Genomic DNA, 283,925 nt, shown 5'->3' with positions numbered 1-283,925 from the left:
AATCCAAGCTGCTTCCTGAGATCCCTTCGTTACCCAGCCAGACAGGGAGTCTGTTTTTAACGGGTTGTGTTGCAGTGAAACTCCTGCTCTAGAGGGGCTGGGAGTTGTTTCTTTGACTGTAGCTCGAGCAGCTGTAGCTACCATGACTGCAGTGGGACTATGTCCAGGTTTACACTCAGAGAGGAAGATACAGGGACCATGGTGGGGTGGACACACCAGGCAGGGAGCCCGACCTGCAGGAGCTGCTCCATCCCCTGGGAAATGTGAGCCCTCCAGCAGAGGAGCTCCCAGAGCTGGGGCACGTTGTACCTGCTCTCATCAACAAACACAGGCCTTCGGGAGGGAATGGTGACACGGAGTGTCTGCAGGAATGGAATCATGGAATGGTTTGGTTGGGAGGGACCTTAAAGCTCATCCCTTCCACCTCCTGCCATGGGCCAGGAACACCTTCCACTATCCCAGGTCGCTCCAAGCCCTGTCCAACCTGGCCTTGGACACACCCAGGGGTGGGGGAGTCCACAACCTCTCTGGACAGTAGATTGAAAACCATCTCTGATCTTCGCTGACCTGTTCAGTGATTCCCTGATTGTTTTTCCAGGATCACAGACCTGAATCCAGAGCAATGGATGCATTTTTTTGCATGGCAGGGCTCAAGGATGCAGAGGGATAGTTTTTCTCTCTGTTACCATGAGGGCTGAGGGAGGCAGGGTGGAGGAATTTGTGCATTCTTGTGTCTTTTTGCTTGTTGCCTGAAGGAATGTCATTAACTCCTAAGTCTGCCGAGGGCTTGCAATTGCAATGAACCAAGTTAATGTGTGAAATCCTTGCCAGTCAGGACCTGTGGATGTGCTTTTTACCCAGTGGAGCATCTAAGGTAACCATTCCTTGGTAAAAGGGATGAGTAAGAGCTCCCTGACAGCCAGGATTAAGTGTGTGCCTGCACATGCTGTGCTTCATCAACTGCTTGAGGTAAATTAAGTCCATGGTTACTTGTTTATTAGTTGGGTTTTTGCATATCCCCTGCCAGCCAGGAAGAGAAGAATGTTCTTGGCCTGTGACTGGGTTTAGAGGCTTGTCCTGCTCTGTTCTGGATCTTTAAAGACCCTATGACCTCAGGAGTTTGGCAGTGTCTCTGGTGAGCTGTCTCGTGTGAAGTGTGGCACAAGATAATAGTGTTTCCTCAAAGAATTGCATCACCTCTCCAAGGTCTCTGTGCTATGCAGGGTTTTCAAAATTCCTCCTGAATTATTTGGAAAGACAAAGGAGACTTTTTGGCTTCCTTGCGTTGTTTTTAAAGAGCTCAATAGACAGATAATGCACAACTTCTTAGGTAAATGCCACCTCTGAGAGCCACGAGACTTCTTGGAGTTAGTCCAAAACCAAGGAGTTTAAGGAGATTTTGGATCAACATCAGCCTCTGAACAAGGTGTCTTTGTGTCCTTCTGCCAGCTGCAGAGCACGTAACTCATGTGGGGGCTTGGTTTGTGTGTGGGCTTGATTCTGTGTTTCCTCTAGTTTGTGAACCAAATAAACCCACAGGTATTCTGAGAAGGTGAGAAGGTGCAGTGACAGAAATGGAAAAACGGAGTCTAAAAAGTGCACAAAAGACAAACTCTAAAGAGGTTTGAGTTGCTTCAACTTTGGGCTCTGGTGCACCTTGTCCCAGGGAGCAGGAGGAAAGCACCTGCTGGAGGAAGGGCTTTGAGCAGAGTGTGGCTCTGCTGGCTGGGACCACGGAGCGTGTGGAGAGTCTCTCTCAACACTTGCGTTCGGTTGAGATGTACAAAATGCCAGCACAGTTGACCACAGAATGTATCATTCTCTTGTTAAAGAGAATGGTTTACTTAGGCTTAACTTCCATTTATTGGGCTCTTCTCCAGAAGAGAATTTGGCACCCTCACCATGAGCCTTTTCCTAAACTGCAAGTTTATAGCATCAATCATTCAGCTGTAAAATGTTGGCTCACTGATCATCTTGTTTCTTTTGGGAGTATGAAGAGACAACTGTTTTAAATTTGGCATTTCTTATCTTACATTTGGCTTTAGAAATACTTGTCCTACCAAGGCCCTTGGCCTCCCTCAGGAGAGGCTTTACAGGTGACAAGTGTCTTTTGCTGCACACAGCTGAACGACACAGCTCAGACTGTGCAGGTGGACACTAAGGTAATGCTGGTTTTGCAAACTTTCTGTTGGCTGCAAAAAGGTTCATTTTATTGGTTTTGTCCATTTTATGCCAAGTGAAGAGTGTAAGAAGTCTGAAGTTGTTTCAGAAGATGCATTTTGTGTATAAGGGGAGTACTTTTTCCTCAGTGCAGACCTGGGCATTCCCAGCCCCTGACACCTGGGCTCAAGTAGAGACAGAAATGAACCCCCAGAGCCTGAGTTGTCTGGCCACAGGTGGGAACTTGCTGTGCAGGGAGGAACAATGTGTGGTCAGCAGAAGCCTGAGCCTTCCTTTTGGGACCCTGTCAAAGCTCGCTCTGGCAGAGCTGAGGAATAAATGGATTGTGGACTATTCCAGTTGCCCCAGTTCGGTGCCTTGGGACCTGAAAGCAGAAAATATCCTCCTTTGGTGGAAACAGAGGGTTTGGGTTTATGATTGTTGCAGTGCTAAGAAGTTTTCCTAAAATGGGTATTCAACATGCTGCTGCTCCCAAACTTCAGGTTGTTCCTTGTGTGTGTTCACAGATGAGGTTTCATGGAAAAATATCCATAACTTGTGTTTCAGAGGGCATAAAGATGGGACTGTTGGCAGGGGAGCAGAGTGAGAATGATGAAGGGAAAGAGGTGCAGCACAGCTGAAGCTGCACTTGTGTGAAGAATTAAAAAGCACTGCTTACCTGCAAAAACTGCCCAGGTAACAAGACCAGCAGAACAAGAGTTGCAAAGGCAAAGACTTCACAGGATGTGCTGTTCACTTCCTGACTGGCACATCATTGAACTGAGGGTCAGTTCTGGGTTTTAAGCTTTATTCTGGCAAATGCTCTTTTCAAGAGTGCACGACTGCAGAGCCATGGGCAGTGTCAGGGCTTTGGTGTGATGGCCTGCCTGCATCCTCTGAGGCTGGATCCCTTCCCAGCTGCCTGGCTGCAATAGGCATTTTAAGGGATGATCAACTTCTGTTCAGAGAGGAGGAAACAACCCAACTTTTGAAGGCTGATGGAGCTCCCAGGGCAGTGTCCTGCCAGTGTTTTCCCTGAACAGAAGGCGCTTGTCTCACCTGATGGCTGGAGAAGGTTGGGAAGGGGCTGCTTGAGGAAGGGTCCCAGCTTCACATGTCTGGTACCAGATGGTTCAGGAGACATGTGGAACTGCACTGAGGTGTGTTTTTTGAGAGGTAAGAATATGGTCTAAACAAGATACATTTCACTGAGGTAAGGACTAATTGGTTTGTGGTTAACCAAGCCTTGGCTTTACATGTCTTCTGGAGGCTGATGTGACCATTGCTTTAAAGTCAAGTGTTTCTTTTATGCCTCACCATATAAAGACAATAAATACTGATTTTCCTGGCCAGTTCTAGGAAATTACTTGTGCTATTTGACATTGTTGGGACTGGAGTGTCTGTTGTATTCAAGGTCTCAGAGTTATTCCATAGATCCCAGGGCAATTTGCTCCTGGGGCTGGGATTTGTGTGTGTCTCTCTGTTCTATCAGTTTGCAGTTTGGATGGAATGGGAGTTAAGTTCCTTGCTGGAGAGCAAGTCCTGATGTACCTTACCCTTCATCTGTTATGACACCAATTTTCCCACTGTCTGTGGTTTAATTAGTTGATCAAGATCTTTGCTATTTTAGTCCTCTTTGATGCACATTTGTGTGTAGAACAAGTCATGATTTCAGGTCCTGGTGTGATGGAAGACAGCCAGGAAGAAATTTAGCACTGATAGCAGTTGCTTATGGTCACTGAGCTCTGCCATCTGTCCCACAGCCCTGCACAAAACAGGTGACTGGAAGGGGACCTTTGAAGAGGGGCTTTTGGCAACGAGGCCTTTTGGCAACGAGAACTGGGCAGTTCACAGTTCTTCCAGGTGGACCAGATGCTCTTGTCCCTGTGCAAAGGTCCTCACTGCACATTGTGTTTGGACAGCCTGGGGTCACACAGAGGAAGAACAGGTATCCTGGAGCAAGAGGGCAAAGCCAGGGCTTTACTGAATGGCTGTAAAGGAACACGAGGTGTGGGGGAACGGGGGAGGAATGTGTGTGACCCCACAGCGGGTCTGAGTGCTGGCTGTGCCTCCAGCACTGAGGTCCTGCTCTGGGCAGCCAGGCTGGGGGCTGGGCTGGAGGAGCAGGGTCTGGAGGAACCCATTCCTGGCTCTGCATTTGCTCCCTCAGATCTGAGGTAGGACAGGGCAGGGAAGGTCCCTTTTCTTCCTGTGAAGTGAAAAACCATCACCTCAAATGTTCATCTTTTCTTCCTCAGGCTGCAGATCAATGAGGTTTCTGTTAAGGCTGGAATGGTTATTTCCCCTATAAATATTTCTAATTGTAGTCAATGAATTAAGTAAGTGATGACACTTTTATTTTCCAACTCTAGGAAGGAATTTTTTTTCCAATATTAATATTCCAGTGTTCATGGAAGTGTTTATGCTAGAAGGGGCATTTAGTGCTGAAAGATTCTGATTAACCTAATTTTTCCTAGTTCTTACAACATAAAGAAGAATAATCCAATCCCATTATAGCCCATAGTTTATCCTCTTGAGGAGCAAAATTAGTTTGTTTTGTCTTTAGCTGAGGTGTGAAAGAATTAACCGGAACAGTTGAGACGTGGACTAAGGTGTTTTACTTTTCATAGTGTCTGGCACAGTGGAAACACAAGAGAAGTTTAATAATCTGTTCCTCCAACTGTGTGTTACTCTCAGAATAACAGAGCTGAAAGCTCTGTGTAATGGTTTGGAAGTGAGTGGGTGGAATTAATCTAAAACATTTCAGAGAGAAGGTCTTCACTCACACAGGTTTTCTTTGGTTAATGCTGTGTTAAGGTCCAGCCTAACTGCCATGTGTTATTGCCAGGGGCAGCCTCAAACCCTTGTATGGAATGGGAATTATTCTTGCTTTTCAAAGTTAAGTAGGAAATGTCATTTACAGTTCAGTCTCTCCTTACAGGAAGAATATGGGTAGTGAGTGGTAAACAAAATAAAGGCAAGTGCTTGGCTGGGCAAGGTGTGAGAGGACCCAGGGCTGGGAAAGCTACAATAGCAGCAATTGAACTAATCTGTCCTGTAATCATTGTCTCCCTAGGTCAGGAAGTGTCCTGCACCACTGGAATGAGATCTATCACTTCGTGGAGCACTTGGCCCGCAAGTTCATCAGGTGAGAAGTGCTGCAGGACCGGGGTGGGCAGTGGGCACCAGTGGCTCCCAGTTCAGCTGAGCTGCTTTCCACTGGGGGTGGAGGGAGGGTTCTTAGTGCTTTCCTCAAGTCATCCCAATGGCTGCTTTTCCCCAGATTTCTGTCACGTGGGAAATAGGAGGAGATAAGCTGATTGTTGCCTCTATTCCTGCCTGCCTGGATCAGTCTTACCCCTGTGGGGAAGGAGTCCTCCTGTTTGAGATGCTCCTGAGGCACACAGGTTTGGGTCTGCAGGGAGGGGCCTGTGGCTGTAGCTTTCAGGCTCTGAATGACTTGAGACTGCATGGAGAATCCCTCAGGACATGGAATGTGTTATGATAAACACAATTAGCCTTCCCTCGTCTCCGTGATGATTCCAGGATGCATTTAAGCCTTTCTTGCTGCAGCCATCCCAAGGTTGTGATGCGAGCGCTCTTTACAGGGATGGTTTGTCTTGACTGGGAAGGCCCAGGGAAAAGCACCTTCTGCTGCCTCCTCCTGTCTTTGCCCCTGTTAGTTATAACTGAGAGAGCAGAGTGTCCTGTGTGGTTGGGGTTACACACACAGGAACCTCTGCACCAGCAAATTAATGTACCTCTTTTCTCTCCTCCAGCCCTCAGCTGAGGATGTCCTTCATTGTTTTTTCAACTAGAGGGACAATTCTAATGAGGTTAACAGAAGACAGGTAAGAAGAGGTATAAAGGTGCACAGCACCTTTTGTGTCCCTTCACCTTCCTTGCTCAACGATTCCCAGTCCACTGTGAACAGAGTTGTGACACCTTTGTGATTCTCAATTTAATTGTTTGAACCACCTGCCCATTTTCATATCTTAGAATACATTAAGGGCTCTCAAGGCAGAGGTTAGCTTCTTAAATTTTAAATGTCTTTTCTGTCACCTATTGGGGTTTTAGCTCAGACTGGTTTCATTGAGGGAGCTGCATTCCACAGAGACTCAGGCTTTGTTGGAGAACAAGAGGCTTGTTGCCTGTGAAACATCCTTTGGGAGTTTCTTCTGCAAACAAATAGGTGAAACTCCCTTCCCATAAAAACAGACTTGAAAGTCAGAGGTGACTCCCACACTCTTGAGGTGGAGGGGAATGTGATTTCCTCAGACGTCTGAAGGGATATTACAGACAAACGGTGTTTGGGATGGATTGCAAGGGGCTGTATTTTTTGGCAATGGCAGTTTGATTGCCATGTTTCTGAAGCGTGTTCCTGTCACTCCTTTGTAGATTCCCGAGTTAATCCCAGTAAAATCTGTGGGATGGAGTTTTTTATTTTACTCTGACTTCAAGGAGAGTTGGACGAGGTCCTTAAATCGCTCTCGCTTCCTCTGTTAACTTCATTGCCACGTGGAGCAGAAATATATGTAACACATGTGTAGGGTGTATAAGTCAGCATGTGTTTTACATATTGGATGTCTGAAATCACATACCAGAGCAGCTCCCATGGAGGAACAGGGAGGAAACTGGCTGCCTTCCTACAGAGCAGTCCACATACACCCCAGCCTTGCAAATGCCATTAACCCCAGCCAGCCTAAGCAGCCCTTCCTTGCCACTTACTGCAACAATAAGGATAAAGAGAATAAACCCTATTTAACTGGGTGCCAGCAGTAAACCTGTTCCCTGCCCCTTGCTGTGTCCCACCCCCTGAACACACCCCGCTGCAGAGGTACCTCATCTGCTAAGGCTCTGAACTAAGAGACTGAAGTGTTCCCCATGTGGAAATGTATTCCATATTTATCCAGCTGCCCTGGAAATGTTGACTGGGAACAGGATATTGATATGGTATTAGTCTAAAAGCCAGCTGACTGCAGAGCTGCTGCTTTTTATTGGGGGACAGACAAACAAAGTGTTGGTCCTTTAGTTCCCGCTGGCCTTTCTAAATGGGGAAGGTGGAGTGGTGGGAAAACCTCCTCTGCCTTGTCTGTGCCTCTGTGTGGTGTATCAGCCTCTGAATGTGAAGATTGAGGGTGCTGAGCATCCCTTTTTGGAAAAACTCTGTGCATCTGATGGGCCTGGATTGGCGTATTCTAAACACCTGTGCTGTGGATTTGAAAATGTCAGTTCACCTTTGAAAAATGGTGATCACAAGAAATGCTCCATTTTATATTCAGCTTTGGCTTGGTGTGTGCATGAGTAGCACTGAGAGGAGGAAATCTCTGCCACTAGTCCACCTATGGCAGTGTCTAACTAGTGTCTAACTGGTTTGGGAATCACAGGTACAGAATGAGTTCTCGAAAGTTTGACAATTCAGCCTGTTGCAAAAGCAGACAGTCTTTTTTTCTCCCTGGGGGAGTCACTGCTGTGCTGACTGAACAGTGTTAATGCCCTGCTGCAATCAGCCTCACCACAGAGCTCCAGTGTGTGTGACCACACAGTCTGGGGTTTCAGAAGTAGTTAAAAAATGCAGGGACCAAACTGACTTCTGGCATGTCCATGTGGTCCTGCCTGCAGTGACTTCATCCCTTTCCCATGAAGATTGTGGAGTTTGCTGAGATACACCCCACACACTGCAGGGTGTTATCTTGTATTAAAGACTTCTGGCCTGTGCTGGGCTCCCAGAGTTTGGTGTCTGCCACTCAGGGGAACAGCAGATGACTGCCTGCCCTGGGTACCCTGCAGCTGATCTCACCGTGCCTGGGATTCCTGAAAAGAATTCAAACAGATCCCCTGAGTCATAATGAGCCATTGGGAAAGGCTTCAATCTTCGAGTCAGTTTGAACAGGAACTGAAGGTGTAATGGCCAAATAAACCAGGCTGTTTGATTATGTTTGTTTAGTCAAGTCAGCAAACACAGTGAGGAAAGTGAGCCAGGTGAGTCGGCTGCTGAGTTTGACCAGGGAGCATTTATTTAGGAAGAAATGTATGAAATGTTTGGATATTGAGGAGATGCTGCTTCTGTGAGGCTTTCCCCAGGCTGTGGGAACACTGGGAGCACAACTGCTCTGTTTCCCACATCCTTGGAGAGGTATCTACCCAGACTCGGCCTATGTAAACATTGGGTTAACTCCTTTTTCCCCCCTCTGTATTTGGCTCTGCCATGCATGTCCTCTCCTGGATATCAGCTCCCCAGGAGCTGGATCTTGGATCTGACAGTGTCTGCATTCCTTTCAGGGAGCAGATTCGCCAGGGCCTGGAGGAGCTGCAGAAGGTGCTGCCGGGTGGAGACACGTACATGCACGAGGGATTTGAAAGGGTAACTAAGTGCAGGCTGTGGTGCCTCAAACTGTGTCTGCTGCCCCTTGGGAAATGTAACCAGAGGAATCTGGCCAATAACTCCCTGGTGGGTGAGTGGGACAAGCCACAGGTACAGTGAGGTGTAAGTGGGCAGTGCTGGAGCTGGGAGATGCAAACTCCACGAGTTACCTTTATTTCTGCCTTCAGCTTTCAGAGGGGAGCTGCCTTTTCAGTTTAGGACAAGGCAGAAGGCTTTGGCATTGCAATCCCATGTGTTCCTGAAGGGTGGGAAGCTGTCAATCCTGCCTAGAGTAGCCCTGTTAGAGTCGGGTGGGGGCTGAGGCCGTGGCTCCAACCTGTCCTCACTGGTGTCCAAATAATGCTGTGCAGACGTTATTGCCTGCTCTGACCTTCTTCTGGATGGGTTTTTTAATATATTTTACAAGCTCAGGAGTCTCTCTAAACCTGAACTCCTGCACTCCCTCCCACTTCTGTCCTACACATGTATTTGGGAGGACTTTGAACCATCTGACTGTTGAAAATGCTGAACTGTCATTGTTCACATTGAAATGTGAGCACACAGCAGAAATTCAGGTGACCTGACAGAGACTTGGATTTGTTTGCAATTGGAGTCATTGATCTGGAGGTGCTGGGGAATATTATTATTGGGCCTGGGATGTTTCTCAGGGAGGAAGGTGAATGGGATTTTCAGAGAGCAGAACAATGGGAGACAATGTTAGTGTTGGCCTTAGGGTTGGTTTGACTGAGCTGTGCTTTAAGACCTTGAAGTAACCCAGTCAGACCCACAGGCAAGAGCCTTGTTCTGGGAAGGGTTCAGATGTCTGAGAGCAGAGGTCATGTGTGAACTGCAAGTCCTCACTTCCATCTTCCCTTTCTTTCTGGTGCATGAGTAGATGCCCACAAAGTATTATTATTGATTTATTACTAATAATCTTCTGATTTAATTTCAGGCAAGTGAACAGATTTACTATGAAAATGTTCACGGTGAGAGACTTTTCTTAATCCATTGAATGTTTTTTTTCTCTTTTTGACATAATTTTAACAGATTTGAAATGCAGCTTCACTGTGGGAAGGGTGGTGTAAGGCTGCTGCTCTTACAGGAATGCAGTGCTGGTCAGTGTAGTGTTCCTGAAAGGGACAAAGAACTGGTGGAGCTCTAAGGAGCCAGAGCTGGAATGGAAGTGTTTCAGGCCAAAAGTGAGAAGCCAGCCTGGCTGAACTGCCCACTCTTACCAAAACTGTCTTTGTTCCTTTTGTTTGAGGACTCAGACAGCCATTTCTTCTTCCTTCTCAAACATAAGAATGTGGAGAAGCTGTTAAATAAAAGATTTTTTAATAAGCAATTATTAAAACCATCAGTAATTGCAGACGGTTGCAAAAATGTTTGTCCTTCCCTGTAATTAATGTAAAATCTTTCTGCACTGCAAAGCCTGAAGTATGAATATAAATATTGCTTCAGAAACCAAAAGACAGACAACCAGATGTTTGAGTACAAAGCCAGGCCTAATGGTCTCACAGGGCTACTCACGAGTAAGAGGAAGTCGTGGTTAAGTCCACACAGCTTTGGGACTCACCTGTAAAATATGCCTGCAGGAAAATGGAATAGCTGGAACAGCTCAGTTTGGGATTGATGATGCTGTTGCATGCTGGTGTATGTATCACATGTAAGCTGTTCCCACCACGTGCACGAAGCACTGGACAGCTGGGTCCAGCCTGAATGTTGGGCTGTGTGTTTTAACAGCTCTGTGCTTGTCCTTGCTCCACTCCAAGGAGGGTTTATCCCACCTGCAGGAGGTCCAAGGGCTCCTGCCATAGTCAGTGGAGGGAGAAAGGCATCTCTGGAGGTCGTTTGCGCTCCCGAATCTCTACCAGAAACGTTCAGTTTTTTCCATGTCCTACAGAAGAAGCCCGAGCACTTGAGTTTGGGATCTGCAAGGGGAATAACCCCACATGTTGCTCATTGCTTGACTTCCTTGTTGCACCATTACCCCATTGTTGAAAATTGGGGATTTCTAAATAGCACTAAGAAATTTTAGGTATCAGATCTCTGTTCTGCAGCACTTGAAGAAGTTGCCTGTTTGGAAGGGATGATTACAAGGTTTAATGGTATTGCTGAAATGTTGAAGATTTTAGGCCATTTCCTACTATCTCTGTTTAGATCCCAATTGAGCTTTTTATTACAAGCTGAAAAAAAACCCTGTGGATTTCTTGAATTGATAAAATTAATAAAATTATTTTTTACAATATATATATATTAATATAATTAATAAAATCAGGAACTAACTAGGAACAAATCGCATTGGGGTTTTTTTGATGGCTGCAGCCTAATCTACTGGTCTGAAACACTGAAATATTGAGGGGCTGTCAATTGAAACCATTGGCACATCAAAAGGGTGGGATATAAAACTGGGATTGAAGGCAGGTGCCTGAGTGAAAAACCGTGGAGAAATTTATGTCTCCTGAAAACTGGTTGGTTGGAGGCAGGGAGGCCATGAGCTTGACAGTTGCTGTTTCTGGCCCTTTGGGTGTGTTGAGAGGCCTCTATCAGGATGTTTTCTAGGGTGGTTTAGCAAACACAATGAAACCAAGGGCCTGAAGGAGTTTGTGTGTTCAGGTTACAGAACCGCCAGTGTCATCATTGCTCTGACGGACGGAGAGCTCCACGAGGACCTGTTTTTCTACTCTGAGAGGGAGGTGAGTGTCTCACAAATTTTCAGTCAGGGAGACAGGGAGACGTCTGGGCCTGCTACTTTGAAGGCAAAAGATAAGGAAAAGCTTTTTCCCTTGTGAAAAAACTCCACTTCAGTGCTCTTTAGACATGAATCTTAAGGATAACCATTAACAGCAGCAACACTTCTGACTCATCACAGCTGAGGCTGTTCATGGGAAAGGAAAGGGCTTTGAACTTCCAGTTAAAAATAAACACTGGAGGAAGGAATAGTTCACAGCTGAGAAGTTTCAGTATTGACTGGATTGCTCTGGGAAATACCTGGATCTTCTCACTTTCACTTTTCTTCTCTCACAAAAAGTAAAGGCTGCAGAAGGAGGATGGTTGTTGCTCCTATAAACTTTTGTGACATCAGAAAACCTCTCAGATGATCAAATCCAAAATTTCCACAAATATTTCCACGGTTCAAACACATATTCTCAGCATCCTCATTAAATTAGTGAACTATGCAAGATGTTAGCTAAACAGTAGGGTGAGCATTGAAAGCTTTGCTGCCCTTTGGACAGTCCTCTCTGAAGAGATGAACCAATTTGCACTTGTCAGTCAAGCAAATTAGGATGACCTAAACTTGGAAGATGGTATTTTTGCATGAATTTGTTATGGACAGATTTTTTCCTCTCAGTCTGTCCAAAGTGCAGCTTTAAATCCAACAACAACAAAAGGAAAGGTTTTGTAGAGTAAAACCAATACTGCTGCAGCACAAACAAATGTCCTGGATCTGCAGTTCCCCTCCTTGCTCTTCATCTCCTTTTCCTCCCTTCTGAAATAAAATACCCACAAGAAAAGCAAGTTTGTTTTTAGAGGTGAATGAACAAGTTGAAAGGTCAGAAGTGTTCCATTTGTTTTGGTTTGGGGAGGAGCAGTTAAGAGCTGGTAGGAGGAGATCCTGAACTCAGCTCCTACTCTGGGAGCTGCTGCAGTTGTTTGGGCTGAAGCTCCCCAGTGTGAAACTGGAATGAGGCTTTTCTGCTGAAGCACTTTGCTGTGGAACAACTTGAATAGCTGCAGTCTTCTGATACAGTCTGACTTGCTACCATCTGTTCTGGGAAGGGGTTTTGGTCAGGTCAGGTGTTCTCGTTCTAATGACTTAAATTGTACTTATGCATCCGGAGCATTTGCCTTTTGAATAGTAAATGCAACTTCATCTTCAATGAAATAGCCTGGAAAAATCAAACCTGTGCATGTCCCCCTTTAGTTTAGGATGCTGTGTAAGCAGTGGGAGTGATACAGTTTTGTAGCAGATGGAATGAAATGTCTCTCGCCTACACGTATCATAAGTCCAGGCACATGTCTGAAACAGAAAACACCAAAGCATTTTAGGTTACTCTTGTACTGGGATGTGCCCTAAATGATGCAAAGAAAATTGATTCAGTCGGTCTGACATCTTTTGGGAAGCTGAAGTCACTCAAGAGGTGAACTAACTAGGTTTAAAAAAACCCACCAAATACCTTGGGATTTGCTTTACTAAACAGTAGCTACTCTAGAAACAGATAAAACCCGAATTTACGGAGTCAGGGAGGAAAGCTTTTAAAACTCTCCTTTGACAAGCCCTCCCTGCTCATTAGGCAGAGGAAGACTAAATTTATGATTAAGACCTTTCAGAAACCTGCATCCCATCCCGTTTGCATCCGTGTCATCCTGCCTTTCCTCGTTCCAGGCGAATCGGTCGCGTGACCTGGGAGCGACAGTGTATTGTGTGGGTGTGAAGGACTTCAACGAGACCCAGGTAAAGAAGGCTCCTGTGTTGTCTGAGGTGCTTGGCAGAGGTGCAGGTTGAACACGGGCACACACTCCTGAATCCCCTTCTCAAGGTTCCCAAGTGGTTTTCCTCTCCTTCTGTCGACTGTTCGACGATCCAAAGTGCCCACCTGAAGTGGTGGGTCTGGTGTTGGGTTTAAGTCCTTGTCTAAGTCTCCAGCTGTGGAGAGCTGCCCCTCTGCCTGCCCAGATACTCTTGGTAATGGTGCGGAAAAGCAGAGGAAAAGACACCTGAAGAAGAGCACATTGTCTGGCCTGAGGAGCAGGCTGTGGGACATCTTTTCCCCACACAAATATTGCCATAGAACTCCTCAGTTTCAATCCAGGTTTTTCTTTAGGGGAAAACTGTGCTGTCAAAAGCAAACACCTTCATTAGTGACAGTAATAGTTCACACTGTTTTCCCCTTTGATAGTCTGACTTCTAAATTTGTCATATGAATGTTGGTATGCCCATGAATTATGTTTCACACACTAACAACTGACATTTTTCTGACATGAGTGAAACACTTGCACAGCCCCAAAGTGGAGGCTGAAAGACTTTTTCCAGGTTTTCATCTTTCAAAAAAGGAGTCAAACCAAACTTGATTTAGAACAGTCTCCTTCAAACCAAACCCAGAGACTGGTGCAACCCAGAGTAAGTCATAGAAAAAGCAAAGAGGGAATAAAGATGCCAAAGAGACCGGATCTAAAGCAACAGGCCCCAGACAGCTGCTATTTGAAGGCATCTAAATGCTGAAGAAATTAATTGGAATTAGATGACTGTGTCTGAAGTCCCAGAATGGACCAGGAGGAGGACCATGGGGAGTGAGTTGAAGAAACTGTAAACATCCTCGTTTACAGAGGCTTCTGCAGCTCAGCCAACAAGGAATGAGCTGCTTTGCTGCCCTTCTTGGAGCAGGCAGGGGAAAATTGCCTGGAGTATTTCTCTGGATGCAAACCAGGAGGTTGGCAGCTGGGGAAGTGGGAGTTGTGAGTGACAGGAGCTGGAAAGGTGGAGCCCGTGGGGTTTAGGGAGGAATGTGTGGCTGCTCTGCTGCCTCCAGCTTGCAGTGCTACAGGAAAATCCAGAGAGGCCTTCTGGGCTGGGTTACCTTTGCCAGGGGAGAGAATTACTGGAACAAAGGTTGGCCTTGCAGCAGTAAAACTTGAGTCTGCTCCAGCAGATGCATGGAGAGCTCATTACAGCTGAGTTGGGCTGAGATTTTGGGCTTAACCCTTAGTCTGCCACTGGCAGCTGGACCTGCATGAAGCTCTTTGCAGGTGTTGTCCTGGTTCCCCTTACCTTGCCACCACCTCATGAAGGTCCCTCTTCCTTGTCATGGAGGTTTCTGGATGCTCCCCTGATACCTTTTAACCTCCACTTGGAAAATATCTCCTGAGAAGTCCCTGCTTTCTTCTTTTTGGCTCTTTAATGTTTGAGTGTAGGACCAATAGTCAAACCTCTGCCCTGACAGGGAAGGTGAGTCAGGGCTGTATCTCCAGCTGGGGTATAATTTCATAAAATCACAGCATCTTGAAGGTTGCAAAAGTCCTCCAAGATCAAGTCCAACCTTTGACAGAACACATTTTTATTAGCCTTCTCTACAAGTGAAAATACTGAATCATTTTGGTTACTTCCCTGGTTTAAATGTGTCCAAGTGTTTTGCTGCCTGTGTTGATGCTGTGGCCTCTTTTGGCTGGGGAGTTACTGAGTGGGGTGGTTTACAATCATGTAGGAGACAGCTTTTGCACTAAAGGCTCTGGGCACCACTGAAAGCCATGTGAAGTCTTGCTTTCAAAGTTAAAAGCCCTTTTCTGATCCTTTCTAAAATCAATCAGGCTAAAGAGATTAACTTTTCACTGCTTAATAAACCATAATACACTGGCAATCCACACAGAGTACTTGAGCATTTGAGGTTTTTATCTGCAAGTGGATGAGTCTGGAGAAGTCTTAATTTGCTGCCTGCTGGCTAATTTATGTCATTCTTTGCATTTCTGTTTTATTTCCTTTCCCTGCTCTGTCAGCTGGCTCGGATTGCCGACAGCAAAGATCATGTCTTCCCAGTGAACGATGGGTTTGAAGCCCTTCAGGGGATCATAGACTCTGTAAGTACTTTTAATCATGTGTTTGCAGTTTGGTTTTCCTGTGTTCACAAGGACCTGCTTGAAAAATCACTTAATCATTTGGTACAAAGAACTGACCTTTGTTTGTACTAAAATCGCTACTTCGAGGTCAAGTTTATCAACTTTGAGCCCAAAGACGACCTTTGTCTGTCTCCCTCCTTGGTGGGAAGGAACTGAGTGAAGGAAGAGGCACATGGTGACAGTCTGTGACGTGGCTGCCCCAGCAGGGACAGCAGGGCTGTGTTGGAGCTCATCCTGTGCCAGGTGCACAGGGGTCAGGATCCAGGTGATGTGCTGCACTGCTCCCTGCTGGAATGGGGGAAGGGATCCTGCTCTGTAGGCCGAAATCCCTAAGCCTCTGCTTTCTGCATTCAGCCTCCTGGCAGATGGGCTGGTCTTCTCCTCCCCAGATTGAGGTTTCCCTATTCCCAATTCCTGGCATTCCCTGCGGGAACTGGGTGGAGCATTGAAGAGCTGGCCCATTTTGAGTGGCTGGGCTAATTAGGGTGCTTGCCATGGCTACAAAGGATGGGAAATCTGTTTAAGGACATGTGTGTTCTTCATTTTGGAAGAGCTGATAAAACCCAGCTAAAGGTCCGATGTGGAGCTGGGGAGGGGGGTTCACGGGGGTGAGGGTGTCTCACATTTCTCTGTTTACAGTGGTTACACACTATTTTGACAGTGTCATACCAACCAAAACCATTCCCTCAGCACAGGCTCAGTTCTCCCTGGTGCTCTCACGTGGAGATGGAATACAATCCCTTGCTTATTGGTTTTCCTGGCACTGTCTGAGCAGTGCCCCAGCTCTCTCGGACAGTCAGGTGTTGCTTGTCACTTCGGAAAGCAACAAAACAAGAACTGCTTTGCTCCCCAGCCCTGCATTCCCTTTGCAGTTCTTCTTAATGAATTCCAGCAGCAGTTCTGACTCCCTTCCCAGTTATATGGAACAGCCTTCAGGAACCCAGTCGAGAACTGCCTCAGCTGAGCTGACTGGTGCAAGATTTCCCAGCCCCGGGAAGGAGGGTCACAGGGAAGTGCAATTGTACAGTAATGAATCCATGACCTGATCACTTGGATTTGAGTGGAGCCTCTGCAGTAGGCTGGGGAGAAGGGAAGTGGGTTTGTGTGTGAAAGGAATGACAGGGAGGATGTTAATCACACTGTAGAATAACATAAACAATCTGTAGATTCCTGTTCTAGCTGGAAAATAAGGTCCTTCACTCCTTCTTTTCTTGTCCTTGCCAAAAGCATCCCTGTGTTGGAGCAAACAAAGCATTTGTGGTCACGGGAAAGATGTTAACAGTGAAAGGGCCCTGGGATTTGGAAGCTTCTTTCAGTTCCTGTGTAAGAGTTGGCACAGCAAGGATGCTCAGCCACTGTGGAGGGGATTGATTAAGCTACAACCTGCTGGTTATCACAGAGGGACAAAGATCAAATGATGAGCCTGTGGGGATTAGTGCTTGAATTAACTCTAGAGGGTTGGTTTTACACTGCAGGGCTTTGGTGTGACTGCCAGGACTATTCCCTCCTCCCCTGTCCTCAGGAGCAGGGCTTTCCCAACCCTCTGCATGTGCAGAGGTGCTGGAGACCAGCTCAGATGGTCAGAGCCTGGTGCTAATACCTGTTGCTAATAACTCCAGGGCTGTGGGCTCAACCCCTGCACGGGCCATTCACTTAGAGCTGGACTTGATGATCCTTGTGGGCTCCCTTCCCACTCAAAATATTCTGTGATTCTGGGAATTTGAAGTCCCCCTGGGATGAGGCAGAGGGTGGGAGCTGGGAGTGGTGGAGCTCAAGACTGGCCTCAGCTGGGCCTCTCAATCTGCTGAACAAAGATGTTCAGGGTGGTGGGGCTGCAGATGTTTCCATGCACCTGCCCTTCCTTTTTTGTGGGAGCCAGGGAGTTTGGAGGGAGCAGCTGCAGGGAGATGTGCTCAGTGTGGTCCTGTCTCCTCCAGGCACCACCAAGTTATGGCTCCCCTCTGGAGACTGTGCTTAACTGAGGTGAAAATCCAGTCCCACACTGAAGCTGTGCTTAAAAACATGATCCTTAAAGTGGGAGCTAATGGTGTTCAGTGCACTGTGGAGTTTGGTCCTTTCTCTCCTGTGAGTTCCAATCTGACTTTTTTATTAAGCAAACCAATTGCTTTGTCTTCCTCATTGTGAAAAAGCCACTGCTTAAACTTCAGCTTCCCCCTGTGTAATGGGGATTTTGAGTTTGTCAGGAGAGAACAAGCTGATGGAGAAGCAGACTGACTGATTGCTGCAGGCTGGGGGTCTCGGGGAAGGAGCTGAAGTAATTTACTAAATTTTTCTTTGCTGTGAAAAATCTGTGCAAATCATAACCTGTCAATTTAAAGCAAATGGAGCAAATCTTTGAAGGAAAACCTGAAACAGCTTCAGTGACTGCTCAGTGTGTGTCTGGTAGGAGTGCTGGAGGCAATGAGCATGAAGCAACATGAAAGTCAGGATGGGATCCTGTCATGGCTTTGCTTTGAGCCTGTAACAGAAGCTGACTGAGGAGCAGTCAGAAAAACTCCTTGATCCTTGGCATGTGTTAAACCATGGCAGCAGCCTGGAACTTACCTCAGAGATGGAATCCTGGGTCCCTTAGCAAGGAGCCCGAGTGAGCTGCAGTTCTCATGGACCAGTTGTGATGGATTAGAAAGGAAGAAGTATGAACCACTTTGTGGGACTGTCCCCTGTCTGTATAAATTGTACAAATGATTCATCCTTTTAAGCTTAATTCCCTGTGTGCTCCCTTAGGACCCTCTTGCAGAGGATATACCACCTACCCTTGATATTTTTCAGGACTTGGAATTGCTGTGGCAGTTCAGAACTGATGTGGCAGGTCAATGTGCTCCTTCACCCCAGGAAATCAGAGCTGGGAATACACTGTCCCTGAATCCTGGTGTTTCCTGGGACAAACTGCAGTGCTGGATATATGCAGGGGGGGAACTTTGGTGACAACTCTGTGAGCATCTAATAGGCAAAGAGTGAGAGGTGTGGTGATGGTTTTGTGTGCCCACCCTGAGCTGGCTGCTCAAACTTCACTGGCAGAGGGATAAACTGTAGATTCCCTGGTGCAGGGAGAGGGCTGAGACCCCCTGAATGGGGGAGAGAGACGAGAAAAAGTTAATTCCTTTGCAAGATACTCTGAATCTGTCTTCTGTCACAGCCAGACTTTCTGCACAGGCCAAAGAGCAAGTTAACAACTGGAGCCTCTTGGCTTACCCATCCCAGTGAGAGGATGTGAACCCCCAGTCTCCACTGCACAGTGCTTCTCATTAGTTTTAATGGTATATAGTCATGCTTTCTACTTCTTTCTTCCCCCAGATGCATCTTTTAAAAGGACTTAAATGTATTTATTTTACTTAGCTCATGTAGATATTATTGGACAGGAAACACTTCATAAATAAATGGCTGTTTTATAATTGGCAACAGACCTCGGTATTCAGTAATTGAACAGAGCCTGCTAATGAGTACCTGGCCTCAGACTGCAGGTCATTCCCACTGATGATAATTAGGCAGTAACCTTCTATTACACTTCAGCATCCTGTTTGCTAATGAGAATTCCCAAATTTGGTGAAAAAACTGTATAAGAAACTTCTGTGGTGAAATAATCTGTCTGTGTGTTTGTGGAGCAGAACACCAAGGCAAAGCTTCCAGCAGCTGCAGAATCTCATTCCCTGTCTTCCCTCTGTTTCCAGGGGTCCAGGTGACCTGCTGGGCCTCTCCTGGCCCTTGATGCCTCCCCTGGCAGAAAGGTCAGTTAGTCACAGGTAGTGCTAAAATCAGTTCTGCCCTGTCAGAGCTCCCTGGGGCACACAAAGCCAGGCTCCCACAGGGATGTGCTGCGTTCTTCCTCTGGCATGTCAGCAAATATGGACAGGAGCCTGTCCCAGAGCCTGGAGCATCACTGGAGCCCCATGGAGCAAAGGAGCAGCCTGATCTGGGAGTCTGAGCTGGGTCTCTGAGCTGTGCTGCAGGAGACAACGGGATGCGTCCTCACCAGGAGTGAGCACTGCTCCAAACACTTCCCTGGGTGGGTGCCAGGGCAGAGCTGCCTGAGCCCTGCAGGGACTCCCCACGTCCCCCAGAGCTGTGGTGGTTGTTCCTGTGAAAGTGGGGATGTGGAGTCAGTTCTCCCAGTCTGCTCTCGGGGTGGTTTATGGACCTGGGAGATTCCATCACCACTCTTCCATGAGATTTGCTTCCCTGGGGCCCCAGACCACATGGGGGATGAGCTGCACCTCCAGCCCCCAGGGCTATGCACCCCTCAGGAAATAAGAGACCTGATGAAATCTTCTACAGTGAAGGCACTGAAGTCTTTTTTGAATGTATTTTTTAACGAGGAAGAGACATAAAGGAATTCTTTTGCAATAGTTATTGCTGCCTGATTTTCACTTTAAGTTAGGGTGGGTGCTTGGAGCATTGGAAACTTAATCTAAATCAAAATAAATATTGCAGTTGGCACTGTAAAAAGCCATTAAGGCCAGTTTTTTATGGTTGTGTAAAAGGATTGGACTGAACTGGGAGATCTGCATCAACTAATTGAGACACCTGCTATTCCACCCCCATCCAAGCTGGGCAACAGCAGGAATGTTTACAAAATGTTTGCTGAGTAGAAGTCCTGAATCTCAAACTTAATCCTGTGAGGTTTGATTTTATTAAAAAAAGTATTGATTGTATTTTACATTCTTCACGTTTCTCCTTATTCTGTCTTTCAGATTCTTCTACTGCTTCTCAGCTCTGTTCTCAAGTGTTGACTTTCTCTGTTTTTCCACTTGACAGTTCCTGTATAACCTTGTTCCTGCAAAGCTTCCCTCTCCTCACCTGCCACCAGCTCAGACAGTCCTGCCTCCTTCAGTCCCTTGGTGCTCTCAGTCTCTACCAGCCATGCTTCTGAGTAATTCAATCTTCTCCTTAAAACTTCTAAAAAATAAATGCTGGCTCTCTGGGTACCTTTTGCAATTTGAGGCAGTGAGCCGTGATTGTGGAGAAAAAAAGTGTTATCTTTTTCTTACAGAATTTATTGTATTGGTTGCTGTTCTTTCCTTACAGATGTTTCAGTTTAAAGTTGGGAAAATAGTTTTCATGTTGGATTTGAGTCATGATGCTTGGCTGACATTTCCTTGCCTCTTGGAACTGACCTGAATTTTGATCAGTGTTGCCTCAGTCAGGGGCTGCTCAGCTGAACCCCCGTTCAGCAGTTCTTGGTCCTGCTCTCTTGGGGGTCACGGGCACTGGCACGGCTTTGCTGGGCACTGAAGAGTTGGACTTGGTTTTCAGAACAGGGCAAAGACCTCAAATAACAGCTGGGGCAGTTTCAGCACCATGTGGGAATAACCAGTGTCCAGCTCAGCCGGCTCCTCCTGCCCTCGAGCGCTTGGCCAAGCCTGGCCCAAAGTGTAAACCACTGTCTACACGTACAGTGGTTAGAGGCAGAGACAGCCCTGCCAAAGACATGCTGCTTCATTTGAGTTTGGGTGAAGTAAACAACAACTGGCTGTGCATTTGATTTGAAGTCACAAGCAGCTTTGAGGACACCCCCAGGTGTGCTCTCATAAATCAGGTTAAAAGCGAAAGAAGTTGTAACCCCTGTGGCTGAGACCTGAGAAGCGGCTCTGTGGGATGTTTTAATGCAGAGCTAAACAGCTTAGCCTACACTTGTGCTGTTTTGTTGGGAGTCTTGGGCTCCAGAATAACTTTGGAGAGGGAGGTGTGACTCAAAGGGAGGGTGATGACGGTGCCTCCATAACCCCTCGGAGGGACCCGTGGCGGGTGCAGAATAACTGGTACTGGGGACTAGGGCAAGATTGCACTGGGATGGTGGAGAGCTTGGCATCCATCACCTTCTAACAGCTCAAGAGGAGCAATGTCACCTGGTTGGCTGGTTTAGGTGAAAAGCTGAGATTGTGCCATGAATGCAAAGTGCACCCTTGAGTTAAGTGTTAATGTGAGAATGAGAGCACTCACGCTTTCAGAGCTGGGTTTCTGTAGCAACCAGCCTGAGGTACTTCATGACATTTTGTCTGTCTTTTAGATTTTGAAGAAATCCTGCATAGAAATCCTGGCAGCAGAACCTTCCAGTATTTGTGCAGGGGGTAAGTACAACTGAGGCCACGGTCATTCATGTTGCCTAAAATACAGTTTTCAGTCCATCTCTAATTGCTGGAAAGTGCACAAGTCACCGATTACCTGGGGCTAAATCTTTTACCTTTTTTGTTGTTGTTGTTGCTTTTCTTTTTTACCTTAGAATAGTTTGCACAGCTCCCACTTCTAACAAATTATGTCAAGTGGGATTTTCTTACAGAAAAGACCTGAACTCCATACTTTCCCCTAAATGTTCTTCTGTCAAAGCAGTCTGTCTTACTCAGACTGTGCCAGACTTGAAGTAGTTATGCTGCATAATTACAAACCAAATCAGGCAATAAGCCTTTGATTGGGTTCAGAGTTTTGCAAAATTCATCATCTTGGAGGATTGCTTCAGAAACTATGAAGAACATCAGATGGGCACAGTTGGATCTGAAGGCTTCCAATAGTCTTGGAACATTTCTCAGGCATTTAAGGGCGATACAGTGACTGAGGACTAGAGTGTAACCATCAGTCTGCTGCTCGTGTGTTTGTCCTTGCTCTGACCTGACTGTGGCTCTAAAGCTCTGCAAGTGCCTCTTCATTCAGCAGGACCCAGCCTTTCCAAAGCAAGCTAGAGAATCATTTTGGCCTCTGCTATCTGCTTCTGTGAATTCTTCACATTTTATGACGTGCATCCCAGCTGTTTGTTGAGTGTCTAGCACTCCCTGAGTAGAGAGGTTGGGAGCCCAGCTGAGGTTTGTGGAGAAGGACAAGTCCCTGACAAGTTCTGCATCTTTCTTTACCATATATTGACAGTCCCAGTAAGTAACACAGTTGTTACTTATTTGTCTTCACTTCCAAAGCAGCTGCTTTAATGATCCTGCATCTCCTGTTCCTGGAGGAACTGCCTGCACACCTGAACATCCAGAAGTAGCCACATTTTCCCAGCAGATGCACACCAGGCTAAATGCCCAATAAGTACCTGGCATCAGGTTTATGTTCCATATGTACCACGTAGGTTTGATTTTTGAAGCCAGGATGGCATAATTGTCATGAATTATGGTACTTAAACATCATTTTGGCTGTTCAATTAAATAGTTTCTATGTTAAAATAGGCTCCAAGGCAGGGCCCTGTCTACCTTGGCATGGTGGATGATTGCTGTGACAGAATCTGGAGCGTGCAGTGATGTTCCATAAATGTTTGGGAAGGGAAATGAAATTGCAGGAACATTCACATCCACTTTACACTCTTGGAGATTGTTTTAAAGATATATTTACATACTTATTCAAGTGATAAACATTGCTGCTTATATAATGTCATGAGCCAGAAGATGACTTATAATCATCATTTATAACCATCTTTAATGCTTTGTCAGTTGATTCATCACTCCCATTCCTTGTGCCTTAGGGAAGGCAGGGTGGGCACAGCTGTACCCAGCAGAGTCAGCTGAGAGGAAATGCAGAGAGGTTTCATATAAACTCTTCACATCAGAAATTGGCCAGTACTTCACAAGAGGAGCAATGTTATCCTTGAAAAATACCTGTAGTTATTTAGATCCTCAGTTCAAAGGCCCAGTTTCCAAGTTTGGGCAAATAGTCCATTGCTCTCAGACTGCAGGGAGTTTAATCTCTCAGGGCTCTGAGAGTAATGAAAGTGCCATTGACTATGAAAATTATGTGCATTAGTGTCTTTAAAATAAATGTTTGCAGGTGTAGCTGTGATACCTCGTGTTTTTGTGTTTCTGTGCACATCCTTGGAGAGTGGTGGCAGTTTTTTCCTCTTTTTTTTTCCTTTTGCGAGGAGGAAACATGTGGGCTCTGTGTTACCTGAGGCCACTCTTGTGCTGCTGACCAGTCCCAGAAACTGCAGGAATTAATTTCATCATTCTGGAACGGCAGTTTCTGGATGATTTGGCTTTGCAGGGTGAACTGTACAGTTCATTTCAGCCTCAAACAGAGCCAGGGTCTCCATGGCCCAGCTGACATCACTGATACAGGTCTTTGACTGTACTTGAACTCTCATTCCCCAGCAGTTGAGACTTCTGTGATTTCTCTTAAGGACTCACCAGCCCCCACACTCCAGAACAGAGCTCTTGTCCCCCCTCCCTATTCTTCCCAAATGCTCTCAGACAACACACAATGGGCCTGTGAGCAGCTTCCCTGGCTGGATGTGCTGGGATGATTTGCAACTTGGCTGTAAAGAGCGGGACCTGGAAGAGAGCCCAGATTCCAGAGCAAAGCTGCTTTTTCTGACAAGTACAGTGCACGGGTCCTTGGGGGAGATGAAAGGAGATGGGGACTGTAAAATGCAAAGGGGAGAAATCTGAACCTGCAAAACCTCGGTTCCTTGGTGCTCCTGGGGACTCTAAACCAGGGTGGTGTCCCTGGAGCACTGAGGTCACTCCTGCCTTGTCTTGAGGTTACTCCTGCCTTGTCTTGAGGTTACTCCTGCCTTGTCTTGGGCAGTGAAACATTTTGTGTTCAAATCACATTCCCCAGCCAAACTTCAGTGGGGATTAGCTGAGTGCCTCTCCCAGATAGTCAGAGGAATTGTGGGGGCTGTTTCCTCGCCCTGGGGAGCAGCAGAGCTGAGTCCCTGGATCTACTGCCAGGACTGCTCTGGGACTGTGGCCCCGAGTCAAAAGCTGAGAGTCTGAAGTGGTGCTTTCCTTGCAAGGCATTCTTCATGTTAGAGGCTGCAGGAAGTCCATAAACCTTTCCCAGTCCTAGGCTGAAGTAATTGCTATATCAAGGGATGGTAGAGAGTGGTCTCAAGGGCTGGTGAGGATGTGATCTCATTGCTCAGCCCTGCCTGCTCCGAAAGACACCGCTCAGCTCAGGGCTCAGGAGTTTGTGACTGTCCTTGGTGCTCCCTGCTGGCACCCACAGCCTCTGGAGACCCTGTGGAGTTGGTCTGGGAAAACAGCAAAGAGGAAGACTTGGGGAAATACCCACAGACTCTGAGATCAGACTTTGTCCAGAGACTGAAACCTTGATCTGTTGATAAAATCCCCTGTCATCGTATGGAAATGAGTCCAGTCAAGGCCTCATGGTGGTTGTACAGCAGTAGGGCAGGACATGGCAAAACTCAGGGCAACTGACATGATTTTGGGAAAGTAACACTTAAACTTCTCCAAATTATTGGGCACTAGAAGATTTTTTTCCTTTCCATGGAAAGATACTTCTGCCTTTCTTCACCCAAAACTTTCTGCCATTTAAACTTTCTCCCTAGCACAGGCCACCTGGGGAGGGCAAAGCTCAGTGTCCCCAAAGCTTCCTGTTTTCACTGCAAGTCTGTTAAAATGCCTCTGTAGTGAATTGTTTCCTGTTTCTAAAAATTCAACCTGAAATTGGGTAGGGAGAGAGTCGAAGTTCAATTTTTAACCATTTTCAAACTTAAAAGTTGTTCAACTGCGAGCTCAAGAGATAGCAAGTGAAAACTTTGGAGATGTGCCTTGTCTAAATGACCTTTCCTTGCCTTGCTCTGTATGAAGTCCAATGCCTGTTCTCCTGCAGAGTCCTTCCAGGTGGTGGTGAGAGGGAATGGATTCCGACACGCCCGCAACGTCGACCGAGTGCTCTGCAGCTTCAGGATCAACGACACCGTCACTCTCAGTGAGCTGCTCTCTTTTCTTTTATTCTCCTACTCTGCACTGGCAGGACATTTGGGATCTTGATTGTGAAAGCAGTAATTGTGGGACTCAGAGCTTTTAATTTGCAGAATGCAGAAGGGATTATTTTTTTAAGAGGAAAATCGCTGGTGGCAATTCGTGTGCTGTGACTGACAGCAAGGATGTGAAGCTTGAGGGGGATGAAAATATAGAAGGCAAGAATCTTGTCTGTAAAGAGCATCAATACGTGTCTTGCTGGGCTGTGTGCAGGGAGATCAGGGGTGTTTCTCTCCTTACCTGTGTTTTGTGGCACTCAGAGGGCCTGGTCCTGCAGCTCAGCTGCACACGGTTGTTGGGACTGTGTTGGAGCAGTGGCTCAGGCATTGCTGGGCTGCTATGGAAGCTCAGAAAAATGTTCCCTCTACAGTTGCCCGAGCAGAAGAACTGAAGCAAGAGAAGCAAATTAGCTCCCGAGTGTCTCTTTGTGAAGTGCAGTGGGAGCACTGAGCTGGCAGAACTAAGGACCCCTCTGCTCTCACCTGGTGTGTCTGGAGCCACGTGGGAAAGCAGAGAGCTCAGAGCTGGCAGCACCAGTGACAGCAGAACTCAGCTTCCCTAGCATGGAATGTGTGCAGAAGCTGATTGTTCTGGAGGCAGTCCTGACCCTTTCCAGCATAATGTGTTAATTAGTTTCTCACATCTGGAAGTCTAATGGCTCAGTGCTGCACTTGCTCATGCATCAGTGTGCTTTGCTACTTGGAGCAGAAGTTGGCCAAGGCTGCTTACCCTGTTTGGGATGCCAGGGAGCATTCAGGGCAGGTGGAGGACAGTGAGTGCTTGTAGCTGGTCCTGAAAGGCTTTTGTGCTGTTGCATTTACTCCTCTTAGTAGGCAGGTTCTGGACTTGCCCACCCTTGTGCCACCAAGCAGAAAGTTTGGCTGGCTGTGGGTCACATTTGCTTGAGTCAGATATGGTGAGTGTTGAGCATGGGAAGAGCAGAAGCTGGAGGGCTCTGGAGCCAGGCATTCATCCTTTAAACATCCTAAAGCCTTCACTGGGAATGTCATCCATCAGCTTTCCACTGTTCAGTGCCCTGTCTGTTGACTCACAGACACATCCAGTGCTGCCAATGGGAGGAACTGTGAGTGAGGGTTCCCTCACCCCCCAGCACTGTGACCTGGGGGGAGGGGGGAGGAGGGAGACTCCTTCCTCACTCCCTCTGTGCTGACTGCTTGTCTGGACGAGTTTTTTGTGGTATCTGTCATCATCATTTCACAGGAGCTGTCAGGAAAGATCAGCTTATCTTAATGCAGCCCCTGAGTTTTTTTATTTGAAGCTGCCTTCCTGTGTCCACAAAATGACTGTGGAAAATGAGGATAAAGGCCAGATATGTTTCCTGCCCTGTGCCCTGATGCATTCCTGGTGTCCTGAATTGCTGCAGAGGTGAAAAGTGAGCTCACTGTCCTTGGCACTGCACCAAGACCTCTCCGTGTGTCCTGCACAGCCCCGGATTGTTTGGAGCAGTGACGTGGCCACAAACCCAAGTTCTGAGTTCCACCCACCCCCTGACTGAGGGAACTCAGTAGTTGCTCATCAGTGCTCCCAAACCCAGGTCTCTCCAGGTGGGACTGGCACAGCTCTGTTGGGTTTAAGTTGCTCTGTGAGGGAAGTCCCAAAACGTGCAGTCCCAACCTGCTGTTCCTTGGGGCATCCGACTGCAAACAGCCCACCATGAGAGTCAACTGAGTGAGGACTGTATGGAAAGCTCATGGAGCTTGGATAGCTCAGCTGTCTTTGTTTGCTTGAAGCCTCTCAGCCTCTGATGGTATCAGGGAGGGAGGTATTTTTACAGATAACAGTAAGCCAACAGTTCCTGAAACCTTAAATTATCCCAGATGAGATGTAGTGAGCACAGCTAGGATGTACTGAGGTTAAAGGCATGAGCTAATGGGGTTTTATTGGGATTGTTGGCAGAGAAAAGTGGCAGGTGAAGAGAGCAGCGACTCATAATGTTCATAGCTATGGGATAAAAAAAAGAACATCTGTAGAAGCCATGAGGAATATTTGGCTGAGCAGAACTGTAATCAGATGCATGTTCAGCAGCAGGGTGTTCCTGCCAGCAGCAGGACCTGGGAGAATTGGTTTCAGCCTGCACAGAGTTAAAAGTGATTATCCAGTGCAGTGACTTATGACTGCTCTGTGGTGCTAAAATGTCTGTGTCTGCCCAGATTGTGCAAGATCCAGCCAAGACAGTTCTGGGCAGGGAGGTGAGCTCTGTCCTGGGCAATTTAAAACTGAACAGGGAGATGAAAGGTTGGTGAAGAACCAGCAGGCACCACAGCAGAGGTGCTGCATTCTAGTGGATGCTCTGGATGCTTGGCCAAGCCCCAGCCTTTGCACAACCTGGCCTGATTTTTCTTTTTTCAGACACTGGGAGCAGGACTGTACCAGGTATCAACAGAGAGTGAGGTGTGTGGGGAACTGTATCTCCGAACTGCCCAACAAATGTCTTCTAAAAGTTATCTTCTGTTTTTAAAGCCTTTCAGATTGCTCCATTTTCCCCATCTTTCTTTTTTGTGATATCTTCTTTACTTTCTTGCAGCCTGATCACTCTTAGCACAGGAATGTTTTGCTTTGCTGTTCAACTTTCTAATCCCTGATTTCCCCACTTGATCATGTCACTTTAAACCTCCTCTGAACCTTTCTTTTTATTTTCTAATAGTAGCTTTTCTCTTTCCACTGTGGTACCAGAGAATGTCCATCACTGTGTACAAACTCCACCAGGTGTTTTGGGGAATGTGACCTTTATGAGGGACACAACATATGCCTTTAATGTTTCCTGGGTGAGAACATGCACCAAGGGGAGCTTGGCATCCTGGTTTGAGGGGTGGCCCAAGTCATTGTTTGGCAAAGAATACAAAACCAGAAGGAATGGTCACACTTCCCTCAAATGTTCTCCCAGCCTCCAACAAACTGCAGTGTCAGAACCTTTAACCAGGATTCCTGTGCCTTTGCCTCCAGCAGAATTCCCTGCAGCTGCCCAGGCTGAGTGTGGAGGAACAAGCCCAGGGCATCAGGACACTTGGGCTGAGAGAGGAGGAGAATCCCTGTGCAGTGTGAGGGCTTTGCCAGGCTCACCCAGTGACCCTGTGTGCTGCTGGGGGACCAGGGGGGGTCTCTTACTGTGGCACCAGCTGCTCATGGGGCAGCTCTGGGCTTGGAGCTGCTGCAGGAAGGCCAGGACTCCCCTGGGAGGGACCTGCTGTGGGGCAGCACGTGCTGCTCCTGAGCTGCCAGTTGTGAGCAGGAGCAGATGAAGGCTGGGTGCTGTGCCAGGGTCTGTTTGCAGCCTCGAGGCTGTGACTGCTCATCCAACAGTTGTTTGCTCAGCACGTGAACCCATCAGAGGAAAAGTGAGTCCTTCCAAATCCCTTCTCTCCATCTCGAGACTGTTCTGGATGTGATATCACTGTTCTGTGCTTATCTGTCTGTTCCCCATCCCCTAACTCTGCTCTCAATGGCTTTGGCATTCAGAGCTCATGTGTCCCTACACAAAGCAGAGCAATTACAGCCTGATCTCAATGTGGTTTTCATTACAGCATTAACAAAACATTTCTTATTTATGGGCCTCTCTTGTAGGCAGTTTCTCCAGCTCAGAGAGTGTTCCAGTGTCTTTCTGCATTCCCAGCTCCCCGCAAAATGGGTTTGAAATACAAACTTTACTTGCAGACTTGTCACAAAGAGTGGCATGAGAGGAGGACTCAGCCAAGAGGAAAAGAGATTGTAAGTGGGGCAGAGAATTAGGGAGGTATTTTGGCTCATCTGAGGGGACAAAGGGACAATGGAAGTGCTCAGGGTGACTCGAGGCTGTCAGCTCACATGGGATGGGGTACAGAGAACAGCCTTCCTAGCACAGGAGTTCCCCAGGGAGTCTGTGGGAGAGCAGCCAGTGTCCCACCCCACCTGGGCTGGACTGGTCTCACAGACAAGTCTCCTCTCCTGCAGAAACAGGAAACTGGGGCAAAGCATCTTCTGAGATGTGCTTTAGTTGAATGCAAATCCTAAATACAGGGACAGCAGAAGGAAATTGTTAGTCTGTGATATAGGGGAAGTTTGGCAAACAGCTTTTGCAGCCTCTTCTGGATTAAAATATTGCTGATACTGCGAGTCCAGCAATCAGTGCTTGTGAGACTGCAGTGGCAGTTTGGAAATGCTGGGCTCTCCTAAACCCCTCTGGAGGGATCCTTGCAGACAGATTTCAGGGCACCGGTTGGGTCTTGGGTGAACCACTAACTAAGGAGAAGGCTGTTAATTTTGGCCTGGTTTTATGGCTAAAAGAAAATGCTACTCTCTGTTTGGTCACCTTCTTTGGGTTCTTGTACCTCTCTTTCATTGAGGTTTCTCTTCTGTATTAGAGCATCATGCCTATATTGAGGCTTTTATCATTATGGTTGGGAAGTATTCCAAGTCCTGGCTTGCCAAAAGGTTACACCCTGCTAATGGCATAAGAAACTATTCACTGTTGCTGGGAATAATAGATTTTACAGGCTACAGATAGTTGTTAAAGGTGTAGGAGTGCTGGGTAGGGAGTTACAGGGATCTGTGCAGTATCAGGCATCTTGTTGAAAGGCATTCACAGCAAATGGATGTGGTTTATGAGAGGTTTGACCCTTCATTTGTGCACACTACTGTGAATGGCTCAGGCCTCAGGACTGGCTGGTTTGACTTGTCTGTGGGTTTGTTGTGTCCTGTTTTATACAGTGAGAACTTTATTTTGCCTGGAGGAGGGATTAGAGGGCCACAGGTAGGGAGCAGGTTGTGCCATTACTGAGGGCAGCCTTTCTCAGAAGTGCAGCATTGCAGTGTTTCCTGAAGATGTCCAAGCTCTGCCTGCAGTGTCTGAGAGGTGAGCAGGGTCTGGGCATCCCTTCCATAAAACTGTCAGAGGAGGCAGAGTGATTCCTGCACTATTCCCTGAGCAGCCCCAAGCCAAGAACCGAAATGACGTCCTGGGCAGGAAACTCAGCGACACCGAGTCGAGCGCTCCGCCCTCCCTTCCGCAGCCCTGCCACCAGCACTGTCAGCGCAGAGCAGGCCAAACCACAAAATCCACATTCTGGCACGAGCTCTGGAGTTTGGGAGCACTCAGCCCCATCTCTCACTGCTCTGGGATGCAGCGAGTTTGTTCCGTAGCAGACACGAACCGCGTCCTTCTCCCAAACGCATCCTGCAGATCCGACGCGAGGGCAGATGAGAAGTGTTGTTTTGTTTGGTTTCCCTACGTGAGTTTTCCAGGAAGGAGTCAGATGGCCAGAGTTATGCAAACCAAATGGATCTTCTTTTGTTTAGAGCAAAGGAAAATAGTCCCTCATTTTTGCGGTGGAACACAAACATTCTCCAAACAAACTAATCTCTCCCTGTAGCCAGCCTGGCCAGCCTTGAGCTCCCTCGTGGGACTGTGGGGCTGATAAACTTTCTAGAGAGGCATGGACTGATGCAAGTTGGGGGTGGGAAGGGAGAGAAAGAGAAACAAAAACCTAATGAGAGCTAAGTAAAAGGCCTTGCAAGATGAAGCAGCTTTTGTTCTAGTGAATGCTGGCACAGGGACGTCTTTGGCCTTGGCTGCCAGAGTTAGCAAAGGAGAAAACAAGACATTGGTCTTCATTTTCTTGGCATGTGTGTGCTGAGACAATGTCATAAATTTATGGGAGTTAATGATATCTTCATAAATCAGGGTGAGAACAGCACTGTGGGGCCAGATGAACCACCACTGCACATCTGCCTGGAGTGGGAAATGCTGCTGCCTTGGCTTGGTAACTCCACTGCAAACCCAGGGCCTGCATGTGCTGCAAGGTCCCCACGAGCCCAGAGCTGGGCTGGAGGAGATGGGAAGTGTGTGTGGGGGGGTGGGATTACTGCCCTGCACCCTTTAAATGCCTGTGTTCTGCCTGCCATGCCCTGTGATAGGAAACATCTCCTGGAGTGTGGGGCTGGCAAAAGAATACCCTGTGCTAAAATCAGCTGCTCCTGATGTTCAGCATACTGGAAATATTCCTGCATGTTCTTGCACTGAGGCTGTGGGAAGACAGCACTAATCTGGCACTTTCCAGGCCAAGAGCTGGAGCAGGGATCTAGAGGGATCCCAGGAACTCCGAGCCATGGGGCAGAACCAAAGCCAGGCTGTGGAAACCATGTGTCTGCCCAAAATGTTTCATGTTCAGCTGTTGGCCTGGGTCAAAGAGTCCCTGACAAAACAACTGCTGTGGGTAACCCAGAAATTCAAGTGTGTATGTGTAGGCATGGGATTTGCTGGAAGCTGGAGTACGTCAGGGAAGGTTACAACTTTTCATTACCATTTTTTTTTTCTTTTTTTAATGGAGTGTAAAAAATAAACAGTTCCTAACCTGCCTGAGGAAATATCCTTTTATATTGCTGCCAAAGCCAAGAAATACACCAGTATGAAATAGGGATTCTAATGTGTGACAAGAGTTACCAGAGCAATACTTCTGCCTTCTAAAACTCTGTATTTGGTGGGAACCTCTTCTAGGAGTGTCTGGGAAGGAATGCTTGGCTTGGTGAGTCCTGCTTCTGCATGAGGGGGCAGACTGTTGCAGTCAGTACCTCTTTGTGCCTCATTCACTGCAGTAAAATGGACTGCATGACCCTGATTGTGAGGGAACCCCCTGAGCTGACACTGGGGTCAGGGCCAGGGTCAGTAGTGCTCTGCTGCTGGTGCCCTGGTCAGCATTAGACACCATCCATGTGGACAAACTCACCTTGGCAGCCAAGGGAAGGAGGAACAAGGCTCACAGCTGATGCAGAAAGTGCTTTGGAGAAGTTTGCCATGTTCTCTTTGGCTTGTGTCTCCTCATGGCTTTTCCTCTTTCCACTGGCACCTGAAATGGAGTCGTAACTTACACAAGTTTCCTCAAAAGCAAAAGACCAGTTGGCCAGAACAGTTCAGCTCTTCATTCCATGGCTAAATGTCTTGGTTAAACTTTCATCCTTGCTCCTCTCCTTTCCTGGTGCTGCCAGTGGGGCACTGGGCACTGACCTTGCTCCCCTGTGTGTTCTGAGCACCCTGGGAATTAATTCAGTGCAAGATGCAGTTGTGAAGAGACTTTAGATGGTCTGAGAGCCAGGGTTTGTGTTTGTGATCTCAAATAGCTCAGCAAGGGGGTGGTGAATTGTGCTCCTGTTCCATGGTGGCCCTGTAGAATGAACATCCCATCCATCCTCAGGGTACAGAGATAAGACTGAAGGTGAGGTTTGAAACCTGCAAGTTTGAGAGGCCAAGGGAAAGGAATCTGTCAGGAGCAGAGGGGATTTCAAACAGAATAAAATGTTTAACTGGAAAATGTTAGGAAGCTGGTAGTATTTGGCAACAGCTCATTTCAGGTCTATAAGCATTCCTGTGAAAGCCCTCAAGGTGGTCATGGGTACAGCTGGTAGAAAGATTTCTGATGCAGGAGATGCTTCTGGAAATGCTGATCCAGCAAATCAATCCTTCCTGTGGAATGTTTTGGTTTCCAGTCCAAAAAACAACGACCACCCAGCCTGTCTGCCTGGTTTTCTGTCAATCTGCCCCATCTCTAGTCAGCTGGCAAATGGGCTGGGAAGTTCCTTGGGATCCTCATCTGTCTGATTACCTTGGGATCACCATCTGTCTGACTTAAGTCTACAGAAGAAGAATATTAGTTAATGTTCCTGTTTCCCAGGCAATTGCCTGTTGATAATTTTTCTCACTCCACTTTTAAACCCACAGTATAATTTGGGCTGACAGTTTAATTTAGTTCAGATGCATCTGCCTAAAAGTGCAAATTTTCCCATAATACACGATTTTCTTTACTTTGATATTTGCAATTATATGCAACCTGCTGCAACTCCCCACGGGCTCCTGTACAGAGTGGCTGTGATCCTGGCCCCTGACCTTCCAAAAAGCTCTGTACCTTCAGCTGTGTTCAGCTGAAGGTACTTATCTGTACCTTCAGCTCGGATAAGTGACACAGCTCTTCAACCCCCACAGTGCTTGAACCTCATTTATATACCAAGAGTGAGGAAAACCATTATTTAACCTGTTCTTTAAGGGCCGGATTGCTGATCAGGTAATAAATCCCAGTATTTCTCTTTTCCAGATGAGAAGCCCTTTGTGGTGGAAGACACCTACCTGCTGTGCCCAGCACCTGTGCTGCGCGAAGTTGGCATGTATGTTTTTGCCACTCAGATATTTACTTTGCCTGTGGGAAGATGAGTGTGGGTCACTTTATGTTCTGCTGCTCTTGTACAGATCTAATGCTGACGTTATCTCGTGCTCATTGTGTTAATTGGCATTAATTATGCACTGGAGCACAGGGGCAAGTGCACCACCAGTGGGAATTAACCTGCACGAAAGGCTCTTCTGAGCATCAGCAGCCTGGGTTGCACTGGATGGTGTCAAGCAGAGGGTTGGGGATAGCTGGCCTGACTTGGTTCTTGTGGTTCCTTTCCAGGGAAGCAGCTCTTCAAGTCAGTATGAACGATGGGCTGAGCTTCATCTCCAGCTCCGTCATCATCTCCAGCACACACTGTGTAAGTCTGGACCCATGTGCCTGAGATGATTCCGGGGGGGTGGAACTCAACTGCACGTGTTTGTTCCAGCAGGAGTAGGGCTGCCCAGTTGGGTCAGCCTGGTTGGGAAGGACCTGTTTTCCCCTTTCAGGTGAGTTTTTGGTGCTTGGTAATATGACATTTTGTGTATCCTCTGAGCCACAATATGGCGAAGCTCTTGAGCCTTCGGTAAATGCCTCAGACTCCTCCTCTGCTGTGGGACTGGCAGAGCCCTGGAGGGGTCTGTGCCTGCTTGTCCACTGCCCAGGGAACAAGCAGCAGCTCTGCTGCTGTGTTTCCTCTGCAGCAATGGTGCTGCTCATTGTGGAAGAAGTGTGGCAGTTGGGATCAGACCCTTTGTCTGGAAACCACCAGTGTGGTGGCCAGAAATGTGGTGGATTCTCCCCTGAAGTAGCTGACTTGTGGCTGCATCCTTCCTTGCCAGTGGGGAATTGCTGCACTCAGGCTCTGCTGGAATGAGGATGATGAAACCATTTCTAACTCACAGTGTTGCTGGAGATGCTGCTTCTGCTGAGTCATGGCTGTTGGGAACAGGGCATGGAATGTCTCATGCTGGAGGAGGTAGAGGAGGAATTCACTTGGAGCTCAGAGCAATCCTTTCTGCTTCAGCTTTATCTGTCTGTGGGAAGGCCTGTCATGGCACAGGCCATGGGTGAGGCAGTGCTTTACTTCTGTGAACTGACTTAAACCAGTTTTTGGGAAGCCAGAGTAGTCTTGCCAGAAAGACTTAGAAGTCTGTGCCCAGCCTGCTTTTGTCCCTGCCCAGTAAAGGCCTGCTGTGTTCCTGAGCAGAACAAGGGCAAGGCCAAGTTGTGTAACATGGGGGCACCAGAAGTGTTCCGTGTCCACAAAGGCTGAGCCGACAGCTGAGAAAAGTCTTTTGTGTCACTTGAACTTGATCCTTGTTCAACAAGGACAAGATTGTACAGATAGACAGTTTTCAGAGCTTACAGGAGGGGTTATATTCCAAAAGTGACAAAAGATTTCCTTATGCCTTAAAAGAAGGCAGTTTGAGTAGTTAATTTTTAGTTCTAGTTCACTGCTCACTGGCAAAAACGTATCTGCACATTGTCAGCAAATTCAAGGAATGTTTTCCTGTATTTTACTCATATGAGGCAAGACCTGGGAAAGAATTCTCAGAGAAAAAGTATTCCTTCCTCATATACTTTCTTCCAGAGATGGAATTATCATGTGTAGATGACAGGTGATGAAATATCTCTTTCTCTTCTATTGTTTAATAGCTGTAAGGAAACCTTTGGAAGTGCCTGTGCTCCCTGGCACTGCCCTGCCTCTAGACTGTGAAACTGCATTTGCAGTGCAGCTGAGCAGCCAAAATTCAAACCCAGATCCTGCATCCAAACCTGAATTCAGTGGCTGCTTCGAAACTTATATCACAGCCTTCACTAATCAAGGAAGTTTCTCCTGGGTAAACACATGTTTTGTCTTTGTAGTAGTGTTTTATGTTTCAAATTCTTTTGAAATATGATGCTGTTCGCTGAGACTGCAATGCTCTCTTTAATTAGGGTTACAAGAGCTCCAGACCTGAAAATGCCTCTCGACAAAATGTCACCAAATGACTTGTTTAATTGATTTCAGACCTGGAAGTTGGGTCTGTTTGAAGATCTGCAGCTGAAGTGGGAGAGTTGGAGAGGTGGGGAATGAAGGGATGGTAACACACAGGGTTACCAGGTTTTCTTCCCTGTGTGCAAACCAGGAATCAGTGCTTTGGGTTTCCCTTTGTGCTGTATTTCAGAAATGATCGGGTTTGGAAAGAGGTCTGGAGTGTCCTCTCCAAAAAGCTTCCCAGATGGCAGTGATGGAACGTGGCAGTGCCACACTCGCTGTGCTGCAAATGCCTCAACCCCCAAAGTCATCATTGCTACCCAGGATTGCTGCTTAATGGCAGAAGGAACAAAGCAAGGGTCTCAATGGCCTGGAAAGCTTTGCCACTTATTTTCTTAGGCAGCTCCACAACAAAACCTTCCTGTGCAACATGTAAATAATCTGCAAACATCCCATTTTCCCTATAGCAATAGCTGGCATGTTCTAGCAGCTCCCCCTTTCCAAGGACTCTCTGGGGAAGAAAATTCAACTAAGAGCACAGCTGAAGCAAACAGCTGCATTCCTGGCAAGGAAAGACCAAAAATGAACAGTCAGAAGAGTCAGCTGGACTTTGACTCCTAAGTTGTGGATGTAGGTACTTGAAGATCAGGACAGAGAGAGCCTAGACACTGAACTGTCTAATAAGCATTTTTATCACCCTAGCTGGCAAAAATTTTAGTGTAAGTTTTCATGGTAGGGAAATTTGGACAGTTTCTCATGGGTTAGTAGGGCAAAGCTATTTTATACCAGCATAGCTCCTGCCCTTCAGTTAATATCTAAAAACTCCTTGGAATGAGCAGCAAAATAAATGTCAGTTTTACTGAGCAGTAAAAACTCTAGGAGAAAAAACACTTTTCATCTTCGACAGGTCACCTTTTGGAAAGAAACAGGGGATCAGAAGGCCTTTGCCTTTTCAAGAAGCTCATCACAGTGTAACCTGACTGCTGGGATTGACAGGAGGGAAGAGCACCACCCACTCCTGTGCTCCCTGTGCTTCCTGACACCGAGTGCACCTGCAGAGAATGGGATACTGGCATGAGAGAATGGGATACTGGGATGTTCTGCCTTGCACAGTGCCATCATTTTTGTGAGGGTGCCAGTTAAAAGTGCTTTGTGCAGGCTGTGCTCCCTCAGGTTCAGTCTGAGTGCGTGGCAGAAGTGTCTGTGTGGCCCCGTGTGTGTCTGTGCACAACACCTCTGCAGGGTAAACTCACCCCACAGGACCAAACTGAGGAGATTAATTGCAATTTTTCCCCTTGAGGTGTGAAATCTGCTACAGCATTTCAAGGGGGGGAAATGTGGGAAGGTCAGGAAGGCAGAGGCATGGAATGACTGACTGAATCTGCTTCTTGATCTGAGAGACACTGAACTTCTCTTGCTCTCCAGCATTGAGTTACACTGGTCACACCTGTCAGCATCACATTGGAGCTCTCTGGGCACTGGTTGGGGTTTGGGTTTTTTGTTTTGTCTAAAGGAGCCAAATGTACAGATTAAAACAGCCTCAGAGGGACTGCCTGTGCTTCCATACCCAGCATTCCCCTGCCTGGGCTGCAGGGGTCTGTGGTTCCTGAAAAGTGTCAGGCTGCAAGGTTTGCAGGCCAAAAAACAGTGCAAGGGGTGTCAGAAGTTGAACTGTGTTGGTTCTGTTGTATTCTGCCTTTTGTTAACTGCTTGTGCTTTCCAATATCAGAGAACAGACATGACTGTATGTGCTTTATACCTCCTTCTCTGTGGGACTCAAGGAATTGCTGGTTTAGATTCCCAATATAAAACTGCTAGAAGTGCTTAAATTTTGCTTTTTTAAAGTGAGTCTCCAGGCTTTCCTGTGACCTCACTACAGTTCCTACTGTTAAAAAGTAATTGGCTTCTCATTTAACTAAAAAAAAAAAAAAGGTATGGGAGAGACCTGTAAAGATGCTTTTTTGGAGAGATCTTTCAGCATTTAATTTTAAAGTACATTTTGGGAAGATTTACAGCCACATCAAAGTGGTCTCAGCTGCCTCAGGTGGAGCACAACCTCCACTTAAAAAAATAATCAAAATTCTTCTCAGTTGGCCCAGTTCTTTTCAAGCCTGAGGGATGGAACAGGCCATGGGAGGCCTTGGGGATTTTATTTTATTTCCTCAGGCTTTCTCAATATGAGGTTTTAGAGACAAGAGTTGATTACACGTGGGAGGCTCTTCTAAGTCCCTTATGATGAGTCTCAGTCTGGAATTTACCCAGTCAACAACTGAAACCCCAAATGCTGCCTCAGAGCAAAGGGTGACTCCCCGACCTCGTGCAGGGGTGGCCTTTAGTCAAAGGTGGAGTTGTCCTCTTCTGGAGATGGTAAAAGGCACTGACAGGAACTGCATGGGACTGCTCAATTCCCAGAGTGCAGTCAAAGAAGAGGAAAAAAGAGGAAAAAAGATAGGCCTGTGTTAGTAGAGGGGACTTTTTTGTCCTGGTTAGTGTGGCTCCACCTCCCACTCCTGTGTGAGTTCCTCAGGAGCAGTGCTTTTGTTGTGTGGTTTTTACCATCTTGGCTTTGCTGCTGTTTTTGGTGGCTCTGAAGTCTAACAGAAAACCTGGCTGGGCAATGGCAGGTGCCCTCAGGAAGGTGAAGTACCAGAGGATGTACCTGTTCTGTCTGTCAGGAGAGGAAAACAGAGACACCAGGGTATTGCCCCCACTGCTTTGAGGTGATAAAGCAAACCTGCCCCAGTTAATCTTGTCCCCACGGGGGTTCAGGGCTGCAGCCCCTCACAGATGCCCAAGTGGTGCAGGGCAGAGGAGGCACCATGTCCTTTGAGGGGGTGGAACCCCAGGGGCTGTGTCCCCTCAGGGCTGGGCGGGCAGGACCCTGTGCCGGGAGCAGCTCTGGGACACAAAGGGCTTCTGCTGGTTGGAACGATGCACTGATTTCCATTTATCTGTCAGGAACGGGCCAGACACAGGAGCTGTTGTGGTTGGGCAAAGCATTTGCCTCACTAAGTCCTGGAATGCAGATGCAGCCTCTGGCCGAGGCCAGGCGGGTGCTGCGTGTGAAGGTTGGGCCCTCTGAGCGGGGCCAAGACCATTTGTCATTCGGAGATTTTGCTCCCTGCACCCCCCAGACCAAGGGTCACTGCCTGGCTCCCCCTGGAGCTGCTAACAGGGCCTGTGTTTGTACCAGAGGCAAAAGGGGGAACACTGTGTAAATCAGAGGCTGCAGACAGAAGTTTAATCCTGCTCCCCGCTAACTTACGTATTCCCCACTTAAACTAAGATGCAGCTGTCATGAGTGTAATTTAGGGTGTTATTTGGCCTGGTCTGTGTGACCACTGGCAGCTACTCCAACAGAGCAGGGGAATGGCTGGAATGAGAGCTCTTAAGGCTTGGAGACAGCGAGCTGTTTGTGTGCTGAGCTGGGGATGAGATGCCAACATCTCCGGGCTGACAGAGCTCAGCTGGCTGCAAGGGCTTGATGAATTTGTCTCTTGGCTTTGCTTGTCTGGGACAGTGTCATGGTCTCGCCCCAGCTGGTAACTCAGCCCCAGGCAGCCTCTCACTCGCTCCCTCTCAGTGGGATGGGGAGAGAATCAGAAGAGTAAAAGCAAGGAAATATGTGGGTTGAATAATTTTAATAAATTTAATAGGGCAAGCAAAAGCCACACACACAAGCAAAGCAAAGCAAGGAATTCATTCCCCGCTTCCCAAGGGCAGGCAGGTGTTCAGCCACCTCCAGGAGAGCGGGGCTCCATCACAGGCAATGGTAACTTGGGAAGACAATGCCATCACTCCAAGGGTCCCCCCTTCCTTCTTCCACCAGCCTTACATGCCGAGCACAATTCCATAGGGTCTGGAATATCAGTGGGGCTCAGCTGTCCTGGCTGTGTCCCCTCCCAGCTCCAGTGCACTTCCTGGTTGGATGCTGTGAGCAGCAGGAAAAGCCTTGACTGTGCTCAGCAATAGTGAGACCTCCCTTGTGATCAACCCTGTGTTCAGCACAAATCCCAAATGCAGCCCCACACCAGCTCTGTGGAGGAATTAACTCTACCCCGGCCAAAGCAGCAGGGAGTTGCTGATTTATTCCTCTGGAAGTGGTTTTGCAATATCTGCACCTTTTAAGGTAATGTTTTTCTTTCATTTGGACGCTCCCTGGGGGGAAGGAATCCCTCCTTCCCCAGGGAGGGCAGTGAGGCTGCACTGTTCCCTAAAGCAGAGAGAGCACAGCCCTGCAGGGACACCCAGGTGAGCTCTGTGCTGGTAGGAGGTGCCCAGGGACAGCCCAGAGCCTGCACAGACCTGACCCATGTTGGGGCAAGGCACTGCTGCTGAGGGAATGTCCTAAAGGCTGTGGCATTCCAGCGGCCCAGAGGGAAGCTGGGGTTGTTCCCCTGTGCTCCTTTGGGCAAGGCAGCCTCTCCTCTGAGGAATCCAGTGTGGATTTAAATGCTCTCTCCAGCCCTTGGATTCAGCTGGGACTGCTTGGACTGAGCTTTGAGGAGGACACTGCCCTTGGAAACATTCTTCAGGAGACTCATGGATGTATCCTGGGCATCTGTTTAGCAACTGGCTCCTTCCATTCTGAGTCTCAAGGAGCTATTTTGTTGTAAATAATGTTCAGTTAACGGAACTCACCACTATCCATCACTCTTGCTGGACTCAAATTAGACAGATGTTCCTTCTGGAGGGAAGCATCCCCTTCCTCCTGATGATATTCCTTCTTACTTGGCCTTTGTCCTGCAGTCACACTGACAGATCTGACTTGCTCCAGATAATTAATGATGAGAGTTTACAAAGTAGTTTCATTCTATGGTTGATGTCAGTGGACCTTTGATAGTCAAAGGTACTAAGAACTGTAGTTTACTCTGCTAAACATAAAAACCCATCTAGTAACAGCAATAATTTAAGGCACAGGACCACAAATGCCATGGGAACTGAGCATCCTCAGCTTCCACTAGTGCTAGGACTAAATATACAAATTAGTCCTTCTTCCTCAGCTATTTATCTCCCCACCCCCCAGATTTCAGGTGTGAGGTGTTGGTGTGAACACTGTGCATCCATCAGTGTCTGGGCAGTGTTTGCTGCAGGGCTTTCCCACTGCTGGAAGAATCAGCAAGTAGTGGCTGGTGAGATTGGGAAGGGATTTATTCCTGTTCCTGGATTAGGAGTTTGAAGAACTGGAAGAGAGAGAAAGTGTGAGCTGCTGTGTTATGACTTTGCAGGTGTGCCCAGGGCAGGGTGCACACCAAGGTTGTCAGGAAAGGGAACATTCAAGAGAGGAAATAATTGCCAAGGCCACATTTAGGGGCAGGAATTCAGTCCTGCTCTGCTGCCTGGAGGGCTGTGGCCAAGTTCTGTAGTGCAGAAGGAGCATCTCGGAGAGAAGCCAGGGTGGGAATTGAAATAAGTCTTTGTTCATTTTCTGAAGTGCTCCCAGAAGAGGAAAAACCACTAATGACCTCTTGCACTAGTGACTGACTTGGTAGGTAAAGCTGCAGGGCTGCAGGGACAGCGTAACCCAGCTCTTCCTGGACAGCTTGGCTGGGAGAGCAGGGAATGTCACGGGGGATGTTCCTGCACCCCCTGGATCACCTGGGGAGAAACACATCATGCTGCTTTGCAAGAAGACCAGGCAAAGGAGTCCCCCACGTGTGGGCTGGGAGAGCATTTCTGTGGCAGGACATTGGACTTGCCTTGGCCTAGCAAGGACTGAAACTCAGTTTTCTTTGCCACATGTGCTCAGTCCGTGGGGGATGTCTCCCCAGGTCACATCCTGTTCCTTCAGGACGAGGGCTGGGGGAATTCTGCCCATAAAAGAGCATCTTTCAGCTGAAAAGGGCCATGCTGGGTCAGGGCAGTTGGGGAGGTGACTCCTTTGGGAGGCACAGACAGTGCCTGAACCAGGCTTGCCCTTGTGAGCTGGGCTGCTGTCTAGGGAGGGGGATACCAGGGGGATACCAGCCCCCCTCATCTGAGGGGCTACAGCTCCAAACCCACGCTGGGAGGGGAGGCTCTCCAGGGGGTGAAGCCCAATGCCAGGCAGCCCTTCCACAGTCCTGGAGAGGAGCTCAGATTTTGGAAGCAAGAGGGGAGGAGGCCCTGGACAGTCCTTGGCTGTGGGAAAGGGGATTCTTGAAACAATACATGTGGAAGTGAATGGATGCAGTGGCTTAATGCACCTGACAGCAACCTGGGGCAAGAGGAAGTGCTGCACAGGCAGATCAGAGAGCTGATTATCTTATAACGAAGCAATTATCTTATAATGAAGCTGTTATCTTAAAATGAACCAATTGTCTTGGTGGCAACCCTTAATAAATGGCTTGGATTATTGGATGAGGTGTCAGGTGGGGAGCAGACCTGACCATTCTGGATAGAAAGAGCCCCTCTGGTCTCTCAATTGCAGTTCCAAAGGTGCAGAAGTCATCAAAGTCATCTAAAAAGGAGAACTTGGTCTTCTCACCTTGAGGGGTTTTGCAGTTGACAGAAGGAGGTGGGAACTGGCACAGCCTCACTACAGCTGAGGATCCTGGATTTCTTCCTGTGGCAGTTTGAAAGACTGAAGCAATTTGCACCTTTGAGATAAACAATAGTGGGTGGATTTGACCTTTAAATAAGGAGAAAGTTAGAAAATCAAGCAAGATTTGTAGCAAAAAAGTAACAACCCTTCACCAAAGGCTTGGTTTTGTGTTTGTTTTTTTCTTTTAATTCAAAAGAAATGTAATTCAGTGGTAACGTGGAACTTTTTCAATTGTGACTTTGTTCTGGACTGCACAATTAGGACAGTGAGCAGTGCTCCTGGGGCTGCAGCAGTCAGAGGGCCTTCACTGGGGGATCAGTGGAGGCTTTAGGAAGCTGCAGAGCCCATTTAATGAGCACTTTCCTTGACCTGTGTGTCATTAGCTGAGGCACTGCCTGGTGGGAGACAGGTACTAAATCAGATTGCTCAAACTATCGTGGTATTACTCTGCTCTCCATTGCTGGCAAAATCCTGGCAAGAATACTCTTGAACAGACTAGTACCCACTATAGCAGAAGGAATTCTACCTGAAAGTCAGTGTGGTTTCAGAGCCAACAGGAGCACCACAGACATGGTATTTGTCCTCAGACAACTGCAAGAGAAGTGTAGGGAACAGAACAAAGGTCTCTATGTAACCTTTGTTGACCTCACCAAGGCTTTTGATACTGTGAGCAGAAAAGGTCTGTGGCAGATTTTGGAACGTTTAGGTTGTCCCCCCAAGTTCCTTAAAATGATCATCTCACTCCATGAGGATCAGCACGGCCAAGTCAGATATGGCAACACACTTTCTGAGCCCTTTTTAATTAAGAATGGTGTGAAACAAGGTTGCGTTCTCGCTCCTACCCTATTCACCGTCTTCTTTAGCATGATGCTCCAAAGGGCCACAGCAGACCTCGATGATCAGGACGGTATCTACATTCAATACCGTAGTGATGGAAGTCTGTTCAATCTAAGGCGACTGAAGGCCCACACCAAGACCTTAAACCATCTTGTCCGGGAGCTGCTTTATGCTGATGACGCCGCCCTTGTTGCCCACACAGAAGCAGCTCTGCAGCGTTTAACATCCTGCTTTGCAGATGCTGCTGAGCTCTTTGGGCTGGAAGTCAGCTTAAAGAAGACAGAGGTCCTCCATCAACCTGCACCTCAGGAAGTCCCCCATCATCCCCACATCGCCATTGGCCAATCAGAGCTCAAATCAGTCCAACAGTTTAATTACCTTGGTAGCCTCATCTCCTCAGATGGTAAGATCGACGGAGAGATAGACAACAGGTTAGCTAAGGCATATAATGCTTTTGGAAAACTCCACAAAAGAGTATGGCGTAATAAACACTTAAAGAAAAGCACCAAGATCAGTGTTTACAAAGCCATAGTGTTGTCTACTCTCCTATACGGCTCCGAATCATGGGTCATCTACCGCCACCACCTGCGACTCCTGGAACGCTTCCATCAGCGCTGCCTCCGTACAATCCTGAACATCCACTGGTCAGATGATGTGACCAATACATCTGTACTAGAGCAAGCAGCTGTCACTAGTATTGAGGCCATGTTACTGAGAACGCAGCTGCGATGGGCAGGGCACGTCTCAAGGATGAAGGACCAACCACCGCCTCCCTAAGATCCTGCTCTATGGTGAACTTGCCACTGGCTGCCACATGAGAGGAGCCCCGAAGAAAAGATTCAAGGACTCCCTGAAACAACATCTCAGCCTTGGCCATATTGATCACCATAACTGGTTTACTCTGGCCTCAAATCGGGAGGCCTGGAGACACACCATCTATAACGCAGCTGTCTCCTTCGAGAACACACGCAGGATCACTCTCGAGGAAAAAAGGCAACGCAGAAAGAACCGTGTCTTGCAAAATACACCATCTAAGGAGTCTTTCTGCTGCGCCTTTTGCAATCGGATATGTCTGTCACGTATTGGCCTCATAAGCCACCAGCGTGCCTGCAGCAAATGTGGATAGTGCCTTCCCAAATCTTCGTTCGCGAAGCCTAGCCATGAATGCCTGGTGGGAGCTCCAGGGTATAAGATTTCGGGTTTGTTTCTAGAAGACATTGCTCTTAAAGGCTTTCTGCTGCAGGTATGATGGGCAGGGAGTGTTTATCCTACCACAGGTCACCCGAAGAGTTCAATGTGCAGAGATTATTTGACTCTGATATTGCTGCATGGGCTGGTTTGGAATGCCCTGAGTGTGGCTGGCACATCACAAACACCATGTTCCCCTGGGCTGGAAGGGAGGGATTCACAGAGAAGAGCAGTACATTGCAGGTGAGGGCAGGATCACAGAATGGGAGTTTTGGAAAGGTTTAATTTGGAAATATGAAACACTTTGGGTTCCTGTGACAGTGGTGAAGTTAACTAGGAACTGTGAGCCAGGATCTCTGCACATGTGTGCACTTCTAATAGTGAAACCCCTTCTGCCAGGGAAGTTGAAACAGAGCACTCTCAACCTGACTGGTTTATTTTATTGAAATGTTTTGCTGTTGAAAACGTGATTTCAATTTAAGCTGAGTTTCAGAAGGAAACTTATCCCAAAGGCATTGTTGTGTGTGTTCGGGTCATGCTGGCATGTTCTGAGCCTTGTCAGACTCATGGAGAGCTGCCTGTGATGGCCTGTGAGGAGCCTCTGCTCAGCTCAGGGGTACAGGAGTGCCATTAGCCCAAGGAAGTTGCTCCTGAGATTATTTGTTTGAAAGTGCTGCGTAAAGGCCACAAATCTCACAGCCATGCAGGAGGCAAGACATTCCAGAGCTGTAACCTGCTGTCCCCTTTCCTGCCTGGCTGAGGAATAAACCCAGCTCAAGCCATAAATGTTCTGACAAAGACTAATTCCACAGAATTTTGTCTGCTTGAATTCCAGTTGCAATTTCCCTCCAGGAATAGATTTAACCTGCTGCTTGTTAATGACTGTCTTCAAGCACAAACCAAAGTAACTGCTCAGGTTTCACCTCCAAGGTTCTGTTGTTTAGTTATGAGTGCTGGGGACAGGAGGTGGCTGGGTCAGAGCAGGAGCTCCTCGGTACCTCCTCAGTGACACAGGAACACCTCCAGCCCAACCTGCCCTGCCAGGGAGGGCTCAGCTCTGCTGCTATGGCAGGGCAAGGTGGGTGTGCAGATGGGGCCCAAAACCAGCACTTGGGTGGCCTCTGCCTTTGTGGCAGCCAATACCAGGCCCATGGTGTGACTTGGAGAGGGACTTTTCACAAGGCCAGGTAGTGACAGGATGAGGGGGAATGGCCTTAAGTTGAAGAAAGGAAAGTTTAGAATAGATATTGGTAACAAGTTCTTCAATACAAGGATGGTGACACCCTGGTGACACTCTGGTTGCCCAGAGAAGCTGTGGCTGCCCCAGCCCTGGAAGTGTCCAAGGCCGGGTTGGATGGGGCTTGGAGCAACCTGGGCTAGTGGAAGGTGTCCCTGCCCATGGCAGGGGATTGAAACTGGATAGGCTTTAAGGTCCCTTCCAACCCAAACCATTCTGTGATGTCCCAGCCACAGAGCCAAGGCTCCCACACTCACCTCCAGGACAAAGCCAGAGGCCTCTCAGGTGCTGTGACCTGTGACGTGTGTGATGAAGAGGATGCCCACCTGTAGTCAGAGCACTGAAGGCCTTCAGTGAAGAGGCCCTGCTGCCTTTGATCTCTGCTGCTCCTGTGGCCAGGCTGTGAAAATTGTGACACCTCAAGTTTGACGATTGACTGAGGAGGACATGACTAGGGGAGACCTGAGCAGATGTTCAGTGATGTGAAGTCTTACCACTGTTTTTGTTCAGAGGAGGTCTCTTGGAGGTGACACTCAGGACTCAGGGGCTTTGTATCAGAAATAGGAACAAACCTTGGAGCATTTTACCAAACAGGTGGGCTGTCAGAGGGAGAGAGAGAACAAAAGAGGAGGGCAAAGGCCTTTGGACCTCAACACCTCTGAGTGGTGAGGTGTCTGTCATCTGGAGAGAACTGAACCCCACTGCTGCAGGAGAGTAGATAAAACTGAAGAGGAAAACCTCATCAGCCTGCAGGGTTATGCCATGTTTGGGTTTTCCATAACCTATCCCATCTGACTCTGTTGTATCTAATGCAGGATCCCAGATGGCACAAGCCTGGGCTGGACAAGCCTGAATTCTGCCATCAGTTCTGCCACATCTGCCTCTCAGAAGTCTTGGGAACTTCTGTTTAGCTGGAAATTTCCAAGTGTTCTTTCTGAAGGAAATGTTCAGTGCGTTCCATAAGGATAAACACAGCAATCAAGGATTGCCCTGACCAGAGACTTTCCTGTGTAACAGAGGGTGTAATGATCACTCCTCCTTCCCGCCATGTATTTGCCTGCTCTGGTTGGAGTGTGAACTCTTCAGGACAAAGGTTGTCCCCTGCTCTGGGTTTGTCCAGCCTGTGCTGAAGAGAGGCTGTGCTCATGCTTGCACTGGGCTGTAAAGCAAATCACATGGGATGCTGGAAAAGTGTTTGGTAAGCGAGCTCTCCTTCCTTTCAGCTCTGGAAGGAGAGGAGGGAGACATCATTACAAGAGGGGCATCTCATGTCAAGCACAGTAAACATGGGGAAAAGGAGCTGAGAGCACCTTTGTTGGGTGACCTCAAACAGGTGTTTCTTGCTCCCATCCCCTGCTGAGCTTGGCTCCTGCTCAAGTAGCTCCACACAGATGCCAATCCGATGCAGAGCAATGAATTCAGTGACTTTTCATTTCCTTTCAGAAATTAGGCCACATTGTTTCTGTTATATTAAAAAAATTCCTGTGTGTGATAAAGTAAATGATAGACATTGGTTTCTGTTGCTGTGATGGGACAAGTCCCCAGGAGACTCCAGCAGAAAATTTCCTTCACAAAAGCTTCCTGAGTCTCTCTGATGTAGAGAGACAGAGTCAGCCTTCTCCTCACCCTGTGTTGACTAAAGGATATTAAAACTGTTCCTCTTTTCTCTCCAGGGAGAAAACCTCTGTTTGATTTTGAATGGTCACTCAAAACTGTACTCAAGATTGTCATAAAGCTCTTTAAAAGCACTTCATCCTTTTCTTACTGACCCCTCTGATGGCTTTCACGTGTTATTGCTCTTCCTACTTGGAAAATGGGATACAGGAGCCATTCATATCTTCCCTGTCTGTGGAATGACATCAGCCTTGTTTCTGCTCTTTGTACAGCAGCTGAGAGTCAGTGCTAGGGGCAGGGTCAGTGCTAAGTGTTATTGAAGCTGTTTCTGCTGCAGGGTCACTGCAGTGAGATGTGTTTGTGTGTCTGTCACAGCCCTGCTGGGCCCAGTCCTTGGTACCAGTGCTGATGGTCCTGTCCTTACCCTGACACAGCAGTGACAGCTCCCAGCCTGCCTGGAGGAGACATCCCAGGGCTGTGGCACAGCCTGAGCTCCTCTGCTGGTCCCACAAGCTCCTCTGCACAGCACAGGGCAGGGACAGGCTGCCTGCAGCTCTGAGAGCAGCTGCCTGACAGGGGACAGCGCTTTTCTGTGCTGGAGCAGTGAGTGCACAACCAGATCAAACAGCTTCTGGCCTTCCAGTGAAGTCTGTAACAGTTAGGACTGAATCCTTATCCTGAGCCCAGCCTTCAAGGCCCACTAAAGCCGGTGCTTGATGCACCCCAGAGGGTGGTTGGCACTGAACAGGCTCCCCAGGGTTTGGTCACGGCCCCAGGGCTGCCAGAGCTCCAGGAGCATTTGGATAACACCCTCAGGGACAGGGAGGGATTGTGCAGGGCCAGAGATTGGACTCAATGACCCTGATGGGTCCCTTCCAACTCAGCATATTCCATGATTTACATATTTCACTGAGGTCCATTGCTGTTGGGCTCAGTGTGAAGTCAGCACATTCAAACACACCCTTAGAGCTAAATCCAGTTACTGCCATGGTGAGGAGCAGGCACTGCCCTCCTCCCTGTCCCTGTAAATCCCAGGACATTCATTTGTCAGCCAGGACATGAGCACTTTTACTGGATACACCCAGTACTTCATCCATCACTGCTGAACTCAGCACTCAGAGCTTTTGAGGCTCTGTGTGCTTTGGGGATGTTATTCCACAGTACCTCTCTGGAATAGCCAATGTATGCAGTAAGGTGGGAAACTAGGAAATAAAATCTTAAACAAAAATAAGAAGATTAGAAAAAACAAGAAACAAACCCAAATGCAACAAAAAATACCCATCTGGTGTGTAGCAGCATCTTTTGGAAAACCCTCAAAAATAAGCCTTAATTCCATGGAAATTTTATGCTTGTTTATGAACTGGTATGTGTCTGTTTCTGTGTCAGAAGAATTTAGGAAGTCTAAGATGAATACCATAGATTCCATCTTGGCTTTGTCTCACCTCATGATTGCATCTGAACTTCCTGGGGCAAAATTTCAGGAGGTTGGTCTTGGGCAGTGTCTCAGCAGGGAACAGCAAAGGAAGGCTGGGGGGTGAGTCATTTCCTCTGTGGCAGGACCATGGTGGAGTGGCCATCCCTCTGCCCTGGCTGTTAAAGGAATGTGCTCCCACCCAGCTTATCCTGAGCTTTGTGTTGGGATCTTCCCAGGGATCGAGGGTGTGCCTGGAGGGAATTGTTCCCTTGTAGGGGGAACATATCCCAGTGTTTGTGGGGAGAGTTCAGGAAATAGCCCATGACAGTTGCTGGATCAGATTTTGCCATCCCTCCCCTCCTCTGTCTCTAGAAGAACCTGCAGTTCAAGAGCTGGGCCAGGGTTCTGTCTTGTGGCCAAGGGATTTCCCCCATCCCAGCCTGGCTTCTCATAGTCCCTAAAATTCCACAGTAACTGCTGAGTGAAGGACCAGGTTGGAGGGGCCTTGGAGCAACCTCGTCCAGTGGAAGGTGTTCCTGCCCATGGCAGGGATGGAACCAGGTGGTCTTTAGGGTCCCTTCCAGCCCCAACCATTCTGTGATTCCACGATTCCCTCTCTCTCTACATATATGTATGTACACCCCCCCAAATAAATGAGGAAATGCCTCTAACATGTCCTGCTCCAGATTTCTTCATGTCTCTTGTACAATATCTTCCAGAGCTTGTTTCCCATTACACTTCCAGTGCCAGCAGTACTTGCAGCACTTTGTTGGCCTTGTTGGACCCTGGCAGGGCAGAGGAGGCTCCAAGGCACAGCTGCCTTGCTTTCTCCACCAGCTCATTTGCTTCACAGTCTACACAGCAGAGTTTTAGTATGTCAGATGTGGAGAACCTTGAAAGGGCATGTAAAGAGCCCACTCCTTTTTATATGACTGCTCCTTGATAAAATAACAGAGTGTTTCAAAAGAGCAGCTCCAGGCATTGTCCAGGACTTCAACAGTTGTGGGGAAACGAAGTACCAAAGTTTTCCACTTCATTTGGAACGAGCTCTGAGGGTCCCTTTGCTGTCGGGCTTTTGTCACCATTCAGGTGTGCTGGGGTTTGAACTTATTGATCTCACTGAGGGTACCAGCACCAGCTTTATCTCTGTGTGAGAAGTCAAGGTGAATCCCCATGGGACAATAGCACTGATCACAGATAACTGTGTATTTAGGGACTATCTGGACTTTGTCTCCACAGATCTTTTTTTTTTTAATGGAAAATTCTCTAGTTTACTGTAAAAATTCTCTTTTTAAAATGAAAGTTGTTTTCTTGGTCTGAATTGCCTGTATTCACTGAGTGTTACACACAGCTCATTGCATTATTCCATGGGTCAGTGTTTCCATGAGCCTTTGTATTGTTCTTCCAAATTTTCATTTAAAAAAAGCAAAACAAAACAAAAAAAATATTAAAAAGAAAGGAATGAAAGCAGACATTTGAAATGCTTCAGCCCTTTCACCAGCTATATAAGACTGGGAGAGAGATTTCAAAATGTCAGAGGAACTTTTGCAAACTCTTTTAGCAGGCAGAATTTCCTTCTTGTTCATCACTCAGCTTGGCTGAGTGGCAGTTTCTAGCTAAGCATAGCTGTAGCCATATTAAACCATAGATATTGCACAGAGTGATAGCTAAATTCTGGTAGAAACTGGCAAAATAAAGATAAACCAAACCCAAAGCAGTTCGAGAGTGCACTGTGGATTATTCTGGCAGGGTTTGTGGTGTGCATGTGCTCTGTCCTGGTGTGACTCACTGGGGTTCCCTCCCGGCCTCGCTGCAGCAGGAACAGCTCAGAGCTGGGGCAGAAACACGTGTTGGGGTATCCTAAGTTGGTCTTCACAGATTGTCTTGGGGGGAAGAAAAGTAAAAATAAATTCTATTTTTAAAAACAAACAAAAAGAAAATCCCCAGAAAACAGTTACAAGGCCACTTTGTTTTGTATATTTGCAAATTGATTTCAGAATATCTTAATGACAAAATGTTTGTTTCAATATGGGTCTAAAGGGGCAGACAATGATTAGACATACAAAGCTTTATTTCTCCTACAATTTCATGGCAGCAAAGAGTCAAGATCACATTTTGTAAAGCACTGACTATCAGCAAGTGTCATTTTGCCGACGATGGATGTGCCTTTATGCTCTTTGTCTGGAGGAACAGCCCCAAATGTACAGCTCTGTCTTGTCAATGAGCTTTTATTTTGTGGTGGGGTCCAAGTTCCATTTCCAGACATGCCTTGGGTGCATTCTTCTCCTGTGTGGACTACCTCTTCCAAGTGTCAAAGATCAGGTCGTCTTGATCCAAGTTCTCCAGAAATTCTTTCTGCACCAGCAGAGAGCTTGGAAAATGCTCTCAACCCAGTTGCTTTTCCATTACTCTCCCCCTCTGGTATGATGGGAGGTCATCTGGCCCCTGAGTTACAGTGAGCTCAGCAGGCACCCAGATCTCCCCCGATAGGTCAGTCTGCCCTGACCGTGTCCTCAGTCTGGCACTGGGATCCTGACCCTGGGCTGGGGGTTTGGAGCGCCTGCTCTGCCATCAGGAACATCTCCAAGAGCCTGAAGTCAGGCCTGCCTGCTGGCCTGGGAACAGGATGATGGTGCTAGGGAGGAAGGGTGTGGGGAGGCTGACACACCTCAGGACAGGAGCAGCTGCTGGGGGTTGAGTCTAAGCAGCAAGAAATGAAGCACGTTGGGTTTTGCCTGCTAAGTGGGCTGGCCTGTGCAGCAGTTTGCAGTGCTGATGGACACCAGAGAACTGCACATGGATCTTAACTGGGGGGAGCATCCCAGCTGGAGAGGAGAGGATCCTCTGGAGTTAATGGCTTCTGAGGAGGAAACTCCCTGTGATTGTTGGGGTGGTGTGTGTGTGTGTTCAAATATCCCTGGAAAGCTCGTGGCAGAACTTCTGTGGCTCAGCCCTGCTGAGAGGAGCAGGGTGACCCAAGTCAGGGACCTTGGAGACCTGGCTGCAAGTTTTGTGTTTGGAGTCAACTTTAATGCCAACATCACTTTAGAGTTTGTACTGCAAGAGGGGAAAAGAGTTGCAAAGAAGGAGAATGTTTAAAACGCAGTGAAACATTGCCCAGAGAGGTTGGATGGATGAATGTCCCATCCCTGGAAATGTTCAAGGCCAGGTTGGACAGGGCTTGGAGCAACCTGGGCTAGTGGAAGGTATCCCTGCCCATGGCAGGGGGTGGAATGAGATGAACTTTAAGGTCCCTCCCAACACGAAGCACTCCATGATTCCATTATTGTGTTGTGAGCTCCTTTTTAAATCTTTTTTCAGTCTTCACAATGCTCTGATGAATGTTACATTAGTTTTAATCTGAACTAAATGTTTTATGTAACTGGGAGGTCCAGAAAAACAAGGCAAAATCCATGAAGTGAAGGAGAGCTCTGGGCCTCGTTGCAGTGAGGTGGGGGGAGGGACAGGTGCCACATTTGATGTGTGAGGAGAGAGGAAAACTGCATTTTGTCTGATAAATAAATGGAGTATGGCATTGATAATTATTGTCATTAAAATTACAATAAATGGAGAATGGGATGTCCCTGGAAGCAGGGTGCACAGGGGGGTACCTTGGAGAGGCAGTTCTGTGTTAGTGCTGCTCACACACTCTGGTGTTTCTCTTCCAGTCTGATGGGACCATCCTGGCCATTGCCTTGTTGATCCTCTTCCTCCTGCTGGCCTTGGCTCTGCTCTGGTGGTTCTGGCCTCTCTGCTGCACTGTGGTAAGTGACAGAAATCATCAGCAGAAAACAGCAATTCAGTGTTGCCTGAATGTAAGAAATGAGGGGGAAGGGGACAAAGTTTTCCACAGGATGGGGCAGCATTTCTTCCACCACTGGCACTGCTTTGGGCTTCTGTTCCATCTGCCCAGCCTCTGGATCACACCCATGGAACAGCAATGATGCCAACATCCAGGCCTTGTCAGGAGCCTCTCAGTCGTATTTATTGGTCACAAAATGGAAAGGGTTTGCAGAAGTGTATTCCTTGCCATGCCTGTTGGGGAGGAAGGGCTCTTCTGCATTGTCTAACCCCGGTGTTGGTACCTCCATGCTGGAGGGCTCCTGTGGAAGGGCATGGCCAACCCAGGCTGCAGTCCTTGTTCTGCCTCAGGTGCAAGGAAAAGGCATTTCTAATGTGGAAATTTTTGCAAGATTAACTTTGTTTCCTGACCCACTATGGCTGGAAAGCACTTTGAAACACTCAAGTGACAGTTCCAGTGGAAGCACAACTGTGCTTCACTGAGAGTTATCTCCAGGCTCTTTCACAGAAGTTAAAAAGCACAATCACAGGGTTAATACCTTAAAAAGACAGAGGAAAATCAAGATAGAACAGGGGAGAAGGAAGAGGTCAAGGGAGGTAAAAAGGAAATCACAGGACTCAAGACGTGCCCTGGTGTTTGTCTGCAAGGACCTGTCCTAGCACTGTCCATCCCTGCTGATCATTCCCTGGCACTCTGAGGATCAGGGCAAGGATCCTGATTATTGAGGAACACACAATACAGGGAAGCTCTGCTGCTGCTCTGGGTCTTGTTTGTGCTGCAAATATAGAACAAGAATTAGGGATGTAGAAATGTCAGCAGAATTGGACTCCCGTTTTGGTGAGTGGCTGCGTGGAACGATTCAGATGCTGCTTTTCAGGCTGCCCAAACTGGCTCAAGTTGCTGGGTCACCATCATTATTCTTGATTTCAAATGACATGCCCAGAGTTGTAAATTTGTACCATGTTGCACCAAACGTCCAATCCAGTTCTGAGAGCTTTGGACCCCCACACTGCTGGAGCAGGCAAAGTGAAGGATGAGTCTTTGTGTTGAGATGAATTTACCCAGAACAAGGATGGAAATCTAGCAGGAAAAATCTTCGTTGTCTATTTCTGTTCCTGGCTGGAAATGCTGGGGATAAAACGCTTCTTTTCACAGTAGTTTGGCACCTCTGTCCTGAGAAGAAAACCAGAATGGAAAAAATATTTATTTGGACTTCCAGGACAATAAAAAAAGATTGGTTCTAAATTTGGCCAAAGCATTAACAGCGTGGTAGGTTGCTCAGAGTTATTTGTCTAAACTAGATGGCACATTCCCAGAGGAACTGGGCCAATTCCTTTGTTGGCACATCTGCATGGAAGTCAGTGGAGATGTGCCCTGTACAGATGTTTGCACTGGAGCAGAACTGGGGGGATAGAGAGGAAAGGCTCTCGGTGACACTGCTGGGTTAAGGATCTGTTACAGGAGAAAGGTGAAGCAGATGAGAAAAAGACATAAATAAAAGCAGCAGTGCAGGGGACATGGAGCTGTGCACTGGGAGGGCAGTGTGGGTCTGCTGGGTGGAACGGTGTGAGGACAGTGGTTGTGAAGTGTGAAAAATACAGTCCAGATAAGCAAGGTGGGCCAGCAGAGAGAGGCAGTCTCTGTCCACATGAAACTTTATAAACTTAATGTTTTCCAGATTTAAATCCTGTACTTAAAAAATTTGTTGTAGATAAAAGCTTTTCCTCACTCTCCTCCTTTACCTCCCACATTCCCTCTTAGCAGGGTCTGCGAGTGGGGACTATCTCACTGATGGTTTCTAAGTGTAAGTCAAACACATCCCTGTAGCTGTTGGAAAGATTTTCCTCCAAGAGCCTGGATGAAATCTCTTCCACCTCTCCAGGGGGTAGCCCGGTGTGTTTGGCAGTAGATCAGCAGCTGAGATACCTCACTGTGTATTGCTCACCCAAAAACTCTGTGAAATTAAAGATAAGGCCATGTGGAGGAGAGCCCAACCTGTCTGGGGTGTGCAGAGAGGGAGCCCAGCAGAGCTCTGGCCTGGTTTGGAAGTGGCACAGGAAGGAATGCAGTTGTCAGGAGTGAATTAAGGGCAGAGGAACTGGCTTGCACAAGAGACCAGAGGCATCAGCACGAACCTCGAATAACCAAACCGCAGAGCCGGAGCCATCACCGTGGATCCCAGCCCGGGGACGTTTGGAGATAACTGGGGATGTGTCCAGGGGAAGAAGGAAAAAAACAACAAACTCTTCTCTTACCAAGTATAAATTTGTTTCTGAGTGACAAGCACATTTCTAAACCCTGAAATTCCTCTTGGCATGCTTTTTAATTAAATAGGAGTCATTATTATCCGTCAGTTCTTCAGGAAAGACACCAAGCCAGCTTTATCCCTGGAGTAAATGGACTGAAGTCAATAGACTCACTCTGGAGGTTTATCTGGAACCCAGTATCTCCTTGGCACTCACCCATAAAGGAATGCTGTTTCCAAATGTATCCAAGTTTATTGGTCTCAGAAGGATTCTGGGATGAAGTCTGGAATTTACCACTCGGTTTACAGTAGAGGCAATTGTTGCCTGGCAGCTCAGAACAATAATAACTCTTTGCTGTGCCTGATACCAGCACAGGCAAAATTACCCTGGATACCTGTGGGGGATATTACAAAAGCATGGGAGGCAGGCATGAACCTTTCCAAAGGTTCTGGGAGGTTTGTTCAACTACAGAAAACAAAGAACTAATTCTGCTGCCCTGATATCCCCACCACTGGACTCCTTACAGGAATGGTAGCCAGTACACAGACATCTGGAATGGGGTGACCCCACTCCTCCTGAGCTGAGCAGCTCTGGGGAACAGCAGACGCCTGATCTTGGCCTCCCTGAGTTAGGGGTTGTCTTCCCATTCCTCCTCCTTCCTGAGCACAGCACAACCTGGAGGAGTCCAACACCCCCAGCAGTAACTGTGTGTGCAAGGGGCTGTTCAGGTGCCCGAGGGTGGAATTGTTCTGGGTAGGAGGCCATCATAAGCCTCAGGTTTAATGTTGCTGTAAAGCAAGTAGATTTTAATGTAGAAGCCAAAGAAATAATGAGCCTCCAAAACTATCTCAGGGAGGATTTGCAGGCACATTGTCAGATTGGCTTGGAAATGGAGCTGGTTGAAGTGTTTGGATGTACAGTGAAGGTATAATTGATACAATACTGGAAGGCTGCTCTGTGCTGGGATGGTTTCCCTGTGCTGGGATGGGCTCTCTGTGCTGGGATGGTTTCCCTGTGCTGGGATGGGCTCTCTGTGCTGGGATGGTTTCCCTGTGCTGGGATGGGCTCTCTGTGCTGGGATGGTTTCCCTGTGCTGGGATGGTTTCCCTGTGCTGGGATGGTTTCCCTGTGCTGGGATGGGCTCCCTGTGCTGATGTGCAGCACCACACTGAGCACCTCTCCCACATGGACGTGGATCCCAGCAGGATGAGGGAGCTGTTTGGGCCATGCTTTGCACCTTTGCAAAGGTTAGCCCTGGACCAGGTGGAGGGATGGTCACAGCCAGCCTGGCCCAGCCTTGGGCTGGAGCTCAGTGAGGGCACTCCAGGGGTGGGAGTGGAATTATCTCCCAGGGGCAGCTGAGACTGAGACTTTTCCCCACATGCATCTTCCCACATGGCTGTGCATCACATCTCCTCACAGGTTTATGAAGTAAACACGAGTCTCTGCCTCCCTTCTGCAGCCATCCAGGGTGGCCTGAGTGGGAGGACATGAGGCTGGGCTGTGTTAGTTGCCTCTGCAGAAAATCTGCCCCATCTCCCTCCTTTTCCCACTGCAGCCATCTTAAATGCAGGGGTGTGGCTGGCAGATAAATGAGGTGTTGGTATTTAAGCATCTAACACCAGTTTTAACTTTAAAGCTGTTTTCTGGAAGGAAGCATGGAAGAACCCAGCAATCTGTTTGGCTCTCAGTCTGTACTGCAGCTGACCAGAAGTTTTGGAAACAAAGAGCTGGATGGAGAAAATACAGAAAATATAGATTAAAACCACATGAAAATCATGGCTAAACTGGAGGAAGAGGAGGGGAGGAAATGCATAGGCTCTACAGCAACCCTAAAGAGCCGTTAAATGACATGGTCCTTGTTGGCTGGATGGAGATTCCCTGCGAGGGTCCATGTGCTCCGTTCCCACCCGCTCCCATGTGCACACAGGGCACAGCTCTGCTGCAGGATGATGATGTGGGAGAAGGGAGCACAGGATCATGAATCATCTGCAACATTACTGAGACAAACCAAGCAAAAGAGAAAGCAGAAGTGTGAAGGCAGAGATTGTTTGTGAGCCCTGCAGGCCCTGCCTCTGGGCCGGCTCTGGGCTGTCCAGGTGAGCACCCACCTGAGCAGGGAGTGTCCCACATTTATACACCCGGAATCACTGGATTTACTGGAGATAACTGTTGTGTGGAACATTCAGGCTCTGGATCCACACACACTGCCAGGAATGAGTGTCTCCATTTACTGCCCAAACCCTTGGAGGCAGCGCTGCTGTTGCAGGTTTAAAGCAGTGTAAAAAACACCCTGACTCTGCAGTGCTGGGCACAAAGGGCAGCAGGAGGATGAGGATGGTCTTATGGATCACACAGAGTACCCAGGGCAGTTCAGTGCTGCTTTCAGGCTCCTGTCAGTCAGATCAGAGTGGTTGGCATATGGATATAACACTCAATAAGTGGTTGTGTTTAAACAGTCTGGCACTGATCCCCGAAAGAACCCAGCAAAGACCCAGGCTGATGCCACCAGCTCTACAGCAGCCCAGGTGGAGATGTGGGCTGGTGGAACAGTGTGGGGGCCAGGAACTGAACTGAGGTGCCTTGATGTGTCCTTACCAAAAAGCTCAATCCATATTCTCCAAAGTGCCCCTCAGTTGTGGAGTGTCCAAACTGAAAGATGTTCACGGAGTTGCCGTTTTGGAAAGCGCTCTCTGAGGCTGGGGAGGCATCTGCCTTCAGATGCTGTGCCCAGACTTCAGATTCCCAGACAATTCCCTTGCTGATGTGTTTCCTTGAGGCTGGATCCAGAGGCCAGTGATGTTAATCCTGCCCGGGTTCAGCAGCCCCTGTTCCAGACCACAGCAGGTCCTTCAGCAGGGCAGACACTGCTGAGCTCTGCCTTGGGCCTGCATGGTCAATAATTCACTCCATAAAAACCACTTCTGCCTTTGTTTGCTTTCCCTGACCACCTCTCACCTCTTCCAGAGAAAGCTGGCTCAGCCCAGCTGAGGAGGAATAGCTCCTTAGGATGTGGTCTTACTAAACCAGAATATTCCCCAGGATCAGTGAGGGAGAGCAAGGGCTCCTGGGCAAGGCTGGAAGAGACCATGGGGGGATTCTTCAGCCCAGAAAAGGAATTTCATTTATATGGGTCAGACACTTGGAGCACACCCCAGTGGTTCTGGCCTGGTTTATCTGTGAGTGGAATAGCCCAGGAAAAGGAACAACCTTTGCAGACATTGCATTTTTAACGTGCGTTCCCTGGACAACTCCATGCCCGCCCCATGCAGCTGCAAACTGTACCAGGGTTAATTAAATGGAGGCTTTTCCCCTCCACGATGTCTTGTCTTTCATCAGTGGATGATTTTGGTGTTTCGTGTCCTGTACTGAACTTGGTTTGTGCACTTCACCTCCAAATCTTAAGCATGTTCTTACAGTTTTAATGAGTTAAAATTGGGATTTCTGTATCTGGTCCCAGGCTGACAAGAGAGGTGAACTTAAAAGGATGAGTTAACTTTCCATTGGACTTCTCTCACCTCTTGTATGTCTAGAAAGAAGGTTGCATTATATTGCAGATAAAGAAACTAGGACAGGCTCCTGCTTGTATTAGCTTGGAAGTGAAGACCAAATCTCCAAGGATTAGAATACTCAGAAGACACAGCAGATATGGCAGAAATAAAAAGGAAATGTTCCTCTACCCAACTCATATCTCAACTATGAAACTGTCACAGGACTGAGAGGTCAAAACTATAAATATGAAAGGAGAAAAAATAAAGATGAGTCAGATGGGTCAGAGTTAATGCTATTAAAAATCCCTGTTTATTAGGACAGCAAAAATACACATTCTGTGGTTTGCAGAAGAGTGAAGGTAAATAAGGACAAAATGATCTGCTCAGTTAAACTGTATACTCCCTTCCCAAATTTTAGTCCTAATTAGAGGCAAAGTCCTTTATTTCTTATTTTGTACTGTTTGCTTCATTTTAAATGATGATCTGTTCCATCCTAAAGCTTCACTGACAAGAAACATATTGCCCCTATTTATCATCTGAAACTCCAGGGACAGTAACTGCGTGTGTGATTGCTGGACAATGTGAGCTGGTGGAGATTTCTGGGCTCCCAGGATGGAAAACATCCTAGACACATTCCTGGAATATGCAAACTTTGGATTCAACATGTGCTCTCTTATGCCTGAATGGCTACAGAAATTTCAGGGCAACAGAAAATTCGTCCTCTCCAATGCTTTTAACCTTCCAGGAGGTGGCTGATAGCATTCCTCTGCTTTGACACTGGGTTATCCATCAGAAACAGCTACTTCTCCATGGATCTGAGGCATGGGGTGGCTCAGCTAACAGAGACCTGTGTCAGTCACATGAGTGTTGGGATCTGTGAGGAAAGGCAAAGAATTACTTCACTGTCCTGCATTCTCACAGCTTGGGGTGTAGAAGTGCTGCAACTGCTCTTGAAGTTCCTTCCTCTGCCACGAAAAGCCAAAGGCCAACCCCTCCAGCCCACAGGCCTTTACCACGTGGGAAGGAAAGACTACATTGCAAGGTTTTTCCAGTGTGGGGATGATGGGGAACCCCTCAGGTGCTCCTCACCTGGTGAGGAAACACGGGGCTGGACAATCACTTTCTTCTTCCAAAGCCAGGGGCAGGAGATGCAGTTGCACAGCAATCACAGAGATGGCTTGGGGTTATCAAAACAGCTGAAGAACACATGAACAAACACTCCAGCCTTGCCAAGCCAAACTCCCCAGAGCTGTGCTTGGCCAGGCCCTCTCCCAGCTGAACGCCTTCAGCAGGGCCCTGGGTGTCAGCTGGAGGCCAGAGGGGCAGCCAGAGCAGAGCGAGGTGGCCTTGCAGGCTGTGTCCTCACGAGGGCCCTGCCATGGCCTTTCCTCTCTTGTCCTTGGGCTCTTGTTTCTGTTTGTGCCACAGGAGCAGGGGGTTGGGGCTCCTCTGGGACCTCGTTATTCCCCCCTGGATCTTGCTTTGCCCACTTTTGTGGGATGGCACCAACATCCCCTTTGCTTCATTGTCTTCAGTGCCCCAGGATGAGGGTCTCAGTGTCCCAGGATAAGGGTCTCAGTGTCCTGGGATAAGGGTCTCAGTGCCCCAGGATAAGGGTCTCAGTGTCCCGGGATAAGGGTCTCAGTGTCCTGGGATAAGGGTCTCAGTGTCCCAGGATAAGGGTCTCAGTGTCCCGGGATAAGGGTCTCAGTGCCCCAGGATGAGGATCCCAGTATCTCAGGATAAGGGTCTCAGTATCCCAGGATAAGGGTCTCATGCACATTCAGCTGTAACTAAGAATCCAAAAGAGAGAAGGAGAAGATTTGTGCTGTTTGGAGAACAAAACTCTCTCCTGACCTGGGCAGGGAGACAGAAATGGTATTTTTTTGTAAGGCTTGACCTTCGAGAGGTTGTACAGGCTCAAAGGCCCAGAACACTGAACCCTCCCCATCTCCAGACGTGTCCAAATGAACCAATCCATGTTGCCAATTAACGGGGTGTTCAGTTACTCTTAGAAGTGCAAAGCACTGAAAAATTGAAGGAATTTCTTTTTTTTTCCCTCTTGGCCTGTGATAGAAAACACTTGATCTGTTTACAGAAGTCAGTTTGCGTGTACGTGTCCGCATATGTTATGAGAAGGAATGCAAACGTATGGAAAACAGCCATCCCTCATTTCCAAGCCTGTAATCTCCAGAGTTTCCAGTGATACTGGCTGAGAAGTTGTGTTTGGATGCTTAGCTGGACCAAATGTGTTGGATGGATTATCCTGATGTTTCGTGCCAATGCAAATGAGAGAAACTCCACTGGAACCCACAATGTTCCACCAGAGCAGGGAATGCTCCAGGAGGGAATGAGGCCACTTCCAGCAGGTACATTTTGGATTAGATATCTGAAGTTTGTCAGCATCCAGTGGGTTTGGATTCAGGGCTTTGGTTCAAAAGGAGGTCTCTTGACAAGTGAGTGCTGTGTGTGTTGGTGCATTGCACTCTCTGGGTCAGTGTTTAGTGTATCAAGAGACATGTAAGAAATTATGTTGTCTCCGTCTTACTCCAAGGAGCAGCACTCTGAGGAAAACATGCTGATACCCAAGATTTCCTTTCCACAGAGTAGTGCTGTGATGAAGACAAGTTTCCATCCAGTTTTCACAGAATTACAGGCTCAGTTAGGTTGGAAAAGACTTCTGAGATCAAGTCCAACCCTTGAGCAAACACTACCTTGTCCCCCAGCCCAGAGCACTGAGTGCCACGTCCAGTATTCCTTTGAACATCTCCAGGGATGGGGACTCCAACACCTCCCTGGGCAGCCCCTTCCAATGCCTGAACATCCTTTTTCTGAAGAAATTCTTCCTGATGTCCAACCTAAACCTCCCCTGGTGCAGCTTAAGACTGTGTCCTCTCATCCTGTCATTGGTTGCCTGGGAGAAGAGGCCAACCCCCACCAGGCTATAACCTCCTTCAGGGTGGTTGTAGAGTGTGAGAAGGTCCCCCCTGAGCCTCCTTTACTCCAGGCTGAGCCCCCCCAGCTCCCTCAGCTGCTGCTGGTGCTCCAGATCCTTCCCCAGCTCTGTTCCCTTCCCTGAATCACGCTCCAGCCCCTCAATGTCCTTCCTGAGTTGTGGGACTCACTGAGGGGCACACTGCAGCCACTTTCCATCCACTTTTCATCATTTTCATCACTTTCATCGTTTCTGTCCTGCCCGAGAATAGGAATTTCAGGCTGGGCAGAGAGATGGATGCTGTACAGACTCCCCAGCTCTGCTGGTCAGTCCCAGCTCTCGGAGCCATCCCCTCTCCACCTCCCTACCAGGGCCTGTGGGGGCACAGCCATGTCTGACCCCAGTCCTGCTGTGCTCCCACCACACTCCTCACGTGTCATTCCAGGCTTCCACATGTGCTCTGTGCTTCTGTGCACACAAAGCTGATTCCTAAAGCACGAAGACTCTTTAGCAAGAGTTTCCCCAGGGTGTTGTAGGCCACCAAAAATAAAAGCTCTGTGGCCCAGGAGGAGGCAGAGGCAGAGCTCTACACCCACCACTGCTCTGGGCTGGGACACAAACTGCTCCAGCCCCATCTCTCCTGCCAGAGGCACATGCTCTTCATTAAGGGCCACATTGCATGACTCGGGCTTTGCAGAGGAAAATAAAACCAGTGAGCTCATCAGAGCAGGAAAAACACGAGTGAGAGGCATTGCTGTAAATATTTATATCTTCAGGACCTTTAATGTGATTGTCATTTTTCCTGTCTGCATTTAAACGGCCCGGCTGTTGTTGTTGGGGGCTGTATCTCTTTCTGAGGGGTGATTTTGGAGCCCACACGTGTCCACCCTGTGCCTGGGCAGCCTCTGCCCCAACAGCCCGTCCTGGAGCTGGGGACACTCTGGCACCTCTGGAGCACAGCCCCTGACATATCTGCCTCATGGGCTGGTGTGTGCAGGAGGAGCTGCCCCGTCCACATGGACTAAAATGCAGGAACAGATCCCCCCGGGGCACTGCCGTGCCTGGCGGGGCTGGGCGGGCAGGGGCTGTTCTCTGGGGTCCCGTGGGAGGGAGAGGGGCCTGACGTGCCTGTGTGTGACTGTTCCCGCTGGAAGGGCCTCTGTTGCTCTTGGATGGAGGGCTCTGGGAACAGCCAACTGCCTGCAGAGCCCTGGATGCAAAGTTTCTGCATGAAATAATAACCTCACGCCCACATCAACTGAAATGGTTTCTATGGAGAATATCCTGGACCAGTCCACAACCTCATCCTGCTTCTCTATTAGAAACCCTTGTAGAGCCTCAAATATATATATATATTTATATTTTTTAAAGCTTACGACAGTGATTTTATTAACCTGATAATGTGAAAAGCATGAATGTGAAGAGCATGAGGTGGCACAGCCTTCTGGAACGAAGAAGAAAGAATGGCCTGGGAGACAGGCTGGGGGTTTTCACTGCTTTGCAGTGTCTCCAGGGCGTTTTACTTCATCTTGGTTTCACTTTCCAGCCTCTGTTCAGACTGTAAATTATTTGAGGCAGGATTTGTACACGTATGCAGAGTCCAGTAGAAGGAGATGCTGATTTTAGTGTGGTTGTTCAAGTGAAACATCAACTGTTGTATGTTGCTTAGAGCCACCACTGACTGTGGCAACTATTGGGATTAGGAGGCTGGAGGATCAAGGATGTAAGGCTCTGAATTTGCTGTTACCTCACTGAAGGAGCGAGGTGAGTCTGGAGCTGTAACCAGGAACGTCTCCATGGCAGGGCTTGGGGACACCTCCTGCCTCCCCTCCTACTCTCAGTGACAGTGACTCCAGGAGCACCCCCAGCCACCCTGTGATCACACACACACTTCACAGATGTTCCCAGCAGCATATCCTGTGGTTTCCTCCTTTGCATTTCTTGGTGACATTTGAATTGTGCTAAAGAACAAAGTATAAATTCACTATTCTGTTTCTTTTTGATCTTTGTAGATCATCAAAGAGCCTCCCCCACCTCCAGCAGAAGACAGTGAGGTGAGTAACTCTGCCACCTGATCTGCTCAGTGTTTGAGACAAGGTTTGTTCAGGGTCCCCACAAAAGGTAGATCTGTGTGTGCAGGACCTCCCCTGTGTCACCATTACTTAATCCGCAGACCGTGCCCAGAAACATGCCCAGTTTTCCATCTGCTCTTTCTCTGTCCTCCTGCTTCCAGCACGCAACGAGTCTCTGCTTTGCTCCCGCTGTTCTCCACATGGGATCTCACTGCAGTCCCTGGGCTCTGTGCAGGGAGCACTGGTGGCCATGGGAGTTTTTCCATTGACTTCACTGGGTTTGGATCAGTTCCTCTTAGCTATGCAAGTAAAACTGGCCTTAGATCTGTGCTCAGAGTGATTAGGTTGGTTGGTTTGCCTCGTTCTCTGCATCTGGAGACAAATCCATTGCCTGCTTCAGCTTGTGAGTGGAAAAGCTTCCGAAATGGTGCTCTCTGCTCTCCATGCAGTCTGGCCCAGGGAGTGTGGTCTGAGCCAAGGCACACAGACACCCTGAAAGCTCAGTCCTCCACAGGCCTGTGGGGCTGGAATCCTTCTCCCTGCACTGGGCACAGAGGAATCATTCAGGGCAGCACTGGAACCTCCACCTTGGTGACACTTGTCCCCTTCAAAACAGGCCTGAAGTAAAATTTTGAATCAGACCATTTGTGAAGCCAAGGGGGATTTGCATTTGGCCCCAGTGCTCCCCATGCCTCCCTCTGTAGGCATCTGGCCTGTTCTCCTGAGCAGACATTTGTTTGGGCTGTATGAAAATCCACCAGCTTTGTCAGCTTCTGTCCTCTGAATGAACAGGGAAATATTAACCTGAAATTGCACATGGTTTTGTTCTGCATCACACATGCCTCCAAGCCAAGGGATTCAATTGCTGAAATTAATTAAAATACATCATTCTGGAATGCTGGCTCCCTGGCCAAAGAGTGGAAGGGGAAGTTACATCCCTGTGCTCAGAGGGAAGTCGTGCATCACCTCAAGGAAGCCTTTTGTCAAAGCAGCAAGTGCTGCAAATGAGAGCAGTTGCTGCAGAATAAACTCATTGCAGCAGAGAGCTTTAAATTCAACTTGTCCAGGCTTTGGTTGTGCCCAGAGAGAGCACTGCCCAGTACCTGAAACATGGCATTAACTAGGACCTGTATTTTACCTGCTGCCTCTTTAATGCAAGACGGGATCTGTACATTCTTTTGGCTGTTCTGCTCTCTGTTTGGGCACTTTGGGATGGCAGGTTTTGGTTACAACAACCTTGGAATATTTGGGTTGGAAGGGACCCTAAAGATAATCTCATTCCAACCTGCCATGGGCAGGGACACCTTCCACTAGCCCAGGTTGCTCCAAGCCTGTCCAACTTCCAGGGCTGGGCCATCCATCCATCCAATGTGCCAACGTTGTAGGGGCTGCTCTGATGGTGGAATTTCAGCTGTACTTCCCACCAGAGCACATCCCCCAACTCGGTGCTCAGTTATCCTCAAGCCCATCGAACACATTTAGCAGTCAAAGGATTCTTCCAAAGGAAGATGTAGTTCATCCCATTTTAGAAGCTCTTTAGCATCAGAGCAGTGCTCAGAAATCAGTAAGACTTGAAGCTGGGACTTGTACTGTGTGTTTTTGCCAGACAGAAGAGCTTCCCACTAGTGGAAAAATAGCAGGAGCTCTGAAAAGATGCATTATGTTGGTCCTCTTGGAGGCACTGGTCCACAGAATGGGACTGGCAGTCGTGTGATGCTTTCACAGAAGGTTGGAGGCTCCAGATTTTCTACTTTGCTCAAAACAAATGGAAGACGGAGTTGGTTTTCTATAATCCAGTTTTCCTCAGATGATGCAGATGTCCTCTCCCCCTGCAGAGAACCAGCAACTGCTCCTCTCCAGCATGACAGAGGGCTAATCCCTCCAGCAGCAGGGTTACAGGTCCATTGCTTTTCTTCTCCCAAAAGTCTTGGCCAAACAAAAAGACAAGAGGAATTCTTGCATCAGCACATTTGTTAGCTGAGGCCCACAGGAGGCAAGGAGAATGCATTATCCTGTGACAATGAGGGGAAAGTCCTGCTGCTGTTAGACCAGCCAAGGTTTTACTGAACTCCCTTTTAAAGGCCTTTGGAGACATATTGGAGACACGCTTGCTATTGGTGAAGGAAATCATTATTGGCTACAAACTTCCAATTAATTCATTCAGAAATTGCAAATGTCATCAGCTCACCCCTGAGCTGCTCAGACAGCACAGGATGCTGAGGAGGTGGGGCCCAGAGCAGGACAGATGGTTTCACTTACAGCCAGGAAGGATTGAGTTAATGCCAAGCGGAAGAGGGGAATGGCTGAGGAGCCAGAGAGCACCTTTCTGGCCTGGGATTAGTCACTGAAGGTAGATCAAAACCACATTCTTCTACTTCCAGTGAATAGGAAGGGTTTTTCTAGCCCTGCTGGAGGAAGTCACAGCCGCTTTTATTCATCTGTCCCATCACCTTTAGGTTGAGCTTATTGGAACAACTCTTGCTCAGCTCAGCCCAGAAGTTTACCACAGGGCTGAAGCTGTTTCTATTACAGCAACACATCTGCATCAAAAAATCCCAACTTGCAGATCTGTGCAGCTTCCAACAGTTCCCTATTCACTACCTGGCCCACAGAAGGATAGACTGACTGCAGGCAGTGCATAAACTGGAGCCCTCCCAAGCATCCCCAGGAGACACCCACTGTCCTCACTGCTGCCCTGCCCTGTGAACAGAGGCTAAACCACATTGCTGGGCCTGTCCTGGCAGCACTGGTTCCCACAGCAGGGATCAGGGACACAAAGCTCCCAGGCAAAGCCAGGCAGGGTGTCCAGGTGACCAGAACTTCCCTTTCCTCACCTCTCAGACCCGTTTTTTCTGTGTGCTCTGTCACCCAAGCTCCACAGTGCCCCAGAGTAGTGTGGCACCAGAGCCAAGCCACCAACCAGCCTGTAATTGGATAATTCTTATGTCTGTTGTCCTCTTACCCACATACAGCAGAGCAAACACACACAAGAAAGTCCTGGAGAGACAGGGCCGTTGTCACTGTGCTGGGAGGCAGCTTGGGAAGGAGGGATTTAACTCACTGTTGTTCAGCCAAGGGATGAAATCCCCTGTTCAGCTCAATCCACTTTGATTGCTGTGAACTAATTTCTCCCACAACATTCATGAGGCCAGAGAATGACTAAAAGAGATTCATCTGCCTGGGGAGCTGCTTGAACCCTCACTTATTATCATGGAATCATGGAATGGTTTGGTTGGAAGGGACCTTAAAGACCGTCTCACTCCACCCCTCTGCCCATGGGCAGGAGCACCTTCCACTGGACCAGATTGCTCAATTATTGCTGTTCATTATTCTTTTCTAAACTGTTTTCCTCTCTTTTCCTGGAAAGCCTTGCTGGGGGGGGTAGCAAAGCAAGCTCCAGAGAAAGGATCTGCTAGGAATTTTTTGTAGGCATCAAGGCAGGAAATTTATTCTGCTGTTCCTGAAACAAAGCCAGGCCCCAGTGGTGTGCCAGTGCTTTTCCTTCCCTCTACTCCCCTTTTACAGTGAGTTATGGAAATATGGGTGGAGGAGAAAAAGAACCTTTCAAGAGACAGGCATTTAAAAGAAAAAAATGGGGGTGCTATTGGCAGCAGCTGAGATACAGGTATTGCACCATGATGGTGTGGAGTTTTATGGCCAAATTTCAGGTTAAATATCCAGGCCGGCCCAGCGCAGTGCCCAGGCTGTGGAATTTGGGATAAATCACATCACAGTGCAATGGGAGCACTGGTGGTAATTCCCTTCACCTTATCAGACCTTATTTCATCCTCCTGTAGCTCAGGGTCTGAGCTCTGGAGTGGGAGCAGCTCAACATCCTTCTTTCCTCAAAACAGGGCTTCCTCTGGTCTGTGCACACACTGTGCATGTGGAGAACATCACTTCAGGCAGGACCCCTGAGGATCTGTGCACAGACAAACGGGCAGTTTCTGTGCTCAGCAAGGCCAGCAAAGGTGCTTTGCTCAACATTTGTGTCCCGAGGATGAGCTGATAACAAGTTGAAGTTGGGGCTGTTCAGGCTGGAGAAGAGAAAGCTCTGGGGAGACCTCAGAGGCTCTTCCAGGGCCTAAAAGGGCTCCAAGAGCTGGGGAGGGACTTTGGACAAGGGTTGGAGTGCCAGGACAAGGGGGAGTGGCTTCCCACTGACAGAAGGCAGGGTTACATGGGATACTGGGAGGAAATTTTTCCCCATGAGGGTGGGGAGGCCCTGGCACAGGTTGCCCAGAGAAGCTGTGGCTGTTCCATCCCTGGAAGTGTCCAAGGCCAGGTTGGAGCAACCTGGGCTAGTGGAAGGTGTCCCTGCCCATGGCAGGGTGTGGGACTGGATGGGCTTTAAGGTCCCTCCCAACCCAAACTATTCTGGGATTGTGTGTGTGAGTGTTTTGGTGCCTCATGGGGGTCTTTCTTCAGCTGCTCCTTGGCAGAGCACCGGGAGAATGTTTCCTCTGAGATGATCTGGGACCCGTGAGCACTCTCTGACAGAGGTTTGGGTCAATGACAGGCAAAGAGACAAGAGAACCCAAAGTGATGAGTTTATGCAGCTGCAATTCAGATGCCTGGCAGGGGATAATGTATCAAGTAAAACCTTCCAGAGCAGGAGGAAAAGTTCCCTGAGAACAGAGCAAGGTGTCCTCAAAGTGTAACAAAGCCTCTGCAGTTGAGAAGTGGCCATGGGATTTGGAAATGAGTCCAGCACTGGTAGAAGGAGGCAGAAAGGAGCCTTGAGGACAATGGATTCACCTCCTTGTTCTCTCAGCTGTAAAATTCAATGATAGCATCTCTTATTCAGAGGAATGATTGTCCTCTCAGACCTTGGTGCAGGCAGAGCTCTCTATAAATGCTGAATTCTGACAAAATTCAGGCGCTGCAGAGACAACTGGGAAAATAATTATAAGGGTGGAGGGAAGGGTAAGTTGTCCAAGCGGGGTTTTTTTTATATCTAGCCAAATTTAGTTTGAATTCTTACCCTGAGTGGTTCAGATGTCCCTTATGGAGCCTGAATTATCCTTGTGTTACCCACAGATGAGGTTCCCTCAGGTCAGGGTCAGAGTATCCAGAGCCTGGCCTGGCCTCTGAGATAAACAGAGATCTTTGTTTTCTGCAGTCCAGCAGTGATGAATCTGGATCTCTGACTGTGAAATGCAGCTCTGTCCTGTTCCTTCTGATTTTGTAAGAGAAACTCTAGCTCCATCTAAAGCAGATTTTGGGGGTGGAAAGTTGCCGAGTTCTGTACAGTCAGTTTCCAGCATCCTTAAATGCACTTGGATTTTCCAGGGCTGTTTTTTGTGCTGCAGCTGGGTCAGAGCTGGAGCTGCTGCTGCAGTTCTGCCTCAGGTGCAAACCCTGTGTAACCACAGGTAGGAAACGGCAGGTGAACCAGAGCCGGGAAGGGAGAATTCAGCCCTGGTCAGCCCTTGGGAACAGGGCACTGGGCTGGGGTGCTGGGCAGGGGGATCGTCTCCCTCCTGCTCCCCATTTCTCTGCTCTTCCCTCCCCTGACCCCCCGTTTCCAGTTGCTTTCCTTCAGCTCCTCACACACTGACCAAGTGTGCAGGACAGCACTGCTGGGGTGCGTTGTTTGTTGGTTTTTTTTGCTTGTATTGCAAAACCTCCCATGCCCTTGCAAACACGTAAACAGACTCATTCTGCAGAAAACTTGTGACTCCTTTGTTTTTCGAGTGGCCGCTGATGTCTCTCTGTGCCTCACTCTGTTCTGGCTCCTCTCTCACACTGAAGGGACTTGCAGGGCTTTTAAGGGCTTGTGGGGAAGATTTCCTAAACTCTGGTATTTCCTGTTGTGAGAAGTCCAGTCTGTGCTAAACTGAAGAGAGAGAAAGAGAATTGCTGAAGGAAAATATTTAGATGGCTTTGCTTCAATTATTTTTTTTTTTTTAAAAAAGTCCTCCTGGAAAACTTCATGCAGAGATATTAAGTTCTTGGGTTGCAGCAAAGAGCCTCAGCAGCTCTGCCCAGAGTGAGAGAAAGAGATCAGCTACACAGAGTGAAGACCTTCACTCTTCCTTTAGATCAGGACAAATTTTGCAGCCCAATTTATGTGTACTTTGATAAACAGAAATGCTTCTGCTTACCATCTAAAGCACAGTTTGTCTTGGATTTTTTTCCCCCCAGTTTTTCAGTTTTCCTGCTGGGGAGTTTCAATTTCAAAGTATTTTTGGCTTTTCCCGTCTTGGAAAGCTCCTAAGTTTTGGAGTTTTGCCAAATCCCTGTGAAAAATTTAAAAAAGGAGAAGAAAAAAGAGAGAGGGACCATTTTTCTTTTCTCTCCACATTTTTCACAGGAAATACTTCACGTTTTTGATGAACTCTGCTTTTCTTCTTTGCCAGTTCACAGCCTGAGCTGTAGAAATTAAAGGGAAAGGCACTATCAGAGCTCCACTTACACTCTGCCCTATATATAGTGCAACAGAGAATACAAAGTATTAAGTACACTCACTAAAGCTTCAGCAGACTCTTTTTAAATAAACTTAAGGAGGTTTTCTGGAGCTGTTAATTTGCCCATATCCGAATGTCATCACAAGACCAGGGTGCTGAGCAGGTGGGGGAGGTGCCTGCAGTGTGTAAGGGCAGAACACAGAATTTCAGCCTCATGTTGTCACACAGGGCCTGACTTTCTTTTGGCATAAGCCACAGGACTCCCTGAGGCCACATGGACTTCTATGGGCAGCCTCCCCAGCTGAGGCACAAGTTCACTATAGGAGCTAATTCCATTCTTGTGACTTTTCCATCCCATTACTCTTGGCCACCTCATCCCAATAAACCTCATCTCCACGCTGGGCATTCCTGCTGGGGTTGTTCTCAAAGGTACCCCTAGTCTGCCATCACTCAGGAGCAAATGGCCTTGCTGTCTTGGTCTTTCTCCCCACTCTGTCAGCTCTGAACTACAAAATGATGATTTCTCTGGGCCCTGGAGGGTTCCTGCAGCACAGGGAGCCCCGAGCAGCAGCAGGTGGGCCTCCCCTCTCACAGGCAGAAATGATGGCAGAAGTGAGTCCCTGCACATCACCCAGCCCTGCAGCCACAACACCCCAGCTCCTGAGCTCTGCTGACTGTTAATTTGGTGGCTTTTTCAATGATTTTACAACTTGGAAACAATTTAGTTCCGTGAATTTAAACATGATGAAAGACAGTCTCCTGAAAAAAACAACACAAAAAGACAAAAATCTCGTTCTTGCTGGAGCTGGCCTGTACCTTTCAAGTGGTGGTGGTGTTTATATCATGAAACATTTTCTCTTCATGAGTGTACATCCTCTGGAAAATTAAGAGGGAGAGACCAGAACCTTGCCTGCCCTGGCTCCAGCAGGCTCAACACAGCCTGGGACTGTTTATTCCTTTCCATCCATGGTCATTCTTCCTCACAATGCCATCCCTTCCCTCTGTTTTGTAGGAAGAAGATGATGATGGCCTTCCAAAGAAGAAATGGCCAACAGTAGATGCCTCTTACTATGGTGGACGAGGAGTTGGAGGCATCAAACGGATGGAGGTAATTAAATCCCAGGGCATGAACCAGAACTGAGCTGTGATTCCCCCTGCAATTTACCCAGGAAGAAACTCAGGGGATAAGCACAAACTTCTTTAAGCTTTTTTGGTACCTCTGAGCCCAAGTTGGGTTTTGTATAGGAATATTTGAGAGCCAACCGTAGATTCCTGAAGTATGGGATCATCTTTTTCCTGCACTAAAGCAAGATCCTCCTCCATCCCTGGGACACAGGGGCAGTGTTTCCATACACAGTACAGGGAGATGGGTTTAGTTTCTCTGAAAATCTTCCCCACTCTCACATTCCTGATCAATCACAGTGAAGGAGGAGTTCACAGTTTGCAGTGTAGTCCAGAAACAAGCTGCAGAGCCCGTGCATTGCTGTTCCCCTGGCTCTGGACCCTGGGAAGTGCAGAGCAGGACCTGGCCGTCCCAGCAGGGAGGTGACTGTGCAGCAGGTCCTGCTCTAAGCTGTGCTGGCCCCCGTTCCAGGTGCGCTGGGGAGAAAAGGGCTCCACGGAGGAAGGGGCCAAGCTGGAGAAGGCCAAGAACGCGCGGGTGAAGATGCCGGAGCAGGAGTACGAGTTCCCCGAGCCCCGCAGCCTGGCCAGCAGCATGCGCAGACCCTCCTCCCCACGCAGGTGGTACTCGCCCATCAAGGTACGTCCAGCCCGGGGCTGTGCTGTGGGGGCTTTCAGGAGATCCCTGCTGAGGGGGTCACACCCAGGGCCAGGATCACAAACCTGAGGCCTCCAGGTGCTGCTGGAGGAGCTGTGCCCGAGAGAGTCACCTGATGTGCTGTGGAAAGGAGCCACGTGGGGCAGTGGGGATTTCCCACATGGATGAGCAGGTTTTGGGGTTGGTTTGCTTTCTTAGGCCAGAACAGGACCCTGATCTCCTCCGGTGTTGTAGCAGCTTCTGGGAAGTGCTTTCAGACTCGACTGCACTCCCGAGGGTCCACACTGCACATTCCCTGAGATGTAGGGAATCAATAGCATCTTCTTCAGAGATGATTAAGGAACTGTCCTCTAATGAGGACAGACTGCAGGAGCTGGGCCTAGTTAGTCTGGAGAAGAGAAGACTGAGAGGGGATCTATCAGTGCATATAAATATCTCAAAAAGGTGTCAAGAGGATGGTGTCAGACTTTTCAGTGGTGCCCAGTGACAGGACAAGGAGCAATGGCCATAAACTAAACAACAGGAAGTTCCATCCCAACACGAGGAAGAACTGCTTTCCTCAGAGGTGGCAGAGCCCTGGAACAGCTGCCCAGGGAGGAGTTTGGAGTCTCCTCTCTGGAGACATTCCAAACCCACCTGGATGTGTTCCTGTGTCACCTGCTCCAGGTGACCCTGCCTGGGCAGGGAAGGTGGACTGGATGATCTCCAGAGGTCTCTTCCAACCCCAACAATTCCATGATTCTGTAATCCTTTCCTTAGAAAGAGGGGGGAAAATAGGAAGCAAATTGCTGAATGTCCCCAGGGAGGGCTGTCCTCAGCAGACCAAGGGCTGCAGCCCAGCAGATGGGTGTGTGCCAGCAGACAGGGCTCACAGGGCAGCACACTCGCCTCAGGACAAGGACTGGGATGAATTAGAGCCTTGGAGGGGGAAGGTCAAATTCCCCCCAAATGCCAGGTCACATCAGTGCAAACCTGCCCAGCAGGGACCCCAGGAATGGGGGGACTCTCCTTCCCTGCCATCTGTCCCCAGGACAGGCAGCTGTTCCCCAGCTTGTCCTCCCTGACACAAATGGTTGGCAGTGAACAGAACAGAGCAACTGAGAACTGAGCTGGAGCAGAGCTTTTCCCTGCACATGGGGATGCTGCTTGTGGGGAACAAACCACAAGAACAGGTATTAACTGCACCATCCAGGAGTGCTGTGGGGGCACTGCAACGTCAAAGAGCTGATGTCTTGCATCCAGGACTAATTCAGCTGTCCTCAGGAAAGGAGAGCAGCTTAACAACTGTGTGACTGCTCTAATGAAAAGGGGAAAATAATCTCAGGTTTATCTCTTTTGGGAAATGCTGATGCCCTTCTCGTCTCTTCAGTCTGGGGTTTTTGAAGCAGCACTGTAGTTATCAGGCTCAGAAAAGACTGAAAACACCCAATTCATATCCAAGTGCAAACCTTGCACCACAAGAACTTGGGTTTGAAGAGCTGAGATGCTGGTTTAGGGTCTTAGAAACCCTCTATGGGCCATTTACCTGCAAAGGGGGTGTGTGTAACACACATAAGGAACATTGCAGTGCATAGAGCTCACCTTAAACTTGATTAGAAAACTTAAGGCAGTGAGATGTTCCACCCTGCAGTACACCCAGGGTTCCAGGCTTTGGATCCTGTTCCTGTTCAGCTCCAGGCAGTGCCCACAGGAATCTGGGCAAGTCACATGTTTTGGCTTTCCTCGACCATTGATCTTGCAGCTGGTTCAGATCCAGTGGTGGGAATGGCCAGGATGCACAGGGGAGTCATCTGAGAGCAGAGCCTTGCAGTGGTGGTGTAATGACTTCACCGTGCATGAAGGTTGTTCATCCCACACTGGGACAGGTTGGAGTCAATCCTGTGAGCTCGGGAGGGGAGTGGAGTACACCCAGTCCCACAGAGCTGCTCCTTTGTTCCTCAGTGCACTGCTTTGTCCTTTTGCATCAGTGCATTTGTAAAACACACGAGCTCCATCTGGGAGATTGCCCCATGTGCTCCTGGAAGTGACCTCACTCAGCAGACAGACACAGTGGGGCTGCTTTTTGCCACTGAGCTGACAAGCACTGATTTAACTCCAAGAGCCCTGAATTCTGCTCAGGAATATGTGGGCACAACTTCCTGAGATAACCCACTGAGAGCTGGGGCCTTTCCCACACGAGCTGCTGCTGAGTTTCTCCCCTTTCCCAATTCAAGCTGTTGAATTACAGGAGACCTTCAGTGATTTTTCAGGGTTTATTCTGCATGGTGGGAAATCAGTTCTGAAAAGAGGAGTCAGATTTGTTGCAGATTTGTGTCCCAACTGGAAGCTCTCCAAAGTTCAAGAGAGTCTTGGAGGAAAGATTCAATGTATGTAGGGCTCAGGTTCAGTTCTGACTCTGGAACAGCTTTTGCTTCATAACAACAAGGATTCAGTTATAAGGGGGCCTACAAATATTAAGAGTATCTAATGGGTGATATATATTCTTAATTCCTTTAGAAATATCTCTCTTATCTACCATTCCAAGTGCATACAGGAAAAGGACAGTTCCAATCCAAGGCCTGATATCCAAACACTCCCAAAACTTTGGGGTGTTCCACATCTGGATAGTATGTAGTATTAGTATTTAGCCTGGACAAGAATTTACCTAATAATTAATTGGCACCACTCCCCTGATTGATCCACACCCAAAAGGCCAGTGTATGGAGACAGGATAACTGCATCCAGCACTTTCTCCATGTACAATCATGAGCACTCATCAAAACCAGGAAGAACCAGGAATTCCTATGGAGCAGGATGCTGCTGTCCTACAGGGAATTGGCAAAACTGGCCAAATTGCTCAGCACTGTTGGCAGAAGCTCTTGTCCTGGGAGCACCTGGAGATGAATTTGGCATTACTCAGGGAAGCTCTCACGGAGCCATGTCAGGGGAGGTGAAGAGAGAGAACCTGGGAGCTCCCCAGGGCTGGACCTCCCCAGGGCAGCACTGCTGGGGTGGATCCATCCTTCTCTGCTTCGTCCAGTCTGGGTTTAAAGTAACACAGAGGCTTCCATCACTTCTGGGGGAGAATATTCATAGACTCCCAGAACTCACCCACAGGAAATGGCTCCTGATACTCAGCCTGAATGTTCCTTCATCCCCTGATCCAAGTGCACTTGGCTCCTCTGGTTAAAGGAGATGTTGAACTTCCACCCCCTCCACCCTGCTAGTGGAAAAACCTCTTTGGGAGAGAGATAAATATGCATGTAACAAGCTGCTTAAAAAATCCTTGGTAAAGGAGAAGGGCGATGAATTAAACCTCAGGAACAGCAAAACAAGGTCTCTTGAATCTGACACAGAGCCAGGAAATTCACATTTTAGGGCCAGTCATCTTACTGGCCACAGGCCTCCTCTTCTCCATGCTGCACAAGTACCAGCCTGTACTTGGAGTGTTCAGCCCTTTGGAGTTTATGTGATGGAGTTCTTCTTCCCTCTCTTTTTTAATCTTCCCAGAGTCATGTCTATAAACAGGTAGACAGCTGAGAGTGGATTAGATTCCCTTTTGAAATGCTCCAGAGATTTATTTGCTACCAAATGTGGCTACTGATACTTAAGGGGTTGTGGTTATTGTTATTGCTATCCTGATTTGCTGCTGTGACTCCTTAGCATGGTGCCAGCTGGATTATCCCGCTTTTAAAATGTCATTTCAGCTGTTTGAAAAGTCAGTGCAGATAATCCAAGGAGAATGACAAATCTAAAAACTTCTTAAGCAACTCACCAAATCCCCAGTTCATCTGACAGGGAGGGACAGCACAAAACGTGGATGGACGTGAATCAGAGAATCAGGGAATTGGTGAGGCTGGAAAAGACCTCTAAGGTCCTCGAGTCCAACCACAATGCAGCACCACCACCATGTTCACCTCTAACTCATGTCCTCAAGTTTTTTGAGCACTTCCAGGGATGGTAACTCCCCCACTGCCCGGGGCAGCCTGTGCCAAGGCTAAACAACTCCTTCTGTGAGGAAATCTTTCCCAATGTCCAATCTAAAACTTCTCCTGGCACAACTTGAGGCCATTTCCTCCCATCCTATCACTTGTTACCTGGAACAAGAGACTGACCCCCACCTCACTACAACCTAAGTTTGAAGCAACAAGTGTTGCTCTCAAAAAGAAACCCCAGTGAAACCTCCATGGGGCCACTCCCCGTGTCCCTGGAACGTTCTCCAGCCTTTGTCCCTCCTGTCCCTGTTCACAAAGCTTTCTGGAAGAGGCCCAAGTGCAGCTTGGATTTACAGACAGGTTACAAAACTGCCTCTGACTGACACCACAAGGTCTCAGAGCACTGTGAGATCAGGTACCAGGGCCAAAATGGTGCTGAATTGGCCATGAATTCAGAAGAAAATGGGTTCATGTTAAAGCAAAGCCTGAAACTGTGCCCTCCTTCATTTGTCATCTGCTCTCACTGGTTCTTTTTTCTGGGCTTCAGATCTAAAAGGACTCAAGGCTTTATTTGCCTCCAGACCTTTCTTTTTTCTCCAAGTGACCTTGTGCTTCAGCTGCAGAGGAGTTCCCAGACACAGGCCCAGCCCATCCACTGGAGAGCACAGAAGGGTTTATATTTCCACATGGATGCATTGCCATTTCATTTCTTCAACCAACATCATCCTTTCCATATGCACACTCCCTCCCTTCCACCCAGATGTCTCAGGCAGACCCTGAGGCTCCAATCAGACTCCCAAAGATGGAGCTCTTGGCTTTTCCCAAGAAATCCTGGTACATTCTTGGAAATTAGGACTGCAGAGTAAAAAGGACTTTTTTTGTTCCATGGAAAGTTGTCATTTTGCCTCTGGTTTCCTAAAGGAAAACTGGAAGAAAAAGGTACTTAATTCTGAAGTTGTCAGAGTGGACAGGAGATCAAGAGCTTCCACCAGCTCTGCTGTAGGAGGAAAGATGGATTGGGATAGAAGGGATGGCTTCTCTCAGGTCTGAGGGGTTCTGCTGTCCAAATGCAGAAGAATCTGACAGAGAAGTTTCTTGCTTCTTCCTTTGAGAATAACAGACTTTCCTGGCTCTCACCTTGGGAAGTCTTTTCCCAGTATCCTATGGAAACAAGTTCTATGCATTCTGTGTGTCTGTCTGTCTCCACCCATGTCTCCAGCTCCCAAATAAGCTTTGAACCATTGGCTCCATGCACTGGTTGAGGAACAGAGGTCTCAGAGAGGATTATGGTTCCTAGAAAAGGGAAGGGAAAGATTCTCCCCATGAAGGGGAGAGCACACATGGAGTGCACTGAGTGTTTGGATACCAGGGAACCAAAGTCACTGAGGACTTTCCAAACACCCAGCTCTTGCCTTCCCAGGCCCTGCAGTTCACTGCCCAAACCCAGGCTCTCCAGAAAACAAGCTGCCTTGCTCTTAATGATGCCACTGACTCTTTCCCCGCCACCTCTGACATGTCCAGCTCACATTTCCATTTGTTAATCCTGTCCCGCAATAGTTACACGAGGCAGTTCTGCTCTCACAAAAGTGTTGTGGGCTTTGTTTCAAGGAAACAGGAGTGATCAGACAGGAGATTCTGGGTCCAGTCAGGGGTTGGTCTTCAGGTTTGATCTGCTCATCCACAGGAGATAGTTTTGTACCAAAGGACAACTTTGTCCATTCTCAGAATATCCTGTCTCTGGCTCTGCAGGTACAGTAAGTGCACTGAATGTTACTGGTGGGGAGTTTGATCGTGGTTTAATATCACAGCACATGGAGCATTTGGAACAATACTTGTGGAAACATTAATAAATACTGTTTGTTCTTAACCCTCTCCAGAAATTTTTACAAATCTTTGGGTGTTGTGCACCTAACAGACAGAGGGCCAAATGGCAAAGTTAATGGCAGTAGAGTTTGATCAAATAATCTTGAACTTGTAACATGTCTGTAGCCTTCCACGGAGCCAGCCAAGGTGCTGCACTCCTGTAAACCCTCCTGCAGGTCTTCTAGGAGCTGAGTCCACTGTGCCAGTGACACCCTGGCCTGTTGCAGTGGGGATATAGCAGGAGTCCCTCAGCAGCAGACGTGCGTTTCAGAGCAGATGATTTGGGGGACATTTCTCCTGTGGCCTTGCTGAGCTCGTTTGCAGAGTAACCACAGGCTTGGCGTGTGCTGTGGCTCTGAGCTCCTGTCAGGGCTGAACACTCGGCCTGCAGGGCAGGAGGCAGCTCAGGAGGGGCAGGGACCACACAAATCAACCAGACTGACTGTCAGCGAGACCTTTCAACACGCTGGGGGTTCAGCGCAGCCCGTCTGGGCCCTGCATGTGCACACGTGTGGGGAGGGGCTGCAGGGTGTGAGACCACCCGGGAGGGAGCAGCTCCTCAGAACTGGGGTGCTGGGGCAGCCTCTGAGCTCCTGGGGCTGGAGGGCCTTGACAGACGGGTGTTGCTGACTGGAAAAGCTGCAGATCTGAGCTGGCACACGGGGTGGGCGGGGGGAGCCTGGTGGGAGCTGGAGACGTGACTGCCTTGCTGGCTGGCAGGAGGGACTGAGCGGCCACCACACAACACCAGGCTGGGCTCAGCTGCCCTGGCACTGGGGAGGGATGGGCTCTCACTCAGCTCTCCCCAGCAGCTTGTTTTGAGACATAAATCAAAATAATTTTTAACATGTCATGGTGGTCACCCAGACCTAGAGACAAGCTCTCAGCCAGGGGAGGAGGCACAGTTGGAAAGGCATCGTATGAATTCCCCTGGTCGCTCTCTGCATTGCTTTGGCATTTTGCTGGTGATGGTGTCAGGAGCTGAGTAGGTGTTAGTCTCTCTCTCAGTCCAGGTGGTATCTGAGTCACTTTGGAAAGGTTGGGTACATGGATACTGTTGTCTGGCAGACATCTGAAAGCTCCTCTGCACTTGCAGCAAGTGTCTGTGAGAGAAAACATTGCTCTTCAGCATCTTCTATGGGCACTGGAAACGACTGAGTAAACCCTGTGTGGGTCCCAGCTGTGTTGTCCCTGCCCTGCACTTTGCACAGAGCATAACAAACACCCTGTTTCTCTTGGTTCCAGGGGAAGCTGGACGCTCTCTGGGTCTTGCTGCGGAAAGGATACGACCGTGTGTCTGTGATGCGCCCTCAGCCAGGAGACAAGGTACTGTGCTCAGAACATCTCCTCACAGCAGGGAGAAGGGACATTCCTCTGAGGCTCCTGACTGCCTTGGCACATGGGACTGAGGGCAGGCACTGAGCCCAGCTCAGAAACAACCAGTCAGGTCTGTCAGCATTGTGTGTGGCTGCAGCTCGTGTGGTTTGGCCGATGCGGTGCCAGGATGAGCTGTCCCGGGGCAGGGGCAGGAATACCCACCCAAGAGCCCAGCACAGTCCTGCCCCTGGGGCACAGAGCTGCTCTCAGTCAGCCACAGAAGGAATTCTAATGAATAGGAAGGGATATTCTGACATGTGTTGATAGGACTCAAGGAAACAGCGTGAAGCTGTCAGGGCAGGGTCGGGTTGGATCTCAGGACAAGGTTCTTCCCCCAGAGGCTGGTTGGGCACTGCCCAGGCTCCCCAGGGCAGTGGGCACAGCCCCAAGGCTGCCAGAGCTCCAGGAGGATTTGGACAATGCTCTCAGTGACAGGGTGGGATTGTTGGGGTGTCTGTGCAGGGCCAGGAGTTGGATCAATGATCCTTGTGGGTCCCTTCCAACTCAGGATATTCTATGGTCTGTGATTTTCCTTCATTAAATTCATCTCATGGTGGAAAATGTCAGTTATATGAATGTCTTATGCAGTCGGTTCCACACCTCTGACACAAATCAACAACAGAGCTTGGAGTAGCTTCAGGAATAGATTTGTCTCAAAGTGTATCTGCAACATTGTGAAGACTTCAGGAAATTCAACTGTACAGGAAACAGTTTTTTGGTGGAGAATCACAGGTCTGTAACATTTGGCTCCCTGTGAGGAGTTTTGTTGAATACAGGCCCAGTGACCCATTGTGAATTAGAAGATTTAATATTTTATTCCTTCCAGTGGAAGATTTGCTGAAATGCCTTCACTGATCCTGATTTCTGGGAGAAAAGCTGGTAACATACAGATTGCTGGTGCCTGGCAACTGTCCCTCAGAAATCAGGGTCTGAAGAAAGCCTGTCCTGTGAATAATTTTTTTGACTTAACAAGCTAAAATTATTTGTATGGCAGGTGCCACTTTCATTTCTACTGGGGAGAATCCACTGGAACAGTTCCCAGCAATTCCTCTTGATGCAGCTACCAGGAGGCTCCGTCTCTTTTCGGTAACATGTCCCTTGGACATGTCCCTGTGTCCTGTCACAACAAGCACCAGCAGGATCAGCCCATACAGGTGTTACGTGATCCACCCTCAGAGTAAATTAAGCCCTTTATGAGTGAGTTGTGCTCTAAGGGATCTCTGACCTGGTACAATGTGATTTAGTGTGAAAGAGGAACTGGCTGAAAATGCACCCAGGCTTGGAGCTGCTGAAATACCTGTTTCTCTCCAGCTCACTCCTGTGTTTGGGCAGTTCCCTGTGTAGATGTGAAGCACTTCCAGACTCTCCTGTAAGGGTAGACTGCTCTTAGAACATTTGTTTTCCTTCCATGAGCCTGAGTGTTTGGCTGCTTTGAACAGCCACGTGTTACAGACCACTTGCAGATTGAAGGGAGCACTTTGTGTTTGTCCCTCTGCAGCAGTGACATAACTCCAGGTGATGTCACCCCCCCCCAGCACTGGCAAAACCAGGATGAGACCTCACTGTGAGACTCTGCAGTGACTTTCATTAGTTTACACAGCTGAAATGGCAGAATTAGGTTGGGTTTTCCACTTTCTTATTCAGCAAAAATGTGGGGGTTTTGTTTCCCTATTTCAGATTCAGACTAAGGAGAAGCATCCAGCTTTCAAGCACTGGGTTCAGCTGTGCCATTTCTGACTCATCTCCCATCTTTCTATAGACATTCCCATCATTTGAATGATGATTTAGTCTGTCCTGCCTCACTTTCTTCTTTGTAGCTGTAGAAAGTGAATTTACTGGGCATCGGGAAGGTTGGCTTTGTAATATTTAGAGGCTTCTGTGCCAGGGACCAGGAATGGATGAGGCAATACTGCTGTAAACTGAACTGCCAGAAACTCAACTGTGCTTTGGGAGCCAAATTAGTCAAAAAGAAAAGCAAAAGGCTGCAAAAATAGTTGCAAAATCTGCACCTCACGGAATAAGGACACTCTCAGCCCTGCTGGATCCCTGCCAAACCCCTTCTGTTCTCCTCTGTGCTACTGTTCTTCTAAGAGAAATTTAAATGTGTGTCCAATCTTAGGATACAAAGGCTGCAGGATTCAGGCTGTTTCAAGGCTCATGGCTTCTCCCAGGTCAGCAAACATCAAATATTATCTCATAAAACACATCAGTGCTCTGGTGTGACTGGAAATCCAGGGGGAAGGTCAGTGCTGAATTGATGGGAATGGCAGCATGGAAACATCTGCCAGTGCTGACTGCAGCTGCCAGTGCCCTCAGAGCAGAGTCCTGAGGCAGGGAGAGCAGCCTGCCTTCCTAGCAAGATAAAAATACCAAGGAAAGGAGCAATTCCGCAGCAAATCCTTTTTGAAATGAAACCTGTGTCTGTAGGGCAGTGCTGCAAAAGAAAAGGAGCAAATGTTGCACTGCAATGATGGGAAATTTCTCTCCATGCAAACAGCTGTGTGGCCAGAATTCCCTGCCTGGGAAGTCAGGGCTGGGCTGGATGGGCTTGGATCCAATCCCTGCCATCACTTGGGAGACTTTCACCAGAATCCCAGTGAGAGGGTCTCTGGACTGCATATAAACACAACCCTTCCTCTGCAGTGGGTGTCTGATAATATAAGTTTAGTATCATCTCCACCATTCCCTTCATCCAACCCAGGACATAGTTCTTGGAATCTCTCTGGCTTGGAACAGCCCTCACAGCCACAGCTTTGCTCTCCAAAGTCAGGACCCCTTTTGTGATGGTTCTGTGACCTAGGCACTGGGTTCCTTGGCAGGAACATTTATTTATAGGCCTGGCCAGGTCCCAGGGATGCAGCCAGTGGTGGGTGTGTGATGGTGACAGGTACTGGGGAGGTGTGTTCTGACATAGGCTCGGAGAGCTGGCATGTTACCTCCCCAGCCTGACCTGCACTGGGGCCAACAGGATGGATCCAACAGGTTCAGTTGCTCCTGGTGCAGGAGGTGTTGAGGGACAGCATGTGGAGGACAGTCACACCCAGGCAGCCCTGCACATGCACACACAGACTCCTGGATGCTCTCCCATCCCTCTGCTCCTGGTGCAGGGTTTGCCAGGGGTAGAGCTGTCAAAGTCATTTTGGCAGTGGTGAGCCCAGATATAAATTCCTGTGTCCTGTCCATGTGATTCTATACAGCTCTGTTGGATCAGGGGCACAACAAGGACAGACTTGGTCCTCACCAGGCTGCCAAACCTTCAGCAGTGTCTGTGGGCTCTCAGAAGTGCCCATTGGCAGGTTTGGGTTTGATCCTGTTCTGCTGGGAAGCACAGCTAAAGGAATGCTCTCCCCAGCCTGGCAGCAAAGGGGCCATGGAAGTTGCTTCTGACCAGTCCAAGTCAGTGGTGTGTTTGAAAGTGGAGGCACAGATGGTTTGAACTCCAGCCCAGGTGCCCAGTGCAGACCCAGCCCTGCTGCTCTCAGAGGACAGAACCCTTGGAGGTCTAGGACAGGGCAATTCCAGTTTTCCAGCTTTTTCTGCCTGCTCTCCTCTCTCAGGGTGCTGCAGGGCCCAGGTCACCCATCACTGCCATCCCAGCTCCTCTCAGCAATGCTGGGCTCTGGTTTGTCTCCCAGGGCAGTTCCAAACCAGCCCCATTTCAGTCCGACCGTGCGGCCGCTCCAGGGAATTCCCAACACAGACTGAACGAACTCCTCAGACTCAGCTGAAACCAGCAGCCCACACTGCCAGCTCTGGACATGCTGCCAGCCATGGACATGCCCTGGGAATGAGAGAGCCAGGGATTAGCAAGGCATCCCCCAGGAACCAGCAGCCTCAAATGGAGCCACCGATCAAACACCCACAGCATGGAGCATTCTCAGGCTGGATGAACATCCAAACCCTTGCAGGCAAACTTTATGGCTAGTGAAGAGGAGCTGGAAATTTGCAGACAGGAGCCTTTGACCATATGATATTCCTAAAAGCTACAAGGAGGAGTTGTTTTGATAGCAGTTTGTACCTCCTTCCTTCTCTTCTCTTTTCTGAACAAAGGGAAGCAGATTTCAGACTTAGTGTTGTCGAATGGGCTCCTTAATTCACCCACTGATCAAGATAAAAAAGTGAAGCCAGATGAAAAATAACTGAAAGGCATCTCTGTTTGCTTTGGAGCCTGGAAAGGAGCTGGACTGAATCCCAGGGTTACATCATTTTCATATATAAGCAATCCCTCGCTATAATCGGTGACTGCATCCCCTGCCAGCACACGAGCTGAGCTGCTCAGAAGATTCCTTGCATAGAATGAAACACGGATTCCACTTCAAACCCCACACTGAATAATTGTTGCTGTTTATCTGCTGCAGCCCACACAGCTTCCAGGGATCTGTGATTTGTCAGGAAAGATGTCCCCTGCCCTGAGATTCACATCAGTCTGTAACCAGACAGTGCTGCAGGGTGTTACGACCCGCCCCAGGAAAAGGGGGGGAGGGGGTAACTCAGGTTTTTATCAATAATTCCCTTGGGGTGGATTAAAGTGAAACGACACTAAATAATCGGTGTCTGAAAACATATACTGGCAAGGTTTATTTTAACAATTCTGTATCAACAGGCATGCTAGCAGTTTGGGTGCTGTCATACAACAATGTGATACAGAGATAACCTTTGGGGGGCGAAGAAAATGCATAGGGGAGAGAAAAAAAAAACCCAGGATGACAGTAAGGGAAAGTAAGAGAAAGAAGAGCTGAGGGTGGACAGATCTATATATAGTCACCGCCCACGTGGTCCAACGATGCTTCCATGTCTGAAGTGGTGGCCTTGATCCGCTGGGGGTGAAGGAAGGAAGCCCCCACACTCCAAGAAGTTGTGAGTTATATCCATGGTCAGTGTCACGGGCTGTGCCTCGAGCCTCCAAACATCTCCCGGGTCTGTGCTGTTTTTTTTTTGTGTCTTGCCTGGTTCCCGCCTTTCCAAATTAGCAGAGGGAGGGAGGGGCCTGATTGCTCAGCAGAGGTATCAACAGTCAAAGGCCTGCGAGCTGGGCTTCTTGCCTTTTCAGGATTTCACACCTTCAGCACTGGAGGGAGGGAAGGGCCCAATTGCTCATCAGAGGTATCATGCAAGTCAAAAGCCTGTAAAAGTCATTAACCATTTCAGTCTCTGACACAGGGGCAGGCACTGAACATTTGCAGTTTATATCCATTGCAGGGGATAATGTGGGGACTGGAGGTTCCAGTCCTCCTCCTCCCTGTGACCTCAGACAGTCCCTTGTCTTTGCCCCTTGGCTGCTCAGGCCCTGGACCTGTGACTGAAGGTGGAGACCCTGTGGGGCCGTTTCCTCCTTTGACAGGCACAGCGATGGGATCAGTGAGCAGGGAGGGCTGGGGCAGGGCTGGATGGTGCTGGAGACAGAGCTGAGACCTCTCCAAGAGCTACCAGAAGGGAAGGCATCCCTGTCCAGAGCATGACACCAGTCTGAGCCACAGCTCCTGGGAATCTCCAGCAGCTGGAGAGCCCATGGTCACACTGCAGCCCCTGCGGGGGCAGACGGGGAGCAAACCTTGGTCTGCTCTGCAGAGGCTTTTAACAAGGCACCTCTTATCCCGGAGCAAAGGAAAAGAGAGGGATGCTCAGGACCCATTTTGAAGTGCACCCAGAAAGGCTGAGATGCATAAAAAGGTGGTGAAATTCTGAGTTTTTGGAGACAGACCTGGGGACAGATGGTCTGAGGTTACCAACAGACACAGATGGTTCCAATAAGGCAAGGAAGGGAGAGTCACATGGGATTCCTGTGGGCTTCTCACATTTTCGAGAGACTAGGTTTGCATTCTTGTCAGCATTAATGAGGTTATTTTTATATTGGAAACATCATCAGATGGGGTGATGTAAAAATATATACATTTTTTAGGGAACTTTATCATTTTTACAGTGGAGCACAGGAATGTTTATTTGTGCAAATTGCTCACAGGACCCAGACAATTCTTGTCTCTTTGAAGTGTCAGTTGCATTTCCTTGTTAAACATTGTTCTGTCAGGAATTTATGGGGTTATTAAAATGTGTTTCAAGCTCAGACTTGGCCAGGAACTCTTCAATCAGAGGGCAAATTATATTTTAATTTATTACGTTAATTGCATTTTCATTTTGTGTTTGTATAGATAAATATAGATACAGAAAGGCATAAATATGGAGAAAAAGTATAACAAGCCCATGTGTCATTATGTGTAAAGATGTATCCTACCTAAATTAATGAAGGTGCAGGGAGAGGGGTTTTTTCCAGAACTAGGATGGTTGTAATCACGTAAAACTGATACTGTGATGAATCTCAGTGACAGGGCTCTGGTACAGATTGGGGTGAGTAGTGATGAGAGGGCGAGGCCACAAAATACATGAAAATGTGCCCATTAAAGTAATCACAGTTGTTCTTTTACTGGGAAAGGAAGAATGTGTGTGTGCATGTGCTGACATACAAATTGGTCTTCATATAAACAGAACAGTCAGAGTATGAAATAAGACACATTTACAGCCAAATTGTGTGAACCTTCGCTGCAGAAAAGCACCGTGGAGATGGATAGCTCTGGTAATTGCATCCTGCTATTGTAATTCCAGATCTGAGATGTCCAAAAGAGCTGGAGGTTTGTGTGGTCTGAGCTTTGGGTGCTAAACTGGGAGTCAAGGCCTGGAGCCGCTCCAGTCTCTGCCACGGACACACAGGGTGACCTTGGCCCAGCCACTGAATCACCTTCCATTCCTCAGAGGCTTTTCCTGTCCTCTGGATGCAGCTGATCCCATGGATTTTCTTTCCCCAGGCGTTTGGGAAAGCGAGGGCTGGGTCTCAGCAGTACATGTGAGGGATTAGCAGCAGCCAGGGGTGTGCAGGGTTTGCACCTTGTGGTTCACGTGATGGTAACGGGGCAGAGGTTCAGGGTCTGCAGGTCCAGGTCTGTACATTTTAGACCTGAATCACTTGGCCAAGTCTGTCCTCATGGCACCTTTGTCACCAGTGCCAGGAGCTGACCTGTTCCAGCAGATTGGTGGGACAGCCCTTTGAGTATCCCCAGCTCAGTGGGTGACCATTATTGTGTCTGAAGTATGCAGAGGACAAAAAAAAACCAGCCTGAATCATCGCCATGTGACAGTAAAATTTCCTTCTTCTCTGTCCCTTCTTATTTCTTTTAATAACCTTCAATCTGCTGCATAATTGGGTGTTTCACAGAGGAGATCAGCACTGGCTGCTGCACCATCTGAGGAATGGGGATGATTCTTTATTTCTGGCAAATTCAAGCTCCCAGAAAACCAAGTGTCCTTTCCCTGCCTTTCCCTGTGTGGTGCAGAATGCTGGGTACTTCACAGACCGAGCTGGGAAATAACTCGTCGTCTCTCACATCCCACACAGTGCTGACATGGAAGGGAATTAAATCTAGGCTGGAAAGCCTGGGACAGTGCTGCCACATCCCCTGGGACCTCACTTGATCATCACAGTGGTGTGATCACGTGCTCCAGGCATCAGCTTAAACCAAACCCACCGTGCCAGGGGCTGTCCAGGTGTAAAATCACGCCAGAACCTCGGCCTCGTCCAAGGAAAGGGGCAGGAGCAAGTCCAGGGAATTACAGAGAGAAACACTGGGACAATGTGCTGGTACTTATTCTTGTGAACACTAAACAGGGGATCTGCAAGACCAGCTGGAATATTCTGTTAATGTAGTTCAAATCCTCTTTAACCACAAGGAACAGCTTTTCTTGCTAGTTCATTCTCCCTCAGCACAGTTTCCATGCGGCTTCCAAAGAAGAAATTCCTCCCTGTGAGAGTGGGGAGGGGCTGGGATGGAATTCCCAGAGAAACTGTGGCTGCCCCATCCCTGCAAGGGTCCAAGGACAGGTTGGAGAAACCTGTTATCTAGTGGAAAGTGTCCCCGCCCATGGCACGGGGTGGCACTGGATGGGCTTTAAAGTCCCTTCCAAGCCAACCCATTGCATGGCTCCCTGGATCAGCGGTGTAGAGTTCCAGCCCAAAATGAATTATGTGTGTTTATGTGAGTCAGAGCCTCGAGCAGGCACTGCCTCTGCAGATTGGGCTGTGGGAGGGGGAGTACCAAAGCCTTGCAGGGTCAGAGCAGTGCTCTTCTGGACCAGGGGGACAGGGGATGAGACCTTCAGGGATGTCTAACTGGGCAAAACTTGCAGGATATATTTTTGTTTGCCAGAGGTCTTGGTACAAGAAGTCTTGGTGCAAGCACATAGATGGTGGTGGGGGTTTGTCCATCTAACTCAGTGCCACCTCCCCTCTTGATACACAGGCAGGTGCTTGTGTTTCCAGGCTGGTTCCTCTTCCCCTCCCACCCTCCTCAGCCCCAGGCACTTTGCTCCTCTGAGAATCTGTATAAAACAGGACTTGTCCAGATTTTAGTGCAGCACTGAAACCCTCACAAGGAGTTTTACAAGCTGAGCTTTACAGCAAAGGATGATTTGAACTGAGGCAAAAATGAGCCTGTGTAATGTTGACTTGAGGTTTCCAGAGCAGTGAGGGCTGGGCAGGCTCTGCTCAGGGGATGTTCCTGTGGGGGGCTCATGGAAAGGGCAGCCTTTGGTGTAATGAGCTGAGAAAGAAGAGGGGTTCCTCCTTTGTTTTAAAGAGCAAAACAAGCCAGTGGAACACCCTCGTTCAGACTTTCCTCTGTGTGGAGTGAGTAGTTCTGCAGCTGTGGGTAAATGAAATAACTGTTGGAGTAAAACCCTTCCTGGAGGTAATTCTGTGCTGTGGGGGTGGAATTGCACGACCCAGGAGACCAGATGCAGAAAAGTGTCCAGGTATGTGAATTCTCACAGGAAACACTGCAGTAGGTGTTTAGGTTCTCTCAGAATTCAGAGAGTTGCAGAGAGAATCACCTTGTGACAGATGTCCAGGAAACCCATCTCTCCCGTGCCTGTTTCTTGCTGAGTGAATGTTGATGCTGCATTGGTGTTGTGTTCCCCTCCTGCAGCTTCCAGCAGCGGGCTGGACTTGCTCTCCTTATCCTTATGGGAAAGCCAGGTCATTGTTTCCTGTGGGATTGCAATGAATTCCTGAAAATAATAAGCAGCCCCAGCTGAAAAACTTGGACTGTGTCTGGGTCCATCTGCTCTGAGAGGTTGTGAGGGGAACCCTGGGTTTTACATCAGCAACCAGGGGCCCTCAGGGACTTGCCAGGCACACAAACCCACCCACAAACCAAGGCACCAGCAGCAGATGCTTGACCTGTAATCCAAGGCATGACTTAAACTAGAGTTTAGTTCAATCCTTGGCTTTCTCCAGTCAGCCCCCCATTCTGGGTGTGAAAATAAGAAGTACCTGCAGGATCCTGGGCAAATATCCTGCACCAAGTGTGAAAAGAGCAGTGTCAGACTGTTGGGATGAAAGCTGTGCAGACAAAGGCAGGTGGGTCCAGGATGGGACAGTGGCTCCCACTGACAGTGTCAGTGTGTCACAGGCTGAAGCACCATGTTGGTGGTGTGGGAGCTGCATCTCCCTGGTCAGCCATCCCTGGTGTTCCACATCTGTAAATCCTGGGACCTGCAGAGCCTCCTGATCCCCCTTGGGTCATACACAGACACATTCCAAACTTGTACTTGGCATTCTGGAAGAGCCATGAAGAGACACAGCAGTGCAGGGTAGGGTAGGGCAGCAGCCCCCTGTGTGGCAGCACAGCTCCAGCTGTCCCTGTGCTGCTCCCTGGAGCTCTGCTGTGCTCCCAGGGCTCCAGCTCTCCTTCCCTGCCAGCTCTGCTGTCCCGGTGTCCCTCGGAACCTGCAGGTCCCTGCTGTGGGTGCCTGAGGCCAGGGATGTGCAGAGCCCAGGCTGTCCCACAGGGCAGTGAGGAGTGGCAGTGAGGAACCCCCCCCTCCCGTGTGTCCCCACCAGCAGAAGGCACCTACCCCTGGGACATCAGGGCCACATCCCACCAGGGACTCCCAGGCCATGGGGAGCTCAGAGCCCACAGATTTCAGTGTCACACCAAGGATTGGTCACCATGAGGGACCTGCAGCAAACTCAGCCCTTTGCAGGCTCAGCAGCAGCTGTGAAGCCTGTTAAGTCCTGCTGGCACACAGGAATTCTGTTTTAACTCATGGCTGGATTGTTAGAGCTGTGTGAAGAAGACCAGAAGGAATGTAGCAGGTAGCCTGGGCCTGGAGCACACAATCCAACGAAAACATCCCCAAAGCTGTAACTGTTTGTTCATAATTGGATACTGAGGAGCAAACTCTTGCCACACAAACCTCCAGTGAGTTCACTGAAAGGCATGAAATGTGTTTTATTAGAGAGTAGCCCCAGTGAGGGGTGATGTGGGGATGGCCAGGTATTACTGATTAACAAGGAACATCACAGAGCACAGGAGCAAAATCTGTCACCCTGGAAACTCCCCTGGGTCCTCCCTTATTTTGAATTAGGAGCCTATTTTAGAGGTGAGGAAATTCAGAAATAAAGTAATTGTCTGATTTCAGAGTCGTGAATAGAAAACTCCTCCTGAAGCAAGGAACAGAAACCAGGAGATAGAGTTTCAAATCCCCTGCTTTAGACACCAGACATGGTCCCTTTTCAGACTGAGAACAAATCCAGCCGTGCAGACCCCCAGGTCACCCCACACCCCTGTGCTTTGCCTTGTTACTGCTTGCCTGATGATTCTTCCCCCTGCAGACTCAAGGCCACACAGGCACTGCCCAGGAGCTGCCGTTTAACCCATCCTGACATCCCAGCTCACGGGGTTCTGTGGAGCCTGAGAACAAAACCGTAACCTTTCCACACACGCTATTGTGGTGTGGTTTTCCATTAACAGCCATGGAAAAGTTAACCTAAACATTAGCTCTTTTTCCTGGAACTAAAAGCTCCAAAACCAAAAGCCTGGAGATCTGCTCATCAGGCTTTTCTGGGCTGGGAGAGCAAAGCCAAGCTGGGCCTTGAGCTGGACAACCTCTTCCTGAGACAGGGAGAACCCAACTCCTAAAGGGAGCATCCCAGTCATACCTTGATCCAGGGCAACACTTACCCCAGACAGAATCACAAAGTTGTGCCTTTAGGACTGATGTCAGAATCCAAGGCAAATCCAGCAAACAGGGATTGCAGGGATGGGAATTATTTCTCACTAAGCACTGGTAGGACAAGCTTCAGTGAACAGTAATTCCCATTTCATTAGCCCTGCACAGGGTCATTGTCCTGAGCCAGGTAATGTGAAAACAGCCATCAAGTTGTGTTCATCTCACATTCACACCATGGAAGATCCTTGCCTGAGTCATGCCCTGTCTTCCTTGCCCAAAGATAAATTGGAGCCAGAAGGATCCTCCTCAGATCACTGATTTCTGGAGGCTGCAAGGCTCTCTCTGCCTCTCCAGAGGGATGTTTACCACTGCTCTTGATGAGTTGTTCCAGTTATTGCTGCCAAAAGAATGTGTTTCCTTTTTCACTTGAGTTTTTCTCTCTTTTCCTCATACTCAGTAGGTTTTGTTATTCAACCCCCACAAGAAAGGTCAGAGGTGTGTCTTTGATGTGTCACCCAGCCTTTCTCCAAGACCAGCTCCCCCTTTCCAGAAAGACAACGGGAAGAATGACCAGATCTTCCTGGAAATGACACCCATCCCACAGCACAGATGAGCCAAAAGCAGCTCCTGCAGAAGCAATCAGGGCTGTGGCTGATGTGCACATGCCCCCTCATCTCTGGGAGCCACACTCCTCAGCTCTGGCACGGGCCAGACATGGAGACTGTTGAGCTCATTCCCACGCTCCAATTTGGTTGTATCATCTTGTTTCACTTTTTTTGGAGGAGTTTGCTCTGATTGTTTCCTTCCCACAAGGTTCCCCAGCTGGTGCAGTCCTGCACAGTGTGGTCAGAGGTCTCAAGCCCCAGCTGGCAGAGCAGGGGGTGTTTTCAGGGTTGTGGCAGGTCTGGAGAGCCGGGCACAGATGGGAAGGGATGAGTAAATCAGGAGTAGGGTTTCAACGGGAGATTGGATTGGCAGAACCACTGAGGGCCCCCACGTGCACAGTGGATGTGCACAGGTATGTGCATAGGGAGCTTTAGTCACCAGCCAGTGTGACTGAACTGGTGCTCTAAGTAAGCTCTTCATTATTTCCAGTTCTTTACTGTGTTTACTTTCCTGTATTCAACGAGTGCAGCTTTCGGGTTGCTTGAACAGAACAGAGTTGTATAAACACAAATATAAACCATTGCTTTAGCATCTGGATAGACCAAACCATAGCAAGGCATCAAGGAAAGTGGGTTTTCTGCTGCTTTTTTCCTGCTGAATGCAGGCAGGATGCTTGTCTGCAGCGTGGGAATGCCTCTGGTACCACTGGAGTTCAGTGGCCATGTGTAAGGTTACTTGTCACTACTCTTTGTAAGTTTATCTTTCCCATTTAGGGTAAATCCCCAAACCTCCTCACTGGCTTCAGCAGAAAACACCATTTTGTACCTCTCTGTTCCTGGGAGTTAGAAAGTCAAATCTAGCATGGCTACACCCAACAGAAAACTCTGCTTTTCTGGTACTGGGACCCAAGAGAAAACTCCGGATCCTGCTCCAGATGTTCCCACACTGCAGTGCTTTTCACAGACTCTTTTGGGATAAACCAGAACACCCACCATTCTCAGTGCTGCCTCTGCAATGAGAGACCAGGTTATTAGAACCCCTCTGGGGTGATGACCTTATCAGTGGAAGTCTTCCTCTTAGTTTGGGAGAAAATAGCTCAAGTCTCCAATTTATTATTTATGGAGTGACCAAGGTGGCAGGAATACCTTCGGAAGGCAGGTTTTGTGAGCAAGGCTGAGCTCTAGGCTCTGGCTTTAGTAATGAGATGCAGATGGGCCTGGTTTAGTTGCAGTGATGGTTTATTGTACATTTTATCATGAAATGAGACAGTTTGAATGGCTGGTTGGTGACTCAGAGACCCAAAGGTGGCCGGGGAATGAGCCCCTTGCTGCGGGAGGCAGCGATTCCTGGCAGAGCCAGGCACACTCCACACAGGCTGAGCTCACCAAGGGGCTGCCTAACAAAGCCCAGGAGCGAGTTAACAATTTCCTAAAACTGTCTCCAGACCTCCTTGTGTGATTTAAGAGGCAGCAGGCTGCCAGCTCAGCTTTATTTCCAGCTCACAGAATCTTACCATGTCATAGAAGCTGCCTGGGAATCTGGGGTTACCTTGACAGGGGTTTGGAGCAGCAAAACCACCTGGAGACCCCTGAGCTGCCCCACCAGTGCTGATCCCAGTGACAGAATGCTGGGGGGAAGCAGATATGGATTATCCTCAGGGTTATTCTCACCCTCCTCTTTCCCCAGTGTCACCTTTGTCCAGGCACAAAGGGATGCATTTGGGGTGGGAGGTTTGCAAAGTACCCTGTGCAAGGACCACTTTCCCAAGAGAGGATTCACTCCATGTTGGCTCTGGGCAGTTCCTTCTGGAGCCAAAAGAGAGGAGCATAAGCTGCCTGTGCTGGTTGGCTCTGCAGACAGACAGACAGACAGACAGACAGACAGTCCCTGCCTCCCCTCCCCATGGGCTCAGAGCTGCTCTCAGACCCTCTGGGACTCCCCACTCTGTTCCTCCTCCTCTCCCCACTCCTCACCTCACACATCTGGGGGAGTTTCATGCCTGGACTGAGTTCAAACCATCCCTGGGATCCTTGGGAGGGGGATTTGCCTCCGAAAACTGAGTGTTGGTTTCTCCCATCATGGGTGTGCTTTGCCCTTGTAGTAGCTGCAGTCTGGCAAATCATGTCTTTGCAGGCACTAGTGTAACTCTCACATTTATTTAATATATTTAATGGTTGCCTGTTACTTGTTTGGCCATATCTCCTCAAGTTTTTGTGAATGCTTGAGTCAGTATCAGATATCAAATCACAGGCTGATTATTAAATTTCCTTTTCCTCTCTCTCTCTCTTTTCCTTCTTCTTTCTCTTCTCTTTATTTCTATATTTCTTTTTAATTCTCTCTCCTCCTTTTCATAACAGCAGGGTAACCCAGGATATTGTTTATGGAAAGTCTGAATTACTATTGACCCATACAAAATAACATTAAGGATCGTATCTTTTCCAGGGCCTCTCTTTAAACCAGGCAAAAGAAGCCAGTCCCAGTGTTTTATGATCTTAAAATGTTGATATTTTTCCAGGTATTAATTCCAGCTTGATAGGAAACCAAAAAAAACAGAAACATTTTTCATCTTTGCTTCAGAAATATGTGCTCCATCTTTGTCTGTTAAAGAGAGAGCTCCTGAGTCCCGTGGAGGGCATGTCCCTACTCTGGGACCCACTTCCCTTTCCTAAATTCCCTCTTTGCTGTGCCATGTGTGAGCCTGTTCCTGAACAGCTGGAACCACGGAGAGCAGGGCTGGAATGGGACAAAGGAAAAAGCCTCGTCCTGGTTTGAGTCCTGCTGGGACGGGGGCCAGAGGGCTGGCTGGTCAGGGAGCAAAGGAATCCTGCAGCATGCCAGGAGAAGGGGCCATCCTTCCCGAGGGTGGATTCAGCACACTGAACCCCAGGCAGTGTCTGTGCAGGTCCCAGTGTGGTGCTGTCAGTGACAGTCCAGCTCCCTGACAGCTTGCAGACTTGGTCAAAAGCAGAAAGAGAGGCAGGAGGGGGTGGGAAGTGGCTTGGACGAGGCCATGGAGTTCCCAGGAAATGCCACAGCTTGGCTGAGGCACCTGCTGCTCTGAGCACCTCTGCCCCCAGATCCTGCCGGGCACAAAGGCTCCAGCTGCTCTCCTGAACAGCCACCACCACCCTGAGCTGCAGCTCCTGCAGGCTCCTGTCCCCAGAGCCCCACTGCCCACCCAGCCCTGCCAGCCCTGGCAGTGCTCCTCAGCCAGATGGGAAGGACAAAGGGAAAGGCTGGGATCAAGTGTGCAACCCTGGGGCACTCCCAGGACAGGGACCGTGGGCAGAGGAGACACCAGAGGCAGGGAAGACACAGGAGACAGAGGAGACACAGCCCCCATGGTCCAGTGTCCACTCACAGCCAGTGTCCACACACAGCCCCCATGGCAGAGTGTCCATGGTCACACAGCTCAGTGTCCATGGTCACACAGCTCAGTGTCCATGGTCACACACAGCTCAGTGTCCATGGTCACACAGCTCAGTGTCCATGGTCACACACAGCTCAGTGTCCATGGTCACACAGCTCAGTGTCCATGGTCACACACAGCTCAGTGTCCATGGTCACACAGCAGAGTGTCCATGGTCACACAGCAGAGTGTCCATGGTCACACAGCTCAGTGTCCATGGTCACACACAGCTCAGTGTCCATGGTCACACAGCTCAGTGTCCATGGTCACACACAGCTCAGTGTCCATGGTCACACAGCTCAGTGTCCATGGTCACACACAGCTCAGTGTCCATGGTCACACAGCTCAGTGTCCATGGTCACACACAGCTCAGTGTCCATGGTCACACACAGCTCAGTGTCCATGGTCACACACAGCAGTGTCCATGGTCACACAGCAGAGTGTCCATGGTCACACACAGCTCAGTGTCCATGGTCACACACAGCTCAGTGTCCATGGTCACACAGCAGAGTGTCCATGGTCACACACAGCTCAGTGTCCATGGTCACACAGCTCAGTGTCCATGGTCACACAGCAGAGTGTCCATGGTCACACACAGCTCAGTGTCCATGGTCACACAGCAGAGTGTCCATGGTCACACAGCAGAGTGTCCATGGTCACACACAGCTCAGTGTCCATGGTCACACAGCAGAGTGTCCATGGTCACACACAGCTCAGTGTCCATGGTCACACAGCTCAGTGTCCATGGTCACACAGCAGAGTGTCCATGGTCACACACAGCTCAGTGTCCATGGTCACACAGCAGAGTGTCCATGGTCACACAGCAGAGTGTCCATGGTCACACACAGCTCAGTGTCCATGGTCACACACAGCAGTGTCCATGGTCACACAGCAGAGTGTCCATGGTCACACACAGCTCAGTGTCCATGGTCACACAGCAGAGTGTCCATGGTCACACAGCAGAGTGTCCATGGTCACACACAGCTCAGTGTCCATGGTCACACAGCTCAGTGTCCATGGTCACACAGCAGAGTGTCCATGGTCACACAGCAGAGTGTCCATGGTCACACACAGCTCAGTGTCCATGGTCACACAGCAGAGTGTCCATGGTCACACAGCAGAGTGTCCATGGTCACACAGCTCAGTGTCCATGGTCACACACAGCAGTGTCCATGGTCACACAGCAGAGTGTCCATGGTCACACACAGCTCAGTGTCCATGGTCACACAGCAGAGTGTCCATGGTCACACAGCAGAGTGTCCATGGTCACACACAGCTCAGTGTCCATGGTCACACAGCAGAGTGTCCATGGTCACACAGCAGAGTGTCCATGGTCACACACAGCTCAGTGTCCATGGTCACACAGCTCGGTGTCCATGGTCACACAGCAGAGTGTCCATGGTCACACAGCTCAGTGTCCGTGGTCACACAGATCAGTGTCCATGGTCACACAGCTCAGTGTCCATGGTCACACAGCAGTGTCCATGGTCACACACAGTCCCCACAGCTCGGTGTCTGTGGACACAGACAGTCCCCATTTCCCAGTGTCCATGGCACTGCTCCTACCTCCAGCCCTAATTCAGCTGTTGGAAGTGCAAGAGTGAGGCCACTCAGAGCAGAATTGATTGTTCCTGAGCCTCCCAGAGCTGTTCTCTAGAAAAACAACAGAAAATGTGAGAGTGAACTGCCCTTGCTGATTTTGCTGATTCCACTAAATTTCAGATCTAATAATGTCTCCATATTGCTTCAATTGTCTCTTCTGAGGCACAGCTGTGACTCTCCCCCCTGAGGGGTTGTGGCTGCACAAAGGGAAATAAAACTCAGCCAAGGTGTTGGACACAGCAGCCTTTCAATATCCAGCCTGTTCCCTACGTTCATACATCCTGGATCTCCGGCTTCTGTCTCCCTGCTAGAAAGACTCAGAATTGGCTCCTCATTCTCAAAGCTCTGGTGTAACCTGGTTAAGGAGTCTTTTCTCCTGGGATTTAAAGTGACTTTCTGTTGAAGGATGCAAAGTAGCATTCAGTGGAAATGGGTTCATTTCCTGCCTCCTGGATATTCCGACACCATCTTCCACATCTGCCCCATCTAAATTTGGACACCTAAATGAGGTGATGCACCTTGGTGGGGAGCCAAGAGGGGCTGATAACTGGTGGTCACTGAGACCCTCATAAAATCCCAGCTTTGGGAAGGTCCCTGTGAGCCTGTGATCCCTGTGGTCCCTGTCCCACTGACAGTAGAGACATCCTCTTACCTGTGGTACCTCAGACACTCCCACTGGTTTTGCATCCAGACCTCAAGGCTGAACAAGGCATTTGGGCCCCTTTATTTAGAGGGTCTTTTAGTGCCACATCCAATTCTATTATCTGTGGGATGAACAGAACTGTGCTGGCAATGAGGAGCCCTGGAAGACCTTGGGTGGGTGGGTGAGCGGTCAACCAACCTGCTCTTCATCCAGACCCTTCTCCAGGTCCAACAGTGCTGACTGGAGCAGGTCAGCGATGCTGAGGGTTTATTTTCCTCCTGCAGTTCATACACAGAGCCCAGCTGTGAGTCAGGCCCCCCTTTGGGTAAGTGCAGGTGGGAAAACATGTCTGGACACGTGTTTCAGAGAGAGCTGAGTCCTTTAGAGCTTGAGGGTTAAACTGTTTGTCTCACACTCTGCTGGCACAACCTCTGCCCTTTTGTTATCATATTGCTAGGTACAACGGGGTTAGCATCCAGCTCTTTGCTTGAAGGAGCTCTCTACCTCCTGGACCTGCTTTGCATTTGTACCCAGGGCACCAGTAAAACATTTGCTGCCCCTCGTACAAGGGCACAGTAATTTGTTTCCTGGACATCCCCTTGTCATTCAGTCTAACAGTTCTCCTCCCCGAGGAGCTGCTGGCTTCCCCATTTCCTCTGAGGCAGTGGAGCTGCCAAAGTCCATCTCAGTCTATCTGAACTGAAAAGTTCTCTCTGGCATTGTCCCCCATCTGGGTGAAAGGAATGTTGAGATGAAACACAAGAGCTCCCTCGGTCTGGCAGTTCTCCAAGGGAGGGGGGAGCCTGCCCTGTGTCCCTGCCCTCCACACGTGCTGGGTGCCCTGCAGGTCCCACTGCATGGCAGGAGGACAGACAGGTCACTGTCAGTGCAGGACAGCACAGTGAGCTGGGAGCAAAGGACATGGGAGGGGATAGGGAATGGCATGTGGGAGCTGAGGGAAAAAGCACATCCACCCTGTGTTAGGGAGAGAAGGTTTGAACTCTGGCGTGAGACCAGCTTAAAGCACAGGGCAGGGGGCAGAGGGAGGTGATGCTCCGTGCTGAGATTTTAAGTAAATAGCCTGGGACAGGCCTGCTGAGTGAGAGAAAGTCTGAACCTGAGCTGACTGGGTCAGGTCTGGCTCTCATGTCTGTGCCCCTGTGCTGTCTCTGCCCTGCATCGGAGCAGCCTGTGCTCAGACTCCAGCCCAGCTGCTTGCCCAGAGCAGCATGTGACAGGCCGTGTCTGAGGGTTAGCAAGGACACAGGAGAATTAATCACAGTGGACAAAAGAGCTCTGTCGTTGCAAAGCAACCCTATTCCTGGAGAAGGAGTCGTCTCTGATCGTGGATATCTGCAGTAGCTCATGAGCAGGGGCTCTCTGGGTCATAGCTGACTGGAAGGACTGATGCAAACACAGTGCAGGGACAGTTGGTGTGACTTGGGAGCCTCTTTTGTCTGATAATGGCACTGCTGAGCTGTCCCAGCCCGTTCTCACCAATAACAAATCAAATCTTTGCCAGTGTCCAGGATGCACAGGATGTGCTCCTTTACCCTTCCGAACTGTGCCTTAAGCATGAAATGGCTTGTAGTCCTCAAGCCCTGCCCCAGCCCCAAATCCAAAGGTTTCTGAGCCTCTCTGCATCCTCCTCAATGCTCTCAGGGCGGTGCTCAGTCCCATTTGGACCAGCAGCTCCATAACCTCACTCCCAGAGCATCCAGACAGAGCATCTCTCCATACAAAAACAACTGCAACTTTTTGTTCTCTGGCCACGATTTCTGACTTCTGCTGCTTTTTGTTCGGGTTTATTTTATTCTCATCATAAATAAAGAAAACAAACTAGTGCAAAAAATGGTCTGAAATTACTAAAGTTGCATGGCAGGAGATGTGGCACTGGAACAAGGAAAACATTCTCATGGGGTTTTTTTATGTCGGGGTCAGACTTTGCCTCACTCAGCAGGCCTGCCCACGGTATTTACTTAAAATCTCAGCAAAGTGCATTAACACAACGTTAAAGCAGAGATAGGAGCCCAGGGAGAGCAAATGGGCCCGGGGGTGCTCTGGGCTGTGCTCATTGCAGGCTGTGCTCTGCCCTGGTTTGGGCAGCCCTGGAGATGAAGGATGTGTGGAGCGTTCCTGCTCCCTCTGGCACTTCATTTGGTGTTGGCATTTGTTCTATGCAAGGGCTGGAGAACAAGCCCCACTGCACAGCCAGCATTGGTGGCTCAGTGTGGGGGCCGTGGTCTCCCTGTCCCTCCCCGGTGTCGTGCTGTCAGGACAAACCTGACAAGCCTGAGCCTCGATCCTCAGGGAGGGGCATCACCGGGGGTGTGTTCTGACCGTCCCAGGGGCTCTGCTCTGCCCCAGCCCCGTTCCTCAGGGAGAGCCTGGTTGGACCAGAGGCTGTTCCTGCAGCCAGAAATGCAGGGCTCAGAGGAGCAGCCCGGGGTGGGGGGGTCACCTTGATGCACTTCAAGGCACTGGGAAATCTCTGCCTCCCTTAAAGGACCTCTGCTTGCCCCAGGCAGGCTGAGCTCGGCTGAGGCTGCTCCTCCAGCCCCAGTGCTGGGCAGGGAACTCCCTTCCCTCTGAGGGCTCAGGCAGATGTTCCTCCACATCCCCAGAGCACAGATCCCGCTGGCAGAGCTCCTGGAGAGGAGCTGTCTGTGCATCTCTGTGTCACCCTGTCTGTGCATCTCTGTGTCACCCTGTCTGTGCATCCTTGTGTCACCCTGTCTGTGTATCTCTGGGTCACTCTGTCTGTGCATCCCTGTCTGTGCATCCCTGTGTCACCCTGTCTGTGCATCCCTGTGTCACCCTGTCTGTGCATCCTTGTGTCACCCTGTCTGTGCATCCCTGTCTGTGCATCCCTGTCTGTGCATCCCTGTCTGTGCATCCTTGTGTCACCCTGTCTGTGCATCCCTGTCTGTGCATCCCTGGGTCACCCTGTCTGTGCATCCCTGGGTCAGTCCTTCCACGCCAGCTCCCCTCTCCCCTCTCACATCCTCCCAGCACCACTTCTCCCAGCATCTCCCTTGTTCACTTCGGGCCCTTCCTGCAGAGCATTTGTCCACAGGCTGGGAGGAGATTCAGAGCTGGAGAAAGGATTTAAATGACTGATGTTTTTACCCCAACAAATCTACTCCAGCCTGCAGGGGCTCAATGCTCCCTTTGGCATTTTTTCACCAGGAAAAACATTTACTTTGGGAGAGGAAAGAGGAAAACAGAAAATAAGCCCATGTTCACAAGTCTAAAAAATAAAGAATGGACGCAGAAATCCTCTGGTGCCTTTTAGGATGATTTCATATCTAAAGGAATGAATCCATAATACAATAGTGCTGATTCTGACATTCGAGTATTTACAGTGGGATCTTTTGCAGGTGGAATTTTGGAGGAAAAAAAAGAAAAAAATAACAGCTCAGGGGGCAAAGGTTTTGTTTAAAAATGTACAACAAACTGTAGCTTAGCACCAAAGAGTGAGAAAAGCAGTTTATTGGCTTCTCACAAGCACTTGAGTATCAAGACATCCCGATGAGGAATGGATGCATTTCAGAAAAAATTCTGAGCAAGAAACTGTCTTTGTTAAACAAACCTTCCCTTTTGCCTGGTTGATAAATGGTAGAAAGGGACACAAAAACTGGGAAGGAGAGAGAGGCTCCAAAGGGGCAAAGCCCAGATTTTGTACTGTTGGAAGTTCAAGGCTGAGGTGTGGGAAGAGGCATCTGTGGCTGCAGGGACAGACCATGGGCTGTGCACGGACTCCAGTGCCAGCTCTGGAATGGGGGACAAGGACAAGGGGGAATGGCATTCAACTGATGGAGGGCAGGTTTATATTGGATATTAAGGCAAACTTCTTTACTCAGAGGGTGGGGAGGCCCTGGCACAGGTTGCCCAGAGAAGCTGTGGCTGCCCCATCTCTGGAAATGTCCAAGGCCAGGTTGGACAGGGCTTGGAGCAACCTGGGCTAGTGGAAGGTGTCCCTACCCATGGCAGGGGGTGGCACTGGATGGGCTTTAAGGTCCTTCCAACCCAAACCATTCCCTGATTCTGTGGAAAAGACTCCTGCAGTGTCAGCAGGACCTGGAGTGCCCCGTGCTGTGCTGGGAAGATCCTGGAGCTGGAGAACAGGGTGAGGTTTCCTCCTGCTCCGCAGGCAGAGCTGTGTCGGGGTGTCCCCTCTCGTTGCTCTCACAGGAGTTGCTCTCCCAGCCCCGTGGAGGGAGTGGGGGCCGGGGTTGTGCCCGGCGCACTGGCACTGGGGTGGATTTGGGCACAGTTGGTGGCTCAGCTGGGATGTTGCCTCAGTGGTAACTCTGCTTTTCCCCGTTCTCTCGTTCCAGGGCCGCTGCATCAACTTCACCAGAGTGAAGAACACCGAGGCCCCCCCCAAGTACCCCCTCAACAACTCGTACCCCCCGTCAGCTCCCCCCCCGGCCCCCATCTACACCCCCCCGCCCCCAGCCCCCATCTACACCCCCCCTCCGCCCAGTTCCCCCACCCCCCACCCCCCCTCCCCATCCTCCACCCTCCCCCCGCTGCCCCCCCCGCCCCAGGCCCCCCCCCCCAACCGGGCACCCCCTCCCTCCCGGCCCCCCCCTCGCCCCACAGTCTAGGGGGGGGTCGGCCTTGCTCCCGTCTCTTCCACGAGTGTCCCAGAGGCTCTTCCAGCAGTACTGTATCACATCCCTCCTGGGGGGAAGGGGGCAGAGGAACCGGAGCCTTCCTGGAACGGGTGACAGCAGAACCAGTGACTCCGTAGTCGTCTTTCTCCTTTAGTTTTCTCCTATTTTTTGACTCCCTTGTGCATTGGTGCCACCAAACTATCGCAGCAAGAAAAGCCAAGAGGCTGCAGGAGCAGGACAAACAACTCCTGAGTTCCATTCCAGCAAGGCTCTCCCCACTCCTGGTCCCCCTGTGCCCCATCATGGTGATTCCAGGACACACTGGAAAAAAGGAATGGATAACTAGAATGAGCTCTTTACAAAGGAAATTCTCCCCGGGGAAGGACTGCAAAAGACTCTTCCAAGTGCAGACATCCCAGCCAGCAACCTGGAGACAGCTGCACAAACGTCCTGGGACAAGGTTGGATGTGTAGCAGGACACTGATCCCCTCCTCCTCCTGTGCCAGCTGCCAAGGGAACGGTGACAACAGCAGCTCTGCCAGCACAGGAACCCTCTAAATGTGGGGAGAATCACTCACAGGCAGCTGTTCCCACAGACCAGGAGCTGGAGATGGGAAGGTGTTGGCATCTCAGAGGGTCTGGAAAGGAGAAGGGGTAGGTCTCTGGGGTGTGGATCCGAGGATGTTGGTATGTGGAAGTGCAGGTGGATGAAAATGGAGTGTAACAAGGAAAATTAATTACATGGGAAGATAAAGCAGTCAGGGCGTCACGAGGCTGTGACCCCATCCCTGAGGACACCAACAACTGGGGACAGGGCAGCCTGCAGTGCTGCCAGTGGGACAGAGGAGGTGGCAAACGTTGAGGAATCTGGGAAAGGTAAGGTTGGCAGGAGAACCTTTGTGTTCAGTTTAGACAATTATGTGCATCCAGTCAATCACTCCACAGTTCTGAAGTGTAATTTAATGTTTCCACTTTAAAGGAGAACATTCTGAATACAAACCAGAGGTTTGGTGCATCAAGGTCTCCAAATCCAGTCTGCTTGGGCTCCTTGTTCCTGACAGTTTGAAATGGTCACCACTGATGCCTTCCTGTTTCTGTAAATCCTGTTCTTTTACCCCAGAAATGTTTTCACGTGGATTTTTGTGTTTTCCTTTCCTTTTCTAAATAAGTAGCAGATGCCTCCCAAACTGGGAGTGAAGAAGAGCCAGTGTGCTTACTCACTCCTGTCAGCTCTCCACAGCATCACTCCCATTAGCAGTTGTTGACTAAGGCAAAACTCAACCCACGGGACTCTCCAGATGGGAATCTGGAGTCTGCCAAGGAATGCACTGGCTGCATTTCTCCTGCTTTCTCCTCACCTCCACAGGACCCCCACCACATCCCTCTGCATCACTCATGCACACCTGTATCCTACAGCAAACCTGAGCACCTGCCTTTGCATCCCAGAGCCAGAGACGGTTGGGACCACTCAGCATTCCAGCCAAACCTCTGGCTCCCTGGGTTCCTGTCGGGATCAGTTCTCACAAAGCTCTGTCTCAAAGTCATAAGAGATGAACCATCTTTGTAGCTGCAGTTCTGTGGATAGCGAAGGGTTGTCACCTCGTTTTTTACCAGATAAAGAAATGCTTTGCCAAGTACTTCCTTCAGTGCTGTTGGATATATTAATTCTAGCTTTTTCTAGCAAAACAAGAGAAAAAAAGGAAAAAGAAAAAAAAATTACTCAAGGAGGAAAGGGAGGAGAGGAAAGAGACTCAGTGGAGAATTGCCCTGGGCCCCTTTGGGTGGGGACAGGAGGGAGCCCTCAGCACGAGGCTCTGGGTCACTGTCACACACCAGCTTCACCCTCCCCAGGGTCAGGGTCAGGTCTTAGGTGAGATGAACACCCGTCACGATGGACCCCAGGATCCAGCCCCCAGCCAGGGCTGCCTGTCCTTCCCAAAGGCTCCTCAGCTCCCCCCACACTGCTCTGGCTGCAGGCAGCACGGAGCAGTGCCCAGCTGGGAGCAAAACCACCAGTTCTGCTGCTCACCCCTTCAGGTTTATCAGCTCCAGGCCGTGGTTGGTTCCACAGGACGACTTCATGGTTGGCAGGTGGGAGGGAGAAGCTTTAACACCCTGACACAAGTTTGGTTGGATTCCCTCGTGGGATGGACGGGATCTGGTTAGAAAAAGAGCTGTTTGGTTTGGTTTCATGATGGAAGGTGTAAAAACTGGGAATGGTGTAATACAGGATCAATAGATATGGCCCTAACAGATCCTCAGTATTCCAAAAAGGGTGGAAAGGAAGTTGATTTTCAATATGGCATTGGGAATTTTATTTTTTAAGTGTCAATTAACCAATAAATTAGTTAATTGGTTAATTAACCAGTAAACCTACTGCTGGAGGAAAAATAAAAGCAGTGTATTCTCCATGACTTCTTGCAGATGTATATAGAAATATTCATTCTCCCAAAAGTAAGGGAAAAAAACCCTATGGATTTAAAGAAGCAAAATAAAGCCTAGATCAAGCCTAGGCTAGAAAAACCCTGATTTTCAAATACCCCCTATGCAATCATCCAGTTCGTGAATGAAAAACAAGCTCCAAATTTTTTGTTGTACATATTGTTGCTGCATGCTTACCATATGTTAGATGGAAGCATTTCCTATCCCTTGTGGATAAAAGAACATTTTTCAAGTTGTAGTAAATTATTCTAAAGCCAATGACATTTCATGGCATGTTATTGTATCAAGCTGTGCTTGTTGTATTTTTTCTTTACGATGCTTTGTCTTATAAATGTACAAATATTTCCTGTAGTGACGAACACCTGTTTTACATGGCATTAATTGAGGCACTGCAGCTCCAGGCCACACACCCCCTTGCTCCATTGGCAAAGGGGTCGATCTGGGGTGGGATCCGGCCGGAGCACAATGGGGAGACAAAGCCAAGCACTCCCAATCTGCAGTGGGTTGGCTTTGGAGACACTTCCTAATGTTCTCAGAAAAACTGAGAGCATGTTTGGTGGTGAATTTTGTACTTGATTTGTATTTAGGAAAGAATTCCTCCCTGTGAGGGTGGTGAGGGGCTGGGATGGAATTCCCAGAGAAGCTGTGGCTGCCCCATCTCTGGAAGTGTCCAAGGCCAGGTTGGAGCAACCTGGGCTAGTGGAAGGTGTCCCTGCCCATGGCAGGGATGGCACTGGATGGGCTTTACAGTCCCTTCCAACCCAAACCATTCTGTGATTCTGTGATTTAGGATCAACCTACATCTGGGTGCAGAAATGGCTCCCAAAAGTACCACACGTGCCTTTAAAATCTGTGCTCCCTTTGCGCCAGGTCCTAAAGATTGACTTAGGAACTTAATGTAAGGCCATCAAGGGTGAAAACTTGGTCCTGAAATAAACTCAACTCGCACTGCCAATTAATGCTGTGTAAATGAGGGTGGATGCTGGAGCACCGTGCCCTGCCATGTGGTGCCCTACGTACTCTGTGTCTATAAACCTGTCCTGGAACACGTTGTGTTGCCGTCAGTCCACACCAGCCAACTCCCAAGGAAGCATTCATTCCAGAGCAAAAGGACCTGAGTGATGCTGCAGCTGCTCTGCCATCTCAGAGACCCCAGCAGGTCTCACTGGTTACCAGTTGCTCCAGTCTGGGCTGGTCTGAACAGCAGTAAAAGGTGTCTGATGGCACCAAACCAATAATCAGTCGTTTGGTTTGCTCTGAACAGGTCACTTCAATTCCTCCCTGTGTTTCTCATTCATTCAAAACTCAATGCCTCGCAGCCTCAAAGGACTGAGCAGCTGTATTTGACAAAGAGGCAGATTATGTTTTATTTTAATTGCCAGAATGTCACAGATTGTTGCTGGCTGCACTTTGAAGTGCTCACCCACACGAACTTCGCGGTCGCTCAAATTCCCTCCCTAGTCCTTGGTGTGTGCAGGCATCTTCTGCACTGTGTATTTTGGGGAAGGGAGGTGTCTGGCTTCTGAGGGCTCTGGCAAGACTTGGGGTAACCAGTCAGGGATGTTGACCTGTGTGTGGTGCTGATGCAGGGAAGAAGCAGAATTGACCCTGTTGTGCTGTTGAATTCCATGTTGTCAGCTCAGCCAGTGATGTTTTACTCCCTCTGTTTGTTGCATGTGTCGTGTTAAATTCAGTCATTACTCTTGTTGCCCTTGATGTTACTATTAAAGAACTACACCAGTCTGGGCTGGGCTCTGTGCAGTTCCTTGCCGAGGGAAAGCAAACGAAGCAGGAGAATCCTGGGCAACAGGTTTTCTCAAAAACTGGCTTTTTGTTATCCTGGGGAGCTCAAGCTTGGTGATTTTCTTCCCAGAGCATTTCTGCCTGACATAAAGCCTGTTTTCACTGGGATGTGACACAGCCCAAACTGTCACCTCCTCCCCTGGTCCCCAGAGCCTCCCAAACTCCCATTTCACATGAGCCCTTCCCAGAGGCACTTTGAACAGAGCACAGCCATCAGAAATAACCAGTCTTAACTATTACTAACTCATCTGGGTTTTGCTATGGTTGGAATAGTTTATTCCATAAAGATTAACAGAGCATGAAGAAGTTCAGCCTCAGCACCTGCCCTCTTTCAGCCAAGCACACACACCCAGGCTTTTACCTTCCTCTGGAAAGGAGAGCTGGCACTTCCCTCAGCACGTCCAACCTGGCAAATCTGGGCTCAGCCTGCATTTTTCTTACTGTGTTTTATTTAAGCCAAACTTGTAAATGCAGAGAGGGAAGTCACAGTGCTCAGCAGGTCCTGTTCTCACCTGGACAAAAGGTGCTTTTTAAACCAAGACTCAAACAAAATCAGTTGCTTTGCTTAGAAGGGACAGGTGAAAAAAAACCACAGGGGAAGTTAAACCTGAGCTCAGGAGAGACAATGCAAACAAACCCACCTCAATGGCAGCCCTGGGTCTGTCAGGGCATGGAATTCCACAGAATTGTCCAAATGGAATCCCATCACTACATGGAGGAAAAACAAACAGGAAAGCAGTGGGACCAGGGAGGTTGGTTTGCCTTCCCATCAGCTGCCTCAGGAAAGCCTGGGCCTGTCCCAGGGACCCCTCTGTGCTGATCCAGCCCAGGCTGCAGCACCAGGCAAAGAATGGGGTAAAGTTCCCCAGACAGGACATTATTTGGGAGTGAAGGTGTCCCAGAGCAAAGGGGGACACGGCTGAGCTGGAGCCCTGAACACGAGGCCTCACCTGGCTTGGGTGATCCACACCAGTCTGGGCTCACTCTCACCAGTTTGGGCTCACTCTCACCAGTTTGGGCTCACTCTCACCAGTCTGGGCTCACTCTCACCTGCCCCACAAGGATTCCCAGCTGGAGCAGGGCCAGGCTCCCAGTCCGGGCTCCTGGGGGGTTGGGGGGCTCTGTGTCTGTGTGAGGAGTTTTTGGGGGCTCTGTGTGAGGGGGTTTGGGGCTCTGTGTGTGGGTGAGGGGGTTTGGGGGGGCTCTGTGTCTGTGTCAGTGGTTTTGGGGGCTCTATGTCTGTGTCAGTGGTTTTGGGGGGCTCTGTCTGTGTGAGGGAGATTTTGGGGGCTCTGTGTCTGTGTGAGTGGTTTTGGGGGCTCCGTGTCTGTGTCAGAGGTTTTGGGGGCTCTGTGTCTGTGTGAGGGGCCCGGGGGTGGTGGCACAGTGCCTCGGGCACCAGCTCTTCTGTGGAGCGAGGAAGAGGAGGAGGCCGGGCTGGGCCTGGGGCAGCTGGAAGGAACAGAAACGGTGAGTCCTGGCTGGGCTTTTCCAGGGATTTCTCTGGTTTCTGTGCAGAGGCTGTGAGGGAAGGGGCTGCTCTCTCCTGGGCTCTGCCCCCTGGACAGAGGCTGTGCTGCAGAGCTGGGACTGGGAATGCTGCCCTGGCACAGGAGGCACGGGGGGTGCAGGGACAGACCCTGGCAGGGTGGGTTTGGGGGCTGCTCCCAGTGCTCTGCTCGGGGTGTTCCCCCCAGGGCTCACCTGCCCTGAGAAAGCTGAGGAGTTCCTCACTTCGAAGGGAAAGAAATTGCTTTTTTTTTCCTTTAAACCTGGCGGAGAAAACCCCTGTGAGCCACAGAAAAGGGTTTGTGTGGGGCTGATGAAAACACTGAGGACACTCAGACCCAGAGCATCCTCTCTCTGTCGTGGTTGCTGGAGAGTGCAATGCACTTTTTTGAAGAAACAGCTATACAATAACTTGTGAAAATAACACAAGCTACAAAATAAATAATGTTGGACACAGACGGTGTGTCCTGTGTGACACAGACAGTGAAAGTCTCTAGCACATTTCCAGAGCAAATTTGAGATTATTTAGATATTTTTAGTACTGAAATACTTGGAAGGGTCCTTCCTGCTATCGAGGGAAGGGAAAACACCTTGGAAAGGCCCAGAGTACCAGGGAAGGTGTTTTCTTGTGCCACCAGGTCAGTGCAGATACCCCCAGCGTGGGGTGTCCCTGGTGGGGAAGCTCTGTCCCCTCCACCCCGGGCACTTCCCAGCTCATGGTGGGTGTGCAGCCCAGACTGGGATTGTTCTAATTCCCCACAGACATTGAACTGTGGGGCCTTTTCCAGAGCTGGAGGAATTAACAGGGATGGAGAAACGATAGTGTGCAAAAATACCACAGGGAGTGGAAAACTGAGCTGAGCAATGAGGTAACTTTGACTCGCAGGAAAGCCGGGATTTCAATATCCCACGTTCCATTCCCACTTCAAATCCCTCCTGGCACCTCCTCGGGGTGTGTGTCTTCAGCTGCTCTCACGAGGTGTTCTGTGCTTCTCTCTTCTTCCCTGTTTGTAACCTGGGGACGGTTGGGAATGGGGTGTGGGGATCCTTCCTCCAGGTATTCCTTACTCCATGGAAAGTCTCTGGGAAAGTAGAAGCCAGGCAGGAATAGGGAATGTCTGCATTCCTTCAGTCTGTTCTTGGCCATGGCTGACATGAGAAATGAGAGCACCTTTGGCCTCAGGAAGGTTTGTCTGCCTGTCAGAATTCCCACATAACCTCCCATCACGCCACTGCTGTGACTCGTGTGGGCAAACCTAGAGCTGTTTTAGAGACAAGCTGGGGAAAAAAATCCTCTGGGAAAGTGAGATTATTTTTTTTCCTGATCTTGGCTCTGCAGTGCCTGAGTTCAGACAAAATGAAAATTTCTGTACACTGCCCAACTGGACTGAAGTGGCTGAGGAGAAGGTTGGGATTGATTCCCAGGTTTTATTTAAGGTATTTATATATAAATAGATATAATTTTATTTAAGGTATCAGGGCACTTGTAAGCTTGTGATAGAAATAAATATATTTTTATATATAGAAATATTATTTTATTTAAGGTATCAGGACGCTTGTGAACTTGTAATTTAAATAAATAAATAAATAAATAAATACTATTTTATTTAAGGTGTCGGGGTGCTTGTGAGCCCTTGACTACCTTCAGTGAAAGGATGCAAGGACAAAATGCCCTCACCATGGGGGCTGTGCCTCCCCCTCCCTGCTCCAATGGCACAGTCCCCGTAACCATGGCAATGGCAGATGTGGAAAAAAACTACTGGGAATGAATGGGAGGTATTTTTAACTGTGTCTAATGCAAGGGAGCCAACGTGGGCAGCATTCCATGGACTACCAGAACAGATCCCACAGGGCAGAACTTGGGAATTTCTGTTTTGATGGGAATTTGACAGTCGTTAACTTTTTTGGGGTGAGATGTGTGTGTGTGATGATGCGACAGCGATCACAGACTCCTGTTCCACAGCCTGTCATGGAAACTGGAGAGATTTCCAGTTGCTAAAAATGTACTGAAATAACTGCAGTAGCATCAGATGGGTTTTTGTTTGTTTTTTTAAACAGTCCAGCTCAGAAGGTCAAATTCTGAAGTCATTGTCACTTGTCTGCCTCTGCCTGTTCCTGTCTGGGCGGGGAAGGGGATGGTCCAGGCTGCTCCCCCAGCCTGAGACAATCTGGTGAAAATAATTTCCTTGCAAAATAAAATAAGGTTTGGGGGTTTTTTGTTAGAGAAGGATGTGGAGGCAAATAACCTGTGAAGGGTGAAAGAGGCAGTTGTTGGCAGAGCTGTGATTTGCATCCCAGGCACTCCTGTGACAGCAGCCTGTCCTCCAGGCATGACAGCAAACCATTGTTTTCTCCTTTGCAGTTGTAGGAGAATCTTATAAATTGCTTTTTTTAGGAGACTGAGTAATTTGCATTGACCCAAATAACTCAGAGAAAAGCAGTGTTGGTTCCTGACTGTGAAAGTGGGGGAACTGAGGGTACACGTGGCACCATCCGCCTTCAGAGGCAAAAAAAACCAGGCAAAGTCCTCAGCAGTTTTGTCCCCAGTCCCTCTGGCTTTACACAGGGCACAGTCAGTCTCTGGAGGCAACAAAACCAGGGCAAGTCCTTGGTGACTCCATCCCTGGTTCCTGGTTTTCCAGAGCAGTGGGGTTCCCTGGCTGAGCTCAGCAGCAGGATGAAATGAGGCTCCTGGGCTGCTCCTTCTGGGAGTGCAAACCAGTCTGGAGGTGCCTCCACAGCAGGAGAACCTGTTTATATCTAGTGACTGACCCATTTCCCAGCCAGCAGTAATCCCACGTGGATTGGAGCATCCCTGGGTTTGGGAAAAGCTGGGTTTGGAGGATATAAGGAGCAGAGCTGTTGGTGGCACTTATTCCTTCAGAAGTAAAACTGGAGCTCAGGTACTAGAACACCAGATTTTATGACAGTTTTGTCTTCTTAACAGTTAAAACCTGGCCATGTGCTCCCTCAGCAGGTGTTCCCAGGTGGAACACACCTTCCTTTGGGATTTATAGGTAATGACTGGAACCAGGTGTTGCACATGTACTTCTGAAAAGGGTCTGTGCTTCTGTCCCCAGCTCTGGCACTGGCTTTGACCCTGATCCTGACTCGTGCCATCCCCTGGAGCTCCATCTTGTTTCCTTTGCTGTTCTCTTTGGGCTTGCATGACTGCACAGTCTGGGGGCTTTTTGACAAAGAAACCCAGGATTAGTTCTTTTTAACAGATTTCTGATTCTTTGAGCATCCAAACGTTCCCTAGAGCAGCAGGGGAAAGTTTAGGTAATGCTGCAAGTATGGAGGTGACTCTGTCTGCTCCTCTGAGGCCACACTGGCAAAGGTTTCAGTGCCCATTGGACATGGAAGCCTTCAGACAGTGACTGAGGAAGCCTTGTGCTGGCTGCTGATCCCCCCTGGATCCCACAGGATCCAGCCCCCCTGTTCCCATACGAGGCCAGGCAGACAAAGGGCTCTTCTGTCTGACCTGGGAAAGAATCAAAGGCCAATGTTAGAGGGGAGCAAGGGCTTGGCTTTTCCTCCCAAAGCCAAAAGCTTTACAGGCATTCCTGGGAAGCATCTGAGGAAGCAGCACCAGTAACTGTATCCTGTGATCCGAGAGTCCTCTACAATCCACGACAAGTCTGGGCCACGCTGTGAAGTCCTGCATGCCTGTGTCATGGATCTAATGCCATGGATCTCACCTGGTCTCGTTCTCCATGTCCCTGCTGCTGCTCCCTGTTCCAGTGGGGGCAGGAGACCCCCCAGCACCCCCAGAGCTGTGCCTGGTGCTGTCTGTGCTCCAGCAGCACTGAGGGACATATGGGAGCTTGGTGGGGTAAGACCTGGATGGCCCTGGAAGTGTCCGGGGCCAGTTAGGAGCAAGCTGGGCTAGTGGAAGGTGTCACTGGATGAGCTGTAAGGTTTCTCCCAACCCAACCCATTCCATGACTCCAGGGGTTGCAGGTCCCTCTCGTCTGTGATGGTGCAGCCCCATCACACACCCGTTCCTGCAGCCTGGGGTGGGTTAAATACCCCTCAGTGCCAGGTGGCTCTGAACCCGAGGGGTCCTGGTCCCCGTCTGTGCCGTTGTCTAGCACAGATTTTCCTGTTTGCTCAGTTTGTCCATCCCTGTGCCACCTCCGGGGCGGGCAGAGTTCCCCAGCTCTGGCTGTGGTTTGTGCCAGGCTGGCAGAGTGTGTGCCCTGTAGGGAGCACAGGGAGGGCAGGAGCTGTGTCTGGAGCTGGGCTGGCAGGCTGGGCTGTCCTGGCCCTCCTGGCTGCAGGATGTGTGCTGGGAGAAGGGCTGCAGCACTTGGCCTTCACTTGACACCCCTTCCAAAGGATTTCTGACTGCAAAACTTGGCTACCTCAGGCAGCAGCTGAGGCCAAGTGTGGGACCACCCAGGCCATCGGCCTCCTCCACTGTGGCACATTTTAACGTTCCCACAACACAGAATTAAATCAATAAGAAACAGACCCGAATGCAAAAAAAAGAAGGTACAAACTGCTGGAAACCAGCCAGAGAATCCATTGATTCAGTGGGATGAACACAGATCTTGACTGGGATGGCAGGGAGGGATCCCGTCAGCTCATGGGACCTTTGATTTTAGCAGGTAAAGGTCATGGAACATAATAAATAAATCATAATAAACCCAAAGGTGGATTTAGAGAAGGAACCGGAGCATTGCAATTCCAACACCTCTGATTTCCCACAGCTCTGAAACCAGTTTGAACAGAGGAGATCATAGGAATCACTTCGTGGGATTGTCAAGGAGGAAGCAAACCTGCCCTCGGGCTCCGAAGGTAGGGGGGAGCCGGGCCTCTGCTCGGGGAGGGGCTGCAGAACCACTGGAGCCGTGCAGGGCAGAGCTGCCTGCACACACAGAATCCCTGCACACACAGAATCCCTGCACACACAGAGAGATCCCTGCACACACAGAGACCCCTGCACACACACACAGAGATCCCTGCACACACACAGAGACCCCTGCACACACACACAGAGATCCCTGCACACACACACAGAGATCCCTGCACACACACACAGAGATCCCTGCACACACACACAGAGATCCCTGCACACACACACAGAGATCCCTGCACACACACAGAGACCCCTGCACACACACACAGAGATCCCTGCACACACACACAGAGATCCCTGCACACACACAGCTCCCTGCACACACACAGAGAGATCCCTGCACACACACACAGAGATCCCTGCACACACACAGAGACCCCTGCACACACACACAGAGATCCCTGCACACACACAGAGACCCCTGCACACACACACAGAGATCCCTGCACACACACAGCTCCCTGCACACACACACAGAGATCCCTGCACACACACAGCTCCCTGCACACACACACAGAGACCCCTGCACACACACACAGAGACCCCTGCACACACACGCACAGCTCCCTGCACACACACAGAGATCCCTGCACACACACACAGACCCCTGCACACACACACAGAGATCCCTGCACACACACAGCTCCCTGCACACACACAGAGAGATCCCTGCACACACACACAGAGACCCCTGCACACACACACAGAGATCCCTGCACACACACAGAGATCCCTGCACACACACAGAGAGATCCCTGCACACACACACAGAGACCCCTGCACACACACAGAGATCCCTGCACACACACAGAGATCCCTGTACACACACACACAGCTCCCTGCACACACACAGCTCCCTGCACACACACACAGAGATCCCTGCACACACACACAGAGATCCCTGCACACACACAGAGAGACCCCTGCACACACACACAGAGATCCCTGCACACACACACAGAGCTCCCTGCACACACACAGAGAGATCCCTGCACACACACACACAGCTCCCTGCACACACACAGCTCCCTGCACACACACACACACAGCTCCCTGCACACACACAGCTCCCTGCACACACACAGCTCCCTGCACACACAGAGATCCCCGCACAGAAGCTGCTCCTTGGACGCCTTTGCTGCAGCTTCCACAGACCTCGGAGAGAGGGATGTCATGGGAGGGGGAGCCTGTGGAATGGGGAATGGAGACCCCAGCTCTGATGGGAACCTGCCCCTGTGCTGACAGGAGCTGTGCCCCAGGGCAGCAAACAGTCCTCACACTCCATCCATGTGCCACTCCTGCTCAATCCTTTCCCCTCCTCTTTCCATCTATTTCCTCTCCAAAAATTCCTGACTACTTTTTTCCTCTGTCTCTGCCGTTGTTGCAATATGATTTCATCTCCGTGGGGAGACAGCGAGGCAGGATCCTCTACACTGGGGATGTCTGTGTATCTGTCTGTGTGTCTGTCTCTGTCTGCAGCCAGCTTGGGATAAATCACTGCACTGGAGCCTCAGGATGTTGGTTTGGGTTTGGGTTTTTCCCCCCCTCCCTCTCTCTGTAGCAGAAACGCCGTAGAAGGGATGAGCTGTGCCCGAAGCCATTCCCACACTCGCCCTCAGGAGGGTTTGCAGCTGGGGTGGGATGTTCTGTGTGCTGAGTCCAAAGAGCTGCAGTTTGTACTGCAGAAATACTGATGGATCTCAGAAAGGCTTCCCTCGCTCCAGAGAAGACGGAGGAGGCTGTTGGAGGAAGTTCAGAGGATTTTTAGCCCATGGAAAAAGGGGGATGTTGTCTCAATTAGCAATTTCTGGCGGAGCTGCACCAGTTTGCAGCAGCAGTGGAGCTGCTGGTGATGCTGTGCAGGAGCAGCAGGGGCTGGATCAGCCTTTGGACACACTGACAGTGCTTCAGTTTTGTGGGGAAGCATCAAGGCTTTTCCCAGCTTTGCTTTGTCAGTCAAATTTCAGCTGGTGCAGTCTGGAAACAGTGCTGTTCTTTATTAATTTTTGTAGTGCATTTCCATCAGAGGAGCTGATTCATGCTGGGCTCAGCCCGTGGTGCCAGGAGTGGGTATGAACCCGAGGGCTGGGCTTGGAAAACATCCCAGGATCATCAACTTCCATGGTTCTCTGACTCTGCACGTGGAGTGTGGTTCTGCTGCTTTATTCAGGCCTGTGTGTGAGGTCTGAAAACAGTGCAAGCAGGAGAGGACAAATCCACTGTCACACAGACACTGTGTTACCCTGAAATGGGGTTCTGACAAACAGCAGCCCCACTCCTGCTCAGGTGGCAGGAACAGTGAGGGTGTTCCAGGCTGATGTGGAGCAGTGTCCAAGCGGGATGGACTGTCCTGGGTTACAATCACAGCAAAATGGAATGGGTTGGGTTGGGAGGGACCTTAAAGCCCATCCCATTCCACCCCCTGCCATGGGCAGGGACACCTTCCACTAGCCCAGGTTGCTCCAAGCCCTGTCCAGCCTGGCCTTGGACACTTCCAGGGGCAGCCACAGTTTCTCTGGGCAACCTGTGCCAGGGCCTCCCCACCCTCCGAGGGAAGGATTTCCTCCAAATATCTAATCTAAGCCCACCCTGCCTCATCCCCCCTGCACAGCCTGGTCCAGTGGACTGGAAGGTTCCCCTCCCTGCAGAGTTCCCCCTCAGCCCAGAGCATCCTCCTGTGAGCTGGAGCAGGGCTCAGGCAGAACCTCATCCCCTGCCTCCAGCAGATTTCCCTCTGCAGTGCTGCTGGAATTAATATTTCCCTGCTTGCAGCAGGCTGCCCTCTGAGAAAGAACCAGCTCTGTCTGCACAGCTTTTAAACTCCTCATGTGCCCTTGATCTGGGGCACCACTGCCCAGCCCAGCCCAGCTCCTGGGGCAGCTTAAGAGTGGCAAGAGGTATTTTGGTGTGTTCAGTTGCTGTACTTTAGATTTCCCCCACACACACATTCCAGGACATATTGATTGAACTGGGATAAGGAAGATTTATAACTCAAACAGCCCGTGTTCCAGGAATTTTCCATACCCTCCAGAGCTGGATTTTGCACAGCCAAGTGTGCTGGGGGATGCTCAGGCTGTGTGCCCCTTGCTTTGCTGTCCAAGGCAAAGTGTCCCTGCCCAGGGCAGGGGACCTGGAACGAGATGATCTTTAAGGTCCCTTCCAACCCAAACAATTCCATGAATCCATGAAAACAGGGACCCTGGAAAACCTGCCCTCCAAGGTTGCTCTGGGGGTGGTGGCAGGGGCTGTGTGGGTCTGTGGGCAGCCCTGGGCTGTGCCCCCACCCCTCTCTGGTGGCGCTGCCGTGGGTCTGTTGAAGCTGCAGTGCTCGGAAGCTGAGAGTGAACATCTTGGGTTGTGTTTAAAAACAGAAAGGCTCCGTCTTTCACCCCAAAGAGCCACAAGCAGAGCTGTCTAAGCCAGGCTCAGCTATTGCCTTGTTCACACCAACGCTTCTGTCGCTTCCCCCCAAGGTCTGTGTGCTCAGAGCACTCTGCAAAAATCACTCCTGAAGGTCACCCATGTGCCAGGAACTGTCCCAGCTCAATGCTCTGGGGGAATCCTGGTTGTGCCTGGGGTGGGATGGTCTGGGACCAGGGGCCAGGTGGGATCTGGGGTTATTCTGCCTGGCTTGGGGCCTGATCCTTGCAGGAATCCACATCCCCTGGGTTTGAGGCACTGGGAGCTTTGTGCCCCTGCCAGTCAAACCCTGCCCTGTCCTGGCTGTGTCCTGGGTCCATGAGTGACGATGGGCACCAGGAGCAGGGAATGTTCCCCACGGGCCAAGTGGCATTTTCTGATGTCCAGCCCTGCAGTGTGAACACCAAACCACTGCTCCTCTGTGTCCTGTACTGGGTTTGCAGTTTTCTAATCCACTCCTATGAAAGGTGACGGTTTTTCTCCACTCCCAGGATCTTGCCATGGACATTTCAGCAGGTTTTGGGGTTGGATGGGGCTTTTTTTGACCAGATGGATCTGGTGTGTTGAACACAGAACGAGGTGCAGGACTGTCCAGCCAGGCTCTTGTGACACAATTACCACAAGGACAAAAGGTCCATCCCTCATGTGCTCTCTGTGTGAGACACAACCCCCCACACTCACAGGCAGCACAGAAATTTGGGTCAAAGCCACCAAAACTGCCACTGAACAGGGAGAAGGGGGAGCAGGGGGAGTCATGAACTTGGCTTTGTTTCTTGGGCTGCAGAAGCCAAGAAGGGAAGAAACCATCCAAGAGCAGACAAACTGGCATCTTTAAAGCAGAACACTCTGCTTCTGGAACTTACTTGAAAAATCAAGACAATCTTTGGAGAATTTTATTGTTTCAAACCTACAAACAAGACAAGAACTGCAGTGCAAGACACAACCAGCGAGCAGAGTGAGCTCTGCCACTTCTCTAGAGGTGGTTCTGGGCTTTTTTCAGTGCTGAACACTCACAGTTGGGGTGCTGAGCTGGACTGGGCACAGCAGGTGGGACCTGACTGGCACAGCAGGTGGAACCATCAGTGGGACCTGGGCTGAGCCCAGGGCCAGGGACAGCCCAGGGTCAGTGTCACCCAGGGCTGGTGGTATCCCAAGGATGTCAGTCCAGGGCCAGGGACAGCCCGGGGTCAGTGTCAGTCACCCCAAGGATGGTGTCACCCCAAGGATGGTGTCATCCCAAAGGTGGTGTCATCCCAGGGATGGTGTCACCCCAGGGCCAGTGACAGCCTGGGGTCAGTGTCACCCAGGGCTGGTGTCAGTCACCCCAGGGCTGGTGTCAGTCACCCAGGGATGGAGCAGCCCAGGGGTGGTTTCACCCACACCCCAAGGATGGTGTCAGCCCAGGGCAGCCCAAGGGATTGGTGTCACCTCACAGCCGGTGCCAGCCCAGGGTCAGTGACACCCCAGGCTGGTTCCAGCCCAGGCTGGTGCCACCCCAGACCCTGGGCTGGCTGCCCACAGCTCACCCCACTGCGGCTCCTCGAGGTGGCCGAGCTGGCTCTGGGCTCCCGGCGAGGACAGGCTCAGTCTCTGGAGGCAGTGATCCGATCCACCTGCAAAAAGGACAGGCAACCGTAAAAACAACAGCCCTGGGAGCAGGGGGTCACCTTCTGGTTCCAGCTCTGGCCAGGCGTGTCCATCCAGCACCCACAAACCAGCCCCGGGGTCATCCTGGGGGTGGAAACCCCTGGAGATAACCCAGGGTATTGGGGTGTCACTGCTGGGTGAGACAAAGGAGGGCTTTGTGTGTGCAGGGTAAGGATCCAGCCGTGGTGGGATTACTCACTGCAAGGGAAGTACTATGGGAAAAACTCAGCACAATGGGGGGGGTCAATCCCTGCTCCCAAGGGATGTGTGATGGGGCAGAGCTCCACTGCTCTGTCTGGCCCGTCTGTAAACCACTGTGGAGGTCAATGCCACCTCCTCTGCACCTCTGGGACTGTGGGGGAGTCTGCAAACAGCCCTCGGGGGAGTTGGGTGTTGGTGAGTCAGAGACTGTATTTTGGGGATGCTGCTTTACAGAACACGCTGGGTAGGCTGGGCTCAGGCCCAGGCCAGCACTGAAATGTCTTGGCTGTTGTTTCTCTGTGAGACCACCCTGCACTGCACCTCTGGGAAAGCTGTGGCTCCTGAGGGACCAAGAGGCTGAGCATGAACCCCAAACCCACTCGGGGTAAGGCAGACACAGGGTCTGTGCCACATCAGGTCCTGCTTTGAAACTGCCTGTGAGTCACTCAGGACCCCCTGCTTTGGGCTGTGTTTCCCATTCCCATTCTGGGAAGCAGCATCCACAGGCTCTGGGGCCTCAGGAGCAGCTGTAGTTCTTGCTCTATTTTTCCCAGCCATGGAATACTGGCAGGTATTTCCCTTTGGAACGGGACTGTCCACAGTGCTTTCCACAGCCACTGAAACAAGTAGAAAGTGTCACAGAGAGCAGCATTCCCAGGCTGGGAGTCCTTGTCCCAGCTGAACATTTCCCTGCTTGTTCCTGCTGATGAGAGAAGTGTTTCTGGGTTGCTGCTCCATGGTGTTAAAGCCCAGGTCTTGTTGAAGTTCTTTTTTCCTACACTAAAGCAACCACCCACATCTACTCCAGAGCAGCTTTTCTGGGAGCTGTGGCCAGTGTAACTCCAGCTGGTCACATCCAGCTGATGTATTAAAGGCAAGACAGCTACAAAGGAATTACTTATTTTATTTGCTTTTGCGTATAGGCCTTGGCCATGACACCACTGGGACACGTGGTGACCCAAATGGGAAGGGTGAGTGTGAGACACAGAGCAGGCCCTGGAGAGATGAGGCAGATTTTAAGCTGCAAAGGGTTTAGGAGCAGGTTTGAGCACTGGCTTTGTCAGACCTCCACAGCAGGAACTGTGCCTTCAGTGGCACCTTGCACTGCACAGAGGGGCAGCTGAGCAGTGGCCATCCTGGGAGGGGAAAGGACAGATGTCCTTCCCTAACCCTAACCCTGACCCTAACCCTAACCCTAACCCTGACCCTGACCCTAACCCTGACCCTGACCCTAACCCTGACCCTAACCCTAACCCTAACCCAAACCCTAACCCAAACCCTAACCCTAGCCCTAGCCCTAGCCCTTCTCTGGGGGAGATGGTTGCCCCCCATGTGTGCCTCCTGCCCCTCTCAGAGGTGACTGTGCTGTGCCTTCACCCAGGGGAGCCCCAGCCTGCAGCTGCTTCCCAGCCCAGTCCTGCCCCTCAGCTGGGCCAGCAAAGCCCGGGATGAAGCCTGGGACCATGGCAAGCCTTGCTCCTGAAGGGGAAGGAGGGGCAGAGGACTTCAGCCCCTGCTGATCCCTGTTCCCTCTCTGTGTCCTCACAGCCCTGCAGCACAAATCCCTCCCTGAGCCCAGAGCTCTGCAGGCAGGAGCCATTCTGGGGGCACTCAGGGGGGCTCAGGACCCCCTCACACCCCCCGGGGTCCTGCAGGGACACCCTGGAGGCACTTCCTTCATCCAACACTTTAGGCCCTGTGTGAGCCTGTCCTGAGAGCCTGAGGGAGGTGCCGTGGCTGTTCAGCCCCACTGTGGGGAGGAGGAGGAGGAGGAGGAGCAGAAGCAGGACTGCCTTTCTCTGTCACACGGGGTGTAACACATCCAGGGTCACAGAGGCTGTGACTCCTCACAGTTTGGTTCAGCAGGAGTTTTTCCTGTGCGTGTCATTCCCAGGTTGGTGCAATCCTGAAATCCCCCCAAATTCCAGCGGGCAGGGGCTGGAGCCTCAGGTTTGTTGTGTCCCCAGGGAGGTCCCTCTGGGAACTGAACGTCCCATCTGGCATGGGGCACGTGTGCCTTGAGTGTCCTCAGGGTGCCCCAGCTGGGGCTGGCTGGATCCAAGAGAATTCCAGTGGTCAGCAGTTCCAAGGTTGGGCTCGGGAAAGCCTCTCTTCCTGGGGACAGGAGCTGCTGCAAGAAGTGCCAGCAGGAACGGGAATCCCTGCCACAGTTCACAGTGGGATGGTCCAGCCCTGGACCACAGGGGCCCCTCTGTCTGTCCTGGTCGTGCTCCTGCACTGCTCTCGTGCTGGAGAGGAGGTTTTGTAGCTCCAGCTGGGTTTTCCCAGTGTCCATGTGCTGATAGCCTTGGAGGGTGGCTTTGGATATAAAACCAGCTTCAGGCATATCCCTGAGGTTTGCCAATGAGAGGAGTCACCCCGTGCAGGCTGGAGTGTCCTGCCCAGAGCCGGTGGCCAGAAGCACCCTGGGAGCTGCAGGAAGGCTGGTTGGGCTCTGCTGGATCCTTCCTCACAGTGACTCCCTGGCCAGAGCCTGCCATCCCCTGCAGTGTCCCGTGCCCTGCTCTGCTGGGCACCCAGAGCTGTCCTGCTCCAGCTGGGAGGTTCCTGCCACCCCCTGCCCTGGCCCTCTGGCTGGTGCAGGTCAGTGCTGGGCATAGAGGGGATGGAGGAGCAGGGAGGGCCCAGCTGCATCCCTGCAGGTTTGCTGACTGCTCCTCTGAGCAGGAGCTGCAGCAGCACTTTGGTACAGCCAAGGTTTGCCTGTGCAGGTAATTTTGTCCTTCACAAGGTGCCTGGGTGCCCTCCCACCACTCTGAACGTCCTGCCACACTGGCACCCATCTTGCACTGGTCCCTGTGTGTGTCCCAGTGCAGGGGAGCCCTGGGGAGCCTGCCTGGGCTGAGCTCTGGGCCGGGGTGCTGCTGGGAGTGCCCCAGTGTGTCTGGGCTTGCTGCCCCTGCAGGATCCTGGGTTACAGCTCTGCTGCTGCTCCCGCCAGACACAGCCCAGCAGTCTGTTTGTTTGAGCCTGTTTCCATAGGAATTCATAAGGACCATGGGAACATACTTCATTTGGCCTAAAGAATGAGACTGTGGAGAGGGAAGGAGTCCTGTCCTGCCTGATTTGTGGGTCTGATTTTTCTCTGAGGCCCGGTCACCTCCTCAGCACTGAGCTGGCCATCCTGGTGAGCCAGCTTTTCTTCTCCAGTGCCTGCACTGTGTTCCAATCAGCTGATAAATGCATGGAAATAGGTCAGAAACAGCCTCTTTTCAAGCATACAGGGTGGGTTTTGGGTCAGGCTTGCAGAAACACAGCTTTTATGTCTGAGCTGGAGCTGAAGAAGTGTCCAAGTGCCATGTCAGGCTGTGCCTCCGACGGGAGCTGATGGTCTGGGATGTCTCCGTGGCCTCTCTGTCCACATCTGACTGGGCCACTGCAGCAGCACCAAAGGGTTTTGGATCCTTCTGGGAGAGGACAGAGCTGGTCTGCTGTTGGATAAGTGCAGAGCACTGTGGGCTCCTCTGCCAGGTGGTCGGGGTACCCTCGGGGCTCTGGGGGCAGAGGTTGCTCAGGGAGCTGCAGCAGAGCTGGAGATGAAGCTGGGCTGCTGCAGCCTGTTCCTCCTTCCTCCTGGGCCTTGCAAGCTGCAGGAGCTGGGGAGGTGGTGAGGCACCAACAGATGCAGCAGCAGGGAGTGGGCAGTGCAGCACAGGAGTGGGCAGTGGGAAGGCAGCTGCTCACCAGTGGCAGGGCCAGGATGCCCCACCGAGGGGAATCTCCATCCCTGTGCAGCATTTTTCCACGTCTCCCAGGAAGTCCCATCAGCTGTCACTAAAGCTGAGGCCCTTAACCCCCCCCCACTGATGGTCTGAGTGCCTGGGAGTCCTGCTCCAGCACTGGGGATCCTGGGGGCTGCTGCAGAGCTTGGGAGCCACAAGCCCTACAGGTCAGGCCGTGGGTCACAGGAGCTGTCCTGGGGCTTTGTGTTCCCTGTGCAAAGTGGGGGTGGCTCCTTCACTTGGTGTGTCCTCACACCCTGGGATGAGTGTGCCTGGCTGCTCTCCTGGGGAGGGATCAGCACAGAGCTTTTACCTTTGAGGTGTGCAAGGAACTGCTCTCAAAGCAGCTGCCCTGGGCAGCAGAGCAGGAGGTTTAAGGACGGCTCCAAACCAGTGTGAAACAGCACCCTGGGAAGTGGGAATCAGTTCTACAAGCAAAACACCCCTTCCTTGTTCTGTGTCCAGCCAACGTGCTGCACAGCAGCCTTCTTTCCAAACCTTTCCATGTCCAAAGGGGTCTTTTCCCTATGGACTGTGCTTCCCCCCGAGCAGCTTACAGTGACCTGAGAACTGGTTGTTTGGGGGGGCAGGTGCCATTTCTCTGCCCTATGTGGGCATTTGCTGTGTGTGCTCCAGGTGTGCTCTGCAGTGGTGAAAAGCAAGAACATGAGGTGTGGAAAAACCACCATTCCCAGGGTCTTGGCCAAGCACAGCCCTCCCAAAAGCCCAGGTGAGCACCACTTTATACCAGTGAAGGTAAACAGAGGCAAATTAAAGAAACTTCCTTGAGTGTGTAGAGGCAGCAGCGGGTTGAGGCTCAGCTCTGCCTGTGCTGAGGGTCCACACACTGTGGGGATGTGAGGGGAACGTGTCAGGGAGCTCTAGAGGGGCCCAGGAGAGCTTTGGAGCAGACAATCTAATATAATTTATTTAAACCAAATGCTTATGCTTTTCTTTGAGTCCCTCTTGGCTTCTGGGAGCTTATTTATCTGCAAGTGTCAGCTCATATGAGGCAAACTGCGCATGATGGGAGAGTTTCTGTGCATGGGGCCTGTGGGTCCTTGGCCCTGTGTCTGACTGTTCTTTGCCACATCAGGATGTAAGGAAATGGTTTTCTGGCAGCCAGAGCTCAGACTGAGTGGAGAAGGACCCAGCCCGTGGCCCTTTGCAGCTGCCTCTCCAGGGCCATGTGTATCAGCTCAAATGAGACGTGCTGTGTCAATGGCTGGCCCAGGTGGGCAAAGAGCACTGGAGCTCCTCAGGGTCCAGCCCTTGGGGTGAAGGACAGAAACGGGGGTGCCCTGTCCCCTCCTACCAGCCTGTGACAGAAGCTGACACGTCCCAGCCCTCAGTGGTGCAGAGCCAGGAGCAGTTGGTGTTCAGGGACAGGCTGAGGCTGGTGCAGCCCTGGAGCCACCTCAGGCACCCACCAACTGCCCAGGACGAGTCCCTGCTCTGTTCCCTGCTCCTTTGGTGTCCTGGGCAGCTGTGACCCCAGCCATGGCAAGGACAGCCCCCGTGTGGGGCTGTTGGACCTGTTTGTTGCTGGTTATCCCTGCAGAGCCAAGCAGGCAGAGTCTTGTTCCCAGCTTTTCCTGTGCTCCCAAGGACACACGACCCTTGTTCCAAGGGAGGGAGCTCCAGAGAGGAGCCTCTGGACCTTCCAGTGCTGGCACTTGGAAAGGCATTGGAGAGAGAAGTCTGAGCTGCTCACTTTGTCTGACAAAATAAACAGATGTGTTTGATGCTGCTCCCCTGGAGAGGTGAAGATCCCTGAGGAAATGAATCCACAAGCAGCTCCAACTGCAGCAGGGGTGGGATTTCAGACATCCTTTTGTCACTGGGGGTCACCCAGGCATGTTTTAGCCACGACTGAGCCCCCAGCTGTTGTCTGAGCAGAACATGCACTTAATTGTACCAGCTCAGCAGCTCTGGGGCTGCTTTGTGCAGCTGCCTGGCCCTGCCTGACCCAGACAGGGCTCTGTCCTGGAAAAGAAACCAGGAATTTCAGAAGTTGTGGAATTTGTGTAATATCCACTGAGCACAAGTCAGGTATGGGCTGTGCGGCTGTGACTGGTCTGACTTAGTGACAGAAACCAGGTAATTAAATACGAATTAAGGTACAGAAGGTAACAGAAACACTTCTGCCCAAGGGGGATTTCATGGGCATTCTTGGAGAGTGGAAAAAAATCACAGCTGAGAAAGGGAGATGAAATTCAGGCTGTACCTCTCTCTGAAAACAGCCTGGCTGGCAGGAGGGGAGAGCTAAGCCCCAAGGTTTTCTGCTTTGAACACCCTGCCCTGAACTTCCACAGGGGTTACACCTGTTCTCACAGCATTTAACTAAAGACCAGTAATTTCATTTGTTTAATGTAGGGCACTTGATTTATTCAAAGGGTGAGATACAAAAAAAGTAAGCAAAAAGACAAAACCCAAATTATAAAACGCTACAGACAAAAGTAAGACATCTTCTGCATCAAGCACACGACAGGAAACACGGTACAGTCTGGTCCCCACAACCCAAAGCCAGCTGGAAATGTACAGCAGAGGCAGAGAGATCTACAAGGGAGGAAACGTGGGCTTTGCCACTCCAATGGCTATTTACAGAAACTATATTGAAGGCAAAGAGTTTCTTTTCCTTTTATGCAACCCAAACACTTCTTTGTTTCTCTTCTTCCTGTTCCTGACGAAGAGGAGGGACTCCATGCTTTGAGGCAGTTTGGACATTCAGGTAGGATCTAAATTAGCCACAGCTAAACACTGATGTGCTACTCAAGCCCTGAACTTCAGTCCCTGCCTCCATCCAGCTGGGGCCACCAGGCACCTCCTCATGGCATCAGGGACTGCCAGGGACCAGCCAGAGAGGGGAAAAGCCCAGTTCTGCACTTGGGTTGGTTTTACTTCCACCTTTAGATGTTTCACACTGCAGCTCAACCAAACTGTGTGTCTGGGCTCGGCTTAAGGCTCTGAACTGAGGATTACATGTCAGGTCTGTGAGCTCTGTCCCACTGGGCTGGGAAAGGGTCTGTGTGAAGCTTTTGGCTCCCTCAGTGCAGGGGTTGAGCCTGACCCAGTAAGGGTCCAGGCAGGATTTTGGACAGAGGGTGAATCCACCTCCAAGAGGAGATGGATCTGCCTGTCAGTGCTGCCCCTCACAAGGACAGGGCACCCAGACACTGCTTGTACAACAGTGCTGACTCCTGTGACAAACCTGGGAAAGGGCTGTTCCTTCCCTTCTGCAGCAGAGCCAGGAGGGAAAACCTTGCTGACATATATTCCATATATTCCACATGCAGCCTAATTTCCATGTGTGTGGAATCTTCCTGTCAGCATGGAATCTGTCTGGGACCCATTGGGCAGAAACAACATGTGCTGAGCTGGAAGTTCTCTGCTCTTTGGTAATTAAAACCCCCTAAGACCCATGGGCATGTGCTCCCCTTTGAGGGGAGGAAAACTCACATCAAAATAAACTGTGACCAAAGGAATGGAATAGGAGCTGCTATTCCAGATGGAAAGGCCTTTATCTGTATTTACCTGTGGCTCAATTTTAGAGACAGGGCTACTGAATTTTTTCAACACCTCAGTGAGGAAGGAGAGAATTTTACTGGCTCAGTAAGCAAAACATTCATTTGGGAGAGCAGAAGACTGACTGGCTGTTAATAAATATCACAAGACATTCTAAAAGTTTTCTAAGGAAAAGAGAAACATCATCTGTTCATCAAAATGCAACACATGGACAAAATGAGGTAAGGAAAGCTAAAAGAGTCCTTTGTACATTCTCATTTCACACTGCATGGCAACAACAACACCGAGACGCTGCACGGGTTCCCTGCACGCTCAGCAGGGAGATTCTTCACGCAGGGGTGCTCCAGAGCATCCTTGGACACCGAGCCCTACAACATCCAAAGCCTGGTGGCAAGGAGCTGCTACCCCTCTGCCTTAGCAGCCAGGAGCTGGACACACTGCAGGCAGTTTGCTGCAGGAGGTGGGTGCTCACCACTGTCCCCTGATCCCTCGGGAGTTCAATCCTTCAGTTCCAAGGAACAAGGATTTGTCTGTCACAGCACAAACCCAAAGAGCTCAGCACTATCTGTACAGTTACACTGACGTGGGAGTGTCAGACTTAACATTTCTAACTCAGACTCCTGTTCTTTGGTCCTCTTTGTACACAACTTTCATAAATATTTAACAGCCTGCAATAACAAACTTCTACAGAACAGCAACTGGTATCTAACAGGGGGGTCTGCCCCCCTTGGCTGGCAGACCTGGCAAGCTGGTGGGCCCTGTGCAAGGCAGGGGAAAAGCAAGGCCTGCTGCAATAGGGAAAGAGATCTTAAATCATTCTCTTGCAGGGTTGTTTCCTGGGAGATCCCAATCCAAGGACACAGGGTGGGACACTGCACCTCCCTGTGCTGGGGGGATCCAGGGGGAGCCCTGCCTGGATCCAGCCCCCCACGGGACAGGTTTGCACAGTTTCTCTTAAGCAAGTTGGGTGGGAGGAGAGAGGAGGAGGAAGAGGAGTGGTCTTCCACCAGTCAGCACTAAACATGCCTTGTTTTTTCCTCAAGGACAATTATCATCTCCAGCTGAAGCAGGGAGGGCTACTGGTCATGTCTAGGCAGAGGCTCAGCTGTCATGGGGCAGTGCCTCATACACAGCATCTGCTCACCTAAAATGCAATATTTACTACTTTGTTCTTAAACAGACACTGGCAGCACAATGTGTTCATAAATTAATAGTCTGAATATGACAGATTAATAAACACATACACTGGTTTTGAAAAGTTGTTTCCAGGCACACAGTTTTCACACATAATAAAACTGAGCCTTGAGCTGACAGTGAACTGAAGTGAAACAGTCACTGTGGGTTCATCCAAAGTAGAATTGCTACAGAGTCTTTGGGAACACTGGATCTGAGCAGTCATGGAGCAGCCTGGGTCACTGCTCAGCAGTGTCACCCTGTGCCAGGGGAACCAGGATTCACAGTCCCCAGCCACTGCACTTGGCAAAGCCCTTTTTCAGGGGCAGTGAGTGACCTGCAATATTCACTTTATGCCTTGTAGCGTGGTTTTTCTTTTAGGGTGCCTGTGTAAGGCTAATTCAAAACCCAGCAAGATGGTAGGAAATTCACCCTTTTGCATTAGGAAATACATAGTAACTGCTCTTTGATGACTCTGAACAAGTCAGGTTTTAAGTCCTGAGGGCATATTTTCCAAGTCATTTCTGATTCTCTGCAAGCTTGTTATAAAACTATTACCAGGGTATTTATTTCTGTTGTGTCTATGGAGCCTTTTTCCCCTTCAATTTTAAACCAGCTGAATTTGACACATATAAACTGCTGCTAAATACACCAGAGCCCTTGGTGTCATTAGGGGACTCTGGCTAAATCAGCCTCAGGAAGGAGCTTTAGTGCCACCTCTGCTGGAGAGACACAAGGTAAAAATACAGAAATGCATCCAGAGCAGTGAGTGACCTGCAGCAAAAACACAGCACAAAGCTGGAATTCAGGTGTGTCACAGTCCCCCCCGTGCTCAGGGCAAGGGGAAAACCCTCAGCACAGGAAAACTCCCACCTGTTCAACAAAACCCAGCCCACAGCACCAACAAACACCAGCACAGAGCGAGCACTGGCCCTGCTCCTCCTTCCCCCCAGTGCTCCCAGTCACATCCAGTGTCCCACTGGGCACAGCAGCTCTGTGCTGGTGTCACACAGAGCCCAGGCCACCGAGGCTACACGAGATTGTCACTTGCTATGTTTTTGGCATAGATAAAATCCTGCTGAAGCAAAGTTACTTCCTTGGCACAGTCCCCACGTGCCCAGAATCGAGGAGGTCGTGGCAGGGCAGTTGGATTCCCTTCTGTACATGAGGCAGAAATTCACCCCAAAGGCTTGTTTACAGTTTGGTTCCCTGGTAAAATATCTGCACAAGCATGACCAGCACCAGCTCTTGTTCCAGTTGTATGTTCTGGGGTCCTGCTTCACTGCCTGAGAGCATGACAGGAGATTAATTCATTCAATGCTTTCTCATCAACGACTGGAATGAGCCACACTGGGGCAGAGACAATGACATCAGCTCAAAGTAAAGTGGAGGGCCTCTTACCTACTAGACTCAGTAATCTTTAAGAAAACCATTTAACATCTTTCATGGAAGTCTATTGTTCAAAAAAAACCCAAAGCTATTGACATAGCATGTGGAATCAACTGGACAATCACTAATGTAATGGAATTATGGTGATCTTATACACAAACAATGATTTACCAAAATAAGATTTACCTAGGGGGCTTTAAAATCAAGTTATTTTGGTACCAAAAAAAGTCTTTCATTTAATTCCCCTTTGCCCCTATGATTCATGATCTTTCACTCTACAGTTACGGACTTGGCCAGATTTCTTGGAAAATCAACCTGCAGAGGGAGGAGAAAGAACACGCTTGTGAGTATTTACACACTTTGTTTTTTGTGTAGAACTTTGTAACGTGTGGAACGTTTGTTCTGCTTTAAATTGAAAACAACTGAACATATTCTCATATCAATTTAGCACAATCAGTGCAGAAAAAGTCCATCACCTTGATTGTTACAACTCCTCTGTCAAAAACCAGGAGCAAATCCCTCTAGTCCAGGTTGTTGCAGTGCTCAGATGATAAGAGGTCACCGATAACAGGTCGAGGCCAGTGTCTGTGTTAAGACCAAGTACCTAACACCAACAGACTGCTTGCAAACACCCTTCTGAGGACTGTTACCTTCCTTTGAGCCTCCTAGCAGCCCTGCAGACCCTGTGAGCTCCTCCCAGCACAGACACTCCACTGCACCAGACTCAGCCACGTGTCCTGGGCTCCCCCCAGGTCTGCACTGGCCAGGGCTGCCCTTCACCCTGGTCGTTCCAGCAGCTCAAGCATTACACAGACAACCCACAGAGCCTGCCAGCCTCACCCAGGCACTGTGCCAGCCCTGCAGAGCACACAGGAGAGCAGAAGGAAGCAGCGCTGTACTCACGTCGTATCCCCGGAGCACGGCGAGGTGGAAGGCCAGCAGCTGGAGGGGGATGACACTCAGGATCCCCTGCAGACAGTCCACTGAGTGGGGAACCTTGATGGTTCTCTTGTTGTTCTTAATGGTCTCGATGTCCTCCTTGTCACAAATCACCACAGGTCGCCCCTGAGACAGAGGGAAATGCTGAGGAAAAGCAGGTTTGGAAAGTCCTTTTCTCATTCTGTTCAGAGCATCAGCAGCAAAAACTTATCACTTAATTTGGAACCCAACAGCTTCACATCCCCTGGGCAGCCCTGGAGGGTATTTAAGGGTTAACTAGAGCACACCAGGCTGCTGCAAGAACTGCTCTTGAAACGCTCACAATATTTACTGGGTTCCCATTTTGGGCAGTGACACTGACGTGAACAACCTGGGAACTGCTTCTCTATTAAAAGCAGCATTTCTGAGGCCCTGCAGACACTCCAGGTCCTCACCTGCCGTGCAATGACCTGCTGGAGGGCGTTCTGGCACTTGGCATAGGTGTGGTCTCTCATGATGATCATGATGACAGGCATGAGCTTGTCCACGAGTGCCAGGGGGCCGTGCTTCAGCTCCCCTGCCAGGATCCCCTCCGAGTGCATGTAGGTGATTTCTTTAATTTTCTAGGTGAGGAAAAAAAAATTCATAAAATTGGAGCAAACTTGTGATTATTGTTTTTTAACCACCTCTGTGGATTCCTCCACTTTGTAAGTTTTTAAAGCTTTCTGGCTCTCCCCAGATCCAACAGGCAAACGAGTCAGCCTGAAAACCCAGATCTGAGCAGTGCCCCTGGGCTGGGCTGCCACTAACACTCACAGTCCTAACACCAAACCCACCACAGCCCTTGTGACTTGCCATCAGCCAACATATCCCCCATCACAGTCTGACTGGGCAGGCAAAGGCTGGGATATGCCTGCAGGTCACTGGGGGACTGCACTTAAACCAACAGGAGTCTCCTCAAATGTAAAAACTGCAATTTATGGGCTTGGAAAGTACACACAGCTTTGGATGGTGAGTGTTTCTGGAAAGCTCATCCCAACACATCAAAGACCTGGATTTATTAGGGTGCCCAGTGTGTCACAATAAAGCACTCCCAGTGTGAATAGGGCAAACACACCCTTTCAGCCCAGTGTAGCCTGTGACATGGGAATTCTTGAGGAGCAGCCTCAGCATTGTTAGGGTGACTTTTAGCTATTTATAATCACAGAAACACGGAATGGTTTGGGTTGGAAGGGACCTTAAAGCTCATCCAGTGCCATCCCCTGCCATAGGCAGGGACACCTTCCACTAGCCCAGGCTGCTCCAACCTGGCCTTGGACACTTCCAGGGATGGGGCAGCCACAGCTTCCCTGGGCAGCCTGTGCCAGTGCCCCCCACCTGACCCAGCAGGTTGGCCACACACCAGAGCTGCCAGCTGCACTCACAACCCCTGTAGGCCCTTCTTGCTCCCTGCACAGAGATCTAAAGGCCACAGATAAATGTGTTTGAACCAGCTTTAAATAAGGAAATCTCTTACCAGAGCTCCCTCCAGACATGTGGCATAGTGGTAGCCACGTCCCATGATGAGGACTGACTTCTGATGGTACAGCTCTGTGGCCAACTTCTGGATCTCATCATCCATGCTCAGCACTTCTTTAATTAAGTCTAAAAGGAAGGAGGAGAATCCAAATTGTGTGTGCTCATAGCCTGTGTCTCAAACTACACACACTGCTCATCCTTCACAGGCACAGACAGTAGGGACCTGCAAACAGCCTGTTTTACTGGTCTAGTTTAGTGGTCTGAGCCCTCAGAGAGAACATGGCTGCCAGGTCACTGGAACAGCCCCTCTGCACTCACAGACCAGGGTGGCTGGTCCAGGTCTGCTCAGACCCGGGTGTTCCCAAAGACTGCAGCAGTTCCCCTTTGTCTGAACCCCCAGGGACTGTTTAATTGGGCACTGGGGATCCCCTGGAGAGCACAGCCAACGTGTCCTACCTGGCAGCCCCTTCAGCCCACGCATGATCTCCTTGCGCCGCTCCTGCATGGAAATCCTGTCATCACACATCATCAGGGCAAACATCACCAGGGACACAAACTGGCTGGTGTAGGCCTGGGGGGAGAGAGGAAACGTGTCATTGTGGCACCAACCAGGTAGTTGTCACCTACCAGGTAAAACCCTCAGGCCAGCTCTTGGCTTTATTCTTAACGCAGCACCAAGTGGCAGCTTTTGTTCCAGTTCAGTAGCAAAGATGAACACGAAGCTCACAGGGCAAATCTCATTTGAGCAGATCTCCAGGGGGAGGCACACAATGATCTCCTCATGCTCCAAGACAGTCAGACACCACAGTCAAGGTTTTACATCCTGAGATTCTCTGACAACTCCTAAACTCTGGTTTGTGACCACACCTGTGTCTTTCTTCACTGTAGGTAAATGCTGCAAACACGAGATGGGCAGAGCCACTGACTGGAGAGGGACATGGAAGCCCATGACAACCAGCTGAAATTCCTCTGGACCTCAGGCCAGGTAAGTGATTTCCCACCTCTCCTCTCTAAGAACAGACCCTGAACTCTTCCCTGGGTGAGGCTCCATCTGTGCCCACTGGGCCCTGGTGACTGGTGCCACTGACCCTGAGGAAGAACCCCCTGCACAGGCAGTGAAATGCTCACACTGGGGCAATTCTATTCCCAGAAACACATGAGGGACACTCTCCAACAGCTGCTGCACAGTTTGCCCTCTGAAGTCCCTGCAACATAACTGTTATGAAATGGGCTGTGGGGTCAGCTTGGGACTGAAGTCTCTTAGAAATAAGATTGAGGTTTGTAGTATTTCTATCCCTTTCTAAGCAATGATCAAACAAACTTCCATGTTGCTCTACTGCAGATTTAAATAGCTCTGGAGGAATCCAGGAAAGCTTCAGTTATGCTGACTAGAGCCTGCTATGGAATGGGAGCTGCTCTGCTTTGGTGCAGCTGGAGGTCACAGAAGCCCACAGCACCAAGCAGCCACACTGACATGCTTGGGTTGTTTAGAATATTCTCAAAGTGAAGTTCTGGACAACCTGAGGGCAGAACCTTTGCAAGTTCCTATTTCAAATATGCACAACTTTGATAACCCCCCACAAGAGCAGAGAAAAAATGCCATTTATCTCCAGACTGTACTGTTGGCCATGCAAGAACAACAGGGACAAACAACCCGTTCAAGAGTTTCTTGTAAGAGACTCGTGAATTTTCCATGATCAAATTCCCCAATGAACTGTTAAACTCGAATGTGGTTTTTGGCTGAATTTATGTAACAGATTGACATCATCTCGCCTCTAAATATAACTAAACCAAAGCAGATTTCACCATGCAGAAGCACTTCATCAAAATGAAATGCAGCAAAGCAAGTTATTTTGTACTGTAGCACACGTGAGTAATCCTGTTAGGTGGACACTGGTTTTCCGTGAAAAACCATTCCACCACTTGGCAAAAGTATAGTCTTAATATCAGAGTTTCTTTGGTAAAGCAGTGCCTGTCAGGGACTTAAGAGCAGTCAAGCTTTCCATTGCCTTGTCTATCAATCTTTAGACTTAAGTTTAAACTGAGTGTGCACCTCAAGACAAATGATGGCAAAGAGAGAATTCTTGTCTTTTAGAAATCATCCTCTCTGAGAGCCACTTGTTTTCAATGTTTAATATAATTTCCTTATAACATTTCATTTAAAAAAGAGATTAAAAAAACCCTTTGCAAGCTACAAGAAAAAGAAAATGAAGAGTGTTGCTGGGCACGTGGTCTGGGACTGCACAACAACTGAGAGCAACAGGAAAGAAGGGACTGAAAGTATTAAACGGGGGAGCCACATCAGAGCCAAGCCCTTCAGGGGGAGCTGCAGTGACAGTGACACCAACAGCTGGAGGGGTCTGTGGTCTGGTGCTGGGCTCACCCTGGTGCTGGGCTCACCCTGGTGCTGGGCTCACCCTGGGACTGGGCACACCTTGGTGCTGGGCTCACCCTGGGGCTGGGCTCACCCTGGGGCTGGGCTCACCCTGGGGCTGGGCTCACCCTGATGCTGGGCTCACCCTGATGCTGGGCTCACCCTGGTGCTGGGTTCCCCCTGGGGCTGGGCTCACCTTGGTGCTGGCCACACCGATCTCGGGGCCCGCGTTGATGTGCACCCCGCAGTCGGTCTCGCGGGAGATGGAGCTGCCCACTGTGTTGGTGATGCCCACGGTCAGGGCTCCCCTCTCCTTGCAGTACCGCAGGCACATCAGGGTATCTGCTGTCTCACCTGCACACAGGGAGGGAGGGGCTGGGTCCTGCTGCCATTTCCCCCGTTCTGGGAGCTCTGTGCCTGCTGCAGCAGCTCCCCCAGCCCCAGCACACTGCCTGAGCCCTGAACACAGCACAGGCAGAGCTACCAAACACAAAACCTAACAACGGGACTTGGGGCAAGGAAAACTCAGTGTTCTGATGTGGTTCACGATAAAAGGGGACAAAAAGGGTATTTTCTTCAACAAACCCAACTTTCTTCCTTTTTCTGGTTAATAAAAATTTACCTGGGGCAGGGAGGGATGAGGGAAAAACGTATTAGGGATGCCTGGAGCTGCTCGTGAGCTGATCTCAGAGATGGCATAAGAATAGAAGGTGCTGTGTGTCCCTGCTTGTGTCACCAGTTTGCTTTAGTCCTAAAAGGACACACCCCTGAGTGCTGCACATGCAAGGTGACAACAGAGAACAGAAACTCCAAGGTTAGTTTAGTGCCCTCGTCCCTCGGTGCCCAAACCTGCCCTGCTCACTGCTCCACTTACAGCAAGTCCTGCAGGGTGGGAATCTACAGCCAGAACCAGATTTGTGGGTGGGGGAAAAGAGTTCTTTGAGCTCAGTATTCACTTTGGGTTTGTACTGCCTGGTGAGCGAGCTCAGGTTCCAGGGAAATCTTTGTTAGGTTGCCATATCCAACACTTCGGGGGAAAGATGGAGCCCCTCCTGTGCCCTAAGGAGTGTTCCCTGTTCGACTGGGACAGTTCTCCCCAGGGAGAACTTGACCATGAGCCCCCCAAAGAGGATAGTTTGAAACACTTGTTACTGAGAACACAAAATTGCTACCAAAAGAGTATTTTAACCTGCGGGGATAAAGCAATGACCAGTTTTAGTGCCACAGCTGAAGATCAGTCATAAAAATCTGAAATGGTAAATGCAACTAAGAGGGAAAAACAAGGTATTTTTGTATTGCAGTTGTCTTTGAAAATATGAATATGATACACATCATATACTTTTTTTTATGCTTCAGTGTGCCTTTTATCTCCTACTCCATTCCAAGGTGGTTGTATTTTTTGATACTTGTGTCTAATAGTTTCATTTCTTCAGTGGTTCCAATCCACCATATGGCAGTGCTTTAACTAGAGAACTACAACTATTCCAAAGAGCTGCCTATCCCCAGAGCTCAGCAGCACGCTTTAGTCTGTTGATTGATGCAATAATTCCTCACAGAGAAAGGAAACAAAACCACTGTTACCATATGTAAAGCCCAGCCACCCAAACCCTGCAGATGGACGGGAGTAGAACCACTCTGGGTCTCCCCATCTCCAGGCTCTGTGTGCCCAGTCCTCCCCTCACAGGTCCCACAGCAAAGCACAGACAAGCACCAGGGTCTGGCCCTGCTGCCCCTGCCCTCCCTCCCTGCTGTGTGCAGGCAGGAGGAGTGCAGGGAGCTGTACCTGACTGGCTGAGGAAGAAGCAGACGTCATCTCGGAACACGGGGGTGTTTCTGTCCAGGAAATCACTGGCCAGTTCCACCATCACAGGCAGTTCAGTCAGTTCTTCCAGCACCTGCCGGGTCTGGGACGAGGAGATGGCAGGTATGACATCATGTTTATAAAACCAAGTGTTTGCAGCACAAAGAAGCCTTCTAGTTGCCACACACTGGAAAATATTACTCTCCAAATCCCAGGTAAGCATCAGTGCTGGGTTATGTTTTGGTTACTCAGTAGGCCCACACTCAAGTCACCAACTGCCCCCAGTAACGTGCCCTTGCCTTGGCAGCACAAACTCCTCCCTCACAGGGAGACTGTTCTCAAGTCAGTCTCACTTATTATATAATCCTCAGTATGTATTATATAATGCAGGGTGTCCTTCTGTCAGATGGTACCTTGAACTCAGAAACCAGGACCTATATCCAGGCCAGGCCAGAGGCTGTTGGCTAGTCCATGTTTGAATTATCTTACAGGGCTGATCAGGAGGGACAAACGTGTTCTCTTGTGGCCCCTGTCAGTCAGTTCCCATCGCTGTGCTCTGCAGCACTGCTGAGAAGAGGAAAGGATTCCTCTGGAAAGCTGTGAGCACTTTTAACTGCAACATTTCAGGCTGCTAAGCTACCCCTCAGAAAGGCTCCAGTGACCCCTCCCCTGTAACCCATGGGGGGTCAGACCCTGAGGACAGAACCCCACTGTGGCTGCAGGCACAGCCAGTGCTGCTCTGAGACACAGAGAGGAACTGCTGCACTGGGCAAGCACAGGGATGTCTGCAGGCCCATCCCATCACAGCAGGAAATCCTTCCTGGCTCATGGCAGCCCCTGCCTTGCTGCACCATTTGCATTCTGCTCTTGCACTGTCCTTCCCCTGCCAGCTGTCTTTTACAATAGAGTAGGTTTTGGTTTTTAAAGCCTTCCATAACCACGAAAGTCAGAGGCAACATTTCCATAAGTATTCAGGTTCTTCAGCTTTTTTTTCCTCCTGCTGTTGCTGTAACTGCAAGTCTGGTGTTTGCAGCTTTCACGAGGGTCTTCATTCACCTGAGTGCACTGGCTCCATCTGAACCTGAAATCAGTCCTTAACCTGCCTGGTACACACCATGCACTCTCCAGGGAGACCTGAGAGCACCTTCCAGTGCCTGAACGGGCTCCAGGAGAGCTGGAGAGGGACTTGGGACAAGGGATGGAGGGACAGGACAAGGGGTGATGGCTTCAAACTGAAAGAGGGTAGACTAAGATCAGATGTCAGAAAGGAATTCTTCCCTGTGAGGGTGGGGAGGCCCTGGCACAGGTTGCCCAGAGAAGCTGTGGCTGCCCCATCCCTGGAAGTGTCCAAGGCCAGGTTGGACGGGGCTTGGAGCAACCTGGGCTAGTGGAAGGTGTCCCTGGGACTGGATGGGCTTTAAGGCCCCTCCCAGCCCAAGCCATTCCTGGCTGTGACTCTGTGCCTGCTGCTGAAGCCCAGCTGAGCCCCCTCCCGGCTCAGCCCTCGCTCACCGCCACGCCCGCGTGGTAACTTGTGCCACACGCGATGAGGATCAGACGCCGACACCTCTGGATCTCCTTGATGTGATCCTTCAGCCCACCCAGGTTCACTGTAAGAAGATTCAAAGACGGAAATTAGGGGGGCCGGGTAGCCAAGATCGCTGGTGCTACCACGATGTGTTACCACCTCCATCAACCACTCAGCAAACAAATATCACACAAAGATCTTGCCACCAGCAGGTGGAATTCTGGAGGCACCCTGGGGCACACACACCATCTGACACCAGCAAGGTTCTCATCCCCCACGTCATCCCCTGCTGCCTCCCCTGTAACTGCTGTGAGGAACTGCTGGACACTGAGCTGTCAGAAAGGAAGGAGGCTCAATCTCAATTACCGGTGTAGTCATCAAAGTTGACCCTTCCTCTCATCGTATTAACGACGGATTCTGGCTGTTCAAATATTTCCTTCTGCATAAATGAGCTGAAGTTGCCTATGAAGAAAAAGAAAGAAAACAGATTAGAACACTTTACCTCCTGGTAACTTCAATTTTAAATTACCTCCTGGTAATTGAAATTTTTCCTGTGTTTATAGGGAGAAGCCTGGAGCAGAGTCACTAACAGGCCAGTTACCAGTCAGAGATTATTAAACTGATACTCCTTTTTCTGCCAAAGCATCAGCTCATCACGAGAGCTCGATTCAAATTCCTAGAAGGTGTAAGTGAAGGGGCAGATCCGGAATGGCAAGTCTGCTAAGGATCAATCTTGGAAAAAACGGCTGGCTCTGAGCAGGAGATAAAATTCTCAGCCCCGCAACTGTCCCCATTACTGTGTTAACAGCAAGAGGGAAAGTCCCAGCAGATGTAAGGACTTTTCTCCCCATGAGGGTAACAAAGCACAGGGGCAGGTGCTCAGGCTGTGGGATTTCACAGAATCACAGAATATGCAGAGTTGGAAGGGACCCACAAGGATTATTGAGTCCAACTCCTGGCCCTGCGCAGAGCCCTCCCCAAGAGTCACACCATGTGCCTGAGAGCATTGTCCAAATGCTTCTGTCCTTGGAGATGCTCCAGCCTCGACTGAACAACTCTGGTTTGCCTGAACACCCCGGTCTGCTTGGTCCTGGCTCAGGGACTGGCCCAGGTGACCTCCAGAGGTCTCTTCCAGCCTCATTTATCCGTGTTTGCAGGGCGGGTCTGTGCATCCGCACAGGTGACCCCCGGAGCTCTCACCCTTCATGATCTGCTGCAGCTCCATCTGCAGGGTCTGCACGGCCCGTCCCGGGTGGTCTCCGGCCGTGCGCTTGATGCGGTGGATGGACAGACGCCCGTCCACCACGGCCGCCACGTCGTCGTCCTCCAGGAAGATCACCCTGTTGGTGTGCTCGATGACAGCACTGGGGACACACAGCACTCACGTGAGACTCCCACAGCTGCAGCCCCTCCCCAGCCCAACACACAGCTTCTGATCCGAGAAAGTTGCTCATTTCAAAGGAATTTCTCTTAAAATCAGACGAGTCCCATAAAGTGCATTCCCACCCTGCCAGTGGAACTGGATTTTTTCCACCCAGCTCATTATTAATTTTAGTGCCTGCTTTAAGGAGAAACTCTGCACTCCTCAGACACAGCAGCGTGTGCAGCACTGGGATGTGACCACCAGGAGCTGGGCAGTGAAGCCAGGACAGTGCTTTGCCTTGGCACACAGGCTGCTCAGCCAGAGGAGCAGGTTCCCTCCTTGGTTTTTCCAGGGATAAGCCACTGTGGCTTATCTTCCCCATCTGCAGAACTGGGGACAGCTTGGCCCCCTGGTACAGCCCACTGAGATCTGCTCAGAAGCACCCCAAGAATTAGATACTATCAAACACCTCCCCTGCCTGCAGCTTACCTGGGGAGGGTCAATACTGGCATTACCAGAGGGGTTTATCATCTGTGGCCAGGTTTTAGTCTGTGCTTTCTCTCAGCTGAGCTCAGGTACAGCAGCTTCCTATTTTAGTAGCTTTTGTCCTGACCTTGAGCAAGTCACTGAAAAGCTTTAAAACCAGAACACATCAGGGTCCTAAGACTCTCCAAAATACCCTGATGAAAAGCTGCAGAAGTCAACCACTGCAGGATTTTTACATTCCTGGAGCAAGCATTCATTTCCCTAATACAGAGAATCCCAAAAGGTCTGCTAAGGCTGCAGCCAAGTTAGTCTCTCCTCCCTCTGGGATTACAGTAAGACACCTTTGATGATGAAGGAATTGCATGTGTGAAGACAATCAACACAATTCTCCTGGTAATTAGCATCTGTCCTGTTAATTTAGGTCAGTACTCTCTCAGGTTTCCTATCACTAGGAAATCTTATCAACAGATGTGCCTGAAGAAGGGTAACACCACTATTCCAAGGAGAGCATTCATTCCTTGACCAGAAACTCTGATTCTGTTAATATTTGTAAAGCAATGGCCACATACACATCATTTCCTTTATTCACAAAGAAACCACAACCTCCCCATCTCTTGTTCAAGGCCTCACCTTTAAACAGCATATTTTTATATACACTAAAAGAGGTTGAAGAACCTTACCTAGCATCAGAAGCAAAGTAACTCCACAGCTTTCTCCTCCACGGGGAAGCAGGTGGTGCTGTCAACACGGGACAGGCTGCAACTTCCCTTCTTGTCCTTCCCTGGAAGACACGAGGATCAGAAGCTGCCCACATGGACACCTGGGCACAGGTCAGACCCACAGAGGCCCCAAGGCTCGGTACCAACATGAAGCACTATTTTGATCCCATGGGTGGTCACAGTGAGTGGAGCAGTGACAGGACAGGGCAGCACAGCAGCACTCGGTGGTGTTGTGCTCGTTCTCAGTTTGCTTGCAAGGGGTTTATGTCCTTTCCCATTCAATCTGCAAGTGTAGTGTTAGTGCAGGGTTTTAAGTGTAGAGGAAAATGTAAGTAAAAACAAATGGAAGTTCTGTGTGGCTCCACCAGCAGAGAATCAAGCTGCTTCGTGAGCAGCCACATTCACCCACTCGAACCTGCCCTGGGTGTGATTTTGAGTTTCTCCCCTGCTCCTGCCTCACTGACTCTCCTGAGGCTCTCAGAAATGGAGCAGGATTGCTCTTTTTTTGTCAAATATTCTCAGCACTGGGGAAATTCTTTCAGAGCTGCCACCTGTGCAACCACAGTGCTCCACTGAGCACAGCAGATGTAACCCAAGCCCAGTTGTCTGGCTGAGCTCATGGTCAGACACAGCTCAGGAAATCCAGGATTAAGTGCTCAGCGTTGTTCCTGTGCTATCAAATACACCCACCTCACTCTGATCCAAAAATCAGACCTGCTGCGGGCCCTGGGCTGTTGCCAGGAGGGATCCAGGTGTGCTGGAGGGGACAGGACTGAGAGGCAGCTTTGGAAAAACTTGTGCTCAGCCTTAGAGAAATCCACCAGGGATCCTTTCTGGAATACTCTGCTAATTCCCAATACTCTCTAATCTTCCTCCTCAAAAATACCTCTCAGTGGTGAAGCTCATCAGGAATGCAGATGAGACCCAACACCTACTGCTCAGCACTGGCCTCCAGCAACATCATTTGCCAGTCACTGTGCAGGGTATGGGAAGGGTGGGGGAGGATTAACCAGCTTATCTACCAAAATATGGCTATTGCTGAAGAACAACAGCACTGAAGTTACTCTATTCTATATTTATTCCACAATCCTGATGTTGTTTCACCTACTGGACACTGATCTGATTCAGCGATGTAAGTACAGCTCACGGTGTTTAGATTTGTACTTCTGCAAATGAAAACGTAAAGAAAAAATACTGCTTTCATGTTGGTACTCAGGAAGAAAGGATTTAGAGCCCTCCACTTGAGTTATTAAGTCAGTAAATGAGGAGAACAACATCTTGGTTGTTGAGTTGAGACAAGACAGGCTGATTTGGTGTTGAGACAGGACAGAGCAGAGCTGTTTGTTAGTGGCCATTCCCCAAGAGAAGCACCCAGACCTGATCAAAACATGCAAATTTGGTTTCTCCAAATACAACACTTCCTGCACTGACTTTATTATGTTGCATTGCTTTCCTTTATTCCAGATTCTACACTGAGCTGGAACTGGAACATGTTTTTACTGTGCACACACACGTGCAGTATGCGTGTGATTTCCAAGGAGGGGTTGGGAAGTTGCAGTGAGCATTATCAGCCAATTGTGGTTATTATGTTATCTATGGATTGTCCACAGATTGTCCATTTATCTACAGAGAATCTGGATTGTTGCTCTCCAGCACCAACCCCTCGTTTACTAGAATTTAGAAGCAACACAGAGATAATCCTTTATTCCTTCACTCTTTTCCCTTCTGAATCAAAAGTGGAGACACCATGGAGAATAAACACAGGTACAGTAAGAATGGGCAGGGGAGTCAGTTTTTCAGCCTCCCTGAGAGCTGAGGTACTTTGGTTCCTGAAGTCCCTGGGAATTAAAGTTAATCTGACTTCAGAATTTTACTCTCAACACTTCACACTCACTTGAGAGCTGTGTTTGCTAAAAAGAAACAAAATCTCACCTGATGTTTGTAGCCAGGTAAACCAGCTCTTGGCAGAGAATACGGTGCACCTTTCCACAAATCCAGGTTTGTTCCTCCTCCAGCAAGAGGGGTTTCTGAGATCCCACCCACTGAGCTGCCAGTGCCTGAGGCCACTGAGAATCAGATTTTTTTCTCTCACAGAAATGGGCTCCCTTGCTTCAGATGTGAACTCACTGCCTCAATCACATGTGAAGGGTTGCCCTTTAAAACAAGTTAAGTACTTAATGTGAATTAAAAATGGCTCACCTTGATAAATGAGCAGAGGGAAAGAAGTTCCAGCCTCAGGCCAACTTTAATGCTTCGACCAGAGGCTTCAGTTCAGCCTCACACACAGTCAGGGGAAGATGTAGCTCTGACAAGCAGAATTCCAGAAGGAATTTTGGACAATGCCTGCATTAGGATTATTAGCAGCCTCCTAGTTTAGTGGTCTTTATTTTCTAAGGTAATTTATTGTTTCCTCCTGTAGTCAGAGCTGCAGGGAACGTGCACTGTCATCAGTTTTGCACATATGCTGAGCATTATGTCCCAATATTTGAAATGGGATGGTGGGTGGATTTTCCTGTGTATTGCTCATGGTGTTTCTGATCAAGAAGGAATTCTGGTTATCCCACTTGTTTCACTACCCTACACAGAAAGCAATAACCACATATTAAAGTGACAATGCATCTTTGTGTCATCTGTGATTCCTTTCCTAAGGAACTGGAGGATTTGTCTGAAATTTCCAGTATTAGCTTTTTTCTGGTAGGCACCTTCCTCCATTTTTATGGATATTCCATCAAAAGAATGATCCATAGATTGTACAGCTGGAAGTGCAATTGGGAAAAAAAAACAAACCAAACTTCAGACTCTCAGTAAATAAACATAGTGTTACATACACACATAAAGCATTACTGCTAATTATCCAACACAACCAAGAGGCAAAGCTGCTGGCACTGGTTCTTGCAGCAAGGGAGCAGCTACACCGTTAGGAAGCAGCAAGACAGGACAGCAATTGCTCTGGATCAACTCCTTTGGATCCCTGCACTGCTCAGAACACGAGTCCAGGGCCCAGGGACTGAACAGGTTCAGACCCTTCCGACAACAGCAAATTACAGGGTAATTCTCAGTCCCTTTTCCCTTTCAAGGGTGTAACTGTGTGTCTGTGGTGGCAAAACCCTTGTGTGAGACAAAGACAGACAGACAACATAAATGTACGTTAAATACAGATTGTCACACAAAGGGTGTGTGACAATTCTGATGCTTAAAAGTGCTGTTGGGGGGTGAGGGAAAGGTTTGGGATCGTGCCAAGCCTCCAGCCTATAAAGCTCTGTCATTTTGTTCTTGAAAACAGCCAGGTCTAGGAATGCCAATATGCCACACACAGAATATATATCTGAGTATCTGTGTTTAACTATACTGTTAACCTGTACTGTACTGAACTATTCTAGCACTCCTGGAAGTGCCCAAGGCCAGGTTGGATGGGGCTTGGAGCAACCTGGGCTAGTGGAAGGTGTCCTTGCCCATGGCAGGGGTAGAATGAGATGTGCCTTAAGGTCCCTTCCAACCCAAACCATTCTGTGATCCTATGATTCCATTTTATTCTATTAAGATGTATTTTCCTTGCAACCACTGGACATTAAAGCTTTGATTATAAAATCGGAGACTGACACGAGGGATGTGGTGACAGAGCATGTGTTAAAAACCTACTTTAAAAAAATCTCTGATAACGGTTTAATTTACGATTTACAGACAACAGTTTAAAAGTACAATCTGCATCCCAAGGCACACAGGTTTCTGCAGGATCTGTGCCTGTGGCCAGGAGAGGGGCAGGGGTCCCACTCACCGGTGCGGTACAGGATGGGGATGTGGTCGGTGGAGAGCTTGTGCTCGCTGCGCACGCCGTGAGCAGGGGGCTGCCTCGCCTGCAGGAACAGCAGGACAGCCTCAGACACAGCCCACCCTCAGCCCACCCCAGCACGGCAGCTGAGCCCCCAGAGCCTCCCAGAGACACTGCAAACAGGAGAGGTCACAACAGAGAGAGAGGATCTCGGAATGAACACAACACAAGGATGTGAGGAACCTGTCTGAAGGTCAGAGAAAACTCTGCCAGGGTCACTGCAATCCCACAGACACCTGAACTGGGAACTGTTCCTCACTGCACGTACCCACAAACAGGCACTGGCACCAAAACTCAACACCTGTGTAGGCGCATGTGTGGCTAAACCAACCCAGCTGATGTTGATGTGCAAAAGTCAGGCAGAAAACCTGAACATGGGGCTGGCTCAGCTTCCAGGTCAAATGGAGGACCCACCCAAGTGCTGCCACAATGGCAAACACCAAGCAAAAGATAAAACTATCTTCTTTCAAATCACAGCCATAGTATACAAAAAAAACCCCAAAGCTTTTTTATCACAACCAGACCAGGTGTCATACAGCTAGTCACCAAGACATTTTCCAAATATCTCTGGGAATTTTCCGTTATGGTAGATGGAAAATAGGAGAAAGGAAATTAAAAACAACAGCCACTCTCAGCCCAGCACATACAGTGTGATAAAAACAACCCCTACCACATTTACCTGGTACCAACGGCCTGCCCAGGATAGTGAACACTCTTGAACACAAGGGCAAAAGCACCTTCCTGGAACAAGAGAAACACAAACTGTTTATCCTTTCACGTGAGGCCTGGGCACCATTTCAGTATTCCCAGTACAGAAGCTGCTCCCGTGTTTCTGGGAACAAGGAAGAGACACCAAACAGGTGGTTTCACAGATGTCTCCAGAACCACCCGTAGCTGCAGCCCCCTCACCCTGGAAGGATGTCCCTCCCCTGAGCCCGGGCAGTGCATCCTCAACCATGGAATGAGTGTTCTGAACCCCAGAGAGACACTGCAGCCAGACAGCCTTGGTTACCCACCCCATGCTCCTGCATCAGCTCAGAGCACAGTGAGGGGACCTACAAAGGCAAAGGAAGCACCAAAACCTTGGGGTGTTTGCCCAGGTGAGGTGGTACAGAACGTACAGGTGAGCCAAACCTGCCAGCAACACACACTCTTGGCCTGTTGCTGCTCCTGGCAGGGAAATCACTGAAAAACTCTCCTGAAGGAGGTGCTCTGGGATGAGAGGTAAATTGTGATGGATTCTGTTCCTGCACATGGCTGGGCACGGACTGACACGTGGAACCAGAGGCTCTGCGGTGGAGTTCCCACAAGGGGTCAGCAGCTCTCCCAGATGGAGATTCCAGGAAGGACTGGAAGCACAGACTCACCTTCACACCATCTCTCCCAGGCCTGCTCCCATCTCCCACACTCAGCCCCCCCACACCTCAGGGACTGGAAGCCTCCGAGGGCTGCTGTGCCCCAAAATGGAGACATTTTCCAGATGAGTACTGACTAATATTAAAGAAACCCAAAGGCATGTCTGAGATGAACTGCCAGAGGCAGGAGAGACAGAAATGTGCCCCCGAGCATCCTGCAGCGGTGGCACGGGCAGGCTGCCCTGGGCAGTGCTGGAGGGCAGCTGCTGATTTTGGGCAGTGTGTATCTGTGCTGGATCCTGCCTTGGCAGCATTACCAGCTGCTGGATGACCCTCTCCACCAGGGTGGTGAAGCTGATGTCGTCGCTGTCGCGGTTGTCGTACATGTACTTGACCAGCTTGGCGATGCTCTCCGTGTCCGTCTCCGACTCGAAGTCGTAGCCTTTGCTCTCCTGCAGCGACAGCACGTGTGGGTGACCAGCCCTCTGCCTTCCCTCCCCTTTCCCTCCTCCCTTTGTTCCTGTATTTGCTTTTCCTTCCTTTCTCCTAACTTTTCTTCTTGCTTTTCCTTTTTATCCCTCCCTTTCACTTTTCTGACCTTTCCTCATAACTTTTCTTTGCTCCCACCTTCCCCATCTTTCCTTTTCCTTCCCTTTTCTTGCCTTTCTTTTTCTTCTGCCCGACCTTTTTCTTTCCTGCCTTTCCTTCTTTCCTCGTTTTTATCCTTCCATACTGAGTTGTTCTTCCTCTTTTCTCCCATCTTTTTTTGAATTCTTCCTCTACTTTTCCTCTTCCTTTTACTTTTCTGCCTTTCATTTTTTCCTTCTTTCTCTCCTCACTTCACATTTTCCTTTCATCCTTCTTTCCTGCCTTGCAAACTGCAAGAATATGAGGAAGGGAGCACAGAGCAGTGAGTGGGAGTGAGTGCAGAGTGGAAGAGAGTGAGTGAAGGGGTGAGTGTGAGAACATGAGCGGGGAGTGAGGAGGAGGGGGATGTGTGAGTGGATGTGAGTGGGGAGGGGGAAGGAGTGAGTGGAATAACGAGGGAGTGAGAGAGGGAATGTGAACAGAGAGAGTGGGAGAATGGGAGTGGGAGCAGGGGTGTGAGGGATCAAGGAGGGAGTGTAAATTGGAGGAGTGAGCACTGCAGTATGAGTGTGAGAATATGAGTGGGGGAGTGAAGAGGGATGGGAGTGGGAAGACGAGTGGGGGTGAGGTAGGGAGGGAATGGGGGGATGGAATTCAGGAGTAGGAGAGTTACTGTGAGAGTCTCAGTGGAGGTGAGTGCAAATACGAGTCGGGGAACGTGAATGGAGGAGAGTGAATGTGAGTGGGGGAGTGAAAGGAGTGGAAATGAGATCTGGGGAGTGAGTGAAGGAATGGGACAAGTGGGAGTGTGAATGTGAGTGGGGGAGTTTTGAGTGGGAAAGTGAGTGTGAGAACACAATGGGGAGAGAGTGGGAAGTGTGTGAGCAGAGGTGAGTGGGAAGTGTGTGAGCTCAGGTGAGTGGGAAGTGTGTGAGCTCAGGTGAGTGGGAAGTGTTGTGAGCAAAGGTGAGTGGGAAGGCAGGGAGGGAGTGTCCCACACACACCCAGAGGTCACTCACCAGGAATTTCCGCAGGTCCTTGTAGTTGGTGATGATGCCATTGTGGATGACAATGAACTCTGGGGACAGAGGAAACGCCCTGTTCAGCCCCAGCCCCAGCCCCAGCCTGGCAGCAAAGCCCACAGCCATGGAACTGACCCCAGAGCCCACAGAATGTCACTGTGGGAGAGGCACTTGGCAGAACAAACAGATTCACCTCCTGCTGGGATTCCCTGCTCTGCCCTGCTGGCGTGGCTGGGAATGGTAGAGGATAAGAGTGACCTGGGTGGGACCAGGGCTGCCAAGATCCTGCAAAGCTTCTGGAGTCACTCAGGCACTTGGCAGCTTCCATCCTGCTGGGAGCAATTAAACTCCCTGCTGCTCCTGGGGCAGCTACACCCATCACAACCCACACTGTGACAGCCCCAAGCACAACGACCCCTTCTGTGCAGTGGGATCAGGGAAAAACCAAAATAAATAGGGAAAAAAGTATACAAAATCCTGCTCCAAGGAACGGTCACGAGAGTTCTCACCATCCAATTTCCTTCTGCCTTTACCTCTCTGCTCTGTGCCCATGCACCCACCCAACCCCTGGGCACCAACCCCACCCCTCCCTGGGATCACCCCCCACTGCCAACACACCCCACGGCCAAAAACCGAGTCCAGTCCTGCAGCTTCCCCTCAGCTGGGCTCAGCACCACTGAATAAACCCCCAGCCCGGTCCAGCCACCCCTCCAGGGCAGGGGAGGCAGCAGGAATCTCCTGCAGAGACTCCAGGGGCTGCAGGGTCTCGGGACTCACCGTTGTTCTTGTCGGAGCGCTGGGGGTGGCTGTTGATGGGGTTGGGCTCCCCGTGCGTGGCCCAGCGCGTGTGGGCGATCCCCAGGTGCACATCAAACTCGATGTCCAGGTCCATGTCCTGTTGCTCTGCAGCAGAAGGAGAAGGTTTTAGTCCTAACGGGCTGTCCCTACCCCAAGGCAAGGTTGGGGTCTCCCCAGGCCTCCGGGGATCACAGGACAGGAATGCTGGTAGGGAAACAGAACCGGCAAATCCCACAGGACACGGAATCACAGGATTGTTAAGGCTGGAAAAGACCTTTAAGATCATCAAGTCCACCAAAACACCAAGGTGTTTCCAGGGATGGACAATGCAGATGGACACAAGCAATCACCCTGCATTCCTCACCTTTAAGAAAGAATCCAACCTTTGTTCCCCGCCCACCTCATGGCCACACACCACTTAGTTATTCATCCTAACCCCTGTCTCTAGAAAATGTACTGTTAGCAATGATATCTCTTTGGAAAAAAAATACTCCTTTTGTTCCACAAGTGTCCCACAACCTCTTTAAAACTATCCTGCAACTTTATTGAGCAGACAAACGTTTCCTCAGGAATCCTTTATCTCCTGTTTCTGTACCACACAGCCCTCCTCATTTTGCCTTTCTGGCTCCTGGTTTAGACCCAGAGCAGACCAACCCACCTCCCTCTGGGACACACAACACTCTGCACCTGAGGGTAACACAAGAGTGGGTTAAAAAGACTTGACTGACATCAGCACAGCAGCTTTGGGGTGTGAAGCAGAGATCTTGACTGCTCTGAAAAGCACCTCCCCACCCTCACACAGCCCACCTGTATCCCACTCCCAACAACTCCGTGTCTTTGCATCCAGTTCAGATTTAATGAACTTTACATCTCAATCAAGGGAACACAGAGAGGTAGAAGGAGCTGCAGAAGCCCTCGCTGCCTGCTCTCATGATGTGACAGTGTCACACACCAGTGCTTTCCCAAAGCCACCTGCAGAGCCCATCACCCCCAGATGGACAGACTGAGCTGGGACAAGCATTACAAGTGAACAGTTAAAATCCACCTGGTGAGTTATTAGAGCATTTCTCCTTTCTGCTCAAGCTCTTGATAATTATCTCTCACCTTAAGGATTGGTTTTGTTTGGGTTTTTTAGGTCCTTTTTAAAACATATTTCAGGTCTATTTTACTTGAACAGGCTGATTTGTGACTGATTTGTCTCGAGGAATCAGGACTTCTCTGTGCCTTCACCCCACCACAGGATCACTGGGGAGCTCACAGCATACGGTGCCTTCACAGCACAGGGGTGAGTGTTCACACCTCTGGCTCTACACACACAGGTTACTTGGAAATACAGTGTGGTGGGTAAAACAGGTGATATCCAAAACCCAAATGAGGGGAGAGGACACAGCTCAAGGGAAGAGGGCAGGTAAAGGAGGAAAGGGAGATACTCACTGTGAACCTCTTCATCCAGGGCCTTCACTTTGCCCTTCTGCTTAATAATATGGATTTTGCAGGCATTGGCTTCCCAGTCTTTGTCATTTCCACCATCCAGTCCCCACCTAAGCACCACCATGGGACGTGGAGAAAGAGAGTGAAGTGCAGAAGTTATTACAGTATTTGAAGTAAACCAACACTGCCCTTTTTTTTTTTCCAGTGTCCTTTCTCCCTCCACATACAGGCAAGAAACCTCTCAGAGCAGAAATAAGTTTTCCTTTTGCCATCCTTGTCAGTATTTTTAAAGCCTTAGGAAAAAAAGGCATCAAGAATGTTTATAGAAATCTGTATATTGAAAGTTAATCCAAACCTCTGACCACCTGACCACAGGCACGTCCAGTTTGTGTTTCAGTTTTCTTCAACAGTAGAAACCATTCACAATTACACCACAAAACCCATCACTTACAAGCCAAAACTCAAAGGAAGAGGCAGTGTTGTTGAAGGGAGAGGTACCTGCAGAGTCATAGCCCCTGTACTCCAGCCGCTGGAGCCCCTTGATGAGGGTCTCCAGGATCTCCCGCCGTCGTCGGGGAACATGGTAGTTCAGGTAAGCAAAGATGCCTGGTTGGGGAAAAGAGAACAATCTTACCACAGAATCACAGCTGAGGAAGCTCTGTATGTGCCAGCTCCTTTGTGTGTGCACTAAGTTAAACAGTACCAAGAACTCCCTGCTGACAGTTTTCACCACCACGTTTTCAGCCCCACAGAGATGTCACTAACATTTAACAGACCAAAACTACCCACAAACACCCTCATCCCTCTCCTGACTCTGAAAGCATCTGAGCAGGACAAGCCTGGGGGTGATGGGAGGCATAATTTCCCTGGGCTGGACCTACACAAGAGGATGAGCTGCCAGGGGACAACACAGGGCACAGAACGCTCCTCCCTGCAGGTGAAGAAGTCAGGGCTCACTAACACAGAGCACGCCCAAGAACCATCCTCCAAAGGAACTCTTCCTTCAAGAGCTTTCTCCAAGTTCCTCCCACTAATTCTCTGAGAACAAAATCATTTCACTCATGCACACGAACACCCCCAAACCAATGGAGCTCCTTTTCCTGTGGGTTGCAGAGGAAGATGAATTGTTTCTATTTTAAGCAGTGATGAGGACACACAGATTCCTCCTCTAATGCCAACCCTGGCTCCAGCTCAGAACCATTTCCTTTGGTGCCACCATGAAGCAGTAGGAGGAGAAGACATTTACTGGGTGCTAGAAATATCCATACTTGAAACCTAGAGTCACCCTGTAACATCTGAAAGGAGAAAATATCTGTGTGGAGTAAAAGTGAGACCAGATTCACACAAACATCCATCTGTGTGACGGGGAATTCCAGGTTTGCCATTTGAGAAACTTTATCAAAACCTCTTGAGATCAGAATTCAGTCACACACACAAACCCAAAGTCCTGATGGTGCTGCCATACAGCTCCCAAACTTTTATTCATGGGAGAAACTGCACTCCCAACAGGGCTTTTAGAGCATACACCTTTACACAGAGACTATTTTAAAGAATATTTGAAAAATTGCATTCTTCAGCTTTTTTGTGTTTTGGAATTAAACTAAATAGTTCCAAGCCTTTTGTTGTCTTTATTTTATAAGTAGAAATAGGGGCTACTCGGTGTTGATGGACACACAAGAACATCCCACAGCAAGTGCTGGACCATTTACAAGGACTGCTCAGCCATGGAGGGACAGGGCCTTACACAGCCCAAGCTGTTTTGACCCTCTCCTGTTCCTTCTCCCTTTTCCATGGACAGGTCTCAGGATAAGCTTGCCCTGAGCTTCACCTTCCCACTGCCAGGAGAAGTGACATGTCCCTGGAGCTCGCTGCAACAGAGCTCTCCACAACTCCCTGATCTCCACACTGCTGCAAGAAATCAGATGCACTTTTCTAGTGTTTCTTTTCTTAATCCTACTCAGATGAAGGCAAAACTACAAAAAAGGAGCTTTTCACTTGGTTCCTTTGGCTTCTGCCTTCATTTCCCAACCACCCAAAAGGCTACCAGGACCAAGTTTATGAAAATTCACAGTTTCCTTTCCATTGTTCCCGATCCCAAACAACAGGGCACACAGGGCTGCTGCTCTCACCATGGAATCTGCTCACCCTGAGTGCTGGATCCTCCAGTCTCACGACAGGGTGAGCTCCTCCTCTCCAAACCTCCCAACTCACAGCTCAGAGCTCAGCAGATAAAATCCCAACAGCAGCAAACACCTCTGCTGTGCTCCAAATTGCCTCCTGGGAAGGATGCCTTCATCTCCAAACCCTCATTCCCACCCCTTGGCATAAAAACAGCTTTCCAACTCGAGATGCTTCGTTCACTCTGCTTCTAAAACGCCTTCTTCAGACAAACAGCAGCCTCCTGTTTGAAGTGAGCTGACTCTGAGTAGTTGTCAGGGCTGAAGGACAGCACATGTCAGCTATATCCCGGATGCCAAAAATCCTTTAAATGACTCCAGGTCTTACAGCAGGAGATGGAAAAGCCCCCCTTATACAGACACCCAGTGCAGCAGGAGAGTTACACATAAAACAAGTTACCATAAAGCAGAGACAACAGGCACCCGAGAGGGCTTTCAAGGCAGCTGAGCTGCAGCAGTCCCTGATATTTCCCTGTCACCTGCCAGGACATCCCAAATCCAGCCACTCCAGAAGGCATAACTAAAACCACATGAGTAATTACAGAATCACAAACACCGCTTGCATTTTTTTTTAACATCTAAATCATTTGACTTGAAACCTTGCTCTGGTTTTATGTACCCTGGATGCCACGCTCAGGGTCCTGTTCCCAGCCAATCCCCGGAGCTTCACACCTCGTTTGGATGGTGCTGGGCCCATCACATGGTTCTCCAGAAGAACCTACAAGCTCTGCACCCCCTTGGTGGCATTTCAGCCACCTCAGAGTGGCACAGCCAGTCCCACTGGGGCACAGCTCCCTGGGAACTCGTCCCACTCCCACGGCACAGCAGCCCGGCCGCTCGGGCAGGACCTGCTGGAGAGGGAGCAACGAGGAGCCTTGGGGGGCTCTGGGGTTGGAACTCCATCCCCTGTGGCCAGGCTGGCTCCTGCACGGCCTTCCCGGGAACAGCAGCCGGGTGAGAGGCACAAGGGCCCATTGAGGGAGCACAGAGGAGGCCCTTCTTCCCTGGCTGAGCAGGAACAGGACAGGCTGCCAGGGAAAGGGTGAGGCAGCCTCGGGAATCTGGGATGGAGCAGCGGGATACCTAAAGGAGGAAAGAGAACTGAGGGAAGGTGGAGGGGAAGCACTGTGGGACAGCGAGGGCACTGAGGGATTGGCTCTGCCACCCTTATATCCCACCCTGGCTCCCTGTCCATGTCTCCAGCCTCCGCAGACAGCGGCGTGCAAGGGCTGGGAGGGAATGCTCTGGGATTAGGGGGATGAGGGTAGGAGGGAATGCTCCTGGGACTGTGGGATGGCAGGGATGAGGGTAGGAGGGAATGCTCTGGGAATCTGGATGGTAGGGATGAGGTGGGAGGGAATGCTCTGGGTCTGTGGGATGGCAGGCACTGCCCCTGTAACCCACCGGGCACAAACCCCAACTCATTTCCAGGCCGTGATATCACATTTTAAATGAGGGTATTTTCCATGGAAGCACAGGGGCCCAGGGTGTCACCCCACATCTGGAACTGGGAAACTGGGCACAGCAGGAGGGTGGGGGCACAGGGAAGGGGGACAGCACAGCTCCCAGCCCCCACCACATCACTGCACAGCACAGCAACCCCGGGCTGAGCCCCCCTGAAACCAAACCTCCTCCTGAAACAGTCTCACTCCACAGACGGGCACAGTTTTTAGGCAGAAACTCATTTTCCTGACATAAAATATTTTTTTTTAATGTGAATTGAACATTTTAGTCTCCATCCCGCTCCTGACACTTGGATTGCTACTTATTCTGAACCAAAAAAATGGCATAAAAGCAGAACTGTCTCCCTGCAGGCAGGGCTGGACACTTTTGGTAAATCTGAACCCAAATCAGACAGTGGCTTGAGAAGTCGTTTTCTCTGCACATTTTAGCAAGTTCAGTCACACCTAAACTAAAAAAAAAAAACACCCAACCCACAGCTCCAAACTTGACTCCTTGTCAGGGATCACAACTGCTGGCAGGGGAGGCCATGCCCTCAGGAAGGGATGGCTCCTCTGGAACGAGAGGGAAAACCAAAGGGTTTACTCCTGCCTGTACTGCAAACAAACACAACACATCCATCCAGAAAGCAGCCAGCTTGGCACTTGTCTCAGGCACTGAAAACGTCTATTAATTACAGCACAATTACATTAGATTATTCAGGAGGCCTGTGAAAAAATATGAACCTGAGACTAAGAATGCTACAGAAGAAACCCCAAACAACCCCCAAAAATCCAACCCAAGGAATTCAGTGCCTCTTATCAGAAAACACAGACTATGAAAAGTAGGAAATCAGAAGAAATGCAAATACACTGTTAATGATGTTGAAATATGCAGACACACTCCTCAAAAAAAAACACCAGACCCTGTAATACTGGGAGGTTCCATTTTGACTCAGTTCAGCTTTTAGACCCTGAGAGGAAAATAGCTGGAGTGATAATGGAGATGCCCCTGGGAAAAACCAAATTCTAAGAACTCACCTGTGAGCAACACATTTTACAGACAAAAATGAAAGTAAGACAAGAAGGTTTGAAATGCACTTTAGAGGAAACAGGAAAAAATGAAATAAAAATAGAATATGTAAAAATGACGCATAATTAAAGTAACGTATGGAACAATAAGGCTCCTGTAAAAGGACACAAGTCTTCCAAAACACATGACTTACTAATCTGCAAGCTAGACTCCAGTATCTGAAGGCTTATCACCCATTTATGACACTTATCATGATGAATTATGTGTAAGAAGTTTCATTTACTGGAATATTTACCAATGCATTTCATTTCTCCTTTTCAAACATCCTGTAATGAGGTGACCTCGTCATAGCTGGGGAAAGTTGAATGCACATTTCAAAACCAGCATTTTTACTGACTCTAACTATTGGGTTATTCAGGAATATCTGAGCAATCACACCTTGGAATCACTGCCACTTTTAAGCACAGTTCCACTGCCCTCAAAAGAAAGATGAAGAGGACAGAAGTGCTTGACCTAGGAGCATTTTTGAAAAATGTTCCTTTCTCCCAGCAGCCACAAGTTGGGCTGTTGCAGAGGGAACTTTCCTCTGAATCAGAGCTCAAGCATTGGGTCCCAACTGTGTCACTGTCAGAGGGCACCCAGGTGACACACAGCATGACACACACGTCCCAGCCTGACACAGCCTGGGCCCTGCAAGAAAAACCCTCTTTTCACTCAAGAGTTGAACAAAGGGTCACTTCTATCCAGCCCCAAAAGGCAGCCTGCCCCAAGGTGGGGACACAGAACACCAAACCCTGCAGTTCAGCCTGGAAAGGACCTTTCCTCTCACACCAGGGACTTCCTTCTCCGAGGCACCACCGGAGAGCCTTGTTCCCTCCCTCCCTGTGCTCTTCAAATCACTGCACACAATGCAGGAGATGAGGAGATACCACTGCACAGCTCTGTCAGGAGATGAGGAGACACCACTTGCACAGCTCTGTCAGGAGATGAGGAGACACCACTGCACAGCTCTGTCAGATGAGGAGACACCACTGCACAGCTCTGTCAGGGAGATGAGGAGACACCACTGCACAGCTCTGTCAGGAGATGAGGAGACACCACTGCCACGCTCTGTCAGGAGATGAGGAGACATCACTGCACAGCTCTGTCAGGAGATGAGGAGACATCACTGCACAGCTCTGTCAGGAGATGAGGAGACATCACTGCACAGCTCTGTCAGGAGATGAGGAGACATCACTGCACAGCTCTGTCAGGAGATGAGGAGACATCACTGCACAGCTCTGTCAGGAGATGAGGAGACATCACTGCACAGCTCTGTCAGGAGGGCTCTCGGAGAAGTGCCAATCTCTCTGTCAAAGTGACAGCTCCTTGAACATGCTGGTTTGGATGAAATTCCAAGGCAAATCCAAGGAGTTCACCAGGGTCCCATCTGGTGCATCCTCAGCTTATCCCCTTGCCAGTCAGCTGTCAGGTGCCAAAAATGTACAAACCCAAACTCCAAGCAGAACCTCCCAGAACCATGAATTTCAGGTGCCCAGTAGACCCGAAAAGAGGAGTTTTGGTTTCAGCCCCTCCCACACAAGGGCTCTTCAGTAACACACCACACCTGCCCCCTGCAACTCACTCTGTGAAACAAGCCAGCAGGAGGAAGTATTCCAGAAAACCAGGATATATGAGTGACATTTAATGACGTTTAATCACTCTATCTTGACAAGCCCTGAGCTGGCACTGTTCCAGCTGAAACACATGTGAAGCAAAACACCAACCCTGTGAACTTCCCTCTTGTCCAGCACTGTTTGGAACTGGGAATTCCCAGCTGAAAGAAAATAGCAGCAAAGACACTCCAGGAAAGTCTGTCTGCCAGGCTCAGGAAACACAACAGCCCTGGCTGGAGCACACTAAAACCTCAGGACTTGACACTAACACACTTGGGAATTAGAACAGCACTCCCACTTTACAACATAATGAAGCATTTCAACTTAATGACATATTTAAACTACTGACCTGACACAGGAGTTTGCACATGTGGGCTGAAAAGGCTCGTTCAAAGCATGTCAGCTTATCAGACAACCCCTGAATCACACTGAAATCCACAGTAAGGAGTCCTGTCTGTATTTCTCTTCAGTGAAATATCTTGATCTATACACTCTAGAACATAAAACATTTCCTTTCTTGCGGGTTTGCCTTAAAAACCTTACCTGAGCAACCACGAGAACAGGCATTTGGCAGCTTGGGAAACCCAACTCTCTTTTTAATATTCAAGCCCAAATCCTGGGCCTTCTTACTGTCAGCTACACAAAGAGCTCCCTATAAACAGATGGTACTTTTAACAGAATAGAACTTTAACAATGGATGTTCCTGATTTCTATAGTTGACAGTCACAATACTTTTCCTGAGAACTTCATTTTCCTGTGACCCTTTTGGAGCTCAGATTCCTTTATTTCATGGGAAGTTCACAAGCAAATGAAATGAATCACTACTTCCAGATAAATAATCTTCTCCAGGATCTTGAACAGGTGAAGTTACTCAGGAACAGCTTCTCCTAATCCTTTTCCTACAAAAGCAGAAAAGCCTTCAGGCTGGGTTTACTCACAAACTCCTTTGTAGCATACCCTTTACTGTTAAACCACTTCCACAGATGCTATCAGTACATCCCCCTGGCAATTCCAAGGAACCCTTTATCCCAGCAGGGATGCTCAGCCCCACTGCAGTGGGCTCCTGTCACCTGCAGTTCAGGGAGGTGCCAACCCCTATGTACCAAAACCTCGCTATTTCTGCCCAATCTGAGGAGCACAAGGTCAGCCCCACCCTCGCTGTGCTGTCAGAGCTGCACAGGAGAGAGGTTACACCCAATCCATCACCTCCAGGCTGAGAAAAAAGCCAAGCAGGAAAACATCCCCTCAGTGCAGATCCACATTTGTGCACTGGACGCTGCTCTGGCTGCCCATGCACACACCTCTCCCTCCCCAGCTGAAAGGGGCAGGGTTTCTCCTGCCTCACTGAACAACCAGGGCATCAGTTCTGGGGGTTCCCTCTGGGCAAGAATCACTGCTCCTGGTTCAGAGAAGGGCAGCCCCCAGGGACACCTCGGGGTGACAAATGGCAGCTCAGCAGGGGGACAGCAGCCCCCACTGTTGGACAGGCAGCCCCCAAACCTGGAACTCAAGTCCATTTTTATCTTCAGGAATCACTAGTAATACAAGACCTAAATTCTACAATCCCTTTTGTCATTAAAACTAGTCACAGCATACAACAGGTTTACTGATTTACAGAACAGTCCATCGAGCCTGGCTACCCTGAAAAACCTGTTTTCTAAACTATTTCATAGATGCCATTGAACAGGTTTGGTGTATTCAGACCAAAGCACACCCAACTTACACTGGTCAGGTCTTCAAACTGCAAGTTTCTAATACACACCAAGAGCAAACACTATTTTTCACTAACACTACTAAAAGCAGAACCCCAGCACATCTCCATACTGCTGTCAGACACCAAGGAACTGAACTTCGAGGTTCCTTTCCTTTCCTTCCCCTGTCCAGCAGCAGGAGCCTGTCAGACCATGGGACTTTGTAAGGTCACACATAAACCTGAACACCAGGGGAAACACTGTTCCAGTCTGGAAGCTGAAGCTGTTGATGGAGTGAACTGAAGCTCTCTCTGATAAACGGAGGTATCTGAGAATTCAGACAACAATTGCAGCACTGTCACATTTTTTTCTGTTAAAACTCATCATAATAACCACCTATCTGTGTGAGATGAATTGGGTAAAACTCTGAAGGTGGCAGGGGACCCACCAGGCAAGACAAAGCAGTGTAAATCCCAACTTCCCATTCTAATCCAGAAACGTTGTCTGAGGATTCACCAGGCCTGTGCAGCTGCCACTACCCTGTGTAACTCAGCTGCTCAGACCTTGTGGAACCCACAGCACGAGAGATCAGGGCCCTCCACTGCAAGACATCCCCTCAGTCAGGAGAGACAAGTCAGATCTCCCCACAGGTTACATCTCTGACCCCCAGAACAAGACTCAACAGCAGAGTCAATATTCACTAATGCTTTTCTCACTGTCTTCATAAAATGTTTCAATATCCAAAGAGAATTTTGCTTATATCATAAAGAGGAGAAACACATCAAGTCTGAACACAACTAAGTAACTCCCCCCAGCATTTTCAGGGCTTATCACACACAAAAAGACAAAGAGCAGAAAGTTAATACTGCACATTTCAAAGGCTGGACCTCACATAAGGCAAGCACAGGGCACCCAAACCATCCCTATCCTTGCAGCAAGCTATTTATAATAATAATTATCCCTTCTATTCTTAGCTTTGCTCCACTTTGTACTTTTAACACAACTGAACATAGTGTTAAATGTAAGCTGGAGTTCCTTATGGCCTCTTCGCAGTGCTCCACAACTTCCACAAGGGAAGTTCAGATCTTCCCTTCACTGAATTTTTACTTGGTTTTTGCACGGAAACTATTGTGTCTTTGATGGCTTTACACCTTAGTATTTGTCGGTAGGCTGAAGAGAAAGCTGGTGCCACTTGACTGCAAATTGGGGTGTGCAGTTCTGACCTGCCTTACCTTCATTTTTCTCTGACAAGGGCAGATGTACAGTCAGAAACACAATTTACAGAAATACAACACGAGTTCTATTCAGAAGGAAGACTGACAAAGAGGATCGATTCCCAGCTCCCTGGTAAAGAGGCTCTGGAAAGAGGGCACGAAGCTGGACATGCTGGCCAGGTACTGGAGGAGTTTGGAGGTGATACCAGTTCAACCCCACAAAAACAATGAGAGAAATGGCAACTTGCACATTAGGTACAAACCCCATAACCTTGCTTAGAGCATCACTTTAATTTTGCACATAAAACTAACAAAAAAGAGAAGGAATAGTTGAATGACAACAGGAAGAACCAACAGATCACCGTTGCATAGATATCCATGGAAAAACATGAAGACGACGGGACAGAAAGAGAAAGGATCAGTGATATTCCCGTGCCCAAAAGAAGAGGCGGAGTGGCTGTACTAGAACAGCAAATGGAGTGGAAAGGACCTCGGTGAGAGGACCAGCCTCGCTGGCCCGAGCTGCTGCTCGCCCGGGGCATGAGCTGAGCTCGGGGAGGCTCCGCTGGTGTGTCCTGAGCTGGTCCCGGGCACTGCCGAGCCCGGCCGGACCCCGCCCACTGCCTCAGCCCGCACCGACCGAACCCGAACGGCCCTGGGAAACCCTCGTGTCACAAGTTGTAACGCCTCAAAAACCCCCACTGCTGTGCCCCCCGGGTGGGAGCGGCTGTTCCCACAGAGCCGAGCCGGGGCTGGGCACGTCGGCGGGGGCTCCCACATCCCCGCCGTGCCGGCACCCACAGCCCGGCACCCCCGGGCAGGGCTGTCCCATCCCCACAGCCCGGTACCCCCGGGCAGGGCTGTCCCATCCCCACAGCCCGGCATCCCCGCCCGGCCCCCGGCACTACCGGGGCCTTTTGTCCGCCGGGGCCACGTTCTGTCACCACCGGGGGACAATTCGCCTTTTCGGGGCATTAACACGAGCGAGCCGCCCCCCCCCCGGCGCGGCAGGGCGATGGCACCCGGGATACACCGGGATAACACCCGGGATAACACCCGGGATAACACCCGGGATAACGGGGCCGGGGCGCCGCTCGCCACCCCCGGGGCGGCGGCAGCGCCCGGAGCCTCCTTCCCCCGGCCGGCCGGAGCACACGGGGCCCGGCCCGGCCCTGCCCGCCGCCCCCGGCCCGGCCCGGCCCGTGCTCACCGCACATGGTGCTCCCGCCCGGCGGCCGCGCTGTCTGAGGCGCCGGGGCCGCGCCCCCCGCCCGGGCACCGCGCAGGCCCCGGGCCCGCCCCCCGCTCGCCCCGCCCGGCCCGGGCCGGCCCCCGGGACGTGGCAGCCGCAGCCGGGCCCGCGTCCGCCGGGAGGGCCCGCGGAGGGCCCGGCGCGGACAAAGCGCCGCCCGCCTCCCCCTCGTGGGCCGGGAACACCCCCGGGACACGGGGAGGGCGAGGCCGCGCCCGGAGCCCCCCCCGGTAATTCCCAGCGCTGAGACAGGGGAAGGGTGGGCCCCTTCCTAGAGCCCCCCTCCCGTAATTCCCACCCTGAGACACGGCCTGGGGGGGGGGGGGTCTGTCCATTCCCGGAGCCCCTCCCTCTGTAATTCCCAGCTCAGAGATACAGGGGATATGTGTCCGCTCCCTGATCCCCCCCGTAATTCCCAGCCCCGAAACACGGGTGCTGTCCGCCCATTCCCTGAGCCCTCCCGGTAATTCCCAGCCCTGGGATGCTGGGAGGGAGGTCTGCCCGTTCCCTGAGACACCCTCCACCCCACCCCGTAATTCCCACCCTGAGACACGGGCTAGGGGGTCTGTCCATTCCGTGAGCCTCCCTGGTAATTCCCAGCCCTGAGATTCAGGGGATATTCCCTGAGACCCCCAGTAATTCCCAGCCCAGAGACAATGGGAGGGGGGGGGGTGCCTATTCCTAGAGCCCCCCGGTAATTCCCAGCCCTGAAACACGGGAGGTGAATGACCATTCCCTGAGCCTCCCCGGTATGTCGTAGCCCCGAGATACAGGGGAGGTTGTGTCTGTCCCCTGAAGCCTTCCCCAGTAATTCCCAGCCCCAAGACACAGGAAGCTGTACCCGTTCCCAGAGCCCCCGCTGCTAATTCCCACTGACACCAGTCAGGAGCAGCACCCTCGGGATCATCCCCAGGCCTTTCCACAGCCGTCAGCACTCGCAGAGGACCGAGTTAAGAACCCAGAGCCAAAGGGCTTCTCCAGGCTCAGGCAGGGAACAAACAGCCCCTCCTGTACCCCCGTGACACAGCGTGAATCCTCCCAGAGCCACGTGGCCTGGCCTCTCGTTTCCTACTCTGACTGTTCTACAACAGCACCTATTCAGAAGCAAGAGAAAGGAACCATCAAGACGAATCTGCAAAGCAAACCAGGGCCGGGCACGAGTGACAAAGGAGCGACATCCCTGCAGCTGGAGAGCTGTGACACTGTCTGCCTGCAACTACCACCATCAAACCCTGCTGGAAAACTTATTAAAAGCCTAAGGCTACAAAAGAGAGCAATCCCTTAAGAAAAATACCATTCATTCAAGTTTATCTTACTCTAAATTAAAGTCAACAAAGAAATATTTCCTTAAAAAGCCCCCAAAACAACGAGCAATGTGAGTGCACATCAAACAACCAGCACAGGGTAGATTTTGAACTTGCTGCTGGAACCTGGCTGAACGGAGCAGCGAGAAGGTCACAGATCTAAGGAACATCAGAAGCTCAGAGCCAGCACAGAGCCACTTCCCAGCTTTTGTTCCAGCGAGGGCACACGGGAAGGAGCCAAAGCAGTGATCCTGCTCCTGGGATGGCTCTGCAGAGCAGTGCTCTGCCATCCAAGCTCTTGGTGCTTTAACCCCTCGCTCAGCTGGGATGAGAAGGGCCGACTTCACATCCTCAGTTTTCTTCCACTTCCCTGTCTTCCCTTAGGAAGCTGATTTCCCAGGTGAGAAGGGAACTGTGGAGCCCTGGGAAGGTGTGAGCACCAGGAATGCACACCCTGCACAGCAGAGCTGCTCTCCCTGCTCAGCACTCACCCCCCAGGTTACTGATCCACGTGCACTCCCCAGGCACCTCCTGTTCTGGTTCTGTGCTGGGAATTCCTTCCCTTCCCTGCAGCAGCTCCAGGACTTGGTATCACTGATGGAATTTCCTAATGTATCCTACAAACCTGGAATAACGCAGGGCATTGTCTCGATACAAACTGAAAGGCTGCACCAGGAGTGTAACCAGGGATGCCCCATGCTCAGCTCTGTCAGCAGCACAGCAAAGACCCGACTGCACAACCTGAACCTGGGCCACACCTGATGTTATAAAAACCAACCCCTCAAACGGAGAGTAACCCTCCATTTGCACTCGTCGGTTCCTCAGAACTCCACACACACAGAAATCCAGCTCCACGAGTTTAATCCTGAAGTGGCTACTGAATTTTTTGCCCATAAAAGCCAGTATTTCCCACTATGTAACTTGTTATTCTGAGGTTTGCTGTACATACAGGACATGCTGTTACTATTATGTAGTAGTTCATGTGGATGTAAAGTGCAACTTACCACCAAACAGAGAAACGTGAGAAGTTTCCCAAACCCTCACCCATGAGCCTTTGAAAATTAAGACTTGAAACAGAAGCTCTGGCTGAAGTCCTGAATTTTAGACAGATTGCAAACTACCACCCCTTGGAAAAGAGTTATATATATCCCTGAGATATATATATATATATATCCCTGATATATAACCAGATTATATTATTATATCCCTGATAACCAGATTAACGTCAGGTAATGTGAGTGATTTCCTCCCACATAATGTGAGGGCAATTCCGTCTAGAAACTTGGGATGAGCCACATCCTGACAAAAAAGATGTGTCCACCTGCAAACAGTTATAAGACAAGAGTTCAGATGGCTGTAATCAACTTTTCCTGTAAGGGAGGGCTAGAAGAGTGCCTAGGAAAAGTGAATGCATGTTGTGTTTCCTCTGACATGGGTGAAAACAAAATGCCTCCCTGGCAGACTTAACTCTGCACTTAGCTACTGCACACCAAGGATACCACACAACTTCTTTTGTCTTTAAAAACACACCAGAATAATTTCGAGCAGCCATTACTACTTTATTTAAAGTAGTCATTATATTTACAATGACTAACTGCAATTTATAGAAGGACTTCACAGCCAAAAAACCCTTGCTGACCCCCAGCCCCAGCTGAAGGGCCCTCTTCAAACTCAGAGCTGAGAACAGCCCGTCCCTGCCCCAGAGGACGTGGCCACTCGCCCCCTCCCAGGCTGAACAGTCAGGACTATGTGCCCATGGAAGGGTTTTTGGGTGAGTGGAGGAGATGGGACACCTCTCACCAACAGGGATTCTTTCCATGAGCTGAGCTGTTCAGGGCTTGGAAGTTCACACAGAAGCTCCTGCTGGTCTGGGCTGACGCTTTCACCCCGCTGGGCTATCAGAGCACTGGTGCTCGTGGCTGTGGTCAGTGCTGGAACACACCTGGGTTTGTGCTGCTTCCCAAGGGAGAACTGGCACTTCCCACCCTCCCTCTGCTGTGGTTTATCCCGAGCTGGAGCCCCCGCTGCCTCATGCTGCCCTGAGGGCTCTGGGGTGGGGCAGAGCAGATGCAGGAGGGTGAGATGTGTTGTGACCTCCTCTCCCCAGGGCAGAGCTCGAGGAACCTGAGGACACACAGGATACAGGATGGACATGGAATCTTTTCAGGCTCAAGATCACAAGGTGCTTAATCTTCACCCTCTGTACACACAGGCTTAATTTGGTCCTCTCTGTACAAATCAAACCCCCATTAAAAACAAGACTGGAAATGTCCCTACAGTACCTGGAGGAGATTAGTACTGCTTAACTGAAGAGTAACCACCACATCTTTCATAGACACATTTTATTTACCACACAAAACAGCTACTCTGCTGTTTAGGTTTTGGCTTATACAGTGCATTAAATTGAGAAATCAGTCCTAAAAAGGTCTCTTTTTGAGAAACCAGACCCATGACTTGCCATTCTATGGTTTGCTGATGGAGAACAGGGCACTGATGTTTGCACAAGCTCTCTTTTGGGTAGTCTGAGCCTACCTTGAGGGGAATTTTGTCATCAATGCACTTGTAAGATCAGGCACTGTGTACTTCATCACTGGGTAAAGAAAACATGGTGATTTCAGACCAATTTCCAAATCCTGAGTGGGTAATTTAAACTACTGTGGGTTATTACTCTCCATGAAAGCTGCAGAAATATTTAGCTAAAATATTTCTTTTCAGATTTCTAACAAGCAATATGAAGTTTATGGCTGCCACATGCTGATGAGCTGCTATGTAAAAGATTGTCCACCGACTGAACTGATCCTGCTTAGGGACTCAGTGGAATAATTACCCTGGCAAGGAGTGAGAGAGGGGAACACAGCTCTGTCAAATCCTTGCACGCAGGGAACACGAGCACAGGCCAAATAACGACCACCAACTCAGCTCGGTGGGGCAGCACAAAGCAGAAACAGTATTTCCACTCCCAAAGCCCTCTGGAGCCAGGCACCAGGAAGAAATGCTTCCCACACACACAAGTAAACACAACTACTCCTCGCAAAGCCCCATTTATGTATTTCAGTGCCAGAACAACAAATATTTCCCTTCCCCTGCTCTCTCAGATGGAAGGTGTTGGCCCTGCCACGTCCTCCTTCCGCAGCAGCCGGGGCAGCCAAGTTCCTCCCGGCCCTGCCGGAGAACAAACAGGATCCAGCAGGAGCAAACAGTCCTTCTCCCAAACAGTCCTTCTCCTGCCATCCAAACGCAATTCCTGCCCTCAAGCACTGCACTTTCCTCTGCAAGGTGGAGAATTACGTCCTCCAGAAGCTTTTGCATGTTTAAACAGACCGCTAATGGTGGCTGAACGATTTTACTTCTAAATAGGCTAATTAGCCTCTCTGCTTACTGAAGCTGACAGGATCGTCTTCTTCTAACATTTACTTTAAAAGATATGATTTCTGTAACAAACAATCACATCTTTTGTTGTTTTTTTTGTTTTTTTTTGCTGTTTGCACAGTGGCAATGAGCAAGCAGGTAACTTCCCCCAAGTGATGGCAGTGTTACATCCTCTAAAACCAACAGCTGAAGTTATGGGGTATTTTTCACACACAAAAAATTGACAGGAATCAAAAGCTTTTTAAAAAGACTTGATAAAATTAACATTCCTGATTCCCCAGTTACAGAGCAAGGGCAGAGTCCTGCCAGGCCCATGGAGGTTTAGGGGAATAAACATCTGTTTCTATTGCACAGTCACAAAACTTGACTTCTGCCTTCTCTTTTTTCACTCTTGAATTATCTGTATGAACCAAGGAAGAGAGACCTCACCGTTTTTCAAGCCCACCATTTCTTTCTTAAGACATAGTATAACGGAGAGCAAAAGGATTGTTTTTAATGGAGGGCATTTAATAAATTAGTGGACAAGCAGCTTACACTGATGACACACTTTCCCAGGGAAGTGCAACTATGTTTCTGAAAAGTCGATTGGGTTGTTCCTCAGCACAAGGATGGTTTACACACACCAGGAGGTAAAGGCGTGTTTGGTACAGATGATGCAACTCAAGTAGAATTTGCTTCTTTCTCCACGTCATCATCGTCGTCAACAACCTGAAATCGAATCCAGAAGTGGTTTAGGTAAACAGTTTAAACTCTCAGCCCTGCAGGATTTATTACATCAAAGCCCTGCTGGGCCCGAGAAGAACAGCAGTTATCCCACAGCCTGAACGACAACAGGCACATGAAGGATGTGAGAAAAACCTGCAACCCAAAATGGCACAGGAAACGTGGCTGAAATAATGGGAGCTGGTCAAGTTACCACAAAAGCCAGGAAAACAATCACTACAGGTATCAGATATTTCATGAGAAAGCAAAAGAATCTGCATTCCAGGGAACAGAAGCCTGTTGCTTTTTATCACGTAAAGTCAGCAAAGCACATGGGTAACTGAAAACAGTGTCAGGTCTGGGCTCCTCGGCAGAAGAGGGACATGGGCATTTTGGGAGAGAGTCCAGCAAGGCCTCACCTCCCTCAGGCTGCTGCCAGCACCGTCAGCAGCTCTGCCATGAGGCACAGGCTGCTCAGGGGCAGCCTGGCACCCTCCAGCACCAGGTCCTTGGCTGCCACACTGCTCCCCAGCCAGGCAGCCCAGCATGGGGGCTTGGACAGGATTTTGCAGTGTTCCATACCCTTTGCCAACATACAGCTCCTGACTTGGAAACCCTGACTTGGAAACCCACATCTCTCCATCCCGTTCTTTCCCTGAACTGCCAACCTGTGCAGGCTGGAAAGGGACAAAGCCCTCCTTTTGCACTGAAAAGAAACCAGCTCTGACCCCTGCCCAACCCACCTGTTCCACGCCTTCCACCTCGGGGATGTAGAACTGCAGCATGTTCTGGATCCCGTTCTTCAGGGTGATGATGGAGCTGGGACAGCTGGTGCACGAGCCCTGCAGCTTCAGCTGCACAATGCCATCCTCAAAGCCTTTATAGATCACATCCCCACCGTCCTCCTGCACCGTCGGCCTGGTGGGACATGAGACTCAATTCACAGCCAGTACACCTGAAATATGGATCCTTCCAGAAACCTTCAGGAAAGCCAAACTTAACACACACAAAATACAGAGTAACTGCAGCCCTCTTTCTCTACAACCACATGGTTCAAATTTCCAACACCTCCTACTTTGCTGGACTCTCTCATGTTGACAGAAACTATTTTTCCATAGGACATTGAGCAAAATAATTTTGCAATGAAAGCAGCAGTGTATGAAGGAATCGCTGACATTTTAGGGGAGAGGGTAAACAAACACCTTGGAGCAGAGCTGGATCCACCCTGCACAGACACACGGGGCTGCCTGAAGGCCCTCCCCACATGCAGGAACTGCCCAGTTATTGCCAGCACTGCCTGGGGTGTGTCCTACCATGGGGTGCATGTGCAGCTGGCACCTGTGATAAGGAGTCCTGAAGTCCTTCCATAAATAAATATGCAGTTCTCCACAATTTACTGAGGACAGAAAATAACTGCACCTATAAAAGCTTAATCCTGCTCAGGGGTGAAGGAGCCAGCCCTGATAAGCTCCCCCCAGTGCCATTAGCATTTCTGCAGCCTGCTCTCCCTCTGCCAGCCACAAATGCCCAGCATTGTAGCTGGGTCCCCATAGCAACATTTTTCCAGACCAAGCTAAAACCATCAAGTTACTCTAACAGAAGCTCTTTATACTGATTTCCAAAATAACTCTTTGAGAACTACAGTCCTAAGAGAAAAATCCGTCAACCTGACACATTTATTAACTCACCACAGCAAATTATCTCCGTTCCAGAAAGCCAAAGACCACGATTAAAAATTCCATTTTTCTTATTTGAATTAACTTTAACACACTACAGGACTTTTCAGATTGACATTCCCTCCATCCTGCACCTTCTGACAACTTCTATGCATGTATTTTTGACTGACTGAACAATAAATGCTCTGTGTGTACTCTGGTTTATATATAACCTCTGTCAACTACCCCGCCACGAAATGAAGGAAGATACTTCACTGCTGATATTCTCATCAACAGCTTCTTGGTCCACCAAGGGGTACAGGGGGAAGGAAATGAAAGAAAGAAAAAGGCAGGAAAACCAGAAATTTGGGCAGAAATTCTGTGCCTGTTGCAAAAGGGCACTGGGAAATCAGGGAGTGACATATCACAGGGAGCTCAACCCCCCGGGTACCCAGCACGGGCAGGGCCTCCTGGATGTCACTGTCACACCTTTACACAATGTCATTCTGGTTTCAACACCTGGGACATATGTTTGGGAAAAATGTTCCAGCTTTTTTCTATTTTTCTTCCTCTTTCAGGAAAACTAACCATGTGTCAGCTCTGAGATAACTGAATTTATAAGTAAAGTGATATCACTTTAAATGCAGCATCTAAGAAAAAACCAAAAAGGCCCAAGTTCATCATAATTTCCACGATTTTGACCCACAAACAAGTTTCTGGTTCCTGCAGTCTGTGAGCTGGGGAAGATGTCACCATCAGATACCACAGCTCAACAAACACATCAGACATCTCCTCCTCTACGTAAAATGTCAAGTTGCTTATTCCTTTCAGTTCCTTTGGAAGGCAATTAATGAGCACAAAAATAGCCTTCAGGTAAACAACAGGATCCAGAGCCACTCTTGAGACTTCATTAGTTACCACCAGTTTGTAAATTCAAGCTGTGTTAAAGCACCAATAAAATCACAACAGAACGGAGGGACAAAATCCACTGAAGCCCAGACAGAGAGGGAAACCCACTAGTAAATACTCCTTCAGAGTATGATAGGAGAGTAAAAACTACTTTGGGATACTTGGAAGGGAAGGATGAGAAAAAAGTAAGAACAGATATTAAAACAGAGAAAAAAGAAGTGCCTCTAAAAGCAAATATTGTGTAGTTTTCATCATTTCAACTGCATCCTCAGCTGGGCCAGTTCTGCCCTTTAATCCCCCAGGTGCTGAGCCAGGAAATCACACACCCCAAGGAAAATCCCACTGCTCCCTAAACAAATCCAACCCCAACACTGACTCACTGATCCAACAAGGTTCCCTGTTTACCTTATCCTTGTATCCAGCAGCTCCTTAATCATCAGCACAACTTCATCATCTTCTTCGGAAGCAGCTTGGGGAGAGAAAGATGTGCAAGTCAGGACCTGGAGAGAATTCCAGGAGGATGCTAACCCTGGATATCCACGGATTCCAGGAGGATTGCTAACCCTGGATATCCATGGATTCCAGGAGGATTGCTAACCCTGGATATCCACGGATTCCAGGAGGATTGCTAACCCTGGATATCCACGGATTCCAGGAGGATTGCTAACCCTGGATATCCACGGATTCCAGGAGGATTGCTAACCCTGGATATCCACGGATTCCAGGAGGATGCTAACCCTGGATATCCATGGATTCCAGCAGGATTGCTAACCCTGGATATCCATGGATTCCAGCAGGATTGCTAACCCTGGATATCCATGGATTCCAGCAGGATTGCTGACCCTGGATATCCATGGATTCCAGGAGGATGCTAACCCTGGATATCCACGGTGGCAGAATGGAACAGCAGAAAACACTGCTGAGATGCCTGAAACCGAAAGGCAGAAATCTCATTTCAGTGTATCTTTTCCTGCAGTATCCTTATTTGCATCCCAGGCTTTTGCTGGCAAAACCCAGCTGGTTCAGAGTTCTCAACAGGCAAAGGCCTTGGCAGAGAGCAGCAGTTCCACTTTTTAAAGGAAGCAACAGCTAACATTCCATAGGGATGCAGGGGTTAAGGCAGGGTCCTCGGAAGGAAGGCTTTAGCAAGCTAAAAAATTCAGCAGGAGAATTATGCACATGTCGGGGTTTAGCAGCTCTGGATGCAATTCTAGGCTCAGTGTTAGACTCATAGAAGCATTTCTGAGAGAACCTTTTCAATCAAATAAAGGCTATTTTAATATTAAAATTAAATTCAGACGTAACAGAGAGCAATTCAATTGCCATAATTTTCCTTAAAACACTGAAAAAAACTTTTAAGTTGGTAAGCTGCAAATGAGAAAATAAAAGGCAAAATACTACTCTTGAGTTAAATTGTCAGTTAGTCTGTTACATTCTACTACAGTTTGGAAAAGACCTCTTACTATTTTTCGTTCATTTAAGACCACAAACCTATCATTAAGGCACTGTCATTAAGCCTGGGCACTCCTTTTTCTATTTAAGGTGCCATATAAAAAGGACAGGCAGCAACCCCCCAGGGCTTTCTAAACTCTGCCTCAGTACTTGCAAACACATCTTCCCTCCTGGGGAGCACCACAACAGGGCCCAGGTGCCAGGCCAGCCAGCTCAGCACAGCCCTGGGATGTCACACACAGCACACGTTGTGGTCATGGCTGAGCAGCTCCTTCAGACAGGCTGCTAATTCCTCTGGAGAGGGTTTAAATTAAAATTCCAATTCTCTTGCTTGCTCTCCTGAGGCTCTTCTGCACGTCACAGAAGCTGAACCCAAAGGCAGCCCCCGGCCTCTTGGCCAAGTTTCATTTACCCGTATCTGTCCTGGGTGCCTCATCGGTGACCACAGGCAAACCAGAGGCAAAGAAATCCATTATAGCTGCATAAATATCTGGTTTCAGTAAGTTCCAATCCAGGTCTTCACTCTCCTATGGGAATTAAAAGGAAAAAAAAAAGGAACAGTAAAAAGAAAGTATGAATACCTGCATCCTAATAGCAATAAGTTACACAAAGATTCTTCTTACATTACAAATACCCTCATGGGCTCAAATGTTTACACAAGGATTTGATTTCATGGTTTTGTTAAGCCCAGCTTTGCCAAAGAAGTTTAGTAAGAGTCGATTTATCACAGTCAACAAAACAGTCTCCTTGTTTGCAAACCAAGTGCTATTAAAATATTAGCTAAAAAGGTGTGAAAGTCTCCTAAATACATTATTTGACAGATATTTTTACCAAACTGTTTCAGAGACCCAAGATTATCAAATTCTCACTCCCTGAATTGCCCTGTGTTCTTCACACAGTCAGAGCCTGCCCAGTTCCTAAGGAGCTCCTTATCTCTCTGACAGGAGCTCCACACCTTGAGCAAACACCACAGGGCCTGCAAGGTTCCCCTCCTGGTCCTGTGCCATCGGGAAGCATTCCACAGGTCAGCCAGCCAACTTCCATCAGGAAGCATTCCACAGGTCAGCCAGCCAACTTCCATCAGGAAGCATTCCTCAGGTCAGCCAGCCAACTTCCATCAGGAAGCATTCCACAGGTCAGCCAGCCAACTTCCAAGCTGACCATGTGCACAGGGCCTCAGTCAGTTCAATGCTGACCATTCCCAAGATAAAAGAATCCACAGCTTCCCTGGGAAGCCTATCCCAGTGCTTAGCCACACGTTGTAATGATTTATCTTCTTTGCATTAAAGGCAATTCCCTTTAGTCACTTGTGGCCATTGCCTCTGGAACTTCCACTTGCATGTCCCAGGGCCTGGCTGGATCTGCTCCGTGGCCACTTCCAGACAGCTCAGCTCTCAGCACAGCTGAGCCTCTGCTCTGCTTACCTTGGTGATGGTGATGAAGTCTGGTCCAAAGAAAACACTTTTAACTCCTTCAATCCTGAATAACTGTCTGTTCAGGAAACAACAACAACAACATGGCAAAAATGCACCCACATTTCAGGCAAACTCAAGATTTATATAATCTGTCACACAGAAGTTCTAGAATACACTTCTAGACAAAAATAAGCACTAAACCCAGAGCCATTAAGAGAAACTCCAGTTACTTCCCCCACGGCTTAGGCAGAGCCTAGAGTAAAACCCAGCACACCTTACAGGGCTTCCCACAAGACATGTGAGAGTTACTCCAGTTCTTTGGGGCAAAATTATATTCTGTATATTACAAGCTATTTGTTCAGTATCAAAACCAGGAGGCACCTGTTGTTTCAGGCAGGACTAGAGCAAAGACAAGGGAAGTTCCTTAAAGTGATCTGAAGTCATTGAGCTCAATAAAAACTGCCACTAAATACAAGGGTTAGTGCTGAGCAGCTTTAACACACCAGCTCACCTTGGGAGGCATCTTCAGTATTTTCAGTCATTAGCAAGGCAAGGAAAAAGGGCATTTAATAAAGGCATAAGATTCATGGTAAATTGCCTGGGGTGGCCCCACACAGAACCCAACAACCAGGTGGTGAATGAGCACACAAGAACTTACGTGATAGGAAAGAGCATATTTTGGACAATGGTTTAAGTACAAAAATGAAAATGAGAATATATAACCCAATATTCATAAATGCTTAATGAAAACCTAACAAATTCATCCACAGAAAAAAATAAAAAAAAATTAAAACCAGGATGCACTTGGAGGTCAATACAGCACAAGGCTGTAAGAGGGTTTTTTTGCAATTATGGGGGAAAAAGATAAGATATTCTCCTGAAAGACTGCAAAACATCAAAAATGCAATAAATGAAGGAATTGGAAATCTTATCACAAAAGTACATGTGATGGAAAATGACAAAAGAGATTTCAGAATACCCCCTTGAAAGAATCTCTACACATGGGACAGTTGCACTGGGTGTTTGCAGCACTAAACCAACTGCATTCTGAAGTTACTTAAACCATGAAATTGTGCAAGTGCACCAAACCATCTGAGATCAATTAAAGAATTCTCTCCCCTCCCTCCCCTTCAGGAAGCGCTTATTAATTCCTTGGAAAATTAATATTCCCTTTTAAAATAAATGAGTATTCCCTTTACAAAAAACATAATCTGGGCTTTAACAATACACAGAGCAGACGATTCTTCCCATGAACCTGCACAATACCCACCCCCAAGCTGCCACAATATGCATTCCAGCACATAAATAATCTCTGATTAAAATGTCTATTTGCAAATACCTGACAACAAAAAGCCACTTTCTGACAGTTGATTACATTCTGCAACCTGATGCACTTTGGCACAGTGAGATCCTACAGCTGCAGCCCTCTGCTAACACGTTTGGATGTCCTCAGAAACCTCTCACAATGGATTTATGATTTTAAGTCACGAAGCTTTGCTTGCAAAGATCCTCTTTGCTCTCAAACAACCCTGCAAGAGACAGAGCTGAAGCTCCTGGAGGCAAAGCCACGTCCAACAGCTCCTGCTTTGCCTACAATCCTTCCAATCTACAAAAAGATGCCTTAAACTGGTGACCTACTGTGGCATTTCTGGATCTCACCCCACACTGAAGCCCGTCCACCCAGAGAACACAGAGTTTATCTTCAGAGACTGATGTGAAAGCATTGACACACGTGCACAGTGGATGCTTCCAAATATTCCCAGAGACTTGTGAGGGTGCTCCAAACCTCTTCTATACCAAGGTGATATAAACAAAATTTGTGCTCAGTGGTTCCTACTCCAGATTATGCATTTTGGTAAAGTTGCACTCCCCGGAGCTATTACAGACCCAGCCCAAAAGAGGGGGCAAACCTGGCCTTCCCTGAAGTGGAGCATAAACCTTCTGAAGTTTGGGGCAGCCCCAACACCTGCCAAGGGGAGCTACTGTGTTTATTTCATGGTATTTGGGGACTGTTCGCTGCCTGTTTCCCAATTGTGAAAAGTTACATGATTTCCAAGTAACTCCTTGAATTCAGAGTGCTCTGATGGGAATGAATTTGTGGAACTGGGGCCAGAGGTCTCACTGGTGATGCAGCAACTGCTCACAAACACTGATTTATAACACCTTTCTATCCAGTTGCATAAACTAGACCATGGTGCCTTCTGCCATGACAGAGCTGAGGGGAGGACACACATACACAGAACTTCAGCAACACCAAGCCCCAGCTGTAATCTTAAGCACAAGTAAAGCAGCATTAAAAACTCAAATCCAACCAAGCTGCTTCTACAGAGGAGCAGAATGATCAGCAGTTGTGCTTAAAAGCATCAGTTGTAGGCACAGAGCCCATACCAGCCCCCAAACCCACTATGATGTGTTCAGCAATACCTTGCTAAAGGTGAGCAAAACGCTGCAGCTGGTGTGGAAAACTCCATCGTCCTCGACTCCAGCACTTCCCTCCCTGGAATAAACTTCAAGCTATTCGGATTTGGTGTGTCCTGAGTCTGAATAAACATGCCTCTCACTGGAAATACAAAAACAAAGGAGAAAAATAATATCATCAAACCTAAGGAGCTTCAGTGAAAAGTCGAGGCCTGCTGGATCCCTCTGCTCCAGCAACAGCAGCCTGGGCAGCCACGGGGCTCCAACACCACCACGGGCTCCATGGAAGCTTCCAGACCCACAGGAACACTGGAAAACACAGGCAGGTCATCTCACAGGAAAACCTGTGTTACATGGAACCTTGCCTTTGCTTCTTTTGTTAACTTTTATTTAGTAAAAAGCATCCTGCTGCAACAGCATCGAGCTGCACGAGGCCAGGGCCAGCCTGACCTTCTGCTGAGGGCCCAGAGCTGCACCCTGCAGGTCTCTGCTGCCTTGGCTTTTTTTATTTTATGATCCTCAAACACCATTTAGTCCCCTTTCCAGATTAAAGCAGAATCAGTTTTGCTAACTCTCTCTTGAAGATGCACATGAGTTATGGGGTTTGGATTTTATCTCATTTTTCAGAACTATAAGAAAGAAAAACCAGTTTAACAAGAGTTGCAGTGAAGTAGACCCTGCTTAGATTTTCCACAGGGTAAAAAACTACTGTGAGCCACCACTTACCCTCCAAAAACTGAACTGAACAAGCAATTTACAATAAACTATTTACCATTCACTGGCAAAGTTCTTTTAAAGATACATTTTTACTGAAGTTCCTTTTTCAACTGTGTCTGTCTCACTGGAAGAGTGTAAAAAACCCTGATTTTAACTAAAATTTAACACTCTACATTTAATGGTGTACATTTAATAGTATTTTTCTGTAGACATGTCCATGCAGCATGTGCCTGATGTCCCACTGAAGCTGAACATCAGTTAGGGACAGTCTCTCTCTCATATTCTAGTTCTTCTTCCTACTCCCTGCACACCCAATAACACAGTGAGATACAAACATGCAGGAAAGAAAAAAAGTGCATTTTAAACCAAAAAAATCTTCAGGAGCTAATATTTATAAATTATATTTGAGAAACAACCTCACATAAATTTAAAAAACATGCACTAGAAGGATTTAAAGCAGTAAAAAGAGCTGACATTTTCATTTTTCTAAAGTGCCATTTTGCTCATGACTCCCTGGCATTGAATGGCAAATCACACTGTTTATAAATTGCCAAATTGTTGCTTCATGTGTCTGTCATGGTGACAATCCCTGTGACTCAAACATACACAATGGTAAATACACACACACTCCATTTTCTCTATGTTTTTTAAAAGAAAAAAAACCAAACTTAGGAGGGAAACAGTTTTAAGATTAAAAGAATACTCTTGATAGAGCAAGCAACTAGATTATCCACGGGGATACAAGAACTACCCATCTTCCAGGTCCAGCTGGCATCCAAATCCCATCTGGCATAACCTGGATGTGTAAATTTGAGTCCCCTCTCCCTGTTTTTTGGAAGCAGTGGGACACTGACAGCCACTGGACACTGCTCATCCAGGTGTGATCCAACACCCCCAACCACAGACAGCCGGATCAACCCTCCCAGCAGGTGTCCAGGAGGGCAGGCTCTGTGTTCTAACCTGTGCTCTGCAGTGAAGAGCTGCTTTCCTAGGAGCAGCTTTGTCAATCATTACCCAGCCTGGGCAGCTCCTTGCCCAGCTGTGAGGAACTCCCTGGGATTTGTTACTCACAGGTTGGTAACTGGCTGTGTTTACCTCTGACAGCTGTTCTCTGGAGCCTCTGCACAGCTCTGGGGGTACCTGCTTGTTATCCTGTTCTCCAACTGCTCCAGGTAAGGGAACAAACCAAGCTCAGACAGCCTTTACCAGGACACGGGCAGGAACAGGTCAAACACTAAGTCTACTTATCAGAAACAGGTAAAACACTGAGTGGACTCATCAATCTGCCTGCCAGAACTGAAAGAGAGAAAACAGTGCTGCAGCAGCTAAGATTGGACTCTCTGAAACCAAAATTAAAGAACCTTCTGCCTGAGCAGACTCATTTAAATAATATTTCCATCTGTGACTAATTCCATGCAACAGCACCTGCAGAATCTTTCTGTCTCTAAATTCCTCAGGCAGCTGCAAAAAACATAGTTTTCTGTGGCACAAGTTTCACAAGTTTTTTATGTTTTTCTTCCTTTCCTGAGCTTTGCAGCCTACCAAAAAAATGGCAGGTACAACAAACTCATCCTCAAACATGGCTTTTTCAGGGTAACACCAAATTGCAGATGTAATATTACTGGAGAATCCAGCTAATGCACCACAGATGGATGCACCGTCAAGAGGTGGAAATTAAAATAAAGAAAATATTGCAGCTCTGAGAATGAAAAGCTTTGCTTTCAGCCTTCCCACGTTCTACCTGGACAGTCAGTAGCGTCACCTGGCAGAGTCAGCAGCTGCAGCAGGACAGAAGGCAGCACAAAGTCTTTCCCAACGGACACATTTACATCAATACAGAAAATAAATTCAGAAGTGCAGCAAAGCCCAAATAATGTTCTGCACTAACAAAGTCTTGGCAGCTGAATGGTACAGAAAAACACATATAACCAGCACACAGTGAGCCTCCACATCTGCCCGAGCCCCAGATGTCCAGATGCACCAGCACTGCCTTAAAACCCACCCAGGAGCTGTCACCACACTCGGGTTTCAGAAAGAACAGCAAACTTTCAGCACTACCAAAAGACACAAAAACTCAGACCCTGCTCATCTGTTCCTTTTTAACTGGCACTGACTTACCTGCACGATGCCACACTGCAGATGGAAGAGACGGTTTCTTTTGCAGAAGTTGGTGGAAAGGCTGTCGAGTTGTCCAATTATGATCTTTTAACAGCATCTGACAGAACCTAGAGAAAAATAACTTTACTAAGGATTTCCAAATCCCACGTCTGCACTGCCCCACTGAAAGGGTATTCCACGTGCTTTTAGCAACCTCAGGACTCGGCAAGACACACCTGCCTTAAATCTCTCAGGTAATGCAGCAAGTTTGAGGCTGGATCACAGAACATCCCTTTTTTCCCTTTTCAGTGCTGCCTCTCTCTCATAACAAAACAGACATAACTCTCTAATTTTAGCCACCAAAAAATTAACCCACGCTCTTTCAGTCACTAAAACCAGGCAGATCGCCTTACTTACCGATCACAGAAGGGGATAATCACCCAGAGGGGGCCTCTGGTCTTCCTTTTAACAGTCCTGAGCACCTGAAAATCTCCCTTGGACTAAAAACCTAATTTTCAGAAGATTCCAGATAGCTGAGATCAATCCAACCCCAAACACCCGAGAATTTACTCCTGTGCTCTGTGGGTTTAGCTGGTCACACCTAAGGGTCTTAGGCATGTAGAGAAGAGTCTGCATGACTCTTAGAAGGTACAAGACAGGCTAAAAAGGTAACTCGGTGGCTGCTCTTACACAAACAATTCTCATAAGAAAAAAATACCAAGACAGCACTTGGGTAAAAGATATAAAAACTCTATTAGGAACAAGCCATACCTCAATCCCTGTCCACTTCTCTGTATTTATTCCCTACAGGGAATAAATAAACTCAGTATATTCCTGTACAAATACTGTCTCAGAATTAAATCAGACCAATTAAAATGAGGCCCTGCTCTCTACTGGCCATGTAACTTGTGCTAGCAGTGAGAACAGGAATGGATGAAGGGAAAAGGGGGAGAGCAGAGGGGAAAAAACCTGAAAACATTAAGAGGAAAAGCAAGTGGAGTGGTGGAATAACAACAGGCCTCACTTTCATCTGCTTGCACACCTGATTTCTGTAACTGTGTGCACAGCCAACAGCAGCACCCAGGTGTCTGAGAGCAAACTGAATGTCAGAAAATGAAACCAAAACCCACCTCGTGTCACAGATGAATTACTACATACTAAGGAGCAATTATTACCTGGCTTCTCTCCCCCTCATCAGGCACAGATGAGGGGAAAGCAGGTAAACTACATAAATAGCATCTGCAGGGGCTGTTGTCAGAGGAGGCTGGTTGTCTTGGGGGTCATAAACCCAAACACAAGCACTGCAAGAGGCCCATATTCCTCAAACATGGAACAGGAAAGAAGCTGTGCCTCATGACACTGCTGCAAGTGAGGGAGACGTGAACACAGGAAAGGTCTAAATCGTGTTATTTGCTTATTTTTGTGCTCTTTAAAGCAGGTAGAGACCGCAACAGGGTGTGTGAGGAAGGTCACTCAAGAGAAAAGTTCTCTTTTCTCCCTTTAGCTTTGGGTAATAATGATTATATCCCATTTCAGTGCTCAGTATACAGGGCAGCTGTGCCCAGCACTACAGGGTCCTCTGATTTCCCCCTTATTGCTTGATCCTTAGCAACTGGGGAGGAATTCCCTGTCATTTCAAGGTCGGAAGGATACAGATGTGAGGGGGTTAAATGCTCTTCACTGCGTGACCCTGAGCACACGTGGGGGGGAGGAATTACTCCTTCTACCGTGGTCCTGAGCACATGTGCGTGGGGAATTACCCCTCACTGCAGGGTCCTGAGCGGGTGTGTGTGGAATGGAACTACTCCTCACTGGAGGGTCCTGAGGTGGGGAATGACCCCTCAGACACGGCGCCCCCGGGGGCGCAAGGCTGAGCCCCCTCAGGGGAAGGCCCTCAGCACCTAACTAACTAGTCAGGGGGAACAAACGCCTTGCTGCCGGAAAGGACCTAGGGCAGAGAAACAGTCCCTCCCTGCCCGTCTGGAGGAAAAGGAACAAACTTCACCGCCGTCCACCCGGCTGGGGCGGGGAGGGGAAAGGAAAGAGCGAGGAGCGCCCGACGCGGCACCGCTCACTGCGACACGGCCGCCCCCCTGACCCGCGAGAGGGGACCCCTGCGGGAAAACAGCTCCGTGAGAGAGCCGTGCCGGGGCCCCGCGGTCAGCACCCACCGCCGGGGCCCCGCGGTCAGCACCCACCGCCGGGGCCCCGCGGTCAGCACCCACCGCCGGGGCCCCGCGGTCAGCACCCACCGCCGGGGCCCCGCGGTCAGCACCCACCGCCGGGGCCCCGCGGTCAGCACCCACCGCCGGGGCCCCGCGGTCAGCACCCACCGCCGGAGCCCCGCGGTCAGCACCTACCGCCGGCCCGGCCCCACCGCCGCGCTCAGTCGCCGCACCGCCGCCATCTTGGGCCGCTCCGGCCGCGCCCGCCATGGCCCGCACGCGGCGGCGCCCCCTGGCGGCGGCGGGCGGCAGTGGCGGCGCCTGAGGAGCCGGGACCCCGGGAATGGCGGCGGCGTTCGGGGTGAGAGGAACCCGAGCTCACCGAGCCCGACCGCTCCCCCAGCACCGCCAAGGCCACGCTAACCCGTGTCCCCAGGTGACACATCCACACGCGTATTAAATCCTCCCAGGGACGGGGACTCCACCCTGGGCAGCTGTGCCAGGGCTGGACCGCCCTTTCCATGAAGGAATGTTCCCAATGTCCAACCTGACCCTCCCCTGCCATAGCTTGAGGCCGTTTCCCCTCATCATGTCCCTTGTTCCCTGGAACATAGCCCGACCCCCCCCCCCCCCCCGCGGCTCCCCTCTCCTGTCTCTCTTGCAGAGAGCAAGAATCATAGAATCATAGAATCAACCGAGTTGGAAAAGACCTCCGAGATCATCAAATGCAACCCTTGATCCAACCCCGCCGTGGTTACCACACCATGGCACTGATGCCACATCCAGTCTCACCTCCCTGGGCAGCCCATTCCAATGTCTGATTACCCTCTCTGTAAAAACTTTCTTCCTCATATCCAACCTAAACCTGCCCTGGGGCAGCTCCAGGCTGTGCCCTCTTGTCCTACTGCTGGTTCCTGGCAGCAGAGCCCGACCCCCCCCGGCTCCCCCCTCCTGGCAGGGAGCTGCAGAGAGTGAGAAGGTCTCCCCTGAGCCTCCTCCTCTCCAGGCTGAGCCCCCCCAGCTCCCTCAGCTGCTCCTCCCAGCACTTGTGCTCCACACCCTTCCCCAGCCTCGTTGCCCTTCTCTGCACCTGCTCCAGCCCCTCAACATCCTTCCCAAACTGAGGGCCCAGAGCTGGGCACAGCACTCCAGGGGTGGCCTCCCCAGTGCCCAGGGCAGGGGCACAATCCCTGCCCTGCTCCTGCTGCCACACTATTCCTGAGCCAGGCCAGGCTCCATTGGCCTCTTGCCCCCCTGAGCCCCCCTGGCTCATGTTCAGCTTCCTGTCCATCCCCACTCCCAGCTCCCTTCCTGCCTGGCTGCTCTCCAGCTCTGTCCCAGCCCGTGGAGCTGCCGGGGGTTGTTGTGGCCAAAGGGCAGGACCCGGCCCTTGGCCTGGTTGAACCTCATCCCCTTGGAATCAGCCCATGGATCCAGCCTGTCCAGGTCCCTCTGCAGAGCCTTCCTGCCTTCCAGCAGATCAACACACCCCCCAACTTGGTGTCATCTGCAAATTTGCTAATGTCCCCCCTGAGCCTCCTTTTCTCCAGGCTGAGCCCCCCCAGCTGCTCCTGCTGCTCCAGCCCCTTCCCAGCTCCGTTCCCTTCCCTGGACACCTCCAGCCCCTCAGTGTCTCTCTTGTTGAGGGCCCAGCCCTAGACACAGCCCTGGAGGTGCCTCGGCAGTGCCAGCACAGGGACGGGCACCGCCCTGGGGCTGTGACACCCCATGGCTGGGACAGCCCAGGGGCCACTGACCTCCTGCCCCCCTGGGCACACCCAGCCTACAGCTGTGTCCTGTCCACAGTCAGCATGTTTGCTAGAAAAATAAATAAAAATATGGAAACCCTCCCCCCCCAAAAAACCACCCCCAAGGGTAAGAATTATTTCATTAATATTTACTTTTTTCTCAGCCCTGCAGCACATTCCAGGGGGATGAGGCCCCACGTCCTTGTCCCAGCCCTGAAGGAGCAGCACAGTTACCAACAGTGCTCAGAAACAGCCCCTCCAGCACCCATTTCCCCTCTGAGCCCAGTAAAACACAAAAAGCCTTTTTTCCTCCCTCCACTCCCCCCCCAATTCTCACAAGCCATCAAAAATTGCAAATTTACCCCACTAACATTCCAGACAGGGTGGCTGCAGAGGGAGTTAAGAGGTAACATTTTTATTTTGATCCAAATGTACTTGAAGTGGAAGCTCTTGGTGCAGGGGCCAATGCTCTGGGCCCTTGAGCAAGAAGAAAGAAGAGTCTTCCTGGGGAGGAGGGAGACACCTCCACAATGTCAGCAAATTAAAGAGATCCCAGGTCATGTCTGGGCCATGGCTGCATGTCCCCCCCCTTGGTCTGATTACAATCCTGCCCATTTTGGACCAGAAAGTCACTTCCATCGGTCCGATGATCGCTGCTGCTTCTCGTACAACTAAAACAGCCTAAAACCCCCACAAAGTTCCCTGAACAAACCTCAGCCTGTTTCAGTCATTCCTCACTGGATCTGCTGTACCTTGGCAGGAGCTGCACTCACAGAAGACACGTTTTCCTGGGCTTTGCCAAAACCTTTTCCTGGATCTTGTCATTCTTCCCCCCATGCACAGCTTGGCTTGGATGTGGCCATGGAGCATTCCCCTCCCAGGTGCTCTCTGGGATGGGTTCACTGTGTCCCTCTTCTGCAGCAGCAGCTCCAGGCTTTGCAGGGTTTTAAATCTCTGGGGTGCAAATTTCACAGCTACTTGTATTTATTTTCTTTCCTGAGCATTACAGGCTACCCAAAACGAACATTCAATAAATTGACCTCAAATGTGGCTTTTTCAGGGGAACACTAAATTACAGACAATGTTAATGGAGAATGCCATTAATGTGCGTCCATGGATGCATGTTCAAGAGGGGAGAAAATTAAAAAAAGAAAATATGGCAGCTCTGAGAATGAAAAAGCTTCGCTTTCAGCCTTCCCAGGCTCTGCTGTTACCTGGGTATTACCAGCAGCAGCTGCAGCAGGGCAGAAGGCAGCACAAAGTCTTTCCCAATGGAAATTAAATTAAGCAAAGTCCACTCTGCAAAGCACTACCAAAGCCCCTTGTAAGTCTTGGCAGCTGAATGATCTAGAAAAACCACACATCACCAGCACTCAGAGACTCGACATCTCCCAAGCCCTGGATGTCCAGATGCACCAGCATTAAACCAACTGAGGAGCAGCAGCTCTGCAGGGAGAGCTCAGTTGCTCTGGCTGTTTGCAGCTGCGGCTCTGCCCTGGATGGGAAGGACTCTCTCTGGATATAAAAACTGGATATAAACTGGAATATCCACTGCTTAAAGCAACAAGATCAGTTTGACTTTACGGCTGCCAGATAAAGCAGCAGGGCCAGACCCTGTTCAGCACCTTGGTAGAAAAAACTCATTAAAGCCCAGATTCTCTGTATCCAGCAAAAATATTTTGCAAGGGGAGGGGATAAGGAATGCACAGAGGAGACAATGTAGTGTCATCAGATAGTGTTTTAATAAAATGTACAGAAGTTTACAAGTCAAACATTTCTTCATGATTACCAGAAACAGATGATCCCACCTGGAGTGCAAAACTTGGCCCCACTGATGTGCCAGGCTGAGGTGGCTCCACGGCCGCTCAGGGACCACACAGAGGGGAAACTCTGCCCGTGGGACACGAGTCAGGTTGTGTGTCACAGTCAGGGGCCCACAGACACTCCCAGCTCCCCTTCCTGCTCCACGTGGGAACAAGGGAGCTTCCTTCGCTCCTGGACTGGGTGAGGGTGCTCTACCCACTGCACCCTACACCCGAGTGAGACCCCTGCCCTCCCACCCCATCCCTGGGAGGGATCAGGAACACTGGATCAACATTATCCCTCCAGCTTCACAGGGAGCATTTCTAGGTGTGTGTGAGGGTATTTACCCACCTACAATGGAAACTACGGGCCGTGGCTTATTTTTAGAAACACTAATGCAGCTGTGATCAGACTTCAGGAATGTGTTTCCCAACCGAGATTTCACTGTCAGGACACTACTGTAAAAATGCTTTGGAGTCTGTCGGTGTGCTTAAAGGCCTTGATTTAACACCACGAGGAAAACAAACAAACAAACAAAAAACCAACAAAAATTCAACTCCCCAACAGAAGAGTCTTTGGTGGAAGCTGAGTTAAAGTAACCGATTACCACTTTGGAGTGACTGACAGTTCAGCAGCTGAGCAGATCCCAGTTTGCTGCTGTCCCACCGAGGACGCGCTCCGGGATGTGTCACGATGCTCACAGGGGTCGGAACTCAGCATCACTTCTGTGCTCCAGGCAGAGTGTGCACCCCACGCTGGGTGTGTGCTGGCTTCAGGAGGCTGAACTGTAAACTTAACACCAGGTGTGACCATGCCATGCTGGCTGGAGGGAGAGGAGACACAGGGAAAGCCCCCAAAATCCTGCAGAGCCGGGCGGGACACAGGTCCAGGTCCCCCCACGGCGCTGTACCAACGTCATGGCAGTGAGCACAGAGCCAAGCCAACTGCTTGCTCTATTCACACAGAAACTCTGATTAATCACTTTGAAAAGAGACTTGAAGTGCATTGAGGGGGTGAGAACCAAGAACCACTCCCTCTCCCAGCAGGAATCCCAGATTGTCCAAGCGATCCCTGTGAAACCCTCCAACTGTGCACGAGGGCCCAGGGCAGTGAACAGAATTTACTACAGCTTTACTAAAGAGATGAAACCAGTGCTCCTCTTCAGAAAACTCATTTCAAAACACTGCACTGAGGCTGTACTAGTCTTACTTCATCAGGATCACTGGTTGTGTGGCAAATAATTAAAATCATTCTTCCCTGTTTTAACATTACAACAGCAAGCTTCAGAGACCAGAGAAATGAAATTTCCACTCATCACGCTGAGGCTGCAGCAGTGGCAGTGCAGGATTAGGAAGAACACAGGCTGGAAATGAGAAGGATATCAGAGTAACAGGCCCTGAAATTGAGTCTTATGACCATAACCAAAAGTCCCATTACTTTATGAGCCACATGCAGAGATACAAACGAGCTGCCTCCACCCCCAGAAGAGATTTAAAACCATTTAAGCACTGGATGTGTCTGGCAGGATTGTGAGCTCTGGGGCACAGTCAGCCTGCAATTTGTGTAAAGTGCCTGAAGGACAAAAAAGCTGCCAAAATGCCAGCTGGAAACTCAGCCTGACCCAACGTAACAGGGCTGGAAATGAGCCCAGACACCCCAGTGCACCTTCCCTTTGTCTGAGCACAGAGGGGACAGGTAATACTCCTCCAGCCCCAGCTCCGTGGCACCTGGATGTGGCAAGGCCAGAAACTTCACAGAATTATCCAAAAGCAATTTTTCAAGTAAAAATGAAGGACAGGAAGAACCTGAATGCAGTGAGCAGAGGGAACACCCTGAACCCACCTGGGGTCCAGCAAAGCATCTCCCTGTTCCGCAGGTTCATCCCACACTGCCAAGGCCTGGCCTCCCTTCCAGCAGCTTCTGAGTGAATTTAAGAGCTCAAGGCCAAGTGCAGCCTCCTGGCTCAGTGTGGCTGCGACACAGGTTGGTGTTGGGACAAATCTGGGCCCTCACGCTCCCCCTCCTTTAATTCACAGTTTGCTGTCACAGTCGCTCTTGGGGCCTCTCACTGATCCCATCCAGCAACAACCAACTTGGGGATACAGAGATTTAAAACAAAAAACAAAACCAAACACCTTTTGGGTATATATTTAAACAGAAAACTAAACAACAAAACATAATAAACAGCCTCAGCTTTGCTGAATAAACATCTCAAGGGGAATCCAGAAACTTTTTTACAGTACTTCTATTTTCAAGAGGTGGTGATGGAGGACAGAAAGTCCCTAAACCACCACTATGCACCAATATTTATTAGCTGTGAGTGCAGCAGAGCAGGGCAGAAGGTTCCCAGCTCCACAAGCTCCACAAGCTCCAGCTGACCTGTTCACCAGGAACTTGTGCAAGCCAACGTGGCCTCCCTGCTTTCCAGTATTCTCCCTCCCCAGCCCAGGGCTCTCAGACCTCAGCCCAAGCATTTCCCTCTCCCTTCCAGGCAACCCCCACGTCCAGCAGAACACCTGGCTCATCTCTTGAAACTGGAGATATTTTGGAGGGGATTCAAATTCAGGGAGGGGAAAGGGAACACTGAGCAGTCGGTGACTCCCACTTGCAGATGCTTTGCAGTCCCCTCCCAGCACTCAGGGATTTTCCATCCACCTGTCCATCCATCCCTCCATCCTCCTGCTGTGTGGCTGGGATGAAAGGTGAGCAGCGAGTCTGCCCCAGTCTGTGCCCTTTTTTGCAGCCTTTGCACACATCTTTTCTGTGCCCCCTGTGTTCCTATAACACTTATTATTTGGACCTCGGACAGAGCCGTGTGCTGGAGGTGGTCTCAGGGTTTTTCCTCTCCAAACTACACCAAAGTCTATTTTCAGCTGCAGCAGCTCCCCAGGGTGTGACTCCAGTGAGTCAGGAGGAGCTACAGCTAATCCTTCCCTCTCTCCAAGGGACACTACTCGAGGGACACTACTCACAGGACTTGCTCTCTGAGTACAAACACGTCAGCAAGTGGAGAGGGAGGAACCTGCTCTGCACACAGCCAGTCCTGACCTCAGAGATCAACCCACAGCTCCAACAATTCCCCTGCAAACGTCCAAAGACCACAAACCCACTCATGGGAGACCCCCAAACACAAAGTGTGTCCTTTACCCTCAGCACAAGGCTCCAGCTTGGACTGGGAGCTTGGACTGGGATCCCACAGAGCCCTGATAACCAGGTCTTTGAGAGCCAGTCCACTCTCACAAGCACCTTTGCAGGCCAGAAACAGCAGATCCAGGGCAACTTCTGCAACCAGGCATTTTGCAAAATAAACATGGGAGGTTCCACTCTCCTCTCTGTCCTCCACTAGTGAGCAGAGCAGGGAGCACAGTCTGCTCTGGGCCTGCCCAGTGCCTGCCCGGGGGATTCTGCCTCTGAACACTCTGGCTGCTCACACAGTAAGTACTTGTCCTTCTCTTTGGGACTGGGATAGAAAACATAATACTTCGGAAGGAGAGCGAATGGATTTCATTTAAGTTCATCCTTAATCAACAGGAAAACAAAAGGCAGAATTTACTCTGAGTCGAGCTCTGCCAGTACAAACCTGTCTAACAGGGCCAAGTCACACCACGTGAGGTACATCAGCACAGCTATGGAGCTGTTTGCATCATAAATTTCCCCCAAAGGTCTATTTTTAATACTGTAAATACACATCTCTCCTTCACCAAGAGCAGATTTCCGGGTCCTACACTTTGGCATAGACCAAACAGGAAATACATGTGTAAAAGTGAAAGCTTTGCCTGATTGTTTGCACAATAATTCGATTTTCCAGCAGCAGGAACAGCCTGATTGCCTCACTGGAGTTCCCAATACTGAAGGCACTGTGAGTCCTTCCCTGACTGGTGTGGCCCCTGCCACATGTCCCATCCCAGGGAGAGCAGAGCCACAGCTCTGCTCCCACCACCCTGCACAGCCTAGCCCCAGAGAGCACTGCAGGGTCTGCCTGGGTGGGCACATCAACCCCAACACCCACCCAGAGCCACAGCTGCCACAGCCACACCGCTGCTGAGCAGCAGGAATAGCACTGACAGCAAAGAAGTCACAATAAGCCTTTAACCTGTGAAATCATGTCCTTTCCAGAGCATTAGCAAGTCCTGCTTGACTTGCTCTGTAATTAATAAACCTTTTAATTCATCTTATAATGCATTTCTCTAGCCAGGACCAGAAAATATGGAATACTACTAGTTTGGAAAAGCATCTAAAAAAATAAATGGGGGGAAGACAGTGAGAGGAGGAAGGTGAGAAAGGCTCTGAGGATCCTGAGAGCCAGGCACTGGGACTAACATAACTTAGAACGGTTCCACTACCTATCACTGCAAAGAGAGTTCCGACCAAAAATAATAATTATTTTATACATATATATTGCTGTGTCATTCATTTCGACGCAGAGGTCCGAGGTGCTGTGCGAGGTGTCCCGCAGGAAGCACAGCCCCAGCCCCCAGCACGTTAAGGCTTCTGCTTCCCCGCTTTGGAAGGGAAGGGCGCCGAGGAGAAGGGATCCGCGCCGGGCAGCTCCGTAGTCCTGGAGGACAGCGGGACCACAGAGACAGAGCCCGCTATGGCCTGCCTGTTGGTCTGAGACACCACTTTGTAAGCAGCTATGGGCTTGGCCTCGAGGCCTGGCCCGTCCTCGGGGCTGTAGTGCCGGGAATACTTGGACAGGGATTGCGGACGGAAAGGCTGGTTCCCTTGGGCGCCCAGCGTGGCGTCCAGGGGCAGCGCGGGGCCTGGGCTCCTCTCCCCAGCCACGTCCCCCTGCTCCGGCAGCCCTCCTTTAGCAGGGGCGCTCTCCTGGGCCTCCACGGCTCTCCCGGAGCAGGGATGGAGGCTGCCTGGCTGAGGGAACCCGGCAGGAGGATACTGAGACCTCGCCGAGGCCGCGACCCCGTGAGCCGCCGAATCCAGGCTGGGGAACAGCGGGAGAGCTCGGCCATCGCCCCCTTGGCTGAGGAAAACAGGTGCTGGGAACGGCTCCTTATGGGAAGTCAACTCTTCCATGCTTTTCTTCTTAGTGAAAGGGGCTCTCAGAAACACATCTGCTTCTTCTGGATGTCGCAGAGCCGCACTGCCCTTGGAGAGAAAAGGAGCTTTGGTAAAGACATCCCCCTCATCCGGCACTTTCCTGGAGCTTCGGAAAGGAGCCGTGGCAAAAACATCCGGTTCGTTAAAAGCCTCCCCGGTGTGCGACTGGAAGGCTGGGAACAGCATCTCCCCTGCTCTGGACTGGGAGTGGGGATCTCCCTTGGAGGCCTCGTGCCTCTCCCTGGGCACAGGCTGCAGGAACCCTGGGCAGAGCTTGCACGTCTCCTCTTCCTCTTCCGAATCCATCAGTAAAGGCCTGGACCCGCTGCAATCCAGAATATCTCCCTCATGGTCTGTCCCCTCTCCTTCACTGCTGTAGAAGGAGCTGTTGCTTGAAGGACCATCTCTGGCTAAATATTCCGACTCCGAGTTGTGCTGCACTTTCACCTCCAGCATCTTGGACTGACCCTTGTACAAAGTGAGTCCGTCACTGCCAGAATCTCCTTTACAGAGCTCAAGAGCTACAGCTGGGAACACGCCTGGATCCCTCTGCAGACCTACAAACACAAAGGAAGAGTGTTACTCAACCAGCTCCACGCTCTTGGTCATCAGTCAGCATGAGAGGTACTTATGACACAAGAACATCACACTGTTCATATGGAAACCACCACCACGCATGGAAAATGGGCGGGAGAGGGAGGGAAACCAATGGAACTAAAAATGCCAGGGAAGGTGTTTACGACACACGAGCTGACACACAACTAACCCAGCCTGGGGACACACAGGCACCACTGCTCAGAGGTGGAGGATGTCTGACACACACCGGGGGTACACGCAGCACTCTCAGCACCACCCCACAGGTCTCCTCTCCCTCCCACCCGCGACGACGACACCACGGCAGAGGGTTCACGTCCCAACACTGCTGCCCAGAGCGAAGCTCCAGCAGACAGACAAGTTCTGTCACTGCCTGCTGCCCTGCTGGCTGCCCTCTGAGCACAGCCACCGCTCGGCACAGCCTCTGTTCCTGTGAGCCAGCCCACGGATACGTGGAATTACACTCAGGCTTGGAAAATACACAGGATTGCCCCTCAATCTGCTAAAATAACATGGCCCTTTCAAAGACTGAAGGTCAGCCTACAGCTTTTAGTGAATCCTGGTAACTGCAGCAGCATCATTTTAAACTACTGCCAGAGCAACCATTTTTAAACATCCATACCCTGACTTTAAATCAAGGATCATGACGACAATGACCTGGCTTGTTTCTGGATTTGATAACAAGACAGTGCAGGGAGAGGCTGCCCTGCCCTTCTCCAGGGTTGGTTTTGCCTCACGACTCACACAGACAGAACAGAAGATCTCTTACCTTCACAGAACTACTGGCAGGTTGGGAGTGTGTCATTGGACTCATGTTAGCAAGAGGACAGGAAAAAATCACATGAAAACTAAGCAGTAGGAATTGCAGGAAGAACGAGGAGGGTGAGGAAGCTGGTTGGTGCCCACGGACAGCGGGGCACTAACCCACACACCCTGCTGTGCCAGAGCAGCCTCCTCACTCAGGGGAAGCTCTGCCCAGGTCAGTCATTCATGTTTGCACACCCATCACAGCCTTCAGGGCACTGCTCCATGAGCCATGGACACACACAGGTTATCCCCTTCTCCAGCACCTCTCACAATTAAAGACACAGCAGGCATTCATTAGGCATCAAAACTGGTATTTATTGGGAAACTCTTCACTTGGATACATGACACTGCTAAATAAAGACAGTGCAGATATGTGAACATTTGACCAGTTGCTCTACAAAAACACCCTCTGTCTTTCCTGAAGCCTCTGTTGTTGCACTGGTTTCCCCTGAGATGCCACCCTTGGATCACAGGAACACACGGCCCCAGTGGGGGTGGGTACACACTGCCCAGGTGTTACTGGCACATTCCGGGCACACGGGCTGAGGCAGAGCAAGAGCAGCTGCCACATCACACAAATGCCTCCGAATTCCCCATGAACTACAGATTAAGGAACCAAGGGAAAAAGGCATTTACCGTAGAGAATATGATGCCAGTGCAAACCAAGGCCCACTCCGCACAAGAACAGCACAAACACACCGTTTGGTCGGTGTTCCCTGCCTGGTTACGTGTGTCAGCAGGTGCCTGTGCCCACCTAAGCCAGGACGTGTGGGACAGTCAGAGAGGGGTGGCAGGATCTCAGCCCTGCTCAGGGCAGGAGCAGCACATCTCTGAACGGGAGGCACCGGACGAGAGGCGGAACACTCTAGTTCAGGAAAAATGGCTTTTTCCAATGCTCTCTCTGCCCATCCTAAGAGAGAAGGGCACTGAATGCCCAGAGGCTGTTTTCTCCCTTGCCAAGGCCAGTGCAGGAGCTGTAAGTTACTCTGGGAGATAAAACCTAAGTGATGCCTCAGCAGGAGCCATTTCAGTCAGAGCTGCTGGGCAATACCACAAGGGAAGGGCCCTGGTAATTTGAACACAACAACAATGGGCACAGAGATGGTAAAGTGTTACCTGAGAGTTTGGGAATTCACTGGCAGGACCGGAGCACCAACTGCACTGCCAGGGTCTGTGTCTCTGATCCTGAACAAGGGAGACCTGGCGCTTCCAGACCCCTCCCACTGTAACCAATCTCAGCAGCTTCCTTCCCACATTCCTTGGTTCCCTTAGCATTTCCTTTGGCAGAAAGCAAAGGAATGGTCCCAGAGGGAGCTATAGCAGCATCCCTACAAAAAGGAAGACATCATCACACCAGTGTTTTACCTCAGCAAACTGTGTGTGTGGCTCAGACACCTCTCACAGCTGCTGATGCCATCTGGTAAAAAAGGCTCTGAGCTAATGCTGGCACTGAGATCACCATCAAACCCAACCCTGCTGTGGGAAGGGCAGGGCAGAGATAACAAGACCAGACCAGTGCCTCCCGTAAGCAGCCACAACTATGGGTCTTGCAGACCATCATTCCAGAGGCTCCTGTCCCTGACTCTCAGGACAACAGGGAATTCCGGATGCTCCAGCAGGGCTGAGATCAGAGACCAGGGGGGCTGAGGTGCTCCAGGGACAGCTCCCCATGGAAAGGGCTGGATGGCCAAAACAGACACTGTTGTTCTGTGTTACAGGCAGGACAGAAGGGGTCACTGCACGACCTGGTGACAGTGAGAGTGAACCCAAGTCTAAATCTCATCAGACTAAGGTAGTGCCTTTTGGTCCCTCCTGTCCCTGTCCCTCCTCCATGGGGACTGGGCCCTGTTCACACTGTACAAGAGGCCTGAAAAGAACCAGGCCTGGATCTCTTGGGCCAACACACAAAGCACCACAACCCCTCATGCAGAGATGTCCCTTTGGCAGAGGCAGCATTTCCCAACGTCTGCCTACCCTGAGCCAGGCTCCTTCACTGGGAAGCTCCTTGTCTGTCCCCTCCTCCTCCAGACTCCCGAGGTCTGGGTGTTCCTCCATGGGGAAGCATCCCTCGGGTTTTCCTTAGTGCTCAGGTTTAAGGACTGCACACTGCAAACAGCCACAAGTTTTACAGCAGCAAATCTTTACAGAAGCTGGAGCTTACAGATGAGGTTTCTTCCTGCCCCTGTACAACACTGGTGTATAATATTTTATTCCAGGGTCAGATATAGGTAGTAAAGAAAATTCCAAACTATACTCAAGCTCTCTTTCCTCAGGGAGAACCTTAAAAATAAAACCACTTATCACTCAGTACCCCAGAAATACATCCTTTGTGTATCCAGACAGCAACCTGAAGAAAAGGCCATCCCCAGGTTACAGCCCTGACACTTGGACTTTCCCCAGCTTCCAAGGAAAACAGTGCCTTGAAGTGGGAGACTACTGAAATAACCAAGAGCAAAATTAGAAAATATTTACTATCTAAGGCAGAGCAGTCACCGGAGTGATGAGGACCTCACTTCTGGAGCAGAGTCCAAAACAAAGCCAGGGGAGACAGAAAACTCTCCTGATTTCAAGCCCAAGTCAGGAAGGTCTCAGCAGTAACTGCAGCTAAAGATCAGCAGAATTACCAGTGTGCAGGATTAGTAGTTTGGCACTTAAAAAGGGTCCAAAAGCTTCTCCTTCCTTTTGTCTTGCACAGTGGAGTCTTTCCTTGCATCCCAATTCCTAGAAGCAATCTCCTTAAAGGCAATACAGAACCAGCCCCAGGCAGCAGTTCCACAGGAGGTGCCACAGCAGGGCACCAGGTCAGTGTCACCTGTGTCACTGCCCAGTGCAGACAGAACTCTGTGTTTCTGCCCAAAGCCACTGCACAGGGGGAGACCTGGAGGCAGAGCCAGGGCCTGCAGCTCCACAAGAGAAGGAACTTAATGCCCTAGTTTGGGCACTCATGTACAGCCACCTGCACCATGACAGTGAGACCAGGCAGGAGCTAAACCAAGCCCAAACCCCACATTCCAGCAGTTCCCAAACTAACACCCTGGACACCAAGAGCATCCTTGTGCTCCCCCCTCACTGGGCTGTGCCCAAACTGGGAGTTATGGACACGAGTCCTCTTTAAGGTACAGGCAATGACCCGCTAAGGAAAACACGAGGCGAGTTCCATGGGGTGAACATCCCTCCTGTGCCAGGCAGGAGCACGAGTCCCACAGCAGGGATGTCCCTGAAGCAGCCCACCCTTCCTCCTGGGAACAGTAGGATCCGGAGCCTGGACCAGGGCTCCTCCCAGCACAGACAGGGACTGCACAGGAGCAACAAATAAATACAAGAAACCCTTTTTTAATTCCCCCCCAGGTCTGTGTTTCCTGCTGGAGGGCAGCAGCTGAGTGTGCAGTGCCCACACACCTCAGCACAGACAGGGGACCCACCTCGCCCGACTGCCATGACCCAGCTGAGCATCAGCCTCAGTCACCAGAGCACTGCTCATGTCCCAGCTCTGCCTCCCCCACAGCAGCTGCTCCCCAGCTCCGACTGATTCCCAGGGGAGCTCCTGAACTAGAGAAGTTGGGCTGAACTTCCACATGCCCTCACTTCAGCTGATGCAGCTGCAGCACACGGGGCACCCGATGGCATTTCCTGTAGTTCCCCTTCCACAAGCTCCACATTTCACCTTTGCTTGGATACCCCAAAAGCTGCTCAACTCTGTCCCTGCTCTGAATCACACCTGAACTTTCACTGTAATAACAAATTTTAAAAAAAATCAATTTTCAAAGCAGGTGTTTTTGGACAGCCACTGGAGGGAACACCCTGCAAGCTTTCAGGCCAAAGAACACCTTCGTTGTTCCTTTGCAAGAAGTCCCCACTAAAAATAACTTTGCTCTGCACAGATTGGCTCAAGCTGCCCTTCACCTGTGGTGAGTGGGCTGGGGGATGATGCAGGTTTGCCACAAAACCAACGGTGCCAAGATTGTCCCCCCAGCCCAGACTGCCCCAGCTGCTCACACAGCACCCGCTGCCCTGGCCAAGGAGGGCCCACGGGACCCCAGGAAGACTTGGACAGTCCAAACCCAGGAAGCTGCACCTTCTGGTTTGGGATGGATGCTCCCAACACAGTGAGTATTGTCAGAAACAACACAATTGGCTGATCTCTGAACTGTGGGGTGACACTTGTGCCCATCTGTTGAAGGGTGAACCAGAAGGTTTCCAAAGGCAGGGGCACTTCTCAGCCCACGTCCTCCCCGAACAACCGAGAACCAATATCGAAATTCCAGCTACTCTCTGAACATTTCCCACCCAATCCCAGTTTGTTCTTGCACCCATAGCACAGCCTTGACAGGAAGGGAAATGGCTCCATGTCCTGTGGTTGTGTTTGCAGTTCCCTGCCAGGAGGATCCACCAGAACAGTCAATGCCACCACTGCAAGCCCCAGAGCCCTCTGTCATCCCAACACTCAGGAACAGCACCAGGCAGAGAGGAGAACACTCTGCTGGGATCTCACTGACTGTAGGTTTGTGCCATGTTATTTAACACCTCCTGACCCCACAACCCTTCAAAGGGGACAGAAACATCTCCCTCAGCTTCAAACAAGGCTCCAACCAAGCTCCAACAGCCTCACTCTGACACCACCTGGGCAGCACCAGGTACCAGGTGCATCCCACAGGGACACGGGGGAGGTTCGGTCTGTCCCCCCCAGCAGCAGCTTCCACTCAAACTCCCCAGCTCTGAGCAGCACCAACACCGGCCAGTGCCTGTAGGACAGTCACAGTTTCTGGAGTTTAAAATGAATCCCCAATCTCCACTCATCTCATCTCATCTCATCTCATCTCATCTCATCTCTCATCTCCCATTCGCTCTGCAAACACGTGGCAAGGATTTGCTGATGAAGTCTAAGAACAGACATCTCTAAAGTATCATACTTCCACCCACACCCACGAACAGCTACTTGAAAAAGCAATAAAATAAACATTCACATCTGCTTATTTAATAGCATTATTAACAACCCAGTGCATTTGTCATTTTTTTCCAGAACCCTTGAACAAGCGCCATTAGATTTAAAATCTTAAACATTCTTTAAAAGTACTTTAATTCACAGAAATCTTTGTTTCTAATATACAGTAGATGGTTACTTTTTAAAATCCATTCTCTTTTCATATAATCTCAGTATCTGACTATACAATAACTTTCTATCTATAGCGTCTTCATGTTTTCCAGTCCAGCTTGCCTGTGCTTTAGGAATATAAAACAAAAAAATAATAAAGTTCTATCCACAATTTTACTAAGGTCATTTCCATAGTTCTCATGTAAAGCTTCTCTTGGAAAGTGCAGTATACACATGTAATGATACAACACACTTAAGCAATACTTTTATTATTAAGTGTAGGTTTTAAAAGAAGAGTAATGTAGAGACACAACCGATGGGAGATCTATGTACAGAACTGGTTAAACGGAGAGTTGGGGGGATGGAGAGAGGAAAAGGAGGAGTCACAAACTTGGGTCTCTTCCCTTCTCAGCGAGGTCAGCACAGACATTCAGTCGCTCGAACTTTCGCACGTGGGAACTGCACTGTTACTAATACAGCTACAAACACAGACACGGGGAGAGCAGGAAGCTGGGAGAGTCCACTACAGAGGGAGGGACAGTCCTTCTGGGCAGAGAGAGCTCTCAAATACAAGATAGAAATTCCGCACTTCGGGATAAGCCAAGGAAAATGAGGTGAGCGTATCCAGCAAAGTTGACCAACTAAGCATGTGGAGGGAAAAGAAAAGGGAAACCCCATCGAGCTGTAGCAGCACTGATTTCAAACCACCTGAACCAAGTGCATGCGTGTTCACAGAGACCGGGGAGAAGGGCCCACAGGAACCTCTGCTACTGAAACAGTGGGTCCAGACTGACCCGGGTGCACCACAGCAGTCACGGGAGAAAGGGGAACCCAGAACAGATATCAGAGGCTGGACCAAAACCGGGACTGAAAACGGACAAAACGACCGCAGGACAATTTGTTTCATACACAATTTACAGTAGGTCAGGGGGATTTTTTTCTTTCCAGTCAAACACAGAAATCACAGAAAATACATCTGCTGCTGCCACAGTGCCCTTTTCACCCAAAAAAAAGGTCAACAAAACGCCAGTCACAGCCATACTCACATGGATTTGGTTCAAAACCTTGTTACGTTTCACCTAGGGTCATGTCTGCAGCTTTAACAATATGGGTTTTTTCCTTTTTTTCTTTTCTCTTTTTTTCCTTTTTCCTGGTTTTCCCTCCCCCAGGAAGTGCAGTTCATTCCCGAGCAGGATTGTTAAACAGCAAACCATGGGCTGGGGGCAGCTGGAAAACTCTTCATCTGCACCATCACCAGAGTATGGGCTGGGCTGTTTCAGAGGAACTCGGGGCTTCCTCCTCCTCTGAAGCCAATTCAGAGCCATGAGCTCTCCTGACCTTAATCCTGCAGGTGAGGGACGTCCCCACCACTGTCCCCCGGGCCCTTCCTCCTGCCCATCCAGTGAAAACAGGGACAAGCCCAGACCCAAAAGCACAAAGCAGAGGTTGACCCACACCGTGCCCCCCTGCTCTGGGCAGGGGAGGCTCTTGCAGGCAGGGTCCCAGAGCAGCTGCTGTTCCCTGCTCCCCACGGTGCTCCCTGCACACGGGCTACGGGGAGGGCCAGAGGAACCAGAGCAGGCGTTCAGAGCTTTAGGGAGGACAGGCTGCCTGGAGAACTGAGACAGAATCCTTCCCAGGCCATGGGAAGACACGAGAAAGGTGGGTGACTGTCTCCTGTTGGCAGATTTTTCTTTTAATTAATAAAAAAAAAAAAAAAGAGCAAAGCCCCAAAGAAGCACAACGGGAGGAAACTCTTCTGGTAACGGGACGGAGGGTTGGGTACGGGACAGAAACTGCGGCTGCTACTGTGCCACTGCTACAGGTCTATGAGCTGATCCACCAGCAGTAAAGACCTGGCTATGTTGGGAAGACTGGACTCAGAGCTTCCACTGTTGTTTCTAGAATGCCCACCTGAAAGTGTGAGAGATAGGAATTCAGTATTGAACAGGACACACACACACGACAGTTTCAGAAGTTCAAGATCAAGCAAGAAAGAAAAAAGGCAAAGCAAAACAGAAAATTGGCTCAAGCTCTTCTCATTACTATCACAACAGCAACAACAGCCCCTCCTTGCTCTTCCACCCTCTCCCCCCAAACCATCCAGCACAGCAGCCAACAAATCCCTACAAACACCAGCTCCTTCCCCAAGGTTTATCCAGGCTGCAGAATCCTGTCCTTACTAAAGGGTCACTGAAGGAATTACAAGGACTCCCACAACCTAAAGACAGTTCAGAGTTTTAAATCTTGAAATTTAGTTGCTATTTTAAGAGCATCTTTGGTTTGCAGTTGCTTCCAGGAGAGCTGAGCTCTCATGGGGCTTTCTGTAACTGGGACCTGGACACATAAGGAAAGGATCCCAGAACAGGTAGGGTTGGAAGGGACCTTAAAGACCATCTGGTTCCAAGATGGTCTCAAGATGCTTCTCTGTACTCAAGGCAGCTTATCCTGGCCCAGATTTGGGAGAAATCTCCTCTGACTTCCAGCAGGAGCAGGGTTTGTAATGTCTGAACTGTGTCTAACAAGTCTTTGAAAGCCAACACTGGTGCAGAGCAGGGGCACAGCACATTCCTGCTGGGACCAGAAGTGGGAGCTAAGGAAGCCAAAAAGTTCTGTGATCAAACTGAGGAAAAAAAAAAAGAAGAGCCCTAGAGTTGTCTTTAAACCTCCACCAGTACATCAGAAACTGTAATCAAAACTTTTCAACAATGTGACCGCAGAGACAGGACCCACTTCACTGAGCAGGTTGTGAAACAGTGCCTGATTCTGTCCCTGAAGAGCTAAAAACACAGTACTGTTGTGGCTTTAAGCCAAAAGTACTGCTGCTCCTCCACACCCCTGTGTGAGGCTGGAAGTGCTGGCCAAGAGCTCCTCAACTGAGGGGACACCACAGTCTGAAGTCCCACAGACTCTCCTGCTCAGAGCCCTTCAAAGGAGGTGGGGACCATCAACCAAACCTCACACTCAATTCCCACAAGCACCTTTGAAAAAGCCCCAATTTCAGCAGGAGTTTGGGGATTATAAAGGATCATTATCATCATCATCATCCCTGTTTGTTGTTCCTCATGCCAAACTCACTCAAAAGCCAAAGGATCTCCTTTATTGGCCTGGACAGCAAATGGGAAGGTGGGAGAGCAGAGTTCTCCCAGCACCTCAGCCAGAGGCGTCTATGCTCTCCTGGCAGGCTGGGAGCAATGACCTCATGGGATCTGAAATCCTTGCAGTTCTTATCTTTTTGGACATGGAATCCTCTCCCAAACAGAGAACCTACAGAAATTTCAAGGCCAGTGTATCTCAGAGACAGACTAAGCTCCCTAAATACCACACTGATGTATCTACAGTTTAGGGTTAGTCACACCTGCTGCAGCACCACTGCCCCAGAACTAACTTATATGTTCACTGTTTTCTTTTCCTCCTTCCCTTTTTCACCCCCACAACCTGGCTTACCTTGTGAATTTTTGGATATCAACACTGGAATTGGGTCAAACTCATCTTCTGTCACTTTTTCAGAGCCCTCAGGAGCATCAAAGCCTGATATCAGGTTAGTATCTTCTGCAGCATAGAAGAGAAAGAGAGTAAAGAAGCAAAGACAGCAGAGAGGCTGGTTAGCATTGCCAGGAAGGGTTAGAACATCTCTATGTTTTCAGAGACAGGGTTTAGAAGTAGGAGTTTCATTTAAAAGGTGAAATAAAGTTGGTAAGTCTGGGTAAGAAGGTGGAGAGCCAATTAAATACAGAAGTAGACGGGATAAAACCAAACCAAATGAAGCAAGCCAAGTCACAAGAGCCAGAACAAAATCTGGCCAGTCTGAAGGCTCAGCTGGAGAGTTCAGAGCTGTGGCAGAGGCCTGGGGTTAAACTCCCAAGGACTGAAGGTGTTCTTTGCCATTAGCATGGTCTGAGAGCACAGTCTGGCTCTCTGGCTCCCAGTTCTCAAGCACAGGGAGAGGAAAAGGGCTGGGGAAAAAAAGAACACAGAGAAGAAATTCCCATCATCTCTGAGACAAACCCATGAGCATTCACCCACAGCACTAAAACAGCAAGTGAACATGAAGTCAGATTTCCAAGGAGTTTACACACCTGAAAATGTAACCAGATTTAAAGGCCCCTCGAGCAGCTCTGAGAGAAAAATCCACTGATTTCCAACCATGTCAGCCACAGCTCCACACTTGGTGGGAGGAACTTTCAACCATCTCCAGAGGAGATAAAACATTTATCCACCTTATCAGGCAATTATGTACCTTCAGAGGCTCCCTCACTCACTGTGCATCACTGCTTGTCACTTCAGACACCTAAAACACCTTCCAAAATCTGCTCCTCAATTCCTACGTGAAAAGCCCAGCAAGGACACACACAAGCTGATGGTTTTCACAGAACAGGAATGTTCCTGTTGGACTCCTACTGGGGAAAAAAAGCTCTTTACCCAGAGCTGACAAAGATGTTAACAGGTTTGGGGTTGGCTAATGCAAAAAACCACTTGTGGAACTACACTGTGCTCTGGAGGATCACATCCAGGAAGGACAAACCTCAGATCACAGATTCAGTTAGGCTGGAGAAGACCTCAAGTCCAACCTATGACTAAACACCACATCCTAACCAGACCATGGCACTGAGTGCCATGTCCAGCCCTTCCTTAAAATGTTCCAGGAGAGCAGTGCCAAGAGTCAAACACACAAAGGTGCTTCATCCTAACGGGAAGTCTCATCTTGTCATCACTCTGTCCCTGGAGAGATTTGTTTGTGGCTCTTCCCAACCTACCTGGGAGCCTCTGCAAGCATCCATTTTCCAGGGCATTTACACCCCCAGCTGCTCCCAGCCCCAGAGGTGCTGCACAAGGTGCTGAAGGAGCACACAGAATCATAGAATCATAGAATCAGCTGGGTTGGAAGGGACCTCTGAGATCATCAAGCCCAACCCTTGATCCAACCCCGCCGTGGTTCCCAGCCCATGGCACTGATGCCACGTCCAGTCTCATCTTAAAAACCTCCAGGGATGGAGAATCCACCCCTTCCCTGGGCAGCCCATTCCAATGGCTGAGCACCTTCTCTGCAAAGAAATTCTCTCTAATCTCCAACCTAACCCTCCCCTGGCACAGCTGAAGCCCGAGCCCTCTTGTCTTGCTGATGGTTGGGTGGGCAAAGAGACCAACCCCCAGCTGGCTCCCCCCTCCTGTCAGGGAGATGCAGAGAGTGAGGAGGTCTCCCCTGAGCCTCCTCTTCTCCAGGTTGAACAGCCCCAGCTCCCTCAGCCTCTCCTCACAGCACTTGTGCTCCAGTCCCTTCCCCAGCCTTGTTGCTCTTCTCTGGACCTGCTCCAGCCCCTCAATGTCCTTCCTGAGCTGAGGGCCCAGAGCTGGACACAGCACTCCAGGGGTGGCCTCACCAGCGCTGAGTCCAGGGCAAGAATCACCTCCTTGGACCTGTTGGCCACACTGTTCCTGAGCCAGGCCAGGATCCATTGGCCTTCTTGGCCACCTGGCTCACGTTCAGCTTCTTGTCAATCCAAAGTGCAGCTCAGCTCTGCACTATCCTGAGGAGAGGGAAAGGCTGGAGAGTGTCCCTGCTTGGGTACAACCCCTCCAAAAGCACTGGAGCTCAGCTCAGTGCCCCGTGTCACCAGCAGGAGAAAAACCCTCCCCTCTCACACACACAGCTCAGGGCTGAACCAGCAAAAGCAAATTTAGGGCCTCTGAAGGCTGAGCACAAATTCCAAGGCCAACAAACAGCCCAGTGATGGACAAAGGAAGGATCCTGTGGAATGGCTGGAGCACCAGACCCTACTGGGAGCAGGGCTGCTCTTCCAGCCCTCCTGGTCCCACTGGGAACAGGCAGAGCTGCAGCTCCACAGGCGGATGGTGCCCAGGGACAGCAGCTCCTGCCCCAGGGGGGTTACACATCATCCCCTCCAGGACTGGATAAACAAATCAAGGACTAAGACTGATGCACAGTTAATAACCACACCCAGAGCTAGAGAATCAGGGGTTGAAAACAAGCCATAAATTAGTTCTGGAAGTTATTTTAATAACTTGCCCCCCCACCCCCTCTCCTGTGCTAACAGAGCCTCATGTTCTCATCAAACATGATCCTTTCCCATCCCAGAGGGAACAGCAGGGCAGCCTGGGAGGGCCCCACAGGAGCCTGTTAATTCATTTTCTCATTAAGCCACACCAACAACGATTGGGCTTTGCTGTGTTCCAGGAGGGAGCAGGAACTGCTCCACACACAGCTCAAGCCATTTACACAAAATAAAGTGGCCCAGAAGTGTATTACAGCACTGAGCAATTAGAACAACTGCTTGTTTAACCCAAAAGCTCTGTGGAACACACAAACTCATTCTGAAGTGCCATCAAGTGTAAAAATTGATTACAGACTGTTTTCACAGCAATTCCTCTGAGGACAGATCGCTTCTGTTCCTATAGGGATACTCACCAAAGGAGCTGAGCACAACCCAGCACCAAGGGGCACCCAGAAATCAACACTGCTGCTCTGGGCCTCTCTTTTCAAGGCAATAAATAGCCCAGAAGTCCAGGCCTTCCCTCCCAGCCGGGTATTATCCAATATTCCCTGCAAGCCTGGCTTAGGTGAGTCAGCCCCCAGCCCCTGTCACTGCCCCCGGGGGACACAGGCCCTTCTCAGAGCTGCTCCAGCCCAGGACAGGGATGGGCCAGAGCAGGAGAAGGTCCTGTGCACACCCCACTCCAGCTGACAGTTCCTCACAGCATTCCTGTGCCCCTGCTCCAGCCATGGAGAGGGCCTGGATTTCGCTTGGGAAAAAGAAAAGCCATGTGAGCACTGCCCCAGCTCCAGGGTCCCCCAAGTCTTGTTTACCAATGGCCAGAGAGCAGAGCTGTGATCACTGCCCAGCACTGCACAGCTCCAGCCCAGCACTGCTGCACTGCCAGGGCTGGCCTGAGCTCCTGGGATCACCACACACACGCTCTGCTTCTCCTCTTCCCTCTGCTTTGTGCTCCCAGGACGCTGTTCCCTTTCTCAGCTGGACATTGCACCTGGGCTCTCCTGTGTGTCTGCTGGGACACTGCAGTCTGACTCCAGAACTTCTCCTGATATCCTCTGGCAAGGAGGATGCATCCCATATTCTCTAGAGCTGGAAGAGCTCAGTCATGTGCCTGGGATGGCAACTCCAAGAAACCAAAAACCCCACCTTTTGATTCAAAACCCTGGGACAGATGATTATCAGGCTCTCTTCCAGATTTAGTCATGCAGCATAAAACCAGGCCTTAAATCCCACGTGGAAAAGCAAAAGCAGAGTGCATTCCCTGAGGAAGGGCTGCACACAGAGCCCACCCTTCATGCCTGCTGGATCCCTTCTGCTGGGGAACTCCCTTCCCTCTTCCATGGGAAATGTCACCTACTTTGACAAACCCTGTCTTTACAGTCAAGCTGAACACTTTATGTTTTTTCCCTTAGTACTTCAGTGTACATTCTAAGTTTGGGAAGAAAACAAAACAATGGCTTGGGGGAAAGAAAAGAAACCACCACCAGAACACGGGTCAGAGCATCTGCCTGTGTAAACCAGTCCCTGCCTGTGCAAACCAGTACAAGCTTTGCTTTACATCAGCTCCAGCCCACACAGCAGGAGAGCTCAGGGCAGAGCAAGGGGCCACTTTACCTTTGTGAGGCTGAGCTGCAAAAGCTACAGGAGCAAACTCATCCAGGATATCAGCAGCAGGGTTAGAGAGCAGAGAACAGTCAAGCAGAGAGTCTTCCCCAGTGAGAGAGTCTGGATCCAGGTGAGCATCCCAAGGAAGCAATGAACAGGACACAAAGAGTGTTAGGCTCACATTCCCACATTCCCATTCACACACACTTAGAGCAGAGTTTCAATCCAAGCCATTTCTTGTGATGGAAAACATTCCCTTCAGTGAGGGCAGAGGGGCCCAACACCTCTAGAAACATTTCCCACCCCTCTGGGATGCCCTGCCCTCTGAAGCTGAACAGACAAGGAAGTCCCACAGGGACAGGTTCAAGGGGGGGCTGTGTAGGGAGGGGAGAGCTGCAAACCAGACACAAACTGCCTGTTTTCAGAGACCTCTGAGAAGAGCTCAAGTCCATCTGCTGTGAAGAGTGGCCTGCTCAAGGCCTGTAATATGGCGAGGCAGGAACTGGCTGTGGCCATCCTCCCTGGGACAGCAATCAGTCCTGAAGCAGCTCGTGGGAGTGATGCTCCAGCACCTACAGGTCTGTGATGGGGGCTCAGGGAATATGTACCATGGAGTCATGGAATGTCCTGAGCGGGATGGGATCCACAAGGATCATCCAGTCCAACTCCTGTCCATGCACAAACACCCCAACAATCCCACCCCATGCCTTGAGGGCAGTGCCCAAATGCTCCTGGAGCTCTGGCAGCCTTGGTGCTGTGCCCAAACCCTGGGGAGCCTGTTCAGTGCCCAGCCACCCTCTGGGGGAAGAGCCCTTCCCTGAGATCCAACCATTCCTCACAGGCAGACCAGTGACATGGACCTTGGAGGAACCACCCAGAACCCCTCACAGGACACAGGGCAGGCCCAGCTCATGCTGGTGGGCAGAGCAGCGAGAGGGAGACACTTCCATGGGCACAGCCAGTGCTCCCTGGCTGCCAGACACCCCTGGCCCCAGCCCATCCTGCCCCACCAACCTGTTCTGGTGGAGGCGACCGACTCGCTGTGGGACACGAGGCGCTGGGGCAGCGGCGCCTCCAGCCCAGGGATCAGGCTCTCCACTGCCACGTCGGGTTTGCCTTTCCAGGGGGCAAAGCAGGGGAGAAGCCAGAGGTTAGTTTGCAAGGACAGGCAGAAGTAGGAGCTGAGGCAGCAGCTGTCTGAAGCCCTCAGTGACCCTGTAATTTGTGTCAGCACAGGAGGCTGGAGTCCAATGTTAATTTAATCAATTTAATCACGAGGGAAAACTGTAACTCATCCATGTTTGCTGGGGGTGAGTCTTTATTTGAGTTTATTTATTTGTTCTAATTTATGCAAGCCCAATTTGAAACACCCAGAGCACAGAATAGCAGGTTAATAACACCTGCCCTGCAGACAACCAGGAGACCTGTGGCTGGGCAAATATCCACAAGATCCTTGTCCAGGAAAAGGAGAACCCTGACCATGACAGAGTCCCCTTGCAACAGGAGTAACAGGGCATTAAAGTACCTGCTTTGGAGCCCTTAGCATGGTCCCAGTTAAGCCTGTAAAAAGCCAAGATATAGGATCTTTGTTCCCATTTAAGGGGCCAATGGAGCAAGGATTGCAGAGCCGACAGGGAGGTGACAAAGTTTTGGAACCTGACATCTCACTGGAAGGCCCAGTCCCCAGTATCCATCTCACCCATCATGTGGAGACAACAGGAGATGTTTACAAAGGCTGGATGCAAAGATTTGGTTTACAGAAACCCCAAAGGGAGGGGAGAGCCATGGCAGGTACCTGCCACAGCAGCCACATGCAGTGACTGGGTGTCCTCAGGGACCAACAGCAAGGCAACGACCACGTTAAATTAAAGGACAAGGATGCACCCAAAGGCTAGAAGCAGAAATGGTCTAACTGGTCAACCTAAGAGAGATTAATGACCATTTCTGTTTTCACAGCAGTGCGTGTGTCTGTGATTTGCAGGATCATTATCTAAGAGCATTCAGACAACTGCCAAAAATTGCAAAAGGGAGAAGAAGTTTTACTGTTACAGTGACTCATTTCCTTCCTCTCCATTCCAAGCCACAGGTTGCAGCCAGCTGGCCAAGGGACCCCAGCTGGGACCCCAACCCACACCATCAGCTGATGGCAGCCACTGAGCCTGCAATTATTTGGCAAGTAGATGAAAACAGGATTCTGCAACACTCCAGAATCTTAGTCCTGCCTGATGCCTCCTGCATCCAGGCTCACAGCAGCCTAGCATATTATTCCCAGCATTCCCCAGGTCTAGGGAATGCTGTGCTTCCTCCTCCTGCTGCTGAGGGTCCATGGAGAGACAGACCAGCTCAGTGCCTGGGCTGTGCTTGAACACAAAGTCTTGACCAGAAGGGGAGGGATTTTTGGCATCTTCCCCTTCAATCAACAATTAACTTTCTTCTACCAAGAGAACACACAAGGCACAGCTGTGCCACGCTGCTGTGCCAGATCAGTACCCCTGGATTCCAGACACAGACACCAAACCTTCACTCCTCAGGTGTTCACCTCATGGAGAAAAGGCAGATCTGTCTCAGCCCAACCCACAAGTTCCAGCAGCAGCAGGGGCTGGTTTGGGAGCCTGGGGTGCCTGTGGAGTTACCATGCAGGCCAGGCCAGGCCAGGCCAGGCCCAGGGGAGGCCCTGGGTGTGTGGTTACCATTGCCAGCGTCGGCCGTGCTGCCGAAGGGGTCAGCGAGGGGCAGCAGGTCGGGGAGCAGCAGTGCAGGCTCAGGAGATTTGAGTCCCTCAATCAGTTTTTCTGGGTTAAGCAGGAAAAGGAGCAAGGGAGGCAACAGAGAGAAAAAGCAAAAAACAGAAAAAGAAAAGACAACATTAATGAGGTGCTCAGTCCAGGGCTCACATGGCAGCCTCAGGAGCATCTGAACCACACTGGGTGCAAATGGCTCCAGCACAGGATCCCGGGATGGGATGGGCTGGGAGGGACCTTAAAGCTCATCCAGTCCAGTCCCTGCTATGGGCAGGGACACCTTCCACTAGCCCAGGGTGCCCCAGCCTGGCCTTGGACACTTCCAGGGATGGGGCAGCCACAGCTTCTCTGGGCAACCTGTGCCAGGGCCTCCCCACCCTCATTGTAAAAAAATTCTCTCTTTTATCTAATCAAAATCAACCATCCTTCAGTTTAACACCATCATCTCTTGGCCTTTCACAACAGGCCCTGCTGAAAAGTTTGTCCCTCAGTATGAGACACACAGAGGGCAGCTGCTTTCCAGTGGCCAGGTCACCTAAGGCAGGTGAGAAACATCTTCCCCCTCTGGGTGCTGCTTTCCCCAAGGAGCTTAACCTCATACCCAGAACCTTAACATGACCCACTGAAGCCCAAATTTAAACAATTCTCCCCCCTCTCCCCTTCCTATGCTGAGGATTCCTTTGTTAGTCTTCATCTAAAGAGGAGAAACAGCAGAGATGACCAGCTCAGGTGTGAGAGCCACAACTCTGCTCAGGAAGGGAACCTCAGAGCCCTTCAGAGCTAGAGCAAAACCAGAGATGGAGCCCTCAGCACCTGCCCTGGGGTCACAGAGCTGCCCAGTCACCAGGCAGTTACTTCACTCTCAGATTTAAATCAGACAGTCGCTCTCAGCAGCACAACTCCTGAGGTTCCCATTATCCCTCACACAGAGACACTCAGATCACCTGGGCAAAAAGTTAATCTCAGTTATTCATCTGGTGGACGAGTGATTTCTCACTCACTAACCAGGTTTGCAATAACCAGATTAATTACTCAGCTTTCACAAGGGGTGCTGCACAGAACAAGAGGATAAAGAACAATGTCAGGACTTACTAGAAGTAATCACCTGCAGTAGAACAGCTCTGATAACATTTGCTCCACATGGACAAATCTGGCCATTTCAACTTGTTGAAATTACTCCCATTTATAATCTAACATTAGAAAGTTACAAAACTGTTACATGTATATTTTAATTTTTGAGTTCAAAGACTGGTGTAATTATTTATTATCCAAAGAAAACATGCTCACAACTGCACAAAAGCACAGGAATCCTGCTCTATAAAAGACTTACCATGCTGAGAACACCAAAGGAAAGCTGAAGTTCCACCATTATATATATGGTAATAATACCCATGGTTTTTATTGCCCTATAGAAATAATAAAATAACCTGGAGGCTTTGGAACTGCTTATTTAAAGCAGGAAAAATTCTACTCCCCATGAAAACCTTCACAAGCCAACACACTAAAGCAACCAGGAGGGGAGGGAAACCTAAAAATCAGCCCAAGAGGCAGCTGTTGGATCATGAAAGGCCTGAAAAAGGTCAGGTGAAAGGAAAAGCCTGATGGGAACAGCAGCCTTAATGTGTCTGAACCCCTCCCACCTCTGTGAGGAACACTCCATTTTAAAAGGTGGAGTTGCCAAACAAAGTCCCTCCAAGTGCAGAGGAACCATCCCTGCCTTCTGTGGCACCAAGAGGGGCTTTTCCCTGGGATGAGGGGAGAGGCTTGGGAGCAGGGGCTTGGCAACAGGGAGGTGTTAATGCTGTCCAAGGGGGGCCAGGAAGGGTGGAATGGTCACGGTGTGCTGGGAAAACAACCCGGGAAGGAGCCGGGGGGACAGGGGAAAGGCACAGCCCAGCTCAGAGCAGACTCTGCCCAAGGCTGTCAGTGCCCAGCTCCTCCCAGGGCACTGCACCAACCTGCATCTTCAAACCCACACAGCCAGCACTCATTCCTTCCTCATCCCATTCCCAAGGGTCCTGCTCCTGGAATTCTCCCTCCTCCCCCTCCCCTCTCAGCAGTGTCCTCCTGTCTCACAGCACAGACTGTCCCTGTGGCACAGTGGCACTGCCCCTGGGCAGGCACTGGAGCTGCCTGGTGAGCTCAGCCACGCTTCTGAACCCCACACAGATCACAAGAACAAATATGCTCTTCTCCCTACAGGTTCACCTTCCCTCCTGTCCCCCAGGCCCAGCTGGTTTCAAGCAAAGCTTTAGGTTGTCAGTGGTTCTTTGTCTGATTTTGTTACTTGTCTCACAAGATCTCCTTCCCTGCTTCCTGCACTGCTGGTGCTGAGCTGTCCATGCTGCTTCAGGCAGCCACTGCAGCCCTCAGTGCACAATTAAAAGGAACTTTTATCCCTTTTGAGTGAGGCTGAGGAGTCCAACAAAAACAAGAAGGTGGCAGGAGAGATGGGAAAGGAGGTAAAGTAACAAAAACCAAGTGCCTCAGCCTATCTTGAGGCCCAGCAGTTCATTCCCTGGTTTCTGGGCTGTGTTGCATCTTGTACTAACCTGTAGGAGTAAGAGATGAAGTAAAGGAACATTTTTGTTAAGTGGTGTGAACTTCACCTTCAACAAGGAGCAAAGGAAAGGTTAGAGAATTCCCAGTGAAATCCATCTATGTTAATCAGCAGGAATTCCTTCTCCACAGGAGTGAGGGCTGCTCTCCTCAGCACAACATGCTTATAAAGAACACCCTTGCTGCTAAAGCAAGCTTTTCTGAACCCACAGCAGATGCCCAAGCCCAGGAACACCTCGTGCCTCTGCAGTGCCAAACAAGCCCAGCTCCAGCTCTGCTTCCCCACAGCTCCAGCACGGGAGGGATCTCCTGCTCCTTCCCTGGGCACAAACACAGGCAGCTGCAGTTTAACCACAGCCAGACCTGGAAGGAAAACCAATCCCTTGTGACAATGAACTGCAGTTTGGGTCCTGCCACCCAGGGAATTCCCTTTAGTTTCCAAGGGAAAAGCTGCTCCACCTGCACATGGAGTCCTGGCTGAGATAGGGAGAAGCCAGCAGGGACCAGAGTGAGCAAAGAGAGAAAACTGGGATAATTACTCTCATTCCTGTGACCTGTGCAAAGACAGCAGTGCCAGTCACATGTGCACAAAGTGCCCACCAGCTGCAGAACAGACTCCATGGGCAGAGCCCCAGCACGGGGCACATTCCTGCCTTGGCAGAGATGTGGGTGACAGCCTGGGCAGGGACTGCTCTGGAACATCCCCTCCCTCCTGCCATCCTCACACCCCTTCTGCTGGGGGAACCAGCACTCCTGGGGGGAAAACCAGCACTGCTACTGGGGGAAAAGAAACCAAGAGAGATGTTCTGCCACTACCAGCCCCAGTTTCTGGTGACTCCTCAGGTGTGTGGGCACAACCCCAGGCTGGTTTTAGGAGAGGTCACGATGGCAAAGATGCAGCAAACAGCAATGGAACAAAAAATAAGAGTAACTCCCTCGATGCTGCAGTTTCAGGGCTCATCACAACCAGTTCTGTGCATGGATGAAGCTCAGAGTGGAGGGTGACAGGACAACACCATCTGTATCAATCACCATGCAGGGAAACTCGGGGGTTTGGAGTATCACAGGTGCCTCTGCCTCAAATCCAAGAGACAAATGCAGATCATTCCCATGCAGACACACGAACAAGCCCGAGGATAAACAAGGTTAAGACAATGTAACCCCACACAAAGGTGTTCGATCTCATACAGCTCCTGGAGAGCTCCCAGGATAGGCTTTCATCAGACTCCAGCTGGGAAAGGTGAGCTTTAATCTACAACTGTGCTCCCACATGGAGCTGCCTCTTGGAGACATCCTCAGTCAGCCTCTCAAAAACCTGCCAGATGCTTCCCAGGTCACAGGAACTGACCTTGTCCCAGGTTCAGGAGAAGCTGGCCAGGGGTGTTTCCTTTGCTGTTGGATTTTCTGCCGTGCCCATTTCCAGCCCTGCCAGGGCTGTGCAGCCCCAGTGAGGAGCAGGGCTGGGCAAGCAGGGCATCAGCAAGCCTTGAGAAGGTGTCTGAGCTTAGAAGCACACAGGGGGATTAGAAAGTGCCCCATCAACCCTCTCCAGAGGTAAAGCCCAGCCACACACCACAGGCTTTGGATGAATATTTCACGTTCTTCCCAAGTTCCATGCTCCTCACAGTAAGAAGTGCCAGATTGTTTCCTGTCAGAGTAAGGAGAACTCTCTGCAGACAAAGCAAAGCAAGATCTTACAGCTAAGGGGGTGTGGAGGACCCCCAAATGCCTCATGCTGGTGGCTTCAGAGACTGGAAAATTAAATCACTTCCTCCAGGAATGAAAGCAAGAGCCTTTCCTTTGATTTGTACCAACATAAGAAGGAAATGAAGCCACTGAATTAACTATGGATTCGTATCTTGGAACAAGCAAACATGTTCAAATGCCATGCAGTGGTTGAGAAGCACAGCTTTGGACTATCCACTGAGAAAATGCTGCCCTGTGTCTTCAGATCCCTGTTCTACCACATGCACAGGTCTGACTGAGGGTCACCATCAGTCAGTTTGCACAGACTTTGCATCTGCAACACCACCACTCCAGACTCTCCACCGACATGCTGCAGTTATTGGGGGCCACACACCCCTGAAGCAACAAAGAAAATGCAAAAAGCACCTTAAGAAGGACTAGAGTTAGGAAAAAATATAAATCAAGAGAAGAGGGAGGCAAATGGGCTTTTAGTCAGAGCAGGCTATTAGAGAGAAAAAAGATTCCTGAGAAACTTGCAAGTTAAAAAGGGAAGGGAGGCAAAAATGTGCCCCGAGCTGAGAACACACTGAACAAGATGCACGATCTCCAAGGCAAGGAGGGGCAGCAGCACCACACACAGCAAGGCTGTTACTCACTGCAGGACTGGAGGGAGAGCAAAGGGAAAGACAACTCAAGAGAGGACACAGCAGAGTCCTTTTCTTCGGGTGGCAACTGGGAAAGAAAGACAAGGTTGTAAAACTGCTGCTGGGTGAGCTGTGCTGGGAGCAGGAGGGCAATCACCCTGTGGGCAGGGATCAGGCACTGGGGACGTTTCTGCCTCCTGACTGAGCCAGTGCTGCAGATTAGAGGAGGCCCTGAATGTTATTCAGCAACAGAGGACTTGGGCTGACCAAGGAAGGCACTGGAGTTTAATTTTCCTAACGGGCTTGCTGTGAAATGGGATTGTTTCTTACAGAGCACAAACAGGAAGAGAAGCTGGATAAAGGCAACTGGAATGCTCCAAATACACAGGACTTTGTAAACACCATGGAGGATAACTGGACAACATTTAACAGTGGCTCCTTAAGAAATCAAAATTGAGTAATTTTAGTTTCACACTCAGGATCTCAAATATTTATAAAATAATAAATTATACCCCCTCAGATCAAGCTCAAAGCCCTGGCAGAACAACACTAGATGCTGTTTACACCCATTTAGTTGTGATTCCCAAGGTCTGTTGGCCCCAAATCACCACAACACCATATTGTCCTCTCAGTTAATGCAGCAATTAATCCATCAAGTTCCCAGATGAGTAGCTGCCCTTTTGCATCTTCCCAACTCAAGATGCAAACTCAGATCATTAGTACACACCAATATGTGGCTGTGCATGTCTGTAATTACTTTATCTCAGTGTGTCATCTTGGGACAAATAAATTCTCATTGGAAATACAGTTTTTGTTACAGTTGCTGTGAACACTCTGACATAGATGGGCACACAGTTATCAGAATTTATGGGCCTGGGGCCGAGTTATGCTGATTAAAAACATCTCATCAAGTATTTTGTGCCACGAAATAAAAGACCCTCCTGCATCAGTAACAGTGGCCCTGTCCCAGCAGCTGAACTCGTGTGTTTTGACAAGGCTGTCGGTGCTTTCAGTCCCAGCTTGTACTTCCAGGTGCCACAAACTGCCACTTCCAGCACCCTCATCTCAACACCTCACAATTCTGTCCCACTTCCAGCTCTTCAACCACTGCAAAAGCCTGACCCTCCCCCTCAGCTCCCTGTGCTGCCCTGGGACAAAGCTGGGGCCCAGCTCCTGAAGGCCACACCTTCAAACCAGTGAGAAGAGTCATTTCTTTGCTTAAACTCTGCTTTTTGAAGCCAATTCCATTTTGAGCAGGAATGGTTACCAGGGCCCCACAATGCTGACCAAATCTCTAGATCAGGCCAGGGGAGTGGGCATGTTTTGTCTGGAGGTTGCACTGCAGGACATCTATTTCCTTACCCTGGTGAGCATCCTCAGGGTAACGTGGAAACACACCAGTCCATGAGCATTTGTAAGGAATAAGAAGGCAAACATCATCCCTAAAGTGCTGTTTAAAGGCTTTGGAGAACCCCAGCGTGACACTAAGCAACAGTGTTTGCCTTTCCATGAAAACCAAGAGTTCAGTGTGTGCCCAGCTGGCACAGACTCCTTCCCTGGCCTGGGCATCCTCCCCCAGCTATCCCTGCATGAGCTGTGCTGGATGTGGAATTCCTCTCAGCTTGTATTTTTTAAGGGCAAGACAATGTGGCAGAGGCTGGTTGGTGCTGCTGCTCCTCAAACAAGTCAGTCCCTCCACCACAGACATGTCTGTCTCTCAGCTGCAGCTGATGCTGAATTACTGCAGGGAGGAAAGGGTTGTGTGAATTCACAAAGAATGATCAAAGCTCTGTTAAAAAAGGGGTAAAAAAGATTGACTCCTGGTGCCACAGTGGCATTGAACTCAGTACTGACACGGAGTTTATCTGGAAATAAGACAAGGAGGAGATGCCCCTTCCACCCCAAACCAACCAACCCCAAACAACTGAAAGGGACATTTTTGGCAGTATCTCAGAGGGCATTTCCCTGGGCCCAGCCAGCACTTATCAAAATCTTGATGTGAGCAGATGCTTCTGAAGTCAAAAGGATGTGTGTGAAACCTCGTCTAATGGATGGCTGACGTGGGTAACCACATCAGGACAGCATTTAACACTCCAACTGCAGTGGGAAATAAGGGACATGGGCCAGAGCAGCAGCACCAGGGGCTCTGGGTCAAACCTCTCAGTCAAAGCTCTGCAAAGCAGGTTTAGAAATCCCAGACTTGGGATCACAGCGAAACCTCAAGGACAGAGACTCGTCCTGAACTGAGTTTAATTTCAGGTGCATAACTCAGTTTAATTCCTCCAGAACACCTTGTGCAAAGAGCAGCCCCCTGAGCTCCCAGGAGCTCAATTCCTGGGCACAGACACTCAGTGGCCCCACGCAGAGTCACCACTGATCAACACTCCATTAGGATTAGTCAGTGCTGACTCCAGCAATAAGCTCATTAAGAACAACTTGGCTCATTTTCCTGCACATACACAAGGAAAAATGTTTTCAGCATGAATATTTAATTCCTCCTTATTTTAACAGATGTTTTGCCATATTTTCACATCCCCCTTGCCAGCTCCTCTCACTAGTTACAATTCCATTAAGAATTGCAGCCAGTCCACGCTGGAGGAGGAGGAACACACTGAAAACCATCCCACTGCCCCCTGATGACATCTGTCCTTCTGAGCATGCAGAGGAAGGGGAAAAGCCCAGGACGGCTCTGGCCAACACCCAAGTGATGCCACCCACACCTCCAGGTGCCACAGGGAGCAGGGCTGTGCTTTAGGCAGAAAAAGCAGCCGAGCCTTAGCCAGTCCTTCAGCTGCTGCAGGTCTGGAGGGCAGAGAACTACCAGAACTGGCTCTGTGTGACAAACAGGGAAAACACCCAATAAAACCTCACCTGGGTACTGAAAGCCCTCCTCAACAACACTGCCCTTGCCAGCACAGGGTGAGGGCTCGCACTGGAACTTCTGCAAGGGCTGTGCATCCTCCCAGCTTATAAAGACTAAGGTAAAATGTTTTCAAAGCAAGGACATTCACTATTATCAAGGTTTTCTCAGGAATAAAAATACTCCAAATGAAAGGAAATATTCAGTAAGCATTCCAAGAAATTCAGCTGCTCCTGCAAAGAACTGAGGCAGCTTGGTGAGGTGCAACTGGAGATGTTGTGCAACTGGAGGTGAGGTGCAACTGGGAGACTGGAGTCACTCCCAGCTCTGCTGACTCACAGGGCACCACTAAAACTCCTGTTCACCTGCAGTCAGCACACCCCTCTCTGTGCTGGGGGATGGTTCTGCACAGGTAACACAGAAGAACAAAGACGACTGTCCTACGTGACAGACACAGACTCAAAACCTGAGTCCAATCCCAGGATTTTTATCTTTTCTGTTGAATTTACAAGTGCAGGCAAAACCCTCTTGGTTTTGAAAGCTAAGGGTAAGTCCACAGATCTGGCCCTTGAAAACACTTATGAGCTCCTGGCCTCAAGTTTTATGTTAAAAGGTGAAAAATAAACGAGAGATGCCTTGGCAGGAACCTGCAGGAAGCCAACACAGCCACATCTCCTGCGTCCCCTTGGCCCCAGGGAAGGGGATCCACTGAGCTCAACGGGACCAGGCACGGGGAGAGCAGCAAGAGAGCACAAGCACAACCAGGCAGGGCCAGCCCTGTGGGCTGAGCAGCCTGGCACCACAGGAACTGCACCAACTGCTGCTCTGATGAGCTGCCCCCCAAGGGCAGGGCTGGCAGGCAACTCCTCCACAGGGTTCCTCTGCCACAGAGAATTCCAGAGCTCCCCCAGCTGGAGCTCACCTGCTGCTCCCTGGGGCTGTGCTCTGTGGAAATGCAACAGGCAGCAAGGAAAACGTCCTGGGGTGCAACTGTGAGAGCTGGGAATGATGCTGGCAGGGAATTACACGGTCTGGGTGACAGATTTCAACCAGAAAAAACAACACTTCCAATAGCATTTGAGGGGGGAAGGAAAACGTGCAGTCAGGTGCCTCCCGTGGGCTCTTTTCAAGTCACAGCTGGGCAGGTCACTCCTGGCACGTGCCCATACAGGGGACAAAGCCTCCAAGTTCCTTCTACCCTCAAACTGCAGCATTTATGTAAAATCCCTTTTGGACCAAACCACACTCCTCGTGCTCTTTGAGCATCCACCAGAAGGAAGCAAGTTCCTCAGACTTATGGACAAAAAGGGATTTATTTTTCTCCTGAAATTGCTCAGCTCTCCATGGAGAGATGCCACCTTCACAAGCATGTTTTGAAGTTTGGGTCCTCTACTGTCACAGCCCCAGTGATCCACAGCCTGGGCTAAGGACAAGGGTGGGAGCTGCCACGAGCACTTGTCTGGGGCTCACTGACAAGGGACCTGTCACATACAGTCACTGGAGGGCTTAGAGAGACTCCAAGATAAAAACATTCCCATTTTCCAAATCCCACCGATTTGCAAATAAGCTCCTAAGCACTTACATAATCTTGTGCTAAAAAGTGTTGGCTGCTGCAGGCAGAAATGTGCACAGAGGAAAGACAGAAGCAGCACTGCAAAGGAAATGGAAATAGCACCAACTGCACCAGAAAACTTTGCCAAATCAGAAAAGGTCACATGTAACTTGTGCTTCACATGATGCACAGATTGGCAGCAGAACGTGGAAGCCAAAGAAACACGGACTCTTCCAGGAAAGAAGGATTAACAACAATAAAACCTACAATTTCAAAGCTGGAGACCAATTTGAAAAGAGCTTAGGTCAGAGGAGGTGATTAATTACCTGGTGGTTATTTTTCACAGAATCATGGAATGGTTTGGGTTGGAAGGGATTGTAAAGCTCATCCCGTCCCACCCCCTGCTATGGGCAGGGACACCTTCCCCTATCCCAGATTGCTCCAAGCCCTGTCCAACCTGGCCTTGGACACTTCCAGGGATGGGGCAGCCACAGCTTCTCTGGGCAACCTGTGCCAGGCCCTCCCCATCCTCAGAAGGAGGAATTCCTTCCCAATATCTCATCTAACCCTGCCCTCTGGCAGTGGGAAGCCATTCCCCCTTGTCCTGTCACTCCAGGCCCTTGACCCAGGTTCCTCTCCAGCTCTCTTGGAGCTCCTTTAGGCCCTGGAAGGGGCTCTCAGGTCTCCCCAGAGCCTTCTCTCCTCTTCCCCCAGCTCTCAGTTTTTCCTCCTAGGAGAGGTGCTCCAGCCTTTGAATACTGAACTTTTAAAGACAGCAACACTGCTGGCATCAGGAACAAGGAGAAAACCCTGGGGTCTGCCAGGAAAACCAAGCACACACATCAGCACTGCCCCCAGCTCAGCTGAGCCTGTCAGTGCCCAGCCCCACTGGCTGAGCCCAGGATCTCAGGGTGCCTGGAAACAGAACCAGAACATTAGGAGGACAAAACCAAGCCCAAGACTCTGCCCCCCTCCACAAACTCTGCTCTGTTACCTGGCGTGTCGGATAACGGGAGAGGAATGAAAGGATCAGGCACAGTCAGAAGAGGAGGGCTAGAGTCCAAACTCAGAATGTCTTTTGTTTTTTCAGCTGGGAGAGAAAAGGAAGAGAAAAGGCAGAGTGAAACAGAGAAGAGGAAAGCAGAAGGCATCGAGCAGCCTCAGCACAGGCACAGTTCAGTGTCAGAGCCCAACAACAGCCTGACAGAACAACACACACACACTCAAATCCAGTTTATGTTGCCAGTGAAAAGACTAAAAAACCAAATAACAAAACCAAACAGCTATTACCATGTAGCTCTCCAACACACTTTAACCAACAGATCTCAAAACACTCCCTGGCAGGGAAGGCCTGTTATCTCCCTTCACAGCAGCACAAAAGGTGAAAAGCCTCAGCAGAGGATACACAGCTCACGTCAGGCCTCTGTGTCTGGAATAAAAGATGCAGTATCTTGTACCAGACAGGCCTGGAGAGACTCCTGTGTTTGAGGAAAGAAAGAGGAGGGCTGGAAGGGTCCAGCCCAGCACCAAGGTTTCCAAGACACCTTCCTGTACAAAGCCCAGAACAGGAGAGTCGAGGGCACATTTCAAAGTCAGCCACTGAAAGAACTGAATACAGAACAGCAACCGGAAAGCCCAGAACGTGCAGATGCTCCTCAGGCTTTCAGAAGGTACATTACAGCTGGGTCTGGGGCTGCTGCTGCTCAACACCCCTCCACAAAGGCTGATGGAACACCATAAATTGCTCACAGCTGGACAAACGCAGAAAGCAACTCCCCAGAGCACTCCTGTTCCATGGACTTAACTCCTTAACTCTCAGGTAAGAGCCAACAGTACCAAGCTCAGTTACAAGCTCCTCTGAAGCTCCTTTTATAAACAGAACTAAGTGTAAATGGATCTGTCACTTCTTGCCCCACAAAGGACTCTTCAGTCTCTTCCCAGACTTCTCTCACCAAGGGCTGTTTTGCTCTCATGGGGAGGCATCAAACAGCTGCCTTTGTCACCAGTAACAAGGGCTGCCCAAGGCAGGGAGAGGATCACTGGCATTTGGAGCTCCTGAAGCAGCTTTCCAACACTGTGCTTGGCAGGTCTGGGCTGCACTCAGTGAGAGCTGATGCTGAACAACTACAAACAAGCAGCACTCACTGAGGTTTTTGGGCTACTCAGGGCAAAACCTTGGGACCCAAGGACCAAAGGAGACCCCAGACAAGGTCCCACGTGCAGAGGCCTCTGCAGAGCAACCCCTCAGACCAGCCAAGGACTCGGGGCCTCTGGACCCACACAGCACAGCCAGTGCAGAACTCACTGCCTTCATCATTTCACATGTCAATTATGAGACTGTGCTGTCCTCTGAGGACCTTCCCTGCTCACTCATCCCTGCCAGCCTCCTTCTGCAGCAGAGACATTCCTATCCCTGCTCCTCTCCTCCTTCCAACAGCCCGACAGCTCCAGCGTTTCCGACCAACATCTCCGAGGCCAATTCCCTCAGTGCACAAAACATGTTTTACCTCTAATTATGAGCTCCATGGAACTCCAACACACTAAGGAGCTTTCTTGTGAACTTAACGGGCTTGTGAACTTAAGTTTCCTGCCTCACCTCTGCCTAAAGACAGTGCCTCCTGCCTCTGCCACCCAACTGTGACAAGGACACACACTCTTCTACCTTCCCTTTCTACTGCAGTGCCAACCTATTCCCTACAGCTCTTGGTGCCAAGGCCCAGCTCAGTTGATATCAGTTTTACTTCCCTTTCAAAGAGATCATGACCAAGAGCTGCTGTTTTCCTGCAGTTCACGTTCACACACTCACCTGACCCGGCGGTGAAGGAGGAGCCCCCGAACGCGTCTGCCTGGGCTGCAGACGAAGCCGGCTGGAAACCTGGAATCAGGTTCTCTGTGGAACTGCCCACCTTTTCTGGAGCTTTCCCTGAAATGCCAGACACTGAGTTAGGGGAAAAACTTCCATTCTGAAAGCAGGCTGCTTATCTATATTGGTTAGGACACTATTTCAGTGTGTGACTTAAGCCCCTTCCTGCAAATTCCAACTTGCAGATGAAGCAAAGTTTAAGCTACAGCTTCTACAGACAACTGAGCAGGGCCAGTGTAAAAGCAGTGATACCTCTGCCTTTGAGGTACCACTGAACTGCTGAGCAAACAGAAGGGAAGTGGGAAGGATTTAGCTCAGAGGATCACAGTAATAAGGAGCACCTAAGGAACACCAGACCAAAGCATCACCGTTCCATGCCACATTCCCTTCCCAGAGCAGGCAGATGTTAAACCATCCCCACGGACCTACCATCACCCAGCTTTGCAAAGTCCTTGTTCAGCAGCTCCTCAGCTGTGAGCTTGGAGAAGTTATCATCATCAAATGGGTTCCATGTGGACACGTCGGGCGGGTTGTAGACATTCTGCTGAGAGGTCCTTGGGGAGCCCGAGGGCGTGGTGGAAGCAGATCTGGATGTGATCACCCCAACCAAACAAGTCATTAATAACCCATCTGAAATCCTCTGGCCAGCACTACCAGCTGCTCCAAGCTACTGCATTGTAATTACTTCCTAACTGAAACACTCAGCACTTGCATGCCCAGAAATCCTGGAACAGTTCAGCCCGAGCTGCTCCTCAGCTGGATGAGCATCCTGGTCTCAGGGGTTAAAACAAGCATCCCCTTAGAAACAATCACCTGCAGTGCTCAGGTGAAGGTTTCTTGCCTGCAGATACTACAAAAGTGAGCTGGCAAGTACTTCTGGGGAATTACAGAATCATTAAGGTTGGAAAAGACCTCCAGGATCATCAAGTCCAACCCCCAGGAAGCACTGATGCCAAGCAGGAAGCGCAAGGAATGCACAGGGCTACTGGTGAACAGCTGAAATGACACTGGCTCTTGTGATCCACGGCAAGGCCCTGGGCTTTGGGAGGGTGTGGAACCCCCCAGAAGAACTCCTTGGCAAGTTTTTCAGCAACGTTCTGCCAAGCCCTGAACTGTTTTCTTGGGAAGGCAAAGACTCGTTCAGCCCTCAGAGGTTCGTGCCCGCCTCCATCTCAGAGGCCTCAGAGGCAACCAGAGGTTCCCCAGCCCCCTCCCTGCCCTCTGAGGCCACATCCCCAGCACCTACTTGGACTTGTTGAGGCTGGCCTCGGCGGCCGCTGCCTGCAGGAGCTGGGTGGACTTGCTGGCGGGGACGCCGAACACGGCGCTGTGGGTGACGTCGCTGAGGATGCGGCGGTGCCCCGCGCGCTGCGCCTTGGGCGACGACGGCGGGGTCAGGGAGCCCGGCTTCTGCCCCTGGGCCGTGGGAGACGGGCTGCTCTGAGCCTGCTGCTGCTGCCTCAGCTGCGCCTGGGCCTGCGGAGAGAGCAGAGCAGAGCGGCCTCGCTGGGGAGCTGCAGCCTCGAGGGGAAAGCAGGGCCGTGCTGGAGGACCCGACCTTGGAGTCACGGGCTGGGGACAGGCTGGAGGGGACAAACAGACACGCAGGAGAGTCGTGGCAGGGGGGATTTGCCGCTTTGCAGCCTTTCAGGATTACCACAGTTCCACAGGCAGAGACTTTCTCCCCTTGCTGTGGTGCAGCTCTGGAGGCAAAGCCTCCATCAGCATCTGTTAAAGGCTGGCTGGGCTCAAACTCGCTCACAGGCAAAAGGGCAGAGATCCAGAGCAGAGGTAAAACAAGAAATCAGACCACAGCGCACAAGAGTCTTGTCATGGGGACACAGGGAATGGGGATTTGGTGAAGGGCAGCACTGCCTTCAGCAGGTAACGTGTGACTGGGACCAAATCCCTAAGGAGCGAAGATTTGTGCAGAAATCTTGTGCAAAAAACTTTCTCTTAAGGGGAAGGAAAAAAAAAAGAAAACAAAAGACCACAGGAGCACCATTTATCATTAAAATCTGGAGGAGAAAACCAGGCATGTTTGGTTTAGGTGTGAGCCAAGACAGCCCAGCTACAAACCCCTTGGAAACTGAAAGGGGTTTCCTCACATTGATCTTATTTTTCCATTGCCTCAGTCTTGTGTTACACTCACAAACCCATAAATACTTCAAATATGGTTTTGTAGTGATAAACAACAGCATCGCTTCTGATTGTGTGGTTTTTCAGTCTGTCTGTCAGTGAGGTAATCATGGTTGGATTTAAAGAAGGAAAACTGGAATGCAAGGAGCAGCAAGCTGTGCATGTCACCTCCCCTGCCTGGCTCCCTGTTCCCAGGCCATTTCCAACCAAGATGAAGCACTTGGAAAGACCTAAGAGGGCAACAGGAAAGAGTTACACCCCCAGGGTGGTGCTGAACCTCAGTGGGACAAGGCAAACAATGGTGAGCTGTCCTGCTTTTCCTTTGCATTTCTGGCAGACCCACTCCCTGACCTGCCTCTCCTAGTCACCCACCTCATCCCACTATGTAGGTCACTGCAGAACAGGACATTTGTTGCTGAGAGATAAAAAGGCATCACTGAAATCACCACAGAAGTGAAGGCAGAGTTTATTAAGCTGAAATCACCCAACGTGAAAAGGTTTTGACAGGTCCTGGGTTGGTATCTTCTGCTCAGAGACTCTGCTCTGCAGAGACCAGGCCTCACTATCATTTTTCAAATGAGCCAACCACTGTTTTTCCCTCCTGACTGCAGGAGTGGAAGTGTCCAGATGTGTCCATTCTGATCAGCCTACCAGGGGAACAAGGCTCATTTTCAAGCCAGCTGATTTAATAAAATTAAGGCTGTTTTTGTGCTAGCAAATCACAGCAAAGCTCCTGATTCAATGCTCCATTTCAGGCACTTCTGCTCTAAAAGGAACAGGGTAATAATGGGCCTCACTCAAAACCTGTCTGCACATGCTAAAAATCTCCCACCAACTTCAATAAACTGACCTGCCCTGGGTCATTCAGCAGAACAGGAACAAGAGCAGGAACACAACAGCTCCAAGTGTCCCCAACCCACAGCACCAGCTTAGAGCTGAAAATGCAACAGCAAGGGGGGGACACGGCAGAGCCCTGAGGCACATCAGGGAGCAGAGCAAACTGCTCCCCCAGCACTGCCCAGGTCAGGGCTGATGGAGCTGATTAGTCAAATGAATTCCTGGTGTCACTTCAAAGGAACCACTGGAGAGATGAATTCACTGGCAACTCACGAACAGCAAGCACAGAGTGACCCTCAGCCTGGACTCCAACAGTGTGGAACAGAGTCATGGAATAGTTTGGGCTGGAAAAGACCTTAAAGATCATCTTGTTCCAACTCCCTGCCACAGGTAGGGATGCCACTCACTAGCCCAGGTTGCTCCAAGCCCTGTCCAGCCTGGCCCTGAGCACTTCCAGGGATAAGTACCCAAAGCAGGTTGTTATCAGATACTGTTTGTTGTACCCCTGCAGCCTGGCACAGCACAGTAACAGGGCTGCTCCCTCCTGCCTGCTGGCCATGCTTTCCTCCCAACACACCCCTAGAGTTAGGGACACTCCTCTGAGCTCCCCAGAGCAGGAAGAGCAGATCAGATTGCACAGGAATGGAAACAAAAGGCACAGGTTCCCCCCACAATCCCTGCAGAGCACTTTGGCTCCAGGCTCCTGCCCCTCCCTGTGGACAGCTGCTGGTTCCTCCTGCACAAGGCCATATTTTCCATCAAGTAAAGAGCATTTATTTTAGATGCACTTTCAGATGATTAGTAAAGTGGATGATTGATCTATTTATTTTTAGATACGGTGCTTTCAAAAGTCTCCTTTGAAAGGTCTCCTTCCCATAGCATTCATTAAAAAGTTATCCCAATGCTGGAAACAGCCAGGAAGCTGTTTTGTGCCTTCCTCTGAACACCAGACAGAACTTTTCCAAACAAGGAGTTACCTAAAGTAGTTCTGGTGCCTGGTGCCCATCCTGATGTGTTAAGTGCAACTAATTTTTAAGACAGTTTCTCACATGCCTTCTGTGGCAACGTGACAGGGGAGGGATGGAGAGAAGCTGCATTAAGCAGTCACTTAGATCTTCTCATTTGCTTTTACTCATCCATTACTCATCTTCTTTCTGTGGACCCAGAGCACAACTCTGGAGTCCAGCATCCCACTGGAAAGAGAAATCCAAGCAACTGCACATCTCTGAGGCAGCAAGGTCAGTGCTGACACGAGGGACTCAGTATGAACACACTGGGGCCAGCAGGCTCCTGAATCATGGAATGGTTTGGGTTGGAAAAGCTCTCTAAGGTCATCAAATCCAACCATTCCCCAGCACTGCCAAGGTCACCACTAACCCACATCCCCAAGTGCCACATCCACGTGTCTGTTAAATCCCTCCAGGGATTGGGACTCCACCACTGCCCTGGGCAGCTGTGCCAGGGCTGGACAACCCTTTGGGTGAAGCAATTCTCCCAATATCCAATGTAATTCTCCCCTGGCACTTACTGCCTGGGCTCTGTGGGTCCAAAAAGAGCTGGATGTGGCACATACCCAGCACACAGGACCTGGCAGAGGAGCACTTGCTAGTGCCCCAAATCCCACTGCCCCATTCCTTCCCACAGGGCTCTCCCCAGATCCCAATGCCCCATTCCTGCCCCCAGGCTCTCCCCAGATCCCACTGCCCCATTCCCTCCCCCAGGCTCTCCCCAGATCCCAGTGCCCATCCCTTCCCCCAGGCTCTCCCACCTGCTCCTGTGGCTGTGCAGGCTGGGCCGTGCTGGGCTGGGCCTGGGGCTGGGCCGGGCTCTGTTGTTTCTGCTGAGCTGCTGCCACTGTCTTCTGCTGCATGGCTGCCTGCTGGGCCATCAGCTGCTGCTGCTGCTGCTGCTGGTAGTAGTTCTGCATGAGCTGCTGCTGTGCAGGGGCTCCTTGCTGCATCCCTGGGAACTGGGAAACAACCGGCGGTTGAGGTGCCCGAGGTGTGCCTGGGAACTGGGAACCACCAGCAGGACTGGGGGCCAGCACAGCACTGCTTACAGGCACTGCAAGTGGCCTGCAGACCCCCTGCAGAGGGGTGGTGGGACACAGCCTCCTGCTCTGAAATTAGATCCTGTCCCTGCTACCCCTGCCCAGATGGAGCTCCCCCAGCACAGACTGTCCCGTGCTCCCAAACTCCCCCAGCACAGACTGTCCTGTGCTCCCAAACTCCCCCAGCACAGACTGTCCTGTGCTCCCAAACTCCCTCCTCCACGTTTATCAACTCTAAACCTTTCACAGAATCATGGAATAGTTTGGGTTGGAAGGGATTGTAGACCCCATCCAGCCCCACCCCCTGCCATGGCAGGGACACCTTCCACCAGCCCAGGTTGCTCCAAGCCCCATCCAACCTGGCTTTGGACACTTCCAGGGATGGGGCAGCCACAGCTTCTCTGGGCAACCTGTGCCAGGGCCCCTCCACCCTCTGAGCCAAGAGTTTCTTCCTAACATCCAGTCTAACCTCATCCTTTGTCAGTTTAAAACCATTTTCCCTGTCACACTCTGCCTGTATAAAAACTCTCTCTCCCTCCTTTTCATAAGCTGCCTTTAGGCCCTGGAAGGGGCTCTAAGGTCTTTCCAGAGCCTTCTCTTCTCCAGGTGAACAGCCCCAGCTCTCCCAGCCTGGCTCCAGAGCAGAGGGGCTCCAGCCCCCAGATCACCTCCATGGCCTCCTCTGCACCTGCTCTAACAGGTCCACATCCTTTCCCCAGGATAGGAAGATTTAGACTTCCTTTGCTTCCGCTGTTAAACATCTTGTAGCAGAGATCTGTGCTGCTATAAACACCTCAGATAAGCATGTGTCATCTCTGTGTAATCATCATATGTTCACAGACCTCCTTATCACCACAGTCTACCAAAAACCAGACCAAATCTTACCCTTGAAAAGGCACCCCAGGCTTCTGGAAGCACAAGAAGGACATAAATTGTACCCTCTGCTCATCAGCTGAGTACTGAAGTGTTTCAAGACCCTGAAACACTTGGAGCTGTAACATCTCAACCAGCACCGCTGATTTTATGTTTGTACATGACAAAACTATCCCAAGGCCTTCCACACTGACAGCTAAAAATGCCAGTCTTGTGTAGCACAGGATCATCAAGTTTGGAAGAGACCTTCAAGATCATTCAGTCCAACTGTGAACACATTCCACAACCTGACCACTCATTCAGTGAAAAACCTTTCTTCTAATATCTAATCTGAACCTCCCCTGGCACAACTTGAGGCCATTTCCTCTTGTCCTTTCACTTGAGACACGGCAGAAGAGACCAACACCCACCTCACTGCAACCTCCTTTCAGGGAGCTGTAGAGAGCAAATCTTACTGGAGAACTGGGGATGCACTGGAAAATGCCTAAAACCTGCCCCTATTCCCCCCCCAACATAATATACCTCTGTAAAATGCCATAAATACAAGGACTCAGCCCTGCAGACGCCGCAGGCACACACCGAGCCAGCCGCGCTCACCCACCTGCTGCGCCTGCATCATCTGCTGCTGCTGCTGGTAGTAGGCAGCTTGTTGCTGCTGCTGCTGCTGCAGGAGCTGCTGCTTCAGGAAAAGCTGCTGCTGATGCTGAGGGGTGGCCTGGGGCTGTGTTGAGGGGACCTGGGGCTGTGCCTGCGGGGCCGGGGCTGGCGCTGCCTTGGCCTGGGGCTGGGCCGGGGGCTGCTGGGGGGCTGCTTTGGGCTGGGGGGTACTGGCAGGGAGCGAAGGCTGGGCACTGCCCAGGGCAGCTGGGCCTGCAGCTGGGAGAGAAAACCCAAAAGGGTGTTAGATCGAGGTGCAGCACAGCCCTGGGGGGCACAGGGCCCACAGGAAGCACAGGGGGAGAGAGCGGTCTCACCTTGGGGCTGAAGGGCTGCCGGGGCCGTGGGCCTCTTCCTGGGCGTCAGGGCTGGCTGGATGGGCAGGATCCCAGGGTTGGGCTGGGTCTGCCCTGCTTTAGGTCTCTGCCGGGGGGCTATGGACGTTTCTGTCGTGGGGATGGGATCTGTGAGCCTGGGAGGAAGAAAAGGAGAGCACTGAGAGCACAGCCAGTGCATGGAACACACAGCAGGTTAAACGCTCCTCCACACTCCAGCTGGGTGTGCCCAGGAAAGGGGAAACACTCGTGGGCATCTGGACACACCACACACAGCAAAACCTCCCGGATGCACTCACAACAATTAACCCAACACTGTCGCTCTGACTTCTCTGCCAATTGTGGCATCTTGTCCTGTTGGACAGCTGGGACTTGTCAAAACCGCTCACTTCATTCAAATATTTGATACAACATATTGTTTAAATCCACTCAGTGTTCTGAACAAGCAGATGAAGGACACAAATCAGCTCAGGAGCAGCTGGTACCTTTGGGCAGGGTTGTCTAAATTGCCATCTTTAGATGCACCTTAACTTTGGTACATTTACCCCAGAATCAGGTCATTGGACTCCTCTGAGTTTACTGAGCTCCAAAAAGGCAGAGCAAGAGAGAGAAGCAGCCCCTGCCCTTCTGTGGATACAGTGGCTATGATAGGAGATTGTTCTTGACACCTAACTGACCTGACCAAAGTGAGAGTAACTGCACTCAGTTATGAACCCAAACACACCGTGCTGGGACTGGCAGATGGGAGACATCCCATTTCAGAGTCTGAGGAGAGCAGCTGGGTTTGGAGTGCCCACTGTGCTCTGCTCACTCTGGACCAAAATCACACCCGAGCTTTGTCCAACACAATTTACAAGCCTCAATCACAGAACCACAAGCAGAGCAAGCAGCAGCAGGAGAGGATAAAACCCACAAGGTACAGCGGTTTCCCCACTAACTGGGCGCTTCAGATGGAAGCAATTGGGCTTTTGTGTTTTCCCCCAAAGCAATTACAGGACTCTTGCAGAAATCCCAATCATTTCGTGCAGTAACTCCTGGCTCAGGTTATGGTCTGTCGAGGGTCAGACTCAGCCACAGTCCCTGCTGAGTCTCTCAGCAGATCTGTGTTCTCTGGGGCCATTCCAGGCCCGCTGCAGTCTCTGCCCTGACTCTGCTCTCAGGTATTCCCGTGCCTCTGGAAGGATGGCATGCTGGATCCATCCAGATGCAGGAGCTCCAAGCGCTCTCAGGTATTTCCATGCCTCTGGAAGGATGGCACGCTGGATCCATCCAGGTGCAGGAGCTCCGGGAGCTGCTGTGGAGCAGTGCCTGGGGCACAGAGAGCTGCTGAGTCCTGCTGAACATCCCCCAAATCCCACTCCCTGCAGACAAACCCCCCCTTGTCTGCATCTGCTGCCCTCAGATCAGAGAGCCCGGGGTCGTTCCTGCTCTCAGGAACGCGGTGTTTGTCCCCAGGGAAGCAGCAAACACACCCCTGCTGATCAACAGAGAGACACAACAGGCACAACAGAGAGGGGAGCACAAAGCAGGGGGTACCTGGCCTTGGGCTGACTCTTCTTTGCAGCAGCTTCACTTGCTTTAACCGGGTCTGGGAGTTTAGCAGGGATTGGAGAGTTCTGCAGATCCCAAAAACACCCAATTTGGTATTGTGAGGGCAGAAAACAGAGTCAGAAATAATTTGCAAAAGTATCATAATAAAACAGGGAGATCTGGGGATCCCCAAAGCAATTTTTCCTCATGCTGGACACATGACAAACTCCTCAAAGTTCATGTCATGGGGAGACAGTAGATTTAGAGAGTCTTTACAAGGGGGAAAAGAAAAGGCTCAGCTTTTTGACCATTTACTACGCAGGGAACACAAACACAAAGGTTCATAGCACAACCTGGGCGTTTTTAAAAGGAAACCTGGGGGACAACAGCAACAATATTTATTAATAATGCTATAAAACACAGGCATAATAGTACCAAAACCATCTCTTATTCATAAAGACCATAAATAACCACCTGAACATGGGGAGAAAAAAGTAGGTTTCTATTTACCTGGAAACAACAAAATAAAATGTCTGTCACAGGTGTCCACACCACCATAAGAAAATAACTGTCAACTCTATTTTTCAGTTAAGCCTCTAAGAACAAACTGAGAAGGGGCAGATGGCTGTGCAAGGACTGATGCAATTGAAATACAAGTTCCAGCCAGCCAACAGCCCCCAAACTGCTGTGTTTAAACCCAACTGCACCCAAACTACACAAGCTGTGATGCGTGTGCCTGGAAATCAAATTGGTTTCCCAAGCATGGCCTAATTTTCCATGTTGACATGCACAAGATCTCTTGGTTGGCCTCACACTTGGTGACTGGGTGAGAAGGTAAATCAGGGACAAACAGGAATAAGTAACATATGAAAAACCCTGATTCCTGCCCTCATCCTCCCAAAAATCTAAATCAAACAGCACTGATAATTAGAAACACAAAAAAACCTACTCTCCTAATTACAGAACTGGGGAACAACCTACAGAATACAGCAAAATGTTCAGCATTGAGCAGCTGCCCCCCAGTCTCCTCCCACAGAGGCCTCCCTCAGTCCCCCCCTCTGCTCACCTGGACGTTCTGCACTGGGCACTCCTTCTTTGCCAGTCTGAATGCAAAGTAGGAGACCTGATAAATGTCAGGTCTCTTATCAGGGTCTGGCTCAAGCATATACCCTGGAAGAGGCAGAGATGTGACATCAGAAACAGAGCAGACAGATGCACATGAGCCAGCTGTGGCAGCTCCTCAGACTGCACAGAATGAAGGAATTTCTCGGGATTGGGGTGGGGAGGCCCTGGCGCAGGATCCCAGAGGAGCTGTGGCTGCCCCATCCCTGGGAGTGTCCAAGGCCAGGCTGGACAGGGCTTGGAGCAACCCGGGACAGTGGAAGGTGTCCCTGCCTGTGCCAGGGGGTGGGACTGGATGGTTTTAAGGTCCCTTTCAACCCAAACCATTCCATGACTGTCCACTTGGTACAAGCAGGGCTAACAGGGTGCTCTGCCTCCTTCAGAGCACCCGGTCAGGTCAGGGCTCAGCAGGGCTGAGCTGCTCGTGGGCTCAGCTGGGAACAGAGCAGGACAGACAGCCAACACAGCTATGGCCAATCTGCCTCCAGGGCAAGGAGGGGAAATGCTGCCTGCTCAGGGAATAGCAACTGGGTTTGACTTTGTACTTCCCAGTAAACCCACAGGAGAAGAGCTTGATCCAGCCCCGGTGTGTCAGGGGGGCAGGAGGACAAGGCAGCCACAGACACCACTGCACAGATACCCCACATGAGCAAAGAAAATACCAGGCTGCTCTGCAAACACATCCAACTCTGTGTGAGTCAAGATTGTGGCTAGGAAGAGAAAAAATCAAATGCTGTGCTGGAAACAAGAGAGCTGCCCCAGCTTTGCCAAGAGTAGTGCATTGTACGCTTAATTACACAATCACTCTAGTCAGTGGGTTATTTATAAATCATTTCAGTTCTGCTTCCCAGTTCACAGAAGATGAATTCTTATCACTAGTCTAAGTCACTGTGGTTCTTTTCAGTTCCTTATCCAAACAGATTTATTACTGGAGAAATACGTTTCTGCATAAATAGGCTTATTGTGCAAGTTCCTGTAGGACTCAAACCAAACGGTTGTCTGTGTTCCTGCCCTTCCCCAGAGCTCACCCCAGCCCGGCCAAACAGAAACCCCTTTGTCACAGCTGGCCCTCCAAGAGTGATCTCCTAAGCTTCTAAAAGATCACTTTAACCAACCCCTGGGCAAGCAAGTCTCCTAAAAGGAGAGGAGAACTGCTGGTTTTCCTGTGGGAGCAGAGAACATGAGAACAGAACACCTGTGCTGGGTGTTGGCCCCGTGGGAGCTGCCTGGCCCTGTCAGACACTCACGGATGAGGCAGTGCATGTCCTGCGAGTGCCGCGAGTTGTCCGGGATGGTGAAGGTGCCGTCACAAATGGCCACCTGGCTCTCCCCAAAGGGCAGGGTGAAGTAGCACAGCTTGTACAGCAAACAGCCAAGGGCCTGGGGAGAGAGAACAGAGCAGGGACTGAGCAAACGGCCAAGCACAGCTCAAACACCACGGCACAGACAGGGAGGGGGCTCCAGCCTGGGTATCCAGGTCCTGTGTGATGTCAGGCTTGCACCCAGCACCCCTGGGATGGACCTGAACACGGGTACAGGGCAGGACACAGCCATGGAGAGCTCAGCTCTCCCCTGTTAGGGAGACACTGCTCTGGGGGACTGTATATCATCAACCCCGCACGGCTCCGCAGAGCACAGCCCTTCATGTCTTTGAACAGGCAAAGCCTCTTTCTGCCACACACCGAGAGAAAAAAGCAAAGGAACAGCACAAATAAATGGCAACCATCATCATTAATACATTTATTCTGACAAAGAGAAGCCCAAACTGTTTCCAAGCTTAAGTTCAAACAACCTTTCAGCTGTTCTAAATAAATGCCAGGGAAATACAGCTCATTCTGCAGCCTGCCAGGCTGTACCACCCTTGCCTCCACTGCCGTGCTGCTTTTGGCAGCAAGAACCACCACCTATTGCAAAAGAAAACACAATTTCTGCACAAAGGGCTAATTATGAAACACTCCCACCACCTCAGAGGGGAGAACAGGAAACATTTCCTAATCCTAAGCTACTCATCATCAGCTCATCTCCTTTGTCACAGGATTTCTCAATTAAACTGCTCTCTGGTTTACAATCACCTCAGCAGGTTTGAAGGGAAGGGAGGTTTGCAGCAGGACAAGCACTGGAACAGGACTGGAAGCTGAGGCTCCCTATGCCCACCAACACACACACTGGTCTGGACACTCCAAGGGTCACAGGAACAGAATTCCTGCCATGCCAGGAAGAGCAGAGCCCCTGGATCTCCACCTTTCCCATTATCAGAGGAAGGAGTGCAAATCCTGGCTCTCCTCTGGCTGCCTCTGAGGCCCTGACTGTTCTTTCACAGCTGGACCTTCCCTCTCTGCTCCCACCCAGTGCTGTGCCTGATCCCACAGACTCCTGCTGAAATGTGCTCCCACAGGAGCTGCTGCTCCCAGCTCCAGCTGAGCTCCCTGAGAGCAGGGGACTCTTCCCAGCAGGTGTCACACCAGCAATTTTCCCTCTTGTACATGCACAGCTATTGTACATCAAAACCCTTTTTCTGCTTCTGCTGTGTTACTTCCTAGCTCAGGGCTCCAGAAACCACACAAACACACTCCCAGTTACCACTTTAAACACTTGCAAACACATCTGCTGAACTGCCTCTATGCTCCAAACAGCACAGACTCTTTTCCACCACTGTCCCATCCGAAGGGAAGCCTTCCACCCTGGATCAGGTTAGCCAGGAATGGATTCCACTCCAGCTGGATTCTGCTCTCACCATGAAGAGCATGGCAGGATTGCCCTGATCAGCAGGAACAGCAGTGCAGGAGTTTGGCCTTTGGCCAGTTTGCCAATTCAGCCCCGTGTTACACAGGATCACCCACTACTGCTGCGGGGAGCAGGTCCATTTGCTCGGGTTTCTATTCAGTTCTGAACAGTAACTTCTGTCTCACATGCCTACACCCCAACTCAGGCACAAGAAACTAAAATATTTCAAATTTTCTGCTTTAACTCTTCAGATATGAAATCAGGTTTGCCCTGTTCAATCCTGGAGCTTCATACATAAATTCAAACCACACGAGAGGAGCACACACATCTCATCCAGCAGCCCCCCTGCTCAGCAGGAACTCATCAGACATATCAGCAGAGGAACTCTTCATTCAGAAATGCCCAGGTTCTTCAGGAAAGCAGGTTAGCCCAGTTTCCCTGCCCTCATGGCAGTGAAGCAGCTGCAGCCTGGCTGGGGGTGTCAGTGGTTTCCATACATACCCATATGTCTGCTTTTGTGGTGATTAGTTTGCCACTGTACAGGTTGACCATCTCTGGTGCTCTGTAGGATAACGTAGTGTACCTGCAGAGAAACATCCATCAGGGAGCTCAAAAGGGGTATCAGAGGCATTTTCACTGTGTCACAGTTCCAAATACATCCAAATTCTCTCTTTCCCTATTCATTTTAGGGAAAAAGATACTAAAGATATCTACTTAAAAAAATCTTTAACAGCATCATGTGCTACATACCTCAAACACTACCTCTACCTCTAACAATAAAACACCCCTGCAAACTGCCCTGGAAAGCCAAAACAGTAACCACAATCCATTCTAAAACAAGGAATTCACTCATGAAAATGCACAGTCATTTTAAGAACTACAACAGAAATATTCAAGGATGCAAAGTATTAACAAGGTCAGTAATCAACTGTCCTCTGCAGTGTCCTCACTGCAGGGCTGTGGCCAACTGTATCACAGATTGTAACTGGATATGTGGCTCCTAAAAACCAGATTTCACACCAGGACTCCTGCTCAGAGCCACTGTAAGCAAGGGAAGGGCCATTGTGTACCTCAAACCAGAGCTGGAATCTGCCTCATTTGAACAGATCCCCACAAACAGTACAGCTGGAAACTGCACCAGAGTTTAAGAGACTCTCCTGATGAGCTTTCCTATCAGCAGGTCTGTAATTTCTGCTGTGGCACTTTGCCTGCTGCTTACCTTGATCACAGGAAAGCATCACTAAAGGCAGAGGTTTTGCAGGCTTAAGGGTACAGACAGGGCATTCCAAAGGGACTGCAACACTGGATTAGGAGAGCTCTGATGACTCCAAACAAACAAGTCTAGGAAATCCAAGCAGGTGTAGCTGCATTCTAACGAAAAGGAGGCTCTGCACACATCTCTAACCAGCCAGGATGTTGTACTGACAGAGGTGGCAAGTTTGCAGCAGTGATGTTGTTAAAACTAAAGCAAGACCAAGGACCAGGAGTATGCTCCATCCCTGATCCAGGTCCTGCTGAATTGCAAGGGAAGTCCCCTTTGCAGAAGCACCCAGGAGCACCAGATGCTGCCAGAACAGCTGGCTGTGGATGGGACAGGAGAAGGAGATGGATTAAAGCCCTCCAGGGCTTGACACTTCCCATGCAGAGCCGAGATGGGGCCCTGAGTCACTGCTCGGGAAGGACAGGGATTGTGTCATCCCTGCCTGGTAGCTCAAAGGAACCAAGAGAGATAAAGGACAGAGACAGAGTGACCCCACACAGAACAGAACAGGTCACTGCCTGCAAGGTGGGGCAGCTCCTCTGCATTACACGCTCAGTCCTTCAGCTCCAAAGCAATTACATCAAACTCAATTTACTGTTCCACCTTCCCCCGGGCACTCATTTACCTGCAGCACACACTGCCATGCAGCACAGCCAAGCTGCTGCAGCAGGCCTGAGCAGAATTAATCCCAGCACAAGACAAAATTACCCTTCAAACACAAACTAGGCCCGAGCTGAAAAGGCAAAGCACACTTACTTTTTGATCTCCTCCTCGACCGCGTTCACCCCCTCCGTCTGGGGGTTCTGGAATTTGTTGGTGGCACTCCCGAAGTCACACAGGACATAGTGGCCACGGTCGTGCAGCAGGATGTTTTCAACCTACAAGTGTCACAGACAGAGTCACTCAGACACAAAAAATATTCCAGGTTTTTTTTCCACAAGCCAAGGTTTTCAGTGCCTGAAGACATCTCAGACACATCTGACATGAAGGCGTAACACGACAGCAAAGCAAACAGGCATCGAGCCTCTGTCACAGCCCCTAAAATAGAAGTCAAATGATGGAAGCACAGTTGTAACACTGCCTTCCATCCTGCCACCCCTCCCTTCTCCTCCTGCAAGCACACTTCTGCCTCTGCCAGGACTACCAGGACAAGAACAGTGGCCTGGCATCTCTGGTGCTCAGTGTCCGTGTGCTGCTGTGCCCCTGCTCTGGCATCTGAACGGGGGACAGTAAATCCAGCTGTCCCCAGCTGTGCAAAGGGCTGTCCACGGGACAGAGAGGAGGCAAACACATGACAGCACACACACTTCTGTACTGTATGAAATTCAAACACATCTCCAGGCCTTTGCCTGCACTCCCCCTGTCCCTGAGGGTCTCGTTCCAAAATGCTCACACTTTAGGTGCCCCTTCTCAGAAGGTGTTGGGTACCCCACAGTCCCTGAACAGGGGCTGGAACAGCCAAGGTTCCTCCAGGCTGCTGAGATGATCCCTTTCCCTTCAAATATTATATGGTACCTTGAATCAGGCAACTGAAAGAACTACTGAAACAAACACCTGGGACAGCTGAAAAAATAAATAAAATCAGCAGAAACACTGCCTTCCCCTCAATACTCACACTTAATCATGCAATAACAAAAACCTAGCAAATTGCCTGAATGTTTCAACACAGACTTAAAATGTGTAAAACCCTGGGTTCAGATCTCTGCTTCGGCAGAGCAGCCCTGTGCTCCCACTCCTCATCTGTACAGAGGCATTAACAGCATGTTCTCTCGAGGGAACACACAATTTTTCATGTCTTTATCTTCAATCAGTGTCAAATGCTCAGATACAACAGCGAGATAAGACACACTGCTCACACAGTTCAGAAAAAACCCCACATAAGCGTTTGCTAACAAAACCCTTTGGAAGTGGAGCTCCCCATCAAGGATGAGCCTCACAAGAAGGAAAGAAAAAGGAGGAGTCAGCATTTTAAGCATCAGAAAACGCAGCCAAATTAGAGCAGCTGAGGGGGAGAAGGCTGGCTTGGAACCAAGGGTTAAACATCCCCCTTCTCCCCCTGCCATCCATCTGCTTTGAATAAAGCACTGCACACAGATGTTCTCCCCAGCACATCCACACTGATTGTTATTCCCTCTTCGCTGCAAATACTCCTCAAGCATTGCCAGAAGAGTCCTTCCTCTTTATCTGGTTGAGAAGTCTGAGGTGATTTTTCACTGAAACATCCTGCAAGGTTTGTTAAACGTCAGCACTGGACTATCCAGCAACCAGGTTTGATCAGTAACTGCCAGCAAAAGGAAAAAAATACAGCAAAATAAAGCTCTTGAATCACTGCTACTGCCTGCCAGGCCAGAGAAAAGTGTCTTTAAAAGGAGTATGGAGGTGTCTTCTTCTGGTCAAACTCCCAAAAAGCTGCACTCCAGCTCCCAGTACTGCTGAGCATTTACAACTCTGGCTGCAACCTTCCACACAAAGTCAGACTTAGACCCCAAACAAAAGCCTTTAAGGGAAACAATGAGTTGCTTTAAGTTTTGTAGGTTACAGAGTGTAGCTTCAGTCTTTCCAAACTAAATGCTTCTTTGCTAAAACAGAACTAAAGTATAAAACCCCCTGCACAGACATGCTGGGAAGGGATAAGGACTGGGGCTTTAAGTAGTGAATTCAACACCCATTACCCTCTCCTGAGAGCAAGGGCTTTAAGGCGAGTATTCCTAAGCTCAGGTGGTGATTTGGGAGGGATGCATGACCAGGGCACACTTCCTAACTGCTTTCCAGCACCTTCAGATCTCTTCAGAGATGTTTCAGCTGCCCTTTCTCCCCTGGCACCGCTCACTGTTCCCCTCTGACAGCTCATGGAGCATTTCCTGGCACGGAGCGAAAGCCACGTGGCACCTTAGAGCACCAACTGATTTTGGCACAGGAACACTCCAAACATGGCCAACAGGAGGGTTTTACCATTACAGGACTGAACAATTCTACATATCACACTCAACAGATCCAGCCAAACAAATCCCAGGCTTGTTTGTGGCATCAGGGCAAGACTTGGCATTCCAAACAGTGATGGAAGGCAGAGAGGTGACAGCAGCACAGTGGGACTGTCTGATCACACCACACAAGGGCTAAGAGGAAAGCAGGTGAAACTAAATCCTTATCCTGAGAGCACAACCCCCTGGGCATTGCAAAAAGTAGGGGAAGGAAAGGAGAAAGAGGTTTGCATCAACAGCATCCTCCGGGTTGCCCGACACAGTTTTTGGTGCATCCTGCTGTGTAGCTGCTACAAGGGAAATCATCTGCTCATCTGCCATCCAGTCACCTGCTCCTGGAACCAGGGGGGTTCAGACCACCGGAAGCACCACAGGTAGAAATGGGAGACCTCTCCCTGCAGAAATCCAAGCTGGTTCTAAGCTGGTGCTCTGAACAACAGGAGTTATGAGATGTGAGACTGGAAAGACGAGGTAAAATATAAAACAAGCCATGCAAACAACTGCCCCAGGTACGGGGTAGTTGTGTAAATCACCAGCCCTAGGCAGATTTTGCCCTTCCTCCACCTCACTAAACCCTGCTCCTCTGGGGTCTGACAGGTCTAGTTTCTTACAGAGATTCCAACACAGCAGCAGAGTGATATAACAGATTGCCATAAGGTTTGGCCATTTGTTCTGCACTGTCAAAAGGCCTAAACTAAAGATACAGGAATTGATCTTACCCCAGAAAGGAGAACAAAAATAAACTTTTTAGGACTGCCCTGCAGCAGCAGCGGCCCATGAACCCTAAGGGTGAGGAAAGTCCCTGCAAGAACCAGTAAAGATTATACTGCCAGTGAATCCTCCTCAGAGGGGTCTGGACTGGGGCACCAGCAGCACACAAGAGGCTTCTGCATTTTAGGGAAAAAGCTGCATCAATATACACCTGGTTTTGTGGTAACCAAAGCAGAAGTAATGAAACATCCCAGCCTGAACTGCACAGCATGCAGCTGGCACAGCACCTGAGTCACTCAGACCAGGTAGGAAAACCTTAACACACAGGGGTGACACGGGATCATCTCATGGCCCTCACTCGCAGTGAGATGGCCCCTTTTGCCTACAAAACTCTGGGGAAAGGTGCTGTTGTCCCTCGGTCACTTCCCACCAGGGGGGACTGTGCCAACAGGAGGTGGTTCTGCTTCAGGCAAAGCCTGTTGGGTTAATTCAAAACCAGAGCCACAGGCCACTGAGACTCCTCCAGCTGCGCTTGTCTGAAAGGGTTGAGAGCTCATTCACAGGACCCCTGCTGCTGGCAGGAACCTCCAGCACCAGAGACACATCAAAGAGCTGCAAAGGCCTCCAACCCCCAGGCAGCTGCCTCCAAAATCAACATCTGTCCCCTCTTCAGCAGGGTTATGTTCACCCCAAGAAAACACCTAAGGATGGACGCCCTCCTTACACCCAGAGCCTGTACAGATCTTCTTTGGCCCTTAGTTTCTCTTGGCTTTGCAACTCCCCCTTGACAGTTTTAACTCAAATAAAGTCAAAATATATATAAATCATTAATTGTGCATTCGTGCTTAGATCCCCAGAGGTCTCCACAACAGAAATAATACACAATTCAACCAGAAAATGATTCCAAGCAGAGCAGAGCCAACTCTGACTCTGGGCACAGCCTACCAAGAGCCAGGCCTTGCAAAATCTCCCCGATCTAGGCAGTGGGAGCTGGCTATCAGACCCCAACAGCCCATTTCAACTGCAACTCAGGGCAGAAAGTAACACTCAACTCACTAACCCAGCACAGATGTCCCAGATTCATTCCCAGGCCACATAATGAGTTTGTTCTTTGGGAAAAACCCCAGGGATTCACCAAAAAGGTAACGGCAGGGGTTGATGTCAGCTGGAGAGGTTCCTGTTCCTCATCCTCTCATCCCAGTTTTCCTGGCCTATACAAACTTCTGCAAGATGTCCACAGACTTTACCAGCTCTAAATCCAGGCCTCAAACTGATACACCACCTGTTTCCCTCTGGAAAACGCTCACAGGAGTTATTTCTCTGTCCAAACCAACTGAGCAGTGGTGTCCCTGCCACTTCAAACGTGCCAACCCACCCCAGACCCCGAGGATTCCTGCCCCTGCCCCACCTGGCTCTCCTTGGCACACGGGGCATCTCTGGCTCCCACAAAACAACGCGGTACAAACAAACATCTGTGAGGGCTCTGAAAATAGAACCTGCCCCACAAAGCACATCTGAATTTCAAATCTGCTCAGCAGCCTCCTTCCTTCTTGGCTGAATATTTTATTCCGGCATTTTACGAGCTTGTAGAGAGGAAAGGGAACATCTTTTTGTTTGCTTGATTACAGGCATGGGATTTTTCCCAAGCTCTCCTTGCAGGCCCAGCCCTGTTCCCAGCTAAGCATGCACAGTTTTACAACACACTTTCATGGTCAGAGCTCTAGAGGCCAGTTCCAAAAGCTCCTAATAACTCCTGCCCCACGGCCAACACCTCCTTTTAATGTGGGTCCAGGTAACAACCTCATAGCATATTTTTTTGTGAGCAACCTTAAATCATCCAGGGTGTTTCAGGGGGTAGAAAGTCACTGTGAATAATTCATCAAGTACACTCTGGCACGTGTGCAAACCAGAATTATTCACGAACATTTGTGTTTAAAGAGATCTATAGATGGTAAACATATGGTGAGCAGCAATGAGAGGCTCATTTCTTTTTTTATCTTCCAATAGAGAGGTGTATTCATGCCCACTTTTCCTCATTACTAACGAGGGAAGCACAGCACTGGCACTGGCGTAGGCAGCAGGCAGACAGTGAGGATCACAGAATCACAGAATGTGCTGAGTTGGAAGAGACCCACAAGGATCATCCAGTCCAACCCTCAGCCCTGCACAGGCCCATCCCCAAGAGTCACCCCCTGTGTCCCAGAGGATCAGCCAAACCCTCCTGGAGCTCTGGCAGCCTTGGGGCTGTACCCACTGCTCTGGAGAGCCTGGGCAGTGCCCAACCAGCCTCTGGGGGAAGAACCTTGTCCTGAGATCCAACCTGACCCTGCCCTGACCCAGCTCCAGCCACTCTCTGGGTGCTGTCCCTGGTCCCCCCAGAGCAGAGCTCAGTCCCTGCCCCTCCTCTGCCCCTGCCCAGGCAGTTGGAACTGCAGTGAGGTCTCCCCTCAGTCTCCTCTTCTCCAGCTGAACACACCAAGTGCCCTCAGTGTCCTCACACGGCTTCCAATCAAGGCCCTTCCCCATCCTCGCTGCCTCCTTTGGACACTCTCTAAGGGCTTAACATCTTCCTTATATCCCAAACTGCCCCCACATCCCAGGTTATTCCGACACTCCCTGCTGGCCCCTGGAGCACAGAGTTCACCTTCAGGTCCCTGTGGATGATGGGGGTCTTGCACTGGTGCAGCCTGGCCACGGCCTCGCAGGTGTCGCAGAAGATCTGCAGGACCTCGTTCTCGGAGAAGCCGGTCTGCAGGCGCTGGTTCATCAGGTTCACCACCTGCCCTCCTGCACAAACAGCACACAGGGTGAGCTGGGACAAACAGGCACACAGGGTGAGCTCCCATCAAACAGGCACACAGGGTGAGCTCCCATCAAACAGGCACACAGGGTGAGCTCCCATCAAACAGGCACACAGGGTGAGCTCCCATCAAACAGGCACACAGGGTGAGCTCCCATCAAACATCACACAGGGTGAGCTCCCATCAAACACCACACAGGGTGAGCCCCAGTGCCCCAGACACCCTTGTCCTGCTCTGCTCCCCACACTGGGGCTCTGCAGGTGGCACGTGAGGAGCTCAGGAGTTCAAATTAAGCTCACAACAAACCTTCCCCAGAGGCTTTTTGCAGTCTGCTTACTCAGCTTGTTTTGTTCTCATCTCCTCCCCTAAATCCCAGGGTTTGCATAACTTGGGCAGGCGTTACAGCTCACCTGGGCAGGTGTTACAGCTCACCTGAGCTCCAGGTAGAGCTTCCAGAGCAGCACACCAGCTCCCACAGCCCACCTTCCCCTGGCTGTGTCAGCACTCAAGTTATTCTGACTAAGCCACATAATTTTCTTTTTTTCTTCCGAGTAAGACTTATTTTGTCCAACTAGAGGAATAAAAGGTTGAATCTGGGGCACCCACAGTCCACAGATTAGCTTGCCACATGTAAGCAAGAGGAGGGAGGGAGACAGACACTCAGAAAACCCACACACTCAGTGGCTTGGCTGAAGTTGTCAACTGGCAAAGAAATTAAAAATCCATCTGTAACAAAGGAAACTCCAGACAAACAAAACCAAGTTTTCATGAACGAGTCCTGAATTGGCCTCAACTTTGAGGTTTTGTTGCTGTCAAGGCCTATCCAAAACAATCCAGAGGTTCTTTCCCTCTCAGAATGCCCCATATAGACAAACTCCCTTCTGAGGCTTTGGCCAAGCAGAACTGTATCACCCCACCTCACAAGTGTCAGAAAACTTCCATGGTAGGAAAGAAAAACTCAGTTTAATAAATAGTACAGCTGTGAACATTTTACACTCAAAATGAGCGTGGTTCTGCACACAAAGACACTGATTTGGTTTGGAAACCGTTTGCCACAAAAGGAAAATCCATGTGTAACAACCATTCCAGTCTGAGTGCTGCAGACAGAGGCAGGCCTGTGCTCAGCAGAGCATCTGGCAAGAGCAAACCACGTCAGAAATGCCATCTTGCAGCTCTCCTCCTTTCAGATGGAAGGAAACTCCTTAGAAAGATGGATTTTACTTATCAGCCCCAAACTTGGCCAATGCAGCTGGAGGAAGTGCCTGTGAGTCGCTCAGTTTGCAGTTCCCCCCATGTGGGCTCTGCACATGGAGCTGGGCAGGGATCCCTCAGCACTGCCAGGCCCACTGACCACACTATTCCTTGGGAGAGTTAGGTCTGAGCTTACAAAGAGCTTACTGAATGATTCCTTCAGCCAAACTACACAGCAGGATCTTCCTTTCACCACCAAACAAACCCAGTGCAAGGCACTCAAGATTCCTGCATGACCCAAAGCAGCGAAGAGGACGTGGCAGAACAGAAACCTGCACTGTTCATGTTTAAAGGCATTTTAACATCTAGATGCCCTTGCTGCAATGCACTCAGCTTCAGTCAAAAGCCAGACAGGCCCAAAAATACTTATTTGCATTGACTGCCACCATCCAAACCAGCCACAGACTTCTGAGGTCACCTGGCCAAAACATTATTTTTGCTAAACACTCTTCCTGAGAGAGGCATCTGAGCCCAGCACACGCATCATGTTCCAAGCACCACATCCCAGCCACAAAGATCAAAGCTTTGGGACGGCTGGAAGAGCCTGTCTGGCTACAGACAGCCAAGCAAAAAGGTCAGAGGAATGCTTTTTGGTTCACATTATCCATGTCACACTTCTTCCAGAACAACCCTCAGTCAGGCTGAAATGGAACAAAGCTTGCAATGAAACATAAAGAGAAGAAAAATTTCATTCCACAGTCTGGGAGCTTTAGAAGAGCCACTTCTTGTGTGGACCAGCCTACAGACAACAGCAATATGTACTTTAGGGTTCTCCTTCACAATGGAAAGGATCCAGGCCTACCCTGGGCAGGAGCAAAGGTGGTACCAATCCCACGAGCAGAGTCCCCACAGCCTCACATGTCAATCCACTTCTCCACCCCCAGTTCTGGCTTTGCTTTGTTCAGAACAGCTTCCTGGCAGGCAAGAAAGGGCCAGGCCTAGAACAGCTTTTTTTATTTAAAGGAAGATGCTGTGCAAGTTCCCTGCAGGCACTGAAGGAGCAGCCCACCCATGGCCAACACGCCAAGCCCACACTCACCCCGACAGAAGTCCATGAGGATCAGCACCTCCCACACATCCCCGCTGCTCACAGAGTTGATGCTGGAGTCAATGTACCCGACGATGTTCTTGTGGCCAGACAGGTCCCGCTGCAAGGCACAGAAATTCCAGCCATGAGCCAGCCATGCAGGGCAGCAACCTCCTGCTCTGGTTCCTCCACGCTGCACAGGCTCCTGTCACTCTGGGTTAATCACAACATAGAGCCTGAACAAACCTGAGCTCTGTCTCTACCTGTTTTCCTTCCAGAAGGATTTGAGACAAACAGCAGAGAAACAGCCAGCCTGGTGCATTAACCTGTTCAGGACTGGTCAGATTTTGGCACATTCCCAGGCCAAGCCCCCAGAGCTCCTCCTCTGCACAGGGCAGATGGTGGTGGTGGCCATGCAGGACATGTTGTACTTACTTGTCTTGTCTCCTTCCACTCTTCTGCTGACAAAAAGTATCCTGAATCTTCACTATAAAAATCCACTAAACCAACAAAATAAATCTTAACCTTGCTTTTCAAAGTGCCTTATTTTAAGTAACCTGGTGGGTTAAAGCACAGGTTCTCATATCAATGACTTTTCATAGAATCACAGCCTGGTTTAGGTTGGAAGGGACCTTAAACATCATCCAGTTCCACCCCTCTGCCATGGGGACAACATGCTAAACCTGCAGGGAGAAGTCATTTCTTTGGGATTCCAGCTTCACACACAGCCCAGTCTGATGCTCAGCTTCATCAGTAAAAGAAATCAAGGTTCTGCTGGGCACATCCTGCTCTGACACTGTAGGGCTGCAAAAACTGAAGTTTAAAATAATTCCTTATTGCAGAAAAGCTGGGAAAGAAGGAATTGTTTCCCTTTAGGACAAAGATGAGTGCCTAGGATCCAGTCCAGGAGCAAGAGGACCTGCTGGGTAAGAAAGGTCCTCCTCACCCTCACCTTCCAGGCGAGCCACACATTCCAAAGGCACCAAAGACAAGGAGACAACAGAAAGCACCAGCAAGTAAAACCCAAGTAAACAAGCTCTGTGAGCACAGCTAAAACCTTTGATGTGAGATCTGATCTCAACTTTTCCCACGGAGTCATGGGGATGACAAACCATGCCCAAAGCTTCATTGTGCTATCACAAACACCAGCACTTCACTTTAAGGGTATTAACCTCATTAAAAGCTACACCCAGAATTGCCACAGGTAAGAGTTTCTGATATGATCATCTACCCCAAACCTGTACCTTATGTGGTAAATTCACAGAATGAGGATTTTATATATTTTATATTTCCTTCCCCACCTGCAGCTGCTCTAAATGTTCATCAATATCTTTGGATACAACTTCAGAAGTGGCACTTCCCATGTTTACCAGGCTGCAAATCTATTTGGATCATCTCCATTTTGTCTTTGTTCAGAGATGCTAAGTTTAAAACAGCTACCCTATCATATAAGTCCTGTATATATATAATCTAGAGAAATATCCCAGAGCTCATTACAGATACTTTCCCATTTCGAAAGCCCTGACAGTAACCACCCCAAAACCACTGTTTAAATCTCCCAACCCCATTGATGCTGAGATAACCCTCATCCTGCCCCAAAGGAGGAGAAGCTGCTGTGATATAGATTTATCTCAGGATGGGGGTCTGCCATTCCTGCACTGATTGCAGTTCAGACACAGCTACATCAGAACCATCAGCCTTTTCTGATGAGGTCTAACAGACTTTAGCTCTCAATTAAAGACTGGCAGACTGAATTCCAGCACCCCCAGCCATGCTTGCCTCTTCAGCTCTTCCTTTTCCCATTAGGCCACAGGGTTGACACGGGAGCTTTTTTTCTCCCCCCATTTTCCTGAAACTCCCTGGGTTTTTTTACTACCAGGTTTTGCTTGTCCACTGGAACTACTTACACTTGAAATAATTCAATACTAGACTTTCCCAGTCACATAACTCCAGGAGTCAGGTTTTGCTAAGAAAATGCAGTTTGTGACGCGATGTTACAGAAATCAGAGGCAGAAGGTGACCAGGCTCTCCCACCACTCCACTGCAGTGTGGTGTCCCAGCACAGCCCAGTGACTCACCATGATCTGGATTTCCCTCTTGCAGACCTGCAGGTCGTACTCGTTATTGACGTACATCCTCTTCAGGGCACACTTCACCCCATTGCTCGTCCTCACCAGAAACACTATTGCAAAGCCACCTGTGGGAGACACAAAATCACCCTGTTCATTAACAAAAAAATCTCTTGGTCTTCGCTTCCAGCCCCATCCCTGCCTTGGAGCAGTCAGGAGAGGGAGGGCACTGAGCAGCTGCCACCACTCCATGGTGGGAGTGCTCCAGCATGTGCTTGGCTCCAGAGCCTCCAGCTCTGCCCAGACAGTTATTTCTGGGAACTAAAAGGGATCCAAGGGGGTAAATCTTCAATCAATGGCAGCAAAGTTAACATTTAACACCTCCATAAAAACACACAGTTACACCGGTTCCTTGTCCTGCCACACACTGCTCCATTAACTCCATTATGAGAAGAAAGCTGAAGGACAGCAACGCTGCCTTGGACAGAAATCAGAGCTACAGATCACCCACTGAACCACCACAGCCCTAAACTTAAAAGGCTCCCTGACTCTGAAGCATCCAAGTTACATTACAAAGCTGATTTGTGCAAGAAGCAGAAGAAACATCTCCCACACGTGGTTTGATGTTTGTGCTCTTAAAACAGGACAGAAGAACAAGGGATGAAAAGCCACAATTCATTCTGTGGTCATTGCTATTAGTAAAGCCAGGACTCCCAGGATAAACTGACTTGTTTAGGATGAAAGCCTTTCATCTCTGTCAGCACTGCACCCAAACACAGGGTATTTGTGGTTCTGGCAGACACAGGAAGGTGACTGAGGATGGGGAATAAAGGCATCAAAGTTTCACACGTGGCTCCAGAGATCGGAATGAATCAGGACTAAGAGGCCCAGGGATCCAAGGAGCCAGAAGTGCTGCAAGGTGGTAAAAAGGGAGGCACGATGACACTGCTGGTGCCACCACCCAACAGCACCTCATTTGCTCTCTGGTACCTCACACTGCACCATACACTCCAGTTAAGCTGCAGGACTCCTAAAGCATCAGCTCACTAGTGAGTTGTGTGTCGGGGCTGCCGTGGCCTTCAGAAGTCCCACAGCAACGAGGGCAGCAGTTGCACACCACAAAAGGCAACTCACACCCCAAAGAATTCCCTTGTCAAAGTCTGAGCCCTTCGGTGAATCTCGTTCTTCACCAGCTGCCAGAAACCAACAGACCAACCCCACACACAGTTCCACCAGACATGTTTGCACCTGGGGGTTACTCAGCACCTACAGGAGTTGCCTCCACCATGTGACATGTCACACATGACAAACAGAAACTAAATCTGAGTAAAACTCAGCGTTAAAACAGGCTGCACGTGATGACTCCACTCTTGCAACCACCAGTGCTTACAAGCTGTTAACCAACCAACCACCACAGCCAGAAGGCCCACTGAAGCTTTCACTAAAACTGGGCTTTATTTTCACTAAGAAAAGACTGAAGAAGAGCAAATGGCCAGATCACACTGCTGTGATCAATGCGTGACCCTCTCTGTTATCAAATGGCTCTTCTGACATTACAGCCCATCTGCCAAAACAATACAGGAGGTGCAGATGCAAACAACACACCTGTCGGCTCCAGAGCTGCTGAACAGAAACCCCTCTTGGCATGCAACCCCCTCAGTTTTATACACCACAGTTTGCCACAGGAACTAGAGCAGCATTTCCTAGGAAGCCCCACTGACTTTTAGGAGCAGCCCCAGAGATGTTGCAAAAATATGCAACAGAAGGAGGAGAGGAAAAAAAGGGGAGGGAAGGAAAAAAAGCATAAAGCATCCAGACTTCAACTAAAAGTCTTAAGAACTACACCCCGGCTGCAAAATGGACATTTCCATGGAGAAAACTGGGACGTGGCCCTGGGATACAACGTCCCACAGCTGCTTCCAAGCCCTCGGAGCCCTGCGGGGCCTCCCTCCACACTGCTCACATTCAGACCCCAAAATAACCCCGACTCTCTCCCCGGAGCTGCTGCAAGTTGAGGATCTCAAATTACAAGTCGTTTCTAAGAGCTCCTGAACCCGCAGCAGTAGCTTTATTGTTCTCCCCAGCCACATTTGTCTCGTTTTTGGAAGAACAAATCCCCACGTCCCACTGGGGATCTTTAGCCCAAAGGATGGCTGCTGAAAAAAGCAACACAGCACTACTGATTTTAATTCCCCCTCTTATAACCCACAGTGGAGCCAGTAAGAGATAAGGGACCCATAACCAACACAGCTTCCCCAATCCCTACTGTCTTAACATTTTACATTTTCCAAAATCACTGGAGAGATCAGGTTCAGATTCTTTTTTTCAATTTCTGTACAATACTTCCATCAACCTCAGACACAATCTAGAGAAAACATTAAGAAAAAAAAAGGGTTTTTTCCAAATTATTACAGCTCAGTCATCATCAAAACTTTTTTGTAATCACAAGACTTTTTTGGGAGGCCTTTTTCCCCAAAAATGAGAAATCAGTAGTGACCCATGAGAAGCCCCCCCTCCTCTCCAGGGGTTCAAGTTCTCTTCTCCCAGCTCCTGGCCAGGCCTGCAGGATCCAGGACCTCTGTTTACAGTGCTGTGCTCAGCAAAAGGAAACACGAGCTGAGCAGCAAAAACAGAGCAATTAAACTTTAGGGGAAAAAAAAAAAAAGCAGCTCCACTAAGAGCTCCCCAAGAACCTCCTCCTAAATCTTTGCTTCAGCTGGGTGGGAGTGGTGCCTCTTCAGACCAACTGCTAATGCCTCATTAGCACAGGTCCTTTTCCTCTATCTGGATCCTGGGCTAATTAACAAAGTCACCTCCAGAGCACCCTTGTTAGAATATGCACATCATGGTATTTGCTTACAAGCCAACTGGCACAGAAAACTACATTCTGTGCAAGGGAGAACACAGCTAAAGCATCCCGAGAGCTCAGAGGAGAGAGACATTCAGAATATAAAATATATATATATTCAGAATATAAAAAATAAATAAAGTAATAAAAATTAAACTAATGCTTTCTGATACAGGAGTGAAACATCAACGCAGACACATGGCCTGGAGCATCTTCCAAATGCAGCAGTGACACAAATACATCAGGAAAAGCCACATTCAAGAGGATCCTGCAACATCTGCACTTCTACAAGTCACAGGAAAATTACACCCTCGTGCCCTCCTCCCCCTCACCTTTGACTCCTGCAGCTTCAGCTGAGGACACCTCACACCAGCTGTGCACAACCACTGAACCTACTTGGTTACTTTATTATTAAACTCCCTCTGGCTGCACATTAAAGCAGGACAATTTTGCCCCTGGGAAAAGCAGCAGAGCTCCCTCTCGAGAAACAAGGGCTGATTCCATCAGGGACACAGAGCTTTCCACACAGCAACCCAGAGAAAGGGACTGTGCAGGCAGAGAAGCAAAATCTGATGATCCACATCCATTGGGGAGTTTTACTTTCAAACAACTCAAACATCCCCTGGCCCACCTGCCTCAGCTAAAGCAGACCACAACAGTCCTTCCCAGCTTTTGATGGTACCCAGGATTTAGTCCAGAAAGGAACAACAGAATCAAGGATGTCTAACTCCCCCCAGGTGGTCACTCCACATTTAAACCAGAAGGTGTGAAAAATACCACCCAAATTTGAATTTCTCTGCTTTTATTACACCTTCCACTGCTAATTGGCTTCAGCACTCCCAGTCTGACATGCAGAGAACGGGGCTGCAAAGAGTAAAACTGCAGGAGGATGAGGGAAGGGAAGAGGGTAGAGACACTCCTCACACACAAATGGCTCCAGAAATCCAAGATCCAAGTCCACTGGCAGGACACAGGTCAGTTTGAAGGTTACTGAGAACCTTCCCCCACAGCCTGCCCTCCAAATGAGCACGGGCAGGGCACAGCACTCAGGCTGTCACACATCACACACGTTCACAGGAACGGGCAGGCACAGCCACATGCCAGAGCACAGTGGGGCCACTGCAGGAATCCTGCTCCCTCCAGCAGTGCTGGGGCCTGCCTGGCCAAGGGCAGAGCTGAAGGTACATCTGCTCATGGGCTGCTCGTGCCACAACCAGTGTACCTGAGGGTCTGAAATGGCAGGGGTGTCCTTGGCACTCCGTGCCCAGACCTGGAGAGATTTCCTGTCAAGTTTTCTGTGCACAGGAGATGATTTGGGAGCTTTGGTCTATCCTTCACCTCCCAAAGAGCAAAGAGGCCCAAAGAGCAGCTCAGAAGGAGCTGTGCCCCTGCAGGGACCTCAGGAGCAGCACTGCTGGGGTCAAGCAGCTGGCATCAAACACAGCTCAAGTTTCCCAGCAAGGTGTGACAGGAGAGGGGCAGCAGGACCCACCAGATGCCTGAAACATTCCCTCAGCAGTATCAGCCAGCCCAGCACAGCCCAGGGAGGGACAGAGCTGTCAAGCACCTGGACTGCAGCCAGCACTGTCTAACCAAGACTTTCTAATGGATTTAAGAGTTCTGCTTCCCCCACCAGCAGCATCAGCCAGCAGAGGAGGGTTGTTCTCCAAAGCTGGTGGATGTATCCCAGGGGTTGCAGGGTAAAGGTGGGAGCACCTGCCTGGTCACTGCCCAGCCCACAGCCAGGCTTTGCTCAGACAAGCACCCAGCACCCTCTGAACTCTGAATGTCTCTCACAGCACAAGGCTGAAATGAATACCCTCACCTTGGCTTTTAACTTCTTAACAGCTGGGTCACCCTCCCTCCTTGCCCATTACAGATCTACAAACCACCACCTCCTCAGCCTCAAGGACCTTCAGCTTCCAGAGCCTCAGACCACAACCAATTTCTCCCTCCTTATTCCAACCCCCAACTTTGCTAAATCTGGGCAAAGCTGAAAGGCAGTAGATGAAAGACAAATGGATGAGCAACGATGCTGAAGCCCTGCCAGATGCACATTACAGGACCATTTACTGGTATACTCAGAGAAGGCAGGAGCAGGCCAGGAACAGCCAGCTCCAAGGGAACAGACATCCCGGGATCTGTGTGACTCCCAGCCTGCCAAGGTCAGCGCAGGAGCCTGAGCTGCCTGGGGTGAAGGCAGATCTTTGTGCCACATGGGGCCAGCAAGGGTGGGTCCCACACAGGCAGAGCTCAGAGGCAAAGTATTCCAGGCACTGGGAACATCCCGGGTCTTCACTGGTAGAGCCTCTTTTCCAGTGAACACATGGAAAGCAAAAAGCAAGAGATCAGTCCAGGCTTCAGCTGCGAATAAATCCAGAGATTTGCAAGCACCAGAAGGGACAAAAGCAAGAACTAAGCCTGAGTGTCAGCTCAGAGGACAGTTTTCCCCTGCACAAGTGCCTGTGAGTTAGAAGTTCTGAAGGAAATTCAACTCCTTTCTATACCAGCCAGCAGAAGCTGTATTTTAATATCATTCTCATTCTAAGATACAAAAAGATATTTATATGCTGGTTCTTAAGACACATTAACACTGTTGAGCAGGCAGCACACGGTCAGTGTTGGGATCACCATCAGCTCAGAGCCAGCACCAGCCACAAGTCTCTGGGGAAACATTTTTTGTGCCTCTTTGGCATTTTAGGCCTGTGTCAACAGCAGGGAAACATGGTTATCGTGCTACACACTGCTGGCCTGACTGCTGTTCTTGCTAAAAGGTTTTAGGATAAGCTGAAAAAATACTGGCAAGTTCCAATTATCTCCAGTCAATACAGATGCCAAAGCAATTTTCCATGCAGGTTTGTGTCAGGGCACTGGCCCGTTGCCAGCACTGGTAGTTATGTTTTCAGCCCTTCTGTAATTTCAGCAGGATGCAGAGCTGTTCACAGCCAGGCAAGCACTGCTAAACTAGGTAAGAGCAGCTGCCCAGGGCTGCACGTGATCCCCCTGAGCTGCTCCATGGTAAGGAGATAGCACTGGGCTCAGTTGAAGGGATTCACGTGGATTGCACGTCTGGAATCCTCCTGCACCCAGCAACACTGACCTGCAGTCACCCACAGCATTGCTGTTCCACGGAATTTGCACTAAGTGGTGTTATGGTGTGTTATGGTGAGGAAGAGCACAGACAAATGGGTTGCTTCTTCCATCACCCTGTTGTGACAAGCTCCTCTAGAGGTGCCTTTCACCAGGGATCCCATAAATCAGCCAAGCCCTGTAAGTGCTGCCACTGCAACTGTAGTGTGAACAGCACAAACCTCATCCTCCATGGACACCCCTCATCCTCCAGACACTCCTCATCCTCCATGGACACATCTCATCCTCTATGGACACCCCTCACCCTCCATGGACACACGGACACACCTGCTCCTTCTGGGATGGCACGCTGAGGGTGGTAAGGGAACCACCTGAGAACCCCCTTCCTACTACCACAACTGTGCCATCACCATCACCTCCTCAGCCCTGCTCCACATCTTCACCCCCTCAGGTAACTCAAACACAGCATTCCTGCAGGCATGTGTTGTGCCTGCCAGACAGGCCCTGTTTGCAGAGAATCACAGAATATCCTGAGTTGGAAGGGACCCACAAGGACCCAAGTCCAACCCCCAGCCCTGCCCAGGACAGCACAAGAATCCCACCACGCTTTGTCCATGCTGGGCCAAAATAAAGCAAGTTCAGCTGGAGCCAGGCAGTGTTTGAAGCCCCAACTCAAGAGACCACTTCACCTGAGTTAATCATAGTCCAGGAGCAGGGCTGGACTCTGCCCTGTGCACGCAGAGAAAAGGAGGTTGGACTTCACAGGATCTGCAGGACCAAAGGCCACCAGTGCTCCCAGAACACATTCCTGTGTTCCCCAGCTCTGCTGGTCCCCTGCCAGAGACAGCAGGTATGCCAACAAACAGGAACAGCCTCGTCCAAACGCAATTAGGCAAAGCTCCCTCTAAAATCCTGCTGAGGGTACCTCCAGAGACACCAAGTGCTGTTTGCACAGGAGCAAAGGAGACACAGCACGATGATCTCCCAGCTGCACGTCTGAGCTCGGCAAGAGCAGCTACAAAAACATCTCCATGGATGTGTCTTCCCTCTGCAAACAGTTTCAAGGTTTGTCTCCAATCACATCCCTCATTTTGTTCCAGGGCTGTGCTGAATAACCCAAAAGCTGTTGGGTTTGAGGAGGAATTGCTCCCCTTTTCAGTTAAGTCAGTCAGATCATCAGCCTTGAAACTGTCAAATCATCAATTCCCACTTTCAAAATTAAATAAGGAATCAGTGTTTCATTTTGAATTTTCTCCATCATCCTTCTACAAACAAATTAACAATACCTGGAATTACCATAGCTGCTGATAAACACTGTGGATGCCACTAAAAACTTTATTCTTCAGGGGTGAAATTCTTTTCTGAGCTGGACAAACAGTGCATGTGGTTTTCCACGGAACTGGTCCCAGTTTGTTGTGCTTTAGCTCCATCTCATCCCCCTCCAGACTCTTGTGCAGAGAGCCCACTGTGCCCCAGCCCTGCAGCTGAGGGGACAAGCCAAGTGCTGTTCAGATGTCCCCAAAAGAGCCCCGGGAACGTTCAGCCTCCAGGGAGGGCCGGTGAGGCATTCTGAGCTCTGGCTGTGCTGGCAGGCACTTCAAATTAAGTGTTCTGCTGAGCCAGGCACAGAGCCACTCCTCAGCTGCACAGTTCCAATACTCACTGATCCTTATCCACCAAGAATTATGTCATGTTTTGCTTTATCTCACAAGCCAGAAGAACTTCCTTAGCATTTACCTTCCTAAGTACAAGGGGCAGGCTCACTCAGGTTTGTTTGTTCCCCCCACAACCAGGATGCTGTGAGCCAGTTACAGGAAAATCACAGTGACTCCCTTGCATGGGGTGTTTCCAGCTCACCATTCCCAAAGCTTTACTAGAACACAGTAATTCATTTCTCCCCACAGACGTGGCCACAACCAGCTGAGACACTGACACTGCCTGTTCCCCATCACTGGACACCATCCCCTCACAACACCAGCACCATTTGCTCTCTGCTGCTGTCCCAAGGAAGCCCATCCTGCGCCTCTGACACCTCTAACTGGACTAACACATAGTCTTTTAACAAAAGTAGGAGTTTTTTCCTAGTTGTGTATATACAGTAGTCACTCCTTCCAACCCAAACCACACTGTGATGCAATTCTTGATCCTAAATCACCAACATTTTGGGGCATCTTTAGCAGGGATGGCTACAGCAAACCTCAGCTCTGGAGTCACTCACAAAGCAGAGTCACCACAAAGAAGAAAGGCCAAGGAAAACACTTTGGCCCAAGCTGAGCAATGCAATCATCTGTAATTACTTCAGCCAGCGTTCACAGAGCTCTGCAGGCACATCAGGGAAAAGCACTCCACGTGCCAGTGCTGTTCTCCCACAGCTCTCTGGGCCAGCTTTCAACAGGGGTGAAGGAATAACCCAGGCTTGGCTCCCCCAGCTGTAAACCCAGGCTGGAGGTGGACAAGTGACTCATTTGTAGGACAGGGGAGAGCACCGAGGTGCCCTGGGATCCTGTCCTGGAGCAACTGGAGCTGCTGAGCTGCAGAGACCTCCAACCAACCTTCCTGGGACTGCTGGGAGGTGTTACTGGGCATCACACCACGAGTCTGGAGAGACTCACTCAGCAGCTCCTAAAAAAGCACCAGACTGTCCCAAAACCAGCAGTAACAGGAAGGCAAGCAAAGGGCCACAGTCAGGTACTGATCACGTCTCTGGGATGATCTGGTGTGACCCCCCAGGTCTGCTGGTTAGTTTTGATATGGGCCTTTGATTTTCCCTACAGCTCCCCCAGTCAGCTATGATGGCAGTAGGATTCCAGGGCTATTTTTGTGGCTATTCATCTGCACCAATATATTCTTTCTGCTGTCTTTTATTCCACTCTTCCACTGCCCAGCAGGAGGGTATTGCTGCACATACCTGCTGAAAACATACCATCTCAAATCCCATTTTCCCCCTTTGGATGCCACTTCTCCATCACTGCTGAGCTATTTGTTTTCAGGACAGCATATTTCACCCCAAATTAAGTTTTCTGTTCCAGCATTATTCCTTTTTATTACCAAGTGTGCCCACAAACTGGGAGCAGCACTGTGAGGTGTTCTGCTGTGATACATGACAAGGAATTGGAAGGATCAGGATCACTGCACATTGCTTTTTCTGCTTTATGAAGCATCTACAACACCTTTAAAGTCACAGCGTGTCAGCATGAACACCTTTAAAGAAAAATACAACTCCTTTTGTTTTTAAAGTGGTTTGAGGTGTAATTAAGAAGCCACAGTAAGAGGCAGGGCTGTAATAGCCCGGGTCATAAAAAATATCAAAGGAAGCAAAGACAACACTGGTACAATCTATGATTTACTGAGCTCAACCTGGAATGTTATCTCTGCTCCCACTTCCTTCAGATGGAGACAGCCAGAAACACCAGCAATTTGCAAATTAATTTCTCTGTTCTTCAAGTCATGGTCTTAAAATGGTGCTACTAGGGTGGGAAAACCTGTGATTAACAAACAAGGCAAAAAATTGAGAACCTGACTAAAGAACACGTGGGTCAGTGTGACAGCACAGTACTCACTGACAGCAGCAGCACAAGCACAGGCACTGCTCACACAGCTCAGTCAGAGAGCTGCTCTGCTCACAGGAGCTCTGCAGCCTGTCCCCAGGAAGCAAATCCATGCTGGAAGGGCACCTTAGGGTGTCCAAGTGCAGAACAGACCCTCAAACCACAACATCTCGTAGTAAGAGAGAGGAGCAAGTCACCCCACCAGGATGGGACTGAAGGTTCACCTCTCATTCCATTTTGGGTACAGCACAACAGGTTACCCAGAGGAAGCAGCACTTTGTAGAGGTTTTCCAGCACCATCAGGTGTCACAAAAGGCCCTCCCTGTGGCCACGAAGCCAGTCTGGAAATGAACCTTAGATCTGCTGCTCCCAAGCTTGCTGTGGTCTGGTGAGGGATTAATCACTGACACAGCCAGAGAGCATTTCCTACCCCTCTGTTTCTGGTAGGCAGGAGGAGGTTGGCTGCTCCTCTGACCCTGCAGGTCAAGGGGCACTGCAGTGTTCCCAGAGAGAAGATACCAGACCCGCTGCAGTCCAACAGACCCTGCAGGATCGCCAGCAGGACCTCTGGTACTGAACTCCTTCCTCATGCTCATCTTCCCCCAAGCAGCATCCCAAAGGTGAGCACTCAGGGCCTTCAACCTTCCCTCCCTCTCTCCAGTGGTTTTACAACTTTATGACTAACACAAAATCTGCATAATAAAGCAGATTCTATTCCTGCCCAGGTGGAGTTGAAAGGAGGTAAGTTGAGTATGCCAGGAGGAGAGGACAGAGGGAGGCTTTCCCCAGCCTCATTTCACCCTCTCCAGGCTCTCTGAGCCACACAGGCCACGCTGGAAGTGTCACCACGTCACCCTGGCACAGGATTTCACCTGACTCGGCCTCTCGCTCCCCAGTCACTCCTAGCACATCTTTCACCCTCTGCTCACACTCTCCACATGCTCTTGGGCAGTTTATTCCTGGGGTGTTGTCACCCTGTCACCACCACAGTGTCACCAAACTCTCCACTGACTTGATTTCAACCAAATTCTTACCCTACACGCCACAGACATCAACAAACTAAAACCAGTCCCTTCTCCACCCCTCTTCTGGGTATCTGGAGGCATGCTATCCAGTCTTTTCCAGATCACCCAGCACAAAGACTAGAGGGACTCAGAGCAGTGGTGGTTGTACTGATGTTCTCCTTTGTGTGTGCATTTTGCTGGTTTAGTACTACACGTTGGAATGACACGACACTTGGGGTTTGGGATTTAATTAGTGCCTATGACTCACTCTCCCACCCAATTCCATAATCCTCTGGTTGCATTTGGGTACTGACATGTTATTTTATATCCATATAAGTGAAGATTATTCACCCTCAAGTTGCACGCACAGAGAACACTGAGCCTGTCCTGGAGGCTGCATCGTGTCTCAGGAACACACGGACATCACCGGGGCTTGCTTCTCATGATCCAGACCCCAAAATCAGGCTGTCCTTCACCCAGGCTGTGCCAACAGCCTGCAGGCTGATGCACAAAGCAGTGACGGGGGAGCTCAGCCACAGGCTCACACACAGACCCACAGGTGCCACTGGGACTGCAGGACTCGGCAGAAGGCAATGGGGACAGAGGTGACACAGGACACACCACACAGACAACAGCAGCAGGCTCTGCACAGCCAGGAGGGCCTGACTGTGCATCTCCCGCTCTTACTACACCCAGATGTCTCTAAACAGTGTGTGTGTTTGTGTACATGTGTGTTATAAACCAGAGGCCAGCTCTGAACAAGAACAAAACAAACCCTCATCCCCCGCCAGCAGCTGAGAGCAGCAGATAATAACGCTAAACTAAACAGGGCCTCCCTCAACCCAGATCTTCTACCTCAAAGGAAATAACAAGCTTTACTTCCTTGTTTTTTGCTGTATTTTTTTAAGTCACTTGACTTATCTAAAGCATAACAGTGCCAAGTTTAAGGGACTGCTTCAATCTAAAGGCCTGTCCCAGCATCTCCCAGAGCAGGATTTGAAGCAATTCTCCATGTCAGGAACACAACCCACTCGTCTCATCTCTACAGGGTACACAGAGGGGTCCTCTGGGCAGTCCTGAAGAGGGTCTCCTTCAGCTCAGGGCTCTAAACTACCAAGACATAAGTCCTTACAGTCCATACAGGCCTAAAAGCTACAAAACAAACGAGATTACAGAAAACAAAGTACCACAAACCACCTTTCATGCACAGGAGCAGTCCCTGGGAAGCTCTCTGTGCTCATTTCCAAGAGGAAAGGTCCAGCTCTCAGTGTCTGACCTCCCCATATTCACCTGTGCAGGGAGAGAAACACCCCTAAACCAAAAATCAGTGCAGCTCCTGGGTGGTTCACTGAGCTTTCAGTTGGGGGTTCATCTGTTCCTCTAGGCTGTTTCCACTGCCCCTAAACAGCACTTTAACAGGCTGCATCCTGGAGTGGAGATAAAACTGCTCTGGGAAACTTATCAAATCAGATCTTGAAACATCAACCACCATTTAAATAGTCTGAACATTTAAGAGTTATCTTGAGGGCAAAGAAAGAAGGCAAATCACTAAGTCCAGCTGGAAGAGCTTCGTCTGTGTAAGGAGCAATGGCCACAGTCACTCATGTTGCACCCCTGTCCTGCCCATTTTAAGTGGCTGTAGGAGGGAATCAGAGGTCCAGAGCTCTGGGGAAGTAGATGGCAGCTGGATAAAGCATGAAGGACACCCAGTATTTCATGACAGGAAACCTGAAACGGGCACAGTATCAGGAGAATCAGCTGAAACCTGCATCTCCCCAGATGGAAAATTAGCTAAGAAGGTATTTTTGCAACCAGATCAGGAATTTCACAGTGATCATACTCAAAGGAAGATTGTAACAGTGACAACTGTAAAAAGTCAGGAGAGCTCAGAGCTAAACTGAATTTACAGGAAAGGCAGCTCCTATTTTATAAATGTTTCTAATGATATTTTAGTTCAAGAAACTATACAAGGGATACAGGTACAGGTTGTGTGTCAAGCCAGCCAAGGAGAGCATCCCTCTGGCATAGGACAAACTCTTGAAGAATATTCAAACTTTGCTGGGCAAATCACCAGCTCCCCTTCCCTCTTTGCAGAGCATGTTCACAGCTTGCTTCCTCCTAGCAAAGGCTGGGGCTTCCCAGGCTTCATCCCTGTCAGAGGAAAGCAGTGCTGGGGAATCAGGGTGGAGTCTGTGCTCGCCTGGTCCATACTCATATCAACTCTGAGCAGAGCAGATCATAAACTCACTGTTCAACACAGTCTGTGGCAGAGAAACACACGTGCAGCCCTTCAGCCCCAGAGGTCTCAAAGTTTAGGCAAGAGGCTCCACACTCTCCCCCCAGTAATAACCATTTTAAGCAGCAAGAAGTTCTCCATGGAGCTCACATCAGAGCTGGAAAGAATGTGATCTCCACAAAGTGAATTTGCACACGAACAATGCAGTTTCCCTGTTCTCTTGGCTCAGAAGCAGAGCACAGAGGAGTCTCCCTGGCTGGCCAGCAGCAGTCCCTCAGCAGCCCCATGCCCAGCGAGCTCCCTGGGCACCGGGAGCCCAGCATCTGTGCCAGCCTGGTGCCCCACACAAAAGGCAACTGGGATTTAATGGGAGGGGGGGAAGAAAAAGGGGAAAAAAACAAGTAACCAGCTACAAAGACTCCTCCAGAGTGCATTGGACAACGCACACCATCAGGGCAAAGATCTGCTTCCAACAGAGCAAAACAGCTCAGGCAAAGCCCTGCTTTTCACAAACCCCTCTCGCTCCCGACTCCAGCAAGCAGCAGCTGAAGCACTGCCTAAGCTTCAGGCTTTAAACACCACCAGGCAAACTTAACATCCAGCACATCTAACAGAGCAAAGGACCTCTCTCCAGGTTCAAGCTTACGTGGAGGTCGTGGGTCAGACTCTCAGCCAAGGGAAAGCAGGTCCACAGTCAGCCCTACACAGATTTACCATAGCTGAGAATCCTAATGTGATTATCCAATATTACCAACACAATTATAGGGCCTTTGCTTAGTGTCACTGCTGCCATATCTAGGCCACCACAGGACGGATTTAGATTTACAGGCTCCACCCTCTCCCTTTAAACAGGCAGAGCGTCATTGGTAATGTTGGTGTGGCAGCCCCGCCACGAGGGCCTGAGCTGTGCAAAATAACACAACCAGGAGCCTCCTCCGACACAGAACACAAGCAGGGCCTCCACCTCTCCTCATTTTAGGAGAGCAAGACTGGCTGTCGAGGGACTGTGGCAGTTCTGGGAGTTGGTGTTTAGTTCATTAGCTATGACGCTCTCAACAGCGAACAGACACAAAATATTTATACAGTCAGAGGCATTTTCACAGCATGGATAACACGGGAAAAGCTTAACTGCCTCTCCTCACTGCTCTGGGGGTTTATTTTGATAGAGCTGATTTTAAGCCATTCAGCTTCATTTCTTTCCATGTTCTAGGACCCCATCTCATCACAGACCTCTACGAGCCGCTCCTCTGCCCTCCACGATCCCCCTGCAACTCCCAGCCAGTGCCAGGGGAAAGACAAAGGGGAAGCTGGAAATCATAATATAGCAGGGAAAGGAGGGGAGAAGGGGTGTGAGGGGGCAGGAAATTAATCTCTGCCATTCAGTGAAACAATCAGTGGGCAAGATTCAGTCTGTGCATTAACTCTGCATTTCCCTTTCCAGAAGCTCCAGTCCAAGGGCAGCAATAGCCTGGCACTGCCCACCTCCGAGAACACCAGCAGGGCACAGCCCAGACACCCCAATTTAGGGGCATTAAAGTCTCCAGTGTTTGCAGTATCTGTGACAGCAATTTCATAACAAACAGCAGCTCACTGGAGGCAATGGAGCTGTCCTGGCTGTCACAGCAGGAAGCACGTTTAGGTGTTCACGTGGGGAGATTTGCTGGGCATGTGCTCTGCTTTCCAGCCATGTGCATCCACTCCACTCCCCCCTGACAGGCTGACTCGGAAACCCAAAGCTAATGGAACACTGTTTTATTACTCTGCAGCAAGACACGCTGCCTCCAAACACATTACTTGGCAAGGCAGACTCAGTCCCTCTCTATTGTGACAATTTTAGTCCTTGAACTTACACTGTAAGCCTGAAAAAAAAAAATTAATGGGTCATGAATAACTCACAGCTTAAAAAAACCTGAAAAGGAATCATTTGTTTAGTTATCAGTCAGCCCTTTAAAAAGCACATTTCAGCTGCTATTATTCCAAGCAGCTGCTAATAGCATCTGAGCCCTTGTTCATCTCCAAGTGAAATTAGCACTGGCATCAACATGCTGCGGAGCATGACGGGCTCGGAGTGAGCACGGCTGGAACTGCAAAGCCAGCAAGAAGCTGCAGCAACTGCAGGCAGCTGAAAAGCTTCCCTGGAAAGGCAAGGAAGCGGTGAATCACATCAGGAGAGGAGAGGAAAAGCCAAATTAGTGGAGCAGAGAGCAGGTTGTAGCTGGAGGTGCAGGGGAAGGAGAAAGCAAGATGAAGGCCAGGGCTGGGGCTGGTTTTGAACAGGACTCACAAGGGGCAGGCAGAGCAGGCTCCTGGAGACCTGGAGTGCCATGGTAACAACACACTCCATTTGGGAAGCAATTATGCAAGGATCCATGCTCGTGGCAACAGGGAAGTTCGACATTTAGGAATTTTGATTACTATGGCAGCACCCAGACATCCCTCCTGCGCAGCACGAAAACCACAGGAGACACCCAAACACACACATTCTAGCAAGAGCCCAAGCTTCCAGCTCACAGGATACTGGAAGAGCTTCACAGCAGTGGATGGAGGTTTGTCTCAAACCAGTTTCTTCTGCTTAAACCCAGGAACCCAGATTCCAGCCTTTCCAGGTCTCCCACGTAACTACAGGTATAATACCCGTGAGCCACAGAAGTGCCATCTCCCTGAGTAACAGGAAAACACAGCTTAAGGACCACATCACACTCCTCTGGAAGAGCATTTGCAAATCGACCCCTGAAGACAGCTGTGAACTTTTCAACTCCTCAGTACATGCCAAGCATGGAGAGAGGTATCTACTATCCCACCAGACAGCCCTCAGGGAATTTAAACCCCCAGGTACAGCCAGGAGCAGACAGTATCCATCACTCAGCATTTAAAGAAGTAAAAGTCAGCCCTACGTGAAGCAGGGCTTTGAATTTCCCACAGGTGAGGAAGGAGGGATATGAACATTTGTCTGTTCATCTGTCAGATGTCCAGGAACAGGAAAAGGTTGCAGGGGTCCAGAACCTGCAGTCTTGTGACTGTTACTCACCAACCCCATAACCATCAGGGATTTAATTCATCAGCTCGAATGAATTTAAATAATTGCTAACGAATCCCAACTTACATGCAATATATCAATGAATGCATTTCCAGCCTGCTCAGCAGCAGAAAAAGTTTCAAAGGTACAATGTCAGGGCTTCTCACGCTGTTAAGTTTAAAATAAAAGCAAAAGGTAGAAAACCACCATCTGTCCCCCTCCAAAAATAGCATCATTTTAATTTTTACAAAAATCCAATACATTTAATCCTGTCACATGTTCTGCTGAACGCTGGGTGAGCAAGGTTGAGTTGGTGTGTTTGCTGTGGTCTCTGAACAACACCAGACCTTCAGCAGATCCCGTGTGTCAGCTCTCCTGCCGTGCTCAGCTGTGTGGTCACAGCTGCTGGCACCTCACAGCTCTCTCTGAGCAGCTCCACGGCAGCAGCACTCAAGTGGATTTTGGTACCAAACACAGGGCTGAGCCTCAGCAGGCACAGGGAAGGGCCAGGAATCTCCCAGGAGCATGGACAGGCTTTGTTCTGCCTTTGCATTCTGTGACACAGGGCCCTGGTCCCTGACACAAGTTCCTGGATACTATGGTGACATGAATATTAATGACCCCGTGGTTAAAACACCAATCAGTTACATTTGCATTTAATACAAGGCTCTGTCACTGCTCTCCTACACCGCTCTTATCAAATCACTACATCTTCATGGCTTCTCATCGGTACAGTAATTTGGTAAGGCTCCCTCCCCCCTGCTCTGCAGAGAGGGGACAGGAACAGCCACACACAGAACCACAGGTTGTGACACCTCGTCCACAGGGTCCTCCTGTTCTCCAGGGAGCAGACACAGCTCAACAGATTGAACTACGACTGGTAACCAGGCACAGACACAGAAGGGTAAACTCACATTCTCATACCCAAGTACATCTTCTAACTCAAAAGCAACAGGTAAAGACCAAAGCAAAGGCTCTGACTTTCAGCAGATTTTTTTTCTTGCCAAAAACATGCACTCAAGGACCTCAGGACAAAATCTGACCTGTGTACTGCCCCTTCCCTCTGCCACTGTCCCTCCTTCATCCTTTGCCACCCCACAATCCCCACATCAGTGCTCTGCCAGGCATTCCTTTATTACCTTACAAACACAACCAATAAAAACCAAACAACATAAGAACCAGCAGGATCTCACCAGCTGACAGCTGGGGCTGGCCTCCTGTGTCATCCCACCTCGACTATCCTGTGCAAGGCCTGTGACAAACACACAGCCACCAAAGAGCTCCAGTGGGAACACACTGCCCTGGGCAGCAGCACTGGCTGGAATTCCCAGGGAATACCCAGTGCACACCAGCTGAGGCCACATCAGCTGCTCCCAGTGAGGCCAGGGACATCATCCTGCTGGCAGCACCTCACTGCAAGGGCGGAGCAAGGCACGGAGACATCCCAGGTTAGCAGCTCCTCTCAGGTGTGTGCTTGCCTAATGGGACATTGGCAGAACTCATCACAGCAACAAGGATCCTACAGAGAGAACCTTTCCATCCCAGCCCCTGAGCCATCCTTGGTGTATCCTGCCCCTACCCAAGGAGCCACGGCGCTGCCTCTTCCCTCCACCCAACACCTCCTGCCAGGTTGTGCTGTTATTCAGGGCTGGTTATTCATCTTGTTATTCATCTGCTCCCTCCCCACCACCCGAATGCCTGTCCAAGGAGAGCCGCTACAAAAACTGGGTAAAAAGGCAGGTGTGTCAGCACCTGAGTATCCGCACTCACACAGGAGCTTCCACAGATCCCTCTCCTAACTCCAAAAGACGTTTCTTTAACAATCTCCCTGTATTGTTCATGCCACCCTCCATTTGCATAACCCTGGCATTAGACACTTCTTGCCAAAGGTCATTAAGAGTTATTAGACCAGAGCCAGGGTCAACAGCAGCCACAAATAACCTTCCTGTGGACACACTGCAGCCATAAGTGAGGATTTCCCATCGATCCAGCTCCCTCCTCCCAAGCAGCAGCTCAGTGCCAGAGAAAAGGTCCTTACGGCTGAAGCACTTCCCAAGTCAGAATCAATTAATCCTTCACAGGTTCACGACAGGTAACTAAAGTAGCACTGACTTAGCAGGGAGGTCGAGCACGTAAGGCAACAGATCTGCACTTCTGTGCTTCTCACATCAGCACTGATGGTTTGTGTTCATTTTAGGTATTGCAAACCTGAAGTCTGAGTTTTGATCACAACTCCCACATATAACCCAGGATAGCAGTGAAGTCACAAAACAGGTATTCAACACCAAACCAAGGCTTGCTCTGGTGCTTCCAACAGACCAGTGTTCAGAGACTGCCCACAGGAAGCAGCCACATCGTGTCCTCACGGAGCACTCAGTGCTGCTTTGAGACAAGCCTGAGTTTATTTTACTGCTACCACTTGTGCAGCAAAGCACATGTCAGCCTTGCAAGCCTCAATTCCCTTACAGAAGGAGATACAAGCTAAGATATCATCTGAACAACAGCTGGGCTATTAGAGATCTTCAGAAGGTCCTGCATTTTGCAATCACACCCTCGAGAACAGCATGCCAGATTGCTTTTGAAGTTCACACAGGCACACTTTGGGGTCACCAATACAGCTCTGTGATCACCAAAGTAAAGCTAGAATGTTTCTAACAGGTAATGGAGATCAGCTGTACCTGTCCCTGTCCTCACCACAGCACAGCCAGCTCCCAGCTCAGCTGGAGGGGATGCACACACAGTCTCTGCTCGGGGAACTCAACTGCTGATGGCTTTATTTTTAATCTATGAGATCACCCGTCGCTGGTACGTTATTTGTTTCTGCAAAATCATGAAGCAAACCAGATGCTATGAGCATCCTGTCCCAAAAAAAGTCTTTAATCCAATCCTGTGACACATGGCCCAGGGTCCTGGTGTCAGCAGGGCTTCTGCCACAGAGCAGAAGCAAATTTACACCCAAATCACAAGTGTGCCAAGAGCATGTCCACTGAAATCACAGAGAGGCAGCATTCGAGAGGAAACACAGACTGCAATTAAAGCACCCAGTCTGGAAGGCCAGAGATCAACTCCTGACTTGGCCACACATGCTCTGCATTGCTTCACCTTCCTATCTCAGTTCCCAGCAGCCCTACAAGGGGTGGAAGGACAAGTGCACAGGCTGTGCCAGGGCTCAGACACTCTGGGCAGAGAGAGCTCCTCACCTTGGAGGAGCTGCAGCAGCTCCCCTGTGCCTCCACTCTGCTGCATCACCCTGGAGGCAGCCAACAATAACCTTCACTGTGCTCCGTGGCAATTCCTGGACCTCCTACCAAAGGAGAAAGTTTCCATAATGATAAAAAGCCACAAGTGAGAGAGAATTACCTTGCAGTGCCTCACTTAAGCCTTTCCAGATCTTTTCCCTGTGCTTGTAAATCACTGTCAGTGTTGTTCCCACACTCCCAAAGTACAGCAGTCAGTATGTGATCCAAGGAGGCACACTTCCAGCCCGGTACCACCACAAGGACATCCTGTGCTTCCCCCATCCAAGAAAGCAGGCAGGCAGCCTTTCCTGGGAAACTTATTTATCCAGTTACTTCTCCTTATCAAGAGACAACTCCTCCATAAACTGAGTTTGCTTATGGCATGTTCTCCTCAGAGACTTCTCGTCTCCTTCCACATGTGGAACACAAGTAAACACTTCATACAAGTGAGGGCAAATTGGTTGTGACTTTCCAGAGAAGCAGCACAAACCCTGCAGTTGGCACACTGCCCTTCCAGCGGGCACAGCCTCAGCTTGGCCAAAAACCACTGTTTTCACTGAAAAAAGTCACCTTCAAAGGAAGCAGCTCCCAGTGCCAGTGTGCAGCACCTAGTCAGTCCTGATGCCTTATTAGTCATGATTAATGCAGGTGGGTGAGCTTGGAAGGCAGCAAGTGCTAAATCCAAAGTGGATTCCAGCTTGTCTTCAGCACATTTGTAACTTCCCACCTGCTCTCCTCAGCTGCTGACAAGCTCCTGCACAAAGGGGAGAAGGCCCAAGACACAATAAAAACATCATGGCAGTACCCGTTCTCCTGAGACTCACAATGTCAGTGCTGGTGTTGCAACCAGACAACAGCAACCTGTTTCTAACCTCTAGGACACTTCTGCAAGACCAGAGTTGGAGAGTTAAACCCTGTGCTTCCCCCAGCCAGAATCCCAAAACTAAGCTTTCTGATACCAACAACTTCATAAGGCTGTTGCAGGACTGCTTGAATTACAAACTGGTTTATCAGGGAAGGTTCCTTCCTGGGTTGCTGACTGCAGAGGACTCACCCTCCCATGACTGCACCGGGCTGACACTGCCCTTAAATGTGCTCTTAGCTACCCCAGCTCTCATGGAAGGAACCAGCCACCCCAGGCACGACCCCAGACGTCCTCTTTGACACGCTGCACAAAGCCCACAGGCCAGGCCAGGCCAGGCCATGTGAGTCTCTGGGCTACACACCTCCTTACACACTTAAATCCACTAACACCTGCTTTTCCTCCCTGATTACATCTCAGGACACGGCACACGCTGTCCCAGCAGAAGCTGTGCTGCTGAAAGCACCAAAACACCTGGGAGACCTCGACGTTTACCAAATAACTCCCTTGGGATTCTTCACAAATTTGCCTTGAGGGCTTGTACCCTCAGAAAACCAGACTGCAGGAACACAGAGGATCCCACATCTCACCCAGCAGTGCAGAGCACAGGGTACATGTGCTGCCTCACACGGAACACAGGAAAAGCAACGGGGAGAAAAATAAAAAAATAAAAATCACATGGCCCATTGCAAGAGGAGAAACAGTTTAATTCCTAATCCAAATGTCACTGGTCAGCTGATTAGCAGCTGGCCCTCGGCTGAAGCTAGAAAGCAAAAACTCGCAAAATGCACTTCAAAGCAACATGTTGAACCCAACCACACTGGAATTGGGCCGAGGACCACAAAAATCTGCACAATTTACCTCAGATGGGGTTTCTTTTAAAGTGTGATTATTTCAGAAGAAGGTCAGGTGTAATTTTAGTGACTTCAGGTCACAGCAGTGCAGGGGGAGGAAGCCCTAAGGGTGAGCTGGGCAGGGGTCAGCAGAGCCCCCTGCAAACAGCCCAACCACACAATTAGGCAGCCCAGGGGACCCCCCTGCCCACCAGGCACAGGTTGGGCACTCACAGCCTTTGCTGGCCTGCAGCTCTGCCAAAGGAAGTCAGGATGAAACATTCCCACCATGTCCTTCTTTTCAATACAGAGGAAAAAACACAGCTGGCAAATGTAAGCTGACTTTGCACTAGTTTATAATGTCTGCCATTAAAAGCTTTGAAATCTACACTAGCAGGCAGCACACAGGCATGAATGTGAAAAGCTTCAGTGAGATATTTGACAATCATTAAACCTGAATCCCCTACTTACACACTTCCAGGGGAAAAGACCTTCAGAAAAGATACTGCTAATTTTAAAAGTGACTTTTCACAGACATGAAGAAACGCGGCCTGCACCTTTTGCTAGAAGCAGAGCGAGACAACCAAAATCCTGCTCACACATGTGCCCCAACAGCACTTACACACCTTGGGTCAGCTCAGCACTCTCTTACAATACTGTGAGTACACAGAGTCACACAAAACACAGCCTCCCCTCAAAAATGGGACACTGGGGCAATCCCCACCTTGCTTTAGCTCAGGAGTACCCATGGCTTGTGGTACTTTGCCACACATGCACATCCCTCAAACTCCTTAGCAAATTCCTGATTTATGGCAACATCCCTCTCAATGTTTCTTTGATCCTTCTCAGACAGACACTGACCTTACAACTCCAGTGTGGGGTTTGGGGGTGGGTTTTTGTTGTTTTGGTTTTTTTCTCCCTACACACAGGCGGAAACAAAGAGCAGCATCTGATTTGATCGCACTGTTTTGGTTTCTTTTCATAACAAAACAGCAAGACAGCAGCCCCACTCACCCACACACTCCAGCAGCTCCTGGGTATTCACCTCTGAGGTAACACCACCTCTCACTGTGTGGCTTTAACCCTGCCCCCGCAGACCCCAAGGACAGCAGCACTGACCTCCCATAGCAGTCAATCCCTGTGCAAACTTTGAGGGGAATTTTAAGAGATTATTCGTGCTAATATAGAGCAAGACAGCTACAAAGACTCAACTGGGAGTCACCTATTGCAACACACTGTAAAAAACCCCACTGATTCACGGGTACCTCAACACCACAGCCAATCACTCAAATTCCTTCTATGTATTCCATCTACTTCTTTTTCCCAAGGAAGGAATGATTCTCCCTGCCCAGGAAAGCAGTAACCGACACAACTATTTGTCAGGGTGGGGGTGCACTCACAGCAGATATTTTGGGGAATCTATGCAGAGCCAACGAGCACGTGGAGCCATTTGCCACCTGGCACACGCTGCTGCTGCATCCAGGCCTCCACCCCAGGCAGGGCACACCCCTGGCAGCAGGGTTGCTCAGCAGAATTCAGGGTGACCAGGCACAGCTCTGACAGAGAGAGGGAAATCCCAACACTGCCATTCCGAAAGTTCTGGTTCAACCAGTTCCTCAGTCATGGAACTCAAGTCTCCCCCACACCATCCACCATCATCTCAGAGATTCCTTCTTTGAAGCCACTTTGCACCTCGTTTATGCACCAAAACACAGGCCTCCCCTCTGCCTCCTAAAGCAACGGGGACAGAGGTGTTCCTTCCCAGACAGGATACTCCTCCTACAAAGTCCTTCCCAGGGGACTTTTCCTTTTAGCAGAAATAGCCAAGAGCTCACAAGTTGCCTTTTCAAAACTGCTGAAGCACCACTGCAGATACAAAGAGGTTTTCCAGCCGCGGATTCAGACGTCAGGAGCGCAGGGACCAGGCTGCCCTCGAGCTCCCCAGGCCTCCAGCTGAGTCAGGGAGCTGTTCACCAGCTCTCAGGCACACGTATGCAGAGCTGCAGCACTTCTGCCTCCCCAGATGACCTCCCTTTCCTACAGAGGAAATGGCATTTTCACCTCTCTGTTCCCATCAAAAGGTGACAAGCTGCAAACCCACAAAGCCACCTTGCTCTTGTCCCCTTGGAGGCTTCACTCAGCATGCAGAAGGACTTCAGACTGCCCACAGCAGAGTCTAAATGTGAGGACAACACCTGTGTAGCCCATTTCACCACAAGAACTTCCTCTGCCTCGCAGGAACAGATCTCAGCACCTGTATTACAGGCCTTGCTCAGCCTGTGTGGATCCAGGAGCTGCAGCCAAGCCTAGGCCGTGCTCCATCCCAGAGGCCAGCCAAGAAACCAGGAGTGGCAGGGAAAAGCCCCCCCAGGGAGCAGCTCCTCCAGGACAGCGAGGAGGGAGGGGAGGAACCTCTTCCAGGCAATCTGTGCTTCCACCTCCACCTCTGCAGAGCAGGAGGGCCCGGTGACACACGGGCTCCGCTCCCCGGTGCTGTCAGCACGGGGCAGAACCTGCCAGCAGATTACTCATCAGCACAAACAGCCTCTGCCTTCCTATGTTACCAGGATGAGGCCACCCCGCATTAAAAAAAGACTCTGACAGCTCCTCAGGTTTAGCTCGTGTAGTTCCTGAGCTTCCAGGGCCAAAAGGGCCTTGGAAATACCAGCCGAGGCAAACCTACAATGCAAATTTCAGGAAAAAAAAATAAAATCACTACAGTTACTAGTTAAAAGCCTGGTTTCAGTGCTCCTCTCAGCAGAACGCATCAGAAATCACGCCTGAAAGATGGTCACAGACCTATTTTTTTGCACGCTGTGGTGACTTCTTACAAACCTGAACACTGGTAGCGTACACAGAGTCCCTTTTCCATTTTAGGGCTCTTTCTGTAGAAGCCAACACAGGTCCTCCCACTCAGCTCTCTCACAGCAGCTCCCCTCTCCTTCGCAATCACCGGCTCAAAACAAAACACTATTTTGACTGAAATGGCCCAGGATGCTGCAGGAGGGACCAGGAGCAGGGCTAAGGAGGCCAACATCTCTCTGAAGGTCGAGGCTAAGGTTACCAGCCAGAGCCAGCCAGGAGGCTCCTCACAGCCCCAACAAATGAAATGCAAAATGATAGTTGAAGCAGCAGAGCTGGTTACAATTAAACAAATGCCACCAGCAGCTTTGCTGCACTGCAAGGGCTGCACATGTCATGAGTTCTGTAATCCCCACGGCTCATTTTTAGTTCTTCCACTGTTTTATTTGGGGGGAAAAATACAGCAATTGGGATCAGCACTTCCCCTTGCAGAAACCCCCCACGCATAGAAATCCCTCATCCCAGGTCACAGCCTACCTATGTGCATGACAGAGCTACCAGGAATTGACTCCAGCCTATAATCCTCCCTGCTTAAGGTAGGAGAGGAGGTAACAACTGAAAAAAGTTAAAGAGTGAAGGCCACTGCTTTCATTATTTACAGCACCTTGTTCTGCACCAAAGCATTTGATGGTTTTGAGGTCTGTTTGGGTTTTTTAGCTCCCACTTTAGGAGAGGTGGGAAACGATTAACTTCGAAATCCCCTCGATTTCTAAAGCATTAAAAAAAACCAAATCTAGCAAACCCGCACTGTATTTACACATGAGAAGACCAGAAACGTCAGCTCGGAGATGCCACTGGACTGCAATTCCACCAAGGACAATGAAATATTCGGGGACCCGGGAATCGAGGGGGAGGCGGGGTGGCCGGGAGAGGCCAAGGCCTCCCTTCCCAGCCTGGGGAGCCAAAGGGGCAGGGAAAAGCAGCGCAGGCAGAGCGCTCCGAGAGGCGCCCGGCTCACCTTCCGCCAGCACCTCGTCCACCGTGACCTGGTGCCGGCCGATGCTGAAGACCCGGCCGATGTAGCCGCTGCCCGGGCCGCTGCTGCCGCCGCCGCCGCCGCTGGTGCCCGACCCGGGCCCGGAGCCGCCCTGCTCCCGGCGCGAGTCAAAGAACTTCTTCATGTCTCAGAGGCGGCGGCTCCGGCGCTGGGGGCGATGCCGGTGTCAGTGCCGAGCCCCTCCCGGCTCTGCTGAGGGGCCCCGGGGCCGCCCTCCTGGCGGGGCCGCGCCGCGCTGTCCTCGGGGGACTCACACCTGCAAAAGCACAGCGGGTGACGGGGGGCGGCGACACCCCCGCGGGGACCCCCGACCCGCGGGGAGCCGCGATCCGCAGCGCCCGTGCCCGGTACCTCGCAGCGGGCGGCGGGAGCCTCCATGCGCCCCGCGGGGCCGGCGTGCGCAGCCCCACCGGCTGGCTCACGGCGGGGGCCGGCTGCCGCCAGGGCCCGGGGCCCGCATCGCTGCCTGGCGGCGTCACCGACGGCCACCGAGCCCGTCAGGGAGCAGCGGGACGCGGGCAGGGACCGACCCCGCCGCCGCCCCCCGCCGGCCCCATCCGACCACGAAACGGGCCGTCACAGGAAGTCCCGGCTGCCGGCGGGAGCACCGCCCCCGCGCCTCCGCCAGCCGCAGGGCCGGGCCCCGCCGCCGCGGGCTGTGCCGCTGCCCGGGGGTGTCCCGTCCCGGGGTGCCCCGGCCCGGGATGTCCCGCCCGGCCCGGCCCGCAGCCCCCCAGCGCGGGGCACCCCCGCCCCACAGCGCGGCGCGGGGGGAGCGGGGGCTCGGCGGGATGGCGGCCCCCGCGCAAAGCACGCTGGGAGTGGTAGTTCTCCGGCTCAGGCGGGGGGGCGCTCTAAGCGTAGCGCGGACTACAGCTCCCGGCGTGCACCGCGGCCCCGCGGCCGGCAGGGGGCGCTGTGTGGCGGGGCCGTGGAGGAGCCCCCGGGCCGGGGTCGCCCCTCAGAGCGGCCGGGCCGGGCCGGGCCCGACGGCGGCCCCAGGGACAGCGGAGGGGCCCCGCGGGACGGGTGTCCCCCTCGCCGCGAGGGATGGGTGCAGGAGTCCTGTCCGTGAGCATCCACGGCCCGCGCTGGCGCTTTGCCTGGTGGCGGCTGGTTTATGTTTGGTTTTGAAATAATGTGCTAAACTCGGTGGTTTTGTGATATAGTAATAGAAGGCCATTGCTGTGACATCTTGGTTTTTGACCTGAAGCACGAGGCTTATCCTCACACAGGCCCTGCTGCCTCGTTTGAGATCCCCAAAAACTCTATAAAGAGAGATTTTCCAAGCTCTCAGAACGTGTTTAGTGTTTTAAACCTGGCAGCTGGTTTTGCAAAGCCTGCGCCTTGGATTGACTGTTAAATGACATGTCCTCCCCACCCCAGTACTTCCCACAGCTCATCCACAGAGCCCAAAGCCCCTGGGTTAAGCTTTGGAGAGGTATATATTAGCTCAAATCTTGTGAAATGTCCTTTAAATTTAACCACTTTGGGTTTTTTTCAGCCTTTTTTCCTTCAGAACCCATGAGATTTTCCCAGCCCATGACATCCACAGCAGCTGAATCCTCTCCACCAGCATCAGAGAAGACCAAAGCTGGGATTTGAAACAAAAGAGGGAAACATTGAAATGGCAGAAATTGGTTTTCTCAGAAGGAAGACCCAGATTAACAGAGCCCGAGGAGCTCTTGGTTCCAGAGGAATTCCTCCATGACGCACCTCTCTCCTTCCTCCCTCCGGCTGGGACACGAGGAAACGAAAGCACGCTCCCATTTTCCCGGTGACTATTATTTCCTGTATTATGGTAATAACTACAGCCATCCTGCTGACAGCCCCTGTCCCCAGGCCAGGCCTGCTTACTGTGGGATGACAAAAAAGTTTCCACACACACGGCCCTTTTTCTTCATCCTGCCTCTCTTTTGGGCACAGGCTTCCAGCAATGCCAACGAGATTGGATCAGCATGTTGTAAATGGATCTAATTGGTTTTGTCCCCTGGTGTTTGATGACTTTTAAGATGGGTATGGCTCTCAGAACAGGCAAGTAGAATTTGTTACCACAGGCTGGGGGTGCTGTTTAGCACCTGGATCTAACAGCAGGGCACTGTACAGTTGTTTCTCTGCTGAGCCACTGAGCCTCTTCACTGTGGGTAAATGCTACACCTCTTCATCTTCCTTGTCCTCAGCAGCTCTGGTAGGTAAGGGCCCACCAGCCCACCCTGCAGACCTCAGAGTCCTCCTTGACCACCTTTAGCCACCCATAACTCGTAGGGTGCTTCAGAGTGGCTCCAGGCTGCACCTCATTTCCAAGTGTCATGTACAAGACACCCCAAATGCACAGAGCTGGAACTGCAGTCATTTCAGCCAGGCAGCCAACACATGTGTGAAAACAGTCCTTTTTCATCTGACAGGCTTTAATCTTCATCAAACCTGCTTGGCTTTAATCTTCATGAAACCTGCTTGTGGTTTGGGGCTCTGTGATGGATTTCCAGTGGTCAATACAGAGGGTTCACTTGCCCTTCAGAATAAATATGAACTGGGTGAAGTCTTGGCTGCTTCTATCCATGTTTTTTTATTATTTTTTTAATTCCTCTACCCTGTGAAAGATCCCCAGGCATCTCTCAAGACTGAGGTAAAACACCCAGTGCAAAAACCGAGTCCCATCATCGGGGATTTCTGGGGACTCCGCAGAACTGAACAATTTCCAAGGAAATTGGGCATCTCTGTGCAGTACAGGGAAATGAGTCATTTCCAACCGAAGCAGATAAAAGCCTCTGCGTGCAGAGAGCTGCAGATGCAGTGCTGAGCCTCCTCCCTGGCTCCAAGAGGCTTTTTTTAACTGTACCTGCGGTGCAATGCAGTGTCAGCCCCACGCACGGCTGGGGCTCCGGGGCTCTGGGGCTCAGCCCACGGCCCCCAGCCCCACCCGGGACCACTGTGGGGAGCAGGAGCCGAGCCCATCCCCGGCTGCAGATGCTGAGGATATTCATTATTCCAGAAGGCACGAGGCTCGGCTGCACTGCTGGAATCCCAGTGACCTTCACAGGGATCAGAGGGAACTGAGCCTGAAAGCTCTTAGTGAAAAAGCTGATCAGGGGCTGCCAGCACAGACATGGCCTGTGCTCCTCCCATGTGAGCCTGGAACGGCTCCAGAGCGCTCCCAGAATTGTCCCACTGCAGAGAGGAGCCTCATTCTGACTAACACAGTCCATTCTAAACACCAAACTTTAGCTGCTAAAATCCCTTGACACGAGGTTTAAAATACCCAAGCCCCAGTGGTGTGGTCAGCAGAACTGCTTCCCTGCACATTGTCTCCCTGATCCCTGCTTCTCCTGCACTGCACAGAAAATGCATTCAAATCCCCAGGAAGAAGCACATTAATACAGCTGCATCCCTCTTCATCAAACTTTCCAGACAGCTCAGCGTTTTCTAAATAAAAACACGCGCTTGGAAAGGTTTCCTGCAGCCCCCGAAAGGCGAGGGCAACACTGGCCTCTTCTGGAGAGCTCGAGAAGCGGCAGCGAGATAGAAAAGAGCCGGCACAGCTTCCTGTGCTTGGTGACGGTTAACTGTCCAGGGGAAAAAAAGTAACGGTCACATTTTCCTGAATTCAGCGCATAATAATTAAACCTTATCACCCAGTTATTTTTACCGTGATAAGGACGTTGGGAGAGCGATTTGTCACACGGGCAGCCAGTGATAGGACAAGGGATATCAGTTTTAAACTGAAAGAGGGTAGATTTAGGTTAGATATTTAGAAGAAATTCTTCCCTGGGAGGGTGGGGAGGCCCTGGCACAGGTTGCCCAGAGAAGCTGTGGCTGCCCCATCCCTGGAAGTGTCCAAAGCCAGGCTGGATGGGGCTTGGAGCAACCTGGGCTAGTGGAAGGTGTCCCTGTCCTTGGCAGGGGGTGGCACTGGAGGCTTTAAGGTCCCTTCCAGCCAAAACCATTCAATGAGTCTGTGATTCTCTGTCCCCTTAAACACACACATTTACTGCAAAGAAATCTGTTGAGCTTCTCACCAGCTAAAGAGCAGAGCCACTGTTCTATCCCATGATTTTCTGGAATCCAAGCATTTCTTTCCAAGTCCAAGTGACCCCTAAACACTACCAGTATGACCAGAAAAACCACTCTTCTTCATCACTCTCGAGAAAAGGTCAGTTCTCAAGCATGCTGTCACAGAAATAGGAATTTGGCTGGGTTCAGATTTGTGCAGAGGAACAAAAAGACTCCAAAACTCACAGCTGTATCTTCCTGTGTAAGAAATGGAAGTTTCCTCCTCTTTGGTGCTCCTGTTTGCCCTTGTGGGAGATACTCACTGGTTCCAGCAATGGGTGCACTTCCTGCAGCTGGAAGCCAACACCTTCCATCCAGTGGTAATGGCAGTGCTGGCCTGTAAATGAATATAGAGTAGGCACACATGGAAATAATGGAACTGACTGAGCCCTGCAGGCCTGTCAGATGCAATAGCCTGGACTGACATCCATAGGATGGACCACTGGGTCACAAAGAGCCTTGTTTCCCAAGAAGCATCCCTTTGCACCACAACTCCACACTCTTCTTTAAAGCAGCTGTTGTTATGCTAAGGGAAACGTGCAGGTTGGCTCTCCCTGAGAAGGGATTTATCAGCTGTGTTTCAAGTATCTGGGTCCTGAGTGGCCCCTCAGGCTCCCCTTGCCCCAGGCAGCCTCACCTGGCTCTGCTCACACCCTTTGCCCACCGACCATGACCTTTGTTTAAATGCAGGGGATGCCAAGGCTAGAGGTTTGATCCCTGTATGGGAAGTAAATGCACTTAAGAGTTGGACTCGATGATCCTGTGGATTCCTTCCAGCTCAGAGTGTTCTGTGAATTTTGACTTTGCTGGGTGAGCTCTGGTGCCCTGTTGTAAGTCCCCCTGGTTTCTCAGTGTGTCTGCCTTGGTTTTCTGGGTAGGCTCTAGCCTTGCTGCCAAGCTGATCCCTGCGTGGCTGATGAGGCTGGTTGCTGCCCTGACTATGGGAGAACTAAGTCCTATGTACGAGCTTAACTGGCAGCTCCTGGTTTGTGTGCTCCTGTGCAGCAGCCCTGCTCGTGTTGCTTTTTAGCACTAGATCCATCATGTTAAGATCATAGAATCCCAGAATGGTTTGGATTGGAAGGGACCTTAAATATGATCTAATTCCAACCCCCCCCTTGGGCAGGGATACCTTCCCCTAGACCAGGTTGCTCCAAGTCCTGTGCTTAACATTTTTTTCCTTGCTCCAAGCACTGCATCAACCAGTGTTTCTATCCCTTTTCCCTGAAGGAATGACTGTGTGTGTGCCTTAGAAGCCGCCCTGAGCTGGGCAGTCAGAGGTGTTTCCATCCCCTGGAGCTGGGTTACAGCCACATTGCAGAGCAGTAAGATAGAACTACACAGAGGCAGATATTAATTAAGAAGAAAAAAGTGAAAGCTACTTGTTTCCTCTTCAGAACTGTATGTATGCTAATTAAAGTAAACATTCATTAAGCCCATTAAATGAAGTTTTGGTTTGATAATGCATTTAAGACTGCAGGAAGCAGTGGTGTAGCAGTTCATAGCCTGCAGCTTTGGGGAAGGAGGGGTCAGGCTGGACCACAAATAGTATCCAGCCTCCACAGGGCACTGGGAGTTTCCCTGACTGAGCATCTCCAGGGAGCTGGCAAATGCCCTGAGGCCTGGGCCTTAAATGATATCAGTTAGTCTTGGTAGAGAGGATGTTGAACATACATTACAGTTTGTACAAATAATTATAAGTGCAACTGCAGTGCTCTAGCCTGTCTCTTGTCCTTGATGTAATCAGGCTATACCACAACATACAGTATAATTCATAAAATCATGGAATGGTTTGGGTTGGGAGGAGCCTTAAAGCTCATCCAGTCCCACCCCCTGCTATGGGCAGGGACACCTTCCACTAGCCCAGGTTGCTCCAAGTCCTGTCCAACCTGGCCTTGGACACTTCCAGGGATGGGGCAGCCACAGCTTCTCTGGACAACCTGTGCCAGGGCCTCACCAGCCCCACAGCCAAGAATTTCTTCCCAATATCCCATCTAACCCTGCCTGCTGTCAGTTTAAAGCCATTCCCCCTTGTCTTGTCACTCCAGGCCCTTGTCCAAAGCCCTCCACAGCTCTCTTGGAGCCCCTTTAGGCCTTGGAAGGGGCTCTCCGGTCTCCACAGAACCTTCACTTTTCCAGGCTGAACAACTCCAGCTCAGCCTGTCTCCACAAGGGAGGCACTCCAGCCCTCCCAGTGAGTAACGGCAACGGCTCATCAGGCAGCCCTAGATCCTGTGGTGATTCCTGTGTGCCTTTTGCTACAGCCTGTGCCTCAGGCTCTGCTGGGGACCTTACAGCAGCCCTGATTTCCCCAGCTCACTTTGAACAGTGGAAGGTGGGACAACACAAGGATCAAAAGCAAAGGACAACTTCTATGACTGCAGGGGGCTTTTTTGAAGGTAAAAGTGTCACCCCACAAGTGCCTGATCGTGCTCCTCACCCCACTCTGGAGGTGTTTGCTGACTGCCCTCCCCCTTTGGATGGATCCACGGACACAGGCAGCCCACCAGGCAGTCAGACCGTGATGGCCCTGGGCTGTTTGCCTTCCCTGCTGTTTATAGCTTCAGGGCATGAAAGAAAACAGCAGACTGGGCTGGTGGCCACGTACAGCCTGGAGTTCCTCTGTGGGAGGAAGGCAGAGCGTGTGGGCACCTCGGCCAGTGTGAGCACAGTGTGTGCTGGGGGACAGCGTGGGGAGAGCGCCCAGAGCGGCAGCATCCGAGGTGCTGTGGGAGCTGTCAGTGTGAGGAACTGTGAGAGCAGCCAGGATCCCCTCCTGTGTGCTGCACAGCACCCCCAGATCACACCCCTGTCTTTGAAGCACACCTGAAACAAGGAGTTTGACTCCTGGCTCTTCACACGCTGCTCACTCCTGTCTCCCCTTACATTGTCCAAGGCTTGTGGGCCACCAAGTCCAAGTGGGCTCTTGTTTTACAGGCACTTTGGGTTACAGGGACTTCCTCAAATCACTTCTGCTCCCCAGTCCCTTCCTGGCCTTGTGTGACATGTATGTTTATGTAATCTACCCTGAGAGCCCTTGAGTGGCACAGCAGTGCTAGTAGGCTGTGCTAAGGGCTCTAAATCTGCCTGGATTGCTGAAGGGGGGAGTGCTGCACATTCCCCTGGTAATACTGACTGTAAAACCAGTGTTTCTAATGGTTGTGGTGAGTAATGAAGAGCTAAGAACTTTCATTTCTTACGTGAACTGGAATAGTTCAGTCTTGCCACCTCACATAAGCACTGCTTACCTACTTCTGGGAGTGTGTTTCATCTCCCTTCTCTCTTGTGTTAAAAGGGCTTTGCTCCAATCATAGAACAAAAGCTTCAGGCTGGCTCTTCCTAAGGTCTTCCCCAAAACACCTCTGCTTCTCCCTCTGACTTGTGGAAATGGACGTCTCACTTTACATGGTGCTGAACTGGAGACACCCTTGCTCTAAGGGTCAGAAGTGCCCCTGCACCTCTGCAGTGAGCCCTAACAGCTGGGACTCACTTTGGGGTTATTATGATATTCATACACAGAACGTGAGAATTCTTTACCCTCTTACCACCACACGAAAGTCAGTGCTTTAGAAAAGCAAGGCTGGTTTTCAGCCTCCACCCCACCCTCGGGTGCTGCTGCTATGGAGACAGCACTGCCTGAGCTGCAGCATCCAACACAGCTCCCACAGCGCTTGTGCAACCCTTAAATAGCCCCATTGTAGGGGCTGCTGCTTGCAAACTGCTGGTGCTCCTGTATAAAAACGAGCACCTTCCTTATGACCTCCTAAAAGCACCTGCTTGATCCCCGCAGGCCCAAATTCTGGCCCCCACTTGGTGAATGACTTCATTAGTGCCAGGATTTGGAGCTCAGTGAGTGAGGTGAGGCTGTTCCTCTAAAGCTAAAGGCAGGTACTTGGTAATCATAGGACACACTGAAAACCTCTCCTTCCAGCACAAGGCTCCTCTGCTCTCTGAGGTGCAAATTTAAAGGCCAAGTCCTTTGGGCAAAAACAAATGCTGCCATTTTCAGGAGGCTCAGCTCTGTTGTCACTGTGGGACTTTGAATAAACACCCCCTTCCTGATGGGCTGCTGCTTGAGCTCAATTTATTTACAAAATACACACTGCCCTGCCTTTCTGTGACCTTTAATTTTTATTAGGTGTTTTGTAGAGGGGAGAACAGCAGGATGGAGTGGGAACAGAGAGCAGGTGTGTAACCACGTAGAGTCTGGGGCTTTGAGAGCTTTATTACAGAGGGGCAAACAGGAAATGTCCATGAACAGAAAAGCAACATGCTCTGTCACTGCACTGAGAGGAACTGTGGGCTTGTCCTTTGCTGTCCCTCTTATCGATGCAAGGACAGCAAAGCTATGCCAGACAGTCTTCAGCTGGAGACACTGAAGGATAACCACAGCCTCTCCATCCTTTCAGAGATGAAAACACATGGAAAGCTGAGCAGACTCCACACAAAGGGCTCCTGGAGAGACAAAGCTTTGTCACCTGAGCCTCAGGTAGGAAAATACATCTGAGCAACAACCCTTCGCCTTCCTGAAGGGAACAGCTTCTGTAGCAAGGTACAACAGGGTTCCCTAAATCCCTGTCCTTCCATCCACCTTCCAGAGAAGCTCAGCCAACTCTCAGCACGCTCAGAAGCTTTTGTACTTCTGTTTTCCTTTCTGGTCCAAATAATCGTGACTGTCTGAATCAGATGGCTCCAGAGCCAGCATCCACAACCAGCCAAGATTACAGGGAACTCAGCTGTGTGTTGCATCAGGATCAGGCTTCTGAATGGACTACACTTACATGACTGATTCTGGGTGGCCAAAAACATCCACACAAACACTATGTATCAGCAAGTATTCCTCCTCTCCCGGGGGGAAAGAAAAGGTTAAATTATGCAAATGATGAATGGCAGGATTGGTGCAATACTTAAAGGATAAATAACTTGCAAAGAAAATTAACAACTCATGGTCTTAAATAATTACTCTTGCACAAGGCTGAAGAGGCTGGGAAGCAAACAGAAGGATGAAGCTTTTTAAAATACACAGGCTAAAAATATCCCAGGCAACATAAGATGGAGAAACACAGCAGTTCTGCTGGTGGATTAAAACAGGCCCAGAGCAGGGAATGCTGACGTGAGAGGAAGGGATGAGAATGGAAACTTTTGTAGACGTAGGAAAGAGAAGTTTCTCCTTAGCGACAGTTGGCAATATGTACCATCCCCCTGAATCCTGCTCAGAGGAAAGTGCCAGATTTTGCAAGGAAGAGGCTCTGCAGTGGAAAAGAGAGGGCTGGAGGCTTGAATCTGCTTTTGCTGTCACCCTGGTCCATGTCCCCCTGGTGCTGGGCTCCACAGGGCAGTTCTGGGAGGCTGAGCTGTAATAAATAAACCACACAGCTGCATCCCAGCTGCTAAATTTAGGTCCCTTCCAGCAAAAGAGCATGTGCGAAGAGGCACAGGGGTGAGATAGAGCTGTCCTATGAGCTGGAAAAAAGAACCTGAGAGGGCTGATTTACCCATTTTAATAATGGTGCTTTTGGCATCAGAGGAGAACAAAATCCCTAAGGATAAACACTTGAAGACAAGCTATATATTATTCAAGGCTGATTTCCCTCTGTCAGCCCCATGAGCATGGCCATGGCTGACCCTGGCAAGGGTCACATTGGGGTAAGACTGAAGTCCCTTTGCCTGAAGGGTTTTGACTTGAGGGCAGTGCCACATATCAGGGCAAAATTAATAATCTTTATGCAGATAATAATTCTTACAGAAATCGTGGCCGTTTGTGACACAGAGCTCTTAGACAAGGGGGAATGATGCTGCAGACCCCGAGAGGTGCAGTGGGAGCAAAGGAGACACGACACAGGTAAGAAAAACAACACGGGGGAGGAACAGGACTTCTTGCTCGAGGCTGCTCTGCCCGTGTGCTCCACACCGTCGTCCCCCTCGCTCCCCCCTCGGGTGTGCCCTGCTCCAGACAGCACAGAGTGAGGGATCAGAGGCTGCAGCCACGGCCCCTCTCTGTCCCCGAGATTTTTACAGGGAATGCCGGGGAGCGTGGAAGCCATTCCAGCCTGTCAGTCCTCCGAGTAACCCCAAAGTGCAGCTCCTGCCTGGAGTGAGGCTCCCCGGGGAACCTCCCCTGCCCTGGTTTACAGCTCGGGAAGGGCAGCGAGGGCTGGATCGCCCTCCCGTCACTGCCGTGCGGGTCCCACCCCGCTCCAGGGCGGGGACTGTGCCATCCAGGGCAGCCCCAGAGCTCTCCCCATCCGCGCCAGGGCACGGGCTGGGACAGCGGGTGAGTGCCAGCGAACCGGGGGTGTCCCCCGGCCGGCGGGGCCGGGACGGTGCCCGCGCTGTGCCCGGAGCGCAGCGGCCGTGCCACCCCCGGGCCGGGCCCGCCCTGCCAGGGCACTGGGGCAGCTCGGCCCGGGCTCGGGACCGACGGGCTGTGGGGAGGGGGAAGGCTCCTGACCCCTCCCGGACACGGGGAGCTCAGGGTTGGGTTCCTCCCCGCGGGATGCTGGAGGGCGGGGGGCACGGCAGGGGTGGGCGACAGGCTAAATGAGGAGTAGAGGCTATGAACATTATCTCTTGTTCGTTTTGCGGGCAGCGGCCAGCTAAAGGTCGTGGTGTGGGAGGCGCGGGGATGTTTCGGCTGGCTCGGGGCGGAAGGGAGATCCCCTCCTGAGCTGCAGATGGGGCCGGGATCAGAGCCGGGAGCCCCGGAGCTGCCGGGACACCCCTGGAGCACATCCAGCACATCGGCGGCAGTGCCGGGGCAGTGGAAGAGCCGAGCAGGGTGTGGGTGTGTTTGGGTGAACGTGCCCGGAACGGGAGAACTCGTCAGACGAGTCCAGCGTTGGCCTCCACGGGAAGGGGTGACAAAGCAGCGGCTTTCACTCCAGAGCCGAGGTGTGGGACCGGCAACACGCTGTGACCTCAAACTGGGCAAAATACCCCATGTTTATGTCCTGTTGAGCTGTTGGGAGCTTTGCTTGCTGGTACCTGGGTGTGCTCTGAGCAGAGTCAGGAAAACCTGATTCAGAGCAAGCCTAGGCTTGATTTTGCAGAACATGGGATAGTCTCAGCAATTTTCTGATAAATTAAGTTTATTCTGGATTCAGCTTTTAGAGGATATTGATATGGACTTATAACTGCCTGCCAGGAAAAGATCATCCATGGGAGAAAATTGAGTAATGGGATGGATGCTTGTACTCTGTCTTCTGGGCACAGTGTTTTGAGCCTGTTCTAAGCCAGGTTTACTGTATCAGGCCTTTATGCTGGAGTGAAGCAAATAACATAAGGGCACCATAGGACTGGCTGGCTGACCTCTGAATGCATAGTTTAATTCTTCAAACCATGGAGTGAGGTGTTGCTCCTATCCTGAAGCTGGTTTTCCCTGATGGAGCTGCAGGCCAGGAGTGTGTTAAGCTGCTGAGCACTGGCAAATCTGCTGGCAATTCTTTCTCTCTCTGCTAACCAAGGGGTGGCTTAGGAGGGTTTTATTCACCTAAAGCCCCAGCCTGACAGTCTGTGCAGATGCCTTTGGCTCTGAAGGGTCACAGGGGCAGGGGCCAGTGCTGGACTGCTGAGCTCCCCCCCCCCGTAACTTCAGTGGCTCATTCACAGAAATACTTCAAGAACAAACCAGCATCTGCAGCTTGAGCAGTGGGGTTTGCAGTGCTGCCTTTGCGGTACTCTGCTCTTTAGACTCTCAGTGATGTTCATTGGATAAAGACATCAGAATCTTGCAGTCAATAGTCAGTGTGATATTTCTGTTGTAAATGGATATTGTGAGAGCATTTGCCCCCAGTCCAGTCCATGCAGCCTCTCCTCGTGGTCTGGCTCCTTCCTGCCAGTTCACTTGCACTCAGAATTTCTCTGTCTCCCACCCCCTTTCCCTTGTTTCTGACCTTTCTTTTGCCCTTTAATTGACTTGCCGAACCAGCCTGTCTGATGTTCCTGCTGCTGTGTGCAAAGCAGCTGGATGGTAGAACTGCATCATAAAAACATCAGTGAAACCTGAAGCCTCTATTTAGTATCTGACAAAAGCAAATAAAATTGGCTTTTTGCTTCTGTGAAAGATTAGAGAAGAGCAAACATGACTTTTCTGAGGCCTAGGTCATAATCTGAACACTGAAATTTATGACCAGATGAAAGAAAGCAAACTCAACATTAATAAATTCCATATGTTGCCTGATTGCACAGTGTAGTGACGTAGAGATGACCTGGGGAACACTGGGGAGTGCCCCTGAGTAACATCCCTGGCGGGTGTCACCCTGTGAGTTAACTGGCTGCACAGCACTGCCTGTGCATCCCAGATGTGCAGGAGTCATGTGGAGCATGAGCAAACACACTCCTGCTCTTGCACAACTGCCTGGGCTCATGGAGAGCAGCTACTGAGCACCACGAGGAGAGATGTCATCCACTGCTGGCACCTCTGCTCCAGGGCTTTAGTGTGAGACCTCACTCCACCCTGGAGTAAAACCACCCAGGGCTGGTGGGTGGCCTTTACTTGCTGTCCCTGTGTTTGCATCTCTTATTTTTTACTTAATTCCACTCCTCTGTGTGTATGTATTGCCTGCCTTTCCTAACTCCTCTCCTGTGATGCTGGGATAACTTGAGTTGCAGGGAGGTGAACCTTGTCCTAGTGCTTGACATCCTGTCAGATGATCAGGGATATGGGAAAATAATTTGGGTGTGTCGATGTATGGGCTGTACACATGAAAACAAAATTATGAGCAGAAATAAGAACCGTGGCCAGACAGCAATTAATCTTTGGTGGTTTTGAGGGCTTTGCCAGCTAAAAATGCAGCCCTATGAGGAAGAACACACTGCACCAAACTGAGATGTTGAATACAAAATGTTTCATTAAAATATAAAGAGGGGAAGTAATTCTCCTGCCCCAGTGCTCGAGTGAGGTTTTCCTTTGTGTGCTCATCTACACCACGACATTGTCTCTGCCTCCCAGGCAGGATCCATGAAGGCTTTTAGGGCTGTGTGGGCACCCTCACCTTTCTTCACCCTCACCCTTCTTCACCCTCACCCTTCTTCACCCTCACCCTTCTTCACCCTCACCTTTCTTCACCCTCACCCTTCTTCACCCTCACCCTTCTTCACCCTCACCTTTCTTCACCCTCACACTTCTTCATCCTCACCCTTCTTTACCCTCAGGCTCTCACCTGCCAAGGTGAGACCTGTGTGTTTTGGAGGACATGGGAATCCAGCCTGTTCTTTTTGCTCCCAGGGTGACACTGTCTGCTTCTCCTTGTAGCCTCAGGCAGGCTGTCACAAATGTGGCAGTAGTAAAGAATCCTATTAAATTACCAGTGCTAATCACCTGTCTGCTCAGCAGGTCCCTTCCAGCCTGGCCCTGGCCCTGTGCTGTCCTGATCCAGCCTTTGCTCAGTGCAGAGCAGGGCTGCAAAGGAGGCTGCTCGGGGTGTTCACTTCAGTGCTGCTTTTAGTCCTCAAAGAATTAGAGGGTTACTTCACCAGCCCCATTAACCTGCAAGGGTAGGTGTATTCTATTAATTCTTTGCTGGAAAACTAACACTCCTTGTGTTTTTTATTGCAGCTGTCTGAGTGCCTGGGACACGGACAATACCAGATTGACCAGACCCCAGCAGGATGGTGAGTGTGTGTGTTTGCTGTGCCACCCTGTGCCAGGCCTTTGCTCCCACCACATACACGTGAGCAGTGAAGCTCAGATAAGGACCCAGCAGGAAGAATGCTGTCACTGTCTGTCCTTTCATGGGGGGGAATTTATCACCTCTCTCTGCTTCCTCATACTAAATAATGACCCACATATATGGGCTTTTCCGTTTGGGGAGTTAATGGAAAACCAGTCGGATATCAGGTAGTTCAAAGAGCAGGAATTTCTCTAGATGAACTTCCTGGGTTTATTCTTTCCAGGTTGAATCCAGTTCCACCCTGCTGCCATGGACAGGGACACCTTCCACTAGAGCAGGTTGCTCCAAGCCCCAACCTGGCCTTGAACACTTCCAGAGATGGGGGAACAATTCCAGGGATGGGGGAACACTTCCCTGTCCCTGTTTCAGAAAGCCCGACCCATGTGAATGTTAAGTGATGTTTTGCTGAGGATTTTCCTGGGAACATGAGAGCTTTGTAAGAGGCAATGTATTCCCCCAGAAATGGCACTGGACAGGAGGCAGGAGGAAGCTATTTGTGAATCTCCATTTTGGGTAAAACACTGCACTTCCAGGTGCATTTATTGAACAGAATGATGGTCCTTGGCTGCTCTTGGAGAATTCAGGAATAGGGCTTTGATGGGAACATTTCTTCTATGATTTACATGGAAAACTGCTGGGAAGAAGCTGGATGAACAGAGGTGTTAGGCTGTGTGCCATTCTTTGACTGGAAACCAGGTACTCCAGGGGCATCCACATTAAGATATTTTCTCCTTTCTGTGTCCCTGTGGCTTATTTCTTATGTGGCTGGGATATCCCTCTAGAACAAACCATTTCTGTTTAGGATGGAACCCTGGTATAAAATCACTCATGTTTGGTGAGTGGACTTTACACTGTCACTGTGTTTGCATCTTTTGAATATTCTTTGTTTTTAGTTCACCTCTGTGTATGTATGACTTTGTGTCTGCCTTTCATAACTCCTCTCCTGTGGGTTTAGGCAACAATCAAGGGAGTCTCGAGCTTCAGTGCTGAGCAAGAGGCACAGGCACTAAGGAAGGCCATGAAGGGGCTTGGTAAGTTGCTTTCCCTCCACTGTCAAACCCTCCTTCGTGCCCCTGGAGATTGGGAATGTTTTTATGGTGTTTGTTGGAGGGGAAATCCAGCCCTTGGAATCACCCCACTGCCCCGTGAGAGGGCACTGGAAGGAACTGAGTGACTTGAACCCCACTGGGAATCCAAGTCTTGGCCATAGCGAGGCTCTTGTTTTCCCTCCCCTGTGGGGTGGTCCTGCCCTGCTGGGGCACTGCTACCCAGCTGAGAGCCAGCTGGTGTGCTGGGGTGTGAGGGCTGTGTGGGTAATGGCACAGCCTGGACACAACCAGAGCACAGGGCTGCTTCTTGAACAGGCAGCTTGACTGGTTTCCATCGGTTTCTCCAGGCACAGATGAAGATGCCATCATTGAGACCTTGACCAAACTGAACGTTTCCCAACGCCAGCAAGTTCTGATCACCTATAAAAGCACTATTGGCAGGGTAGGTGTTCTTCAGAGACCAGTGACTGCGGCTTGAATTGGAAGTTGCAGACATTTTTTGGGTTGTGTCACTGGGGTGAAACGTGAACAACATCCCAGTCTCCATGGCAGTGTGATCAGCACAAGCTTTCCTTGGCCAGGTTTAGGGTTTTGGTCTTGTTCACTTCTGAGTAACTTTATCCAAGGAGGGCTGGAGGATGAAGAAAATTGTGAACAAGTTCTTCCTGTTCTCAAAAGCTGTATCTTCTCTCACCTCCTTTCCTCTCTCTCTGTCTTCTAGGATTTGATTAATGACTTGAAGTCGAGCTGAGTGGGAATTTTGAAAAGGTGATTGTTGGTTTGATGACTCCAGCCATCATGTACGACGTGCATGAGCTGAGGAGGGCTCTAAAGGTTTGGAAATCTTCTTTTGTGTTGCTTAAGTTGTGGTCAATTCTGTATGATATGGCATAATTGTACATTTATTATTAATTTCTTATTATTAACTTAAACATAACAAACAAAAAGTCATAGTTCACATCCAAACAGTTGTCATAGTCTTGGATCTTGTCTTTGCCACTCCCCAGGGAGCAGGAACAGATGAAGGCTGCCTGATTGAAATCCTGGCTTCTCGCACCAACGGGGAGATTCGGCACATCAACGAGAACTACAAACTCCGTATGTGGAGCACTCTGCAGTCACACTGACTGGGCACTGGGGGTGTGCAGGGGGGTGGAGAGGAAGGAGAAGGGTCTGTCAGCCTCAAGGACTAGAATTTCACCCAGAAATGGAGTGGGTGTAAGTAAAGCGGGGGGGGTGATTGGGTCTGTCAGCTGGACATCTGTCCCTGGGTGGATCTTCTGCCAGTTACATCCTGGCTGTGCTTCTTAACATTGCCCTGTGCCACTCAATACGGAATGCTGTGATGAAACAGGAAGGCCAAGGGTAATCCTGGCTTGTACCAGCCCTGGTGTGGCAGCAGGTCCAGGGCAGTGACCACCCCCCTGTGCTGGCACTGCTGAGGCACCTCCAGTCCTGGGGTCTGTTTTGGATTCCTCAGGACAAGAGAGACATTGAGGGGCTGGAGGTGTGCAGGGAAGGGAACAGAGCTGGGAAGGGGCTGGAGCAGCAGGAGCAGCTGAGGGAGCTGGGGGGGCTCAGCCTGGAGAAAAGGAGGCTCAGCAGGGACCTTCTGGCTCTGCAACTCCCTGACAGGAGGGGGGAGCTGGGGGGGTCGGGCTCTGCTCCCAGGGAACAAGGGACAGGAGGAGAGGGAACGGCCTCCAGCTGTGCCAGGGGAGGGTCAGGTTGGACGTTGGGAACATTCCTTCCTGGAAGGGGTTGTCCAGCCCCGGCACAGCTGCCCAGGGCAGTGGTGAGTCCCCATCCCTGGAGGGATTGAACAGCCCTGTGGATGTGGCACTTGGGGACATGGTCAGTGGTGGCCTTGGCGGTGCCAGGGGAGAGGTTGGACTCGATGACCTTAAAGGGCTTTTCCAACCCAAACCATTCCATAGTCTGTGGTGTACAGGGCCCTGAGCACAGTGACACCTCACCCAGCTTAGGGCTGGCCCATGCTGTGGACAAGCCCTGCAGGGCTGGATCTGCTCCTCACAGCTGTGCTCTGTGTGTGCCCTGCCAGAGTACGGCTCCAGCCTGGAGGACGACATTGTGTCCGACACATCCTCCATGTTCCGCAGGGTCCTCGTGTCCCTCGCCACGGTGAGTCCGGCTGGGGCAGACGGGGGGAACCTCTGCTGAGGGGCTGAGGGTTCAGGCTGTCACTGCACTGCGAGTCCACCAGCAGCAAATTCACAGATGACAAGTTCGGGGGGAGTGTGGATCTGCTGGAAGGCAGGAGGGCTCTTCAGAGGGACCTGGACAGGCTGGATCCATGGGCTGAATCCTATGGGATGATGTTGAACAGGACCAAGTGTTGGGTCCTGCCCTTTGGCCACAACAACCCCCGGCAGCCCCACGGGCTGGGCCAGAGTGGGGGGACAGAAAGGGCCCTGGGGGGACTGACTGACAGCAGCTGAACAGGAGCCAGGGGGGCCCAGGGGGGCAAGAGGCCAATGGAGCCTGGCCTGGCTCAGGAATAGTGTGGCAGCAGGAGCAGGGCAGGGATTGTGCCCCTGCCCTGGGCACTGGGGAGGCCACCCCTGGAGTGCTGGGCCCAGCTCTGGGCCCTCAGTTTGGGAAGGATGTGGAGGGGCTGGAGCAGGTGCAGAGAAGGGCAACGAGGCTGGGGAAGGGTGTGGAGCACAAGTGCTGGGAGGAGCAGCTGAGGGAGCTGGGGGGGCTCAGCCTGGAGAGGAGGAGGCTCAGGGGAGACCTTCTCACTCTCTGCAGCTCCCTGCCAGGAGGGGGGAGCCGGGGGGGGTCGGGCTCTGCTGCCAGGAACCAGCAGTAGGACAAGAGGGCACAGCCTGGAGCTGCCCCAGGGCAGGTTTGGGTTGGCCATGGGGAAGAAGTTCTTCCCAGAGAGAGGGATCAGCCCTTGGAATGGGCTGCCCAGGGAGGGGGTGGAGTCCCCGTCCCTGGAGGGGTTTAAGCAGAGCCTGGATGTGGCATCAGTGCCATGGTGGGGGGGACAGGGTGGGGTTGGGTCACAGGTTGGACTAAATTATCTCAGAGGTCTTTTCCAACACAATTGATTCCATGATTGTGGTTCTCTTGCATTTCACCTCGTTGGCATTTCACAGCAGCTTCTGCAGAGAGAGGAGCCTCACTCTGGGCATTAATGCCATGTGCTCTTTCTAAATGGCCCCATTAAAGTGGATGGTTGCTCATCTCAAAAGCAAGAACAAATCACATCTAAGCCATGTTTTACTGTATTTGTAACTCATCATTCAATATTAACAATCCCATTATGCATCTCCAGTGACTGGTTTTAATGGAGAATTTGCAGGTCTTGCTTCTATGAGTCGCTCTGGTGAAATGAGCTTTTCCTCCTTGTCTCTCTGCAGGGTAACAGAGATGAGGGAACATTTGTGGATGAGGCCCTTGCTCAACAGGATGCTCAGGTGTGTAGCAATGTGCTGCCTTGCAGGAGCTGTCGGGTTTGTCCGTGTGAGCTGGGGGGGAGCTCTGCTTTTTCTGGACCTTGGGTTTTTTGAAGGGAGATGAGTAAGCCTGAAGCTGTGCTGGACAGCAGCCCCAGGTGGAGACTAGATGGGATATTAGGAAAAATGGGTTGTCCATCCTGTGGGGATTTAACAGCCACGTGCATGTGGCACTTGGGGACATGGGTCAGTGGTGGCCTTGGCAGTGCTGGGGGAGTGGTTGGACTCAGTGATCTCACAGGGCCTTTCCAACCCAATGATTCCATGGAGTGAAAATCACATTATGTACCCGTGGTCTTCTCAATTAGCCTCATTTTGTCTGTTCCTAATGTCTTCAAGTCCCTGTATGAAGCTGGGGAGAGGAGGTGGGGAACAGATGAGGTGCAGTTCATGTCCATCCTCTGCACACGGAACAGGTGCCACCTGCTGAGAGGTAGGACCCCTGTGATGTCCTGGACTCTATGCCTTGTGTGAGGACAGTACTTTTGTAGGAGCTTTGTACTTGTTCAGTAACTGATTGTGAGCCTTTCCTAAAACGACAGGTATCATCAGGGCCAATTCCATTCAATTCTTTTAGACTGCTTTAGTCCCTCCTGAGACAAAAAGGGAGTTGAGAAAAACATCCCTGCAACTTGCTCCAACCTGTAAATTTGAGATAATGAAGAGTGACTCCCATGGGGCAGAGCCAGGCATGGACACTGCCTTCATTAACTAGAAAAGCCTTGCAGCAGTGCTAGGGCAATTAGCAAGACAGCTGCTAATTAAAATGAATTATTTCTGAGGGGCAGCCCTGATTTAACTTACAATGTCACGATAATGGTGCAGTGTTCACACAGAGCATGAGGAGCTTGATCTTGCAAAGTGATCCCCGGGGTTTACTCTCTGTGCCCTGCAGCAGCTCACTGGCTCTTTTTACCCCCAACTCTCCCTCCTAGTTTTTGATGTGTACAGAGGGATTGCTAATAAGGACATCACAGAGAGCATCAAATCCGAGATGTCAGGAGACCTCGAGGATGCTTTGTTAGCTGTGGGTGAGTTCCCTGCTTTTAAACTTTGTCTACAAACTGATTAAATAATTAAAGAGCCTGCCTCTTGCCCTGGCTGTTTACATAGCTTCAGGAGGCAGATACTGTCTTTTTTGCAAGCCACAGTCTTTTAATCTTTGCAGATAAAACCTGGGGAGAAAGCTCTGTGCTTTATATTTCTTTCCCAAGGGATGCTTTGGGAGCTGACATTTGCTGTCAGGAAGCTTTAAAGCCTTAAAAATATTTTATTACTGCGCACTGGGCATGGAGACATCAAGTGACAGCAGGTCACTGACTCTGGATGTCTGCACTGTGCTTGCTGACTTGCATCTTTACAGAATAAACACCTGCACTGAGAAGGTGCTGGAAGGGTTTGGAAGACCTTGTCCTTCAGTGTTTATTTGCCTTACTTCTCTTGTTCTTGTCTCCCTTCCAGTGAAGTGCATGCGGAATAAACCCGCGTATTTTGCTGAAAGATTGTACAAATCCATGAAGGTAAAGAGCTTTTGCTGGGAGATTGGTATTTTCCCCTCCCCCCTTTCCATGCTTGAATCAGTAGCACGACAGCAATCATTAAAGAAAGAGAAACTTTGTGTTAACTGGGGGGGAAAAAGAAGTCTGAGCTTTTCTATGGACCTCCTTTCCCTCAGGAAGGCCAGAGCTCGTAGTGGATCACTGCCTTAATCCAAAAATGCTCTAATTAGGAACAGATCCTGCAGAAAGCCAAGTGATCAAACCTTTGTGTCTGTCAGTGACCTGCCCCAAACGCTTTGCAGCTGCAGCTGTGGTTGTGTTTCCCAGGGCCTGGGCACAGATGACAGCACACTGATCCGGGTGATGGTGTCCCGCTCCGAGGTGGACATGCTCTACATCCGCAGGGAGTTCCTGGCCATGTATGGGAAATCCCTCCACTCCTTCATCAAGGTGAGCCCTGCAGTGCCAGAAACACAGGAGACAGGTCCCCTCTCAGCACCTCTGGGGTGTTTTAGAGGGAGTGGAATTAAGGAGACTGAAAACATCCCTGAATGTTCTTGGTTATTAAATTGTCGAAGAGGATTCAAACCCTGCGACCAATCGTGTGTGCTGGAAGGAGTCCAGCCTTGTATGGAGCTGTAAAATTAATTGTGTTCCTTTTTTCTGCTCTCTCTAGGGAGATTGCTCAGGAGACTACAGGAAAGTTCTGCTCAGACTCTGTGGTGGGGAGGATTAAAGGAGGCCTAGGGGACTGTCTGGGTGATGGGAAGCAGCTGATCATAGAATTGTTTAGGTTGGAAAAGATCTTTAAGGTAATCCAGCCCATTAATTATTTTTTTCATATAATTTTTTTCCCAAATACCTTGTTAATTGCTCTGATTTTTGCCTTAGGTTAGTTCATGCTCTGGTTGATAATGGCCATTCTGGTTGACCATGGCCAATCTGCTTTTATGCTTGGCACACCCATTTGCCTACTCATTGGGCTGGTAAAGCCCAGCTTAAACAGAATGCTGTAACCAAAGATATAAAAGTTAAATTGTTTCCTGACCAGATGCCCCTTTGCTGTTGTGTTCACCAGCAACACATGTCAACTGAAGCAAACCTAGATGCAGAGTGTGAGAGGCTGCCCAGGGAAAATCTAACCCATCAGTACCTGGAGAGTGCAGAACACAGGCTTGCTTCAGTTTTTCGAGATAATTAGGACACAAAGAACCCGAATATCTAAAATACAAGCATGTTTACATCTTAACTGGCCCTCTGTTAGTGTGGAGCATTAACAGCCTGGCTGCAGGGTATGTATATGTTGCCTAGAGATCTGTTCATGGGGAAGATGTCACTGGTGACATCAGAAAAGCCTCTTGCTGCCCTGGTTAGAGCAGCCCCATGTTCTTGGTCTGCCTTCTTCACTCATGGGAGTATAAATAATAATGGTTATGTTACAAACCCTCCTCTGGATAAAGTGATACCATTGGAATGGTGCCTTTCAGGGAATGACTTGTCCCCAAAATCCCACCTCATGGCCTGGTGCTGGGGCAGCTCCTCAGACCTCCCTGGGGCAGCTCTCTCCAAATCTCCCTGGAGCTGCTCCCCACATGTCCCTGGGACACATCCCCAGATCTCCTTAGGGCTGCTCCCCAAATCTCCCTGGGGCAGCTCCCCAGTGTCCCTGGGACATCCCCCCACTCTCCCCCACATGCCAGCCCCATGTCAGGGGATCATGGAGGTGTGTGTGCCTGGGTCTCTCCTGGGTTTCCACACCAACCTCTGGCAGAGCCATTTTCCCCAGGCCCTCCACACCTGCCTGTTCACCTGAGCGCTCGCTGGTTTACTACAAAGATGGGGTTCTTTGGCTTAGCAACTTATTTTTTACTGCTGGTGAATAATCCTGTTCTGAAGGATCAGACTGAGGCTGGAATGTCACAGCTGAAACACTGAGGTGGCTGCACCCAATTCCATCACTCATCTTCCTCTGAAATAGGCTGCTGCTGGCTGGAATAGGAGATGCCTCTGTGGCCTTCAATAAAATAATTTTCTTTCTCACTCCTTGGGCTGCCAGTGGAGACACATTCCTGACTTTTGCTGGGAGAGGAGGCAGAGCTTTATCCAGTTCTCCCGAGGCCTCTGCTCAGGACAGGGAAAGGTCCGTGCCCAGCACAGGGGCTGCCAGAGCTGCTCGGGCGGGGGTGGGTTCCAGTGCCTTGTGTCAGGTTGCTGAGCTTTGAAAAATGAATAAAGAATTTGTTTCTGTACTTCCTGCCCCAGACTCCTGCGCTCCTCAGGTGCCTCTTTCCCTCCTCAGGGCCTGGCTGGGTGGGGTGGGGGGCCCAGGGCACTGTCCCTTGGGTGGGGACGGTTTATAAACCCCCACTGAGGGATCCCCGGTGTGGGGGGTGGGTTTGAGGGGGCAGCCCAGCATCCCCAGCTCGGGCTGGTGCTCCTGCTGCTCCCCCCGGGAGCCCTCCTGCTTTGGGGGCACCACATCCCCTCCATGTGCTCCTCATGCAGGTCCATTCTCAACACACTGCCAATGATTTCACCCAATCTGCACGAGGAGAGGCTCAAATCTCTACCCTAATCATTTATACAGAATCTGCTCAGGGGATTTTAATGGTGACCCTTTTGCTTCTCCCTGTTCCAAAGTTCCCAGGGGAATCCACCCAGTGCTGGCAGCTGGATGTTTGGAGATGGGAGGCTCTGGATGTGGTGGCCCAGGGTCCCATCTGGATCACCAAACTGTTAAGGAAACTTCCCAGTGACCATTCCTGAGGCTCTCTGGCCATCACACTCCCAGCACCAGAGACTTCCACTGCTGGGACTGGAGCCCAGGGCCTGATTTTACCCTTTGGAAGATGATGTATTTTCAAGGTCTCTACTGAAGTGCAGGAATGCAGAGAAGCTGCTGGAAAGTGACCTTGACAGACTCTCCAAAAGAGGGTGATGTTGTCAGTGGAGCAGGTAGATGGTTCTCTGCAGGACTGATGTTCAGTTCCATGGTGGGCACCCAGAGCTGTGGGAGTGGGAATAGCACAGAGGTTTTGGAAGTGCCAGCAGAGAAACGCCCTCGGTCTGTAGCGTGATCACAGAGCAGCTGCGGGAGGTTCCTTGTGTTCAGCTCACTGCCCCTGCTGATACTGGGTCATCTCCTGCTCTGGCTTCCACCTCCTTCCCACAGGAGGTCAGAAACCCCAGGATATGATAGTGTTGCTCAGGACCCGAGGATGAGACTGTAACCTCGGCACTCCAGGGGATGGCTCCCTGTTCTGTTGTTGCAGGAATAGGGACTGGACTTGCTGGAGCCCAAGAGGCCCCTGGTTTGCCATGAAACGAGGGAGTTTAGTGAGAAGATGCAGTCTGGAATTCTTGCAAAATGTGGAATACGTAAAAATTTTCTTAAGAAAGGATGTTCTTTGATGTTTGATCCTTGTACACATTCCAGCCTAATCAACAAGAAGGGAGATTTAATCCATGAAACAGCAGCCAACAAACAAGCTCTAAGTGCTGTGCAGGTGTTAGAAAAACGAATTACTTGCTGGTAGAATTGCCTCATTAAGGTTTAGGGCTGGACATGCTCCAGTGATCCCAGGCCGAGGGGGAGTCAAACTGAGCTTGGGAAGAAAGATGTACCTCTGACAGTGGGCACAAGGAATGCAGAATTTACAGGCCACAGAGACATCTGGCAGGACTCCTAAGGTAAGGAAGAAACTGGGCTGAAATCAGCTCCAGCTGCTCAAAGGGGCAGATCACAACCACCAAGCCAAGAAACCCCCCGACCCAAAGGAAGAGAAGGTCGAGCATGCAGACTAATTAGTGTGAGAAGCAAATCATTAACAAACAGAACACAGAATACTAATTAATAAGAAAACTATGTAACTGGTAGCCAATGAACACTAGTTCCTTTGTTTGCTAAAATGTATAAATAATAAAGTTTCAATAGTTGGTGTGCTTGATTTGTGGAACTCCAGTGAGCACCCAGGC

General features: G+C 50.1%; 5 protein-coding genes and 2 long non-coding RNA genes across 16 annotated transcripts in view; 4 read left to right on the top strand and 3 right to left on the bottom strand.

Moving 5' to 3' along the window:
• Positions 1-102,685, top strand: part of ANTXR1 (ANTXR cell adhesion molecule 1) — a 107,559-nt gene extending 4,874 nt beyond the window's left edge. The window contains exons 2-18 of the mRNA XM_032712459.1: positions 5,237-5,308; positions 5,940-6,011; positions 8,443-8,524; positions 9,477-9,510; positions 11,141-11,220; positions 12,912-12,980; positions 15,017-15,097; positions 21,162-21,222; positions 24,710-24,808; positions 32,940-33,009; positions 33,294-33,372; positions 51,456-51,551; positions 62,274-62,315; positions 69,756-69,851; positions 70,338-70,505; positions 77,546-77,626; positions 99,276-102,685. Coding sequence (XP_032568350.1) covers positions 5,237-5,308; positions 5,940-6,011; positions 8,443-8,524; positions 9,477-9,510; positions 11,141-11,220; positions 12,912-12,980; positions 15,017-15,097; positions 21,162-21,222; positions 24,710-24,808; positions 32,940-33,009; positions 33,294-33,372; positions 51,456-51,551; positions 62,274-62,315; positions 69,756-69,851; positions 70,338-70,505; positions 77,546-77,626; positions 99,276-99,548 — 1,555 coding nt within the window. The 3' untranslated portion in view covers positions 99,549-102,685. The remainder of the gene's footprint in view (positions 1-5,236; positions 5,309-5,939; positions 6,012-8,442; positions 8,525-9,476; positions 9,511-11,140; positions 11,221-12,911; positions 12,981-15,016; positions 15,098-21,161; positions 21,223-24,709; positions 24,809-32,939; positions 33,010-33,293; positions 33,373-51,455; positions 51,552-62,273; positions 62,316-69,755; positions 69,852-70,337; positions 70,506-77,545; positions 77,627-99,275) is intronic.
• Positions 102,686-121,546: 18,861 nt separating this feature from the next.
• Positions 121,547-155,482, bottom strand: GFPT1 (glutamine--fructose-6-phosphate transaminase 1). Its single transcript, XM_032712460.1, is given in 21 exon segments — positions 121,547-125,588; positions 126,177-126,338; positions 126,647-126,814; positions 127,708-127,835; positions 128,166-128,280; positions 130,280-130,437; positions 131,867-131,987; positions 133,397-133,494; positions 133,779-133,874; positions 134,613-134,776; positions 135,942-135,962; positions 135,964-136,042; positions 139,756-139,815; positions 139,818-139,834; positions 140,489-140,550; positions 141,482-141,616; positions 142,772-142,830; positions 143,552-143,677; positions 145,007-145,110; positions 145,498-145,609; positions 155,423-155,482. Coding segments are annotated over 21 exon segments (2,037 nt in total). The 5' UTR covers positions 155,430-155,482; the 3' UTR covers positions 121,547-125,543.
• A 5,132-nt stretch (positions 155,483-160,614) lies between these two features.
• NFU1 (NFU1 iron-sulfur cluster scaffold) lies at positions 160,615-184,508 on the bottom strand. 4 transcript variants are annotated; one of them, XM_032712628.1, is made up of 8 exons: positions 184,504-184,508; positions 171,524-171,630; positions 168,695-168,830; positions 166,280-166,346; positions 165,268-165,382; positions 163,809-163,872; positions 161,583-161,757; positions 160,615-160,845 (listed from the first exon to the last, which is right to left on the bottom strand). In XM_032712628.1, coding segments are annotated over exons 1-8 (714 nt in total). In that variant the 5' UTR covers positions 184,506-184,508; the 3' UTR covers positions 160,615-160,797. The 4 variants fall into 4 exon arrangements, with proteins under 4 accessions (XP_032568519.1, XP_032568518.1, XP_032568516.1 ...); XM_032712627.1 differs by lacking the exon at positions 184,504-184,508 and adding an exon at positions 174,460-174,505; XM_032712625.1 differs by lacking the exon at positions 184,504-184,508 and adding an exon at positions 173,863-173,940.
• Positions 173,978-179,425, top strand: LOC116799459. The gene is made up of 2 exons (XR_004361061.1): positions 173,978-174,103; positions 175,580-179,425. It is a non-coding gene; the product is annotated as an uncharacterized LOC116799459 (long non-coding RNA).
• On the bottom strand, positions 179,959-260,835 carry AAK1 (AP2 associated kinase 1). Of its 7 annotated transcripts, XM_032712623.1 has the most exons (22): positions 260,548-260,821; positions 260,158-260,452; positions 235,671-235,789; positions 233,605-233,713; positions 231,158-231,300; positions 225,578-225,699; positions 224,062-224,143; positions 222,084-222,216; positions 220,781-220,884; positions 219,721-219,800; positions 218,167-218,321; positions 217,794-218,068; positions 216,038-216,238; positions 212,540-212,769; positions 211,723-211,880; positions 211,237-211,353; positions 209,425-209,520; positions 199,079-199,180; positions 197,403-197,504; positions 196,398-196,508; positions 192,217-192,321; positions 188,631-190,683 (listed from the first exon to the last, which is right to left on the bottom strand). In XM_032712623.1, the coding sequence occupies exons 2-22, from the start codon at positions 260,318-260,320 to the stop codon at positions 190,589-190,591; spliced, it is 2,802 nt and encodes a 933-aa protein (XP_032568514.1). In that variant the 5' UTR covers positions 260,321-260,452; positions 260,548-260,821; the 3' UTR covers positions 188,631-190,588. The 7 variants fall into 7 exon arrangements, with proteins under 7 accessions (XP_032568508.1, XP_032568510.1, XP_032568511.1 ...); XM_032712617.1 differs by lacking the exons at positions 188,631-190,683; positions 192,217-192,321 and adding an exon at positions 179,959-182,833 and having other exon boundaries at positions 260,548-260,833; XM_032712619.1 differs by lacking the exons at positions 188,631-190,683; positions 192,217-192,321; positions 209,425-209,520 and adding an exon at positions 179,959-182,833 and having other exon boundaries at positions 260,548-260,835.
• A 347-nt stretch (positions 260,836-261,182) lies between these two features.
• Positions 261,183-262,735, top strand: LOC116799469. The gene is made up of 2 exons (XR_004361064.1): positions 261,183-261,267; positions 261,701-262,735. It is a non-coding gene; the product is annotated as an uncharacterized LOC116799469 (long non-coding RNA).
• A 7,498-nt stretch (positions 262,736-270,233) lies between these two features.
• Positions 270,234-282,204, top strand: ANXA4 (annexin A4). Its single transcript, XM_032712721.1, is given in 14 exon segments — positions 270,234-270,520; positions 273,803-273,858; positions 274,873-274,948; positions 275,314-275,408; positions 275,688-275,706; positions 275,709-275,800; positions 275,974-276,064; positions 277,029-277,108; positions 278,356-278,412; positions 278,791-278,884; positions 279,387-279,482; positions 279,913-279,971; positions 280,278-280,400; positions 280,627-282,204. Coding segments are annotated over 13 exon segments (945 nt in total). The 5' UTR covers positions 270,234-270,520; positions 273,803-273,855; the 3' UTR covers positions 280,687-282,204.
• Positions 282,205-283,925: the final 1,721 nt, after the last annotated feature.

The sequence above is a fragment of the Chiroxiphia lanceolata genome, chromosome 28 (genome assembly GCF_009829145.1).
Source record: "Chiroxiphia lanceolata isolate bChiLan1 chromosome 28, bChiLan1.pri, whole genome shotgun sequence".
In the NCBI taxonomy this organism is placed as follows: Eukaryota; Metazoa; Chordata; class Aves; order Passeriformes; family Pipridae; genus Chiroxiphia; species Chiroxiphia lanceolata.
The sequence above is the reverse complement of the archived record's forward strand: the minus strand, read 5'-3'. Positions and strand labels throughout refer to the sequence as shown.

Excerpts from the sequence above, each read along its gene's own strand:
- NFU1 (XM_032712625.1), bottom strand. The coding sequence starts at position 173,909 with ATGGCGGCGGTGCGGCGACTGAGCGCGGCGGTGGGGCCGGGCCGGCG. Across the intron at positions 166,347-168,694 it reads TTTTGCTCACCTTTAGCAAG|ACAGTTATTCAGGATTGAAG; the intron begins GTATTGCTGAAC and ends TTTCCTGAACAG. Across the intron at positions 165,383-166,279 it reads ACTTCATCACCATCACCAAG|GAGAGTGAAGACCTGGATTG; the intron begins GTAAGCAGAGCA and ends TAATTCCCATAG.
- AAK1 (XM_032712617.1), bottom strand. The coding sequence starts at position 260,320 with ATGAAGAAGTTCTTTGACTCGCGCCGGGAGCAGGGCGGCTCCGGGCCC. Across the intron at positions 224,144-225,577 it reads GTCGAGGAGGAGATCAAAAA|GTACACTACGTTATCCTACA; the intron begins GTAAGTGTGCTT and ends GTTTCTCTGCAG. Across the intron at positions 211,354-211,722 it reads CTTTGCAAAGCTGGGTGATG|GGAAAGCTCCAGAAAAGGTG; the intron begins GTAGGTCCGTGG and ends CTGGCATTTCAG.